Source organism: Somniosus microcephalus, chromosome 8 (assembly GCF_052327205.1).
Source record: "Somniosus microcephalus isolate GS21.2 chromosome 8, FLI_Smic_1.0, whole genome shotgun sequence".
NCBI classification, from domain to species: domain Eukaryota; kingdom Metazoa; phylum Chordata; class Chondrichthyes; order Squaliformes; family Somniosidae; genus Somniosus; species Somniosus microcephalus.
The window spans coordinates 163593575-163881932 of record NC_140994.1 but is presented as its reverse complement, the minus strand read 5'-3'; the positions used below and the strand labels follow the sequence as shown (position 1 = coordinate 163881932).

At 45.5% G+C, this 288358-nt stretch overlaps 2 protein-coding genes across 4 annotated transcripts; one reads left to right on the top strand and one right to left on the bottom strand.

Moving 5' to 3' along the window:
* Positions 1-83536: 83536 nt before the first annotated feature.
* arhgef37 (Rho guanine nucleotide exchange factor (GEF) 37) lies at positions 83537-267489 on the bottom strand. 3 transcript variants are annotated; one of them, XM_085995305.1, is made up of 13 exons: positions 267400-267489; positions 211943-212124; positions 180452-180575; positions 165526-165673; positions 132570-132772; positions 126206-126336; positions 120858-120962; positions 115739-115852; positions 115318-115647; positions 109946-110068; positions 102783-102969; positions 98944-99128; positions 83537-96469 (listed from the first exon to the last, which is right to left on the bottom strand). In XM_085995305.1, the coding sequence occupies exons 2-13, from the start codon at positions 212111-212113 to the stop codon at positions 96263-96265; spliced, it is 2028 nt and encodes a 675-aa protein (XP_085851431.1). In that variant the 5' UTR covers positions 212114-212124; positions 267400-267489; the 3' UTR covers positions 83537-96262. The 3 variants fall into 3 exon arrangements, with proteins under 3 accessions (XP_085851431.1, XP_085851430.1, XP_085851432.1); XM_085995304.1 differs by lacking the exon at positions 267400-267489 and adding an exon at positions 212543-212677; XM_085995306.1 differs by lacking the exon at positions 267400-267489 and adding an exon at positions 212543-212677 and having other exon boundaries at positions 132570-132769.
* Positions 264915-269311, top strand: tlr22 (toll-like receptor 22). Its single transcript, XM_085995303.1, has one exon. The coding sequence runs from the start codon at positions 265912-265914 to the stop codon at positions 268834-268836; it is 2925 nt and encodes a 974-aa protein (XP_085851429.1). The 5' UTR covers positions 264915-265911; the 3' UTR covers positions 268837-269311.
* Positions 269312-288358: the final 19047 nt, after the last annotated feature.

Genomic DNA, 288358 nt, shown 5'->3' with positions numbered 1-288358 from the left:
TGAATTCTGACCCCTCATAGATTAACCTAGTTAGGTATAGGGGGTGGGATAAGGATAAGGGGATTGTTAATGTAGTTGTTTTCCCTCGATGTGTTGTGTGTTCCCCATTCCCTGTATAAGTATAGTATTATTATGACTCTCTTGTAATTTTTGCTTGCAGAACTGTACACTAATAATTTTCCATAAGATTGTATCAAGTTTCATCTTCAATAAAATCTTGGTTTTGTTTGCATCCAACCACCTGTCTACTCGAGTCTTCCCTGTATCGTTGTCTGTATCCACGTCCGGTGTCTAGAACCCAGGGGGCGAGCAATTCGAACCGCTCAAGGAAGGTAGTCAGAGGCAAAGCTGACTGACCCGAACACGCCTGTGTACAAAACCCCTACAGAAATGGCGACCGCGGCAGGACACCGGCATCCAGATTGCGATACGGTAGACAGTGGTTCGGATGAGCGAACCATGATGGAGGAAAGGATTCTGATTATGTGTTTAGCAAGGTGAATATCACTAAGAAGTGGATCACCACTCTGTTAAAGGCTGGGCATCCGGTAGATGCAGCAGCCAAGTGGACAAAGGGAAAGGAACACAAGAAGTCCTTAGAGAAAGCAGTTTGGCTGATGTGCTTTAAAAAGCAGATCCAGCTTTTGGACGGGCTCGTTGCCGCGCAGGCAATCGAGTTAAGGGAGTCAGCCCTGGAGATCCAGGATAAGGCTCTTGCGGGGGAAAAGTTGTTAGTAGCTCTGCAGGATTTGAACCAAGAAAGAGTACATCTAGTAAGGGAACACAAGGCCCAGTTGGAATACCTGCAGTGTCAAATCACCGAGGCCAAGGGAAATGAGTCAAGGTTGCGGGAGAAAAACACCCGCATGGCAAAGCAGGTTAGGGAACAGGAAGAGAAAGTACAGGAGGTAAAAGCCGCTTACAAGTATGCTAATGAATAGGGGTTTGAGGAGGCAGACCACGGCCACTGCCAAGAGAAAATAGACAATCTGAGCCGGGCTCTCCGGAAGGCAAAAGGCATGGTATGCCTCATGAGCCCAAAGGCAGGTCAGGCAGATTTTATGGGGAACGAGGGGAGAGCAGTCCCAGTGTCACCGGTCGTGTCTAGGGATGACCCGGTTGAGAGAGAGGAGACTTCACGACCACCACCCATAGCGTCAAGTTTCAGTGAGGTTTGACAGCAAGCGGGGGTGGAGCCCAGAGAGGAGCCAGAGGTGGAGGCGGAGGTAGAACAACCCCCGCCCGAAAAGCTGGAACTGGAGACGATGTGCCCAGCACGGCATCGGAGGTTCGGCCCACCCACCGATGGCGAAGATGAGGGACCCCTCCAAAACCAATTCGTATTACCCTTTAACACCCAACAGCTTAAGGTTATGGTCAATCATATCACAAAGCTTTCCACCAAGGGAGACCCCTCGATCCACTTCAGGGAAATAGAGCAGGCCGCCAGCGTCAACGACTGCAATGACGCTGAAAAGGCCAAGATGCTGCTATTCTCCCTGGAGAGTAATCTCCTCCAATCCCTCTCTGAAGAGTGTAAGAGGGGACAGAGCGGGTACGAGGAGCTTAGAGACGCGGTTCTGGAGGCCATGGGGATGGATGAGGGAAGTCCTTTCTCCCGTGTGGAGAAGACGGTACAGCTCTCAGGGGAAACCACGCAGGCTTTTGCGGACCGGTTGTGGCCGGTATACCGGAAAGCCTGCCCGGGGACGCGGGACCGGGGATTCCTGAACAGGGATTCTCTGACGCAATGGCTCCGTTATCTAGTGGCGAACAGCTTGCCACAGATCCGGGCCAAGGCAGAAGCCTGGTTCGACCCCAAAGATCCGCAGACCACAGAGATCACGGTAATTAGACAGCTCACTCTGGCTTATAAAAACGGTAGGGGAGCTGATGCACACCCACCCAAGGGTAAGTTGCAAGAGGTAAAACCCGGACCGGGTAGGAAAGAGTGGCACCAGGAAGGGAGTAACCTCCCCAACACAAAGACCAATTGTTATGGATGTGGGAAGGATGGTCACTGGCAGGAGTGTAAGAACCCTTGGAAGGATAACAAGGGAAAGCATCCCACAGCCCCGGCCCAAAAGGCAGGGGGAGGGGTCCCTTCCACAGAGGTTGAGTCGCTTTTGGACACCATGAGGTCCTTACTGACTGGCCAGGGGAGAGTAGCAGCCGCCACCGGTGCTATCACCCCGTCAGCCCCATCCTACCCACAACAGTGACTAGAGCCGGCACAGCTTGTGTATCTGTGCTCGCTCCGATATGAGTGGAGGAGACGCATGATGGAGATGGAGATGGAAAAGGTAGCGGGGACCTATCTGTTGGACACGGGAGCATCACGCACCGTGATCTACTCAGCTAACCCCACCACCTCACCTCTCTCTAGCGGGGTCCCATACAGTCTATCGGGGTTCACGGGCAAGGAACAGGCTGGCTCGGTTTCCATCCCACTTGCCATTCGGATAGGACCGCTCCGCTCCACGTGGACGTGCGTCCTGATGAATTGGGAAGTGGAGGGTGGAAGAGGGGTCCTGGGGGCCGATTTTATCGTAGGTCATGGGATCCTGGTGGATTTAAGGAATCACTGCCTCTGGGGGGCAGGAAAGGTAAAGAACGGTGAGATCGTAGTTATCCTGGGCAAGGAAGGGAAGGGGACCCTCGCACCATGAAGCCCAAAGAAGATTATAACCTCGGGCTCATGGTCAGCAACACCCCACTATAGTTCCAGGCATTTGTGCAGGCCCAGCTGGCCACATTTGCCACTCACAAACACGACTGCGGGAGGGTCACAGGGTTTGAGGTCAGAGAAGACGGGGACCCCATGGCCCGACCACAGAAACAGTATAACTTCCCCAGGGAAGCAGAGCCGGACATGGAAGCAGCCATGTCCTCGTTAGTACGGCAGGGAGTTCTGAGGCCGATAGCCACCCATGTGAACACTCCGTTGTGGCCAGTTAGAAAACCGGACAATTCCTGGAGGGCCACGGTGGACTATCGGGTGCTCAATAGCAACATCCCAGCCTGTGCACCCACAGTGGCAGCAGTTGCCGACCTGATCGGGAGTATTCCAGCATCCGCAACCACTTTCAAGGTGCTGGATATTTCCAATGGGTTTTGGTCCATCCCTGTAAGGAGGGAGGATCATTATAAGTTTGCCTTTATGTTTGAAGGGCAACAGTACACGTGGAACTGCTTGCCTCAGGGCTTCCATAATAGCCCCAGCATCTCCCACCAGTGCATGGCAAACAGTTTAAAGGATTTTAGTCAGCCCGGGCAGTTGGTACAATATGTGGATGACCTGCTCCTGTTCACTGATTCGAAAGAGGAGCATGGCCCACTATTGGCCAAACTACTGGAGCTGTTAGAACAGTAGGGTTTCAAGGTGAATCCCAAGAAGGCGCAGATCGGCCAGCAGGAGGTGAAATTCCTCGGTCTGACCGTACACGCTGGAGAAAGGGCCATAGATACGGCTGGGGAAGGAGAATCCCGAGACCCCTATCGTGCAGGCCCAGAAGCCGCTGTCCAGGACAAGGGAGGTACACGGGGGGTAGTTTTGGCCCCGGACCCTGTTATGTTCATTAATAACGAGTCGTTTTTATTAAGAACAGCTAGCTTTTTCTAGACACTTTATTGAGCACATGTGGAATAGGTACATTATCTGTAGAGGCCTCCATCTTGACTGCTGACTTGTGGGGAGCCTAGTGCATCGTGGGTAGCCTAGTGCATCATGGGTAGCCCACTCTTATATACATACAGCACCACCTAGTGTACCATTACAGAATGACAGGTTACTGATCATTACATCCCCCTTTCTTTGAGGTTAAACAAATTCAGTATCAATCAATATCAATCAATGACAACATAAACATCTTCAACAGTCAATACATTTTCAATGTAGTTTTGTTATTACTCAAAGATTAAGTCTATCAGGCTTTTTTACTTCACGTGTGGATCTTCTCAGCACAGGTAAGTCTGATGTGTTTTCATGAGAGCCTGTATGTGTATTTGTGTTAGATTGTTCTGGTGGTGAGTGACAAGATTCAGTTGCAGCATTGTCATCGATTTGCTCTTCGATAGTCTCTTGTGTTTTTAGGAGGGAACGGCGGTTCCTCCTGAGAATCAGTCCTTCCTCAGTTCTAACAGTGTATGACCTTGGTCCTACTTCCTCAAGAACTGTAGCTTTCCTGTTCCATGCATCTGGATCCTCAATCCTGACAACATCATCCCTTGTCAATGGTTTCAGAGTTTTGGATGACTTGTCATAGTATGATTTCTGTTTCAGCTTTAACAGTTGAAGTCTTTGTCTCATTTCCTTACTCTGCTGTTCTTTTGCACAGCAGGGTAGCGTGGTACGCAACTTGCGACCCATTAGGAGTTCAGCAGGTGAAGAACCAGAGTCTAAAGGTGAGGCTCGGTAGCTCAGCAGGGCAAGATAAGGATCAGACTTGCTTTCTGTCGCTTTCTTCAGTAGCTGCTTGAGAACTTGAACACCTTTCTCTGCCTTACCATTCGACTGAGCATACAAAGGACTGGATGTGATGTGTTGAAAGTCATAATGTGCTGCAAACTGTTGCCACTCCTTACAGTTGAAGCACGGACCATTGTCGCTAACGGCAATCCTGGGAATTCCATGTCTGGCGAAGATGGATTTCACATGCATTATGACACTGCTTGCTGTGGTGCTTGAGAGCAGTGCCATCTCAGGATAGTTAGAATAGTAGTCAATCACTATTAGATAGTCTTTACCATTTAAATGAAAAAGGTCCATACCAACCTTTTGCCATGGTGCTGTTGGTATGTCAGCTACTATCATGGGTTCCTTTGCTTGTTTGTTTTGGTGTTTCTGACATGTCTCACATTTGCCTATCATGTTCTCAATGTCCTTATTTATGCCAGGCCAATAAACAGTGTCTCTTGCTCTCCTTTTGCATTTTACAATTCCGAGGTGTCCCTCATGAATCCTTTTGAGCATGTCTTGACGTAGAGCCTGTGGAATGACTATTCTGTTCTGTCTTAGTAATAGTCCACTTGCGACACTCAATTCTGACCTTATGTGCAATTATTTTGGACAGGAACCTTTTGGCCAACCATGATGAATGTTCTCTATTACTGTTTGTAATACTGTATCTTTTACTGTTTCTACTGCTATTTGCTTTGATTTTGTGTCTGACACGGGCAGCGCAGCAGTGACCATACACACATGAACATCCACGTCTTCGTCAGTAGAGCTCACATGACTCAGTGTAGGTGCTCGGGATAGTGCATCTGCTAACACTATGTATTTGCCTGGTGTGTAGATCAGTTCAAAGTCATATCTTTGCAGTTTCATCATGAATCGTTGAATCCTTGGAGACATCTCATTCAGGTTCTTTTTTATGATGGCAACCAGTGGGCTGTGGTCTGTCTCAACTGTGAAGGTGGGAAGTCCATATATGTAGCCATGAAACTTTTCTAGTCCAACTACCAAGCCTAGACATTCCTTTTCAATCTGGGTGTATTGACACTCAGTATCAGTCATAGACCTGGAGGCATAGGCAACAGGCTTCCAACCTTCACCCTCTGCTTGTAGCAAGACTGCACCTAGGCCATCTTTTGATGCATCTGTTGAAACTTTGATTCTTTTTGTTGGGTCAAAGAAGGTGAGTACAGGTGTGGCTGTCAGCACTGTTTTGAGGTTTATCCACTCTTGTTCATGTCTTTCTGTCCATGCGAACTCATTTGTTTTACGTAGCAGGTCTCGCAGACAGGCTGTCTTGGCTGACAAGTTAGGAATGAACTTTCCAATGAAGTTTATCATCCCCATGATGCGTAGCAATCCTTTTTTGTCAGTGGGTCGGGGCATTTTGAGTATGGTGTTTACTTTTTCCATATCTGGCTCTATTCCTTTACCAGATAGATTATCTCCTAGGAAAGTGACTTCCTGGATGCCAAACTGACACTTGGCTTTGTTGAGCTTCAGTCCAATCCAGCGTATGCTCTGTAGCACTTTAGTCAGTCCCTCATTGTGTTCTTTCAGTGTGGAGCCCCAGATGATGATGTCATCAACATAGACCCGAACTCCTTCCAGACCTTCAATTATGTGTTCCATTGCTCTATGATTTCTGAAAGTTTTCAGATGCAGATATTATCCCGAAAGGCATTCTGAGGAAACAATACCTGCCAAATGGTCTGTTGAAGGTACAGTATTTGGTGCTCTCTTCATCCAGTTTTAGTTGCCAAAATCCTTGTGAGGCTTCGAGCTTTGTAAAGTATCTGGCACCTGACATTTCACTGGTGATTTCTTCTCGCTTGGGAATCTGGTAGTGTTCACGTTATATGTTTACATTTAAGTCCTTTGGATCCATGCATATTCTTAGATCATTGTTCTTTTTCTTTACACATACCATGGAGTTAACCCAGTCTGTTGGCTCTTTGACTTTCCTGATGACTCCTAGTGTGGTCATTCTGTCCAGTTCATTCTTGAGCCGGTCACGCAGGGGTGCTGGAACTCTTCGTGGAGCATGTACCACTGGCTGAGCATCCTCCTTTAGCTGGATCTTGTAAGTGAATGGTAGAACTCCAAATCCTTTGAACACAACCTGGAAATTATTCACTACAGAATCCACCGAGTCATCTGGTCTGCTTATGGCACAGTTTATACGGTAGACTCTCTTGACCAGTTCTAAGTCCTCACAAGCTTTGTCACCCAGTAGTGAATCAAGTCCTTCAGCCACAACAGAAAACATGAGATGATGCACTTTGTCTTTGACTGTCACTTTAAGTCTGCATACACCCTAAGCTATCTATTTTCTGTCCATTATAGTTCTTCAGTAGTACTGACTTTTTCTGTATTTTGGGCTTTTCTTTCATATTGTTAATGTCACTCATACTGATTAAGTTTGCTTTTGCCCCAGTGTCGAGTTTCAATGTAACTAATGCTCCATTTACCTGCAGTGGGATCATCCATTTGTCCTCTTTTACTGCATTAACTTTATGTTCAGCATTGTTAATTCCTGAGGGCTGCACATTTTCTGTATCCTTTTTGATATTGTCACATGACACCATTCCTACAAAACATGTCTCACTTAAATCAGTGTCCTCAATTACATTAACTCGTTGCCCTTTCTTAGTTTTTACTTTTGAAAAGCATTGTTTGGCAAAGTGATTCTTTCCATGTCATTTTGTGCACATTTTTTCAAACGCTGGACATTGTTTTAAGTGGTGTTTGTATCCACAGCATTTACAATTAAAAATTCCTTCCTCCGATTGCTTTTCATTTCTGTTCTGCCCATGTTTCTTCCCCTTGTAGGACACAGCACCGACAGCAGCACTTACTGCAATCGCATCATCATTCCTTTCACTGAAAGTTTTGGCGTGCTTTTGAGGTAGCTCGCTAGCTTGGCATATTTTCACAGCAATTTCCAATGTTAGTTCGGTTTCTCTCAACAGACGTTCCCTGACTTTTTTATCATGAACACCAAACACAATCTGGTCACGAATCATGGATGCATTCAGCTCAGAGAAATTACATGTCTGTGCTTTCCGTTTCAGATCAGTCAAAAAGCTATCAAAAGTCTCATTTTGCTGCTGTGTCTGAGAACGGAAGATGTACCTCTCATAGGTTTCATTCTTTTTGGGAGAACAATGTGTATCAAACTTCTTTAGCACATCGTCTAATTTTTCTCTGTTCTCCTTTGGATTAAATACAAATGTATTAAATACCTCTATCGCCTGTGGGCCTGCAACCGTGAGCAGCAACGCTATTTTCCTTGCGTCTGGCTTCATACCGTACCCGGTGGCAGCAATGTAGAGTTCGAATTGTTGTTTAAAAGTCTGCCAATTGTAGTCGACATTTCCTGTGAGTTTCAAACGCTCTGGTGGCTTCAAATTCTCCATGTTGCGTTGCACAATATTCAGCAGATCTTACCAATCCTGGTACCATGTTATGTTCATTAATAACTAGTCGTTTTTATTAAGAACAGCTAGCTTTTGCTAGACACTTTATTGAGCACATGTGGATTAGGTAGAGTATCTGTAGAGGCCTCCATCTTGACTGCTGCCTTGTGGGTAGCCTAGTGCATCATGGATAGCCTAGTGCATCGTGGGTAGCCCACTCTTATATACATACAGCACCACCTAGTGTACCATTCCAGAATGACAGGTTACTGATCATTACAGACCCGAAGCGGGTCCAGATCTGAGATCCTGTCTGCAAGACCGTCCCGGTGAGAAAAGAGAAAAGACAGCCCCTAGAAGGTCCGCTCGGGGCAGCGAGCGAGCCCTCAACACAGGTTCTAAAACAGGCCGCTGGTTACATCAATCAGTGCAAACTGTTTCAGCCTGAAAGGGGAAAACAGCCAGTCGGGGTAAGGTCTGAGGATAAAGATCCTCAGCCTGCAGCATGAGCGAGTTCACAGATCACACAGGCAAACGCTGTGGCTTGCTTGAAGGGAGGGACCATCCAGCCCATCGATTGGGACACGCCCCCACTCTTCTGGGATCCAGATGAGAGGGAGGGACTTGAGGGCGAAAACCCCACCCCTAACCCAGGTGTAGAGAGGGAGGGACCTGAGGTCCAAAACCCCGCCCCGGACCCAGCCATGGGACCTGGGGGCGGAGACTCTCAGCTCGCAGCAGCAGGCTGCGAAAAGTTACCTACCCCCAACCCAGGTTCAGGAGGGGTCAAGCCTGGGGGAGCAGCGGTTCGGGTAAAAGGCCCAGTGGCCAAGAAAGCCCCAGCCGCCACAGCCCCCAGAAAGTCCCCGCGGGCGCCCCAGCTGAGAAAGCCATGGTCACCAGCCCTCCAGTTCCCAAGGGCCGCCCCTCGAGCCAGGGAGAGGTCCAAGGACAGAGGTCCTCAGCCAGCAGCCTCGGGCTGCGAGGGACCAGCCACGAAGGACGGTGCGGTCACGCCGGGGGTAGCGGCAGGCCGCAGTCCGACCAGGGATTAGCCCGGCCGCCCGGAGACGGGCGGCAGATGTATATAGTAGAGTTTAAGTTTGAGTTTAAGTAGGTGTAATTATTAAACTTAATTTTGGGTGTTTAGCTTAGATTAAATAAGGTGATGGGTAGTTTGAATAAGAAATCTGCTGAGAATGTATATATTTGGGTCGAGGTCATGGGACCCGACCATGCCTCACCAAGCCAGAGAATCTCTTTGGGACCTGGCTGCATGTTTTTACATCTTTTTGCAGAAAGATGTTCGGGATGGACTGGATCGTGGTCCTATTTGCCTTAATCGGGATGAGCGAGGAGAGGAGGGGAGACATCCAAGACTCCCACATCTATGGGTGTTCGGGAGACAAGACGCCTCTGGCGATCGATGGGAGTGGCGAACAGGATGCGGAGGAGACCGCTGTCTACTTCCACGAGGGAAGGTGGCCGGGATGGTTGGGGTCCAATTCATCTCAGTACTCCAACCAAACCGAATTCATGTACGGGGAAGCCTTCCTCCTGTGCCCCCGAGTGCGAGTCGTTTCCACAAGGGTCAGCATCACCGTTGGAAAGCGAATATGTTTAACATGCAAAGGACACATTCCACTGGACCGATGGTGGTGGCTGCATAAGTTGAGGAACCCCGAAGTCGAATGGGAGCACCTGGGGAATAACACCCATCGGACAATTACCGGGACTCATGGAGGACTGAGTGTGTGTTGGGACAAGTGGTGGGAACCGGACCAAGGGTTTTACATCTGTATGTGGGGGTCAGAGAAGGTCTGCCCCGCAGGTATATGCATTGTTTTCCACCGGCAGTGGCAAGACGCCGGGGAGGGGATAAGGTGGGACACCAGCCTGAAGATGTGTGCGGTCCCATACACCCAGATCCCAGTCAATGCCACTGAACTTGTGCCCCGCCCACGGCGCAGGCGACGAGGTTATCCAGGGAAGATTGCCCCACCACCACCAAGGGACCAGGGAATGGATTGGTACTAGTCCCCACCGTTCAGATGCTGTACTAGGGGGTACACTACGTGGTAGCCTCCGTGATTTTAAATCTCACCGAGGTACACTTGCCGGAGTGGTGCCCCAAGGAAACAGAGCAGTTATACCAGGCCCTATTAAAAGACATGTTCCGAAAATTTTACGAGTTCGATTTTGCCCACGTGGACAATACCAAACTCTACACCACACACTGGGAATTTTTGGGTAACCCAGGGAGACAAAGAAGGGGTGTATGGAATGATGTTTTTACGATGTTTAACACTGGGTCCTCTGTCATCAACAGCTTGGATGACATAGAGCTGCAGACCCAGATAAACGGTTTAAAAACACAGTTAAAAGGGATATTACTGGATGAGAACAAAGTAGTGGGCTCGGAGTTGCATGAGGACCAGGCCATGATGGTCCATTTAAAAGAGATTATAGCCGAGTTGGAAAAGCAGGCAAAGACGGTAAATGCTCCCATAAGGGAGGACAGAAATGCTTCTGACCAAGCTGCGCAGAATGAGGTGTGCATGTTATACGGAGCGTGGTTACTGGGCGAGGGCCGCAGTAACCTGGAGGATTTAAAACAAGGTTTGGTCCCCTCCTGGATTAGTAACAAGCACCTCGCAGCCCTCCACCCTTTTGAGAACGCATTGAGCCCGTGCCAACTCCGGCTAGCCTCTGAAGCCTATTAAGTCCCCGTGGATTGTGGGCGGTCCAACCACACAATCATGGGAGTAGTAGTTAGGATTCTGGTCATGGGTAGGACAGCCCGACCTGCCCCGGTATAGAGGGTAGAGAACATTGGAGTCATTCAGGGGGGTGCACACATTTGGTTCACAGCAGTCCCGCCTTACATCTTTAAGTGGGAGCACGCTATGACAGGTACTGACCTCTCAGGGTGCCAGAGCCGGGGAGCACACATAATCCTGTGCCCCCAGCACTTGAATGCCTTCTCAAGACCACAGTGTGGGTTCAGAGCTGCTGACGCGAAGCCTATAAATTGCACCATGGAGGCAATGGCACAAGGCCATGTTCCCCTGCAGGTAGCATATATAGGGGGTGGGACATATTGTTTCACCACCGGCGCGTCCCACTACCAGCACGGACAGCACAGCTGGTGCCCGGTTAGTGACAGCAGTTTCTGTTTTAAACCCAAGGCAGAAGTTCGAGTGGCCCAGGAGCGAATTGTCCCCATCCCTGAACCCTCCACTGTTCACCTCACTGTGAAGGAGAATTTTACGAACTTGCAGAAGTACGTAACGCACTTTGGCTATGAAATTCCCCCTCTCCCTGAACATTTGACCAAAATTCTAAAAGCCGTTATAGTTTCACAGAAACATTTCTACACTCTCGAGCAGAAAACAGTAGAGATATGGACTAAGATATTGGATATTGTGACTCCACCCTGGTGGAACCTTTTCAATAATATAGAGGTCCCTTCGTGGGTCAGACTGGCTTCTCACATTCTCGTGGTTTGCCAGTTAGGTATAGTGCTGTATTTAGTTTGCATCCAGTGTAAGGGAAAAGGTCAGTGGTCAGAATTCCGAAACCAGAGCTTTTGGAAAGAACATTATGTAAAGGTGGAGGAAGATACGCCGGTTTAAGTTTTCCCATGTTTCAATTGAAGAATTGTTGTTTCTTTGTGTTTGTTTTTTTCTAATTAAAGGTTTTTCTTTTGTTGTTTTCTTTTGCGACACGGTTTAATAAAGATATGTGTACCAAGTGGTGCAGGGGTGTAGGACCATGCTTGGACGTGTGTGTAAAGTATGTAATTTTACTCTTTGTATGCTGATGTACACTACATTTTCGCGGAATGGGAAGTGCATGTGTTGTGGGTGTATTAGATAGATAATTACAGGGGAAGGCTGACTATGGAGGGTGAGAAAAATTTTGCGCACTTTGGAAAACTTTGATACTTCAAGCAAGTTTTAGTATCACAGGGAGGAATGTAAGATTCGCAAAATTTGTGCATTTCCCCGAAGGTTATTATCGATAAAAGGGACCCTGCGTGGACATTTCTTTGAAATTAAAAAGGGTGCCAAAGATGGCGTCCGTGCCTCGTGGCAGAAAGCCTGCGGGTCTCCAAAATGGATTCTGCAGCCCAGGCTGTTTGAGGTAAATCGAAACTAAGGCTGCAGGTTTCCTGTGAAGAGAGCTTTGTGATTTGGGACCAAGACAAACTGTGAATTATGTATTAGGCCAAATCAGAGGCAGATCTGAATTCAATGAGGCCTACAGTTAAAGCCATCAAACAGTCTGCATACAGAATCAGAAACAGATTAAACACATCCATCGAGGCTGGACAAGCCCATCAAGGACTTTCAGGACAATACGAGTCCATTATCGGGCCGGTAGATATAATTACTGGCCATCTAAAAACCCGTCAGTATAGATTGCTACCATTATTTTAACTAGCCCGCCAAAAGTAAAACAAAGAACTAACCTGATTTGGCGGGCAGATAAGGTTTTTCGACGAAGGTATAATTGAAGGCGCCCAGGTAGCAATCGGGGTGGTGGGGGGAGTCGTTGGAAGAAGAAGAAGAAGACTGCTGCTTGGCTGCTGTCGGTATTGCCACTCCCCGGTCCTTCGGCCCCTCGCCCTCATGGCTGCCGCTCTTTCCCCCGTCCCGCGCTTACCCCCTGGCCTTTGCCCATCCCCTCTCCAACTCCATCTGGACTCACCCCGATACCGGGTCGGGCGAACACGGGCAATTCAGGCCAGGCGAAGCGGGACGCGATGAGGGGAGGAGGAAGACCACCTGGGGAAGGCCAACTGCGGGTAGGCTTCGAATTACCGGGCCTTCAGACTCAGCCGACCTGCGAGTATCTTCATGCAAACTGAAGCTGTCGGCGAAGAATCATCCCTGCAAGGTAAAGTACCCAAGCAGAGACTGTAACTTTGGGGTACTCGAACCTGGACAATGCTCTTGCAGCACCCGGAGCCCACGTGACGACGGCAGGCTCCAGAGAGCACCAAGAGCGAACCCCGAACCCAACCGCTGTTTTGAGTCTAACAAACCCTTTTTATTGGTGAGCATGAATTCTGACCCCTTATAGATTAACCTAGTTAGGTATAGGGGGTGGGATAAGGATAAGGGGATTATTAAAGTAGTTGTTTTCCCTCGATGTGCCGTGTGTTCCCCATTCCCTGTATAAGTATATAGTATTATTATGGCTCTCCTGTAATTTTTGCCTGTAGAAGTGTACACTAATAATTTTCCATAAGATTGTATCAAGTTTCCTCTTCAATAAAATCTTGGTTTTGTTTGCATCCAACCACCTGTCTACTCGAGTCTTCTCTGTATCGCTGCCTGTATCTAAGTCCGGTGTCTAGAACACGGGGCGAGCGATTCGAACAGCTCAAGGAAGGTAGTCAGAGGCAAAGCTGACTGACCCGAACACGCCTGTGCACAAACCCCTACAGCGGCTGCATGGAACAGGTAACTGCTTTTCGAGCACTGCTTGAGGGCCAGAAGGAGCAAGAGTGCTTCCTTTCAGCCCACCAAGCAAACCTGTAAACCGCATCAGTGATCGGCAACCCCCCACCCACTGCGATCACTGCCTGCCTCACCGTGATCACCGACACACCCTTGATCACTTCACTTCCCCCGACCGCCCCATCTCTCCCTCCGATCTCTCTCCGATCCTCCATCACTGCCTCCGATCACCCCAACCCTCCAAACCACACTGTACCCATCAACCACCCTCGCAATCTGTACCGTAGCAGCAGAAAACCTACCTGCTCCTGGGCTGCAACCTCTTCTGCAGCGTTCCCCATCAAGCCTGTCGATCAGGCTGGCTTATGGGCGGGGACCTGTTTTTAAAAAAATACATGCTGTGGAGTCAAAACTCCAACGGCATGACCAGAACTCCTCCCTCTCATTTGGAAATCCCGCCCCAGTAAGTATTGGTGCCATTTCTTCTGGATGCTCATCAACAAGTACTAAATTGTGACTATCCTCTATAAGCAATCGAGTGGAGAATCTACATTTTTAATGTTTCTATTGTAAGTTCCCTGACGACACCCAGCTCTGCCTCCCCACCACCTCTTTCAACCCCTCCACTGCCTCTGATTTCTCATGTTCAACATCCAGCAGAAATTTCCTCCAATTAAATATTAGGAAGACCAAAGCAAATGTCCCCACCATGCACACTGTTCCCTAGCCACCGACTCTATCCCCTCCCTGGCCACTGTCTGAGGCTGAACCAGACTGTTTGCAACCTCGACATCCTAATTGACTCTAAGCTGAACTACTTTGGACCCCATATTCTCTTCATCACTAACCGCCTAATTCCACATCCATAATATCACCCGTCTTCGACCCTGCCTGAGACTATCAGCTGCTGAAACCCTCGTCCGTGCTTTATTTTACCTCCAGACTCTAACAATTCCAAAGCCTTTGTGTCCGGCCTCCAACCATCCACCCTCAGTAAATGTCACCTCATCCAAAACTCTGCTGCCCGTATCCTAACTCTCACCAGGTCGCATTCACCCATCACCCCTGTGCTTGCTGACCTACATTGGCTCGCGGTTCGGCAATGCCTCGACTACTCATTCTTGTGTTCATCCTTCCATGACCTCACCACTCTCTATCACTGTAACCTCCTCCAGCCCTACAACCCTCCAAGATCTCTGAGCTCCTCCAATTCTGGCCTCTTGCACATCCACGATTTTCATCGCCTCTCCATTGGTGGCAGTATAGTCAGCTGCCTATGCCCTAAGTTCTGGAATTCCCTCCCTAAATCTCTCTGCCTCTCTACCTCTCTCCTAATTTAAGATGCTCCTTAAAACCTACCTCTTTGACCAAGCTTTTGCTCACCTGTCCTAATATCTGTTTAGGAGGCTTGGTGTCAAATTTTGTTTGATAACATTCCTTTAAAGTGCCTTGGAATGTTTTACTGCATTAAAGTCACTATATAAATGCTTGTTGATGTTTTTGTAAATTGAGAAAGAGAAACATAGAAACATAGGAATCATAGGAGATAGGAGCAGGAGTAGGCCATTCGGCCCCTCGAGCCTGTTCTGCCATTTAATGAGATCATGGCTGATCATCCAAATTCAGTACCCTGTCCCTGCTTTCTCCCCATATCCCTTGATCCCTTTAGCCTTAAGAAATATATCTAACTCCTTCTTGAATATATTTAATAAGTTGGCCTCAACTGCCTTCTGTGGTAGAGAATTCCACAGGTTTGCCACTCTCTGGGTGAAGAAATTCCTCCTCATCTCAGTCCTAAATGGCTTATCCCTTATCCTTAGACTGTGACCCTTGGTTCTGGACTCCCCCCGCCATTGGGAACATCCTTCCTGCATCTAGTCTGTCTAGTCCTGTTTGAATTTTATAAGTTTCAATGAGATCCCCTCTCATTCTTCTAAACTCTAGCGAATATAAGTCTAATCGACTCAATCTCTCCTCATACATCATTCCTGCCATCCCAGGTATCAGTCTGGAAAACCAAGCACTTCTGGTTTCCATAGTCCTACAATGACACAGATCACAGGTTAATAGCCAAATTTTGGGATGGTTGCGGAATCAATAGACCCCAAATTCCTGGGTTATGGAAGGGCACATTGATGGTGATTTTTGTACAGGAATTTAGGTCAACACGCAGAGTGACAAGTTTCCACCCAGTGTAAAGCACATCCTAAGTTGCCCTGGATGTGATGGAGGGAGACAGAAAATCCAACTATTAAAAAAAAGTGCAAGCATGTGAATGAGGGATTTAGGGCAGGATGATGACAAAGCTAAAGGGAATCCAAAAGCCTTCTATAGGCATATATATAAATAATAAACGGGTAGTAAGAGGAGAGATGGGGCCGATTAGGGACCAAAAAGGACACCTACACATGGAGGCAGAGGGTCTGGCTGAGGTACTAATTGAGTACTTTGCATCTGTCTTTACTAAGGAAGAAGATGCTGCCAAAGTCATAGTGAAAGAGGAGGTAGTGAGATACTAGATGAGGTAAAAATTGATAAAAAAGGAGGTACAGGAAACTTTGCGATATCCGACACCGACGGGACTGAGCTGCTGCCGATCTATCAAAACTTCCGGATAGACCAGCGGTAATGTTGAAGGATACGGAGGTTTTCATCTCCGTATCTGACAACAAACACTGTTGCTTAGCAACAGCTTGTAAACACTCGGCCCGTACCTTGGAAGCATCTCTGAAGCTATTGTTAAGCTACCGAGACGCTTTCCAGAGCCTGACTGTTAAAAAAATGCTAGGAGAAGAAAAAAAACCTAACCAAAACGGCTGCTGATTTCTGCCATTAGATCGAGGTTTCTGGACATACAACCTCCGGATAAACCAAAGTTTCCTGTACTAGAAAGGCTGGCTCTACTTAAAGTAGATAAGTCACCAGGACTGGATGGGATGCATCCTAGGATGCTGAGGGAGGTGAAGGTGGAAATTGCAGAGGTACTGGCCATAATCTTCCTATCCTCCTTAGATGCGGGAGTGGTGCCGGAGGATTGGAGAAATGCAAATGTTACACCCTTGTTCAAAAAAGGGTGTAAGGATAAACCCAGCAACTACAGACCAGTCAGCTTAATAGTGGGGAAGCTTATAGAAATGATAATCCGGGACAAAATTAACAGTCACTTGGACAAGTGTGGATTAATTAATGAAAGCCAGCATGGATTTGTTAAAGGAAAATCATGTTTAACCAACTTGATTGAGTTTTTTGATGAGGTAACAGAGAGGGTTGATGAGGGCAATACGGTTGATGTGGTGTACATGGACTTCCAAAGGTGTTTGATAAAGTGCCACGTAATAGACTTGCCAGCAAAGTTGAAGCCCATGGGATAAAGGGACAGTGGCAGCATGGATACAAAATTGGCTAAGTGACAGGAAACAGAGAGTAGTGGTGAACGGTTGTTTTTCGGACTGGAGGAACGTATACAGTGGTGTTCCCCAGGGGTCAGTGCTAGGACCATTGCTTTTCTTGATATATATTAATGACTTGGGCTTGGGTGTACAAGGCACAATTTCAAAATTTGCAGATGACATAAAAATTGGGAGTATAGTGAACAGTGAGGAGGATAGTGATAGACTTCAAGAGGACATAGACAGGCTGCTGGAATGGGCGGACACGTGGCAGATGAAATTCAACGCAGAAAAGTGCAAAGTGCTACATTTTGGTAGGAAGAACGGGGAGAGGCAATATAAACTAAAGGTTGTTATGTTCATAAATAAATAGACGTTTTCATTATGAACAGCTAGCTTGAGCTAGTCATTTATTCAGCCATGTGGACTAGTGTACAGGCATCCATCTTGACTACTGCCTTGTGGGTAGCCCACTACTAAACATACAGCTCCACCTAGTGTACCATTCTAGAATGACATGTTACTGATCATTACATCATCCTTCCTTAGAGGTTAAACAAAATCAATATCAATCAATCATAACGACATAAGCATCTTCACAACAGTCAACACATTTTCAAAGCTTTACTTTATGAACTCTAAGCTTTTCATTCTTTTATTATAGTTTTCTTTGTACTCAAAGATTAAGTCTATCAGGCTTTTTTACTTCATGTGTGGATCTTCTCAGCACAGTTAAGTCTGATGTGTTTGCATGAGAGCCTGTTTGTGTGTTTCTGTTAGATTGTTCTGGTGGTGAGTGACAAGATTCAGTTGCGGCATTGTCATCAATTTGCTCTTGGATAGTTTCTTGTGTTTTCAGGAGGGAATGGCGGTTCCTCCTGAGAATCTGTCCTTCCTCAGTTCTAACAGTGTATGACCTTGGTCCTACTTCCTCAAGAACTGTAGCTTACCTGTTCCATGAATCTGGATCCTCAATCCTGACAACATCATCCCTTGTCAATGGTTTCAGAGTTTTGGATGACTTGTCATAGTATGATTTCTGTTTCAGCTTTAACAGTTGAAGTCTCTGTCTCAGTTCCTTACTCTGCTGTTCTTTTGCACAGCAGGGTAGCGTGGTAAGCAACTTGCGACCCATTAGGAGTTCAGCAGGTGAAGAACCACAGTCTAAAGGGAAGGCTTGGTAGCTCAGCAGGGCGAGATAAGGAACAGACTTGCTTTCTGTTGCCTTCTTCAGTAACTGTTTGAGAGCTTGAACACCTTTCTCTGCCTTACCATTCGACTGAGCATACAGAGGACTGGATGTGATGTGTTGAAAGTCATAATGTGCTGCAAACTGTTGCCACTCCTTACAGTTGAAGCACGGACCATTGTCGCTAACGGCAATCCTGGGAATTCCATGTCTGGCGAAGATGGATTTAACATGCATTATGACACTGCTTGCTGATGTGCTTGAGAGCAGCGCCATCTCAGGATAGTTAGAATAGTAGTCAATCACTATTAGATAGTCTTTACCATTCAAATGAAAGAGGTCCATACCAACCTTTTGCCATGGTGCTGTTGGTAAGTCAGCTACTATCATTGGTTCCTTTGCTTGTTTGTTTTGGTGTTTCTGACATGTCTCACATATGCCTATCATGTTCTCAATGTTCTTATTTATGCCAGGCCAATAAACAGTGTCTCTTGCTCTCCTTTTGCATTTTTCAATTCCGAGGTGTCCCTCATGAATCCTTTTGAGCATGTCTTGACGTAGAGCCTGTGGAATGACTATTCTGTTCTGTTTTAGTAATAGTCCATTTGCGACACTCAACTCTGACCTGATGTGATAGTACTTTGGACAGGAACCTTTTGGCCAACCATGATGAATGTTCTCTATTACTGTTTGTAACACTGTATCTTTTACTGTTTCTTCTGCTATTTGCTTTGATTTTGTGTCTGACACGGGCAGCGCAGCAGTGACCATACTCACATGAACATCCACGTCTTCCTCAGTAGAGCTCACATGACTCATTGTGGGTGCTCGGGATAGTGCATCTGCTAACACTATGTGTTTGCCTGGTGTGTAGATCAGTTCAAAGTCCATCATGAGTCGTTGAATCCTTGGAGACATCTCATTCAGTTTTTTTTTAATGATGGCAACCAGTGGGCAGTGGTCTGTCTCAACTGTGAAGGTGGGAAGACCATATATGTAGGCATGGAACTTTTCTAGTCCAACTGCCAAGCCTAGACATTCCTTTCCAATCTGGGCGTATCGACACTCAGAATCAGTCATAGACCTGGAGGCATAGGCAACAGGCTTCCAATCTTCACCCTCTGCTTGTAGCAAGACCGCGCCTAGGCCATCTTTTGTTGCATCCGTTGACACTTTGATTCTCTTTGTTGGGTCAAAGAAGGTGAGTACAGGTGTGGTTGTCAGCACTGTTTTGAGGTTCATCCACTCTTGTTCATGTCTTTCTGTCCATGCGAACTCATTTGTTTTATGTAGCAGGTCTCGTAGACAGGTTGTCTTGGCTGACAAGTTAGGAATGAACTTTCCAATGAAGTTTATCATCCCCATGATGCGTAGCACTCCTTTTTTGCCAGTGGGTCGGGGCATTTTGAGTATGGCTCTATTCCTTTACCAGATAGATTATCTCTTAGGAAAGTGACTTCCTGGACGCCAAACTGACACTTGGCTTTGTTGAGCTTCAGTCCATTATGGCGTATGCTCTGTGGCACTTTAGTCAGTCTCTCATTGTGTTCTTTCAGTGTGGAGCCCCAGATGATGATGTCATCAACATGGACCCGAACTCCTTCCAGACCTTCAATTATGTGTTCCATCGCTCTATGAAAGATTTCAGATGCAGATATTATCCCGAAAGGCATTCTGAGGAAACAATACCTGCCAAATGGTGTGTTGAAGGTACAGTGTTTGGTGCTCTCTTCATCCAGTTTTAGTTGTCAAAATCGTTGTGAGGCATCCAGCTTTGTGAAGTATCTGGCACTTGACATTTCACTGGTGATTTCTTCTCGCTTGGGAATCTGGTAGTGTTCACGTTATATGTTTGCATTTAAGTCCTTTGGATCCATGCATACTCTTAGATCATTGTTCTTTTTCTTTACACATACCATGGAGTTAACCCAGTCTGTTGGCTCTTTGACTTTTCTGATGACTCCTAGTGTGGTCATTCTGTCCAGCTCTTTCTTGAGCCGGTCACGCAGGGGTGCTGTAACTCTCCATGGAGCATGTACCACTGGCTGAGCATCCTCCTTTAGCTGGATCTTGTAAGTGAATGGTAGAACTCCAAATCCTTTGAACACAGCCTGGCAATTACTCACTATAGAATCCACTGAGTCATCTGGTCTGCTTATGGCACAGTTTATACGGTAGACTCTCTTGACCAGTTCTAAGTCCTCACAAGCTTTGTCACCTAGTAATGAATCAAGTCCTTCAGCCACAACAGAAAACATGAGATGATGCACTTTGTCTTTGACTGTCACTTTAAGTCTGCATACACCTAAGCTATCTATTTTCTGTCCATTTTAGTCCTTCAGTAGTACTGACTTTTTCTGTATTTTGGGCTTTTCTTTCAGATTTTTAATGTCACTCATACTGATTAAGTTCACTTTTGCCCCAGTGACTAGTTTCAATGTAACTAATGCTCCATTTACCTGCAGTGGCATCATCCATTTGTCCTCTTTTACTGCATTAACTTTATGTTCAGCATTGTCCATTCCTGAGGGCTGCACATTTTCTGTATCCTTTTCTATATTGTCACATGACACCATTCCTACTAAAAATGTCTCACTTAAATCAGTGTCCTCAATCACATTGACTTGTTGCCCTTTCTTTGTTTTTTCTTTTGAAAAGCATTGTTTGGCAAAGTGATTCTTCCCATTACATTTTGTGCACATTTTCCCAAATGCTGGGCATTGTCTTGACTGGTGCTGGTAACCACAGCGTTTACAATTAAAAATTCCATCCTCCGATTGCTTTGCATTTCTGTTCTGCCCACGTTTCTTCCCCTTGTAGGACACAGCACCGACAGCAGCACAGTCATTCACTACATTCGCATTATTATTAATTTCACTGAAAGTCTTTGCGTGCTTTTGAGCTAGCTCACTGGCATGGCATATTTTCACAGCATCCTCCAATGTTAGTTCGGTTTCTCTCAACAAACGTTCCCTGACTTTTTTATCATGAATACAAAACACAATCTGGTCACGAATCATGGATGATTTCATTTCAGAGAAATTACATGTCTGTGCTTTCAGTTTCAGATCGGTCACAAAGCTATCAAAAGTCTCATTTTGCTGCTGTGTCTGTGAACGGAACATGTACCTCTCATAGGTCTCATTCTTTTTGGGAGAACAATGTGTATCAAACTTCTTTAGCACATCGTCCATTTTTTCTCTGTCCTCCTCTTGATCAAATACAAACGTATTAAATACCTCTATCACCTGCAGGCCTGCAACGGTGAGCAGTAACGCTATTTTCCTTGCGTCTGGCATCGTACCAAACCCGATGGCAGCAATATAGAGTTTGAATTGTTGTATGAAAGTCCGCCAATTGCAGTCGACATTCCCCGTGAGTTTCAAACCCTCCGGTGGCTTCAAATTCTCCATGTCGCATTTCACAATATTCAGCAGATATTACCAATCCTGGTACCATGTTATGTTCATAAAAAAATAGACGTTTTCATTATGAACAGCTAGCTTGAGCTAGTCATTTATTCAGCCATGTGGACTAGTGTACAGGCATCCATCTTGACTACTGCCTTGTGGGTAGCCCACTACTAAACATACAGCTCCACCTAGTGTACCATTCTAGAATGACATGTTACTGATCATTACAAAGGGTACAATTCTAAAGGGGATGTATGAACAGAGAGACCTGGGGGTATATGTGCACAAATCATTGAAGGTGACAGGGCAGGTTGAGAAAGCAGTTTAAAAAGCATACGGGATCTTGCGCTTCATAAATAGAGCCATTGAGTACAAAAGCAAGGAAGTTGTGATGAATCTTTATAAAACATTGGTTTGGCCTCAACTGGAGTATTGTGTCAAATTCTGGACACCGCACTTTAGGAAGGATGTGAAGGCTTTAGAGAGGGTGCAGAAAAGATTTACAAGAATGGTTCCAGGGATGAGGGACTTCAGTTACGTGGATATACTGGAGAAGCTGGGGTTGTTCTCCTTAGAGCAGAGAAGATTGAGAGGAGAATCATGAGGGGTTTAGACAGAGTAGATAGAGAGAAACTGTTCCCTTTTACGGAAGCATCGTGAACCAGAGGACACAGATTGAAGGTGATTGGCAAAAGAACTAAAGGCAACAGGAGGAAAAACTTTTTTATGCAGAGTGTGGTTAGGATGGGGAATGCACTGTCTGAAGTGGTGGTGGAGGCAGATTCAATTGTGGCTTTCAAAAGGGAATTGGATAAGTACCTGAAGGAAAAAAAATTGCAGGGCTGTGGGGAAAGGGCAGGGGTATTGAGATTAGCTGAAGTGTGCTTGCAGAGCTGGCACAGGCTCAATGGGCTGAATTGCCTCCTACTGTGCTGTGATGATTCTATGATTCTACGGTTCTATAAATATTGGGAAGACCGAAGCTATTGTCTTTGGTCCCCGCCACAAACTCTGTTCCCTAGCTATCGATTCCATCCCTCTCCTTGGCAACTGTCTGAGGCTGAACCAGATTTTTAGCAACCTTGGTGTCATATTTGATCCCAAGATGAACTTCTGACCACCAATGTTCCTTCTAATTTTGTTTGGTGTCACGTGGCCCCTTTAAAGGACTGCGTGGGCCATTCAAAATACCGTGTATATGCGGTTTTTCTACTAAAACCCAGCAAGCCGGCTGTGCGGGTTCCCTGGAGCGCTGCCCATGTCCTAACTCACCACAATGTCCGTTCACCTATCACCCCTCTGCTCGCTGACTTACATTGGTTCCCAGTTGAGCAACGCCTCTATTTTAAAATTCTCATCCTTGTTTTCAAATCCCTCCATGGCCTCACCCCTCCCTATCTCTGTAATCTCCTCCAGCCCTAGAATCCTCCAAGATACCTGCACTCCTCCAATTCTAGCCTTTTGAGTACCCCGATTTTAAGTGCTCCACCATTGACAGCTGTGCCTTCAGCTGCCTAGGCCCTAAGCTCTGGAATTCCCTCCCTAAATTTCTCCACTTCTCTACCTCTCTTTCCTCCTTTAAGACGCTCCTTAAAACCTACCACATCTGTCCTCCTAATATCACCTTATGTGGCCCGGTGTCAAATTTTAGTTTGAAAATGTTCATGTGAAGTGCCTTGGGACGTTTTACTATGTTAAAGGCTCTATATAAATACAAGTTGTTGTTGCAGCCAGAAATACAGACCAGTTCCACAACTAGGATCACACTTAGCATAGCACAGAAGGTGACCACTGCAAAAAAATTTTAATGCCACTGGCTCATTGCAAAATGCCACAGGTGGCAGTTCATTATTAGGCAAGTCACAAAAACTTTGTTTTGCAGGGCTGGCAACTTCATCAAGTTTGATTGGGGTCAGAACGTAGTGTCCAGTTCTACAGAGTGGCAGCAATTCCCAGGGTCAATGGAGCATCAATTGAAATCAATGGAAAGAAAAACCTACAGTCCTGTAAAATGGGCTGTCGATTCATTATCACCCATTTAACACTATCGCACGAAGTCAAAATTACCCCCAATACTTCCAGTTGCGATATGTTGACCGGCCTAGAGGCCTCGTTATTAAGGAGGACGCATACAGATGCTCCTGGAGATGCCACTCTCTCCAGCAAGCACTGCATGGAAGAAAATCTCCCTCAGATTGTGAGGTAGATGATGGCATTGGACTCTGCAGCCTTGGCATCCACCTGCTGCATAGCTGCTGAGAGGCTGTACAGTACCGCCACATGTGTGTGGTGCACTGCGAGCATCTTTCATTTCATGGCCTGACTCATGAGATCATCGTACACTTGCTCTGCAGCCAGGGAATGATCTTTCTGAAGCTTCTGCTCTTTGACATCATGCTCCATTTGCAAACATGCATCCTCTGGCTTTCCTGTACTCAGTGACTCATCCAGTGACAGTTCATCATCATCTTTACTATCATGGCTATCCTCAGTGACTGTATCAGGGCTGGTGAGTGCAAGTGAGAGTGAAAGCGATGAGGGGGGTGAGTTTCTGCAACTCATGCCAGATGTTGATGTGTCTGGCATCTGATCTTCAGCTTCTTCTCGTGCTCCATTTTGTTTGACGGTTCTGATGATACAAAAGTAAATCAATAATTATCACAGTTCTGCTGTCATGGAAGATATACTCATTAGCTCATGTTGCTGTTTTAATCAATTATTTTATTCAAATTCTGGTCTATTTCCATTATTGTAGCTTTTCATGTATGTACTTGGTCATCGTAAACTGATTGTGGGCTCCGTGGCTCCAAGTTCTCCTAGGATTGCGAAGAGTTACTCCCTAGCATTTCCAGTGTTTCCTCCTCCTGTTGGTTTAGGAGCTGGATCTTGGGGGTTCCTCCACCTGTGGCCTGCCCTTCTCTAGCACTGTGTGCTAACTTCTCTTGCAAGAAGAATGCATACCACAGAATTCTTGTAGTTTTATTTCAAGCAATTACTGTCTTTCAAGTTGTGGAGTGAAATGGAGCTGTACTGACACTTGGATATGGTAGGGGAGCTTCAATGGGCTAACATACAGGTGGCTCCGCATCGGGAAGACACTGGTGAATAAAGCAGTATAGGTCACTCGGGGGTGGGTGTGGGGAAGATAAATTGTCCGGCTAGAACGTCCTAATTTAAGTCCAGAGCGGGGAGGGAATCGAGAGGCACTCCTGCTCCTCCTGGCTCCACATCCAGGTAAGTAAAAGTAATTAAACTTACATTTTGGGTGGCATCCTCCAGCAGTCCCTTTTAAAGATGGCTGTTTTGGCTGCTGTGTGCCTGAGAGAACTGACCGCATGGCTCATCCTGCAATCAGTCGGTGACAAATTTTATAAAGGGGCCTGAAATGAACGTTTGGCACCCGATTTGTTTAAGCAATGGGTCTAACGTCAGTTTCATATGGGCGTCCTGTATGACTACCAATATGGTACACTTCTGGTGTGCACTGAGCACACACGCCGCATACCATATTGGTTCTTGCAGCACCCTGAAAAGTGGGCACTGTGTAATCGAATTTCTAGCGCGTGGTCTTTCCTGGACAGCTTGGTCTTACACAGTTGGCAACGTTTGTGTCCTACATGGTCTACATCTGCCAAGTGAGGAATTATCATATCCTCCTTTCGCAAATTGTAAAGAAACCTTGTGCCTGAACTCAGTATTGTACAATGAACAAGATTGCCTGAATTAGGTAGAGTTATTCAATTCAATTCAATGCAATTCAATTTTATTTGCCATATGTAACTAGTACAATGGAATGCTTACTCCCCGTAGGGACACATCAGCTATTCTTACAGCGCCGTGTTCAGAAAGTCAATTCTTTGGCATCCAGTGGCAGTGGAAGCACGATGTCCCTCAGCTACTCCGTCCTCCTCGTCACCGCGGCCTCCTCCTCACTGTTGCTGGCTCGGCTCCATGTGTGGTGGCCTGCTTCTCCCGCTCACCCTCTGCCCACCATTCCCGGCTCCCCTCCTCCCAGTCGGACTGCGAGTCACCGTGGCTGCTGCTGCTGCTCGATGCGCTGCGCTGCCTCCGCCCGACTCGCCGAACACATCCTCCGGTCGCCGCGGCCTCCACCTCACCGTCGCTGGCTCCACAGTCCGACTGCCCGGGGCCTGCTTCTCCCACTTCTAGTCCGGCCTCTGGCCGCCATGCTCGGCTCCCCTCCTCCCAGTCGGACTGCCTTCCCGCTGAGGAGCTGCTGGCCGACGAGCTCTAGCGGGTCGACGTGGCTGCTGCTGCTGCTCGATGCGCTGCGCTGCCTCCGCCCGACTCGCCGAACACCTCGCTCCAGTTGCGGGAGCAAGCGGCGAGAGCGGGCCGCCCGAAGCAGGGAGAGCGCGCTAGCACCGGACCATCTCGGTCACCATCTTGACCTCAAATGTCAGGGTCTGTTATCTAAACATAACAGAGATATGTTTCACTATCACTCCTTATTAAAATCATGACCAGAACAGCACTAGAAGAGTTATGTACACTTGCATCAATCTTTTTTCAGGCAAGACTACAAGGCAACTGCAGCTGTCCAACAAGATTTAGTATCAATAGAAAGGGAGACAATTTTAACTTGTTCTGCCTGGCCTCGAAATGGGGTTGGTTGACCTCCCGCCCCATTACCCCGTAGATGTGGCTAGTGCCATTTTGAAAAGGATCTGCTGCTGGATGCCAAAGCGCTTGTCTGTTTCAAGCGGTAGGCCCTTTTAATATGCAAATCAGTGTCCTAAGATCCCCGATTGTCATTTTAGACTGGAATTGGTGCGCTGTGCATGCTCTAATCAGTTCCATGGATGATATGAGCTGAAGAGGCCCAGCAAAGGTAAATTTGGAATTATTTTAGTGGAGCCCGGAAAAGCAGGCCCTCCACAATCGCCACCTCCTCCCACCCCGCCACCTCCATCACATTACCTGGTTGCGGTGGGTGTGGCCTGATAGTGGCCCGTCTTAGTCCAGCGAGCTGCATTGGGTCACCCGTTTGGTACCCGCATCTTACCAGCTTGATGCAAATGAGGCCGGTGTCTGCAAATCATGGCTGCCTCTTCGCCACAGGTATGACGACCAAAATCGACCTCAAGAAGTCTGTTTGGAATTCTATCAATGGAGAAGCTTTACACATTACTTCTCTTGCTTGTGGAAATTTCTTCCTTACTGTGTTGTCACTTGTAACTATTGCTTGTTTACTAAATGTTGAACACAGTTAACCGCCATCAGTTGGGCAGGATTATTGGGACATGCATTGGGCTATTAGCATGGAGCACAAAATCTCCAAACCTTTTATGCTTTTATTAACACTAAACTCATTTTTGGGTGATGTCTGTCATCATTGTACTTGCCTCTATGTGGCATATTAAACAAAATCTCAATAGAGATTTGCAAGTAAAAGTATTATGGCTGGTACACTGTGAGCATCTGAGCATGTTTAACTTTTGTGATTAACATCACCCTTTATATTCTCCACTCCACCCTACACCCATCCCAGTTTGAATTTGAATACAGGTTTAAAGTTGCAGAAGTCTGAGCAAATTGTTCTTTATTTGTTCTCATGATGTGGGTGATGCCGGCAAGGCCGTATTTGTTAGATCCGTGGTTCAGTGGATAAATAATTACACGGATGCTGTACAAAAACAAATAACAGGTCTTTACTGGAGGAGGGTAATTTCTAGACTGGGGTACAGAGGCATGCGCACAGCTTATAGGCCGGTGTGGTCACTGCCGGTACTACAGTATACAGGAGCTGTAAAACGTAGTTCTGACTTAAAGCACATACACTACAATTCCTCCCTTTTTAGATTAATAATACCCCCTTAATATTCAAGTAACAATTACATTTTTACATGTACATTCAATAACAAAAGTCCATTTATAGATTCAGTCTTTGGGGCGGCTTCCTGACCCTTTCGGGATAGCGCCTTTCCGGAGGTTCTTGTTCTTGGTGCAGAGGCGATTCTGACCCCTTTTCATCAGGTAGTTCATCGGGTTCCACTGCTACTGGGTCTGAAGTAGATGCTACCGGTATGTCGGGTTCATCCCCAGGTACTCGAGACATGGGGTTCACTCGTTCCTGTGACGCTAAGATCTGATCGACGTGGCATCTCACAATGTTCTCCCCGACATCCACTGTGTACATTAATGGCCCCTGCCTTGTACATATCGTTCCGGGTTGCCACTTCTCTGTTCGATAGTCACGGGCTAAGACTGGTTGCCCTACATTGAAGCTCCTTGTCGGCTTCTCGTTGATGTGCTGGAATTGTTTGTCCTCAACATTTCTTCGCACATTTGGTCTGAGCAAGTCCAGACGAGATTTCAACATTCGGTTAAAGAACATCATGGCCGGGGTCTGTTTGGTAACTGCATGTGTCGCGTTTCGGTAGGCTAATAAGAAATTGTCCATCTTATGCTGTAGTGGAATTTCCTCGTCACACATGGCCTTTATCGCCTTCTTAAAGGTTTGTACGAACCTCTCAGCCAATCCATTGGTGGCTGGATGATACGGGGCGGATGTGTAATGCCTTACCCCATTCCTTTTCATGAATTTTTGGAACTCGTCGGACACAAACTGTGGTCCATTATCAGAGCAGATCTGGTCTGGCAAACCGTTTCTGGCAAATATGGTCTGTAGGACTGCAATCGTTTTCTCTGTAGTGCTTGAAGACATCTTTATCACCTCAGGCCACTTTGAATGAGCATCCACTGCTATTAAGAACATTGAGTCCATGAATGGACCAGCGAAATCAATGTGCACCAGTTGCCATGGAGAGGAGGGCCACTCCCATGGGTGTAGAGGGGCATGTGGTGGTGCATTTTGGACCTTCTGGCATCCTAAGCAGCTCTTAGTTAGGTCTTCGATTTGTTGATCGATTCCCGGCCACCACACATAAGCCCTAGCAAGGCTTTTCATTTTCACTCCCCCCAGATGACCTTCATGTAGCTCCTTTAGCACTCTCTCCCTTAACTTGGGTGGAATCCCCACTCTGGATCCACACATCACTGTCCCCTGGCATACTGACAGCTGTTTTCTTCTGGATGAGAATGCTGGCAACAGTGAGTCGCCATGTGTTGGCCATCCCTTCACCGTCAATTCATATACCCGAGACAGCGTCGGATCATTGCGGGTCTCCTTCTCTATATCCGCGTTTGTTACTGGCAATCGTTCAATTGTCGACGAATAAAATATCTCGATAGGGTCCACTGCAGGTGCTTCCTCCACCGTAGGCAGTGGCAGGCGCGATAGCCCATCAGCGTTCCCATGCTGTTTCGTGCCTTTATATTCTATTTCATATTGATTCGCCCCTAGAAACAGGGACCATCTTTGTAACCGCTGTGCAGTCATTACTGGCACGCCCTTCTTAGGATTAAAGATGGAGACAAGTGGTTGGTGGTCAGTCAGCAAGGTGAACTTCTGCCCATGCAGATAATGGTTGAATTTTTTTACTCCCCATACTAGGCTGAGGGCCTCCCTGTCAATCTGGGCGTAGTTGCGCTCGGCTGAGGTTAGTGACCGAGACGCAAAGGCTACTGGCCTGTCCAACCCGTCTGGGAATTTGTGCGACAGCACCGCTCCAATGCCGTAGGGTGATGCATCATATGCCAAACGAATTGGTAGTGCTGGGTTGAAATGGGCCAACACCTCTTTTGATGTGATCAATTCTTTACACTTCTGGAAAGCTCGTCTACGTTCATCATCCCACTTCCATGGTACCCCTGTTTGCAGTAGGGTGTTCAGTGGGTGAAATACCGTAGACAAATTTGGTAAGAACTTGTGGTAATAGTTTACCAGCCCGAGGAACGACCTCAGTTGTGACACATTTTCTGGTGCTGGAGCCTTGACTACTGCCTCAATCTTGTCAGGGGACTTATGTAACCCCTCTTCATCGATGACGTGGCCGCAATACGAGATCTGTTTCTGGAAAAACTCGCACTTGTGGCGATTAGCTCAAAGCCCATATTCCTTTAATCTGGCGAGCACCTTCTCCAAGTTAGCAAGGTGATCACCGTCATTTTCGCCCGTGACCAAGATGTCGTCCAAATAACACTGGGTCCCTGGAATCCCTTGCAGCACCTGATCCATCGCCCTTTGCCAGATAGCCGGAGCCGAGGCTACTCCAAACACCAGCCGGTTGTATTGATAGAGACCTTTATGGGTGTTGATCGTAAGGTAATGTTTCAAAGCTTCTTTTACCTCCATTTGCAAGTACGCCTGGGCTAGATCAATTTTGGTGAAGCGTTTACCACCAGATAGCGAGGCAAAAATATCCTCAATTCGTGGAAGCGGATATTGCACCGTGTGAAGGACTGGGTTCACTGTCACCTTAAAATCCCCACAGATGCGGACCTTCTTTGTTTCCCCAGGCGTATTACTCAACGACCTCTTCATTACAGGAATGATGGGTGTAGCCCACTCGCTCCAGTCCACTTTGGACAGTACTTCTGAACATTCCAACCCTTCCAGCTCTGCTTCAACCGCTGGTCTGATCGCATAAGGCACTGGTCTGGCCTTCAGAAACTTTGGGCTTGCATTATCCTCTATTTTAATTGTTGCTGTTATTCCTTTTAGTGTTCCTAGTCCCTCCTGGAACACTTATTTTGCGTCAGTTAGCATTTTTGACAGTCGTCCAGGTGTGACGTCGTCAACCTTTTTGGCCTCCACCTTCAGTGCCTGTATGAAATGCCAATCTAAATGTATCTTCCAGATCCATTCACGTCCTAGCAGTGGTGGTCCTCCATTTGGCAATACATATATATCCATTTTAGGTATTTCCTAACCTTTATATGTCACTTTCACCCTTATTTTTCCTTTGGGGTAGACTTTTTGCCCCGTATACATCTTCAAGACAATCTCTGTAGCTTTCAAGGGTATGTGTGAAAATAGCCGCTTGTAGTCTCTTTGATTTATGACTGTTAGAGCTGACCCTGTGTCCAATTCCATTTCCACTTGGACTCCGTCTATCTTGAATGTAACCCAGATAGTCTGGTGATCCTCCATTTTGGTTACATTATGTAGTTTCAGACAACCCAGCTCCTTGCTTCCGGAGTCTGTGTCACTCTTCTGTTCGTCTGAACCACAGTCCATCACCTGGTGTACCTTTTTGTACTTCTCCTGTGAAGATTTCTTACTGTTGGTTTTCTTCCCAGACCTGCAGACTCTTGCTATGTGTCCTGCTTTCCCACACTGTCTGCACACTTGGTCTTTGAACCAACAATCTTTCTGGTCATGTGTTGTTCTGCCGCAGCGATAGCACTTCCCTGTTCCATAGGTCATTTCGTTGGTGCCATATTCTTGCGATCTCCGTTGTATCTCTGCAGCGCCCCTTGCGGCTGCTTCGTGTGATACTGCCATATTGAAAGCTTTGTCCAGCGTAAGGTCCTTTTCTGATAGAAGCCGTTTCTGGGTTCCTTCACTTTGTAGCCCACACACAAACTTGTCCCTTAACGTGTCTGCTAGTCCCGCTCCAAACTGGCAGTATTTCGATAGCTTGCGCAGTTCCGTCAGGTACTCAGCATTGCTTTCGTCTTTGTGTTGGTTCCTTTTATGGAACTTAAATCGTTCTGCTATCAGCAGCGGTGTGGGGTTTATGTGGTCCTGTAGGATTTCTACTATGCTTTCAAAATTCTTGTTCACCGGCTTCTCTGGGGTTATTAGATTTCGCAGTAACCCATAAGTTTTTGCACCCATGGAATTTAACAGAACCAGTGCTTTATTAGCATCTGGCACTTCATTTGCCCTGCAGTACACCTCAATACGTTTCACATATGTCGCCCAATCTTCGACTTCATTGTCGAATGTAGAGATACTGCCACTCTTTGGCATCCTTGGTTGTGCGTTAACTATCCCCAATGGCGCCTCCCGCGCTTCCCCTTCTTCTCCGCTGGCACAAAATGGCGTCTCCCGTGCTTTCCTTCCTTCCCGCACTCGCCCGTCTTCTCCGCTGCGGCTTCACAAAATGGCATCTCCCACGCTCTTCCTTCTTCTCCGCGGCTCAATGGCGCCTCCCACGCTCTCCCTGCTTCTCCGTGGCTCAATGGCGCCTCCCGCGCTCTCCCTGCTTCTCCGTGGCTCAATGGCGTCTCCCCTTGCTTCGCCCCGCGGACCCTGATCAGCCCGTGATCCCTGGCTGTGCTCTGCACGTTCTTCTCTTGATATTTGCCGACGCCGCTCCGTCTAGAACCCAGCTGTTTCTTACCCTCTCTCGCTCCGGTTTGCAGTATTTTTCCTCGACGCCGCTCGGTGATCAACCCCCGGCTGCACCCTGCTCTCTTCACCCTCTTTCTTACCCCGTCGATGCTGCCTGACTCTCTCTCTCTGCCGTCGGTCGGCTCCAGCCACCGCTGCGCGGGAAGGTTCTGCTCTGGACCTGTCGTCGGTCTCTTACTGCTCGTTGTGGCTGGGGAACCAAGCCCGGCTCTCCGCAGCCTCCCCAGCAAAGTTGGATCTCTGCCTGACTGCTGGGCGGTTGCTCGCGGTCGACGCCCGTGTTCCTGGACTCGACTATTTTTTTTTATGTTGCAGGTAGATTCGCATCAACACTCGTCGCCACTGTTAGATCCGTGGTTCAGTGGATAAATAATTACACGGATGCTGTACATAAACAAATAACAGGTCTTTACTGGAGGAGGGTAATTTCTAGACTGGGGTACAGAGGCATGCGCACAGCTTATATACCGTTGTGGTCACTGCCGGCACTACAGTATACAGGAGCTGTAAAAAGTAGCTCTGACTTAAAGCACATACACTACAGTATTTATTGCCCATCTCTCATATTCAAGCATGTGATCAAGTAGGTAATTCCCTTTTCTTGCATGATATACCAAAAAACAACAACAACAATGTACATTTATATAGCGTCTTTAATGCAGTAACGCGTCCCAAGGCGCTTCACAGGAGCGTTATAAAACAGAATTTGACACCGAGCTACATAAGGAGATACTGGGCAGATGACCAAAAGCTTGGTCAAAGAGTTAGGCTTTAAGGAGCATCTTAAAGGAGGAAGGAGAGGTAGAGAAGCGGAGAGGTTTAGGGAGGGAATTCCAGAGCTTAGGGCCTTGCTAGCTGAAGGTACGGCCACCAATGGTGGAACAATTGAAATTGAAGATGCTCAAGAGGCCAGAATTAGAGGGTCACAGATAGCTTGGAGGACTGTGAGGCTGAAGGACGTTATAGAGATAGGAAGGGGCGAGGCCATGGAGGGATTTGAAAACAAGGATGAGAATTTTAAAATCGAGGCGTTGCTTAACCAGAAGCCAATGTAGGTCAGTGAACAAAGGGGAGATGGGTGAACGGGACTTGGTGTGATTTAAGACATGGGCAGCAGAGTTTTGGATGACCTCAAGTTTACGGAGTGTAGAATGTGGGAGGCCGGCCAGGAGTGCGTTGGAATAATCAAGTCTAGAGGTAACAAAGGTATTGATGAGGGTTTCAGCAGCAGCTGATTGTAAGGAATTAGCACACGCTAGCGGGGTTGGGGTTATTTGTCTCTGGCCAGTCAGAAGCCTCTGAGCTGCTCCAGGGACCCCCTTGTGGTTTCGAAGCGCTCCCCTATTCCTGAGTTCTGACTGCCGGACTTATTCGGTAGCGATGTAGACAGAAAACAACGTGACTTATGGTTTGGGTGCAAAACAGACCAATATTTATTGAAAACAAAAGAAAGAAACAACTTAGAAAAATCGATATAGCTCTTATGCCTGGTACAACACTTTGCTTAATGCAATACCCTCAGTGTCCACTAGAGCGCTCCCTGCTCAGTGCAACACTACTTTATTTTAAATACACGCAGTGCACTCAGTGTCCACTAGAGCGCTCCCTGCTCAGTGCAACACTACTTTATTTTAAATCCAGCACCTTTTGCTTAAAAACCCTTTTGCTCACTACAGCACCTTAGCTTAGTGGCTTTTACTTAAAAACAGCACTTTAAATACAGTTACTTAAAAAACTGCTAACAGCATTCACCACGGCACTTCTTTGCTTGGTGCAACACTCCTTTTAATACAGTTTTAAATACAGTACTTTGAAACAGCTACTCCTTTTTAATACAATTTTAAATACCGAATTCAGTGTTCACTATAGCACTTCTCTGCTAGGTGCAACACTGTCTTACTTAAATAGGGGAGGAGAAATGGACACAACGAGGGAAGATCAACTAAAATCACAGTTCTTAACAAAATTCCCACCCCTATACCTATCCTAAGTTGCCTTGTGGAAGGCCAGAAAAATATATGCTCACCACTGGAAATGCCTGCTCCGTGCCCTGCGAACTTAGATCTTCACTGCCCCGAAGTAAGAAACACCCCAGTGTTTTAAAAGTAGACTGCTGGTGTTCTACCTCCTCAGGCAGGCTCCCACGCTGTAGAGGCACACGGAGGCAAGGCCAGAGAGAGAGAGAGATTCTGGGAAGCTATCTTTTATACCCCCTTTTGGGGCACGCCCAGATCCGGATGTTTCTGGGCTAAAACAAAAGTGATCCAACTGCCCCATTGTCCAGTAATGGGTTTGGATGAATCACCCATTCATTTTAAACTGTTCCTTTCCTCAGTTTAAATGTCTCTTCAAATTGTCTGTGATTGGCTTTGAATGTGTTTCCATTCATGGGTTTTGAATGGAGCTGTCCCGGTTTGAAAAAAACATGTCTTTCTGTATTTACTGTGTAAACAGCCTGGAGGCTAGTGTAAACAAAGCCATTGTCCTGTGGTCAACTGAAACTGCAGTCTCAAGTGGTTACTCCTTTGTGTAGCAGTTTCTGTAAACACATCGATTGTCTCTGCAGGGAGGTGGGAACTCCCCTTTGATTGGCAGATTGGAACCTTTTTCCACAGACCCAGGCTGCTCTTTCAAGTTCTATGTCTTCTGCCATGTGGTCTAATGGCCATTTTGATCCCTGGATTTTTTCTTAAAGGTAAATCACCCAGGGATTCTTTAATCAAAATTAATCTTCAGAACTGTAGGAAATTTTGAAATTATTGTGAAATCCTACGTGATCTGGGGCAGAGGCGAGGTCGGGCGATATTATGGAGGTGGAAGTAGGCGGTCTTAGTGATGGTGCAGATATGTGATCGGAAGCTCATTTCAGGGTCAAATATGACACCAATGTTGCGAACAGTCTGGTTCAGCCTCAGACAGAAGCTAGGGAGAGGGATGGAGTTGATGGCTAGGGAATGGAGTTTGTGGCATGGACTGAAGACAATGGGGGAAAAATTCAGTTGGTAGCGCCACCAGTTAGCGCCTTAAGAGGGCGCTAAGTGGGGCGCAAACCAAATAGCGCCCGGGCGCGGCGATATCTGCGCCTCTCGTGAAATTGACCGGACATTTTGCGGTGGTGCTGAACAATACCGCCCAATCTGCGCACACAGATCTTGATGTAATTCGAGAGTGCAATGCCCTTGGGGCACCCCGGACCGGAAATTTAGTGGTGCCCCCCTCCTTTCCGCCTGGCGCTACCAACGACAAGTTGACTGGAACGCTTCCCAGTCGCTGTGGGGCTGGGGGGGCGCTATTTAAAGGGGGCCTCTTCCTGGCTTTTGTGTGGTAGCCATTTTTGCACCACTCGTTCTGAGAGAGTGAGAGAGATTTGCAGAGAGAGAAAGAGAGAAAGAGAGACTTCTGCATTGAGTCAATGCTGTCTGAGGTAGTTTTGGCTTCTGACCATAATTTTGCAGGTACTTTGCTTTTTGACCTTCATAACTTTGATTGGCCAGATACTATGGGGGCTGCAATGAATGGGAACGTCGTCCTTCTCCATCACATTCGGAGGGCACAGAGACGCAGAGAACATCGTTGAGCACACAATCGGCATGCTCAAGCAATGGTTCCGCTGTCTGGACCATTCTGGAGGAGCCCTGCAGTACTCACCTGAGCGAGTCTCCCACTTCGTTGTTGTGTGCTGCATGCTGCATAACCTTGCAATCCTCAGGACCCAGCCAATGCCACCAGACATTGGAGCACCAGCAGAGGAGGAGGAGGAGGAGGAGGAAGATGAGGAGGATGATCATCAGCATCACCAAGGCGGGAGGGAGGCACAAAGTGGAAGGGCTGTCCGTCAAAGGCTCATAGCAAGTCGCTTCTAGGCCCCCTCTGAGGGAATGGCTTCTGCCATTCAAACAACCTGAATGAAACCATCCCGCAACCCCTAAGCCGGTCAAGGCAACAATGAGTGCAAAGACCAAACATGTACATTTTGAATACAGACACTTCTTTATTTCACAAACTGTGTCTCATTTCCGCATGACAAAGTAATAGAAAGAAACACAAAAAAAAGCAGTCATTCACATAACTGGTTCTCACAACCTGGAGACAATGTCCAAAACAGTAACAAAAATTTGACCACAAACCTCGGCCTTCAATAACACAATGAAATACATTTTGCCACACCTCCTACTTTTTGCCCTTCGAGGGTGATCTGCTTCCCTTGCGAAATTGCCCCCTTCCCACCCTGCAGCTCCTCCGTAATGGGACCCCAGTGGCTGGAGCAAGGCTGGGGGAAGGCTGCTGAGTGTCAGAAACTGAAACTGCAGATGCCCTTGAGGGACGGCCTGGACCAGCTCTGGGCCTGGAGGGCCCGGCTGCTGACTGCTCCAACTCTGCATGGGCAGCAGCAGTCTGTCCTACAGGTGGTGGCAACTGCGGTGGAGAAGTGCCAGTGGTGGCAGCAGAAATGCTGTCATCTTGAGAGAGGACAGCAACTCCCTGCTCGACTGACACACTGGCACTCCCACGGGGCAGCACTTCAGCATCCGGAGCAATCTGATGGAGAGAGGCCCGGGGAAATCTGCGCGATCCAGCGAGGGTAGCAGCAGTCAGTGCTCGCGTGGCCTCAATCTGCGTCTGCATGAGACCAGCCACTGACTGCATTGCAGCACTTAGCATTTGTGTGGCAGCCGCCTGTGCTACAGCGAAGTGCTCCACACTCCTTGCCAGTGATTCAATGGATTCGGGCATCCTTGCCACTGCAGCCATGAGCTCAGTGTGCCTTGCTCCGCATGGGCGCTCATTTCAGCGAGGACCCAATCCTCATCTGCGTTCAGTGCAGCAGGACTCAAGGCCATACACTCCCTCCGGGGAGAAGGCCCCCGAGCTTCCCTACCCCCCTTGTGTTGCTGCAGCCCGCTGGGTCCTGGAGCTTCACCCTCATCAGACCATTCCCCCTGCTCCCCTGTAGGGAAGGCGTGTCCCCAGTATGGGCATGGGCTGCCTCGGTAGAGGGTGGCGCTGATGGTCCGGCTTCCTCTTCCTTCTCGCCTTCAGCTTCACTCTCACTGGCAGCTTGAGGGCCCATCTCCTCACCTGGTGAATCACCATCTGAAAGCAGGGAGGTACAAGAGTGGCTTTAGCGTGAGGACAGGGTGGCAGCAAGGGAGGCATGAGTGCAGCGATTTAGTGATTTGGATTGAAAGTGTCAAAGGCTGCTGTTGTGAGGAACAAGTGGAAGGAGAGAGAACAAAAAGGTGATGGCCTTACCATTGCTGTCCAGAACGGGGTCGGCGTCTCCAGTGGCGACAGGACCAATCACCCGGCTTGCCACAATCCTGTGGACACGCTGCTCAAGATCGCTGAGGGCTTGAAGGTGAGGCCGCCCTCCACCGGTCCGTTGCTGTTGTCTCCTGTTATGAGACAGCTTGGCCTTCAAGAAAAAGGACGGCGTCTGAGTAAATATGTAGCCATGATCTTGCCTGAAATGCCTCCCATGGTTGAATAGTCCTTACTGTATGCAGCCATGATCTTGCCTGAAATGCCTCCCATGGTTGAATAGCCCTTACTGTCTGCAGCCATGATCTTGCCTGAAATGCCTCCCATGGTTGAATAGCCCTTACTGTATGCAAAGTGTGGAATGTGTGTTTGTGTTTCATGAAAGGGCCATAGGTGTTGGATGAGTGTTGGGCATTGGGGCTTTCAAGACCCTCTGGCCATAAAGTGAGGTGGAGATGGAGGGATGAAGAGGTTTTGAAAAAAGGCACTCACCCTGACGACCCTAGTGAGGTCGTTGAACTTTTTCCTACATTGCACATGGGTCCTAGGCACCATGCTGCTTGAGGACACTCTCTGAGTCACCTCCCTCCACACTTTTCTGTACTCGCTTGGCAAAGGCCTCCTGCCACTCTCTGGATACAGAATGGATCTTCTGCGCTCCACCCCACGAACCAGAGCCTCCAAGGCCCGCTCACAGAAACGCTGTGCTCGCTCCCTGGCCCTCTCCATAGTGTTTGGCTGCTAGATTTAGCCACAGGTCTGCCCAGGCCGAGATTCAAGGCTCCAGTGAGCAGTGTGTGGCTGCAGAGCAAGATCGACCCTCCCCTTTAAGAACTGACCGGCGCCAGTTTGTCTGTGTTCAATCGCTAACTGACAGCACCTGCGCTGCGCCCGCCCTCTGAGGTAGCGCCTCGCTCCTCGGCCTTAGCGCCTTGAGAGTTGTGTAGCGCCTGATTTAGCACGCCAATCACGTCCAGGGGTGATAAAAGCCAAGTTTGCTGTCGGAGGCGATAATTAGCACCAGGCGCTAATCTTTGCGCCCGGCCAATAATTGCGCCCCAAATTGGGCAATACCGAATTTCTCCCCCAATGGCTTTGGTCTTCCCTAAATTTAGTTGGAGGAGATTTCTGCTCATCCAGTGCTGGATGTCAGACAAGCAGTGTAACAATCTAGAGACAGTGGAGGGGTCGAGAGAAGTGGTGGTGAGGTAGAGCTGGGCATTGTCAGAGTACATGTGGAAACTGATGCCAGATTTTCAGATGATGTCGCCGAGGGGCAGCATGTAGATGAGAAATAGGAGGGGCCAAGGATAGATCCTTGGGGGACACCAGAGGTAATGATGCGGGAGCAGGAAGAGAAGCCATTGCAGGTGATCCTCTGGCTACGATTAAAGAGATAAGAATGGAACCAGGCGAGTGCAGTGCCACCCAGCTGGACGACGGTGGAGAGGCATTAGTAAAGGATGGTGTGGTCAACTGTGTCAAAGGCTGCAGACAGATCGAGAAGGACGAGGAGGAATAGCTTACCTTTGTCACAGTCACATACCTACTGTTGTTCTGGTGATAGCATATATTCATCATAAAATACTTCATGTAGTCCAACAGCACATTGTCGCACATTCTCAGTTGAAGCTTTGGTATTGGCTTCACTGAGTGCTCCGAGTGCTAAACTGAGGGGCAGGATAAGAACCTATCTCTCATATATTAGTCTCATTATGCTTTGCTTCGGAGTCAGCTTGGGCCCTGACTCCAGATTTATACCGCAATTTTCACATTGATGCAAACCAAACATTACTTTGCACCAACACTAAACTAGCAGTGTAACCATAACAACTGGTATGTAGATATCACTTTTAATATGGAAAAAAAACATTTGAAGGAACTTCACAGAGGCATAATCAAAGAAAACACACTTTAAAATATTTTCTCATTTCTCTGCATGAATACTGAAAGAGAATGACATTTTATGGTGACTGCACACTAAACTTTGACACTTTTAAGCTTGTTTAAATATTTACACAACTATTTCCTCCTGCCCCCCACCGCCCCCCACCCCTGCCACCACTCCCACCAGCACCAGAAAAAAAATCAAGAAAGAGAATCTTGGAATACAAAGTTAGCGCTATTGTTATTATACATCTCTGGCTTTCCTATGTTTCCCCCGAATTATACTCATGTCTGAAAATATTTATCTTTCTACCTTTAGAATATTAAAGTTATTGGCCCAGTAATTCCGGGCACAACGCGTGAGTACGGACGGGGTACTCACGCGTGAGCCCGGAGGAATTGCCGGTTTTCAGTATGCACAGCGCATGCGCTGAAAACCGGCATTTCCTGTCCTCTGACCCAGCGTGCGCAGTGAAATTCCTTTTTTTTTTCAGAGTTGCGCCTGTGTAAAGGCCTCCGGTCTTTACGCATTGAAAAACCACACGTAAGTACTTAGTTTTTCAGGTAAGTGGGCTTTTAGTACAATTGAGAATTTTTTTTTCCACAGGTTTGTTATTTTTAAAGAATTTACAGTAAGGTAAGTTTAGTTTTAGCCCTGATTTTTTATATAAATTTTTTTTTTTAATTTTAAAATTATTGTTTACAATAGTTTTTCAGAGTTTTTTATTGTTCATTTAAGTAGTGCAATGTTTTTTTTAATTTTCTTTCAGGTTTAAGTAGTGTTTTGGGGCCAGGAGTTTTCATGAGTTTGACAGCTCTTACTGTCAAACTCATGAATGGGTTTCCCCTCCCCTGATTGGCTGCACAGTGCTCACCTGATCCCAGCCGGCACATCGCACTAACTGCGCTGCTGGATCAGGTAAGCACATCGCGCCGACATCTGAACCGGGCCAGTGCCAGGAAATGCAAGCAGGCCCGGGCTTCAGATGTCGGCGCGCAGGGTGAGTGCACATCGGGGGCTTGCACGCGCGGCAAGCTCCCGATCCTAATTTCAGGGCCATTATGTGCATCATTTTTTTTATATAACTTTCAAATTTGATAGACTATGGTGTTGGACAAATACTACAGATCTGTTAGCACTTATAGAAATCATTAGAGTAGGTAAGTTCTTTAACAGTTGTCATACCTGACCTTGATGTAGGGCCCACTTGTGGATATCTTTCTTCACTGTAACTATATTCAATGATTATAGCAATTCATGAGTTGTTTTTGTTTATAAGTAAACTAGCTGAAGTGCCCGGCGGTGCCGAGGCTTTTTCGAGGGCATGTTGTTGTTGGAAGAGAGAGAGAGAGAGCGACTGGGGGGGAAGAGAGAGAGCGACTGGGGGGTAGAGAGAGAGAGACTGGGGGAAGAGAGGGCAGGGGGGAAGAGAGGGCGGGGGGAAGAGAGGGCAGGGGGAAAGAGAGGGCGGGGGGAAGGGAGGACGGGGGGGAGGGGGGAAGGGAGGGCGAGGGGGGGAAGGGAGGGGGGAAGGGGGAGGGGAGAGGGGAAGGAGGGGGAAGGGGAGGGGAAGGAGGGAGGGGGAGGGGGAGGGGAAGGGGGGAGGGGAGGGGAAGGGGGGAGGGGGAGGGTGGGGGGAAGGGAGGGGGGAAGGGGGGAGGGGAGAGGGGAAGGAGGGGGAGGGGAAGGGGGGGAGGGGAAGGGGAGGGCGGGCGGGGGGGAGGGAGGAAGGGAGGGCTTGAGGCTAAGAGACGGCCACGGCCACGACCGCTTGCGGGGTAACCCTGCCGCGCCGCCGCGCCCCGCACTCCCGAGAGCCCCGCTCTCCGAGCCCGCCCCGCACTCCCGAGAGCCCTGCTCTCCGAGCCCCGCCCCCCCGGCTGAGAGCCCTGCTCTCCAAGCCCCAGCCGCCCCGCCCCGCACTCCCGAGAGCCCCGCTCACCAAGGCCGAGGTCTGCACTCTCGAGAGCCCCGCCCGAGCCGAGTGCGGAACAGAGAGAGACGCCGCGTCTCACCTGCTCCTGCTGCGCGCGCACCCTGACCCTCGTGGCTGATGCCGTTGCCCCGGGTAACGTGACACGGGGGGGGGTGAGGAGCTTAGCAGAAGCCCAATTACCTAGCTCGGGCCTGGCTGGGCAAGAAAGGCCCAGGCTTTCAGGCCTAAGAAAAAAACGGGGAAAGGTAGGAAAAAGAATCTTCAGGTTAGAGAAAATATTTACAAATGAGTGATTTTTTTTAAAACAATTTATTAAATTAAATTTTATTTTGCTGGAAATGTATATTTGAAAAGAAAGACGCAGAAAGCAGGAAAAAGAATGGAAGCAAGATGGCGGCTACTCACCTTGGTTCAGAACGATAAGGCCCGCCCACACATGCACCGATTGGTCGACCGTCAGGTGACCAAAGCGTAGGATTGGTCAATCGTCCCGTCACTCGACCGTAGGAGGGCCTGGCCGCACGCGGCAGCAACCCGGCATACGATTGGTTGACCTCGAGGTCACTCTGTCGCTAATGAACGGATAATGAGATGCTAATGAGCGGAATGTTGAAGGTTTTTCGGATACCGTGGGCGCAATTTTTGTCCGGCCGAAACGTAAATACGCTTAAGACCGTTTTGGGAAGGTAAGCTTTCTTTCGACGTAACGCACGCATAGGTACGCCCTGTAACTTTTGAGCACATAGCCGCCCAGACGCACACGTGACACAGACAGACAGAAGGACAGAAGGACAGAAGGACAGAAAGACAGAAAGACAGAACGATCCTTTTATATATATAGACTAGCTGAAGTGCCCGGCGGTGCCGAGGCTTTTTCGAGGGCATGTTGTTGTTGGAAGAGAGAGAGAGAGAGCGACTGGGGAGGGGAGAGAGAGAGAGAGAGAGAGAGAGAGACTGAGAGACTGGGGGGGGTGAGAGAGAGAGACTGGGGAGGGAGAGAGAGAGAGACTGGGGGCGAAGAGAGAGAGCGACTGGGGGGAAGAGAGAGAGCGGCGGGGGGAAGAGAGAGAGCGACTGGGGGGAAGAGAGAGAGCGACTGGGGGGAAGGGAGAGAGCGACTGGGGGGAAGAGAGAGAGTGACTGGGGGGAAGAGAGAGAGCGACTGGGGGGAAGAGAGGGAGGGGAGGGGAAGGGAGGGGAGGGGAAGGGAGGGGGAGGGGAGGGGAGGGAGGCGAGGGGGGAGGGAAGGGGAGGGGGAGGGGAGGGGAGGGCGGGGGGGAGGGGAGGGGAGGGGGATGCGGAGGGGTGGGGAGGGCGGGGGGAGGGGAGGGCGGGGCGGGGAGGGAGGGGAGGGTGGGGAGGGGAGGGAGGGGGGGAGGGGAGGGAGGGGCGGGGGGAGGGAGGGGAGGAGGGGGGGAGGAGGGAGGAGGAGAGGGGGAGGGAGGGGCGGTGGGAGGGAGGGGAGGAGCGGGGGGGAGGAGGGAGGAGGAGAGGTCCCCGAGCCCCCTGATCCCCGTCCCCCCAAACTCCCGAGCCCCCTGATCCCCACCCCCCGAACTCCCGAGGTTGGCCCCCCCGAGACTCCCCCCCCCACCACCCCCCCCACCACCCCCCCCACCCCCGAGGCTCGCCCCCCCCACCAACCAAGCACCGAACTCCGGAGGCGCGATCTTCCGAGCACCGGCCTCCCGAGCTGGCTTCAAGATTGCGACTGTGCGAGACGGCCGGCGGGCCTGGTTGCCAGGGTAACACTTGACGCTCACCAAGCCCCGCCCCCCGGCCGAGCCAGAGAGAGAGACGCCGCGTCTCAGCTGCTCCTGCTGCACGCGCGCGCACCCTTTAGTAAGGTAGCGGCGCTGGGCTGAGGCCCGCCCCTCCAGCCTTCGAGTGGGGCCGGGAGGTGCCTAGCTCGGGCGTGGATGCGGAGGAGAGGCCGAGGCTTCGAGGCCTACCTGGAAAAACGGGGAAAGGTAGGAAAATTAATGAGATTAGATAAGTTAATGACTTTCTAAATCATTTTTTTGAAAAACAATATGTGTTTTAAAAGCAACGTTTTTTTTAAAGACGCAGAAAGCGGGAAAAAGAAAGGAAAAGTTTGGAATCAAGATGGCGGCGACTCACCTCGGTTCAGAACGATAAGGCCCGCCCACACACGCACCGATTGGCCCGGCGGCACACGCCAGCAACCCGGCGTACGATTGGTCGAGCTCGAGGTCACTCTGTCACTAATGAGCGGATAATGAGATGCTAATGAGCGGAATGTTAAGGTTTTTCGGATACCGCAGGCGCGATTATAGCCCAGCCGAAACGTAAATACGCTTAAAACCGTTTTGGAAAGGTAAGCTTTCTTTCGACGTAACGCACGCGTAGGTACGCCCTGTAACTTTCGAGCACATAGCCGCCCAGACGCACACGTGCAGACAGACAGAAGGACAGACAGACAGAAGGACAGACAGACAGAAGGATGGACAGACAGATCGACCGATTTATATATATAGATGGTGATTTGAATCAATGACTATCTCATAACCAATGCTAGTAGGGTGCACGTGTGGATGTCAGGTGAGGGCAAGATCTGCTTTAGATGTTATACTCCCCACAATTGAACAGCTGACACTAACGGCTGGATTCTCCTTCGCAAAACTGCCCAGAATAGGACAGATTGCTGCAGAGAATGATGCAAAATTCGGTGATAAGGCCTTCTACCATCTCAGTGCCCTGACCTCAACTTCCATACCCCTGCCCCACCATGTTCGTCCCTTCCCTGCCTGTCACATGCAAAGGGACAAGGCCTAGTTCCCCAGCCCATTTTCCTCTTCACTCCCCCAGTTACCACCACTTCTTGGGACTGCCTTGTGAAAGTGTCATTAGGCCCAGGGTAGCAACGCTAATGGCCCTAAGGTCAGGTAATGGAGGGAGAAGGCCTAATAGAGGCGTCCTACCCCTTTGTTTATGATTCCACCCAATTACCCATGTAGGCTTGGTCTCTGCCAAAGCCTACAAGGCTGAGGCTCCATTGATCTTCAGGGCTCTTTTGCCCCTTTAAATGCCTGGCTACCTATTCTGGTGCTGCAGCAGCACTCCCAAGATTTTGCAGCTGCTCAAGCTCCTTCTTGAGAGTGGAATCCTGCTGGGAGCCAACTGTACATATCCATTGGAAATGAGCCGCAGTTGGAGGATGATTAAGAGGAGCAGGTGGAAGTCCCACTCCATTAATATTCTGCCCCAGAGAGGAGCATCCTGGCATAACTGTCCAGGCTCCTACATGAATAATGGCCACATGAGCGAAGTACAGGATGACCATGTCACCTGTAGAATAGTAGCCCAACAAGGAGGCAGTTGCTTCAGAAGAGAAGAGGGAAGAAGATTATCTATGAAAAAGACACAAAAAACATCTTTATTGTTCTTGGAATGTGGGTGACACTGTCAAGGCTACATTTATTGCCAACCCCTAGTTATGCTGAGAATATGGTGGAGGGCTGCCTTCTTGAAGAGCAATTATTTTACAACTGAGTGGCTTTCTAGGCCACTTCAGAGGGCAATAAAAGTCAATCATGTAGTGTGAAACTGGAGTTATATGTAGGCTCCCAGATAGGCTCCTTACCCTCATGAACATTAGTGAAGAGGCTAGGATTTTTACAAAATTCCAGGGTCAATTTTTTCCTGATGCCAGCCCGCAAATTAACAATAATATTCAATTCAACTTCGCAACTTGCTGTGGTGGGATTTGAACTCACAGACCACTGGAGAGTTCATCAGTATCTTAACCATTACACCACCATACCCAGACCGTAATTGCTACAAAATTACATACAACTGATGTAAATAGTCCAAATAATGATATTTGAACACAAGATTGTTCTTTTAGTTAAAACAATTGAAATATGCTAATGCAAGAAATAAGACATTTTTACTCGATGAGACTAGTGAAGTTGGACATGAATCCACACTGTCTTGTATAGAAATATTGGTCATTTATCAAAAGAAATTATTGACCGTTCTCAGACAGATTGCCACTGAGAACATTATTCACGTATGTGTGTGGAGCCAGGTATCAAAATGATGTTCATGGTGAGCCTCCTCTTCAATAGATATTGGAAGTTATTCAGAAGGCTAGTTCAGAAAGCTTCATTGATGTAACTGCGAGGGAACTTTGAAGATTTCATAAGCTGCAGGTTAATGAGGTCCAACTGCAATTGAACTTTATCTTTTTTATTCATTCATGGGATGTGGGTGCCACTGGCAAGGCCCACATTTATTGGTCATCCCTAATTGCCCTTGAGAAGGTAGTGTTGAGCCGCCTTCTTGAACCACTGCAGTGCTTGTGGTAAACGTACTTCCACAGTGCTGTTAGGTAGGGCGTTACAAGATTTTGACCAACCGATGATGAAGGAACAGCGATATATTTCCAAGTCAGGATGGTGTGTGACTTGAAGGGGAACTTGGAGCTGGTGGTGTTCCCATGCACCTGCTGCCCTTGTCCTTCTAGGTAGTAGAGGTTGCGGGTTTGGGAGGTGCTGTCGAAGAAGCCTTGGTGAGTTTCTGCAGTGTATCTTGTAGATGGTACACACTGCAGCCATGGTACCCTGATGGTGGAGGGAGTGAATGTTTAAGGTGGTGGATAGGGTGCCAATCAAGCGGATTACTTTGCCTTGGATGGTGTCGAGCTTCTTGAGTGTTATTGAAGCTGCACTCATCCAGGCAAGTGAAAATTATTCCATCACACTCCTTACTTGTGTCTTGTAGATGGTGGAAAGGCTTTGGGGAGTCCGGAGGTGAGTCACTCGCCACAGAATACCCAGCCTCTGACCTGCTCTTGTTGCCACAATATTTATGTGGCTGATCTAGTGAAGTTTCTGGTCAATGGTGGCCCCCAAGATGTTGATGGTGGGGGATTCGACAATGGTAATGCCATTGAATATCAAGAGGGGGTGTTTAGACTCAATCTTGTTGGAGATAGTCATTGCCTGGCAATTGTGTGGCACGCATGTTACTTGTCATTTATCAGCCCAAGCTTGAATCTTGTCCAGGTCTTGCTGCATGTGGGCACGGACTGCTTCATTATCTGAGGAGTTGTGAATGGACCTGAACACCGCATGATCATCAGCGAACATCCCGACTTCTGACCTTATGATGGAGGGAAGGTCATTGATGAAGATGGTTGGGCCTAGGATATTCCTCTGTAGAACTCCTGTAGCGATGTCCTGGGGCTGAAATGATTGGCCTCCAACAACTACAACCATCTTCCTTTGTGCTAGGTATGATTCTAGCCAGTGGAGAGTGTTCCCCCCGATTCCCATTGACTTCAATTTTACTAGGGCTCCTTGATGCGATACTTGGTCAAATGCTGCCTTGATGTCAAGGGCAGTCCTCTCACCTCACCTCTGAAATCCAGCTCTTTTGTCCATGTTTGGACCAAGGCTGTAATGAGGTCTGGAGCTGAGTGGTCCTGATGGAACCCAAACTGAGCATCGGTGAGCAGGTTATTGAAAGTACTGTCGATGACACCTTCCATCACTTTGCTGATGATTGGGAGACAGGTGATGAGGCGAGACTTGGCTGGATTGCATTTTCCCTGCTTTTTGTGGACAGGACATACCTTGTCAATTTTCCACTTTGTCGGGTAGATGCTAGTGTTGTATCTGGGCCTGTAAATATATTTTTTGCTCCTTGTCATCAGGTATCATTCTTCAATACAAGGACCTATGTTTGATAATTAAAAGAATTGTCTTTAAAAGGGAATGTGACATTGGGGAGGGAAGAATTTCCAACATGAAGTGTAGAATTAGCTGATTCGGAATGTATTATGTGTGAATGGAACAGTTGTCTGAGTTAACTTGCTGCACTTGATACTAACTGAATCTGAATATAAAAAACCCAGGGTGCACCAGGATAAAGGGAGGGCGTATTTAAATGTTCTCATTTAAGAATACACAGCCTTGGTCCAGAACTGGATTACTGTGAGAATTTATGCAACACCAGGTTAGCATTATTTAAAGCACTTCTCCAGAAGAATTGTTGGAACATTTCAAAGCTATCTGCTCCTTGAGTAGAAATACTTACATTTTGTTTGTCAGAAAGCAGCTGTAGTGTATGTAACTTTAAGAGAGAACTACTTTTACAGCTCCTGTATACTGTAGTACCGGCAGTGACCACACCTGTATATAAGCCTTGAGCATGCCTCTGTACCCCCAGTCTTGAGACTACCCTACTCCAGTAAATACCTGTTGATTGTTAAGTCACAGCATCCGTGTGGTTATTGAAAAACATCATACTCTCAGAATCACGGATCTAACAGTGGCGATGAGTGTCGATTCGAATCTACCTGCAACTCTGCATTTCCCTTCGAGGATTCGCTCCGGGAGGGCGGTGGAAGAAAGCCGAGGCCAGAAACACGGGCGTCGACCACGAGCAACCGCCCAGTCGTCCGGCAGAGAGTGAACATCGCAGGGGAGGCTGTGGAGAGCCGGGCTTGGTTCCCCAGCCACGACGATCAGCAACAGACTGATGACAGGTACCAGGTACAGCGCAAACCCTTCCCGGACAGCGGCGGCTGGAGCCGACCGACGGCAGAGAAAAAGCCGAGCAGCGTCGACAGGGTAAGACAGAGGGTGAAGCGCACAGGGCGCAGCTGGGGGTTGAAAACCGAGCAGCATCGAGGAAAAACGAAACGGAGAGAGAGAGGGCAAAGCAGCAGCCGGGTTCAGGACCGAGCGGCGGAAACGGGAAAGGCGCACAGAAAAAAAAACGCGCAGAGCACAGCCAGAGCTCAAGGGCTGAACAGTGTCTGCGGGGAGAAGAAGGGAGAGCGCAGGAGACGCCATTGAGCTGCGGAGAAGAAGGAAGAGCGCGGGAGATGCCAGTTTTAGAAGCCGCAGCGGAGAAGAAGGGCGAGCGCGGGAAGAAAGGAAAGCGCGGGAGACGCCATTTTGTGCCAGCGGAGAAGAAGGGAAAGCGTGGGAGATGCCATTTTTGTCAGTTAAATCACACCCAGGGATGCCGAAGAGTGGCAGTATCTCTACGTTCAACAAAGAAGTCGAAGATTGGGCGACATATGTGGAACGTATTGAGGTGTACTGCAGGGCAAATGCAGTGCCAGACGCTAGGAAAGCACTGGTTTTGTTAAATTCCATGGGTGCAAAACCTTACCGGTTACTGCGAAACCTAATAACCCCAGAGAAGCCTGTGAATAAGAATTTCGAAAGCATAGTAGAAATCCTACAGGACCACATAAACCCCACACCGCTGCTGATAGCAGAACGATTTAAGTTCCATAAAAGGAACCAACACAAAGATGAAAGCAATGCTGAGTACTTAACGGAACTGCACAAGCTATCGAAACACTGCCAGTTTGGAATGGGACTAGCAGATACGTTAAGGGACAAGTTTGTGTGTGGGCTTCAAAGTGAAGGAACCCAGAAATGGCTTCTATCAGAAAAGGATCTTACGCTGGACAAGGCTTTCAGTATGGCAGTGTCACACGAAGCAGCCGCAAGGGGCGCTGCAGAGATACAACGGAGACCGCAAGAATATGGCACCAATTAAATGTCCTATGGAACAGGGAAGTGTTATCGCTGCGGCAGAACAACACACGACCAGAAGGATTGTTGGTTCAAAGACCAAGTGTGTAGACAGTGTGGAAAAGCAGGACACATAGCAAGAGTCTGCAGGTCTGGGAAGAAAACCAACAGCAAGAAATCTCCACAGGAGAAGTATAAAAAGGTACACAAGGTGATGGGCAGTAGTTCAGATGAACAGAAAAGTCACACAGACTCCAGAAGCAAGGAGCTGGGTTGTCTGAAACTAAATAAGATAACCAAAGTGGAGGATCACCAGACTATCTGGGTTACACTCAAGATAGACGGAGTCCAAGTGAAAATGGAATTGGACACAGGATCAGCCCTAACAGTCATAAACCAAAGGGACTACAAGCGGCTCTTTTCACATATACCCTTGAAAGCTACAGAGATTGTCTTGAAGACGTACACGGGGCAAAAAGTCTACCCCAAAGGAAAAATAAGGGTGAAAGTGATATACAAAGGCCAGGAAATACCTAAAATGGACTTATATGTATTGCCAGATGGAGGACCGGCACTGCTAGGACGTGAATGGATCCGGAAGATACAATTAGATTGGCATTCCATACAGGCACTGAAGGTTGAGGCCAAAAAGGATGACGACGTCACACCTGGACGACTGTCAAAAATGCTAACCGACACAAAAGAAGTGTTCCAGGAGGGACTCGGAATACTAAAAGGCATAACAGCAACGATTAAAATAGAGGAAAATGCAAGCCCAAAGTTTCTTAAGGCCAGACCAGTGCCTTATGCGATCAGACCAGCCGTCGAAGCAGAGCTGGAAGGGTTGGAACGTTCAGGAGCACTGTCCAAAGTAGACTGGAGCGAGTGGGCTACACCCATCGCTCCTGTAATGAAGAGGTTGTTGAGTAATACGCCTGGGGAACCAAAGAAGGTCCGCATCTGTGGGGATTTTAAGGTGACAGTGAACCCAGTCCTTCACACGGTACAATATCCGCTTCCACGAATTGAGGATATTTTCGCCTCGCTATCTGGAGGTAAACGCTTCACCAAAATTGATCTAGCCCAGGCGTACTTGCAAATGGAGGTAGAAGAAGCCTCGAAACAATACCTCACGATCAACACTCATAAAGGTCTCTATCAATACAACCGGCTGGTGTTCGGGGTAGCATCGGCTCCGGCTATTTGGCAAAGGCCAATGGATCAAGTCCTGCAAGGGATTCCAGGGACCCAGTGTTATTTGGACGACATCCTGGTCACGGGCGAAAATGACAGTGATCACCTCGCCAACTTGGAGAAGGTGCTCACCAGATTAAAGGAATATGGGCTATGAGCTAATCGCCACAAGTGCGAGTTTTTCCAGAAGCAGATCTCGTATTGTGGCCACGTCATCGATGAAGAGGTGTTACATAAGTCCCCTGTAAAGATTGAGGCAGTAGTCAAGGCTCCAGCACCGGAAAATGTGTCACAACTGAGGTCGTTCCTTGGGCTGGTAAACTACTACCATAAGTTCTTACCAAATTTGTCCATGGTATTACACCCACTGAACACCCTACTGCAAACAGGGGTACCATGGAAGTGGAATGACGAACGTAGACGAGCTTTCCAGAGGTGTAAAGAATTGATCACATCAAAAGAGGTGTTGGCCCATTTCAACCCAGCACTAACAATTCGTTTGGCATGTGATGCATCACCCTATGGTATTGGAGCGGTGCTGTCGCACAAATTCCCAGGTGGGTTGGAGAGGCCAGTAGCCTTTGCGTATCGGTCTCTAACCTCAGCCGAGCGCAACTACGCCCAGATTGACAAGGAGGCCCTCAGCCTAGTATGGGGAGTAAAAAAATTCAACCACTATCTGCATGGGCAGAAGTTCACCTTGCTGACTGACCACCAACCACTTGTCTCCATCTTTAATCCTAAGAAGGGCGTTCCAGTGATGACTGCACAACGGTTACAAAGATGGTCCCTGTTTCTAGGGGCGAATCAATATGAAATAGAATATAAAGGCACGAAACAGCATGGAAACGCTGATGGGCTATCACGCCTGCCACTGCCTACTGTGCAGGAAGCACCAGCAGTGGACCCTATCGAGATATTTTATTCGTCAATAATTGAACGATTGCCAGTAACGAACGCGGATATAGAGAAGGAGACCCGCAATGATCCGACACTGTCTCGGGTATATGATTTGACGGTGAGGGGATGGCCAACACATGGCGACTCACTGTTGCCAGCATGCTCATCCAGAAGAGAACAGCTGTCAGTATGCCAGGGGACAGTGATGTGTGGATCCCGAGTGGTGATTCCACCCAAGTTAAGGGAGAGAGTGCGGTCATCTGGGAGGGGTGAAAATGAAAAGCCTTGCTAGGGCTTATGTGTGGTAGCCGGGGATCGAGCAACAAATCGAGGACCTAACCAAGAGCTGCTCAGGATGCCAGGAGGTCCAAAATGCACCACCACATGCCCCTCTACACCCATGGAAGTGGCCCTCCTCTCCATGGCAATGGGTGCACATTGATTTTGCTGGTCCATTCATGGACTCAATGTTCTTAATAGCAGTGGATGCTCACTCGAAATGGCCTGAGGTGATAAAAATGTCCTCAACCACTACAGAGAAAACGATTGCAGTCCCACGGACCATATTTGCCAGGAACGGCTTGCCAGAGCAGATTTGCTCTGATAATGGACCACAGTTTGTGTCCGAAGAGTTTTGGAAATTTATGAGAAGGAATGGGGTCAGGCATTGCACATCCGCCCCGTATCATCCAGCCACAAATGGATTGGCCGAGAGGTTCGTACAAACCTTTAAAAAGGCGATGAAGGCCATGTGCAATGATGAAATTCCACTACAGCATAAGGTGGACAATTTCCTATTAACCTACAGAAATGCGACACATGCAGTCACCAACCAGACCCCGGCCATGATGTTCTTTAACCGAAGGTTGAGATCTCGTCTGGATTTGCTCAGACCAAATGTGCGAAGAAATGTTGAGGATAAACAATTCCAGCACATCAATGAGAAGCCGACAAGGAGCTTCAATGTAGGACAACCAGTCTTGGCCCGTGACTACCGAACAGAGAAATGGCAACCCGGAATGATATGCACAAGGCAGGGGCCATTAATGTACACAGTGGATGTCGGGGAGAACATTGTGAGACGCCACATCGATCAGATCTTAGCGTCACAGGAACGAGTCAACCCCATGTCTCGAGTACCTGGGGATGAACCCGACATACCGGTAGCATCTACCTCAGAACCAGTAGCAGTGGAAACCGATGAACTAACCGACGAAAAGGGGCCAGAATCGCCTCCGCACCAAGAGCAAGAACCTCAGGAAAGGTGCTATCCCGAAAGGATCAGGAAGCCGCCCCAAAGACTGAATCTATAAATGGACTATTGTTGTTTAATGTACATGTTAAAGTGTTAATTGTTATTTGAATATTATGGGCACTGCTAATCTAAAAGGGGAGGAATTGTAGTGTATGTACCTTTAAGAGAGAACTGCTTTTACAGCTCCTGTATACTGTGGTACCGGCAGTGACCACACCTGTATATAAGCCTTGAGCATGCCTCTGTACCCCCAGTCTTGAGACTACCCTGCTCCAGTAAATACCTGTTGATTGTTAATTACAGCATCCGTGTGGTTATTGAAAAACATCATACTCTCAGAATCATGGATCTAACAGCAGCCTGGTGTAGACCTACCATTTTAGGTCTCTACTTTTATAGACCCACTGTGATGGTATACTTAGCAGGTCCATGTTCAGCCAGTTGCCATTAAAAAGGGGATTAACATTCTTCTGAGCTGGTACTGAATGTAATGACATTGTTGTGCTATGAATGACATTCACAACTGGGATTGATAGTTGCTCTTACATAGTGTAATGACAGCTAGTTTAAAATGGAGCTGCCATATAATCATTGTACCTCAACCAAGTGGGAGTCCTGAAATATCAGTTATTCAGAATGCTTTTTGACAGACACGGGAACTTCTCCTCTTGGTGTAGAGACATCTTAGACTATTCTGGTTATGCAGACTCTGGTGCAGATGGGGGCGGGGGAGTACAATAAGTTGAAGCTGCATTCCTCAGAAAAGCATCCTCTGAAGTTCTTGGAAGCACTTCCTGAAAATGTCACAGAATTTGACCATTATCCATATGTTCTCCATCCATTATACATGTCTTGAACATGAGGAAAATAAAGCTTTTCACATCAGTCTTCAGGCAATGCTGTTTTTGATGAAAAGTAGCAGCTGCACTGCGCACATCAGTGATACTCTTATTTTGGAGTTGAGGTAATTTAAAAATACAGTAAAACTAATAAAGAATGCAATTATAAACTTCATGGGTATTGAGTGGCTATTCATGCTATTGTTATGCTCTTTGGCTTGGCAAATTATGCCAGTACTCTTCCACTTTGACTTGTAGGTCCAATAGCTTTCTCAGCAAACCTATGTTGCTGCACACCAGCAGGTCATTATAGTCAGCAAGCACTTCAGCTGTATATTAAATCTGACCTATCTCTCAATCTTCATTACAACAGTCATGCTTTCAGTCTACTTGCCACTATATTGTATACACAAGATAACTTAATGGCTGGTGCAATGATATGAAAGCAATGCAGTGATTAAATGGGGCCTTTTAGGTACCCATTATAATAACAGCTCCACTGATTGAGACACGTAACATTTGAGTCCTATTGATTCCCTCGCATGATAAGTAACTCTTGGTTGACTTGTTACACATTCTTATACAGCATTAGATCCTCAATAAAGGGACAACTGTGAAAATAATGTGAAGATGATTGCCCTCGAGAGAAATACCACGCTGAATTTCAGTGACAATACAGTTACATTAAAGTGTAGTAGTAAAATGCCTGTCAACAATTGCCTAACTGGTTAAAATCATTTAAAGATGCACAGGTGTGGTTAGCATATGGTGAGGTAAAATAAATAGTTTGAAAGAAAAGTGGTTGCTGGGTGCACAAAATAGTGATCATAGTCAGGACCTCTTCAGTGTCCACATCAATGTTGAGAGAGCAAAGGTCTCTGTTTTGTAAGTGAGCTGGTATTTCAAGGATCTGGAGAAATTATTCAATATATTATGTAATTTATTTTTCAAAGTTTCTTGTTTCTTTCAGGTTGTTTTTCTTTGTTGGAAGTGTTCAGTTATAATTTTTTAGAGTCATTTATAAATTGTTGGTGTAGAATATAATGTGTGGTTAAAAGCACATAGAGATAGGGAGTCAACCTTGCATAGTAGTTTCCGATAAGCCCAGAGGACTGAACTTGGTTTGATCTACTGGGTAGGCTGTTGCTGTGATGTCAGAGAAAGAATGAAAGAACTTGTACTTATATAGTACCTCTCAACCACTGGACGCACCAAAGCGCTTTACAGCCAATGAAGTACTTTTGAACTGTAATCACTGTTGTAATGTAGGTATCATGGCAGCCAATTTGTGCACAGCAAAGCCCACAAACAGGAATGAGACAATGATCGGATAATCTGTTTAGTGATGTTAAGGGATAATTATTGGCTAGGACTGCGGGAGAACTCCTCTGCTTTTCAAATAGTGCCACGTGGTCTTTTACATCCACCTAAGTGGGCAGATGGGCCTGCATCTCATTCAAAAGACGCACCTCTGACAGTGCAGCACTCCTTCAGTACTGTACTGAAGTGTCAGCCTAGACTATGTGCTCAAGTCTCTGGAGTGGGCCTTGAACCCACAACCTTCTGACTGGAGGCAGAATTGGTGTCACTGAACCAAGGCACACACCCATTGTTGGTAATCATTGCATCTTTTGGCTATAGCGCTATAGCTTTCTGAACTTCCACAGGCAGGTGGGCTGGCATAAATATCTCGCGCAGTGCCAAGGTTTAAAGTCTCTATGTTGGACAATTAAAGTTCCATTCAGTCCTTAATGGGCAGAGACACATAAAAACACCCTTCAATAACAAATGCCAGTACACTCGCATGTTTGATGCTATGTCATAGGCCAAGGCATAAATCTGTTTCATGCAAACCTGAACCATATATTACTTTATGTATCATATATTACATTTGTCAGCCTTGAGATATATTCGAAACACATTTTAGCTGAATTCCAACATAATTAAAACTTTGGTTGTTCTCTTAAATATATCACAGACCGAATTTAAACAGTTGTTTGCATTAGACAACACAAAAGTCATTTGGAACAGTTACCCCTGGTGCACCACTATTGGCTTGATCAGGTGAAAAATTATATGCCATTGATGTTACTTCCTATGATATTTGAATGCCAATTTGTTGCTAAAAATCAAACTTTTGTTTGTTTCACAATTACTGGTTTTTTTCCACATTTACTATATTTTTTTATTCTTTATTCAAGTACAGCAGTACTTATACAACTCATCAATTACAAAGTAAATCCATTACATCCATTGACCACAATAAGAAAAGAATAAAGCCTTAAAGAACAGCTTTATGGTTAATATAAATGCAATGATAAATTTTTACAAATAAATCAATAATATTTACAGTACAAACTACCACTATTTCAATAAACCAAGAAAAAAAACCCCGTATCACGCCAGTCCTACTGGCATCATTCACCCATTCAATTGTTCAATCATCCGTTCGTTCGAGCGCAAGTTCCATTGTGCATGCATGCGTGCATGTCATTTGTGTCTACGTGCAAGCATGCATGCGTTCGTTCGTCCATCCGTTCATTCGTTCGGTCGAACATAATTTCCTTTGTGCGTGCATGCGTATCATTTGTGTCTGTGGCGTGCGTTTACTCGAGCGTTCGTTCGATCCAGAACCCAGCCGTTGAAGTACTCACAGATTTCTTACCAATATAATTAATTTTATCTATTTTTTCCCCCCTTCCTTTTAACTTTCCCCTGTTAACTTATTTTTCTCCCTTTTGTAAAACATATCATTTACGAGGCAATAATCTCAAAGTAAATTCCACATAAACACTAATTAACATCACAATGTACAAAGTCCCATAGCCTTATCAGAAATCAATTAAAGCTTCAAGTAGATTGCTTTCAATCAGAAAACCAGAAACTTCAACAAAACAAGTGAATACCAGTTGTTTTTATATAATCAAACATATTTATTTAAATATGATCATACTTGTTACAACTCATCAATTACATAATAAATCCATTACATTCATTAGCCGCAATAAAACAAAGCCTTAAAAACAGCTTTAGGATTAACAGTACAAATGCAGTGGTAAATTTTACAGAGAAATCAACAATATTAACAGTACAGGTACCCATAGTGAAAAACAATTTTACGCCAGTCCTATTGGCAATCTAGTACCTCTTCATTTTTGTTTGGTTTAACCTGTTGTCCTTTTTTTAAAAAAAAATGTTAACATTCAAGTGCAACAGTACTTATACAACTCATCAGTTACATACTAAATCCATTACATTCATTGACCACAATAAAAAGGATAAAGCCTCAAACAACTTTATGGTCAACAATATAAATACAATAATAAATTTTTACAGGTAAATCAATAATGTTTACAGTACAAACTGCCACTATTTAATAAACCAAGAAAAGAAAGAACTCGTATACGCCAGTCCTACTGGCATCACTCAATCATTCAGTCATTCATTCCTCCGTTCGTTCATTCACTCAATCGTGAATTCCATTGTGCATGGCTGTGTGCGTGCGTGTCATGTGTCTACCTGCGTGCATGCGTGCGTTCGTTCATCCGTCCTGGCAGGCCTCACGCTCACCCAATAGGATTGCCGACCTTCATCCTGTGGAGCGATGGCCCTTCATTCGGTCGAACGTAAGTTCCATTGTGTATGCGTGTGTGCATGCGTATTATTTGTGTCCGCAGGCGTGCGTTCACTTGAGCGTTCGTTTGTTCGTCCGTACATTGAGGAAGGCTTTAACACTAAATAACACCACAATATACAAAGTCCCATAACCATATCAGAAATCAATTAAAACTTCAAGTAAACTACTTTTAACCAGAAACCCGAAACTTCAACAAAACAAGTAAATACCAGTTCTACATCAGTCCTATTGGCACTCTAATAACTCCTCGTTTTCACTTGATGTTACCTAACCATATAACGTCATGATCCTTGTCCACAGTCTTCAACTTTTCCACAGAAAAGAAGCCGACCATTTTCTCAAATCCCGTAAAAGAAGAAAACGACTACTCAAATTTCCTTCTTCTTGCTGTTATCACTCACAGGACCCAGCCATCAAGACATTCATTATATCTTGCCGATATTACTTTGTTTTGTCTTTTATCTTCCTTTTTTTTCCCCACTTTTATTCCGTTCTCTTTTCCCATCTTATGGCTGCTCATGCGCTATGCTACCGATGGAAACAGTCTGTCTTTCCTCCACCAAAATGGCGGTGCACAAACCCGATCCCATCACCGAAACAAAGCCTCACAGCTGCCACCAGATGGAGCACAGGCAGGGCCGCTGGAACTCATTCGGGCCTGAGACTGTTCGTCAACCTTAGAAACCGTACAGCATGCTCACCCACGGCATCACCCGACTCTGCTTCTGCCGACCAGCCGCATCACCCTGGGCCCCCCACCTAGGGTCCTCCGGGCTGGGCCTCCCGTCTAGGACACTCTCCTCTGGGTCTTCCACTGGGCCCTCCGCACTGGCATTCCCCGTGAGCAGCCGGGGTGTGGAGCAGCCCGTTCACACAGCACCGAGCAGAGCTGAGCTGAGCTGAGCTGCTGAGAATCTCGCAGCCTGTGTGTCTCTCTCCACATTTACTGTGACTGTTTAAAATCTAAATTTCCCAGCTTTAAGCAGAGTTATAAAGGGATATACAAGGCCTACAATTCAGAGCAGCTGAAGGCAGTTAATTAGGGAAACTAAATTAAACTAGTTCTCATTCTTATTTAAATCTGGTAGTACTTGTTACAACTCATGAATTACATAATAAATCCATTAACCACAATAAGACAAAGCTTTAAAGAAACAGCTTTAGGATTAACAGTACAAATGCAGTAATAAATTTTACAGACAAATAAACAATATAGGTACCCATAGTGAAAAACAATTCCACACCAGTCCGACTGGCAATCTAGTAACTCTTCGTTTTTACTTGGCATAACCTGTTCTTTTTTTAAAATTCAAGTACAACAGTACTTATACAACTCATCAGTTACATAGTAAATCTATTACATTCATTGACCAATTATGGTCAACAATATAAATACAACAATAAATTTTACAGGTAAATCAATAATGTTTACAGTACAAACTGCCACTATTTAATAAACCCAGAAGAGAAAGGACCCGTATACACCAGTCCTACTGACATCGCTCAATCATTCAATCATTCATTCCTCCATCCGTTCGTTCGCTCAAGCGTAAATTCCATTGTGCATGTCTGCGTGCATGTGTGTCATTTGTCTACCTGCGTGCATGCGTGCGTTCGTTCATTCGTCCTGACAGGCCTCATGCTCACCCAATAGGATGTGACCTTCATCCTAGGGAGCGAGGGCCCTTCATTTCACTTGATGTTATCTAACCATATAATGTCATGATCCTTGTCCACAGTTTTCAACCTTTCCACAGAAAAGAAGCCGACCACTTTCTCAAATCCTGTAAAAGAGGAAAACGACTACTCAAATTTCCTTCATCTTGCTGTTATCACTCACAGGACCCAGCCATCAAGACATTCATTATTCCTTGCTGATATTACTTTGTTTTGCCTTTTATCTTCCTTTTATTTTAATTTTTTCCTTTTTCCACTTCTATTCCGTTCTCTTTTCCCATCTTATGGCCGCTCATGTGCTATGCTACAGATGGAAACAGTCTGTCTTTCCTCCACCAAAATGGCGGCGCACAAACCCGATCCCATTGTATTGATTTCTTTGTGGGTTCAATGACGAGACATTTATGAAAGAGAATGTCTTTTAATCTAAAGTCTGTTCAACTCTTTATACAGCACTTACAGGAGACATCATGCTAGTGATGCATCCAGAACGAAACTGAAACTAAACTGAACTGCCTTGCTTGTCTCTGTCACATGCCATCTGCTGGTCAGGCACAAGCAATCAATACATGCAAACATGCTGTTAAGGCATCATAATCGAACAGGCAAATACCATCTCTATTTGCTGATATCATTACATGTCCTTTTCTTAAAACAAAAGTATTTTACTTTTAATGAACATGTTTTCTTTGTATTAACCTGCATTTTAACTGTAACACTTAATGAACTTACATTATCATTATCATGATCAAGGTTTTTTAACCTTGCTTTGTGTGTTCACATGAAATATGTCAATACACTAGAACTTGAAGAAAGAATAAGATAACATTACTTCCTTCTATAACAATAGTCCTTAAATTTGCTCAATGAGTCTCTCAGGAGGCTTCACGTGTCTTGAGGATTTTCTGATTGATTGTCCTTGAATCTGAGTTGTTACCTCAGAGGATGGTTTCTCAGCTGTGTGATCAGGTTGTTCAACAGTATCAGTCTCTTGACCTGCTGTGGCTGGTCCCATGAGAAGATCTCAACGATTTCTTCTCAGAACAGCAGCCTCATCTGTCTGAATGGTGTATGATCTTGGTTGAACTTCACTCAGGACAGTTCCCTTCTGAGTCCATGTGTTTGTTTTGTCTTTGAACCTTACTTGGTCACCAGTGTGGAGTTCAGGTAGGTTTTGTGTTCCTCTGTCATAGTAGTACTTTTGCTTTTCTTTCTGTTGTTCTTTGAACTTCCTCACTTTCTCCCCCTCTTTTGTTTTCAGGAGGTTCTCCGGGATGGGTAGGTTTGACCTTAGCCGACGTCCCATCAGGAGTTGGGCTGGTGACATACCACACTCGAGCGGCGTTGTGCGGTATACAAGCATGCTCTGGTAGAAGTCAGTTCCACTGTCTTTTGCCTTGTACATCAGTCTTTTCACTGTCTGGACCGTTTTTTCCACTAGACCATTGGACTGTGGAAAGTGAGGACTTGACGTTGTGTGGACAAAGTCCCACTCTTTGGCAAAGTGTCGGAAACTTGCATTGTAAAACTGGGGTCCGTTGTCTGTGAAGACCTCGCTTGCCATGCCATGTCTGGAGAATATGGCTTTCATACATGTTATCACAGCATCTGCAGTGGTGGTGTACAGTCTACAAACCTCTGGATACAGGGAGTAATAGTCTGTGACTACAAGATAGTCCTTCCCTTGACATACGAATAGGTCAGCGCCTACCTTCTGGTAAGGTCTGTCTGGCACTGGGTGTGGCTTTAGTGGTTCTACCGGATTGCTTGCTCGATATTTCAGGCATATTGTGCAGTTTGACACCTCATTTGTCACATCTTGGTTGATTCGTGGCCAGTACATCACCTCTCGTGCTCTTTTCTTACACTTTTCGATCCCCAGATGTCCTCCATGGATCTTTTTTAACATCTCTTTTCTCAGACTCTTTGGGATAACTATTTTACTTCCTTTGTAGATGATGTCTTCCACCACTGATAGTTCCGCCCTGCAGTTCCAGTACTCTGCCATGTCAGGTGAGCAGTCTTGCTTCATGTTGGGCCATCCATCCAAGATGCTTTTTCTCAGTCGTCTCATTGTTTCATCTTTGTTTGTCTCAGTCTTTATGAGCTACATTTTTGCATCTGCTATGGGCAGTGCACTTGTGATCATGTCCACGTAGGCATTCACTTTTTCATCCATTGTGGTGTTTGCGGGCTCACTTGGGTCAACAGCTCTGGACAACGTGTCTGCTGTATACATCAGTTTACCCGGTGTGTACGCAACATTCACTGTTTAGCGTTGCAACCTGATCATCATTCTTTGTATTCTAAGCGGACAGCTATTTAGTGGCTTTTGGAACAATGCAATCAAGGGCTTATGGTCAGTCTCTACACTGATTGCTTGTCCTGCCACAAACTGGTGAAATCTTTCACAGGCGTATGTGATGCTGAGCAGCTCCTTTTCTATTTGAGCATATCGCGTCTCCGCGTCTGTCATTGAGCGCGATGCATATGCAATAGGTTGCCAGTAGTCATATTGTTGCAGAAGAACGGCACCGAGCCCACTCTGTGATGCATCTGATGATATCTTGATGGGTCTCGCTGGGTCATAAAACCTCAGAACTGGTTCCTCTGTGAGCAGTTTCTTTAGATCGCTCCATGACTTCTCATGCTCATGATTCCATTCCCATTCTATGTTCTTTTCAGTTAGTCTTCTCAGTGGCGCCATCTTTTCTGAGAGGTTGGATATGAATTTCCCCATGTAGTTGATCATTCCATTAAACCTCTGCACGTCCTTTTTGCATTGTGGCTTTGGCATATTCTCAATGGCGGACACCTTTCTGGGATCTGGTCTGATGCCCTCACTGCTAAGGATATCTCCCACGAATGTCAGTTCTGTCACCCCGAGCTGGCATTTCTCTCTATTCAGCTTCAGGTTTGTTTTCCTTGTTGCTTCCAGCACTTTTTTCAGTCTCTCGTCATGCTCAGTTCTCGTGGTTCCCCATACTATGATGTCATCCATTGATGTATCAACTCCCTCCAGGTGCTCATAGATCATATGGATAGTTTTGTGATACACTTCAGGAGCTGAGGCAATGCCAAATGGTAACCTTAGGAATCTGTATCTGCCAAATGGACTGTTGAACGTGCACAGTCTTGAACTTGCTTCATCCAATTTCATCTACCAAAATCCTGATGATGCATCTAACTTGCTGAAATACTTTGCATTTGCAAACTGTGCCAGGATTTCCTCACGTGTAGGAAGCTTGAAGTGCCCTCTCTTTATTGCTCTGTTTAGATCTCTTGGATCCAGGCAAATTCTGAGCTTTCCATTCTTTTTGTCCACAACGACGAGGGAACTCACTCACTCAGTTGGCTCATCTATCTTCTGAATCACGTTCAGGCTTTCCATCCTGTCCAACTCTGCCTTCAGTTGCTTTTGAAGAGCAAACGGGATGTATGACCGGTGTCATACTTTTATCTACTCTGATCGTGTGTTCTCCTGGAATGCAGCCTAGACCCTTAAATAGGTCGTTGTACTCTTTCATGAGTTCATCATAGACTGTCTCTCCTTCGCTTTCCACAACGAGGACTCTCTTTACCAGGTTCAGTCTCTCACAGGCTTTTAAACCTAGTATGGCTTGCACATCCTTTGGCACCACGATTAATGCTAATGTGTGCTCTCTGTCCTTGTGTGTCACTTTGACAATGCATCTTCCTTTCACTGGTATATCAGTACCTGAGTATCCTGTCACTTTCACTTTTATTCCATGTATCTTTGGTCTGGGTCTAATTTTCTTAAAATCAGTCTCTGATATCACATTAACTTGTGCTCCAGTATCCAATTTAAATGGAATGTGTATGTCATTCACTTTTAGTGTCAACATCCAGTCTCTTTCTTCTTTTTTGTTTTCAGACACAACATCTACAGAGAACTCCTCTATGTCGCTTTCATCTACTGCATGGACCTTGCTTTGTTGCATTTGGTTCTTACAGCAACGGGCATAATGGTTGTTCTTGTTGCAACTATTGCATGTTTTACCATATGCTGGACACTTTCTTGGTGGATGCTGTGTACCGCATCGACTACATGTCTTTCGATTGTCCCTTTCATTTTCGTTCGCTGGCCACGCCTCTTTTTTCACATTGGCGCTCTTTTTGTTAAACGGTTTGTGTCCGTTCTTACTCACTGCATCCACGTTGCAGCTACTGTCACTGAACAGCTCCTTTGCCTGCAACTTCACAGTCTCTGTAGCCCTAGACAGTGCTATGGCTTTTCCCAGGTCTAGATCTTGCTCTCTTAGCAGTCTTTCCCTTAGACCATTATTCAGAATACCACACACCAGTCTGTCTTTTATCAGCGAGTCTGTCAATCCCTCAAATTCACATGATTTGCTTCTGTTTCTCAGTTCAGTCACATACTGATCAATAGTCTCACCCATTTTCTGTACACATGTGAAAAATCTGTGCCTCTCAAACGTCACGTTACGTTTAGGTATGCAGTAGGCCTCAAACTGTTCCATTATTTTATCTAGTTTCATTTTGTCTCTATCAGCAGCGAATGTGAAGTTATTATACACCTCCAGCGCTTCATCACCCACGACATGTAAGAAGTGACGATTTCTTTTTATTACTTTTCTCGTCAGCTCCGATTGCCGCTAAATACAACTCTAAATGTTGTTTGAATCTCCTCCAATTTTCAGCCACATTACCTGTCAACTGAAGCATCGCCGGTGGGTGTAAACCTTCCATTTTTTCACTTCGTTAGCTATTCTCCAATGGTAAGCAACGATGTTCTCTTTTGGCTTGCTAATTTGTGGAGAGCTGATTTAACTTCAGATTTTTTCTCTTCATCTCTTTCAATCACTTCTGACACCATGTATTGATTTCTTTGTGGGTTCAATGACGAGACATTTATGAAAGAGAATGTCTTTTAATCTAAAGTCTGTTCAACTCTTTATACAGCATTTACAGGAGACATCATGCTAGTGATGCATCTAGAACAAAACTGAAACTAAACTGAACTGCCTTGCTTGTCTCTGTCACATGCCCTCTGCTGGTCAGGCACAAGTAATCAATACATACAAACATGCTGTTAAGGCATCATAATCGAACAGGCAAATACCATCTCTATTTGCTGATATCATTACACCCATCACCGAAACAAAGCCTCACAGCTGCCACCAGATGGAGCAAAGACAGGGCCGCTGGAACTCATTCGGGCCCGAGACCGTTCTTCAACCTTAGAAACCATACAGCATGCTCACCCACAGCATCTCCCGACTCCGCTTCTGACAACCAGCCGCACCACCCTGGGCCCCCCGCCTGTGGTCCTCCGGGCTGGGCCTCCCGCCTAAGACACTCTCCTCTAGGTCTTCCACCCTGGGCCTTCTGCACTGGGCCCTCCGCACTGGCATTCCCCGCAAGCAGCCTGGGTGTCGAGCAGCCCGTTCACACAGCACCGAGCAGAGCTGTGCTGCTGAGAATCTCACAGCCTATGTGTCTCTCTCCACATTTACTGTGACTATCTACTGTTTAAAATCTAAATTTCCCAGCTTTAAGCAGAGTTATAAAGGGTATACAAGGCCTACAATTCAGAGCAGCTGACCTTTTATTTGGTAGTACTTGTTACAATACATCAACTTCATAATAAATCCATTACATTCATCAACCACAATAAGGCTAACCTTAACAAAAAACAGCTTTAAGATTAACAGTACAAATAGAATAATACATTTTTTCAGACAAATACAATGTCAACAATACAAGTACCCATAGTAAAAAACAATACATACCAGTCCTACTGGCAATCTAGTAACTCCTCATTTTTGCTTAGTATAACCTGTTGTCTTTTTTAAAAATGTTAACATTCAAGTACAACAGCACTTATACAACTCAACAGTTACATAGTAAATCCATTACATTCATTCACCAATTATGGTCAACAATATAAATACAACAATAAATTTTACAGGTAAATCAATAATATTTACAGTACAAACTGCAACTATTCAATAAACCAAGAATCCGTACACGCCAGTCCAACTGGCATTATTCAATCATTCAGTCATTCATTCCTCCATTCGTCCGTTCCTTCGCTCAAGCGTAAGTTCCATGTGCATGACTGCATACATGTGTGCTGTTTCTATCTGCGTGCATGCCTATGTGTTCGTTCAACTGTCCGGCAGACTTCACGCTCACCAGGCGGCATTTTCTCACCTGGGGAGCGAGGGTCCTTCATTCAGTCAAACTCAAGTTCCATTGTGTATACGTGCGGATCATTTGTCTACCTGTGTGCATGCGTGCGTTCGTTCATCCATCCGGCAGGCCTCACGCTCACCAAGTTTCCCCCATCCTGGGGAGCGGGCCCTTCATTCGGTCGAACGTAACTTCCATTGTGTATGTGTGCGTGCGTGCATATATTTGTATCCGCATGCGTGCATTCACTAGAGCGTTCGTTCGTTCGATTAAGGAAGGCTTTAACATTAAATAACACCACAATATATACAGTCCCACAACCATATCAAAAAAATCACTTCAAGTAAACTACTTTTAACCAGAACCCGAAAACTTCTTCAACAAACAAGTAATACCAGTTCAACGTCAGTCCTATTGGCACTCTAATAACTCCTCGTCTTCACTTGATGTTATCTAACCATATAATGTCATGATCCTTGTCCACAGTTTTCAACCTTTCCACAGAAAAGAAGCCGACCACTTTCTCAAATCCTGTAAAAGAGGAAAACGACTACTCAAATTTCCTTCTTCTTGCTGTTATCACTCACAGGACCCAGCCATCAAGACATTCATTATTCCTTGCTGATATTACTTTGTTTTGCCTTTTATCTTCCTTTTATTTTAATTTTTTCCTTTTTCCACTTTTATTCCGTTCTCTTTTCCCATCTTATGGCCACTCAAGCGCCATGCTACAGATGGAAACAGTCTGTCTTTCCTCCACCAAAATGGCGGTGCACAAACCCGATCCCATCACTGAAACAAAGCCTCACAGCTGCCACCAGACGGAGCAAAGACGGGCTCGCTGGAACTCATTCGGGCCCGAGACCGTTCTTCAACCTTAGAAACCGTACAGCATGCTCATACACAGCATCACCCGACTCCGCTTCTGCCGACCAGCCGCACCACCCTGGGCCCCCCGCCTGGGGTCCTCCGGGCTGGGCCTCCTGCCTAAGACTCTCTCCTCTGGGTCTTCCACCCTGGGCCTTCTGCACTGGGCCCTCCGCACTGGCATTACCCGCGAGCAGCCGGGGTGTCGAGCAGCCCGTTCACACAGCACCGAGCAGAGCTGAGCTGCTGAGAATCTCGCAGCCTATGTGTGTCTCTCCACATTTACTGTGACTACTGTTTAAAATCTAAATTTCCCAGCTTTAAGCAGAGTTATAAAGGGATATACAAGGCCTACAATTCAGAGCAGCTGAAGGCAGTTAATTAGGGAAACTAGATTAAACTAGTTCACCTGCAGCTGGGCTCAGCAAGTCTCAACAAGTCTCCCTTGTTTCAGGGCCTATAAAACAGGCTTTGAAGTGCGATTTTGCACTGATGCGGTTTCAACAGAGTGCTGCGAATTAGGTGAGTCAGGGAGATAGGTGAGGAGTGGAAGGAGGAGCTCCCTTGCTTTGCCTTTGTGTGGTAAACCACTGTTGTTAGTATTGTTGTTCACTGTTAGTACTGTTGTTCACTCTTGCATATTGTTGTACTTGTCTGTGCATGCCTCAGCTGACTCCGCCCCTGGCTCCACCCTCATGGCTGGGTATAAAGGTCGCTGCTCAGAAGCCTCCAGCCCTTTTGGATACCAGGCAACCACAAGAGGCATGCTCTGTTCTTTGGTAATAAAAGCCTGTTTATTACTTTCTCAATCTCCAGTCTTTTGTAGCAATTGATAGTGCATCAATTTTATTACCAAAGTTAAATGTTGGCTGCGGATGCTGATCAACCGATGGCGCAAAACGCTGAGCAGCAGGCGCTGCTGCGAGCCCTCAGACCAACATGCCTGGACCTAGACCCCCAAGAAGCGGGTTCGTCGACTAAATTCGCACAATGGCTGCGTTGCTTTGAGGCGTATCTGGAAGCCTCGACCGTGACTCTTGATGAAAATAAACTGAAAATCCTGGCCTCGAAGGTGAGCCACCAAGTCTATACTTTAATCCAAGATGCGACGACCTACGCGGCGGCTATCGACCTACTGAAAGGGCAGTATGCACGCCCGGTTAACACGGTCTATGCCAGGCACCTTTTAAGATCTCGCAGACAGCAGCCCGGGGAATCGGTGGAAGCCTTCCTACGGGCACTGCGGGTACTCGGACGCGGCTGCGACTGCAAGGAAGTATCGGCCGCGGCACATGCGGAGGGATTGATACGAGACGCTTTCGTTGCGGGTCTAAGGTCCGACTACTCCCGGCAGAGGCTGCTGGAGAAGGGTGAAATAGACCTGACAAAGGCAGTGTCCCTCGCGCTCTCGCTCGACGCGGCCCACAGAAATATGGACGCTTTCTCCCCTCATCGCCCCGCGCCGTGGACGCCGCAATCTTGGGCCATGGGACCGCCACCTCCGACTGCTGCAGCGATGTCCAAGGCACAAAAATGCTATTTTTGTGGCCAAGCTAAACACCCTAGAGCACGCTGCCCCGCGAAGAATGCTACCTGCTCCGGCTGCGGGAAGAAAGGTCACTACGTTAGCGCCTGCAAAGGGAAGACCGCTAACGCCAGCAGCGCTGCGTGCGAACCGTGGGCGCAGCCATCTTGTCCGCCATCTTGGGCTCCCCCAGCCGCGTGGGGATCGGGACCGTGGGCGCCGCCATTTTGTCCGCCATCTTGGACGCCTCCGACTTCAACCACGGGGGAGCCGGACTCAACCACCGCCTCATCTGACGACCACATCGACTCGCTCGACCATACGCTGGCCTCCGTGACGCTGGACCAATCTCTCCCTCATCAACTGTCCAGGTCCATGATGGATATTACGGTAAACGGCCACGCCACTACCTGCCTTTTTGACAGCGGGAGCACGGAGAGCTTTATCCACCCCGACACGGTGCGCAGTTACTCTCTCCCGGTCCTGCCGACGCGCCATCGGATCTCTTTGGCTTCCAAAGCCCAGTCAGCGGACGTCGGTGGCTACTGTGTAGTGACCCTTTCAGTAAGGGGCACAGAATACAAACATTTTAAACTTCTGGTCCTGCCCCATCTCTGCGCTGCCGTTCTACTGAGGTTGGATTTTCAGTGCCACCTTAAGAGTGTCACATTAGCGTATGACGGACCCCTCCCCCCACTCACAGTCTGCAGCCAGCAGCTTTTAAATCGCCCGCCGTGCACCATTTGCAGCCTCTCCACCCTTAAAGTCCCCCCCCCCTCCTTGTTCGCTAACCTCACCCGCGACTGTAAGCCCATCGCTACCAAAAGCAGGCGTTACAGTGTTGGGGATAGGAGCTTCATTAAATCCGAGGTAGCGAGACTCCTGAAGGAAGGGATTATTGAAAGTAGCACCAGCCCATGGCGAGCACAAGTGGTGGTAGTGAAGACTGGCGAAAAACAGCGCCTAGTTATTGACTACAGCCAGACGATCAATCGCTACACCCAACTAGATGCATACCCACTCCCCCGCATATCTGACATGGTCAATCAGATAGCACAATACCGGGTGTTCTCGACGATTGATCTGAAGTCGGCATACCACCAGCTCCCCATCAGGGCTGAGGACCGCCAGTACACAGCTTTTGAAGCTGACGGTCGGCTCTATCACTTTCTCAGAGTTCCCTTCGGCGTCACCAACGGAGTTTCTGTCTTCCAACGGGAGATGGACCGGATGGTTGACCAGAACGCGCTCCAGGCCACTTTCCCATATCTAGACAACGTCACCATCTGCGGCCACGACCAGCAGGACCACGACGTTAATCTAGAGAAATTCCTCCGGACGGCCCAGCGGCTGAATCTCACATACAACAAAGACAAATGTATGTTTCGTACTACGCGCCTCGCTATTCTTGGCTGCGTAGTGGAGAACGGAGTCATCGGCCCAGACCCCGATAGAATGCGCCCCCTTATGGAGCTCCCCCTCCCCCACTGCCAGAAAGCACTGAAGAGATGCCTGGGGTTTTTCTCTTACTATGCTCAGTGGGTGCCCAACTATGCGGATAAAGCCCGACCCCTCATCAAGTCCGCCTCCTTCCCCCTGACAGCAGAGGCCTGTGCAGCCTTCACTCTCATAAAAGGAGACATTGCGAAGGCCACAATGCACGCTGTGGATGAGTCCCTTCCTTTTCAAGTGGAGAGCGACGCATCCGACTTTGCCCTAGCTGCAACCCTTAACCAGGCGGGGAGACCCGTGGCCTTTTTCTCAAGGACCCTCCAGGGCCCCGAGATTCGACACTCCTCTGTCGAAAAGGAGGCCCAGGCCATTGTGGAAGCCGTGCGACATTGGCGGCATTACCTGGCCGGAAAACGATTTACCCTGCTCACTGACCAGCGTTCAGTGGCTTTTATGTTTCATAATAAGCAGCGGGGCAAAATCAAGAATGACAAGATCTTAAGGTGGAGAATCGAACTCTCCACCTACAATTACGATATCTTGTACCGGCCCGGGAAACTCAATGAGCCCCCAGATGCCCTATCACGTGGTACGTGCGCCAACGCGCAGGTTGATAGGCTACAGACCCTCCACAATGACCTCTGCCACCCGGGGGTCACCAGGTTCTTCCATTTTATCAAATCCCGTAACCTGCCCTACTCCATCGAGGAGGTCAGGACCATGACCAGGAACTGCCAGATCTGTGCCGAGTGCAAGCCGCATTTTTATAGGCCAGACAGAGCGAGCCTGATCAAAGCCACGCGCCCCTTCGAGCGGCTGAGCATCGATTTTAAAGGGCCCCTCCCCTCCTCTGACCGCAATGTGTACTTCCTCAATATAATTGATGAGTACTCCCGTTTCCCGTTTGCCATCCCTTGCTCGGACATGACCAGTACCACGGTCATTAAATGTCTGAATGACCTCTTCGCCTTGTTCGGTTTCCCTAGCTATATCCATAGCGACAGGGGCTCATCTTTTATGAGCGACGAACTTCGGCAGTACCTGCTCGCGAGAGGCATTGCTACAAGCAGGACCACCAGCTACAACCCCCGGGGTAACGGCCAGGTGGAAAGGGAGAATGCGACAGTCTGGAAGGCAGTCCTTTTAAACTTAAAATCTAAGGGCCTTCCGACCTCCCGCTGGCAGGAGGTCCTCCCTGCGGCGCTCCATTCCATTCGGTCGCTGCTCTGTACACCCACCAATGCCACTCCTCACGAGAGAATGTTCTCCTTCCCCAGGAAGTCCACGTCGGGGATTTCGCTACCAACATGGCTGACTTCTCCAGGTCCCGTCCTACTGCGGAAGCACGTGAGGACCCATAAGGCGGACCCCCTGGTCGAGAGGGTGAGCCTCCTCCACGCCAACCCGCAGTATGCTTACGTGGTGTACCCGGACGGGCGGGAGGACACAGTCTCCATTCGAGACCTCGCACCTGCAGGTGCTCCTGAAACACCCTCTTCGCCACCCACCGCTACTCCTGCCTACCCCCAGGACACAGTCCCCGCACGAGACCTCGCACCTTCGGGTGCCTCTGAGAGACCACCATCGCTACCTCCCATTACCCATGCTCTGACCCCTGTAGATGGCATGCAGCAGCCCCAGGGTCCGCCACCTGCTACACCTCCTCTGAACGAGACACCGGGTTCACCATTGGATACTGCACCATCACCGCCGCTGCTGCGACGCTCAGGACGGCTTACAAGGCCTCCTGATAGACTTCAGTACACGAATTTTTAGTGCACTTCACCCCGCCGGACTCAATTCTAAACAAGGGGTGAATGTGGTAAACCACTGTTGTTAGTATTGTTGTTCACTGTTAGTACTGTTGTTCACTCTTGCATATTGTTGTACTTGTCTGTGCATGCCTCAGCTGACTCCGCCCCTGGCTCCACCCTCATGGCTGGGTATAAAGGTCGCTGCTCAGAAGCCTCCAGCCCTTTTGGATACCAGGCAACCACAAGAGGCATGCTCTGTTCTTTGGTAATAAAAGCCTGTTTATTACTTTCTCAATCTCCAGTCTTTTGTAGCAATTGATAGTGCATCACTTTGTTTTTCCTAACTTTTCACCCTGTAGGAAGAGGCCGGTGTCGGAAGCAGCAGGTGAGTATTTAAACTCACTTTCGTGGGCTTTATCTCAAAGGCTGGTCAATCTCACAGACTGGTGGTGGCGTTCTGGAGCTGTGCCATGATTCAAAAAGTGATGTGGGCAAGAGGAAGCAGCTGATTGGGTGAGTATGGCCAGATGAGTATTTATACTACTCTATAGTTTAACAGTTATGGTTAATAGCTTATAAAGATTAGAAGGTCTTAATTTTTGTGGTTATAGTTTCTAAGGTCTCTGTTGTGTATTGGGGAGTGTTAGTAACCAAGGGCCCTTGAGTATATCATTTAATTGTAGTGTAATTGGTGGTTTTGATTTGATTTAATTTAATTTAAATTAATTGAAAGGTAAGTCATGACAGCACAGCTCGGCCCCATGGCATGCTCCTCCTGCACTATGTGGGAAATCAGGGACACTTCCTGTGTCCCTGAAGACCATGTGTGTGTGGGGAGTGTATCCAGCTGCAGCTACTGGCAGACCGCATTGCGGCGCTGGAGCGGTGAATGGATACATACATGGTGCATTCACGATGCTGAGGACGTCGTGGATATCACATTTAATCAGTTGGTCACACCGCAGGTAAAGGCTGCACAGGCAGGAAGGGAATGGGTGACTGCCAGGCAGAGTAGTAGGCACAGGCAGGTAGTGCAGGGGCCCCATGTGGCCATCCCCCTCAAACAGATATACCAATTTGGATATTGTTGAGGGAGATGCTTATTGGAGGAAGGCACCAGCAGCCAACTTCCTGGCAACATGGGTGGTTCTGCTGCACAGGACGGGAGGAAAAAGAGTGGGAGAGCTATAGTGATAGGGGATTCTATTGCAAGGGGAATAGATAAGTGTTTCTGCGGCCGCAAACAAGACTCCAGGATGGTATGTTGCCTCCCTGGTGCAAGGGTCAAGGATGTCTCGGAGTGGCTGCAGGGCATTCTGGAGGGGGAGGGTGAACAGCCAGTTGTTGTGGTGCATATAGGTACCAACGATATAGGTAAAAACTGGGATGAGGTCCTAAAAGATGAATATAGGGAGTTAGGCGGTAAATTTAAAAATAGGACCTCAAAGGTAGTAATTTTAGGATTGCTACCAGTGCCACATGCTAGTCAGTAGAAATAGAAGGATTTTTCAGATGAACACATGGCTAGAGGAATGGTGCAAGAGGGAGGGATTCAAATTCCTGGGACATTTGAACCGGTTCTGGGGGAGGTGGGACCAGTACAAACTGGATGGTTTGCACCTGGGCAGGACCGGGACCAATGTCCTAGGGGGAGTCTTTGCTAGTGCTGTTGGGGAGAGTTTAAACTAAAATGGCAGGGGGTTCGGAACCTGTGCAGGGAGACAGAGGAAAGGGAAGCAAGGATAGAAGCAAAAGACAGGAAAGTGAAAAGCAAAAGTGGCAGTCAGAGAAATCAGGGGTGTAAATGAAACATAGCCACAGTAAATAATAATTCTAAAAGGTCTAAGTGTTAAAAAAACAGGCCTGAAGGCTTTGTGTCTTAATGCGAGGAGCATTCGTAATACGGAGGATGAATTAGCTGCATAAATAATGTAAACGGATATGATATAATTGAGATTATGAAGACATGGCTCCAGGGTGACCAAGTCTGGAAATTCAACATCCAGGGGTAGTCAATATTCAGGAAAGACAGGCAAAAAGGAAAAGGTGGTGGGGTAGCATTGCTGGTTAAAGAGGAGATGAACACAATAGTAAGGAAGGATATTCGCTCTGATGATGTGGAATCTGTATGGGCAGAGCTGAGAAATACCAAGGGGCAGACAACGTTAGTGGGAGTTGTATACAGACCCCCAAACAGTGATGCTGAGGTTGGAGATGGTATTAAATGGAAAATTAGACGCGTGCAAAAAGGGCACAGCAGCTATCATGGGTGACTTTAATCTACATATAGATTGGGCTAACCAAATTAGTAACAAAACTGTGGAGGAGGAATTCCTGGAGTGTATACGGGATGGTTTCCTAGACCAATATGTCGAGGAACCAACTAGAGAGCAGGCCATCTAAGACTGGGTCTTATGTAATGAGAGAGGATTAATTAGCAATCTTGTTGTGCGAGGCCCCTTGGGGCGGAGCGATCATAATATGCTAAAATTCTTCATTAAATGGAGAGTGAAGTATTTTACTCAGAGACTAGGGTCCTGAATTTAAATAAAGGAAACTACAATGGTATGAGGCACGAGTTCGCTAGGATGGATTGGGGAATGTTACTTAAAGTGTTGACGGTGGATAGGCAATGGCAAACATTTAAAGATCACATGGAAAGAAACACAGAAACATAGAAGATAGGAGCAGGAGTAGGCCATTCGGCCCTTCGAGCCTGCTCCGCCATTCAATGAGATCATGGCTGATCATTCAAATTCAGTACCCTGTCCCTGCCTTCTCCCCATATCCCTTGATCCCTTTAGCCTCAAGAAATATATCCAACTCTTTCTTGAATATATTTAATGAACTGGCCTCCACCACCCTGTGGCAGAGAATTCCACAGGTTCACCACTCTCTGGGTGAAGAAATTCCTCCTCATTTCAGTCCTAAATGGCTTACCCCTTATCCTTAGACTGACCCCTGGTTCTGAACTCCCCAGGCATCAGAAACATCCTTTCTGCATCTAGTCTGTCCAGACCTGACAGAATTTTATAGGTTTCGATGAGATCCCCTCTCAATCTTCTAAACTCCAGTGAGTATAAGCCCAATTGACACAATCTCTCCTCGTACGTCATTCCTGCCATCCCAGGTATCAGCCTGGTGAATCTTCGCTGCACTCCTTCCATGGCAAGAACGTCCTTCCTCAGGTAAGGTGACCAAAACTGCACACAGTACTCAAGGTGCGGTCTCACCAAGGCCCTGTACAACTGCAGCAAGACATCCTTGTTCTTGTACTCGAACCCTCTTGCTACAAAGGCCAACATACCATTTGCCTTCTTAACCGCCTGCTGCACCTGCATGCTTACCTTCAGCAACTGGTGCACAAGAACACCCAGGTCTCTTTGCACTTCCCCTTCTCCCAATCTATTGCCATTCAAATAATAATCTGCCTTCCTGTTTTTGCCACCAAAGTGGATAACCTCACATTTATCCACATTATAGTGCATTTGCCATGTTTCTGCCCAATCACCCAACCTGTCCAAATCGTACTGGAGTTTCACGACATCCTCCTCACAGCATACCCTCCCACCCAGCTTTGTGTCATCTGCAAATTTGGAGATATTCCATCCAATTCCCTCGTCCAGATCATTAATATATATTGTGAACAGCTGGGGTCCTAGGACCGATCCTTGCGGTACCCCACTAGTCACTGCCTGCCACTCGGAAAATGACCCGTTTATTCCAACTCTTTGCTTTTTGTCCGCCAACCAGTTCTCTATCCAAGTCAATACCTTGCCCCCAATCCCATGTGCCTTAACTTTGCACGCTAACCTCTTATGCGGGACCTTATCGAAAGCCTTCTGAAAGTCCAAATACACCACATCCACTGGTTCTCCCTTATCTATTTTACCAGTTACATCCTCAAAAAATTCCAGTAGATTAGTCAAGCATGATTTACCTTTTGTAAATCCATGTTGACTTTGTCTGATCCTGTCACTGCCTTCCAAGTGCTCTGCTATTACATCTTTTATAATGGACTCTAGCATTTTCCCCACTACCGATGTCAGGCGTACCGGTCTATAATTCCCTGCTTTTTCTCTGCCACCTTTTTTGAATAGTGGGGTAACATTAGCTACCCTCCAATCCTTGGGTACTGTTCCAGAGTCTATTGAGTTCTGGAAGATGACCAGCAATGCATCTACTATTTCTAGGGCCACTTCCTTAATACCCTGGGATGTAGATTATCAGGCCCTGTGGATTTATCGGCCTTCAGTCCCATCAATTTTCCTAACACCATTTCCCTACAAATACTGATTTCTTTCAGTTCCACCCTTTCATCAGACCCTATGTTCCGCGGTATTTCTGGGAGGTTATTTGTGTCCTCCTTTGTGAAGACAGAACCAAAATATGTATTTAGTTGGTAAGCCATTTCTTTGCTCCCCATTATAAATTTCCCTGGTTCTGACTGCAAGGGACCTACGCTTGACTTCACCAATCTTGTTCTCTTTCCATATCTGTAAAAGCTTTTACAGTCAGTTTTTATGTTCCCTGGAAGCTTACTCTCATATTCTATTTTCCCTTTCTTAATTAACCCTTTGTCCTCCTTTGCTGAATCCTAAACTGCTCCCAATCCTCAGGATTACTGTTTTTTCTGGCCAATTTGTATGTCCTCTCCTTGGATCTTATGCTATCCCTAATTTCCCTTGTTAGCCACGGTTGTGTCACCTTCTTTGTTTTATTTTTATGCCAAACTGGGATGAACAACTTCTGTAGTTCATCCATTCGGTCTTTGAATGTTTGCCATTGCCTATCCACCGACAACCCTTTGAGTGCCATTCCCCAATCAATCCTACCCAACTCGCTCCTCAGACCATCGTAGTTTCCTTTATTTAAATTGAGGACCCTAGTTTCTGAGTCAACTACTTCATTCTCCATCTTAATGAAGAATTCGATCATATTATGATCGCTCCGACCCAAGGGGCCTCGTACTTCAAGATTGCTAATGAATCCTTTCTCGTTACATAATACCCAGTCTAAGATGGCCTGATCTCTGGTTGGTTCCTCGACGTATTGGTCCAGGAAACCATCCCGTAAACACTCCAGGAATTCCTCCTCCACAGTATTGTTACTAATTTGGTTAGCCCAATCTATATGTAGATTAAAGTCACCCATGATGACCGCTGTGCCCTTATTGCACGCTTCTTTAATTTCCCTTTTAATGCCATCCCCAACCTCCACCTTACTGTTTGGAGGTCTATATACCACTCCCACTAATGTTTTTTTCCCCTTAGTATTTCTCAATTCTACCCATACAGATTCCACATCATCAGAGCTAATACCCTTCATTACAATTGTGTTAATCCCTTCTTTAACCAGTAATGCTACCACTCCTCCCTTTCCTTTTTGCCTATCTTTCCTGAATATCGAATAGCCCTGGATGTTGAGTTCCCAGTCTTGGCCATCCTTGAGCCACGTTTCCGTAATCCCAACCAAATCATATTTGTTTACCTCTATTTGCGCAGCCAATTCATCCACCTTATTACAAATGCTCCTCGCATTAAGACACAAAGCCTTCAGGCTTGTTTTTTAAACGCTCTTAGACCTATTAGAATTATTATTTACTGTGGCCACGTTTGATTTAAACCGTTGATTTCTCTGACTGCCACTTTTGTTTTTCTCCTTCCTATCTTTTGCTTTTATCCTTGTTTCCCTTTCCTCTGTCTCCCTGCTCAGGTTCCCAACCCCCTGCCATTTTAGTTTAAACCCTCCCCCAGAGCACTAGCAAACACTCCCCCATGGACATTGGTTCAAGCCCTGCTCAGGTGCAGATCGTCCGGTTTGAACTGGTCCCACCTCCCCCAGAACTGGTTCCAATGTCCCAGGAACTTAAATCCCTCCCCCGGCACCATTCCTCTAGCCACGTATTCATCTGAAGTATCCTTCTATTTCTACTCTGACTAGCACATGGCACTGGTAGCAATCCTGAGATTACTACCTTTGAGGTCCTGTTTTTTAATTTACCTCCTAACTCCCTGTATTCCACTTTTTACCTATATCGTTGGTGCCTATATGCACCACGACAACTGACTGTTCACCCTCCCCTTTTTTCAATTTTCAATTTCAATTTTCAATTTTATTGGTCACATAACTAAATACAAAAAGTGTAATCTAGTCAGTGAAATGCTTTTTTCTTGATGAGCCGAGAGCACCAAGCAGCAAGAACACGTGGCTGCCTGGTACGCACAGAGCTCGCAAGGATGGCAGCCATCTTCATCGGCGCCATCACAAAAAAAACACATACCGACATATACACGCATACATACTTTAAATATAAATAAAGCAGACATAAAATAAATAAAAGACATAAAGACAGCACATAAAATGAACAAGCAATAATGTAAAAAAAGTAATTTCTACTGTAATTACATTGATATTTCTACCCAGGCTTCTAGAATAATCTTTGGTTACAGGGTGGCCGCACTGGGAGAGCATCGTGAGGAACTCACAACTTATAATTAAATAAATTTAATTAATTAATGAATAATTAATTAATTAATTAAATTAAATAAATAAAGTGCCCCCTCAGTCTTTCTCGATGTTTCTATCTTGGTCTCTCTCGATGTTTCCCCTCTCTCTCTCTCGATGTTTCCTCTGTCTTTCTCAATGTTTCCCCTCAGTTTTTCTTGATGTTTCCCCTTGGTTTCCTCCACACACCTGGCCTGCACATTACTCCTGGCTGTCCAACTTGGCGTCCTGGTAACCGGGTTCCGCTCCAGCTCTTGACCTTCAAACTGTCTCTCCAGCTTCGTCTTTCAAACTGTCTCTCCAGCTCTCGTCCTTCAAACTGTCTCTCCATCTCTCGACCTTCAAACTGTCTCTCCAGCTCTCATCCTTCAAACTGTCTCTCCAGCTCTCGACTTTCAAACTGTCTCTCCAGCTCTCGACTTTCAAACTGTCTCTCCAGCTCTCGACCTTCAAACTGTCTCTCCAGCTCTCGACCTTCAAACTGTCTCTCCAGCTCTCATCCTTCAAACTGTCTCTCCATCTCTCGACTTTCAAACTGTCTCTCCAGCTCTCGACTTTCAAACTGTCTCTCCAGCTCTCGACCTTCAAACTGTCTCTCCAGCTCTCGACCTTCAAACTGTCACTCCAGCTCTCGACCTTCAAAACCCTTCCAAGATGTTCTGCAGCCGCTCGGAGACATCCTTGACCCTTGCACCAGGGAGGCAACACACCATCCTGGAGTCTCGTTTGTGGCTGCAGAAACGCCTATCTATTCCCCTTACAATTGAATCCCCTATTACTATAGCTCTACCACTCTTTTTCCTCCCATTCTGTGCAGCAGAGCCACCCCTGGTGCCAGGAAGTTGGCTGCTGCTGCCTTCCTCTGATAAGCCATCCCCCCCAACAGTACTCAAAGTGGTATATCTGTTGGAGAGGGGGATGGCCACAGGGGACCCCTGCACTACCTGCCTGCACCTAGTACTCTGCCTGTTGGTCACCCATTCCCTTTCTTCCTGTCCAACCTCTACCTGTGGTGTGTCCAACTCCCTAAACGTGCTATTCACGATGTCCCGAGCATCGTGAACGCTGCAGTATGCATCCAATCGCAGCTCCAGTGCCGCAATGCGGTCTGTCAGTAGCTGCAGCTGGGTGCACTTCCTACACACGTAGTTGTCAGGGACACAGGAAGTGTCCCTGAGTTCCCACATTTCGCAGGAGGAGCAGATCACAGGGCCGGGCTGTCCTGCCATGACTTACCCTTTAATTAATTGAGTTTAAATTAAATCAATCAATCCACTAATTACACTACAGTTAAATAGTTTACCAACAGTCCCCGCTACACCAGAGAAACCTTAGAAACTATAAAACAAAGTTAAAGTTTAAAAAAGAACTACAGAAATTGTTCATCCCTGTTTGGCATAAAATAAAACAAAGGGTGACTCAACCGTGGCTAACAAGGGAAATTAGCGATAGCATAAGATCCAAGGAGAGGACATATAAATTGGCCAGAAAAAGCAACAAACCTGAGGATTGGGAGCAGTTTAGGATTCAGCAAAGGAGGACAAAGGGATTAATTAAGAGGGGGAAAATAGAGTATGTGAGTAAGCTTGCAGGGAACATAAAGACTGACTGTAAAAGCTTCTATAGATATGTGAAGAGAAAAAGATTGGTGAAGTCAAGCATAGGTCCCTTGCAGTCAGATTCAGGGGAATTTATAATGGGGAACAAAGAAATGGCAGACCAATTAAATACATGTTTTAGTTCTGTCTTCACAAAGGAGGGAACAAATAACCTCCCAGAGATGTCGCGGAACATAGGGTCTAATGAGAGGGAGGAACTGAATGAAATCAGTATTTGTAGGGAAATGGTGTTAGGGAAATTGATGGGATTGAAGGCTGATAAATCCCCAGGGCCTGATAATCTACATCCTAGGGTACTTAAGGAAATGGCCTTAGGAATAGTAGATGCAATGCTGGTCATCTTCCAAAGTTCTATAGATTCTGGAACTGTTCCCATGGATTGGAGGGTAGCTAATGTAACCCCACTATTCCAAAAAGTGATAGAGAGAAAACAGGGAACTATAGACCGGTAAGCCTGACATCGGTAGTGGGGAAAATGCTAGAGTCCATTATAAAAGATGTAATAGCAGAGCATGTGGACAACAGTGACAAGATCGGACAAAGTCAACATGGATTTACAAAAGGTAAATCATGCTTGACTAATCTACTGGAATTGTTTGACGATGTAACTGGTAGAATAGATAAGGGAGAACCAGTGTGTTGTGTATGTACCTTTAAGGGAATAACTGGTCTTAGACTGCAGTACCGGCAGTGACCACCCCTGTATAAAAGGCCCTAGCAGGCTTCTGTAGTTTCAATTTCAAGCTGCCTCTTGTTCAGTAAAGTACCTGTTAAACTGTTCTCCCGAAGTCCGTGTATTATTGAGGTGCGGACTTTACACAGTGGATGTGGTGTATTTGGACTTACAGAAGGCTTTTGATAAGGTCCCGCATAAGAGATTAGCGTGTAAAGTTAAAGCACATGGGATTGGGGGTAAGGTACTGACTTGGATAGAAAACTGATTGGCAGACAGGAAGCAAAGAGTTGAAATAAACAGGTCTTTCTCCGAGTGGCAGGCAGTGACTAGTGGGGTACCACAGGGATCGGTGCTAGGACCCCAGCTATTTAAAACTGGCCCAGAAATTCGGGTCTCCACGGGTGAGTACGCATGGGGTACTCACGCGTAAGCCCAGTGGAAGTGCCGGTTTCCTGCATGCACTGTGCATGCGTGGGAAACCGGCACTTCCATTCCCCTGAACAAAGGGGTTCAGAGTTCGAACGCATGGGCGGGAGAGGCTGCTCGTGCGCATTGAACTTGGTTTTTTTTTTTACAGGTTTTCCCAGGAGGGTAAGTCTGTAGAATTTACACATATAAAAAGCAGGCGTAAGGCCTGCTTTTTACAAGGTAAGTGGTGAATTAATTAAAATTATACATTTTTTCCACAGGTTTATTATTTTTAAATACTTTAAAGCAAGGTAAGTTTATTTTTAGCCCCATTAGAAAATAAAATTATTTTTTTCAAGAATTTAAATTATTGTTTAAAATAGTTATTTCATGTAATTTATAGTTTATTTTAAAAATGTGAATTTTTAAAATTTATTTGAAGATAGTGATGTTTTGGGGCTGTAGTATTTAAGTTTTGACAGCTCTTCCTATCAATCTTATGAATGGAGCATTCCCTGCTCCGATTGGCTCCCCATGGCCCACGTGATCCCAGGGGACGCATCGAACTAACTGCGCCCCTGGGATATGCAAGCACTGCATGCCCGCAGCTGGAGCAGGCCCAGGATCAGAATTCCACGTGGGCCCACAGCTCAATGGCCGGCACGCAAGGTAAGTGCAGGTTGGGGGCTTGCATCCGCGGGAAGCCCCTGACCTGAATTTCTGGGCCAATATATATTAATGATCTAGATGAGGGAACAAGATGTAATATCTCCAAGTTTGCAGACGACACAAAGCTGGGTGGGCGTGTGTGTTGAGGTGAGGAAAATGCTGAGAAACTCCAGTGTGATTGGGCAGATGCATGGCAGTTGCAGTATAATGTGGATAAATGCGAGGTTATCCACTTTGGTGGCAAAAACAGGAAGGCAGATTATTATCTGAACAGCAATAGATTGGGAAAAGGGGAAGTGCAACAAGACCTGGGCGTCCTTTTGCACTAGTCGCTGAAGGTAAGCATGCAGGTGCAGCAGGCAGTTAAGAAGGTAAATGGTATGTTGGCCTTCATAGCAAGAGGATTCGATTACAGGAGAAAGGATGTCTTGCTGCAGTTGTACAGGGCCTTGGTGAGACCACACCTTGAGTATTGTGTACAGTTTTGGTCACCTTATCTGAAGAAGATGTTCTTGCCATGGAGTGCAGCGAAGATTCACCAGACTGGTACCTGGGATGGCAGGAATGATGTATGAGGAGAGATTGGGTCGATTGGGCTTATATTCGCTGGAGTTTAGAAGAATGAGAGGGAATCTCATTGAAACTTTTAAAATTCTAACAGGACTAAACAGACTAGATGCAGGAAGAATGTTCCCGATGGTGGGGGAGTCCAGATCCACGGGCCACAGTCTAAAGATAAGGGGTAAGCCATTTAGGACAGAGATGAGGAGGAATTTCTTCACCCTGAGAGTGGTGAACCTGTGGAATTCTCTACCACAGAAGGCAGTTGAGACCAATTCATTAAATATATTTAAGAAGGAGTTAGATACATTTCTTAAGGCTAAAGGGATCAAGGGATATGGGGAGAAAGCAGGGACAGGGTACTGAATTTGGATGATCAACCATGATCTCATTAAATGGCAGAGCAGGCTCGAGGGGTCGAATGGCCTACTCCTGCTCCTAGCTTCTATGCTTCTATGTTCTTGCCTGCAATCCTTGTCTCATATCCTTGCATATTTGTGCATTACAGATGTCCTGTATTGATACTAATAGAACAAGAGGTTTAAAAGTTTTTTTGCACACTGCTAATGATATAGGTGCAATGAGCCATAGGCTAATGCTATTTAATTGTGATGCAAATAGTAAACCTTTGCCACAAAATTACATAATTATGGAAAAGTTTTTTAATGAACAATTGTTTCCATGCTAGGAACAACTAAGAATAGCCCACTCCCAGCTTTCTGCTGAACTATGTCGCAGTGGTTCAGCACAAAAAAAAGTTGTCGTCTTCTTCGGCAGTCCCTCGGAACCGAGGATGACTTGCTTCCACATTAAAAATGAGTTCTCAGTTAACTGAGTCCAATGTGGGACCTACAGTCTCTGTTGCAGGGGGGGCAGATGGTGGTTGAAGGGGCGGGTGAGTGGGGCGCTTGGGTTGACGTACGCTCCTTCCGCTGTTTGCACTTGGCTTCGCTTGCTCCTGGCGAAGAGACTCGAGATGCTTCTCCTCCACTTTGTGCGCTCTTGGGCCAGGAATTCCCAGGTGTCCATGGGATTGCTGCACTTTTTCAAGGAGGCTTTGAGGGTGTCCTTGAAGCGCTTCCTCTGCCCACCTCTTGCCATGTCGGAGCTCCAAGTAGAGTGCTTGTTTTGGGAATCTCATCGGGTATGCTGACGATGTGACCCCGTCCATCGGAGCTGATCGAGCATGGTCAAAGCTTCGATGCTGGGGATGTTGGCCTGAGCGAGAACACTGATGTTGGTGCAGGATCTTGCGGAGGCGGCATTGGTGGTACCACTCCAGTGCTTTGAGGTGCCTGCTGTACATGGTCCATGTCTCTGAAGCAGATAGGAGGGCGGGTATCACTACTGCTCTGTAGACCATGAGCTTGATGCCGGTTTGAGGTCCTGGTCTTCAAACACTCTCTTCCTCAGGCGACCGAAGTCTGCACTGGCACACTGAAGGCGGTGTTGGACTTCGCCATCGTTGTCTGCCCTTGTTGACAGTAGGTTCCCGAGGTATGGAAAGTGGTCCATGTTGTCCAAGGCCTCGTCATGGATTTTGATAATCACGGAGCAGTACTGTGTGGTCGGGGGTAGGGTGGTAGTGGACCTTTGTCTTATGGATGTTTGGTGTAAGGCCCATGCTCCCAGACGCTTCGGTGAAGGTATTGACAATGGTTTGGAATTCAGCCTCAGAGTGCGCAGATGCAAGCATCGTCTGCGTACTGTAATTCGATGACAGAGGATGGGCCGACCTTGGATCTGGACTGGAGGCGACGGAGGTTGAACAGTTTGCCGTTTGTTCTGTAGATTGGCTCCACTCCAGTGGGGAGCTTACTGAGGGTGAGATGGAGCACTACAGCCAGGAAGATCGAGAAGAACGTTGGTGTGATGACACAGCCTTGCTTGACCCCGGTCCGTACATGAATTGGGTCTGTGGTGGATCCGTTGGTCAGGATCATGGCTTGCATGTCGTCGTGAAGCAGGTGGAGGATGGTGACAAACTTTTGAAGGCAGCTGAATTTGAGGAGGACACTCCATAATCCCTCATGGTTGACGGTGTCGAAGGCCTTTGTAAGGTCAAAGAAGGCCATGTACAGTGGTTGGTGCTGTTCCCTGCATTTCTCTTGTAGATGACGCGCGGAGAAGATCATGTCCATTGTGCCCCTTAGTGGGCGGAATCTGCATTGCGACTCTGGGAGGAGCTCTTCAACCACTGGGAGAAGGCGATTGAGGAGGATTCTTGCGATGACTTTCCCTGTGGCAGACAGCAGGGAGACTCCTCTGTAATTATCGCAATCAGGCTTGTCCCCTTTCTTGAAGATGGTCACAATTACGGCATCTCTGAGATCCCCTGGCATGCTCTCCTCCTTCCAACTAAGAGAAATTAGTTCATGTATTCACACTATTTAGTTGTGATGCAAAAAGGAAGTCTTTGCTACAAAATTACATCATTATGGAAAAGTATTTTAATGAACAATTGTTTTCATGCTAGGGACAACTAAGAATAGCCCACTCCCAACTTTCTGCTGGACTATGTTGCAGTGCTTCAGCACAAAAAAAAGTACATGGAGAACAGCATCAGCAAGATCACCACTTAGAGGACTCTAGGGTGGCTGTTGCAAGGGGTATCAGACAAGGGTGGCCTTCTGGGTGGGCAACCGCCTGGGACACTGTGGTCAAGAGGGTCTGACATTAACGGCGTGAACCTCTGCAAAGAACTTGGCTATCTCAAGTTCGCTCCCAGCGGACTGTAGGGCTCCTCAAGAAGACCAAACTTCAAGAGCAAGTTCCCAAACACATGGATAGCACTCAGGATCCTGTTAACCATGCCCATAATAGTGGCGAGCAGTGAATGAAGCTCATAAAAATATATTTACAATCGGCCATGGGAGACGACGGGCTATCTTCGCAGGCCATCCTGTCTAACGAGAATGATGTGGCTCAAAATATCTTGGTGAACAAAGTTTTTTTAATTGTTTATTAATTTAGTGTTTAATTTAATGTTTAGTTTATTTGTCATTCAGCTATAATTTTTTTTATGACTTGTATCATTTATTATTTAAATTATAAGTAACCTTTGAGATTACAGATTACAGCTTTATTTCTGAAACTTTTGCTAATACTACTACATACTCAAACTCAAAGAAAGGGCGCCGTAATATAAGTTCACTCAGGGCACCATTATCCCTAAGGCTGGCTCTGGCATCAGAACACAACTTATTACTGACATCTCCTTTCAGCTGTCAGTGGCAGATATTCTTGCAAAGTGGGACAAGATACACATGAGCCATCCGGTGCACATAGCTGACATGAATTAAGTGATCCAAACACTTTGCTACATATCTGCCGTGCCACAGCCTGCAATCTTCAGCTGGTATTGGCTTTTTAAAGGCTGAATTCTAATATATCCTTTTTTTGCACTGTTATAAATTTGTGTCTGCCATAGATATCTTCTCAGCTTCAGCATCAATTGCTCTCACAAATAGTCTGAACCTTTTACTTTTATGTAAGTTGACTCACATACCCTATATCTACTTGTACATTAGCATAACTCAAGAATTTAACAATAATACCCTGTTGTGTCATGAACTGGATAGTCATGTCTTACTCGTGTACTTTTTCAATCTCTAAAAATGGATGAAGCAAACATTTGTGAGACGAGGCCAAATATTAATCGATCAGTTGCTTTATTTCACGGTAAGACGAACATGCCATACAGCAATTATGATTATACTTAATTCAATGTACAACTTATATTTATACAAAATTAGCAACACGTCATGCTTTCCCACATCAGTGGGTCATCTTATTTGACTTAAACAAGATGCCTTCTAACTGTTTCTCTGGCATTTCTGATCTGAGTCTTTGCAAGACCCCTCACCGTTTTCTCTTTTAAAACAGTCGGCACAGAATCCTGTTTCAAAAAGCCCATCTGCCAATCTGTGTCCCAACTTCTAGCTTTCATTTCTCTGTTCATATACAAAAAAGCATCACAGACTTTCCAATGCAATAGTTGAGTTTTTTTCAATGCTAGGAGACACTAACAAAATGCTTATTATTTGCAGTGTATAAGAAAACAACATCATAACTACTTCATTAGTAGCTTAACTATTCTTGGGCTTTTTAAAAAAAACTTGTCAATGCATTGTGGGGTGAATTTCAGGGGGGGGGGTGGTTCTCCTATTTGTCTGCTATAGCTTTGGCAAAAAAGCTGCAGAAACCCCAGAAAGTGGTATAACTGGACGAACAAGAGAACCCCCACAGACATTCAAGGCCCTGTGCTTTCAAGACCCAATATTAAAAGGAACTCTTTTTTTTTCTAAATCATTTCTGTGAAAAAGTGGTCAAAAATCATGAAATGTGACACTTTCCCAAAGGTAAATATATATATATGCATCTTCTATCAAATGCCTATGTAGCACTTAACTTTGAATGATGAACTACAACAGCACGTGACTGGAATAAAAGATTAGCAGTCTCAAAAGATACATTAAACTTTCAATCTGATCTTTGCTTTAAAATCTCTTCCAATTTGCTCTTGGGAATATTGGATGACTGCTCTTCTAAAATGCATAATGGTTACAATGTAATGCAATTGAGTTCAAGACACAGTTTGCTCACTTATTCTCTAGGCAACATACAATCATTCATTTGGCTGAAGTAATAGGTCGCTGCTTGATATCCCGAGCTCCTACTCCAGCAGCAGTTTCAATGGTCAATTTACACAAGACTCTACTGGAGTTGACATTACCACACCTACTAATATGTGGGATGAATTTCTTGAGCTTTTATTTAGGTCCATGACTGGAAATCTCATTTTTGGGATCAAATTTTTCTTTCTCTCTCTCTTCCTGGCTGAGAGAACACCATCTATCAAGTTATAGCTTGACATTGTTCTTTTTAGCTGTAGAGGAGCTTAAGGATTACAAAATAATTGCTTGCACTGTTAATTTTACCCTTGATTTCCACAACTATTTATACAGGTATCATGACTACACTCTAAAGTCCATTTAGGGTGTATGTGTCTATGTTGTAATAATAAAATTAATTTTTATATTTGCAATAATAGAACTGACTATCTTAGAATATAATGCTTTACTGGTAAAATTCTAGTTGACATGACTATTAGCAGATTAACATTTACTAAGTGAGAATGAGGTTATAGATTACAAATCTGTGGATTTGAAATTATTCTCACTGCCATATGATTAAGAGAAGACTGTCATTGAAATGAATGCAAACTTTGCATTTAAATAAAGATCAGGATCATGGAAATAAATATCAGGCACACGAATAGAGGCTAGGAGAAGACTCAACAAGATTGCAGAAATAAAGAGACAGGCAATAAGAACACTAATGGGAGAGACAAAGAAACAAGTTAAAGACATAGAGATAGAGGCTTGGATAATTGAAGGAGATATCAGAAGCAGAGAAAATATGTTAATTACAAAGCAAGAGGCATCAGTAGACTATAGATAGAAACTGGGAACACAAAAAGATAATGACAGCTTTGACTGGGATTTGTTTTTATAGCTACAGTAATAAATACCTAGGTAATAATAGCTTTGAGGTAGTAAATAATGTTATCCCACAACAGTAAAGATGTGACAACTGACAGCCAAAAACTACATTCGGCATCATTGATAAGAGTGAATAAGACTCTTGGTATATTGTGCTATTTTGAAGTGCTTTTCACTTAATACATTATAAAAGGGGTAACATTAACCCTAGAGCTGCATAATGCATATGTGTGGCAGTCTTTTTTTAATTAGGCAAATTGAGCTTGCAGAACAAGTTGTGAAAGCTGAATTCTTTACCATGACCCCTCCATGATATTGTGCAAAATTTTCCATGAATCACATTTAATTCTATTCATAGCAGGCACTCATTGGGCTGCAAATAGACTAAAATACTTATTGACACCAGTGGTGTATTGCATGCTAGTCAACAGAATAATCACTACGGTAGTTAAAAAAGAAATATCTATCTATAACTTGATCAAAATAAAAGGCTTTCAGACAGTTTATATCAGTGTTTAAAGAGGGCCTAATAGAAATATAGCAGCTCATTGTTTAAAAATAATGTAATGCATTTTTCTTATTTTATGAAATTGTCTCTTTTTTCAGTACCTGGCATTGCTGTAGCTCATTAAAATATTAATTCTACTTTAGTAATATGATATGGTGTCAGTGCAGGGTAAACTGATATATGACATGATAACGAGAGGACAAACTGTACAAATACATTCTATATTGTTGCGTATGTTATACCAAAACCCCTTGTCAAACTTTCACAAAATAAATTATCAATTCGGTATAAGATATTTGACGTATTTAATATGTATGTGAAATTCAGTCAGCTATACTCTGATTCACAGGAACTGTTATGGAATGGAATTCTCTCTGGTCTGCCTCCAGACTGGATTTGGTTTTATACAGGACTGGATGCAATCTTGATTGACACAAATGTCAACATGTTTTCTCAAATTCAGACCACACTGTTCTGTTAATACTTTGTTCTTAATGCAGCTTGCCAAACCTTGACTGAAGGCATTCAGATAGCAATAGGCAGAGATGACCTATGTACTTATTATGAAGCAATTCCACAGCCGTCGGCTACACCTAGCAGCAGACAAGAAATGCAGCCAACGTTCTCTCTTCCAGTACTCTCTCAGTGAGCACAAGACTAAAATGAAGACTCGTGCAGCAAGACCCAAAAGAATTCCATCTACCCACCCCAGAAGAGCCAAAAATGAAAAATGTTGATGATGAAAGTGCAGGCAAACATCTTTGAGCCTTGTACCTATCAATAGTGCGAGGTTTTATAAGTGTAATGTGGATTGCAAATCCAAATATTATTCAAATCTGTAGTGGAATCAAAAAAGTATCATAATCCAGATTATATCATTATTAGTCAGAGCTAGTATAAAAATAGTTTGCATGAAATGTTTCTTCTGACTCTGGCAGTGACTCCCTTATACACATTCAAATTGTCCTCCTGAAGACTTCCTCAGAATACAGTTGAATGTGCACTTTGCCTTTATTAAGCAGCTTGGACATATTAAGACCAGATTAAACTTTTTTATGAAAATCAAGGATTAGGACTCGGAAGTTAAGGAGAAAATCAAAATACTTCATTCAATGCTATTGGCAACAACATGCTCCTAATTAATGTATTTCTTGGCTTTACCAACACCAGTTGATGTTGTTTCTCTTTTGTATGGCAAATGCATGTACTTATTAAGGAAAGAGCTGTCAGTGCTGGACAATGCTACATTTTTCCACTGTGCTAATCCAGTGTCAGTTTACAGGTATACCATCGGCCAGCTGCAGGGTGAAGCTCTGTGCCTTAACTTCAACCTCCGAAGAGCACTGCATGCTGAACCAATGGATTTTTTTCCATTTCCAATGACAAGACTCTTAAGGGCTTCCTGAGTGAAATTGCACAAACTGTGGTGCAAAAATAATTTGTGGGAATATAAAGGGAAAAAGTTAGTTTGAAAAATTGCAATCAGGTGGCTATCCATCTCGGCCGTAACCTGAATTCGTTGGACTGGAACATTCAATCTGTCTTTTGCTGGATGGGACTAAGGACTAAAATGCTGCAAAATATCTTTGAAGGTCAGCTGTGAAATTAAGATGATTCTACTTAAGAGGGAACAGTTTGTGCTCATACAGCATAACAAAAGGGGAAAACTTTTAATATGACAGCTCAGTATTTGAAATGCTAAAAGAGGAACAAGGCATTCACAGTTTGCTACGCAAGTGAGCACAGCTCTCATTGTTATTCTAACCAGAGACATAAACCCTCAGCAGTGCTCATATACACTGTACTGAAGAAAAGCCCTCTGACCATTATATTCATGTTTATTACAATGTGAAAGGTATGATGATGCTTTCTAAAAACAACAAGTATTTAAATAGTACTATTCAATAAGTACTACAAGCAATACCCTTTACTGATACCTGCATGTGTATATATCTTTACTATATTTTTACTCTTAGTTTAGGTTTCCACAAAGAAATGACTAAAGAACTACTCACACTTTCTAAGATTAATGTTAGCTATAATTATTGTTATTTGTTATGAAAGTGAAATGGTGGTTATTAATTTATATCATGTCAATCATTAACTGTGTGGCAACAAACATATACTTCAAATTCCTTACTTCATCATTCAGTTGAATAAATTTTCATGGATGGCTTCTGGTGATTCTTCTAATTTTTGTACAATGTATTCAGGAAATCAATGCATGGATGAAGTGCTTCTCTTCCATATGACAAGCATGTTAATGAATCTGCAGCCTGTAACAACAGCTGTTTCAGCTGATGGGGCATTTACGTTATACTTACAATGCCTGTTATAGAAAAGTTTTGACAGCCAAAGTTCTCATATTATCCTTTCATTTTTTCTAGGCACAACTTGTTAGAAAATTAATCTAAAGTTTACATTTATTGTGTTAGCTAATCTTCTTCCCTTCCATGCCTAGTGGCACATGAGGCAACCCATTTCTTCCACAGATTTTACACCAGCAGATTGTGCTCGGGGTTGTATTGTAACAAAGCCTCTTTTCACATGGACAGGTCGTTAGCCTGACTCTCAGCTCGCTGCCAGGAGAAATAGATAGATGTGGTGAGAAGTCAACATTCCACTCCCATCAGACACAAGTACCCTGGTGGATGTCAACCCAATATTCAGAACCCTGAATTCTTGTCTCTACTTTCGGGGGTTATCTTTAGTGGGGTGCGAACCTATAACTTGCCAGTGTAAGGGCAACCGCTGAGCCAAGGCTTGCTACTGTGTTAGTGAATATGACAGTGCAAACACATTTCTGGCAATGTGTTTAGTTCTTCAGATTTTTAGGTTTCCAATCAAATGTGTTATATTATTTCACTATAATCATCACTAAAGAAAGCGTGATATCTAATGGTACTGTTACACTACAGGTACCAGATTAAAACTGGTACCCTACTCTCAGCAATTTACAGCCAGCAGACCTGAGTTATATCACCAGCTCGATATATCTGTCCAGGCAAAGCAGAGCTCTGTTTATGTTTGCTTGCCAGCAATTGATCTGGCCAATTTTACTCCCACACTACACTCGACACTTGTCATCAATATAAAGCAAAAAACCACATCAATACAAACTGTTGAATCCAGCTAACCTGCAGCATACAAGAGGGTCAAAATATATTCTTCAGGCCTTGGTTTTTGACACATTTCAGCTTAGTTTTTTGTGGCAATAAAATGAAAATGAAATTGGTCTGGAAAGAGCTTTCACTGTGGAGGAATTTTGCCAGCCCTATGGAGGCGGGACTGCTGGGAAAATGACAGAATCTGGGAGCGGGTACCAAACCCTCTCCCAACCCGCCTCCATGCCATCTTCCCAGGAGGTGGGTCCCCGACTCACGCAGGGACCCATCTCCTCGAGGCGGGAAGAGGATTACAGCCAATTAACTGCCTGTTAACAGATAGTTAACAGGCAGTTAAGAGGATTATCCCCATTTTACCCACACAAGTGCTGGCTTCCCAACGGCTGCGAACCACGCCAGGGTCAGCGAGGCAAGCAGTGGGTCTACGGGGGTGAGAGGGGTCGAAAAGTGTGCTGTGGAGGTGGGTGATGGGTGCAAGTGTGGACAGGTAAGTGTGAGAGGTGAGTATAAAGTGTTAGAAAAAGTTTGCTTACCTTTGCTTCTTCCTGCAGGCTTCAACTCTTGGGGGATCCGGAGGCTCCTCATCTCAATGGCAGAGATGACAGAATGGCTGCTGCATTCTCTGATGCAGCAGCCATCTGATTTCTGCTCAGGAAAGAGGTTTGGTGAGTCTTGAGTACAAGGACTCACCAAAGAACAGAGATTGTCAGTGTTTGACTGCTTCTCAATGCTGTCAAACGATGACAATTCATCTGTCAAAAACTTTTTGACAGATGAAACGTCATACGCTGACGTCCTTTGTCACCGGCTTTCCCTTAATTGGCCTGCTAAGCCCGCAGGATGGGCTTAACATGGTCAATCAAGGGAAAATAGCGTGGGTTGGCCGGATGTCGTTGGGGGTGGAACTGAAACCCGACAACCAGCAGTTCCATCCCCAATGCGTCCCCATTGATAAAATTCAGCCCTATCTGATTCCCTTAAATTTGAAAGTGCAATGGTTATTACAAATAAAGTATGTACAAAGGTTAGGGTTTTGTACAATAAAAGATCCTTACATAGATTGCAATACAGGAGACACTGCATGCAGTTTCAGAGAAAAAAATGATATATATTAATAAAGTGAAGGAGCACATTTTATAAGATAGTGAATAACACTATCATTCAGCAAAAAACTAACTTTATCTATTAAGATTGAGACCATCCGTTCAGCTGTCTCTGCTGCTTCCCTACCTTCCCCTAGCCCACTGGGCCAGACTTCCCCTAAGGCTTCCCACTGCCATAGCCCTCATCTCACATCTTTCTCTAGATTCTTTCCCATCTCCCATCATGCTCTCTCTGAGATCACTTTGTCAATGAGACCCATCTCCTGCTCCCTCACCCCTATTCTCACCAAATTGCTGACCACCCAACTTCGCTTTCTGGCCCCCATGTTAGCCGATATTGTTAATGTTTCCCACTCCTCAGGTACTGTCCCCGTCCCGTTCAAATCTGCCATCATCAACCCTCTCCTCATAAAAACAATCCCTGCCATCCTTGCAAGCTACCACCCCATCTCCAACCTCCCTTTCCTCTCCAAAGTCCTTGAACGTGTTGCCACCTCACAAATCCACGCCCATCTTTCCCACAGTTCCATGTTTGATTCCCTCCAATCGGGTTTCTGCCTTGCCACAGTAGTGAAACATAAGAACATAATAAAAACATAATAAATAGGAGCAGGAGTAGGCCATTTGGCCCTTTGAGCCTGCTCCACCATTCAATAAGATCATGGCTGATCTTCTACCTCATTTCCACTTTCCTGCACTATCCCCATATCCCTTGATTCCCTTAATATCCAAAAATCTATCGATCTCTCTCTTGAATATACTCAACGATTGAGCCTCCACAGCCATTTGGGATAGCGAATTCCAAAGATTCACCACCCTCTGAGTGAAGAAATTTCTCCTCATCTCAGTCCTAAATGGCTAACCCCTTTTTCTGAGACTGTGACCCCTGGTTCTAGACTCCCCAGCCAGGGGAAACATCCTCCCTGCATCTACCCTGTCATTCTTCTAAACTCTAGAGAATATAGGCCTAATTTACTCAATCTCTCCTCATAGGACAATCCACCCATCCTAGGAACCAGTCTGGGGAACCTACATTGCACTCCCTCTATGGCAAGTATATCCTTCCTTAGGTAAGACCAAAACTGTACACAATACTCCGGGTGTGGTCTCACCAGAGCCCTATATAATTGCAAATGGCCCTTATCAAAGTCACAAATGACATTCTATATGACTGTGACCATGGTAAATGATCCTTCCTCATCCTTCTCTACCTGTCTGCAGCCTTCAATACGGTTGACTACACAATCCTCCTCCAAAGCCTCTCCTCCATCGTCCAAATGGGTGGGACTGCGTTCACCTGGTTTCAATCATAGCCAGAGAATCGCTTGCAATGGCTTCTCTTCCCGCTCCCACACCGTTACCTCTGGAGTTCTCCAAGGATCTATCTTTGACTCCCTTCTATTTCTCATCTACAAGCTGTCCCTTAGCGACATCATCTGAAAACACAATGTCAAGTTCCACATGTATGCTGATGACTCAGCTCTATCGCACCATCACCTCTTTTGACCCCACTACTGTCTCTGATTTGTTATATTGCTTGTCTGACATCCAGTACTGGATTAGCAGAGGTTTCCTCCAACTGAATATTGAGAAGACCAAAGTCATTGTCTTCGCTCCTCACCACAAGCTCTGATCCCTGGCCAGCAATTCCATCTCTCTCCCTGTCAACTGTCTGAAGCTGAACCAGACCGTTCACAACCTTGGTGTTGTGTTTGACCCCGAGATCAGCTTCCGATCACAAATCTGCTCTATCACCAAGACTGACTACTCCCACCTCCGTAACATCGCCTCACTCCACCCCTGCCTCTGCTCATTTGCTGCTGAAACCCTCATCTATGCCTCTGTTACCTCTAGACTATTCCAATGCGCTCCTAGCTGGCCTCCCATCTTCCACCCTACATAAAATTCTGCTCATCCAAAGCTCTGCAGCCCATATCTTAACTTGCACCATTCCCGTTCGCCCATCACTCCTATGCTTGCTGGCCTACATTGGCACCCGGTCCAGCAATGCATCAATTTTAAAATTCTCATCCTTTTTTTCAAATCTCTTCATGGCCTCACTCCACCCTATCTCTGTAACCTCCTCCAGGCCTACAAGCCTTTGAGATCTCTGCATTTCTCCAAATCTGGCATCTTGTGCATCCCTGATTTTAATCATTCCACCATTGGTGTCATGCTTTCAGCTTCCTAGACCCTAAACTCTGGAATTCCCTCCCTAAACCTTTCCGCCTCTCTACTTCTCTCTCCTCCTTTATGAAACTCCTTTAAAAGCTACCTCTTTGACCAAACTTTTGGTCATCTGTCCTGATATTTCCTCCTTTAGCTTGGTGCCAAATTTTAATTGACAATGCTTTTGTGAAGCACCTTGGGACTTTTTGCTATGATAAAGGCAATATATAAATGCAAGTTGTTGTTGTTACAGGAATGACTCTTAGGCCAGAATTTTGACGGCGCTCAGGGGACGGGTTTGGAGGCGGGACCGCTGTCAAAATTGCAAAGATTGACAGCAGGTAGGAAACCCGCAGTCAACCCGCCTCCAATCAACCTTCCCACGTGTCAGGTCCCCGATTTGCGCATAGACCCGACACCTAGCGGCGGGAAGAGGATTATAGACACTTAATTGCCTGTTAACAGGTACTTGATAGTTATTAACAGGCTCTTTTTCAATTTTGCCGCTTCTGCCTCGGACTCCCCGACATCCGGACACCACGCCAGGTAAGTGTGGTGTGTTGTGAGTCTGGTGTAATCTTTCTGCATTGATGACAGCTGCAGAAGTGGGGTGAAGGATCCAATGGTGCACTGGTGAGTTTCAGAGGTAAGAAAATGTTGGGAAAATAATTTTTAATGCATTTACACTTTTCTGTAGGTAACAAGTTTTGAATTGTATGTCTAGTCCCACCTCATTGGGAGAACCTCTCTCACCAGTGACAGATTGCTTCTGTAACCTCACCTGCAGCTGCCATCTGTTCTAGCCTAAGGAGGGAGTCACTGGAGAGCCTGGGTGCAAGAGCTCAACTTTGTACAGTGATTGTCAGTGTTTGCAGCACCTCAATGCTGTCAAACACTGAGAAATCAGTTGTCAAATAAAAATTATGCGTGGTCCCTTTAAGAAAACCAGCAGCTGACACGTCATCAAATGTAGTCATCCTCTTAATTGGCCGGCAAGCCCGCAGTGCGGGCTTAACAAAGCCAATTGATGTAAAATCATGTCCGTGGGCCAGATGAAGTTGGGGGCGGGACTGGAACCTGAAAACCAGCTGACCCGCTCCCAAGCCGCATCCAATGGCAAAATCGCAGCCTTAGACCCAATGTCCAGACAATAATTCATTACATTTAAAACAAAAAGGGTGATGTACTTGAGTGGATTATGTCATAGTGGTCAATAACACTTGCAGTATTCCAGAATATTTTTAATGCTAACATGATTAGTGGTCCATGCAGAATTTTTCTATCTTAAGAATGTGAGATGTGGTTATTTTACACTTTAAAAATAGCCCTCATGAACTGCCATTCCTGTAACATCGCATATTCCTTACTTTCTCCTGAAATATTTTTGGAACTGCAAATAATATAAACACAATTTGAGATTTTAATACTATGTTCACAATGCAAGAAATATTTTTACATACAATAGCAGCAAAAATAATCCGACTAAAACTTTGTCACGAACGTTAAATATATTTTCAATTTTCCAAGTGTTCACTTAGTGCGATATAGTAGAATGATTTCATGCTTTTGATTTAAATCCTGATTTGCATTATGACAACACATGAAAATGTACCTGTCAGCCTAAAACATTCAAAATCCTGTGTGGATAATTTTACAGTTTGACTGCTCGATAAGCATTTCAGACTTCAGTTATGAGGGATATCAAATTGAAGGAGTGCAGCTTGTGATGCCCGATGTTGTCTATTGTGTCATATTCAAATAATGATGTGGAATGATTTGCAGAACATTGTTATCGATGCAGCTGATGCTGTCAAATACTTTGTTCATCTGCAGTATTCTTTTAAATTCTTATTGCACAGAAACAAACTGTTGCTAATATGTTCTGATCATGTATGAATCTGACATGAGCTCTTTCAATAGGACAATTATATTCTTGAAATACTGTAAGAAAATTAAAGAGCTTCTTCAACCAGCAATTTCACAAAATGTAATTATACTTTAGCGATTAGTTACATCAATTCACAGCAAGACTCCAAAACTTGATTACTGGTTCATTAATGATCATCATAAAATATTACTGTTGTACACGTCAAACAATAAGGATAGTGTGTATATGAATATCATTTGTAAACATTTTTGTTTTGGACAAGTTACTACAACATTTAATAAAATAAAATATATTTGTAACTAGAAAATAAAAATAATGCTGTTTATTTCAAAATAACGCACGGTGGAGATCCCTAGTAATTATTATAATAGTGTAGTGCTGAGGGAGTGCTGCACTGTCGGAGGTGCCGTCTTTCAGATGAGACATTAAACCGAAGCCCCATCTGCTCTCTCAGGTGGACATAAAAGATCTCAATGCACTATTTTGAAGAAGAGCAGGGGAGTTATTCCCGGTATCCTGACCAATATTTATCCCTCAATCAACATAACAAAAACAGATTATCTGGTCATTATCGCATTGCTGTTTGTGGGAGCTTGCTGTGTGCAAATTGGCTGCCATGTATCCCACATTACAACAGTGACTACACTCCAAAAGTACTTCATTAGCTGTAAAGCACTTTGAGATGTCTGGTGGTCGTGAGAGGCGCTATAGAAATGCAAGTCTTTCTTTTTATTTTCTTTTTAAACTTGACAGCCACATTTATGATAAATGTATTTATAGAAACAAGAGAAACCAAATTAAAATGGACAAGAGGAAATGCTTAATTTAAGATGTAGGAGAGCTTTGAGGGAAAACTCATAGTTGAGAAAGAAGATTGTAGGAATGTTGCACAACAGGTGTAAAGATAGGATTAGCTCAAAGGTCAGGTTAATGATTTTAACATAACATGCTATTCACACTGAGCCTATGTAAAATGAATTAGATTGTTTGCATTTTGATTTGACATAGCTAGTTGAGAGTCTTTCCCCAAGAAAAGTATAAATCATTAAATGGGTTCATTTATCACACAAAACAGTTAATCATATGGAAATTGCTAAAATGATTTGTTCCATTCTAATAATATAAGGCATGGGTTTCTCCATTTAAAAATGTCAATACTTTGTAAAAGTTCATTCTTCACAGTATTCTTCCTTCAATCTATTACAGAACATATTTAAATGCTAGCATAAAGGTATACACAGAAAAACTTGTAATTCACCGTAAATAAAATATTATAATTGGCCATTGTTAGTAAATTGCTGTGGAGTATAACATTTGTGTGCCTGTTACAACCCAAACTAGGTTTAACATTTCCTTTAAAAAATAATCAATTTTTTGTGCATTAAAGTCAGAGATGCCAGTGCATAGAAATGGAGCCCAGATTTGTAAATTTACCCTTCAGTTTCAAAAGACTCCAAAATTTAGTTAATGTTTATGTATCAAACCAAGTGTGCAATAATGAAAATCCAAGTTAGTACAGCTTTTCCAAAGATTAAAATATTTTGGTTTTATTAGCATATCCTACTAGAAATTAACTAGTGGAGAATGGCTCATTTGGGACTAAACACTAATTGCCTGTATGGACATGACCAAAACTGCCCACACCCTTATTCTTTACTAATTCTGAATTCTATCTCTACAATAATGTTTCTTTACAAGCTAAAAAAGAAAGTGCACTAGTAAAGCTGAGTGTTTTACACTGGAGGGAGCAACATTTGGCACATCCATAAACCTTTAGGAATTATATTAAAGTCTGAATACTGACAGAAAATTCATATAAGCATACTACCATTCTGATAATGTTGGTTTCCATTATATTTCTCAAAACTAAAAATACTTTTTTTTTAACAAAACTGATACTATATGTAATACCACATGCATATGGTTCTGGATAAGTAACATTAAATTTAGTGATTCACAATTCATCATGTCTTTATGTCTCCTTGCTACTGCAAATTATATATGCAAGACAATTTAGTGCAACTGTTTGAAGGCCTTCTCAATTACTAGGCCTTCTCAAATATTAGGATGTTAATAGTAAGTATTATAGCCCAAAGGATTTCCTTCCTGTAATGGAAGGCACTTTCACCAAATAATTGGAAGGTACATAACCCCTTTGCCCATTCACTTCAACAAGGTACCATTCAGTGCTTCCTCTCTTATCATGAGCTTCCAGTATAGTTACAATTTGTCCATGTTGTAAACTGGCTTCGTGAGGTCCTCTTGCTGTAAACTGGTACGCTGCAATGACCTGAACACATACCAAAAATGACACATAAGCAACATGGTTCTTTAGATACTTGCTTCACATTCCAGTAATCAGAGAATTGAGCCATAGAGCTGTTTAACATTCATTGCCAGTTAAACATAATGAGGAGCTTTATTCATTCTCACTTCATTCAGCTTGAAGTCCTTGTAGTATACAAAAGAAATTACATTAGGGAAAAGTTTCCTCTCTGTGCATGTTAACAAAATCATAAGCCCATTTATAAAGAATGCAGAGAGGAAACCTTCCTTTGTAGTATTCCCACTGAAGGTCCTATCTCAGCACTTTAGTCTGTTGCAGATTAGCTTTACATCTTCCACACAGAAGCAATAGCTCTGTTTTATTTTATTTGGAGCTCCCATTTTTTTCCCTCCACTTTCATAGCCCAGCCTATCATTTTCGACTGGGAAAGGAGATTGTTATGGTATAGTTTCTGACACTGCTATTCCATAGCTGAGGCGGGGGTAAGAAAGAGATGGTTACTTTAGAGTGAGATTGATGGATTGTCAGTTCCTCCATGAGACTGAATGCCCCATCCCCTCCTGATGTCTAAGAAATTGCAAAACACAATGGACCATCACAGTAGTCAGTCAAGTTTGCAATGAAAGAGTAAGAAATGAACACCTGAACTATTGAACATAATACCGTAATTCTCATTGTAATTTAATTAATTCGATATCGATATTTAAAACTGGCAGAAATCCATAATCAATTATAACAAGAATTTCAAAGTATGTTTGTAAACAACTATAGGATCTTGATTTGTTTAGGATTGCATTATATTTTGGATACTAAGATACAGTACTATTGTATGGGTTTTACAGTGTGTTTCATAGAGACACACAACATTTTGTGAGCTCTTTGACCAAATTATCCAGAATCACATTTCTGGGAGAAAAACAGGTCAAATGAATCTTCATTATTGCTCTATTCTGGTACATTAAGTAAGAATTCAAAGTTAGTTTTAGAACAGTGCGATTATGTTCAACTTATGAACCTTTTAATTGTTCATGTTACCCCACTATACAAAAATGGTGGTAGAGAGAAAACAGGGAATTATAGACCGGTAAGCCTGACATCGGTAGTGGGGAAAATGCTAGAGTCCATTATAAAAGACGTAATAGCAGAGCACTTGGAAAACAGTGACAGGATCGGACAAAGTCAACATGGATTTACAAAAGGTAAATCGTGCTTGACTAATCTACTGGAATTTTTTGAGGATGTAACTGGTAGAATAGAAAAGGGAGAACCAGTGGATGTGGTGTATTTGGACTTTCAGAAGGCTTTCGATAAGGTCCCGCATAAGCGATTAGCGTGTAAAGTTAAGGCACATGGGATTGGGGGCAAGGACTTGGATAGAGAACTGGTTGGCAGACAGGAAGCAGAGTTGGAATAAACGGGTCTATTTCCGAGTGTCAGGCAGTGACTAGTGGGGTACCGCAGGGATCGGTCCTAGGACTCCAGCTATTCACAATATATATAAATGATCTAGACGAGGGAACTAGATGTAATATCTCCAAGTTTGCAGATGAAACAAAGCTGGGTGGGCGTGTGTGCTGTGAGGAGGATGCCGGGAAACTCCAGTATAATTTGGATGGGTTGGGTGATTGGGCAGAAGCATGGCAGATGCAGTATAATGTGGATAAACACGAGGTTATCCACTTGATGGCAAAAACAGGAAGGAAGATTATTATCTGAACGGCAATAGATTGGGAGAAGGGGAAGTGCAACGAGACCTGGGTGTCCTTGTGCACCAGTCGCTGAAGGTAAGCATGCAGGTGCAGCAGGCGGTTAAGAAGGCAAATGGTATGTTGGCGTTCGTAGCGAGAGGGTTCGAATACAGGAACAAGGATGTCTTGCTGCAGTTGTACAGGGCCTTGGTGAGACCACACCTTGAGTATTGTGTGCAGTTTTGGTCGCCTTATCTGAGGAAGGATGTTCTTGCCATGGAGGGAGTGCAGCGAAGATTCACCAGACTGATACCTGGGATGGCAGGAATGACGTATGAGGAGAGATTGGGTGGATTGTGCTTATACTCGCTGGAGTTTAGAAGAATGAGAGGGGATCTCATTGAAACTTATAAAATTCTAACAGGACTAGACAGACTAGATGCAGGAAGGATGTTCCCAATGGCCGGGGAGTCCAGAACCAGGGGTCACAGTCTAAGGATAAGGGATAAGCCATTTAGGACAGAGATGAGGAGGAATTTCTTCACCCAGAGAGTGGTGAACCTGTGGAATTCTCTACCACACAAGGCAGTGGAGGCCAATTCATTAAATATATTCAAGAAGGAGTTAGATATATTTCTTAAGGCTAGTGGGATCAAGGGATATGGGGAGAAGGCAGGGGCAGGGTACTGAATTTGGATGATCAGCCATGATCTCATTGAATGGCGGAGCAGGCTCGAGGTGCCGAATGGCCTACTCCTATCTTCTATGTTTCTATGAAATGCCCCTTACTTGATACTGCATTGGTACTGGCTGCAGGCAAAGAGGTCTTTCAGGTAAAGGACAAGATTTTCTTCTGGTATTTGTTCCATCCACAACATCACCAAGAGATGAACTCTGTGGCAGCAGAAAGTTATTTAGTTGTTTTGCAGGCTGATGTGGACTCAGTTTTCCAGCAGGGACAAATCCTCTGTGACCTTATTAGAGAAAATAAAGTTTTATAATTTGAAGAGCAGCATTTTTTTAAATCAGTGGTAAGCACAGATTTGTTTGCTAAAACTGAAACAATACACAGTAGCTTATGCAGGCAAATCAGCTAAAGTATTTACAGTTTTATTAGCATAAAATTACTAAAGGTGATGAAAATAACCATCAAGATATCCCTCAAGTTTTTGGAGTTTATTGTAAACTGTGTTCATGTAGTGATTTTCTAATGGCGAACAGGAACTGCTTTAAGTCTGCTCTAAAACTATGTGGGAACTGCTGACATTGTTCAGAAAATTAAGCTGAACTGTATCAATCTTGGCGTGCATGTAATGCCAAATTGAGTTTACATTCTCCCTTCAAAAATCGATATGTGGTAAAAGTGAATTTGTTTACTTTGTTTCTTTGCTCTCTTTCACTCTCTTCCCTCAGCCACAGGGTATCTCACTTAAAGTGAACGGTGGCTTCCCTTCACTGCTTGATTGCTTTAATTCTTTCTTCTTTTCACACACATTTATTTGCAAAGCAGACCTCCCGTGGCATTGATCATGGGTATTCTAGGGGCTGGCACACGGTTGTGACATTTAGCAGCAAACCAAGCCTGTTCTAGGTGGGCATGTCATACCGTTGATTACAAGTGATTGTTGTTGGAAGTTTTTCTGATTGGCAGCTGCTTGGCTCCTGCCCATAGGAAAAGTAAAGGCAGCAGGATACGTCTGGCTTTTCAAAATATTTTTTAAAGATCTCTACCACATAAAATTATTGCCGAGCTGTAGTAAAAAGAAATTATATTTTCTCTCTGGTCAGCTTTAAACCTTTCCGCAGGAATTTCCAGTCCAAAAATTGCTGTCAAGACAGCACTTTGTTCTGGTTATTGCGAAGTTGACTTTAATTGTCACTTTGGTCTGTTAATTTATGTTTTTTACATTTGCTATCATTTTTATTCATTTCCATTCATTCACAAAAAGCCACTCATTTATGACATTTGATGATGAAAGGTGAAGGGATAGCATTCTAACCCATTGTATCATCCTGGTCCTGCAGTGGAATGTTTACAGCTCCCACACATGCTCACTTAATTACAGATAATTAGGAGAGAGAACTGTGTTTATTTTCTAAAAACAGTTGGAATTCAAAAAACGTTTGTCATGCTCTTATTTAGTAACTTAGGACTATAAGCATAAATATAAAGCAAGGAACATGACTTTATGCTCTCTACTGCTAAAATTAGCAAATATACAAAAATATACTCTATACTCTCAAAACAAGTATTTAGCTAAATATATATTTATCCAGATCACTAGGCAACACATCCCCCTCCAAACAATTCAAGTTGTTTTTAAAGCAATGACTGTAGCCTCTGAGTAGTGATTGTCCAAACATTTGTATATAACCAGCTATTTTAATCTGATGTGCAATATCTGTTTTTATTTTAGGGCTATGTTCTAATAAGCTTGTATGAAAATACTAAGATATCCCTGGAGATAGCATTTTCTCTTAGTTGCAGCACAAGTTAGCTTTCCTATTAATTTAATTATTATTTTAACTCATGGTAAAAATTATTGAAAATATTGAGCTTTTGGCAGGGGAAATTATATTGTTCCCTTAAAGACCATACCAAGGGTTTTTCATGGTTAAGGTAAAATTATATAAACGTGAAATCAATGTAAAAGACAATGTCAAAAATAAAATGAGCTCTGTTAGCGATGGCATCACATTGCAAATCATGTGAAGCATTTTAGGAAACTTCTTTAAAGGAACAGCAATGCTTTTTAAAGTGAGCCCTCTGTTCTACAGTTTATTGATTGAATCGGACATTCACCCCTTTGGTCAGTGTTAAAATCCAGTCCAGACCCAATCTTCTTCCATTTGCTGGCTGTAAGGACCCTATGTGAAGTGCATGTCAGCAGTTTCAAGCCAGTTCCTATTAGGCATGGTCACACTCGTGCAGGAGTGGAAGATCTTCTTAGTTTGGGGCTGAGGCAGATTGTTGGGGTAGAACAAAGTGACTTTCACTCTGTATCTGGCCATGGTATTACTCACCTGGGAGTTTTTGAAGTTCAAAATAGGTGCCCTAAATGGAAAATATTTAATTTCCCCAACAATATCATCCCTCACCTTGATGAGCACAACAGGCTGAACAAGATTGGATACGTAGTACATCTCTGTTTGTTTTTGTAGCTCTGAAAGTTACAGGGAGGACTGTGAGATCATTCATTGTTAGAAATGATTAAGAGTGGATCAATATGTAGATAGAAAAGTAAAGAAAAACTAACTATTTTATCAGACAAAGCTGAGCAACATCAAAACAAAGTTTCTTTGATAGTCTATTCTGATTTTTTTTTAATTTACCATCTGAGACTTGCTTCACTCCCAATAAGTAGTTTTCTCTTTTTACTTTAAAGAAAATCAAATGGACTGTGTTCTATACATATAAAAAACCCTCAGACTCTGATGGAATGCATCACAAAGTATAGCCAGCAATGGATATTGATTCTTAACAATGTACTCTAGCAAATTATTTCTGGTGCTAAAATAAACTATTAAAGAGCAGCCGATCCATCAGACCAGATTGTTGCATCTTCCATCATGGTACTATCAATGGCTTTATGCCCTTTGTAAGTATATAGAATCTATTTTGTAATGTTCCAGGTTATTTTCTACAAACGATTTTAACACATTAAAAAAAATATGGTATGACAATAATTCCACTAATGGTATGGCCTAATATCTCAGAGCTCTTTTAAGTGACAGTATCATTATTTATTACCTCCATGTACTGGTTAAAATGTATTTTGAAAAATAATTCGAGTAATTGCTGTTGATGTGCTATTTGTGGTAAACTATTGGCCCCAATTTTAACTCGGTGGGTTATGGGCGGCTGGGTGGATGGCTGAGTTAGAAGCTCACTCGCTGCAGCATAAACAGATTTGGGCGATTTTAACTCCTGGGCCTCGAATCAGTAAAAACGTGGACGTCTGTACATTCAGCCTTCCCTTCTTACTGTGTTGCACTACTGGAAAAGTGGGCCGTGTGCCCGTCCAGCAGCGGCAGCGTGGCTGATTTTTAATGGCCAGGATTAATTAATATGCCAGTTGCTGACCCCGACCAAAAGGGCCAGGAAGTCGATGAGAAGCACGAGACCGCTGCCCGGGACTGACAAGAATGGTCCCTGGCACAAGGTAAGTGTTCCATGAGGGGAATCCTGGTGGGGGGAGTGGGGGAAGGGCAGGGGGGGGGGAAAGCCTGGGGCACTCCTACTCCTTCCAGCCCATAAGGTGGGGGGGGGGGGGAAATTAAAAAAATAGACCAACAAGGTCTTGGGTTCAATCCCCAATCTGCAGTTTGCTGATCTGGGGTGGCAGTAGATATATTACAATTGGTCTCGGTGCTCCTGGCTAAGGAGGGGGACAATCGGTCAAAATTCAATTTCTGATTTCTATGGTGGAATTGAGACACAATTGGCTGTGGTGCCCCAACCATGGGCAGCTATCTTGTCACTAATTGTTTTAGCTCAGGCATGAAGAGAGGCCACTCAGGAAGTGGAGGAGAAAATTGGGTGGGAGAGGGAAGAAAAGTACAGTGGACACGAGAATATGCCTATACACACTGCATTTCCATCTTAAACGTGACAGTGTAATTGTTACCTCCTGAATCCACAAGCCATCTGTTTGTATTTCCTTTTGTATCTGCAACGCGAAGAACTGCCACAAAATCACCTCTTTGAAGTGTCAGGTCAAGCTCTTTGTTTCCAGAAATATTACAGGAAACTTGATATATTTTGTTGGGGCTGTATTTTTTCAGAAGAATTTCCAGTTTGTCTTCATTATAAGGCTGAAAAGAAAGATATTGAAAGTCAACTGAACAACAAGTAACTGCATCGATAACAAGCAAAATGATTTCAGTACAGACACAGATCCTAAGCTAATGCTTTGATTTATTTAGAAGCCACCAAATTGCCGCAAATCTGGAGAAATGGTTTATCCACCGGATAATGACATGACTGTTCATTGGAAATGCGTAAAATCTAAGACATTGTCGTGTGGATTTTAACATAGAAACATAGAAGATAGGAGCAGGAGTAGGCCATTCGGCCCCTCGAGCCTGCTCCGCCATTCAATTCGATCATGGCTGATCATCCAAATTCAGTACCCTGTCCCTGCCTTCTCCCCATATCCCTTGATCCCTTTAGCCTTAAGAAATATATCCAACTCCTTCTTGAATATATTTAATGAACTGGCCTCCACCGCCCTCTGCGGCAGAGAATTCCACAGGTTCACCACTCTCTGGGTGAAGAAATTCCTCCTCATTTCAGTCCTAAATGGCTTACCCCTTATCCTTAGACTATGACCCCTGGTTCTGGACTCCCCGGCCATCGGAAACATCCTTCCTGCATCTAGTCTGTCCAGGCCTGACAGAATTTTATAGGTTTCGATGAGATCCGCTCTAAATCTTCTAAACTCCAGTGAGTATAAGCCCAATCGACACAATCTCTCCTCATACGTCATTCCTGCCATCCCAGGTATCAGCCTGGTAAATCTTCGCTGCACTCCTTCCATGGCAAGAACGTCCTTCCTCAGATAAGGCGACCAAAACTGCACACAATACTCAAGGTGTGGTCTCACCAAGGCCCTGTATAACTGCAGCAAGACATCCTTGTTCCTGTACTCGAACCCTCTTGCTACGAAGGCCAACATACCATTTGCCTTCTTAACCGCCTGCTGCACCTGCATGCTTACCTTCAGCGACTGGTGCACAAGAACACCCAGGTCTCTTTGCACTTCCCCTTCTCCCAATCTATTGCCATTCAAATAATAATCTTCCTTCCTGTTTTTGCCACCAAAGTGGATAACCTCACATTTATCCACATTATAGTGCATTTGCTATGTTTCTGGCCAATCACCCAACCTGTCCAAATCATACTGGAGTTTCACGACCTCCTCCTCACAGCATACCCTCCCACCCAGCTTTGTGTCGTCTGCAAATTTGGAGATATTACATCCAATTCCCTCGTCCAGATCATTAATATGTATATTGTGTACAGCTGGGGTCCTAGGACCGATCCTTGCGGTACCCCACTAGTCACTGCCTGCCACTCAGAAAACGACCCATTTATTCCAACTCTTTGCTTTCTATCCACGAACCAGTTCTCTATCCAAGTCAATACCTTGCCCCCAATCCCATGTGCCTTAATTTTACACGCTAATCTCTTATGCGGGACATTATCGAAAGTCTTCTGAAAGTCCAAATACACCACATCTACTGGTTCTCCCTTATCTATTTTACCAGTTACATCCTCAAAAAATTCCAGTAGATTAGTCAAGCACGATTTACCTTTTGTAAATCCATGTTGACTTTGTCCGATCCTGTCACTGCTTTACAGGTGCTCTGCTATTACATCTTTTATAATGGACTCTAGCATTTTCCCCACTACCGATGTCAGGCTTGCCGGTCTATAATTCCCCGCTTTTTCTCTACCACCTTTTTTGAATAGTGGGGTAACATTAGCTACCCTCCAATCCATGGGTACTGTTCCAGAGTCTATCGAGTTCTGGAAGATGACCAGCAATGCATCTACTATTTCTAGGGCCACTTCCTTAAGTGCCCTATGATGTAGATTATCAGTCCCTGGGGATTTATCGGCCTTCAGTCCCATCAATTTTCCTAACACCATTTCCCTACAAATACTTATTTCTTTCAGTTCCACCCTTTCATCAGACCCTATGTTCCCCGGCATCTCTGGGAGGTTATTTGTGTCCTCTTTTGTGAAGACAGAACCAAAATATGTATTTAGTTGGTCTGCCATATCTTTGTTCCCCATTATAAATTCCCCTGATACTGACTGCAAGTGACCTACGCTTGACTTCACCAATCTTTTTCTCTTCACATATCTATAAAAGCTTTTACAGTCAGTTTTTATGTTCCAGGCAAGCTTACTCTCATATTCTATTTTCCCCTTCTTAATTAATCCCTTTGTCCTCCTTTGTTGAATCTTAAACAGGTCCCAATCCTCAGGATTATTGCTTTTTCTGGCCAATTTATATGTCCTCTCCTTGGATCTTATGCTATCCCTAATTTCCCTTGTTAGCCACGGTTGAGTCACCTTTTTTGTTTTATTTTTATGCCAAACTGGGATGAACAATTTCTGTAGTTCTTTTTTAAACTTTAACTCTGTTTTATAGTTTCTAAGGTCTCTCTGGTGTAGCGGGGACTGTTGGTAAACTATTTAACTGTAGTGTAATTAGTGGATTGATTGATTTAATTTAAACTCAATTAATTAAAGGGTAAGTCATGGCAGGACAGCCCGGCCCTGTGATCTGCTCCTCCTGCGAAATGTGGGAACTCAGGGACCATTCGGTCTTTGAATGTTTGCCATTGCCTATCCACCGTCAACCCTTTGAGTGACATTCCCCAATCAATCCTACCCAACTCGCACCTCAGACCATCGTAGTTTCCTTTATTTAAATTTAGGACCCTAGTCTCTGAGTCAACTACTTCATTCTCCATCTTAATGAAGAATTTAATCATATTATGATTGCTCCGACCCAATGGGCCTTGTACAACAAGATTTAATCCTTTCTCATTACATAATATCCAGTCTAAGATGACCTGATCTCTGGTTGGTTCTTCGACAAATTGGTCCAGGAAACCATCCCGTAAACACTCCAGGAATTCCTCCTCCACAGTATTGTTACTAATTTGGTTAGCCCAATTTATATGTAGATTAAAGTCACCCATGATGACCGCTGTGCCCTTATTGCATGCTTCTTTAATTTCCCTTTTAATGCCATCCCCAACCTCCACCTTACTGTTTGGAGGTCTATATACCACTCCCACTAACATTTTCTGCCCCTTAGTATTTCTCAATTCTACCCATACAGATTCCACATCATCAGAGCTAATATCCTTCCTTACAATTGTGTTAATCCCTTCTTTAACCAGTAATGCTACCCCACCTCCCTTTCTTTTTTGCCTATCTTTCCTGAATATCGAATACCCCTGGATGTTGAGTTCCCAATCTTGGCCATCCTTGAGCCACATTTCTGTAATCCCAACCAAATCATATTCATTTACCTCTATTTGCGCAGCCAATTCATCCACCTTATTATGAATGCTCCTCGCATTAAGACACAAAGGCCTAGAAATTGAGTGGGGTTAGCGCCCAATTAGCGGCGCTGGAGGGCATTGCGGTAGAATTATAGCCGTTTCTGAAATTGACTTGGGCCTTACCATCGGCGTTAGCCGGTAGCGCTGCGCCGGCACCGATGACGTCATCGGTGTGCGCAGCATCCCGGTTGCCGTGGTAACCCGGCCCCAAGCCCAAATTCAGTTGCGCCCGCCTCGCCCGTGGCAGGTGCAACCAACGATTGTGGAAAGGGTTCTTACACGCCTTTGCGCTGGCGCATAAAGGTGGAGCGGCTGCCGGCCGCGTTCCCGGTGGCCGCCTGCCCGCACCTCCCTTCCCGGACTCCTGCATCACCCCCCCCCGCGGCCCTGATGTGTGTGTGTGCTGCGAGCCCGGCACTTCCCCGAGGTGCCGGGCTCAGATGTCGGGGGAATCCGCCGGTCAGTTGTCGGCTGCAGGCAGCTCCTCCTTAACAGAAGGAGGAGGCCTGCAGTTCCCCAGCCTGCCGCACCGCATCGGGTGCTGCAGCGGGGGATTAGCGCCGGAAAACCCAATTGAACACCCGTTTTGAGGCGCTAAAACCCTCCTTTAGCACCCGCCGCCGTCTGGGCCTGGCGCAACCGAATTTTCGTCGGGCGCTGCCGCATTAACGCTGGCGCAAAATTTCTGGCGCTACAGCCCTGGCGAACCCACAACCCAATTTCTAGGCCAAAGCCTTCAGGCTTGTTTTTTTTTAACACTCTTAGACCTATTAGAATTATTATTTACTGTGGCCACATTTGATTTAAACCGTTGATTTCTCTGACTGCCACTTTTGTTTTTCTCCTTCCTATCTTTTGCTTTTATCCTTGTTTCCCTTTCCTCTGTCTCCCTGCTCAGGTTCCCAACCCCCTGCCATTTTAGTTTAAACCCTCCCCCAGAGCACTAGCAAACACTCCCCCTAGGACATCGGTTCCAGCCCTGCCCAGGTGCAAACCGTCCAGTTTAAACTGGTCCTACCTCCCCCAGAACCGGTTCCAATGTCCCAGGAACTTGAATCCCTCCCCGTTGCACCATTCCTCTAGCCACGTATTCATCTGAAATATCCTTCTATTTCTACTCTGACTAGCACGTGGCACTGGTAGCAATCCTGAGATTACTACCTTTGAGGTCCTATTTTTAAATTTAACTCCTAACTCCCTATATTCCGCTTTTAGGACCTCATCCCGCTTTTTACCTATATCGTTGGTGCCTGGGTAGCTGGTTGATGAACAGGATAATAATAGATAGAGAAAACATACTAAAAAGATTGGCAATACTGAAAGTTGGTAAGTCATCTGGTCCAGATGGAATGCATCCAAGGTTGCTGAAAGAAGCAAAGGCAGAAATAGCAGAGGCATTGGTCACAATCTTTCAATCCTTTTTGGGTACAGGAGTAGTGCCGGAGGACTGGAGGTTTGCTAATGTTATACCACTATTCAAGAAAGGGAAGAGGGACAAACCAGGAAACCACAGGCCAGTCAGCCTAACATCGGTGGTGGGGAAGTTATTGGAAACCAGTATCAGGGACAACATAAACTTTCCTTTGGAAAGGCATATATTAATCAAGGACAGGCAGCATGGATTTGTTAAAGGTAAATCCTGTCTGACTAACTTGATTGAATTCTTTGATGAGGTAACAGAAGGTTGATCAAGGTAGTGCAGTAGATGTTCTATATATGGACTTTCGGAAGGTATTCAACAAAGTGCACACACAGGAGGCTTATTAAGAAGATGGAAGCCCATGGAATTAAGGGGAAAAAATGGTGATATGGATACAAAATTGGCTCAGTGACAGGAAGCAAAGGGTGGTGGTGGATGGATGCTTTTCAGACTGGGTGGTGGTTTGCAGTGGTGTTCCCCAAGGGTCAGTTTTGGGACCATTACACTTTGCAGTTTTTATAAACAGCCTAGACTCGTGTGTGGGGGAGCAGCATTATAACATTTGCAGATGATACAAAACTTGGCAAAGTAGTAGATCGATGAGGATAGTTATAGGCTTCAGGATGACATAGACAGGATAGTGAAATGGGCAGAAGCATCCTTAAAGGTGGCAGGGCAAGTTGATAAGGTGGTTAAAAAACATTTGGATTACTTGGGTTTATAAATAGAGGAATAGAATATAAAAGCAAAGAGACCATGCTAGAACTTTATAAATCACTGGTTAGGCCTCAGCTGGAGTATTGTGGCCAATTCCGGGCATCACACTTCAGGAAAGATGTAAAGGCATTAGAAAGAGTACAGAGGAGGTTTACCAGGATGTTACCAGGGATGAGGAGAGATTGGAAAAGTTATGACTGTTCTCATTGGAACAGAGAAGGTTAAGAGGTGACCTAATAAAGGGTTTCATGATGATGAGAGGTTTTGATAGAATAAATTGGGAAAATCTATTCCCTCTGGCATGTGGATCAATAACGAGAGGTCATAGATTCAAAATAATTGGAAAAAGATCTAGAGGGGAGATGAGAAATATCTTCACCCAGAGTGGTCGAGATCTGGAACACTCTAACTGAAAAGGTGTTGGAAGCTGATTCCATAAATAATTTTAAAAGGGAGTTGGACAGGTACTTGATAATGTGGAACTTACCGGGTTACAGACAAAAAGTGGGGGTGTGGGACTAAGCACAACTGCTCTTTCAAAGAGCCAGCACAGGCACGACGGGTCGAATGGCCTCATTCTGTGCAGTTTCTATGATTCTATGAACATGTGGCCAGCTGCCTGAGAGCTGCAGCAGAAGGCTCAGCCATTTTGTGAACTGAATCTCATTAGCATGCATGAGGCAAGCTACATCTTTCGAAAGGATGTCGTGATGCAGCTCACCTGCTCTGAGCCACTGCCTTCATTATTCTCGTGCAGCCCAAAGGAGCTCTCCTGCTCCTTCTGGCTGCACAAAAATCATTTCAACACTTGCCTTTTCGGGTCCCTTCTGCTGATTCTCCAGGTTTTACTAAACGGACTGTCCATGTGAGGAGGCAAGTCCACTGCTAGGAGTTTAACTCCACTAATGCCCGATCTCCACCAAGTGAAGGGAGGCAAAATTGGCCCTTATATTTTTAAACTGATCTTTTTGTAGCAACAGGTCGGATTGTTATTAGCACACATGAAAATTCTGTGTAATCTACTGTAAAAATACAGTAAATTATTACCTCCTCCCCTCCCAGATTCTAGTCTCCAGTATTTGAATTTCTAGTTGGGCATTTATTAAGCCACTTGCAACAAACACTGTGCCATTATCCTTAGGCGATTAAAGAAATATCAAGCAGAAAAGCCAAAGTATTGGCAATCAGATATCTTAAGCGGGTTGCATCTCTAGTTGGAGGAGCAAATTTCAACCATTAAATACCAAAAGGTTTGAGTATTGTTTCATTTGATCATCTCACCGAAGTACAGTAATGACACAGTGACTCCAACATGAACTGTGTTTTCACAATGCACATGATGCTGTTACATTGTCTGTTTATAAACTGATTGTAAAGCTTTCCTAACAGTTCCATAGGGGTGAAGGTGCCCTTTCAAATTCACTTTTAGTTCATTAATTGTTATCCCTTTTCTATCTGTATTATGGGATTTCTGTACAGTCACTTACTTGGATATGTGCAGGGAGCATGAATTATCTACAAAGAGGATTTTCATTTACTTTTTAAATTGCTCTACACATAACATACCTGTTCTATAGTTTGTTCCATAATTGATTCAAATATTTGGCAGATATTTTCCAGCTTTACATTTGATTCCTGCAACATTTCTTCTGTTTGTTGCCAAAAGTTGACTTTGTGGCTGAGTTGAAACTGAGAGACAAAAATGATTCAAGGACTTGCTCAAAAGTTATGATTGTTAACTTAATTACCTAAAGGTAAAGGATCTGCATTAGTGAAAATTGAAAATGATAATTCACACATTTGATAAGCAGCAAGCACACAATGCCCCTGTTTTGTAGATTAATAGGATTGGTGCTTTTCAGTGCTATTGGTTCCTCATTGAATATGATGATCTCTGGATTGTGAAGTTTTCAATGCTCAAATTTTGATAGATCAGGATTGTCATCTTCAGGGTGAATGCTGGACAAAGATGTTAGTTCAAAAAATTGTACGTATTCCTTTGAATATTTGGTTTGTTTCTTTTTGCAAAAAGAAGCAAGTGACCATTGATTTAAAATATCCATCAGCAACAAAATTGTTCATTGTGCAGCAAAAGTTTACTTCATCAAAACACTTGGCATCGCCCTGGGAGCAATCAATGTTTCAACTGCCTCCATAAGAAGACATACTGTGAGCATCACAGAAAATAGAGAAGATCTGAGGCACAAGTAATACCTTCCTACTGCTAGCCTAAATGGTTCTGTTCCTCCCAGGCACAGAGACACGCACGCTCCGAGTCCCACTGTACAAAGTTTAACTATTTAGAGCAACAAGTCAACTGGCAAAGAAATGGCCCCAATAGAACAATTTTCAGTAGAAACGTTTCAGGAACATTTAATAAGTTTCCAAAAGTTAAGACTAGAATTTTGGCTTTGGGTGCAATCGACAATCCAGGTGCAAATTGCACTCAAAATTGCGCTCGTTCTCAGAATTGATTTTATGGTTCAAATTGCCGCTCAAACTCATTTGCATAATCACAAACTTAAAATCGTCCATGAAGCAGCGCAATCGAGCAGCGTTTTAGAAGATCATTTTATTTTCTTGCATTAAAAAATATTTATTGGTGTATTGAAGAGTCGTAACTTGCAGCTTTATTAATAAAAAAAAACTAGGCATTTTTAATAAGAGTGTCTAGTCCACCACCAGTGAGTATCCCAACTTTAAATAACTGAAAATGGCTTTAAAAAAACTATACAGAACCATTTACTAGTTTCATTGGTGTACAGTAGTCAGTTTCTTAGTAAATTAAATCTTTTTTGAGATTTAAAAGGTGTCTATTACTGCCCTTGTGCCTAAAAGAACCAGCTTAATTTTAAGAGCCTCTTTGAAGGCCCACAAACAGGCGCAATTGGCGGAAACCCGCCATGATGATTAATTTGATCTGGGGGCGTGGCCAGTTTTGTGGGCGGAAACTCAATTTGCGCTGAACGTAACTTGCATTTAACATTCCGCGCTGGTTTGGCCAATTTCGGGCAAATTGCGCTAGAACTACCAGTGCAACCTAACGGAAACTCTATCCCACCAACTGGCTGTGAAATTCCATGCCATCTTCAGCCTTTTCTGTTGGTTTTCTGGCCCAAAATTGATCCCAAACCCCTCAAGTTTTCAAAATGAGACTTGAGCCTTCCTGCAGTCTGCCCACCAACTATCTAGCTACTTCATTATAATGTGAGGTAATGAGCGCCAGTCACACTGCAGCCTTAAATTTCCTGGTTTTATGCTTGCAATGCAATAGGGATAAGTTAAAAAGAGAAGTACAAGGCATATCTGCTGCCAGGATTAGTAGAGACAGGTGGAAGTGAGGATTTTTGAGCCAATTGCCGTAAGGTTACTGCAACTGAGAATAACCTTTTGGAGCGATTTTATATTTCTGCAATTTTGCCTACACTGACTACTTCTCGGTGTGTGGGACCACTGGAAGATATGAATACTTCCAATCCCACCCAGAGTGAGGGCTTCTCAGGATGGGCATATCTTTGTTTGTCGTTATCATGGAAAAGAGCAGGAAATGTTGGCAGAAAGGAGAGTGAGGCAGCACTTAACGAAAATGCATCCTATCAAATACTTCCTTTCTCCCCCCACCCCCATCAAAGAATATACATGATGCACAAGCCCTATGATGACCTTATGTGTATCAGAAGAGTGCGCTTCACCAAAAAGGTAATAGGGGAGATCGGACACCTGTAAATATAAGGGGGTAAAAATTGGCTCGCGCCCCCTTTGGGGTGATAGCTTCACCAGGGTGCTACTTTTAGCGCCCCCAAAAAGTTATCTATCCCGCACCCGAAATGGAGTGGTAGCACCCCAAACAGGGGGCGGGGCACTACTGGAAGCGCTCCCCCTCCCTCCTGGGGCGCTCCAATTCAATATCGCGGCGTAACGTGCAGCAGTGCCATGCGCGTCGGCACATAGTACCATGGTACTACAGGCCCCTGATTAAAGGAGAGGGGCCTAGCGCAGCACGCACCGGGGCCCTGCTGGGCCACCAGGGAGCGGGGAGCCGGCAAAAGAGCCCGGCACTCAAGAGGAGTGCTGGGCTGACTGATCGCAGCCGTCACCCCGCAGCAGGAGGTGAGAGGGGGCAGGTGCTGGCAGGCAGCCCAAAGAAAATGGCCACTTGCACTTTAATTATCGCCGCCCCGGATGTAAAAACGCCCCCCTGACCCTGTCAGATATAGCGTCCGGTGGTAGGTCAGCGGGTGCAAGCCAAGTTTGCAGCCAGGGTGCGAGTGGGGCGCTGCGCACGGCGATGACGTCATCGCCGGAGGCACAGCGCCACAGGGCGCTACCGTCTATCGTCGCCACTAACCTCCCACTGAATTTCGCGGGAGGCGTTAGCAGCACCGTGCCTGGGTGCTAGTGAGAGAGGGGGTGCTAACGGGAGGTGCAAACCAACCAAATTTTCCCCAAGTTCTTTTCTTTTTACTGCACGAGGACCTGCAGCCACAGTCACCTGCTCTGTCTAAGACTATGACAGTGACAACTGCACTCAACTTTTATGACAGGGTCATTTCAGGCAACCATGGAGGAATCTCTGTGGCATCCAGAGTTTTATGGATCAGCTCAGTCATTGGCATAAATCCCATGTAAAATAATGTGCTGGGGTGCTTGAAAATTAGAGTGCAGCCTTTCAAAAGCCAATTCTGGCTGAAGATTGTGGCAGAAGGCTGAGGGAGTAGCAGGTAAGTAGCAAAGTGTTTGGCTTGCTCTGTTTACTGCTAGGTATCTTGACTGGATGCCTCGAATGTTTCTGGGCCACTTTTCAAAAATGTCTACCACAGAAGCAGCTGACAGAGGCAGCCAGGGAAGGAACAAAGGCATCGCATAGAGCCACAAAAGAACAACCCACAACTTCAAAGAGTCTGACCTACAAACCCTCCTTGATGAGATAGAACAGAGGAGAGACAGACTGGTGAGTGTCCATGGGAGGAAGCCTCCAAAAAATTGTTCCTTGTGGAGGGAGGTTGCACTGGCACTGAATGCAGACTCCATGACCCGCAGAACTGCAGACCAGTGCCCTATTAAGTTCAATGACTTGACCAGGATAGGCATGGTATCATGCTGGCCACTCTCCCTTTTCTGCCTTGAGCACTAAACCATTCTTCACGATCTAGAATTAAAAGCTACATAACTCACCCTCCACAATGCACCAGACAACAAATATTTGCATTCCCAACCCTAAAACCCCTTCTTCCACTTTAACGGGGTGATATCACAACATCTCTTTCATCAACTGTCCGATACCACCTGGGAGACAATCCTTCACTTCATCCACTCAAAGACAAACTGGCACACAATGCCTGTGAGGTGCAGAACATCAGAGGGGGCATTCTTGAGTTTGAAGACCTCACAACCTATGAGGAGCAAGCCATTGAACTGATGGAATGGCACTCTGCTCTTGCTGTGGGAGATGGAAAGGTTAGCTCAGTGACTGCATACCTACAAAATCCCTGTGAAACACCACACATACACAAGCTTCCACTCCTACTCTGTCTCTTTAAATGCAAGGGGATAATACTCATCCATTCTTAGCTTGTACCTTCCCTTCCTGCAGATCTACCATAACAACAGTGGAGAGGGACTTTATATGATTAGGAAAAGAAGGAAACTTCTGATAGATGTATTTGGAGCGCCACCTTGTGTTTAGACTGGATTGAAATTGCTCAGCAGCCTCACACATTGAGCTAATATGCAGACTTTGTGTCCCTTTTAAATCTTTTAAATTATTCTGTCACAGTCTTAATATTTACATTTTAATAACTTTATATGATATGCTTTAAGCCTGGTTTTATCTTGTCAAAATAGTTATTTAGTTGAAAATTAAGTTTGCCAACCATTTTGTGGGATGTGGTACTGACAGACTAGATAATCTTGACAGACTAGATAATTTTAACAGATATATAAATCCAATTTTTCTCTTGACAGCCCAGCAAGTTTAATATTGAGTAGCAGAGCCATACAGATCAGAAAGGTCACAGTCTGATGTGCTCTATCTTCAAATGCCTGCCAGTACTCGCATGAATATTTGGCTGAGGCACAGAGGGCCTCCATCATCTGTGGAACTATACTCCAGCAATAAGTCATCACCTTCAAAAGAAATTATAATTTAAAAAAATCTTTACAGACAACAGCAGCCTTCCTTTTCCACCAGTGTTCTGATTTTCGGAACTGGCTGGTTGTTCTTCTAAAGCACGCAGCTCAGATATGGTAGTGGCAAGGTGCAATGAAAACCTTTCCCCCCTCTTTGCATTGATAATGTACTCACCTTGGCCTCAGTATGACTTTGCTCTTTTCCACACTGTGCATCCTTATGGCTTTTCTGAGTTGAACTACTCACTTCACAGCTTTGTATTAACTTTGTTGCATTGATGCCAATTTATGCTGTGTGCTCAAGCCAACTGTGAGATTCATCAATATTGCACAAAACCCTTTTCACTTCAAACTTTTAAGGCACTTTTCTATTGCCTATTTTTACTTTCCCTGTTTACGGGAGTGATCCCTGTGCATCAAAGCTTCCTTTTTAAGTCAGGTGCTGTGGCACTGGGCTCTGCTGTGTAATGCATGAGGTCGGTCTTCCCTGCTTGCTCTCCTGAAACCAACTCGGTTAGTGTGATGGCACATTTGTAGACTTACATGTCATGGGTCTATGGTGCTGTCACTTCCCTAAGCATAGGAGAATTTTTAGAGGGTAATGGGGCTGACTGAGGGAGACCAGTGCATCTTCTGTCATCTGCAACCCTGTCAGATAAAAGTACCTTTAAACAGGCATCAGGGAGCTGAGATCTTCCACAAATCTGGGCTGAATTTGAATCCGGGTCCCAGAGAGGGAAATTATAATGTTGTTACCCATTTCATCATCAATCCCTCTAATATAATTAATAATTCAAGTAAAGTATTACCTCATGCAGATGCTGGCTGGTTAATTCAAGCACATTGTTGGCTAAGTCATGATGAACAGTGATAACTGCTTGAAGAATCTGTGCATGTAGCTGTAGTACAATTCTGTTAAATCTAGGGAGCTCGGTGAGTAATAACGAATGCAGTGCTTTGTAAGTCTCCACAGCAGCCTTCTCAGCATAAGATGCATTACCTTCTTGTTTTATTTTCTCCTGAATTTTTTCATAATCTAAGAATTTATCATCATGTTTTCTAACCAGTTGTTGTGGGCCACTGAACAAACTTGTGAGGGCACATAGCGGTTTGTAAATGATGGATTCCAGTCTTCCTTTCTATTTGAAACAAAGACATTTTAATATAAGAAATGCAACTTAAGCCCACTAATACGTATGAATTGTATGTCCTTACATTGCCTTTACTTACAAATTCAGGGATTATCTGCTGGTGGAGTATTTGGATAAACTCCCGATAGCAGGCAGTAGCATGTTCATCTGCCAAATCAGATACATAATGGTAGGACCTTAGACTTTGAAAATGCTGAGCCAAAATTAAAGAGAAGACAATTAAAAGATGGAACAGTGCCAGATGTAACTGCGTGCCAAGTGTATAATGGACGCATGATACTTGGACACCAGTATACTTAATAAATACATCATAGCAATTTTGCAAAGCTTGATAAATATATCTGAGGGCAGCCATTATTTGTACACTAACTGTTTCTTCACCTTGACACCTTAAATTTAACATTGGGCTTCTGGAAATTGGATACAGGAGCCAAATAGATATTTTGTTTCAAAATCCTAGCTTTAACATTGGGTGAAGGTAGGTTTGACAGAGGGATATCAAAGATGAAAGGAAAAAGCAGTGTCCTGAGTAAAAATTAAACAATCCTTCAATACTGAACTCAATAGTCTGCTGTTAAAAGCAATGCCTTTTGAGTCTGTACATTACCTGATTATATACATTTGTCATGTTTAACTTTGGAAGTGTCTATGTTGTCATATTTCTAGGTTCCACTCTAAAATGAATTTATATGATGAATTTAAACTTAATGAATTAATATATTATATATTACGCTAATGTGATACTTGTATCAGTCTTTAGATATCACATACAGATACTGCGTCATTTGACTATGAACATGAATGAATTTACGTTAGAATGTGATGATAGTAGAAAGAGTGGTCTCTAGATATTAGAAAGAGGAGACCTTAGGCTCGGTTTTAATAGCCCTGAGGAGGCGGGTCGGCAGTGAAAATCGGAAAAAATGGCTTCAGATACCCAACCCGACTCCACGCGATTTTCGTGAGTGCCGGGTCAGCCGCTCCCGACCGGAACCGGTGGGACAGGTAGTTAAGAGCCTGTTAACTGCCTTGCTAATCCTATTTTGATGGAGGTTTCCCATTTTTGTGACTCAAGCTCCTGTTTCCCATCTTGTCAGAAACACACCAGCTGCAAGGAGACGAGTTTCTCGAACATGATTTGTAGTCATTGGTGCAGCACTTTAAAAGCGCTCCTGTAACATGTCTGACATTCAAATGCAACAACTTTGTTGTTGGAGGTTTGGGATAAGATTTTGCAAATCTACTGCTAAAGCTGACACACTTCTGCTGTTTGAACTGATTGGAATAATTTCAGGCCGCTTTGAGTGTGCGCTTGCAAGCTTCTTGCCTTAACTGAATTCTATAGCAACGGGATGGGAACCATTTACATCCTCTCATTCTGGTCATCAGATTCGGAGGAAGAGCAGCCGCAGCAGCACCAGCACCAGGAGCGCCAACCTCCTCCTCACCCACTTGATGCTGCACTGGACACAGGGTATCAGCCCCTGACAAAAGTGCTGGCCGGGGAGGCCAGTGAATGCTTCATCATGGCCAGATTTTCTTCACTTGATGTTGTAAACCCTGGCTGCCACATGATGCGCCAGGTTGAAACCATCCCACACCAGCACCATGAAGCATCCCTTTAATGTCTAAGTCATTCCATGCACACACATCACTATAGCAGGGGGGGCGGGGGGAGTTAAGACTGAACAAATCACTGGAACTCAGTAAGACACTTCTCAAGGTTGCATTTGACTGAGTGTGGCATCAAGGAGCCCTAGTAAAACTGAAGTCAATGGGAATCAGGAGGAAAACTCTCCACTGGCTGGAGTCATACCTAGCACAAAGGAAAATGGTTGTGGTGATTGAAGGTCAATCATCACAGCCCTAGGACATTGCTGCAGGAGTTCCTCAGGGCAGTGTCCCAGGCCCAACCATCTTCAGCTGATTCATCAATGACCTACCCTCCAACATAAGGTCAGAAATGGGGATGTTCGCTGATGACTGCACAGTGTTCAGTGCCATTCACAACTCCTCAGATAATGAAGCAGTCCATGCCCGCATGCAACAAGACCAGGACAACATTCAGGCTTGGGCTGATAAGTGGCAGGTAACATTTGTGCCATAGAAGTGCCAGGCAATGACTATCTCTAACAAGCGAGAGTCTAAACACTGCCCCTTGACATTCAATGGCATTACCATCACCGAATCCCCCACCATCAACATCCTGGGGGTCACCATTGACCAGAAACTTAACTGGACCAGCCACATAACTACTGTGGCAACAAGAGCAGGTCAGAGGCTAGGTATTCTGCGGCGAGTGTCTCACCTCCTGACTCCCCAAAGCCTTTCTACCATCTACAAGGCACAAGTAAGGAGTGTGTTGGATTACTCTCCACTTGCCTGGATGAGTGTAGCCTCAACAACACTCAAGAAGCTCGACACCATCCAGGACAAAGCCGCCTGTTTGATTGGCACCCCCTCTACCACCTTAAACATCCACCATCTCCACCACCAGCGTACTATGGCTGCAGTGTGTACCATCTATAAGATGCACTGTAGCAACTCGCCAAGGCTTCTTCCGCAGCACCTCCCACACCTGCGATCTCTCCCATCTAGAAGGACAAGGGCAGCAGACGCATGGGAACACCACCACATCCAAGTTCCCCTCCAAGTCACACATCATTCTGACTTAGAATTATATTGCCGATCCTTCATCGTCGCTGGGTCAAAATCCTGGAACTCCCTACCTAACAGCACTGTGGGAGTACCTTCACCACGCTGACTGCAGCAGTTCAAGGAAGCAGCTCACCACCACCTTCTCAAGGGCAATTAGGGATGGACAATAAATGCTGGCCTTAAACAAATTTTTTTTTTTTTAAACGTGCGCTCAGATCTGTCCAATAAGGTGAAAAAAAGGAAAACACGACAAGCAGAATTATTTTTTTCTAATTTTGAAACAAATTCCAGAATGTTGACTGCCAATGCTGAACATTTGAAAAAGATATTACACTGTATGACAACTCATTACCAGAAACTTCACATGAACATTGGCTAAACCTTTCAAGTGCCTACCCTTGTGTGTTGTTAGTTGGTATGCTTACAGTAGGATGAGGGTGAGTGTGAGGGGTGGCTAGTGAGATGGAGAAGTGATAAAGTAGATAGAGAGGGTTGGGTGGAGGTTCAAGGTAAGTTGGTGTCCTGGGGAGGTCTCTTCCACCCTTGGAAGGGAAGGGAACCTCCCTGCATAAGCATATGGAGGGAGTCATTGGACAGCCTGGGGGCAAGCGTTCACCTTTGTGCAGTAATTGTCAGTGTTTGCAGCACCTCAATGCTGTCAAACACTGACAGATCAACTGTCAAAATAAAATTGTGCATGGTCCCTTTAAGGAAACTGGCAGATGACACATCATCAAATGGCCTCATCAGACCCGCTTCCTGTTAATTGGCCCGGGTGGGCGTAACAAGACCAATCAAGGGAAAATCACGTCTGCAGAGCGGAGGCAGCTGGGGGCGGGAATGTAACCTGAAAACCTGCTGACCCGCCCCATCCCGCCTCCAGAATTAAATTTGCGGCCCTTGTGTCAGCTGTGCCTTTTTAAAGATTTTTTTCTCAGTTGTAAGACTGTGAGGCATTAGCCCAGCAGTTGTGGTATGTGGAGTGGGGAGATACTTTCAACATGTAGGTGCATACTTCTGTGTACCATTATAACATTATTTTTTTTAAATCATCCCTAAATAGTGTTTTGTAAATTGCACCCCCCCCAAAAAAAAGAAAGGAAAACACTACAAGCAGAATTATTTTTTTCTAATTTTGAAACAAATTCCAGAATGTTGACATCCAATGCTGAACATTAATTTCGTAAGAGTTGCCATGGAAATAAAACATTTTAGTTGAGAGTGTCTATATTGGATATGCCTTCATGTGTCAAGAGTGACTTCTAAATTTGTATTGAAGATAATGTAGTTAGAATGTTATCTCAGAGGTACGTATGATTCAGTAATCACATTTTCTATTTAATAAATTCTTTGATAAAACTATTTGTTACTTCCAGACAAATGCTGCATTTTATATTGTTCACAAAAATCTTTGATTAAGCAAAGAGTAAATCATAAACAAAAAGGGGAAAAATACTTTTAAGGCTCTGAAATTACTTTGTGGGATATTCATGTACAAACAATTAGTGTGTTTGAGGAATTAGCCTATTTATTTTAAATGGGCTAAGGCATAATTTCAGGTCCCAAATATCTACCCAGTAGCTAAGCTCATTGGTCTAACAAAGTTACCATAATGAAATGGAGCCAACATAGAGATGTACACAGCTTAGCTGGGTATAAATATTGGAAAAGAGTAGTAGACAGAACAGACACATTTCAATTGATTTACTCACAAAATATTTGATTCTAAAATAATAGGAGCAATCATTTCAACTGTGAAACTCGTTGGCATTTTGATTGGAAATAATATTAGAGACCACATGCAGTATTTAATAATAAATTCCCAATGACTGAGAATTGCTGTTATTTTTCACCTTTCTCTTTAGTTAAATTTCAGATTAACCATGCTGGTGTGTGTTAAAGTATATTATTTGCTATATAACATGCTGTACAGAATAACATTGCATCTTACTTGAAAGCATTCACCTTTCTACTAGTATTGTGATCAGTGATATATTAAAACATATTCTTAGGTGTAACAACATGTTTGCTCTTATGTGTTTGCTCTTATTCACCACCATTTAAAGAAAATCAAACAAGAAAATTAAACCACTACATACCAAATGGGGGAAAAAATGAAGTAAAATTAGCAGGGCCCAATTATATACAGTTTTCCAGCAATGTTCTTTGGACTAAGGCAGTGCCTGAATTCCTCAGTTGTGTAATGGGTTACTCTAACTCGCTTATACTCACCTCTAAATATGCAAGGATCAGACGAAATAAATGAAACAAAGAAAAAGCAACAATGATAAAGCAAAAGGGATAGAAAACTGGAATAAAAAAACCCAACTAAAATGAGAAAACAGAAGTATAATGGGAACAAAGCCACAACAAAGAAATGAAAGGAAAGAATAAATAAATATGAAAGAGTAAATTAAGAGCAAAATGCAAGTTAAATAGTAAAGGGGAATGGAAGCAAGCAAAAAACAAAAAATAAGAAACAAAAATGGGACAAGAAAGAAAAGAATATTAAAATGACAAAAAAAAGTGTAATAAGTTACCTCCATATTTGTTATGTAATTTGCAATGTTTTTCTTCAGTGTCGCAACATCTTTTTCTAGTATATAGAAAAGCTTTACTAAATCGTCATAATCTTTGTCTTTCACCTAGTAATAGATGAAAAAAGGATTGCTTCTGTTAAAACGTAAAAAGCATTGGTTGATTCACATTAAGTGTTGTGCACTGAGTGTTGTCAAACAACTCACAACATCAGATTAATTGATTGATTGATCTCAACAGTCACTTACCGCCATTACTGCCAACATTCCATTAAGAAATTTGAAGCTAGAATGTTTTTATGATACACTGGGTCTGATTTTTCACCCTCTCTGTTGGGTGAGAATGGGGCAATAGTGCAATCAAAATAGAAGCACAGAACTTCCCACCCCATTCCTCCAACATCCGTGTGGCTGCCATTTTGGTGAGGGACAAGCGCCTGCTGGAAACAGGAGGGAGCCTCATTAGCTCATGTCAATCGGGGTGCTGTAACCTCAATAGGATCCCCATACAATTTTGAAGTATGAAATGGGCAGATGATGCAGCATGCAAGCTCTGCCCATTGGTATTTGGCATGACGTGGCCTAAGCAGAGGCCCACTAAAATAAGCCAGGGTGGGGGGCGAAGTTTGTTCTGATTTTTGTGGGCTAGCTGGCCCAATATTAATCCAACCACCCTGCCAATGCCCAACCTCAGATCTGTCTACCCCCACCCCCCCGCCTCCACACAGGAGCCACCAGGTATCTTGCCCACCCTGTTTGACATGCTGCTCCAAAAGCATGAGAACCTCCAATGGAATTTAAATGAGACCCGAGCATGGAAGTGGTCTGAGGCCTCAGACCGTGAAAGTGGTCCAGGGCCTCAGATCACTTCCATCAGGCAGGCTCCAGGCTCAATCCGTCCACCACCCGCCCAATGGAATTGGTCACATGAAAATCTACCTCGCTATAACAACACCCACAAAAGAATTCTGAAGTGAGCTCTGATTCTGTAGTGACTGGATCAGAATACTCTTTAGGGATCTTTAATGACTCAGTGAGTAAACATAAAAGCATACTACAGGAAGCTCTCATTTAAACGGCACCTAAATATCCGGAATTCTCTATTAACCGGCAAAATTCTCGCTCCGAAAACAACACCTCAATAACCGGCAATGTTGCCGAGTCCGAGTCCGAGTCTCCCGCGGTGGCCAAGTTAGTCAGTGGGGGTAGTTCTCCAAACTGCCACTACTCGGCTTCTTGGCGCTGTCGGAAGTTGGAACACCTCAAAACCCCTGTAACAGGAGTCTGACTCTCCCGCACTGCCGGTAGTCTCTTCTAATCCGCCATTTTACAGGGATACTCTGTGTCTCCCACGCTGCTGGTAGTCATTGCATTGCATTACCCTCAACTGGCAGTACTGTACTTAATCAAACATCTTCCACCATCCATTTAACACAACATTCTGTAGGTGAGTACCCAATTACTGTATACTGCACATTTCTTGATTTTTTAAATTTTTCTTTGTTAAAAATAGCCTTGGTCGATAACCCTCTCCATCATCCGGAAATTTTGATAAACCAGCAACACGGCGGTCCCGTCGGTGCCGGATAAAAAAGAGTTTCCTGTATTTTGTCCTTGAACAAGACCTTGGTCAGGCCTCAGTTTGAATAGTGTGTCCAGTTTTGGTCATCTCACATGCTGGGTGATATTGAGGCTTTGGAAAGGGTGCAGAGGAGGGCCACTAGACTAATTCCCAGTTTAAAGCATCTTAGTTACCAACATAGGCTAAAAGAGCTGGGACTCTATACTTTTAGAGAAGCTTAGATTTAGGGGTGATCTGATCGAGGTTTATAAGATGATGAAGGGAATAGATTGTGTTAGAGTTGACAGTTTGTTCCAATTAAATAGGTTAGGGGGGACCAGGGGGGTCACAATCTTAATTTGTATAAGGCCAGATCAAGGTTAGATGTCAGGAGATGGTTCTTTTCCCATAGAATAGGGACCTCTGGAATAGGCTGCCGTCTTGTGCCTGATTCCAACCTGTTTCTGGTTGGGGCAGAGATCGCCTATTACAAAAAGTGGTAATGCATAGGATTATCAGGCCCAGAGTGATCTCCTGGTCTAGTTTTGATCGCCTAAGGGATTGGTGAGGAATTTCCCAGAATTTTGTTTCCCAACTGTGTCAGCTGTGGCTCAGTTGATAGCACTGTCACCTCTGAGTCAGAAGGTTGTGGGTTCACGTCCCACTCCAGAGAATTAAGTACAAAAATCTAGGCTGACACTCCAGTGCAGTACTGAGGGAGTGCTGCACTGTCAGAGGTGCTGGCCTTCGGATGAGATGTTAAACCGAGGCCCCTCTGCTTTCTCAGGTGGACGTAAAAGACCCCACGGCAGTATTTCGAAGAAGAGCAGGGGAGTTATCCCTGGTGTCCTGTCCAATATTTATCCCTCAATCAACATCACTAAAGCAGATTATCTGGTCATTATCATATTGCTGTTTGTGGGAGCTTGCTGTGCAGAAATTGGCTGCTGCATTTCCTACGTTACAACTGTGACTACACTTCAAAAGTACTTCATTGGCTGTAAAGCGCTTTGGGATGTCCGGTGGTTGTGAAAGACACTATATAAATGCAAGTCTTTCTTCCTTTAAATTGGCTAGGGTTTTTATCTGGTTTTTCGCCTTTCCCAGGAGATCACATTGTTTTTGGGTGGGTTGGAGATTGTATATATTGTGATACACAAAGATATCACAATTAGGTGGGACAGGCTGAATGTACCAGAGGGTCTTTTCCTGTCCGTCATTGTTAGTATATTCGTAGATCATAACAACTCGCTGCGTAATGCATAGTGTGAAACTATATGAGCAATTTAAAGTGGGACGGTCTCGGATTCTGTTCCCAACCTGTGCTGATCTGGCTGATCTCGGGTAGATCAGCAATAGGGATGCTAAAATTGCCATACCGACCTTGGACAAAGAAGGGAAATTTCAGGCAGGATTCGTACTCCTATCCAGTGTTAGGTACAGGAAACTCTCAATTTACCAGCACCTAAATAACCGGAAATCTCTGTTAACCGGCAAAATTCAGGAGTAGGTTCAGGTAAGTTTTACTTCATATTAGTGGCCGTTCCTGGATCTGTGGCTGTGTAATCGGGGTTCCTGCACTTGTTGCTAAGCAACAGGGACGCTTGGTCTGTGGCCGGGGTTCTTGCACCTGTTGCTCGTACCTTTTAACTATACCTCTCTGTAATCCGGACTTTTTGATAAACCGGCACCACGCCGGTCCCGTTGGTGCTGGATAAGAAAGAGTTTCCTGTAAGTAAACTTGTATGAACATCAGATGAGGACAAAGTTGTGCTTAGCTGCAGCCATAGAGGTCTTTAAGATTATGAAACGGTTTGATAGGGTAGATGAAGAGAACATTTTTCCACTTGTGGGGAGTCCAGAACTAGGAGCCATAAATATAAGATAGTCACCAATAAATCCAAAAGGAAATTTAGAAGGAACTTCTTTACCCAGAGATGATTAGAATGTAGGACTCGGTACCACAAGGAGTAGTTGAGGCGAATAGCATAGATGCAATTAAGTGAAAGTTAGATAAACACACGAGGGAGAGAGGAATAGAAGGTTATGCTGATAAAGTTAGATGAAGAGGGGTGGGAGAAGGCTCATGTGGAACATAAACACCGGCGCGGACCAGTTGGGCCGTTGTAAATTCTATGTAATTCTCTCTCCCACATTCCTTTAAATTTTAGCTACAGCCCTTTAAGGGCTTTTGATGTGCAATTTCCACACCCCCATCCCCCCAGCCAACTTCCAGAGCCAGGCCAGACATGAGTCAGTAGCTCGCCTTCATAATGAAATTGGGCCAACCCAGAAAAACCTCAGGAGATTGGCCAAATGAGAAACCAGTGAACATTAATCTCGGTGCTCTGGTCCCAACGCTTTAGCACCAGGACTGTAAAAGTTACACCATTGTCATCACAAGGGGAAATCTGTGCAAGTGTGGTAATAGCCTAGAACAGTCCCAGCTACTCTCCCTGAGAGCATCTGGACAGTAAACGGTGCTGAGATTCACAGGACAGGAAATATGATGCCAACTTCATTGAAATTGGTCAAGGTTAGCATTGAGTGCTAAGCATGACAACTTTATCATAATGATCTTGAAAGTGACCTTCCTCCTTCAGTCAAAGACGTTGACTTGTGCATTTCATTGTTTCCTTTCCACTTCAAAGAAAAGTGATGTAATGCAGAACAGTGTCAGTCCACACTCAGCTGGATAACATGAATGCTTTCAAGATTCATCATGATGATAAAGTTTTATAATTGCTACTTAACTATTTCATGGCCATAAATAAAATACATGTAACATGAATTAATCACCACATGCAGCAGGGTTCACTTGACTGAGCAACCTGCTGCTAAGAATCAAATGTCATTCTATTCATGTCTATCATCTTAATGTATTTGTATTACTCCAGCAAAATATTTTAAAACACATTTAGATATGTTGTACATGTGAAAATCATGATTGTTGTGCAATCAAAAGCTGGTCTCAAATCTTAATGGTAAATTGATAGTGGAGGGTCTGAGACAATCAATCACGGAGAATGCCAGTGGCGGTGTATTTGTGTGTTATCAGCACTTTTGCTTTCAATGCCACTATTTTTGCACTTCAGATTAAGGCATTAGCCATTGTATCATTCTGTACTGAGAATTTATTCAGGAATGCTGCTTGTTCCTGTTCTCATTCTAACAGTCAATTTAAAAAGGTAGATAGTAAAGGTGAGCATTCAGGCTTCAGAGTCAAGGGGATAGAATTTTATATATTTTGTTGCGAAACAGGAATTAGCCTCCACTAAATTATCAGACACATACTCATAATCATACATATTTTCATACACAGGATCAGGTATGTATTCCCATCCTCACCACCATTACTGGATCAGCATAGAAAAAGGATCCATACCACTAAACCAATACTGGGGAAAATAGCTTGAAGAAAACTTTGCTCCTTTTATGGTCACTGCCGAGTCATACAGCACTTATCGTGGAAGTGTTTGGATTGATGTAATCATATTACACATCTGCTGGGGCTGATATTCATTCCACTGCACATTTGTCACTGCTTTTTTTTTAGAAGGACTATGAAATCTGAAATCCATAGATGGCAAAATGGGACAAATTAATGTGATTATGAATCATCTGAATAAATCCAATTCATATCAGTTGAGATTGACTTTTTGGATTTGCTGCTTATTCACGGTATATTGCAGTATTGCTGATGGGCCACACTATGTTTTTACTTGTAGGATGCAATGTAAACTTGCTAATGTTTTTATGTAGGCAATAAACTTCTGGCCAAACAACTTACTTTTGGAAGGATTCCAGTTTCATGTTTAATAACTTGGCTGAGTCTGGATGCCTTCTTTGCAATGGAATGCTTGTTTATTCTGTATATTGTGTCCCTTATTGAAAGATTTTCTGCTCTGCTATATTTCATTGCTGTTGGAATTGGAAGAAACATAAAACATTAGCAACAAAGCAATGTCCGGTATTTACCTCTGACTGGTCTAATAACTGGTAGATGACTTCTGTTTGCCAATACAACATCTGCCGTCAGAGTATTGTGGGAAATCGTCAGAGCCAGGCCTTTGCCAATGTCATTCTATTGCTCTCTGTGCCAGTTTCTATTGCACCGAACCTACCTCACTTGTACGGCAGGTGAATTTGATAGCAACAGGAAACTGCACATGTGCCAGATTTTCCAAAGTTACCAATGTGACTTTCCTATGCATCTGTAAACTTCATGTGCTGTTAGTGCCTTCTGCAGCTTCTCCCCTACTTGTTCCCTCAATGCCCTCTCAATTCTGAACCTGATCACCTAATTATTTCTCCTCAATCCTATGTTTGGAAACATTATCAACTGCTCACTTTCCTCAACCATTGTTCCCCCCCACCTACAAAACTGCTTTCATTACCCTGCCCTTAAAGGGCCCATCTTTGTCACTTCACTTCTCTCCTCTCTAGCATCTGTCCAATTTCTAACCTTCCCTGCCTCTTTAAGGTCCTTGAATGCATCACCACTGCACATTTCTTCTTCCACCTCTCCACCATTCCCTGTTGAAATTCCTTCAATCTGGCTTCTATGCCACCCATGGCATCAATCAAAATCAATCAGTCAAAAATCGCTCACAATGTTTTCTTTGACTGCAGCCATGGCACATTGCCATTCTTCATTCTGCACCCTATGCCTTCACCTCAGTAATTTCAAATTTTTCACCCTTGTTTACAAATCTCTCTATGGCCTTGCTCCACCCTTTGAGAAGGCATTCAATAAGGTTCCACATAAGAGACTGCTAACTAAATTTAAAGCCTATGGAATTGAAGGCAAATTATTGACCTAGTTAGGAGATTGGTTAGGCGGCAGAAGACAGAGAGCAGAGATCATAGGTACATACTCAAATTGGAAGGAAGTGACTAGTTGTGTCCCTCAAGGATTTGTGCTGGGGCTTCAACTATTTACTATATTTATTAATGACTTGGATAACACAATAGAGAGCCATAGATCCAAGTTTGCTGATGACTCAAAGATTGGTGGCATAGTAAGTAGTGTAGACAGGAGCATAAAATTACAAAGAGACATTGATAGATTGAATGAGTGGGCAAAACCATATAAGATTGATTTCAACACAGGTAAGTGTAAGGTCATCGATTTTGGATCAAAAAAGGATAAATCCGAGTATTTTTTAAATGGTGAAAAGTTAGGAACAGTGGAGGTCTGAGATTTAGGGGTCTATGTACACAGATCACTAAAATGTAGTGGTCAAGTACAAAAAAATAATCAGAAAGGCTAATGCTATTTAAAAAATGGTGAGAGAGAGAGAAACCAGGGACTTATAAACCAGTTATCCTAATGTCTGTTGTCAGGAAACTGCTAGAATCTATAATAAAGGATAGGATGATTGAACATCTCGAATATTTTCAGTTGATCAGAGAGAGCCAGAATGGATTTCTGAAAGGTAGGTCATGCCTGACAAACTTGATAGAATTTTTTGAGGAAGTGACTAAAGTAGTGGACAGGGGAATGTCTATGGATGTTATTTATATGGACTTCCAGAAGGCATTTGATAAAGTCCCACAGAAGAGACTGTTAACTAAGGTAGAAGCCCACGGAATTGAGGGCAAATTATTGACCTGGTTAGGAAATTGGCTGAGTGGCAGGAGACAGGCAGTAGGGATAATGGGTAGGTACTCAAATTGGCAGGATATGACTAGTGTTGTCCCACAGGGATCTGTGTTGGGGCCTCAACTATTCACAGTATTTATTAATGACTTAGATGGTGGCATAGAAAGTCATATATCCAAATTTGCCAATGACACAAAGATAGGCAGCATTGTAGGCAGTGTAGATGAAAACATAAAATTACAAAGGGATATCGACAGATTAAGTGAATGGGCAAAACTATGGCAAATGGATTTAATGTAGGCAAATATGAGGTCATCCACAATGGACCGAAGAAGGATAGAACAGGGTACTTTCTAAATGGTGAAAAGTTAAAAACAGTGGCGATCCAAAGAGACCTCGGGGTCCAGGTACATAGATCATTAAAATGTCATGAACAAGTACAGAAAATAATCAAAAAGGCTAATGGAATGTTGGCCGTTATATCTAGAGGACTAGAATACAAGGGGATAGAAGTTATGCTGCAACTATACAAAACCCTGGTTAGACCACACCTGGAGTACTGTGAGCAGTTCTGGGCACCACACCTTAGGAAGGATATATTGGCCTTGGAGGGAGTACAGTGTATGTTTACCAGAATGATACCGGGACTTCAAGGGTTAAGTTACGAGGAGAGATTACACAAATTAGGGTTGTATTCCCTAGAATTTAGAAGGTTACGGGGTGATCTGATCAAAGTTTTCAAGATATTAAAGAGAACAGATAGGGTAGATAGAGAGAAACTATTTCCACTGGTTGGGGTTTCTAGGACTAGGGGGCATAGTCTAAAAATTAGAGCCAGACCTTTCAGGAGTGAAATTAGGAAATACTTCTATTCACAAAGGGTGATAGAAGTATGGAATTCTCTTCCGCAAACAGCAATTGATGCTAGACCAATTGTTAATTTTAAATCTGAGATTGATAGCTTTCTGTTAACCAAAGGTATTAAGGGATATGGGCCAAAGGCGGGTATATGGATTTAGGTCGCAGATCAGCCATGATCTCATTGAATGGCGGAGCAGGCTCGAGGGCCTAATGACCTACTCCAGTTCCTATATTCCTATGAATGTTAGCCTATATCTAGAATATAAAAGGGGGGAAGTTTTGCTATAGCTATAAAAAGCTCTGGTTAGATCACATCAGAAATACTGTTCAATTCTGGGCACTGCACCTTAGAAAGGATGTATTGGCCTTGGAAGGAGCGTAGCGCAGATTCACCAGAATGTTAGCAAGGCCTCAAGGGTTAGATTATGAGGAGAGATTCCATAAACTAGGCTTGTATTCCCTGGAATATAGAAGGTTAAGGGGTGATTTGATTGAGGTTTTAAGGATTTTGAAAGGAATTGATAAGGTAGATAGAAACCTTTTCTGCTGGTGGGGAGTCTAGGATAAGGAGACATTACCTCAAAATCAGAGCCAGGCCATTCAGGAGAGAAGTTATGAAGCACTTCTTCACACAAAGGTTGTAAAAGTGTGACACTCCCACAAAAAGCAGCAGATACTAGCTCAATTAATAATTTAAAATCTGAGATTGATAGATTTTTGCGAGCCAAGGGTATTAAGGGATATGGAGCCAAGGTGGGTAAATAAAGTTAGGATACAGATCCGCCATGATCTCACTGAATGGCGGAACAGGCTCGAGGGGCAGGATAGCCTACCCCTATTCCTATCTACCTCTGCAACCTCCATCAGTTGTAGGCCCCAGCTTGCACACACTATTCTTCTGATTCTGGACTGCTGTGTGTGCACCTCCCTCTGTTCCAGTATCTGTGACAAAGCCTTTAAACATTATGGAAGAAAAATTCGGTCGCGCCCCCTTTGGGGCACTAACTTCGCCTGGGCACTACTTTTAGCACCCCGAAAAAGTTAGCGCCCCCATGCCGGAAATTGAGTGGAGTGCCCCAAGCAGGAGGTGGGGCGCTACTGGAAGCGCTCCCCCTCTCTCTTGGGGTGCTCCCATTCAATATCGCGGTGCTACGTGCAACAGCGCCACGCGCGTCGGCACATAGTCATAGAGTCAGAGTCATAGGGCTAGAAATTAGGTATAGCCCCGCCAGCTCGCTTGCGCCCAGAATTTACCGCTGGGCGCGGAGCCACTCGCGCCCATCGGATATTCAGTTTCAGCGCCCCAAGTCGAGGACGGCCGCTGTTCAAGGGTGTGGCCGCTCCCGCTTGGGGCGCTGAAACTGAATATCGGCGCGCTAGTTGCCGCAGCGCCACCCGCAGCGGAGCGGCAGGCTGCGGTACTGCAGGCCTTCCTCCCTCTCTTAAGGGGGAGGTGCCTGCAACAGCCGGAGCCCCGATCGCGAGTGCCGGCAAAAGAGCGGGGGGGGGGGGGTGGAGGAGGCCGGGGAAGGAGGTGCGGGCAGGCAGCCGCCGAAAAAGCGGCCAGCCGCACCTCCACCTTAAAGCGCCCCACTAAGGCTGCAGTACGGACCCGGTCTCTGAATGTTATTAGCGGCCGCCACGGAAGAGGCGGCCGCTACTGAAGATGGGGGTCGGGCCGGTGTCGGGGCGGAACCGGGGCACTGCGCACACCGATGACGTCATCGGTGGCAGCGCAGCGCTACCGGCTACCGCCGCAATTAGCGCGTCACTGAATTTGGCCCGAAGTTTCCAGACTGGCGCAGAAGCCCTCTTTGGGCGGTAACTGGGCGCAAAGCCCACTGAATTTCTAGGCCATAGAGTTATACAGCACAGAAAGAGGCCCTTCGGCCCATCGTGTCTGCGCCGTCCATCAAGCCCTGTCCAATCTAATCCCATTTTCCAGCATTTGGTCCATAGCCTTGTATGCAATGGCATTTCAAGTGCTCATCCAAATGCTTCTTGAATGTTGTGAGGGTTCCTGCCTCTACCACCCTTTCAGGCAGTGAGTTCCAGACTCCAACCACCCTCTGGGTGAAAAAGTTCCTCCTCAAATCCCCTCTAAACCTCCTGCCCCTTACCTTGAATCTATGCACCCTTGTTATTGACCCCCCTACTAAGGGGAAAAGTTCCTCTTTATCTACCCTATCTATGCCCCTCATCATTTTGTACACCTCAATCAGGTCCCCCCTCAGCCTTCTTTGCTCCAAGGAAAACAACCCCAGCCTGTTTAGTCTTTCTTCATAGCTGAGGCGCTCCATCCCAGGTAACATCCTGGTGAATCTTCTCTGCACCCTCTCCAAAGCAATCACATCCTTCCTATAGTGAGGCGACCAGAACTGCACACAGTACTCCAGCTGTGGCCTTACCAGCGTTTTGTACAGTGCTGCAGTATTGAATAGGAGCGCCCCTGATTAAAGTGGGGGGCCTAGCACAGCGCGCACCGAGGCCCTGCTGGGTCACCAGGGAGCGGGGTGCTGGCAAAAGAGCCTGGCTCTCAAGAGGAGTGCCGGGCTGACCGATCGCGGCCGGCACCCCGCAGGAGGGGGCAAGAGGGGGCAGGTGCTGGCAGGCGGCCCCCAAAAAAATGGCTGCCCAGCACCTGCCCTTTAATTTGCGCTGCCCCGGCCGCAAACATGGCACCCCGACCCTGTCGGACATAGCGTCCGGCGGTAGGTCAGGGGGCGGGAGCCAAGTTTGCGGCCGGGGCTGCGAATTTTGCGGGAGGCGTTAGCGGCGCTGTGCCCAGGCGCTTTAGCGCCCAGGGTGTTAATGGGAGGCGCAAAGCAACCAAATTTTTCCTCCTCTGGGTGCTGCATTCTGGAATTCTCTTCCTAAACCCTCTGCCTTGCTACACCTGTCCCCACCGTCAAAGGTAAATCTTTTTATCTTTTTTTCAGAGGTACCTTCTGATACCTCTCCTAACCTTTCTCCCAATTCCTGTTTAGTATATAATCCATTCCTTGTGAAGCACTATGGGGTAGTTCACCATGTGATAGGGACTATGTAAATATAAGTAAATATTATGTAAAATTGCCTGTCCCTAGACCACCAGGTAGCAGACAAAACTTACATCCTGTTGGTGTTCATTGTATATGATTGGTGACAGCAGCAGTTTTTAATTGAAGGCAGCAAATAAAAACACTGTTTCAGAAGGATTTCACTGCTTCTGATGTAAGTGTGTTGCGTGGTTTATATAGGGCTTTTTGCTTTGGGGGCAACCCTGTAGTGCAAACAGGTTATGTAAGAGGTGCATGAATGTTTCTGGGATGACTCACCATTTGACTTCTTTCCCTGTACTAAGGCACCTCCCTCAGTTAATCCCTCCCCTTGACTCTGTGCCTCAGTTCTGCTTGCATTTCTCTCCTGGTGACCAATATCCTTCTATATTTGTCAAAACATTAGACTAACACGCAGTAGATATTAAGCCTACCTCTAAGATTATTGCTAAAGTTACTATTTTCCATTCAGTTGTTAACATCACTGACCATTAACACTCCCCTCCCCCCACCTTCCAAGAGCACTGACAACGGTAGCAATGAAGTGATCCGTGTATACTTCTGTTCTACCCACAATAAGAGTGAATGGAGATGTGGCAGCTTTCAGTGGGGGAAATAAACATGGTGGAAAAACAAAGGATAGTTCTTACCTACTTCCTTTAGTCTCTTGTATTCATTGATATTATGATTTACTTCTTGCATTGCCATGGCAGCTTTCTCTAGTGCTGTGTATCCTTCATCAGATTGCAGTGTGTTTTCCAGTATAGTCTTTAAAAGCAGTGGATATTTACCAATCCTCTGGACTGGCATCACTAAGTAGAAGGTCAATGTAATGGCACCTGTGTGAGCTCTGCTGGAAAATGTCAGAAAAGCATTTTTATATCAGGTCTTTCTTTAGTAATTCTTCCGCGAAATATCCATTTATAAAGTGCAATCTCTTACTACGATCCTTCTAATTTCATTTTTAAGAGATTATGAAAGATAAACTGTTAAATGACGATCTATGCAAGAGTGTGTTGAAATATCTATTCCATATTTTGAGGGTGGTCACAGCAGGAAGCTCAGTTATAATAATTACTTAGAGCAGCTTAGGCTGTTACCATCCAATAGGACTCAGTGTAGGGATTTTGCAATAATTTCGAGATTTCCTACAGTTCTGAAGATTGAATTTTGATTAAAGAATACCTGGGTAATATACCTTTAAAAATCCAGGGATCAAAATGGCCGCCAGACCGCGTGGCAGAAGACAAAAAGGAATTGAAAAGGCAGCCTGCTGCGTCTGTGAAAAAGGTTCAATGGAGCAGTCAAACTGCCAATCAACGGCAGTTCAGGGAGTTCCCCTCCCTGCAGCAGACAATCAATGTGTTTACAGAAACTGCTACAATGCTTACACAAAGGATTACTGCGGTTTCAGTCTGACCACAGGCAATCAAGGAAATAGACATGCTTTTTTTCAAACAATGGCAGCTTTATTCAAAGCCCATCACAGACAATGAGGACACATTTACAATGCAGCTTTATTCAAAGCCCATCACAGACAATGAGGACACATTTAAACTGAAAAAAAAAACAGTTTAAACAAATGGGTAATTCATCCAAACCCATTACAGACAATGGGGACAGTTTGGATCCCTTTTGTTTAGCCCAGATACATCCGGATTTGGGCGGGCAGGTTTCGGCCCCAAATGGGGTATAAAAGATAGCTTCTCAGAAGCCTCTCTCTCTCTCTGTGGCCTCGCCTCCATGCCCTCTACAACATGGGAGCCTGCCTAAAGGAGTGGAACACCAGCAGTTTACTTTTAAAATACTGGGGTGTTTTTACTTCGGGGCAGTGAAGATCAAAGATCGCAGGGCATGGAGCAGGTGGTTTTCATTGGTGAGCATATATTTTTCTGGCCCATCACAAGGCAACTTAGAATAGGTATAGGGGTGGGAATTAAGTGGGAATTTTGTTAGAACTGTGATTTTAGTTGATTTTCCCTCGTTGTGTCCATTCTCTCCTCCCCTATTTAAGTAACAGTGTTGCACTAGCAGAGAAGTGCTATAGTGAACACTGAGTTCTGTATTGAAAGTGCTATTAAAAGGGTGTTGCACTGAGCAGAGAAGTGCTGTAGTGAACGCTAAGTAGCTGTTTTTAAAGGTACTGTATTTGAGTAACAGTGTTGCACTAGCAGAGAAATGCTGTAGTGAACACTAAAAGTTCTATTTTGAAAGTGCTATTAACAGGGTGTTGCACAGAGCAGAGCAGTGCTGTAGTGAACACATAAGAACATAAGAAATAGGAGCAGGAGTAGGCCAATCGGCCCCTCAAGCCTGCTCCGCCATTCAATAAGATCATGGCTGATCTGATCCTAACTGCCAATCCACTATCACAGAACCATCTCCTGAATCGAACAGAATTAGACACACGAAATAGGAGCAGAATCAGGCTACACGGCCCCTGGGCCCGCTCCGCTACCCACAGGGCCATGACCGATCTGAACCTAGACTCATGTCCAAATTCCTGCCCACTCCCCGTAACCCTTCATTCCCTTTGCTCCTAGGAAACTGTCTATTTCTGTTTTAAATTTATGTAAAGTAGCTGTATTTAAAAGTGCTGTATATTTAAATAAAAGTGTTGCGCTAAACAGAGAAGTACTTCAGTGGACACTAAGGGTTCTGTATTAAAGTGCTGTTTTTAAGTAAAAGCCACTAAGCAAAGGTGCTGTAGTGAGTAAGGTGTTTCTATATTAAAAGTGCTATTAAAAAGGGTGTTGCACTAAGCAGAGAAGTGCTTCAGTGGACACTAAGGGTTCTGTATTTGTTGTGTATGTACCTTTAAGGGAATAACTGGTCTTAGACTGCAGTACCGGCAGTGACCACCCCGTATAAAAGGCCCTAGCAGGCTTCTGTAGTTTCAGTTTCAAGCTGCCTCTTGTTCAGTAAAGTACCTGTTAAACTGTTCTCCCGAAGTCCGTGTATTATTGAGGCGCGGACTTTACAGTGGCGACGAGTAAGTTCGAACTCACCTGCAGTGTGGCATCATCTCACGGTGATCTCGCCTGAAAGGAAGGTCCTGGAAGGTCGTAGTCTGAGCAACGGGCGTCGACCGAGGGCAACCGCCCAAAGAATCCATCGGTGTTTGGAGAATTGCGGGAGAGACTGTGGTTCCAGCGAATCATGCTGGTAGCAGGTAGCGCGCTGACCCTTCCGGACTGCGGCGGGCTCAAGCTCGATCGAGCGGCTCTACAAACCGGGCCGCGCAGCGTCGCCGGGAAAAGAAAACAAGAGAGAGAGGGTGGAGCGCACAAGCTCAAGAACAGGACAGCGGAGAGAAACTAAATGGGGGGGGGGAAGGAAAGCGAGATGCGCCGAAGCTGCGGGTCGCCGCCATTACCCCGTAGAACGCTAGGAGCAGCGTGGCAGTAAGGGGAAGAAACAAAAGCGTGGGAGGTGCCATTTTATTCCATTGGGGAAGAAGCAAAAGTGCGGGAGGCGCCATTTTAAATCGCCCAAGATGCCGAAAAGTGGCAGTATCACTGCTTTTGACAATGAGGTAGAAGACTGGACCACGTATGTAGAAAGAATCGAAGTGTACTGCAAGGCAAATGAGGTGGCCGATGGAAAGAGGGCATCGGTATTATTAAATCTGATGGGTGCGAATACGTACGGCCTATTGCGGAATTTAATTACCCCAGCTAAACCAATGGAGAAAAGTTTTGAGGAGATTGTTCATATCTTACAGGAACACCTAAGCCCTACACCACTGCTGATAGCAGAAAGATTCAAGTTCCATAAAAGAAACCAGCACAAAGATGAGAGATGAGAGCAATGCTGACTACCTTACGGAACTACGCAAGTTATCGAAGCACTGCCAGTTCGGAGCAGGACTGGCAGACACCTTACGGGATAAGTTTGTCTGCGGGCTCCAGAGTGAAGGAACCCAGAAACGACTACTGTCAAAAAAGGACGTGACGCTAGAACAGGCTTTCAGCGTGGCAGTATCCTACGAAGCAACAGCACAGGGAGCTGCAGAAATACAACAGAAACCACAAGAATACAGCGCTAACTAAATGGCGTATGGAGCCGAAAAGTGCTATCGCTGCGGCAGAACAACCCATGAGCAGAAGGACTGCTGGTTTAAAGACAAAAAATGCAGGCAATGCGGGAAGATGGGACATATAGCAAGAGTCTGCAGGTCAGCAAAGAAGACCAACACGACAAGAACTACTAAGGAACAGTACAGGAAAGTAAAGAAACTGACAGATAGTAGTTCAGACGATCAGGAGAGTGATAAGGACTCCGGGAGCAGGCGACTAAGTTGTTTAAAGTTACACAACGTGATCACAAAAGAAGATCACCGAACCACTTGGGTCACCCTCATGATAGCAGGGTCCCCAGTGAAGATGGAATTGGACACAGGATCAGCCCTAACTGTCATGAATCGACGAGACTATGAGCGGCTGTTCTCACACATACCCTTAAAGGACATGTCCATTGTATTGAAGGCATACATAGGGCAAAAGGTCTACCCCAGAGGAAAAGTAAGGGTGCCAGTTGAATATAACGGAAAGGAAACACAGAAACTATACATGTATACACTACGAGATGGAGGACCACCATTATTGGGACGTGAATGGATCCGAAGACTACAATTGGATTGGCATTCCATTCTGGCACTAACTGTGACTGACAAAAAAGATGACGACGTCACACCTGGACGTCTGTCACAAATTCTATCTGACACGGAAGAGGTGTTCCAACAAGGACTTGGGACTCTAAAAGGAGTAAAGGCAACCATAAAGATTGAGGATAACGCAACCCCAAAATTTTTCAAGGCCAGACCGGTGCCATACGTGATACGCCCAGCTGTGGAAGCTGAACTGGAGAGTCTGGAGCATTCGGGGGTGCTGTCTAAGGTGGACTGGAGCGAGTGGGCCACACCCATCGTTCCTGTAATGAAGAAAGCATTGAGCAGCACGCCTGGGGAGCCAAGGAAGGTTTGCATCTGTGGGGACTTCAAGGTGACTGTGAACCCAGTCCTGCACACAGTACAGTATCCGCTTCCGCGGATAGAAGATATTTTCGCCTCACTATCTGGAGGGAAACATTTTACAAAGATTGACCTGGCTCAAGCGTATCCACAAATGGAGGTGGAAGAAGCATCTAGGAAATACCTCACGATAAACACTCACAAAGCCCTTTGCCAGTACAATCGACTGGTATTTGGGGTAGCATCGGCCCCGGCTATGTGGCAGAGGGCAATGGAACAAGTCCTGCAAGGGATCCCGGGGACCCAGTGTTATTTGGACGACATCTTGGTTACGGGCGAAAATGACAATGAACACCTTGCCAACCTGGAACAGGTGCTCACGAGATTGCAGGAATATGGGCTACGAGCCAACCGTCCCAAATGCGAGTTCTTCAGGAGACAAATCTCGTATTGTGGCCACATGATTGATGAGGAAGGGTTGCATAAGTCGCCAGACATGATTGAGGCTGTAGTCAAGGCTCCAGCACCAGAAAATGTATCGCAACTGAGGTCGTTCCTCGGGTTGGTGAACTACTACCATAAGTTCTTGCCGAATTTATCTACAATTCTGCACCCACTGAGTGCCCTCCTTCAAACTGGTGTAACATGGAAATGGAGTGATGAGTGTAAGCGTGCCTTTCAGGAATGTAAATGCCAAATCACTTCAAAAGAAGTATTGGCCCACTACAACCCAACACTACCGATTCGGTTGGCATGTGATGCGTCACTTTACGACATTGGAGCGGTGCTGTCACACAAATTCCGTGACGGTTCAGAGAGGCCAATAGCCTTTGCATCACGCTCGCTAACCTCAGCCGAGCGTAACTATGCCCAGATTGACAGGGAGGGCCTCAGCCTGGTGTGGGGGGTGAAGAAGTTCAATCACTATCTGCACGGGCAGAAATTCACCCTACTGGTCTCAATTTTTATCCCAAAGAAGGGCGTTCCGGTGATGACGGCGCAACGGCTGCAAAGATGGTCACTTTTTCTAGGGGCACATCAGTATGATATAGAGTACAAAGGTACGAAACAACATGGAAACGCTGATGGGCTGTCGCGCCTACCGTTGCCTACGGCGGAAGAAGCACATGCAGTGGACCCTGTGGAGATATTCCATGCGACCATAGTCGAATGTTTGCCTGTTACAAACGCAAGTATTGAGAAGGAAACCCGAAATGACCCAACGCTCTCTCGGGTCTATGATTTGATGGTGAAGGGATGGCCAGCATAGGCGACTCACTGTTGCCAGCATTCTCGCCAAGGAGAGAACAGCTGTCAGTGTGCCAGGGAACCTTGATGTGTGGATCCCGAGTGGTAATTCCACACAAGTTGAGAGATAGAGTACTCAATGAGCTTCACGAGGGTCATCTGGGAGGGGTAAAAATGAAGAGCCTCGCCAGGGCATTTGTGTGGTGGCTGGGAATCGATAAAGAAATCGAGGATATGACCAAGAGATGCACAGGATGCCAGAAGGTCCAAAACGCTCCACCCCAGGCCCCGCTACATCCATGGGAGTGGCCCTCATGTCCATGGCAATGGGTACACATTGATTTCGCTGGTCCATTTATGGACTCAATGTTTCTAATCGCTGTGGATGCCCATTCGAAATGGCCAGAGGTCATTAAAATGTCCTCCACCACCACGGAGAAAACTATTGCAGTCCTAAGGACCATTTTCACCAGGAATGTGTTGCCAGAACAGATTTGCTCCGACAATGGCCCACAGTTTGTGTCTGAGGATTTCCGGAGGTTCCTGAAGAATAATGGGGTGAAACATTACACATCTGTCCCATATCATCCAGCCACAAATGGATTGGCTGAGAGGTTTGTTCAGACCTTTAAAAAGGCCATAAAGGCAATGTATAATGACGACATACCACTACAACACAAGGTGGACAATTTCTTGTTTGCTTACCAGAATGCGACACATGCAGTAACCAACCAAACTCCAGCCGTACTGTTTTTCAACCGGAGACTAAGATGTCACTTGAATTTGCTCAAACCAAACATAAGACGAGATGTTGAGGATAAGCAGTTCCAGCACATAAATGAGAAGCCAACCAGGAGCTTCAAGATAGGGCAACCAGTCTTGGCCCGTGACTACCGAACAGAAAAATGGCAGCCAGGAACGATATGCACACAGCAGGGACCACTAATGTACACAGTGGACGTTGGAGAGAGCATCATGAGACACCATGCTGACCAGATTCTAGAGTCACAGGAACAAGCCAAACCTATACCACAAGCATGTGCACCTGGTAATGAGCCCGAAGTACAGATTGCGTCTACCTCAGAAGCAGGGGTATTGGAAGCTGATGAACCAACCAATGACAATGAGCCAGAATCGACTCCACCGCAAGAACAGGATACTCGAGAAAGGCGCTATCCAGTCAGGATCAGGAAGCCTCCTCAAAGACTGAACTTATAAATGACTATTTCAGTTGATGTATATATTACTGAGAAAATTGTAATTGTAATTAGTTATTATTTAGTTGTTAAATGAATGTTATGGACTGTTTATCTAAAAGGGGAGGAATTGTTGTGTATGTACCTTTAAGGGAATAACTGGTCTTAGACTGCAGTACCGGCAGTGACCACCCGTGTATAAAAGGCCCTAGCAGGCTTCTGTAGTTTCAGTTTCAAGCTGCCTCTTGTTCAGTAAAGTACCTGTTAAACTGTTCTCCCGAAGTCTGTGTATTATTGAGGCGCGGACTTTACAGTATTAAAGTGCTGTTTTTAAGTAAAAGCCACTAAGCAAAGGTGCTGTAGTGAGCAAGGTGTTTCTATATTGAAAGTGCCATTAAAAGAGTGTTGCACTAAGCAGAGAGGTGCTTCAGTGGATACTAAGTAGCAGTATTTAAAGTACTGTATTTAAATAAAGGAGTGTTGCACTGAGCAAAGAGCGCTCTAGTGGACACTAAGTGTACTGCGTTAAGCAAAAGTGCTGTACTAGGCACAGGTGTGCTGTATCGATTATTTTAAGTTGTTTCTTTCTTTTTGTTTCAATAAATGCTGGTCTGTTTTGCACCCAAACCACGAGTCACATTTTCTGTCTACACGCTACCGAATAAGTCTGGCGGTCAGAACCAGGAATACGGGAGCGCTTCGAAACCGCACGGGGGTCCCTGAAGCAGCTCAGAGGCTTCTGACTGGCCAGAGACAATAACCCCAACCCCGCTAGCATGTGTGCTAATTCCTACACTCAGTGCAATGAGTCGAACTGCTAACAAATCTGAAAACCTATATTTGATCAATTTTGCCTTTTTGGGTTGTACTGCTGATGGAGCTACGGCTAAAGATAAACCAACTTATCTCCACCACTACCAAACACTCTGCTCCCTTGGTCCCTGCAGATATTCTTATTATGGCCTGGAGCAAGACCCCTACAGTTGTTTAATCTTAAATATATATATGATATAAAATAAATGTAAGTACTTAAAATATCAAATTTATCATAGGCTGAGTTAACACACAGTGCTTCTTCGTGGTACTGAAGCATTTGAAGTTTGCTTGGCAGATATTAAATCAAAGGAAAGGACTTGGATTTCTATTGCGCCATTCACTACCTCAGGACGTCCCAAACCACTTTACAGTCAATTAATTCCTTTTGAAGTGCAGTCACTGTTGTAATAGAATATATCAACAATAATAGTAAAGTATTGAGGGGGAAAGTGATTGTTATTTCTTTGTTGCGATTGTGGGGCAGCAATATGTCTTATAATACATCTTAAAGAACATTGCGGTAGAAATTTATATTTTTGGGTGTAAAATGGGTGCCAAGCATACCAATGCAGCATTGGATCGGCCTGCGCCCAATCGGCACAACCCAGATGGCCACTTAAAACAGGCTTTAGGCTCTTTGAATATGTTAATTAGGGGCCTAACACTTGTTGAAGGACCTCTGTGTAAAACTAGTTACCAATGTGCAGGGCAGGCGTCGGGCCTACCCCATGCAGGATTTTTCAGTGGCCCCTGACCCCGTCAACTAGAGGTAAGTTTTATTTTTATAAAATAAAAAAACCTTTGTGCAGCAGGAGGAGCAGGAGTGTTCTCCCCGATACCACAGGTGCCAGCAGCTCACCATGAATATATTGGTCGGATAGGCGCACCAACGTCAGTGTTCTTGCTCAGGCCAACATCCCCAGCATTGAAGCTTTGACCACACTCAATCAGCTCCGATGGACGGGTCACATTGTCCACATGCCCGATACGAGATTCCCAAAACAAGCGCTGTACTCGGAGCTCCGGCACAGCAAGTGCGCCCCAGATGGGCAGAGGAAACGCTTCAAGGACATCCTCAAAGCCTCCTTGAAAAAGTGTAACATCCCCACCGATACCTGGGAATCCCTGGCCCAAGACCGCACAAAGTGGAGGAGAAGCATCCGGGAAGGCGCTGAACACTTTGAGTCTCTTCACCGGGAGCAAGCGGAAGCCAAGCGCAGGCAGCGGAAGGAGCGCACATCAACCCAAACACCCCACCCACCCGCCCCTTCAGCCACCGTCTGCCCCACCTGTGACAGAGATTGTAGGTCCCGCATTGGACTCATCAGTCACCTGCGAACTCATTTTTAATGTGGAAGCAAGTCATCCTCAGTTCCGAGGGACTGCCTAAGAAGAAATTAGACTCGAGGACCAATTCATGGTGGGTGATCCTTGGGCTTCTTGGTTCAGGTGCACGCTGCCTCTGCAGCGCCAAGTCTGGGCCCAAAAACAGGCACATTAAGAAAGATAATACAGAAAGGCTACAAGTGTAGAGGTTGGATCTTTTACTCCATACTATTCTGTATTTTTTGTACAAATGTTCTTTCTGGTTATGTATTTAAGCAAAGCATATTGATTAACCTATGAAAGCAAATAAAATAATCCCTGAACATTCTTAAAGCAACAATAATAAGATATTGGACATGACAGCCTGTGCACTGACATCGCTGAACATTCCTTGGTCAACATGCCAGAAGGCACTTTAGTGAGACGAGACTGAATTTTGAGGCACTTTCGTCATTGGATGTTGCATTCCATCCTTGAGTTATTATTTTCTACTTTTATAATGTTCTCTTTGTGACGTCGTGGGAATAAAAATAGCGACATTGACTGGAATTGTGGCTGGCAGATTCCAGTGACACATGAAGAAGCAAAACCTCCTTCAACCCTCTCCCATCCCACCACTACCTAATTCGAGTGAGTCTGGACACCATACCAGACTGCACTGATGGAAGCGTTCTGAAGATGCAATGCAAATAATGTCAGGACAATTATTCAGATCATGAGTCATTTTCAAATGAAGGATTATTATACTTTTAAAGAAGATTTAAAGATCATAATTTAAATGTTCATTTAATTTTAGTGTGGTTTAAAAAAAAAACTGTGATCTGGATGGCAAAAGAATACTGTTTCATTTAGTCATTTGAATTTTTTTTATGTAGCATCACTAATGATACCCCCTTAAATGTGATGTAGGTCTGAAATAAAATTGGTGTGTCCTGACCTAATGGGCCACGCAGCAGCAGCCAGGCAGGATGGAATGCAGCCCTTAGTAGAAAAAAAGTATTTACTGTGCTCCACCTCACCGCTCCTGTGCACTCCTCAATTGGAGACTCGACTTCATTGGCAATAAATTGTGCCGTTATGATAGTTAAGGCATATACTTACAATGCTGTGAATAGTATTGTTACTTTAGTAAAGATGATTGTTCTCTCTTGCACCATCAATGTGTGCAACAATCATCAGTCACCTACGTTTGGAACTCAGCCAAATGGTTCAGCAGGTTTAAAAATCATAACTTTTCACGACAGCAGCTATAGTCAAACAGGGTCATCCAGATCTATCTGCTACAATATTACCTCACTTATGTTTGCAAATGAGAATGGTGCACGATTCAGGTGTATTGTTATAAACATGGAAAATCAGAGCTCCCCTAATAACTTAGTGAATAAAAGGCACTCTCTGGTGCTATGCAGACCAGAAAGTTTGATTATTAATCAAGTGCTGAGACAAATTATAGCATTCTAACTGCTACATTAGCTGAAATCAGTTAACTCACTGGGGGTGAAATTTGACTTTGACGGTAGTTCAAAGTGAGTGATAGCGAGTTGCAGCCCGTTTTATGCCCTGCCCGAAAGAAAATCAGGCATGGTGCAACACAGGCTGCCAGTTCACTATCGGCTGTTTTGTACGACCGCTAAAGTCAATTTTCGTCTCCGTTAATAGAATCATAGAAATGTACGGTGGTAAATTTAATAGAAATTTAATGTCATACTTAGGATGCTATAATTTGTCTCAGCAACCCTGGGTTAAGGAGAGGAAAATCAGCCAGGGCTCCTGCTCCTGGTGGCTGTCCTTGCTAGAAAGAGAACATGTGTGGGCATTGGGCGAGGATAGGACTAGGATAAGTTTTGCTGCTTTCCATTGTTAAATAGCCTGCCAATGCTCAATGTCTAAACTCATGTATGAAGAATGGCCAAATGAGCAAATACTGAAGAGCTGACATGACCCATGGAGCTAGGCTTCAGCATGAGTCAGCACCTTCAGGAGAAGAGAGCAACAAACTGGAAATTTTAAAAAACGTTTTTTTTTTTAATTACAAATCAAAAAGCAGGTTAATTGACTTATTTTGTGGGTATCAAAAAGTCAACAGTAAAAGAAGCAGCATTGGCTTCACTTCCCTGCCACTCTAAACTGTGGTGCAATGAAAGCAAAATCAAGACAACCATGTGAAGTATCTTCCACCGTCTGTAACATCAGTGATGTGTCTGCACTCAATGTTTAAATAAAACTATCTAAAAGAGAAATGGACAGAACAAACTAAAAGGATGTTAATCCTCCCTCATTGTAACTAATTTTAAATAGTCCTGTTGATAACATTCTTTTAAACTATTTATTTTTACATCACAACTGTGGGTTTACCTCAGTATTTTACACTGATGTTTCACAGGTCCTGTGTGCCACAAAGTGAAAGCATTCTGTAATTCTACTGTATATGACAACTTCCTCTTTGTAAGCCCATTTCTTGCTTCCTGGCTGTTCTGTCTTTCCACTGGCTTGTTCCTTTCCTCCTTACATCATTTTATCTCCTGATTCCTGTCACTCCTGCTGTTCTTTCTACTGCTCTTCCTCCAAAGTAACATTTCTCTGAGGTGTGGTAATCGCAGACTGAGCTCCCAATGACATTGATCTTCAATGGACTGCAACACTAACATCATCAATTCACCAACCATTCCTCAGCTGTATAACATCACTAAAGTAAAAAATAACAGGTAGGGGGGGGGGGGGTACTTATCTCTTAGTGCTAGAAATTGGTTGTAGCCCAAATTTTGGGCACATAACCAGTGGTCTTCCATCAGCCTGCCCCCAATCCAAGAGGCCCGAAGCTGGCCAAAATTGGGCCTTGGGTCTCATTTACATTATTTGGCTGAACTGCCAGCACCAGGAAATTTTGATTCGATTTTACACATTTTAGTACATTTTTCTGTATTTTGGAGTCTACTGTAATATGCCTTTTGAAACTAAAAATAATTTACCTTGCAAGGGTTACAAATCCCTTCCAATAGCTGGTGCACAGAGTAAGGGTCTCTGTTACAATATCCAGATCACACTACAGTTTAACTAGATATTAGACTGTAGGGGACATAAGGTCTGCTTATGGGAGTGACCAATGGCACTGAACCCAAGGAAATATCTAGTGTAAAAGCCTAAAAATGAGACGAGGCAAAAGACAACAGTTAAAAGATGAATGATCAAACACAACTTCAGTCCGTAGGGGTGACCCCGAGCTTCCGGTCGCCTGTCATTTTAATTTGCCGCCCCATTCCCACTCGGACCTCACCGTACTCGGGCTCTTGTATTGTTCCACGGAAACCCAGCGTAAGCTCGAGGAACAGCACCTCATTTTCCGATTAGGCACTTTGCAGCCTTCCGGACTCAATATCGAGTTCAACAATTTCAGATCTTAACCTCGGCCCCTATTACATTTTTACATATATTTTTTATCCACACCTTTGTTTTGGCCCTTCCCCCTTTTTTCTCTCCCACATGGCAGCTGTCTCTCCTTCTGCCAGCGCATTTCACACCTAATCTAGAGCTGTCTTTTGTCTCTCCACTAGTCCTATCACCATCTCGTCTCGTTTTGAAAACCTCTTAATGTCTCTTCACTTCTCTTTTGTTCTCTCATCCCCATTTCCCAGCCCCCAAACTGGCCTTTTAATCTGTTTCATTTCCTGTGCTTTTTCAGTCCTGACGAAGGGTTTCAACCTGAAACGTTGACTTTATTTCTCTCTCCACGGATGCTGCCTGGCCTGCTGAGCTTTTCCAGCATTTTCTGTTGTTATTTCAGAATTCCATAACTGCCTCGCTAACTTATAACTAAACTTTAAGTTAACAAAAAATTACATTGCTTTCGACTCTAAAAGACTTGTAGGCTCTGCTTTATGTGTCTCCATTCAATGAACACTCTCCTCCCTTTTAACTGATAGCCACAGCCTTTAAGAGCTTCACCTGCACCAGATAATTCATCCCCGCCCAAATTGGTAGGGAGCTTGCTATGCAGATGTAATTAGGACCGAGCCAAGAAGGTGTGGAGGGCTTGACCATACACAGTTGCCCAGGTCCAGAAAAAAGAAAATCTGCCCTGTAATGTAAAGGCTGTGGCCACTACAGCAGTGTGATGATGCTGGTATGATGCTTCTTTCCACAAGATTGCATCTGAGAGTCCCAAGCTGCACACATGACCAGGTTTCATAATTATTGTCATTCTCACCTCATTAAATTTCAGTAAAAAAAAGGGACAGTCAATTGAACTACAACACAAGCATATCAAAAAATAAACATCCAAATAAAGTTAGACATGTTGACAGCTTCCTTAAAAATAGCAAAAGCTGCAATCTCTGAAAAATGTTAATGCCACAAGGACCTCAGCCCAACTGTCAGTACACAAACCAATCATCTCACACAAGCCCCATAGTCCTCCGTAATGCAGGATGTAAATGTAACAGACATCCACCATTTATTACATATTTTTTTGTTCACTTACAACAAAATGTCATTAAATTTTAGCAATAATTGTTATAGTAGCTGACAGATATATAAATAGAACACAGCACAATCTCAGTGTGGTGATACCACCTTTAAATATTGAACACTTGTGACTTCATCACTCAGGCACTACTGAGTCATAGGTGGTGGGTATGGAGGCGGTACTGCCGGTAAAGTTGCAGAATTTGGGGCCGGGTGGCAAGCCCGCCCCCAACCCACCTCCATGCCCTCTTGCCATGAGGCGGAAAGCCGTCCTGCCCCGAGTCCCACCTCCTCGAGACGGAAAAGGGATTAAATCCTATTAACTGCCTGTTAACAGGTAGTTAACAGGCAGAAAATAGGATTAGTCCCATTTTTCCATCCGAAGTGCAGGCTTCCCAACCTCAGGGAACCCTGCCAGGGTGTAGGAGACGAGTAGGAGGTCTGCGGGATCTGAAACTGCAATGTAGAGGTGAGTGATGGGTGCAAGTGTGGAGTGGCAAGTATGTAAGGTGAGTGTAAAGTGTTAGAAAATGTTCACTTACCTTTGTTTTTGCCTTACAGCCTTCAGCCACTGTGGAGCCGGAGTCCCAACATCTCCATTGTAGATTTCACAGACTGGCTGTTGGATCCTCCGAACCAACAGCCAGGTGATTTCTGCAAAGTAGAAAGGTTTTGTAAAGTCTGTGAGTTGTTTAGTTAATTAATACACAGACAACCAGAGTAACTTAAAACAGGACTTTACTATTCGAAGGTCAGGGCGAATCTGCCCAATAATCCTGACACAGCACTTATATACTGGTGTGGTCACCGTCGGTATTACAGTATACAGAAGCCAACAAAGTAGTGCAACACCTAAAGTAGTTCTCTTAAAGGTGGACGGTTACATACAATAGTTCTCTTAAAGGTAGACGGGTACATACACTACAATCCTCCCTTTTTAGCTTACAACATACTGATTCCCCATTAAACATACATTATAACATATATACAACTTTATGCAAGACAGTTCACAAATTCAGTCTCTCTGGAGGTTTCCGGACTCGGTGGTGTCGTAACTCCCGGCGGGGTAGTAGGTGCTTCTGGCAAGGTCGATTCGGCTTGAAGGACAGTGTCAGGTTCATCTGATTCCAGTATTACCAGATCGGAGGTAGGTGTTCTGGGTATCTCTGTCTCAACATTAACCGTGTAAGGTGGTGGAGTAGGTTGGCCATTTGTGGCTGACCCTATGATCTGGTCAACATGGCGCCTTATTATACTGTCCCCAATGTCCACCGTATACATCAACGGCCCTAGCCTTTTTCCAATAGTTCCAGGCTGCCATTTCTTGGTACGGTAGTCCCGGGCCAAAACTTGTTGACCTATCTGAAAAGATCTAGTTGACCTTCCATTCATGCCCTGGAATTGCCGGTTCTCTACGTCCCTTCTGACGTTTGGCTTAAGCAAATCCAGCCGGCATCTTAGTCGTCTATTAAAAAACATCATGGCGGGAGTTTGATTTGTGACCGCATGTGTTGCATTCCTGTACGCCAACAAGAAGCTATCCACCTTATGTTGTAAGTTAATGGCTTCATTACCCATGGCCTTTATGGCCTTCTTGAAGGTCTGGACAAACCTTTCAGCCAATCCATTGGAGGCGGGATGGTATGGAGCTGACGTGTAGTGCTTAACCCCATTGCTCTTTAAGAATTTCTTGAATTCTTCGGACACAAATTGCGGTCCATTATCAGAACAGATCTGTTCCGGCAGCCCATTCCTAGCAAACATGGTCCTTAACACTGTGATGGTTTTTTCCGTGGTGGTGGTGGACATCTTTATTACCTCCGGCCACTTGGAGTGTGCATCCACCGCTATTAGAAACATTGAGTCCATAACTGGACCAGCAAAGTCGATGTGTACCCTTTGCCAAGGAGATGAGGGCCACTCCCATGGATGCAGAGGAGCCTGTGGTGGCGCGTTTTGGACCTTCTGGCATCCTAGACAGCTCTTAGTGATTTCTTCGATGTCCCTATCAATGCCTGGCCACCACACAAACGCTCTTGCTAGGTTCTTCATTTTCACTCCACCCAGATGTCCCTCGTGCAGCTCCTTTAACACCTTCTGTTGAAGTTTGGGTGGAATCACCACTCTAGATCCACACATCAGGGTTCCTCGACACACTGACAGCTGTTCTTTTCTCTGCAAAAATGCTGGCAGCGTTGGTTCGCCCTGTGCTGGCCATCCCTCCACCGTTAAATCATAGACTCGTGAGAGAGTCGGGTCATTTCTTGTTTCGTTTTCAATCATCGAATTTGTTACTGGTAGACATTCCACTATGGATGAGTGGAACATCTCTACCGGGTCCACTGTAGTCGCTTCTTCTACTATCGGCAATGGCAAGCGCGATAACCCATCAGCATTTCCATGCTGTTTGGACCTTTTGTATTCGATGTCATATTGGTGTGCCCCAAGTAACACGGACCACCTCTGTAACCTTTGCGCTGTCATGGTGGAAATGGCCTTGTTAGGGTTGAATATGGACACCAACGGCTGGTGGTCTGTCAGTAATGTGAACTTCTTGCCCTGCAGGTAATGATTGAATTTCTTTACGCCCCACACAAGGCTGAGGGCCTCCCTATCTATTTGAGCATAATTTCGCTCCGCGGAGGTCAATGATCGGGACGCGAATGCCACTGGCCTTTCCGAGCCATTTGGTAACTTGTGTGAAAGTACTGCTCCAATTCCATAGGGGGAAGCATCACAAGCTAGACGAAGAGGTAACGTTGGGTTGAAATGAGCCAACACTTCTTCAGAGGTAATCAACGCCTTGCTTCTGCGAAAGGCCTTTTTACATTCCTCACTCCACTTCCATGGTACTTCTTTCCGCAACAGAGCATTCAGCGGATGCAGCACCGTGGATAGATTCGGCAGAAACTTGTGATAATAATTAATCAACCCCAAGAATGATCTTAACTGTGATACGTTTTCCGGAGCGGGGGCCTTCACGACAGCTTCTATCTTGTCAGGTGACTTGTGCAGCCCGTCTCGGTCAATGACATGACCGCAGTACGAGATCTGTTTTTGGAAGAACTCACATTTCTTGCGATTAACTCGAAGGCCATATTCCTTCAACCTAGTGAGCACCAGTTTCAAATTTGTGAGGTGTTCTTCCTCATCTTCTCCCATAATCAGGATATCGTCTAAGTAACACTGCGTGCTTGGAATTCCTTGTAATACCTGCTCCATGGCCCTCTGCCAAATTGCTGGAGCCGAAGCTACCCCAAAAACCAGTCTATTATAACGATACAAGCCTCTGTGTGTGTTGATGGTGAGGTACTGACGCAACTCTTCCTCGACTTCCATTTGTAAGTATGCCTGTGCCAGGTCTATCTTGGTGAAGTGTTTCCCTCCAGCCAACGAAGCAAAGATATCTTCAATCCGCGGAAGCGGGTATTGTACCGTGTGAAGCACCGGATTCACTGTGATCTTGAAGTCTCCGCAGATGCGGACCTTTCCCGGTCCCCCTGGCTTGTTACTTGGTGAAGACTTCATGACGGGAACAATGGGCGTGGCCCACTCACTCCAGTCCACTTTTGACAGTACCCCTGATTGTTCAAGTTCTTCCAGTTCTGCCTCCACAGCAGGTCGTATCGCGTAAGGTACCGATCTGGCTTTGAAAAATTTTGGGCTTGCATGTTCTGCAATCTTAACCTTTGCTTTAATTCCTCGCAGTGTTCCCAGTCCTTGCTGGAATACCTCTTTAGCTTCGTCTAATATTCTGGACAACCGTTCAGGTTTGACATCTTCCTTTCCGGAATCTACCGTCATGGTGTTTAGTGAATGCCAGTCTATCTTTATTTTCCTGATCCACTCCCGTCCCAGAAGTGGTGGACCTCCCTCAGGCAACACATACAGGTCCATCCTTTGGTGCTCTTTGTCCTTGTATCTCACCTTGACTTCTATCTTTCCGATGGGGTATACTTTGTGCCCCGTGTATGTCTTCAATACTAGTTCCGTATCCCGTAGGGGAATATGCTTGAATAACTTTTTATAATCATGCTTATTCATGACCGTCAATGCCGATCCGGTGTCCACTTCCATTTTCACTTGGACTTTTGCAATCTGTAGTGTGATCCAGATAGCTTGTCGGTCAGCTTCATTACTCACATTGTGAATTCTCAGACTATCCAGTTCCTTGCAGTTGGAGTGTGAGTCCGAATTCTGTTCTTCCGGACTCTTCCTAGTCACCTCATGTACCTTTCTGTACCTCTTTTGTGGTGACTCATTATTGTTGGTCTTCTTTCCTGACCGGCATACCTTAGCTATGTGACCGAGCTTGCCACATTTCCTACATTCCTGGTTTTTAAACCAGCATTGGTTCTGGTCGTGTGTTGTCTTCCCACAACGATAGCATTTCGTTGTACCCGAAGTAATTTGCTGCACCCTGAGTGCCGCTGCCTTTAGCTGCATTTCCGCCGTTCCTTTCGCTGCGGCTTCGTTCGATGCAGCAATAAGGACAGCCTTCTCAAGTGTAAGATCGTTCTCTTCGAGCAGTCGTTTTTGTGTTTCTTCCTTCGACATTCCGCACACGAATTTGTCTCGCAATGCCTCTGTCAGATTCCCTCCAAACTGGCAGTGTTTCGCTAGTCTACGCAGTTCGACCAAGTATTCTGCGTTGCTTTCATCTTTCCTTTGCGTTCTCGCATAGAGTTTGAATCGTTCCGCCAACATCAACGGTGCGGGGTTCAAGTGATCCTTCAGAACAGCCACAATATCATCGAAAGTCTGATCCGCCGGTTTAGCTGGTGATAGTAGATGCTTCAAGAGCCCGTATGTCTTCGCGCCCATCGTGTTTAGCAAGGTTATAGCTTTGTCATCTTCTTCTATTTTATTGGCCTCACAATAGATCTCAATGCGTTCCACATACGTGGCCCAGTCTTCTACCTCGGAATTAAAATCATTGATGTTACCACGCTTAGGCATCTTCCTGATAACACCATGAATTATTTCTTTAAATTTTCTTTTTTTTTTCAAGATGGCGGTTCCCGCGAAAATGGCGGTTTCCCGCGCTTATCTTCTCTCCCTGCCCACTTCAATGGCGGTTTCCCGCTTCTGTCGTCTTCTCCGCCTAATGGCGGCTTCCCGCGTTTCTTCCCCTGGCGGGAGGGGTACACTTTCCCCACGGGCGACGGCCGCTGGCTTTCAGGTTCACAGCCTGCGCGTCGGCTTCAGTGCTTTCCCTTTTCTCGGCAGGGCAACCGGCGCTGGGTACACCCCGTTGACGACGAACAGTTTCAGCCACTGGGCTGGCTCTCGCTCAGTTCCCCTTGCTCGGGCTCTGTCTCTCTCCCGCTCGCTCGGCTCTACCGGCGCTGGGTACACCCCGTTGACGGCGAACAGTTTCAGCCGCTGGACTGGCTCTCGCTCAGTCTCCCTTGGTTGGCTCTGCCTCTCCCGCTCGCTCGGCTCCCAATCGCACCTCCCAGCCCTCTCGCAGTCCGGTGCTTCCCTCCCCGGCTGCGGCTGAGTTTTTATATCTTCCCACGCCTACGCTCCCGGTCGCAGCGCTTCGTGGCTTCGGTCGCTGCCCGGCCTTTTTCGCCGGTCGCGGTCTAGCTGTCTCACGACGCCGTTGCGTCCCCAGCCTGTCTGTACCACGGCTTCCTTGCTCCACGCTGCCCCAGTCTCAGCGCCTCTGGGCCCGACTTCTGTCCGTCTCCTTTCCCCCTCGACCGTGGTCGAGTGCACCGCCCTTATCCTCCGGTTATTCTTTTTACTTTTCCCTTACTCACAGTCACCATGGCCGGCTTGCTTCTCGTGCTGATCGGCTCACTCCTCACCGTGGCAGAAGGGACAGTCAGTGACTGTTGCTGATGGAAGTCTTTGTCTCTGAATTCTTCCTCCTTTCCAGCTCTGCAGACTCGAGTTTTCTCCCAGCAGAATGACGAGGGCGGTTGCCTCTTCTCGACGCTCGTTAACTGCTTCGGAAGTATTGTTGCCGCAGGGTACGATCGGACTCGTCGCCACTGTAAAGTCTGTGAGTTGTTTAGTTAATTAATACACAGACTACCAGAGTAACTTAAAACAGGACTTTACTATTCAAAGGTCAGGGCGAATCTGCCCAATAATCCTGACACAGCACTTATATACCGGTGTGGTCACCGTCGGTATTACAGTATACAGAAGCCAACAAAGTAGTGCAACACCTAAAGTAGTTCTCTTAAAGGTGGACGGTTACATACAATAGTTCTCTTAAAGGTAGACGGGTACATACACTACAGGTTTGATGAGTCCTGAACACAAGGCCTCACCAAACTACACAGAATGTCAGTGTTTGACAGCTTCACAGGTCTGTCAAACACTGACATTTCTTCTTTCAAAAAATCTTGACAGATGGCACGTTATACGTTGACGTGCTCTGTCACTGACTTCCACCTAATTGGCCTGCTGAGCCCCCTGGGCGGGCTTAACAAAGTCAATCAGGGGAAAATCCTGCTGGTTGGCCAGAAGCTGATAGAGGCAGGGTTGAAAGCCGGCAAGCAGCAGTCCCGCCTTGAAAAGCTTGCCATTGACAAAATCCAGCCCATAGAGTCATAACGGCACAGAAGGAGGCCATTCTGGCCATCGAGTCCATGCCAGCTCCCTGTAGAGTGATGCAGTCAGTCCCATTCCCCCGCTCTATCCCCGTAGCCCTGCAAGTTTATTTCCCTCAAGTGCCTATCCAGTCTTCCCTTGAAAACATTGAGTATCTCTACTTCCACCACTTCCGTCGGCAGCAAATTCCAGGTCATCACTATTCGCTGCGTAAAAAAGTTTTTCCTTACGTTCCCCCGTATCTCTTGCCCAAAACCTTAAATCTGTGTCCCCTAGTCCTTGTACCATCAACTAGTGGAAACAGCCTGTCCCCGTCTAGCCTATCCAAACCCATCATAATCTTGTACACCTCTATCAAATCACCCCTCAAACTCCTTTGCTCTAATGAAAACAAATCCAGCTTCTCCAACCTGTCCTTGTAGCTAAGATCTCCCATCACCGGAACCATTCTGGTAAATCTTCTCTGCACCCTCTCAAGGGCCTACACATCCCTCCTAAAGTGTGGTGACCAGAACTGGATGCAATACTCCAGTTGTGGCCTAACCAGCGCTTTATAAAGGTTCAGTATAAATTCTCTACATTTGTACTCAATACCTCTATTTATGAAGCTCAGGATCCCATTTACTTTGTAAACCACTCTCTCAATATGTCCTGCACATTAGCTCCCAGGACCCTCTATCCCTGCACACTCTTTAAAACTGTGCCATTAAGTGTATATTGCTTCTCCCTGTTCCTTCTTCCAAAATGCATCACCTCACACTTCTCTATGTTAAATTTCATCTGCCACTTGTCTGCCCATTCTGCTAGTCTTTCTATGTCCTGTTGCAGTCGATTGATCTGATCATCACGGTTTGCCACTCCCCCAAGTTTGGCGTCATCGGCAAATTTAGAGGCCCAGAAATTCGGGTCTCCACGGGTGAGTACGCATGGGGTACTTGATGTAAGAAAAAGGAGACTTACCATCAAGTAACTTTAAAGTAAGCTTTAAGTAACTTATAAACACACTATATACAAGAGAGGTCTTTACCATGCCTCTGGTAGAAGCCTCTTACAATACTGAACAGACCAGTATTTATACCAGTCCAACAGGAAGTGACATGACAGGAAGTGAGGTATGTACACAGTTCATAGTTCATAGTTCACAGTTCACAGGAAGTGATGACATAACTTCCCGGAAGTTATTATTTTTATCACATTCTTCCCTCCTGCAGGTTTAGGAGGCTGTGGTCTACCTTTTGGTCCGCAGCCGCCGAACAAGGAAGAGTCGCACCCGTTTGGATTCCCGTCGTTGAGGGTCGCTGGTCCGCTTACATGCGGTTGGCCATTGGCCAGAGTCCGTGTGGCCTGGATTGCCCTGTGAAGGGTCGGGGAGATCATGGCTTCGAGTACGAGCCCCAATAGGTTCAAAGTCAGACTGCCTCTGTTCAGAGGGAGGTGCAGAGCTGGTCTGTGGCGGATCAGTACTTTCATGCGCGGTACTGGGAGGGTCGCAACCTTGAGCACGGGGTTCTACCGGCACCAAGCTAGTTGGTGTCCGATCAGGATCCTGGAGAGGGGTACCCGATAGGTCCCAAGAGTTTCCTGGTGAAATGCCATCACCCGATGTCCCACTAGGTCCTGGTGGGCAGGGAGCCAGATCCCGTAATGATACGGTAGATTCTCGGCCGTCGGAATATCGTATGTTTGCATAGGTGGGGTTGGCATCGGTTAGTTCGACCTCATCTACAAGAGGGTCATTTTTAGACGTCCGAACGTATCTTCGGAGTAATACAGGTCCAGGAGTAGTTAGCCATGACGGGAGTGATGTCCCATGAGATGAGCGACGCTGGAATCCAAAGAACCGCTCATGAGGTGTAGTATTTGTGGCTGTAGAAAGCAGGGACCGTATAGAGTGCAATGCATCCGGAAGCACTGTTTCCCATTGCTGGTCTGGTAGGCCCCGAGATCTTAAAGCGAGACGTACGGAATTCCAGATGATACCGTTATACCTCTCTACCTGCCCATTTCCGATGGGATGGTATGGTGTTGTTTTGCTTGTAGCAATTCCCCGTTCTGAGAGGTAGTCCTTGAGTTCCCTTGACATAAAGGATGGACCCCGATCTGAGTGAATATAAGCCGGCATGCCACAGAGAGAAAATACCTGCTCAAGGCAGCAGATTACTGTGGACGCCAGCATATTGGAGCAGGGGAAGGCAAACGGAAAGCGTGAATATTCGTCGATCATGGTGAGCAAATATGTGTTCCGAGTTGAAGAGGGCACTGGGCCCTTAAAATCGATGCTAAGTCGTTGCATCGGTTGGGTTGCATGTATGAGTATACCATCTGAGGGGCGGAAGAACTGAGGTTTTAATTCCGCACAAAGCCGGCATTCTGAGCATATTTTCTTTACATCTCCAGTGGAAAAAGGGAGATTCCGTGATCGTACGAAATGTAGCATGCGCGTAACGCCAGGATGACACAAACCATTGTGGACATCCATGAGAGTGGAGGATGACATAGTGGAGCAGAATGCCCGTGTGAGGGTGTCCGGGGCCACATTCTCCTTGCCAGGCCGATAGAGAATGGTATAACCAAAAGAGGCCAGTTCCATCCTCCAAAGTTGTATTTTATTATTCTTAATTTTGGTTCGTTTTCGATTATCGAGCATGAAGGCGACTGATCGTTGGTCCGTGATCAATGTAAAGTGCTGGCGAGCTAGAAAATGGTTCCACTTCCGTACTGCCTCTATGATGGCTGTGGCTTCTTTCTCAACCGGAGGATAATGTAGCTCGGCACCTTGTAAGGTCCTGGACATAAATGCTACAGGACGACCTTCCTGATTCAGAGTAGCCGAGATTGCCACCTCCGAGGCATCACATTCAACCACGAAAGGGAGATTCTCATCAATGGAGTGAAGAGCCGCTTTCTCCAACTGTTTTTTGAGAAGGTTAAAGGCTGCAACAGCCGCTGTTCCCAGTGGAAATGATCTAGCATGCAGCAAGGGTTGGATTTTGTCCGAAAAATGAGGAATCCATTTAGCGTAGTATGCAAACAGACCGAGAGCCCGACGTAAAGAAGCCGGATTCTTAGGTGACGGGAGCTCTTGGAGCGGGCGAAGTCTTTCTGGGTCTGGCTTAATGATACCATTGCCTACGCAGTAGCCAAGGATGTTGATGGTCGGTTGCGACTCAACAGATTTGGATTCATTCAGGGTCAAATTACGGTGATGGAGGGCATCCCGAAATTTTTGGAGGTTGGAGTTGTGTTCCTGTTGATCGTGACCTGCAATGGTAATGTTATCAAGATAGGGAAAAGTGTCCCTTAGGTTTTCCTGCTTAACCAGGCCATCCATTGCCCGTTGAAAGACAGCCACTCCATTAGTAACCCCAAATGGGAGGCGACGAAATTGGTACAGCCGTCCATTAGCCTCAAAGGCTGTGTACTGCTTATCTGAGACCTTCAAGGGTAACTGATGATAGGCATTTTTTAAATCGTAAGTTGAGAACACTTTGTATTCGGCCAGTTTATTAACCATATCATCAATGCGTGGCAATGGGTAGGCGTCCAAGTCGGTATATTGATTGATGGTTTGCGAATAATCGATGCATAGTCGCCGTTTGTGAGGTTTTAGAGGGTTCTTGACAATGACGACTTGAGCCCGCCAGGGCGACGAACATGGTTCAATGATATCCTCTGCTAGAAGTCGAGAGATTTCAGCCGCAATAAAAGATTGGTCTTCCTGATTAAAGCGCCGCGATTTCGTTATTATCGGTTGGCATTGAGGCGGAATACTGGCAAATAATGAGGGTTCATCAAGTGAAGCTGCTGACAATGCACAAAATGGTAATTTAGACGGTATATTAGAAATAGTAAGTCCGGGTTTGGATCCACCAAACTCAATGGTGAGTTTCTTATGCTGTTTTTGGAAGTCCAGCCCTAAGAGGAGATCACTACATAAGTCCTTGAGCACTGAAAGTCGGGTGGAGGGATACATACGACCATGAAGTGTCATATCAACAACACAAAAGCCGGAGATTCTGGTATTAAGTGATGACTGGGCCATCGCAATTGCCTGGTCCGATGGGAAGACATGTAGTTTCAATTTCGCAACAATCTGTTCCTTAATGAAACTATCAGTACTTCCTGAGTCAATTAAGGCATCTCAGGTATGCCCTTTAATTGAAATTTTTGTGGCTGCTTGAGACAGGTTCTGTGGGCAAGCAGCTGTAATTGGTGTCGTTGCACAGAGAGTGGCTAAAACTCTCGGTGTGCTTCTTCGGGAGAGAGCTCGAGAGGAAGCTTGATAGGTCCTAGCTGGAGCATCTTGATAGGCCCTAATTGGGGCAGTTCGGTAGGCCTTAGCTGGATTGGCCCTCGTAGAGGCCCTTGATAGGCAAACTTTAGCAAAGTGTCCTTTTTTCCCGCAATAACTGCAGATTGCATTGAGAGCAGGGCAGGTTTTCCTAGGGTGAAAAGCATCTCCACAAAAGAAGCATTCCTTCCTAGATTGCCAAGAGGCTGCTAAAGTGGGGTCGTCCTCCTCTTCTTCATCAGAATTATCAGAATTAGATTCCCCCATGATAGGGTTCACCTGAGACCGCTTGAATTGTCTGGTTGCAGCTACAGCAGCAGATCGAGATCTGGGCAGCTGATAGAGGTCTGCATTTCTCTTTGCCAAATCCAGTGAACAAGCTAGGTCAAAAGCTTTTTGTAGCTCAAGTGTTTTACTTTCTAGTAGACGCTGGCGTATAAATGGAGAGGCAATCCCGCAGATGAAAGCATCACGAATCATTTCTTGGCGGTACAGCTCAGCTGAGGCTGCCTGAAAGTTACAATCTACACTGAGCCTGCGAAGTTCTTGCAGGAATTCGTCAATTGATTCCCCTGGCCCTTGTCGGGCTGTGGCCAGTAGATGTCTAGCATAGACCTCATTTGGGGTCTTCGCATACAGTTTCTTAAGTGCCCGAATCACCTCTTCGTAATTATCCCATTCATCAACATATTCGAACACTTTTGGGGTCACATAATTGACAAGTATCTTCAATTTAGCAGGAGCATCCACTTTACATTCATCCAGAAAATTCTCAAAAGTACGATACCAATGCTTCCATACCCTGCCAGCTGCTGGTGTATTCGGGTCCAAGTCCAGACGAATAGGTCTAAGGATTTTCTCCATGATGGGTGGTTCCCTGGATCCTTAACTTCCGAGTTTGTCTGAAGGTCTAGTATTTGTCAGTGTAAATACTAAGTTACTTAAATTGATGTAAGAAAAAGGAGACTTACCATCAAGTAACTTTAAAGTAAGCTTTAAGTAACTTATAAACACACTATATACAAGAGAGGTCTTTACCATGCCTCTGGTAGAAGCCTCTTACAATACTGAACAGACCAGTATTTATACCAGTCCAACAGGAAGTGACATGACAGGAAGTGAGGTATGTACACAGTTCATAGTTCATAGTTCACAGTTCACAGGAAGTGATGACATAACTTCCCGGAAGTTATTATTTTTATCACAGTACTCACCTGTGGGCCCGATGGAAGTGCCGGTTTCCTGCATGCACTGCGCATGCGCGGGAAACCGGCACTTCCATTCCTCTGAACGAAGAAGTTCAGAGGTCGAACGCGTGCGCAGGGGAGGCTGCGCGTGCGCATCGAACTTCGTTTTTTTTTTTTTTTTTTTTAACAGGTTTTCACGCGAGGGTAAGCCTGCAGGATTTAGAAATGTAAAAAGCAGGCATGAGGCCTGCTTTTTACAAGGTAAGTGGTGAATTAATTAAAATTAAAACATTTTTTCCACAGGTTTATTATTTTTAAATACTTTAAAGCAAGGTAAGTTTATTTTTAGCCCCGTTAGAATATAAAATTATTTGTTTCAAAAATGTAAATTGTTTAAAATAGTTATTTAATGTAATTTATAGTTTATTTAAAAAATGTGATGTTTTTAAAAAATGTATTTGAAGGTTTAGTGCTGTTTTGGGGCCGTAGTATTTCTAAGTCTTGACAGCACTTCCTGTCAAGACTTATGAATGGAGCATTCCCTGCTCCGATTGGCTGCCCATTGCCCACATGATCCCAGGGGACGCATCGAACTAACTGCGCCCCTGGGATACGCAAGCACTGCGCGCCGGCAGCTGGACCAGGCCCCAGATCGGAATTCCACGGGGCCCTACAGCTCAACGGCTGGCATGCAAGGAAAGTGCAGTTCGGGGGCTTGCACCCGCGGGAAGTCCCCGACCCGAATTTCTGGGCCAGAAATTTTATTCTGTATTCCAATATCCAAGTCATTTATATATATATGTGTATTAAAAAAGCAGTGGCCCCAGCACTGACCCTTGGGGAACACCACTGTCTACCATCCTCCAGTCTGAAAAACAGCCATTTACCACAACTTGCTGTTTTCTGTCCTTAAGCCAATTCCTTATCCAAGCTGCCACTGACCCACCTATTCCATGAACCTCAATTTTGTTAACCAGCCTTTTATGTGGTACTTTGTCAAACGCCTTACAAAAACCCATGTAGACAACATCCATTGCATTCCCTTCATCAATCCTCTCTGTTACTTCATCAAAAAATTCAATTAGATTAGTCAAACACGATCTGCCTTTTACAAATCCCTGTTGGCTCTCCTTAATTAGCTTAAACCTCTCTAAATGCCCATTAGTTTTTTTCCTTGATTATTGTTTCTAAAACTTTACTCACCACTGATGTTAAACTGACCGGCCTGTAGTTACTAGGATTGTCCTTACACCCTTTCTTGAACAATGGTGTCACATTTGCCACTTTCCAATCTTCAGGCACCTCCCCCGCATCTAGGGAAGATTGGAAAGTTATGGCAAGTCCTTCCACGATCTCCTCCCCCAATTCCCTTAGCAACCTAGGATGTAAGCCATCTGTACCAGGTGACTTGTCCACTCTAAGCATACCCAGCCTTTCTATTACAACCTGTCTATCAATTTTCACCCCTTCCATTGTTTCTATCTTTTCCACTTCTACTGATATTTTGTCAGCATCCATCTCCTTATTGGTTGGATCTATTCATTTACATGTGGTATCATTGCAGTAGCTGCATGTTATCCTTCACTTGCCATTTCAATTGGCATTGTCGGATTTTAACTTTTTTAGTAACATATTAAAATACTAATTCATTATTTATAGTAAAGCTTTCTTTTTAAGTTTTAATGTTAAATATTAGGGCTGTCAATTAATCACAGTTAACTTCTGTGATTAACACAGCACTTTTTTGCTGATTAATGTATCTAATGTTGGTTAATTGGGAAAGGTATGTGTGGAGCACTACTTACTAATATCAGCTGGAGTACTGCAGTTCTATTATCTTTTGAACATGCTGTAATAAAACATTTTAGTTACAAAATCCATTTTCAAGAAGGGAGAAATTAATTGTTCTATAAATGGAGGCTCTGTTTAGCCTTTTCAACACAGTTCACTGTTTGTATCCAAAGACTCCTGGAGGTGGAGGTCTCTAATTCCTGGTAAAAGCTCAAAGATTTTGATTAGAGTTATGTAGTGATGAGGGTAGACAGTCTTTTTGGCGTCCCGTCCTCTGTCGTCGAATTACAGTATGCAGACAACGCTTGCATCTGCATTCACTCGGAGATCGAATTCCAAACCATCATCAACGAAGTGTACGAGAGCATGGGCCTTAGACTAAACATCCGTAAGACAAAGGTCCTCCACCAACTTGCCCCCACCACACAGTACTGCCCGATTATCAAAATCCACGACAAGGCCTTGGACAACGTGGACCACTTTTCATACCTCGGGAGCCTACTGTCAACAAGGGCAGATGTCGATGACGAAGTTGAACACCACCTCCAGTGTGCCAGTGCAGCCTTCGGTCGCCTGAGGAAGAGGGTGTTTGAAGACCAGGACCTCAAACTCAGCAGTAAGCTCATGGTCTACAGAGCAGCAGTGATACCTGCCCTGCTGTATGCCTCAGAGACATGGACCATGTACAGCAGGCACCTCAAAGCACTGGCGAGGTACCACCGATGCTGCCTCCGCAAGATCCTGCAATTCCATTGGCAGGATAGGCGCACCAATGTCTGTGTTCTCGCTCAGGCCAACATCCCCAGCATCGAAGCTTTGATCACGCTCGATCAGTCCCGATGGACGCGTCACATCGTCCGCATGCCCGATACGAGACTCCCAAAACAAACGCTCTACTCGGAGCTCCGACACGGCAAGAGAGCCCCAGGTGGGCAGAGGAAATGCTTCAAGGACACCCTCAAAGCCTCTGTGAAAAAGTGCAACATCCCCACTGACACCTGGGAATCCTTGGCCCAAGACCACAAAAAGTGGAGGAGAAGCATCCGGGAAGGCGCCGAACACCTCGAGTCTCTTCACCAGGAGCAAGCAGAAGCCAAGCGCAGGCAGCGCAAGGAGCGCATGTCAACCCAAGCACCCCACCCACTCGCCCTTTCAACCACCATCTGCCCCACCTGTGACAGAGACTGTAGGTCCCACATTGGACTCATCAGTCACCTGAGAACTCATTTTTAATGTGGAAGCAAGTCATCCTCAGTTCTGAGGGACTGCCCAAGAAGAAGAAGAATATCAGCTGGAGTACTGAAGTTCTATTATCTTTTGAACATGCTGAAATTAAAAAAATTAGTTACTAAATCCATTTTCAAGAAGGGAGAAATTAATTGTTCTATAAATGGGGGCTCTGTTTAGCTTTTTCAGCACAGTTCACTGTTTGTATCCAAAGACTCCTGGAGATGGAGGTCTCTAATTCCTGGTAAAAGCTCAAAAGATTTTGATTAGAGTTATGTAGTGATGCGGGTAGACAGTCTTTTTGGTTTGCTAAATGGCAAACTACTTGAAGACAGTGATTAAGATTTGAAGTTATTGATCATAATAAATGGATAGCAAACAAGTGTATACAAGGTACAAAAATAAATAAGGAAGGAGCAGGACTTGGAAAAGCCTATTAATTCTCTGACCTCATTGCAGGATAAGACAGAAACACGTGAAATTTACCATCCCATTCAAACAAATTACTTTGCAGCTAAAAGTATTTTATAAATGATGTCAACATCCTATCGAATAACGATGTTTTCTAAATAATTTTCAGACTGCCTGTTATATTTTTTGGCCAGCAGTACAGAGATTAAGTTTAATTAACAGGATAAGGTTTAATGGGCTAAAAATTGAGTAGCGCCCCCTTTGGGCTTTTAGCGCCCTTTAATTTTGGCGCCTCAGAGAAATTAGCGCCCCCGCGACGGAAATTGAGTGGTAGCGCCCCAAGAGGGAAGCGGGTCGCTACTGGAAGCGCCCCGCCTCCCACTTGGGGCGCTGCGAGGGAATATCGCGGTGCTATGTGCCACGGTATTGCAGGCTTTCCTCCCCTTCTTAAAGGGGAGGGACCTTGCACAGTGCGACCCGGGGCCCAGCTGGGCCCCCGGGGATTGGGAGTGCCGGCAAAAGAGCCCAGCACTCAAGAGAAGAGCCGGGCTCATGGAGCAGGGGGGCGGGGGGGCGAGTTAGGAGGCCGGGGACGGGAGCTGAGGCAGGTGCTGGTAGGCGGCCAGCAAACAAAATGGCCACCCCACACCTCGCCTTGAAATAGCGCCTCCCTGGCCGCAGATAGGGCCCCCTGACCCCGAAGAACACAGCGTCTGGCGGTAAGTCAGGGGGCGCTCCCGAAGATTGCGGCCGGGGCGCGAGTGGGTCGCTGCGCACTGCGATGACGTCATTGCCGGCGGGGCAGCGCCATGGGGCGCTACTGGTTACCACCACCGCTAACCTCCCGCTGAATTTCGCGAGAGGCATTGGCGGCGCCATCCCCGGGTGCTAGTTGTTTTCCGCCCTGTTAGCGCCCTCTTAGGCGCTAACAGGAGGCGCAAAGCAAACAAATTTTTCCCCTAATGTGTCCATCTGTATCAAAGTAATTATATGCAGAAAAGGGAAGAGTGGCTGGAAGCCCAGAGGAGAAAAAGGAAATGGGTGCTCGGGGGCATTAGTAAGCGGGAAAAAATATTGGAAATGAAAAAGGAATCAGCAGAGTGTAATAAGTAAAAGCACAAAAGTCAGGTAAAAGAAGACGACGGTGGAGCTGGGTAACAGAGCTGAAAAAGTTGCTCCTAAGAGCCACCCAGTGGCCACAGTGTGCAATTGTACTAAATTACAGAGAATTAAATCTGCAGAGAGGATCTGCAGCACAGAAACAGGTCATTGAGCAAAGCATAGGAACAGGAGTAGGCCATTCAGCCCCTCGAGCCTGTTCCGCCACTCAGTTCGATCATGGCTGATCTGTACCTCAACCCCATTTACCTGCCTTTGTTCCATATCCCTTGATACCCTTACCTAACAAAAATATCCTGTGATCTCAGCCTTTAAAATGGTAATTGATCTAGCCTCAACAGCCTTTTGGGGCAGTGAGTTTTAGATTTCCACCATCCTTTGTGTTGAAGAAGTGCTTCCTGATTTCATTCCTAAATGGTTTAGCTCTAATTTTAACATTAAGCCCTATTGCTCTGGATTCCCTCAGCAGAAAATATAGTTTCTCTGTATCGAATCCCTTTATCATTTTAAACACTGGTCTATGCCGGTGTTTATACTACACACAAGCCTCCTCTCATTCTAGTTACTTCTTCCCACCTTGTGCCCATATCACTCTATTCCCTCTCCCTCATGTATGCATCAAACTTCCTCTTAATTGCACCAATGCTCTTTGCTTCAACCACTCCACGTGGCAGCAAGTTCCACATTCTCCGTTCAGTCCACAAGCATGACCCTGAGCTTCCAGCTGCCTGTCACTTTAATTATCTGCCCCACTCCCACTCTGACCTTGGCCTCCTACAATGCTCCAATGAAGCTCAGCGTAAGCGCGAGGAACAGCACCTCATCTTTCGATTAGGCACTTTACAGCCTTCTGGACTCAACACTGAGTTTAACAATTTCAGACTGATATGCCATCAATAACTCAAAGACAAGGATTCAACTGAAGGCTTTTAATCACTAAGAACATTGCAGCATTGCAGATCTTCCCACATCGGGTTCGTCTGGTAGGAATGACTCATACAGCTCTTGAGACCTTTATATGGCAAAAGACAGGGGCGTAGCCAATACACACAATAGGAACAATAGGGGGCGGTTCACACAATACAAGCAGGTAAAACACATGGGCTGATGAAGGCATATATTTCATCACACAGACCATAACCTCTGCCCCCATTTTTTCGGACGGCAGCTGTTGATGATTCTGTTATTCCCATTTAAACCTCTTCTAGACCCATCTTTTGATCCTTTACTTGTCCCATTACCATCTCCTTTTGCTTTGCACCATCATCCCTTTTGTCATTTAATCTCTCCTGCCTTCCACCCTATCACAGACCTTCCCTTTGTTCTTTCCTCCCCTCCCCCCTTTCCCTGCCTCTGTACTTGCTTAAAAACTGTTTTGTCTCTAACTTTTTAAAATTCTGACGAAAGGTCACCGACCTGAAACGTTAACTCTGTTCTCTCTCCACAGATGCTGCATGACCTGCTGAGTAACTCCAGCATTTTCTGTTTTTATTCCACATTCCTGTACTCTGTTTAAAGAAATTCCTCTTAAATCCTTTATTTGATCCGTTAGTGGCTAGCTTTTCTTTATGCCCCCTTGTTCTGGTCTCTCACATAAGTGTAAACAGTTTCTCCACATCAACCCTATCAAAGCCTTTCATAATTTTAAAGACCCCAATCAGATCTCCTCTTAGTCTTCTCTTTTCCAAAGAAAAGAGCCCCAGCCTGCTGAATCTTTCCTGATAGTTGCATCCCACAATTCTAGTAATATCCTTGTAAATTTTATCTGCAATTTCTCTAGTGCTTCAATATCCTTTTTGTAGTATAGAGACCAGATCTGCCCACACTAGTCCAAGTGTGAACTAATCAAGGTTCTATATAACTGTAACATTACCTCCCTGCTTTTATATTCTGTTCCTCTAGAAATGAACCACAGTACTTTGCACTCTTTATGGCTTTATCAACTTGTGTCGCTAATTTTAACCATTTATGTACCTGTATTCCCAGATCGCTTTGCTCCTCTACCCCACTTAGTTTCTTACAATCCAAGGAATAAGAGGCCTCCTACCAAAATGAACCACCTCACACTTCACTATATTGAGATATAAATTTGCCATTTAGCCACCTACTCTACGAGGATATTTATGTCTTCCTGTATTTTTGGTACACTCTTCCACAATAATAGATATGCCACCCCACGCTCCCCCCTGCCCAACTAATTTGGTATCATCCACAAATTTTGTCACCATGGCCTAGAAATTTGATTGCACAGCATCCATTTTTCAGTGTGTTTTTCAGGCACTGGCGGGCCGGTTATGGAGCGAAGCGTGTGCGCGCTCATTCCGTGCCAGAAGTGTGTCATAATGGTTAGGGCGGCCTGTAGTTGTCCAATGCGCCTGCCTGAAACTGGCACTGGGCCCATTGCTCGTGCAAATCGGGGACTTCACACCCGTTTCAGGCCCCTTTGTGAAATTTGTTTGCATGCTGCGGTCAGTTTCTTCAGCCAAACCAGCAGTCCTTAAAGGAACCACTGGAGGCCAAAAGTGAGTTTAAAGTTTTTTACTCACCTTATTGTGGAGCCAGGAAGACCAGGATTACGCCTCCCGTCTCCACGCTAAAACCGCGGGTCGCTGTCAGCCACTGCTTCCCCAGGATGTCGGGGTGCTGGCTCGACATCCGTGAAATGATCGGGGTAGCAGCCACTGCAGTGCCCTTGCAGCCACGATGGACCCATTCTGGTCATGCAATTGACCCCATCCTCTGAATACGGGGAGAGTCTGTAGCTTCATTGTCAGCTGGATGAGGGCTGGGAGTTTCGTTCCGCCACACTTAGGCTAGTGGAGTGATCCCCGTGCAATATCAGAGCTTTGCTCCTATTGCCCCAATGTATATGATTTGACACAATAAAAAAAATGACTTGTTTTAATATTTAAAATGTTACCACATGTCTGCACATTTAAAGAATTAAAGCCTCACAAATATAAGATAAATATGCTTGTGCAAGATTCTTACCCTACTGCATTTAGAGTTTCTGCAATTTCTTTCCAAGTATTTTCATTCTTCTTATAAATGGATTCAAGTAGCAGGGTGTTCTCATAGTTGTAACAGTACTCTTTGTAAGCATCTTCGAGCTCTTGTTTGAAGGTGAGGAACACATTACCTTTCAGAACAAAAAACATCTATGAATCACCAGAGACCACAACATCTTTTAAGGGGGAATGTAGATAAAGGTTTGAAGAAAAAGCAGGCAGTGGGATTCACAAAGTGTTGACACATGTACAGCGGGCCTAATGACCTTTTTATGTCCTGTAAACTTATTCTTACTTTGAGGAATTATACATTTTTACACAGTTCAAGTTATATTCTTATCTTCCCAAATACCTTAAAATATTGCCAGCAATTCTGAACAATCAGATTTGAACTTTAGTGCTATAGGCCTGACTTTATTTTATATAACATTTTAGTAACTAAAACAATATAGGGCCATATATTCTGATCACCAGTGAAAGTCTTAGCATCAGAAAATTAAATCTCTCCTCTGGATTGACCATATATTTTAATGTTTGAAACTACCACCAGTAGGTGTCTGCGCTTTCGATCTGAAATCATTGCTGATGGTCCAGATCAGACCAGAGTGGAAAAGTTAGGCTCAATGGGCTGGATTTTCTGAATGGAGATGTGCTGGAGGCAGGACTTCTGGTTTCCGGGTTTCAGTCCCGCCCCCAGCGACGTCTGACAAACCCATGCTATTTTCCCTTGATTGGCCTTGTTAAGCCCACCCTGCGGGCTTACCGGCTAATTAAGGGAAAGTCGGTGGCAGATGACATCAGCGTATGATGCTTCATCTGTCGAAAACATTTTGACAGATGAATTGTCAGCGTTTGACAACTTTGAGAAGCTGTCAAACACTGACAATCTCTGTTCTAAGGTGAGCCCTTGCACACAGGCTCACCTATACCTCTCTCCTCAGCAGAAAGCAGATGGCTGCTGCATCTGAGAATGCAGCAGCCATTCTGTCATCTCTGCCGTTGAGATGATGCATCTCCGGATCCTCAAAGGTTGAAACCTGCAGAAAGAAGCAAAGGTAAGAAAACTTTTTCCAACTCTTTACACTCACCTCTCATACTTATCTGTCTACACTTGCACCCATCACTCACCTCTACAGCTGACATTTCAACCCCTTTCACCCCCGCAGACCCACTACTCGCCTCGCTGACCTTGGCGGGGTTTCCCGACATTGGGAAGCCCGCATCAGCAGGCGTAAAATGGTGAAAAGCCTCTTAACTGCCTGTTAACTACCTGTTAACAGGCAGTTAATTGGCTCTAATCCCCTTCCCGCCTCAAGGAGATGGGTCCCTATGCGAGTCGGGGACCCGCCTCCCAGGAAGATGGTTCGGAGTTGGGTTGGGAGCGAGGTTGGGAGCCGCTCACAATTTTTCCCATTTTCCCAGCAGTCCCGCCTCCAAACCTGCCTCCTCAGGGCTGGTAAAATCCAACCCATTAATTTAAATGAATAGCACATAAAATTGGCCTACTTTGCATTCAAAAGAAAATGATTCTAAGTACTTGGAGTGGTAAAATCTACTTCAACTTGGATTTAACACCACTCCATGGCTTAATGTGGAAAACTGAGGAGTAATTACCATGGAGTGCTTTTTACCATATATATTAATGATAAAGGAATTGAGAATTGTACATCCAAATTTGCAAATGACACTAAGTTTGGAGGCACAGTAAGTTATGTGGATAAGAGCAGAAAATTGCAAAAGGACATAACAGACTAAGTGAGTGGGGAAAACTATGGTAGGTGGAGTTCAAAGTGGGGAAGTGTGAAGTCATCTGCTATGGATCTAAGAAAGAATATGGCCCATGTTTTCCGATGCCTACAGGTGTGTATGAGCTGTGTACACACCCGTAGGGACATCGGAAATGCCGGTTTCAGGCTTGCGAAGCGCATGCGCTGAAAACCGGCATTCCCGATCTGGCAAGAATGCTCTTGACAGATCAGACGCTTGCCCTGGAAAAGGGCCTCTGCGGGCGGAGAGTTCCGCTTTCTGCAGAACCTCTGCCTGCTGAAACCACTTAAAAATCTTACTCCTGGTAAAAGCAGGCGTAAGGCCTGCTTTTACCAGCATAAGAGTTTTTTTTTTAAATTTTTAGATGCTTCACTCATTTATAATTTAAAAGTACTTTAAAAAAAGGTAAATTTATTTTTAGCCCTGTAAAAAACTTTGGCCTAGAAATTCACTTGGGCGCGGGCAGCTCGCTCGCACCCAAAAGTTAGCGCTGGCCGGGAGGCCGTTGACGTCATCGGTGTGCGCGGTGGCCCGTAAGCGCCCCGAAACCGCGCCGATCCCCATATTTATTGCGGCCGCCTCCTCCGAAGCGGGTGCGCAAACGAGCGACCAGAAGAACGGGCCGTCCTGCTGCCATAGTGGGGGCGCTTTAAAGCGGAAGGTGCGGCCGGGCCGCTTTCGGCCGCCGCACTCGGCCCGGCACAGCCCCGATCGTGAGTGCCGGCAAAAGAGCCCGGCACAACGGAGAAGTGCCGGGCTCCACGGAAACCAGCCGGCAATGCCGCGGGGGTGGTGGAGGAGGCCGGGGAAGGAGGTGCGGGCAGGCGGCCGCCGAAAAAGCGGCCGGCCGCACCTTCCGCTTTAAAGCGCCCCACTATGGCAGCAGGACGGCCCCGTTTTCTGGTCGCTGTTTGCGCCCGCTTCGGAGGAGGCGGCCGCAATAAATATGGGGATCGGCGCGGTTTCGGGGCGTTACGGGCCACCGCGCACACCGATGACGTCATCGGTCCCGGCACAGCGCTAACGGCTACCGCCGCCAATACCGCTGCACTCAATTTCCACGCTACCACCCCGCCGGCGCAAAAGACCTCTTTAGGCGCTAAGTGGGTGCAAGGCCCACTGAATTTCTAGGCCCTTAACTTTTTTTCAAACAATTACATTTTTAAAAAATATTTAAATTAATGTAATTTTAACTCATTTTAAAAATGTGATGGATTTTTTTTTAATTTATTTAATGTTTTGATGTGTTTTTGGGGTGATTTCCATTCATACTTTTGATAGGTCTATCTGTCAAAAGTATGAAGGGGGATTCCCTTCTTCTATTGGCTCGCCTGGCTCACGTGATCCCAGGGACACTTGCGAACCCCCTGCGCCCCTGGGATACGTGGGCCCTGCGCATTTCGACTGTGGAGAGGCCCAGGATCGGAAGTGTCCGGACCTCGGGAGCCCTCAGGTAAGGGCATAGATTTTTTTCCGTTAGGAGGCATCCGCACGCAGGAAGCCTCCTATCGGAAATCACGGGCCATTTTCTTAATGGTGAGAGATGAGGAGCTGAGGAGGGACAATGGGGTCTATGTATTCGTGTGCACAAATCACTATAAGCTAATGCACAGGTACAAAAATAAATTTAAAAGGCTAATAGAATGTTGGCCTCTATCGCAGTGAGGTTGCAATTCACAAGTAAGGAAGTGATGCTTCATTTGTATAAAGACTTGGTCAGACCCCATCTGGAGTATTGTGATTAGTTTTGGGCACTGAACCTCAGGAAAAAGATATTGGCCTTGGGAGTCCTACAGTGTAGATCCCCTAAAATTATAGCAGGGCTAAAGGGTTAAAATATGAGGTCAGGTTGCATAAACCTGACTTTTATACTCCCTGTTTAGAAGATTGAGGGATGATCTAATTGATGTGTTTAAAATAATAAAGGGATTTGATAGGGTAGATACAGAGAAACTATTGCCTTTTGGTGAGGGAATCCAGAACAAGAAGGCATAATCTCAAAATTAGAGCTCGGCCATTTAGGGGTGAAATCAAGAAGCACTTTTTTACACAAAGGGTAGTGGAAATCTGGAACTCGCTCCACCAAAAGGCTGTGGACGGTGGTTCAATTAAAATTTCCAAGACTGAGATCGCTAGATCTTTTTGTTAGGTAAGGGTATCAAGGGATATGGAACAAAGGGGAGCAAATGGAGTTGAAGTACAGATCAACCATGATCTAATCGAATGGCGGAACAGGCTCAAGGTTGATAGGCCTTCTCCTGTTCCTATGCACCATAAATTCACTCCCAGTTTAAGCAAGATGTAACAGGCAAAATGGAAACTGGCGTGTAGGCAGTAGATGTTTTCTGTCTGGCATACAGAGTGGTAAAACTATCTCTCTATAATTTAAACCTGCCACATTATTTAAGCTGAAGAGCTCCCTATTGGCTACAAAATGATTATCTTTGAACAGAGAGGTAGTCAGCCAAGGAAGCTCCACCTGCTTAAATGATGTATTCTGAGCACCATCTAATTTCAAGGTACTATACTTAGCAGAGGGCGGCTTCAGGTGAGTTAGTTTGCAATGTTCATACCAATGATTTTTGTATTTCAGCCTTAGGCGCGCACTAATCACAGAATCAGAACAGAAGGTCAAAATGGAGAAGTCAGTGCCAGCAGTACACAAACTAGACATTCCTGAATCTCTCCTCCACTGTAAATATGTTTACAATTGATAGTTCAAGGAAAGAAAAACATTCTTTAGCTCATGATTGTAAGATTGGAAAAATGTTTTGCAAGTACCTGCAGACTATACTGCTGTAATTATGTAAGACCAGTGTAAAACTAAGGCCACTGTAGTTGTCGTAAGTCATGCATAACTTGTGAATATTTTGTAAATAATTATGAAACCTAACAGAATTGCTATTTTAATAACAAAAATGCATTAAAGCTAGAAAACCTCCAATGAACTGCTTAACAAGTCCAGATGTAGCTACAGATAACTTACCAATGTGCCATTTCCAAATTCCGATCCTTGATATGGGTGTGAAGGGTTAATGAATGCTTTAAAATAGCAGTGAGGTGATCCAGTGTTGCAATGTCTTGGTGTACTAATATGCTTGTACCATGGTGGTTCGATGTATGTTTTGTAATCACATTGCCCAAAAGTGAGTAACCAATTTCAGCCAGGCTAGTCAGGTGAGTGGCTTATTCAAAGGAATGATGGGAATTAGAGAACAAGTCGACCTTGCAATTCTGATGTGCCTTTTAGCAGCTGAGTACAAAGCAACATTTTCAAAGCCCTGAAATCAGGTCACCTTGTGTGAATCAAGGCTCTGCCAAAGTTCCAACTGAGGGCCTACCTGCAGAACAGCTGCTTAACCTGTGGGATAAGCTGATGAGTCAGGGGACTGTTCAGGAAATCGATAATGTTGTTTCCACGGTGAAAATAAACATCAGATTTTATGACAGAAGCATTGAATTTTACCTTAAGTACGTGTTAATGTTTCTCATTGTGAATAGGGGCAGGGACACACATTTTAATTGCATTAATTTGAAATATTAAATGGCCTTGAAATTTCTGGGGAAGCGTTCTGCTGGTGCAAGTCCAGCAAAGCATCACCCCCATGCCAAGACTACATCCCAAATCCTGGGGATGGGGTCACTGGGGTCTGACGCAGCAGCACCCATCCCGACCTGTCCTCTAAAGCCAACAGGGCCGAAGAATAAAGTGGGGGGGGGTTTCACTCTCCAAAAGGAAACATTTTGTTTCTGGACAAGGTAATAGAACCCTTCTGGGATCCATTTCCTTAGTTTAATAACGTTTTGGGACTTCAAAGGGACTCATACCGACTCTCAACATGACATGGGGGAAGGAGGAAGATACGCCCATTGCCATTCTTACTGGAATTCCAAAGGCCATGGCAAACGTGGCAGAACCCGAGTGTCACCGAGCTCTGCCACAAATTTCAGGCTCCACTGGGTGGAAACCAGACTTTCCGCACTCTACACCCCCAAGAATTTTGGAGCCAATATTTCCTTCCAACATATCTTATTGAGATTCATTTTAGCTTATTTTAGTGGATTAATTAGATTAGCAAATCACATGAATATTGAGTTCAATTTATTTTGAGTCCCTATGTAACTGTTCAGTCAATTTAAATTATGTTTAATTTACACTCTGAAATTATTAAGTAAGCCATATAAGTAGTATTATTCTAACTAATAACATATTTGTGAATATAGGGAGTAGAGGAATTTAAGCTCGGTGCCAAGACATTAAGGGAAATTTCTTTGAAACACTGAAATAAAACTTGTTAAAATATTACACCTACATTGCATAACAACATAATTACGATGTATATGGTATATATTCTAAAATGTCTTTCAGCCCAATGAAGTTAGATTTCTATTCAGCATTACAAAAAAATTCAAAACAACTAGAATAAAGGTCAAGTATTTCAATCCATGGGAAACCTGTTTTCTTTTGCAGATGAGCAATGTAGCTAGCTTTGCGTGAAGGTGCGGAACTGGGACCAGTGGTTGAGATATCACCCATGGATCCAGGAATTAAATCTAGCAGCAGCAGCAATAGTAACTTCCATCTATAGAGCACTTTTACAAGAGAAGGTGAACCTTAAACAGAAAGTGTAGGAATTTGGAAGGGGGAGTGACTGAGGCATAGTTATAGAAACAAGTTTTAGCAGGCATTTGAGGGCAGAGAGAGAGGCAACAAGATAGAATTGTTTAAAGACAATTCCAGAGGCAGGGATTGGTGTCAACAGTAGAGTGAAGGGAGTGGGGAACAAACAGTAATCCAGAGCCAGAAGAATGGAGGGCCCATGGTTGAGCATATGACTGGTGAAGATTTACCAGACAGGGTGGAGAAAAGCTGTGCAGGGATATTAAAAAACAAATTAAAAAACCAATAAAAAAACAAATTAATTGAAATGTGAAAGTTCTACTTACCACCTGTGTTTGTTGATGGTAATTAGAATAGCTACATTTGTGAGAGTGAAAGAGACGTAGAGAAAGAAAGATAGAGATGGGGAGAGAGACAGAGACAGAAACACAGAGATACACGTCTAAGCTCCATGAATATCCCCATCCTCAATGATGGTGGAGCCCAGCACGTGAGTGCAAAAGATAAGGCTGAAGCGTTTGCAACCATCTTCAGCCAGAAGTGCCGAGTGGATGGTCCATATCGGCCTACTCCTGAGGTCCCCACCATCACAGGAGCCAGTCTTCAGCCAATTCGATTCACTCCACATGATATCAAGAAACGGCTGAGCACACTGGATACAGCAAAGGCTATGGGCCCCGACAACATCCCAGTTATTGTGCTGAAGACTTGTGCTCCAGAACTAGCCGCGCCTCTAGCCAAGTTGTTCCAGTACAGCTACAACACTGGCATCTATCAGACAATGTGGAAAACTGCCCTGGTATGACCTGTCCACCAAAAGCAGGACAAATTCAATCTGGCCAATTACTGCCCAATCAGTTTACTCTCAATCATCAGCAAAGTGATGGAAAGTGTCATCGACAGTGCTATCAAGCGACACTTACTCACCAATAACCTGCTCACTGATGCCCAGTTTGGGTTCCGCCAAGACCACTCGGCTCCCGACCTCATTACAGCCTTGGTCCAAACATGGACAAAGGAGCTGAATTCCAGAGGTGAGGTGAGAGTGACTGCCCTTGACATCAAGGCAGCATTTGACCAAGTGTGGCATTAAGCAGCTCTTGTAATAATTCTCCACTGGCTGGAGGCATACCTAGCACAAAGGAAGATGGTTGTGATTGTTGGAGTCAATCATCTCAGACCCAGGATATTGCTGCAAGAGTTCCTCAGGGCAGTGTCCTAGGCCAAACATCTTCAGCTGCTTCATCAATGACCTTCCTTCCATCATAAGGTCAGAAGTGGGGATGGTAGCTGATGATTGCAGAGTGTTGAGTTCCATTCGCAACTCTTCAGATAATGAAGCAGCCTATCCCCGCATGCAGCAAGACCTGGACGACATTCAGGCTTGGGCTGTTAAGTGGCAAGTAATATTTGCGCCACACAAGTGCCAGGCAATGACTATCTCCAAAAAGTGAGAGTCTAACCACCGCCCTTTGACATTCAACGGCATTACCATCACAGAATTCTCCACCATCAACGTCCTGGGGGGTCACCATTGACCAGAAACTTAACTGGACCAGCCACATAAATACTGTGGCAACAAGAGCAGGTCAGAGACTGGGTATTCTGCAGCAAGTTTCTCACCTCCTGACTCCCAGATGGTGCCTTTCCACCATCTACAAGGCACAAGTCAGGAGTGTGATGGAATACTCTCCACTTGCCTGGATGAGTGCAGCTCCAACAAAACTCAAAAAGCTCGACACCATCCAGGACAAAGCAGCCCGCTTGATTGGCACCCCATCCACCACCTTAAACATTCAATCGCTCCACCACTTTGCTGTTATGGATGATCTCCGGATTGTTATGCAGAGCCGGCAAAACCACGTGGGTACAGTCGATAGTGCCCTGCACCATGGGCAAGCCCGTTATCCTGGCAATGCCACATGCGGACCCTTCTGCTTCTCTCTGCTCAGACCGAAGAAAACATAGTCCCTTCTCCTGGTGTAGAGAATCTCTGTGACCTCCCGGATGCAGAGATGGACATCGAACTGGGTGATTTTAGCTATGTCTCCTGCTGCAGACTGGAAAGATCTGCTGGTGAAGAAAGTGGCATTGAGGGCCACTGGGAGAGCCATGGTCACCCTGCTCGGAGGCTGCAGGTCTGGTTGCAGGAGGTGACAGATCTGTGACCACCTCCTTGCTGAAGCGGAGCCTCCTAATACACTGCTCCTCGCTTAAGTGGACATAAGAGAAGTGCTCTCTGAAGACATTAGGTGAGTAAGGCCTCCTGTTGAGAGCACTCCTGGCCCTCCTCCCTCTGCGTGCATCTTCCCTTCTTCCTCATTGCCTTCACTCCCTCTCCCGAAGATACTCGAGCATGAGGGGGACTGCCAGTACTGTTAAGTATGTGTATTGTATTGAACAATTAACACAAAGACTTAAACGTATAACTCAAACAGGTCTTTACTGGTTGGAGGTAGGGACTATACATAGGTCTTTACTTCATGCCCACAGGCGGGAACTGAGGGGGATCAGTACCCACAGTACTATTTATACCCCTATGGCCAGGAGTGGTACTGCGTATCACTACGCCCACAAAGTAGTGCAGTCCTGTCCATAGGTTCAAAGTAGCACACATATTACATACACAACATTCCTCCCTTCCTAGCTTTACAGTCATCTCCCCATTTAACATAACGTAATAACATATATACATATATAACTTCAGGTTTACATAACAGAATAACATAGATAACTTCATGTCAAAACAGATCACAGATTCAGTCTCTGCGGAAAACAGTTCACAGATTCAATCTCTGTGGTGGAGTCGGTTCACGTTGCTGGAGTGACTCATTCAATAGTCCTTCCATGGATTTAACAGTTTGAACTTCCGAACTGAATTGGCTCCGTTCGGAGGGACCACGTGTGTGATCTGGTAGAGGTAATAATGGTTCAGATGGGTCATCTTCTGTTTCGACTTTTCCTTTTCTGCTTCTTGGAGACTCTCTGGGCTCCACTGTCAGCTGCCAGCTGCATGCGCAGTTCCTCCTTCTCTCCCTCCTTTTTCCGTAGTAGAGCCACCTTCTCCCGATGTTCTGTAGACTTTCGGTGCTCCTCCATGATTTCTGTATGGTGGGAGTCGAAGTTACAAGTTGGGCAGGACAGGACATAGTAATATTCGGTGTCGTCCTGATCTAGGCCAGCGAGAGGGTCTTCTATTTCCTCCATACCCAGCTGGGCGTTAGCCAGCTTTTGTTCCAAGTCCAGACATCTTTCCTGAAGAGACTTCTTCATGCGTACCTCTTCATCCAGCTTTTTCTGGGCTTTCAGCAAGTCGTTTACTAATGACCTCATTTGAGATTTTACTACTTCAACTTCTTTTGGAGATTGATTGATCAGACTATTCAATCCCTCTACCGGAGCAGCTGTTTCAGCGGTCTGTTGTTCTACGTTGACGTGAGTCAGCGTACTTTTGGCATCCAAGGGCTGCTCTGTTGCAGTCATCTCAGTCTGTGTTGCCACCTCAGCTCTTCCAATAACCATTGATAGCTCCGAACCCCTTTCCTTTGAATATTGAAGTTCGTGTTCAAGTTTTTCCCATTTCAGAGTCCTGTCCTTCAGCATATGCAGGAGTTGGCTGACCGTTAACTCCTCTGACATCAGACGTTTTGTGTGCTCCTGCTCCATTTTCTCCATCAGCTGCTTCTGTTGTCTTTCCAGATTCTCCAACTCTATATCAAAGAACTCTTTCGTTGCATTCAACTCTTGCTCACAACGGCAAAGCATTTGTTCTAATTGCTGTTGTAGTTTGAAATGGAGTTGAGTTCGAGCCCGGTGTCCCTCAGAAATGGGCACATCAGTAGACTTGCCAGACTCAGAATCCACAGTTAAACTATGTTGTTGTTGCTCAGTGGAATTCTGTGCTGAAACTTTGTCTTTTGCACCTGAGTTGGGCTTACCATCATCCGTTCCAGAGTCTGGGCCGACTATCTTCACCGAGTTCTCACTCGTTATTGTTTGTAGGAAATGCCAGTCCATATTCATTTTCCTAATCCACTCCCGTCCTAGTAGTGGAGAACCTCCTTCAGATATCACATATAAGTCCATTATTTGACTGTCTTCGCCCTTGTGGACCACTGCAACCTCTATTTTCCCAATGGGGTACACTCTTTGCCCCGTGTATGTTTTCAATATGATCCCCGTATCCTGTAGGGGAACATGTTGGAATAACTTTCCGTAATCTTTCTTATTTATGACCGTCAATGCCGATCCAGTGTCCAATTCCAGTTTTACTTGGACTCCTTCTATCTGAAGAGTGACCCAAATTGTCTGGAGGTCTGCACCCTTACCAGCGTTGAGTACTCTTAAGCTAGCCAGTTCATTACTGCTAGCGTCTGAATCAGACTCCTGTTCGGTCACCTTGTGTACCTTTGCGTATTTTCCTTGCGGTGACTTCTTGTTGCTGGTTTTCTTCCCTGACCTGCATACTCTAGCTATATGTCCAAGCCTACCACAAGTTCTACATTCTTGGTTTTTAAACCAACACTGGTTCTGATCATGCGTTGTCTTTCCACAACGATAACATTTGCCAGAACTCACACCCAATTTGTGTGCACTGAGCTCCGGTGACCGTAGCTGCATTACTGCCGTGCCTCTCGCTGCGGCTTCGTGTGCTGCTGCCATAGTGACCGCCTTCTCAAGCGTCAGCTCATTCTCCTCGAGCAGTCGCTTTTGTGTATCCTGTTTAAATAAACCACACACAAATTTGTCTCGAAGTGCCTCTGTCAGTCCCGTTCCAAACTGGCAATATTTCGCTAATTTACGCAATTCCAACAAATAATCAGCATTGCTTTCATGCTGTAGCTGCCTTCTGTCGTAAAATTTAAATCGTTCCGCTAGCATCAGCGGCGTGGGGTTTAGATGATCTTTCAGGACAGTAACAATCTCATCGAACGTCTTATCCGCCGGTTCATCTGGTGATAACAGGTGTTTCAATTGCCCGTATGTCTTCGCACCCATTAAATTTAATAATGTTAGAGCTTTATCTTGGTCATGAATTTTATTGGCCTTACAATAATTTTTTACTCTTTCAACATATATGGCCCAATCTTCGAGGTCACTATCAAAGGTGCTAATATTCCCGTGTTTAGGCATTGTAGATTTGCAATTTCTCAGATTTTATTTTGTTTACTTGTTATCCAAGATGGCGGCTTCCCGCTCTTGCCGTCGTCCTCCGCCCACAAAATGGCGGTTTTCCCGCTTCTGCCTTCTTCCCCAGCGGTTTTCCCGCAAAAAATGGCGGCTTTCCCGTGCTTCTCGCTCTCCCCGCCCACTTCAATGGCGGTTTTCCCGCGCTTCTCGTCACTGACTTTCAGCCCGACTGCGGCTCTTATCTCCTGTGCGATCGCTGGTGCGCCGCCCGCCCGAAACGGTTCTCAGCCCTTATCACTGGTGCGATCGCTGGCCCGCTAAGCGCCTCCCGCTTGAAGCGGCTCCCGGCCTCTGGCTCACCCGCTCGGCGGCTCTTGCTCGCTCCCTCCCGGGCTCTGGCTTACCCGCTCGCGCCCTCCCGGGCTCTGGCTTACCCACGAGGTTATGGAGGCTTCAGGGTCCTAATGCCTGTCGCTTCCAGTCGCTGGAAGCTGTCAGGATTTCTGCTGCCCTTCAGTTTTCAGTGGGGTGTTGAGGATTGGAACCTCTCTTCAACGTCCTGTCTTTGGACGAAGCCGCTGTGGAATAACTGCCGCAGGGTTCGAACCGACTCGTCGCCAGTGTTAAGTATGTGTATTGTATTGAACAATTAACACAAAGACTTAAACGTATAACTCAAACAGGTCTTTACTGGTTGGAGGTAGGGACTATACATAGGTCTTTACTTCATGCCCACAGGCGGGAACTGAGGGGGATCAGTACCCACAGTACTATTTATACCCCTATGGCCAGGAGTGGTACTGCGTATCACTACGCCCACAAAGTAGTGCAGTCCTGTCCATAGGTTCAAAGTAGCACACATATTACATACACAACAAGTACAGCCCACATGACTGTGAGCAAGTGTTGTGAACAGAAGTCTTTAAATAAGAATCACGGTGTTCTCCACTTGCCCCAACATTCTCTGTCGCCTTAAGACCTTGAAAGAAGTTTATAAAGCTGCTAGAGTTGCAGAAAGTTCCACAGAGCCAGTCAAACTGAATAAACATGTCATCTGCAAGTTGTTGCTGATGATCCCTTTAAATACCACTGCTGGAGCCTCTTTCCTGCTTGTCAACGCTTGCTCAGCTGGTCGCAATTAAGACAGGCCGATAAGTAGAGCAGCAGACTCCAAAATGGCAGATCGGGCGTCATGTGAGGGTTGTACACTCACTGACATCGCGATCTGCATAATCTCCATAATGATAGCAAACGTGTACATCAGCAGCACAGCCGCCCAGTTGAAAATGGTGGCCGGCAGAGGGCGGAAGTGTGGCGCTTGCCATTTTTTTCACGAATCAGGCCTTAACGACTGGCGCTAAACCCCTGAATTTCTAGGCCATAGTGTCTAGGAATGAGTTTGAATATTTGTAAATGCCTGATTATATAGATGGTCATTGTATACTTGAATATGTGATTGAGAAAAATTATACATTCATATACTGGACATAAAATGTGATTTAGAGAATGAAAAAGTGGAGCTAAGCTTGTGTTTAATTTGGGATCATGTTCATTTTCAAATTACTGTGCTAAAAATAAAAAATAATGACCCTTGTGCATTCTGCAATTTAGAAAATGAATTATCAATAAATATGTTATGATTATAACACTGCAATCACAACACTTTTGAAATTTCACTACTAAATTGGAATTCAAATTACAAAAATAAATGACCTTGGCTGCATGTTTGTAATTTGTTCCTTTACAATATTCATGAAGGTGATGTGATAAACATTTTCAAAACAAATTATGCTCATTAAGTGCTATGATATGGTGAAGCTGATTTTACTATGTCAGAGACTGTAGTGCTTCTCTAATCTGAAGAAATTAAAGGGACACTCTTGTTCTTTCTGGCTTCTTGGAAAACTGATTGCAGCATGTGGTCAGTCGCGAGCAAATTTCAGAGAGGGCCCAAAAAATGGCGTTAGGCTCGTTACCTATGCTAATCAGGGGCCTAACGCCAGCTTCAGGCGAGTGGCCTGGTGACTACAGAGCGCCTAACCAATAGGGCGTGTGCCATACTCCTGGCATGGGCTGAGCGCTATTGGATCCTTCAATTAGTTTGTGCTGTGTAAACAAAGTTCTAGGCCAGAAAGTTCTGAATGGCAACAGTTTATGAGCCTTGGCAAAAACCTTCAAATGTACCTAGAAACGATTTCTAAATTATTTATTTTGCATTATGAAATAAATAGAGAATCGTAAAATGCAATACACTTAGTATATCAGTAATTCCAGATAAGCCTTTTAGCTTTAGATCCAGCACCTTCATGGAAAAGAAATGTAATTGCTTTCAACTGTATTTGTATTGGAAACTGCATCACTGTAATAATCAGTGAGGTGAGTTACTGGTTTTCATTTTGCATTGCCTATAGTAGAGCACGTGGCTTTTAATAGTCTGGATTACTATTGCGCAACACAAAATCTAGCACAAACAGTCCCATGGTTACAATGTTGGGAATGCTACTCTCCCAACAAAAGACTTTCTGGCATTTCACTGGCATGTGTACTCAGCTTTGCCGAGTGGTTTATCTTATTAAGAAGAGAGATGAAAACTGTCCAGCATTCATAGCAAATTTAGCAAAACATATATAACATTGTCTTGCACAGAATGATAGGGTGCAATGTTAAGCCCCTATGGGTTTTGGGCAGGGGTCGGGGAGAGTGCCTAAGTTTGTGGCTTGGGGTATTTTAACTCCCAGGCTTCATTTGCATGGGGAGTAAAACAGCAGCTGGAAGCTGGCAGGAGTGGAAGTTCAGGCAACCAGAGGCCGCCGGCCACCACCAGAGGAAGGCTCACCGGTAATCAAGGGAGAGGGTTTTGAGATGGTCTCGCGCCAGGGAAGGGAGAGAGTCTGGGGCAAGGGGAGGTTGCCACTTTCCTTTTGGAGCCTGGAAGAGCACTCCTGCTCCTCCTGGCCCCATAAAGCAAGGTTTTCCACTTCCCTTCGAGGGCCTCTGTCCTTCTTTAGAACTGTTGACCTGCCTTCACTTGGCGGGTAAGCTGCCGTAGCTTTCCCACTTAGGCCAGGGTTAATGTCCAATTTGGGTACCATTAGCGTAATGGGACCCCAATTTGCATAAACGTATGAGTCTCCCGCCTGCTTCGGGCAGGCACCTCAGCCACCTAACTGCAGCAAGCAGTTAAAATGGTGCCAATCAGGATTCCAGCGGGATTGGGGTAGTATGGGTGAATGTGCCATTTTAAAGCCCCCTCCCTGCTCCGTGCCCGCCAGGCAGGGTGGGTTAAAATTCCCATCATTGTGTCTGATTATTCAACACTAATGTGGATTTAGACTGGACAGAATAACTTGTCTCACCAAAACTAATGCACTGTATTTTGTTAAATACTTACTTATCAAGAGGAGTTGGTCTGATTTTCCAGTAGTTGTTTCTTCCAGATGTTTGAGTAGATTGGAGGATACATGTAGTACATCATCAGCATTTCCAAACAAGCCTTCCAGATCGAGATCTGGCACCTAATAGGGAAAAGAAATGTGACTGCTGTAAAATGTTTTGTATTTCACTACATCATAGTCATGATCAGTGGTTGATGCAGCTTGTTTATTATACTGGAATAAAAAAGAGACCAAGAAAAACTGTGAACGCTGGAAATCAGAAATAAAAACAGAAAACACTAGAAATGCACATCTGCTCTGCGAGGTGAGGCCCGATCAGAGCATCGGACCTGTGAGGGGGCAGTGACCAGCGGCAGAGCTTAAAAGCGGCGGCAGTTTGAAATCGGCGGCAGTTGCGAGGTGAGGCCCGATCAGAGCATCAGACCTGTGAGGGGGCAGTGACTGGCGGCAGAGCTTAAAAGCGGCAGCAGTTTGAAATCGGCGGCAGTTGCGAGGTGAGGCCCGATCAGAGCATCGGACCTGCGAGGGGGCAGTGACCGGTGGCAGAGCTTAAAAGCGGCGGCAGTTGCGAGGTGAGGCCCGGCCAATTCAACAGCAGAGGAGAGAGGTAAAAAGTAATCCAAGTGTGACATCACCAGGAAGCAGGTAAGTGATTGGTTGGTGAGTATTTCTTTTATTACAAGCTTAAATTCTGCGGTTTATATTTTCTTGGGTCTCTGTGGTGTAGTGGGGACAGTTGGTAAATAAGCGCCCTAGAGTATATCTTTAACTGGTGGTACTGAATTAATTTAAATTAATTAAGGGGGTAAGTCATGCCCGGAGAGCCCAGCCCCGTGTTATGCTCCTCTTGCTCTATGTGGGAATTCAGGGACGCTGCCAATGTCCCTGATGACGTGTGCCAGAAATGCATCCAGCTGCAGCTACTAACGGGCCGTATTGAGGCGCTGGAGCTGCGGATGGATGGGTTGTGGAGCATTCACGATGCTGAGAGGGTCGTGGATTACACGTTTGATGAGTTGGTCACGCCACAGGGTAGGGCTGCACAGGCATGAGGGAAATGGGTGACCACCAGGCGGAGCAGTAGAAGCAGGCAGGTAGTGCAGGAGACCCCTGTGGCCATCCCCCTTTCAAACAGGTATACCAATTTGGATACTGTTGAGGGGGATGACTCACCAGAGGAAGGCAGCAGCAGCCAACTTCCTGGCACCGGGGGTGTTGCTGCTGCTCAGGAAGGGAGGAAAAAGAGTGGGAGAGCAATAGTGGTAGGGGATTCTATCGTAAGGGGAACAGATAGACGGTTCTGTGGCCGTAAACATGACTCCAGGGTGGTTTGTTGCCTCCCTGGTGCCAGGGTCAAGGATGTCACTGAACGGCTGCAGGGCATTCTGAAGGGGGAGGGTGAACAGGCAGAGGTCGTGGTTCACATTGGGACCAACGACATAGGTAGGAAGAGGGATGAGGTCCTGCAACAAGAATTTAGGGAGCTAGGTAGCAGATTAAAGAGCAGGACCTCAAAGGATGTAATCTCTGGATTACTCCCAGTGCCACGTGCTAGTGAGTATAGGAATAGGAGGATAGAGCAGATGAATGCGTGGCTAAAGAGTTGGTGCAGGAGGGAGGGCTTTAGTTTCCTGGATCACTGGGCCGGCTTCTGGGAAAGGTGGGACTTGTACAAGTCGGACGGGTTGCACCTGAACCAGAGCGGGACAAATATCCTTGCGGGGAGGTTTGCTAGCACTGTTCGGGGGGGTTTAAACTAAAATGGCAGGGGGTTGGGAACCTGAGCAGGGAGACAGAGGAAAGGAAAACAGGGATAAAAGCAAATGATAGAAAGGAGAAAAACAAAAGTGGCAGTCAGAGAAATCAACGGTTTAAATCAAACATGGCCACAGCAAATAATAATTCTAATAGGTCTAAGGGCGTTAAAAAAACAAGCCTGAAGGCTTTGTGTCTTAATGCGAGGAGCATTTGTAATAAGGTGGATGAATTGGCTGCGCAAACAGAGGTAAACGAATACGATTTGGTTGGGATTACAGAAACGTGGCTCAAGGATGGCCAAGACTGGGAACTCAACATCCAGGGGTATTTGATATTCAGGAAAGATAGGCAAAAAGGAAAGGGAGGTGGGGTAGCATTACTGGTTAAAGAAGGGATTAATACAATTGTAAAGAAGGATATTAGCTCTGATGATGTGGAATCTGTATGGGTAGAATTGAGAAATACTAAGGGGAAAAAAACATTAGTGGGAGTGGTATATAGACCTCCAAACAGTAAGGTGGAGGTTGGGGATGGCATTAAAAGGGAAATTAAAGAAGCGTGCAATAAGGGCACAGCAGTCATCATGGGTGACTTTAACCTACATATAGATTGGGCCAACCAAATTAGTAACAATACTGTGGAGGAGGAATTCCTGGAGTGTTTACGGGATGGTTTCCTGGACCAATATGTCGAGGAACCAACTAGACATCAGGTCATCTTAGACTGGGTATTATGCAACGAGAAAGGATTAATTAGCAATCTTGTTGTACGAGGCCCCTTGGGTCGGAGCGATCATAATATGATCGAATTCTTCATTAAGATGACTCAGAGACAAGGGTCCTCAATTTAAATAAAGGAAACTACGATGGTCTGAAGAGTGAGTTGGGTAGGATTGAGTGGGGAATGGCGCTCAAAGGGTTGACAGTGGATAGGCAATGGATAACATTCAAAGACTGAATGGATGAGCTACAGAATTTGTTCATCCAAGTTTGGCGTAAAAATAAAACAAAAAAGGTGACTCAACCGTGGCTAACAAGGGAAATTAGGGATAGCATAAGATCCAAGGAGAGGACATATAAATTGGCTAGAAAAAGCAATAATCCTGAGGATTGGGAGCAGTTTAGGAGTCAACAAAGGAGGACAAAGGGATTAATTAAGAAAGGGAAAATAGAATATGAGAGTAAGCTAGCAGGGAACATAAAAACTGACTGTAAAAGCTTTTATAGATATGTGAAGAGAAAAAGATTAGTGAAGTCAAGCGTAGGTCCCTTACAGTCAGAATCAGGGGAATTTATAATGGGAAACAAGGAAATGGCAGACCAACTAAATGCATACTTTGGTTCTGTCTTCACAAAGGAGGACACAAATAAGCTCCCAGTGATGCCGGGGAACATAGGGTCTGATGAAAGCAAGGAACTGAAAGAAATCAGTATTTGTAGGAAAATAGTGTTAGGAAAATTGATGGGACTGAAGGCCGATAAATCCCCAGGGCCTGATGGTCTACATCCCAGGGTACTTAAGCAAGTGGCCCTAGAGATAGTAGATGCATTACTGATCATCTTCCAGAACTCGATAGACTCTGGAACGGTACCCATGGATTAGAGGGTAGCTAATGTTACCCCACTATTCAAAAAAGGTGGTAGAGAAAAAGCGGGGAATTATAGACCGGTAAGCCTGACATCGGTAGTGGGGAAAATGCTAGAGTCTATTATAAAAGATGTAATAGCAGAGCACTTGGAAAGCAGTGACAGGATCGGACAAAGTCAACATGGATTTACAAAAGGTAAATCATGCTTGACTAATCTACTGGAATTTTTTGAGGATGTAACTGGTAAAATAGATAAGGGAGAACCAGTGGATGTGGTGTATTTGGACTTTCAGAAGGCTTTCGATAAGGTCCCACACAAGAGATTAGCGTGCAAAATTAAGGCACATGGGATTGGGGGCAAGGTATTGACTTGGATAGAGAACTGGTTGGCGGACAGAAAGCAAAGAGTTGGAATAAACGGGTCGTTTTCCGAGTGGCAGGCAGTGACTAGTGGGGTACCGCAAGGATCGGTCCTAGGAGCCCAGCTGTTCACAATATATATTAATGATCTGGATGAGGGAATTGGATGTAATATCTCCAAATTTGCAGACGACACAAAGCTGGGCGGGAGGGTAAGCTGCGAGGAGGATGTCGGGAAACTCCAGTACGATTTGGACAGTTTGGGTGATTGGGCAGAAACATGGCAAATGCACTATAATGTGGATAAATGTGAGGTTATCCACTTTGGTGGCAAAAACAGGAAGGCAGATTATTATTTGAATGGCAATAGATTGGGAGAAGGGGAAGTGCAAAGAGACCTGGGTGTCCTTGTGCACCAGTCGCTGAAGGTAAGCATGCAGGTGCAGCAGGCGGTTAAGAAGGCAAATGGTATGTTGGCCTTCGTAGCAAGAGGGTTCGAGTACAGGAACAAGGATGTCTTGCTACAGTTGTACAGGGCCTTGGTGAGACCGCACCTTGAGTATTGTGTGCAGTTTTGGTCACCTTACCTGAGGAAGGACGTTCTTGCCATGGAGGGAGTGCAGCGAAGATTCACCAGGCTGATACCAGGGATGGCAGGAATGACGTATGAGGAGAGATTGTGTCGATTGGGCTTATACTCACTGGAGTTTAGAAGATTGAGAGGGGATCGCATCGAAACCTATAAAATTCTGTCAGGTCTGGACAGACTAGATGCAGGAAGGATGTTTCTGATGGCCAGGGAGTCCAGAACCAGGGGTCATAGTCTAAGGATAAGGGGTAAGCCATTTAGGACTGAAATTAGGAGGAATTTCTTCACCCAGAGAGTGGTGAACCTGTGGAATTCACTGCCGCAGAGGGCGGTGGAGGCCAGTTCATTAAATATATTCAAGAAAGAGTTGGATATGTTTCTTGAGGCTGAAGGGATCAAGGGATATGGGGAAAAGGCAGGGACAGGGTACTGAATTTGGATGATCAGCCATGATCACATTGAATGGCGGAGCAGGCTCGAAGGGCCGAATGGCCTACTCCTGCTCCTATCTTCTATGACACCTGGTAAAGAAAAATGAGTTAACGCTTCTAGTGGGAACCTTCTTTGGAATTCTTGAACTTCTTCAGGGTTCTGATGGCTTATCCCACCTGAAATATTAAACTGTTTATTCTCTTTTGAATAGTGTTGGACCCACTGTACATAAGAACATAAGAGATAGGAGCAGGAGTAGGCCATTTGGCTCCTCGAGCCTGCTCCGCCATTCAATGAGATCATGGCTGATCCTCTACCTCATCTCCACTTTCCTGCACTATCTCCGATTCCCTTAATATTCAAAAATCTACCGATTACATTTTGTACATTTTCTGTTTTAATGTATTGAAATATAAAATTCTTGATGCCAAAACTTCCTTTTTCGCAGAAAATGAGAGAGGGGCTGACCTTTTGTCGATAATCATGAATTGCTAACGAAAATGTGGTAACACAGAAAATTTGAACGTATGGTTTCTGTGAGCAAGATTCCATTAGGTACAGGCCAGAGTGAACTGGGATCAGGGAACGATCCAGATCCCTGCACCGGGACAGGTGGCCCGAGGGCCACCAGATCTGGGGCCTCGGGCCTCATTTACATGAGACTGTCGAACTGCCAAAGGAATTTTCATGGTCTATGTCACCTCTCTCAATCCACACTGCTTATATTTAAATGTAAAAGTCATACATAACAGGAGGGCATGGCATGAATCCATGACCAGAAATATTGCATTTTTTTTATTCGTTTATGGGATGTGGGTATCGCTGGCAAGGCCAGCATTTATTGCCCATCCCTAATTGCCCTTGAGAAGGTGATGGTGAGCCGCCTTCTTAAATCACTGCAGTCCATGTGGTGAAGGTACTCCCACAGTGCTGTTAGGGAGGGAGTTCCAGGATTTTGACCCAGCAACGATGATGGAACGACGATATATTTCCAAGTCAGGATGGTGTGTAACTTGGAGGGGAACTTGGAGGTGATGGTGTTCCCATGTGCCTGCTGCCCTTGTCCTTCTAGATGGTAGAGGTCGTGCATTTGGGAGGTGCTGCCAAATAAGCCTTGGCGAGTTGCTGCAGTGCATCTTGTAGATGGTACACACTGCAGCCACGGTACACCAGTGGTGGAGGGAGTGAATGCTTAAGGTGGTGGATGGGGTGCCAATCAAGCGGGCAAGACAATGCTATATATATTTTGCTAAATTTGCTATGAATGCTGGACAGTTTTCATCTCTCTTCTTAATAACCTAGTCTGATAAACCATGTCCCCTAGGCAAAGCTGAGTGCAAATGCCAGTGAAATGCCGGAAAGTCTTTTGTTGGGAGAGTAGCATTCCTAACACTGTAACCATGGGACTGTTTGTGCTAGATTTTGTGTTGCACAATAGGAATCCAGACTATTAAGAGCCACGTGCTGTACTATAGGCAATGCAAAATGAAAACCAGTAACAATTATTACAGTGATGTAGATTGCAATATAAATACACTTGAAAGCAATTGGATTTCTTTTCCCTGTAGGTGCTGGATCTAAATCTGAAAGGCTTATTCTGGAAATACTGATGTACTATGTTTATCGCATTTTAAGGTTCTCTATTTATTTCATAATGCAAAATAAATAATTTAGAAGTAGGAACATTTGAAGGTTTTTGCCAAGGTTTATAAACGGTTGCCTTTCAGAACTTTCTGGCCGAGAACATTGTTTACACAGCGCAAAACAGTTGAAGGATCCATTAGCGCTCAGCCCATGCCAGGAGTGTGGCACACGCCCTATTGGTTAGGCACTCTGTAGTCACCAGGCCGCTCACCTGAAGCTGGCATTAGGCTCGTTACCTATGCTAATCAGGGGCCTAACGCATTTTTTGGGCCCCTCTCTGAAATTTGCTCGCGACTGACCACAGCATGTGCTGTGCATGCTGCAGTCAGTTTTCCAAGAAGCCAGAAACAGCAGGAATGTCCCTTTAATTTTTTTTTAATTCACTTATGGGATGTGGGTGTCGCTGGCAAAGCCAGCCTTTATTACCCATCCCTAATTGCCCTTGAGAAGGTGTTGGTGAGCCGCGTTCTTGAACTGCTGCAGTCCGTGTGGTGAAGGTACTCCCACAGAGCTGTTAGGGAGGGAGTTCCAAGATTTTGACCCAGCGATGATGAAGGATCGGCAATATACTTTTAAGTCAGGATGGTGTGTGACTTGGAGGGGAACTTGGAAGTGGTGATGCTCCCATGCGCCTGCTGCCCTTGTCCTTCTAGGTGGAAGAGGTCGCGGGTTTGGGAGGTACTGCCGAAGAAGCCTTGGTGAGTTGCTGCAGTGCTTCTTGTAGATGGTACACACTGCAGCCACGGTACGCCGGTGGTGGAGGGAGTGAATGTTTGAGGTGATGGATAGGGTGCCTGTGGTGTATGTAACCTGTTCCACCTTAAGAGAACTACCTTAAGAGATGTACTACTTTCTCTTGGCTGCTGTAAACTGTAATACCGGTGGTGACCACACCGGTATATAAACGTTGTGTAGGGATTTGCTGGGCAGTTCAGCCCTGACCTCCGAATAGTAAAGACCTGTTAAAGTTATTCTTGTGGTCTGTGTCCAGTGATTTATAATAAGCATAACTGGGACACAGACTTAACAGTGGCGACGAGTCCAATCTTACCCTGCGGCAGTTTTACATCCAAGGCAGCTTCGTCCTCAGAACGGGCGTCGAGAAGAGGCATCCGCCCTCATCATCCTGCTGAGCACCATCGCACGGGAGGCATCGAGAACCCGGGTTAAAAAGAAAAATTCTGACCACGAAGCCCTCCATCAGCGACAGGCAGTGATCATCCCTTCTACCACGGTGGTGGGTAAGCCGATCAGCGACACGAGCAGAAAGTCGGCCGCGTTGACTGTGGAGTGGGGGAGGGAAAACGGAGGAAAAAGGGCGGAGAACTCGACCACGGCCGGTGAAAAGGGCCGGGCTGCAATCGAGGCCGAGAGGCGCAGCGACTGGGGCAGCTTAAGGCACGAGAGCCGCGGAGAACTCAAACGCAGCCGGTGTAAAGGACCGGGCTGCATGCGGGGCTGAGAGGCGCAACAGCAGGGGAAGCGTGAATGCCCACGGGAACCGCGGGGGAGTAAAAGCAGCGTCGGGGAATTAAGAACCGCTGGGGAGGCGAGAACGGCAGCAGCACGGCAATCACCATTGCAGCCAGCGGGGGAAGAAGGCAAACGCGGGAATCCGCCATTGTAGTCGGCGGGGAAAGAAGACGAGCGTGGGAAAGACCGCCAAGCGCGGGAAGCCGCCATTTTAGTAGGCGGGGGAAGAAGAGAAGTGCGGGAAGCCGCCATTTTGAGAAAAAGAAAAATTTAAAAACTTGCAAGGATGCTTAAACATGGGAACATTAATACCTTTGATAGCGATATCGAAGATTGGACCACGTATGTAAAACGCATGGAAGTTTATTGTAAAGCAAATAAGGTACCAGATGATGAGAAAGCACTAACCTTATTAAGCTCAATGGGTGCGAAGGCATATGGGCTATTGAAGCACCTTCTATCACCAGATAAACCGGCGGATCAGACTTTCGCGAATATTGTTACTGTCCTGAAAAATCATTTAAACCCCACGCCACTGATGATAGCGGAACGATTTAAATTTTACAGAAGAACGCAGCTGAAAGATGAAAGCAACGCTGAATTTTTAATTGAACTGCGTAAGCTATCAAAGTACTGTCAGTTTGGAACAGGACTAGCAGATGCGCTGAGAGATAAATTTGTGTGTGGATTGTTAAAAGAAGGAACACAAAAGCGACTGCTTGAGGAGAATGATCTTACGCTTGATAAAGCTGTCACTATTGCAGCATCGCACGAAGCCGCAGCGAGAGGCACTGCGGAAATGCAGCTACAGTCACCGGAACTCAGCACCAATCAAATGGTCTTGGGTACAGTAAAATGTTATCGTTGTGGAAAGACAACGCATGATCAGAACCAGTGCTGGTTCAAAAATCAGGAATGCAGAAAATGTGGCAGGCTTGGTCACATAGCTAAAGTATGCCGGTCAGGAAAGAAGACCAGCAACAAAAAGTCACTGCAGGAAAAGTACAGAAAGGTACACAAGGTGACAGAGAACAGTTCGAACGAACAGAAGTCAAATTCAGACTCCAGCAGTAATGAACTGGGTAGTCTAAGAGTACACAATGTTGGTAATGAAGCAGACCTCCAAACAATCTGGGTCACACTTCAGATAGCAGGAGTCCAAGTGAAGATGGAATTGGACACTGGATCAGCATTGACAGTCATGAATAAGCAAGATTACAAAAGGTTATTCCCACATATTCCCCTACGGGATACGGAGATTGTATTGAAAACATACACGGGGCAAAGAGTATACCCCATCAGGAAGATAGAGGTAAAGGTGGTCCACAAGGGCAAAGAAAGCCGAGGAATGGACTTATATGTGCTACCTGAGGGAGGTCTACCACTACTGGGACGGGAGTGGATTAGGAAAATAAATATGGACTGGCATTCCTTAAAAGCACTAACGGTAGATTCCGGTAAAAAAGATGTCAAACCTAAACGATTGTCCAGCATATTGGACGATGCTAAAGAGGTGTTCCAACAGGGACTGGGAACACTGAGAGGAATTACAGCAAACATCAAGGTTGAAGAACATGCAAACCCGAAATTTTTCAAAGCCAGACCGGTACCTTGTGCGATACGACCTGCTGTGGAAGCTGAGCTGGAAGGGCTAGAATGTTCAGGAGTGCTGTCTAAGGTAGACTGGAGTGAGTGGGCCACGCCCATTGTCCCCGTCATGAAGCGTTCATCGAGCAACAAGCCGGGGGAACCGGGGAAGGTTCGCATCTGTGGAGATTTCAAGATCACTGTTAATCCGGTGCTTCACACGGTGCAGTATCCGCTTCCGCGGATTGAGGATATCTTCGCTTCGTTGTCTGGTGGGAAACACTTCACCAAGATAGACCTGGCGCAGGCGTACTTACAGATGGAAGTTGAGGAAGAGTCACGCCAGTATCTCACGATCAACACGCATAGAGGCTTGTACCGGTATAATAGACTGGTTTTTGGAGTGGCATCGGCTCCAGCAATTTGGCAGAGGGCCATGGAGCAGGTATTACAGGGAATTTTATGCACACAATGTTACCTGGACGATATTCTGATTACAGGAGATGATGACGAGGAACACCTTGCAAATTTGGGACTGGTGCTCACCAGATTGAAAGAATATGGACTTCGAGTTAATCGCCAGAAATGTGAGTTCTTTCAGAAGCGGATCTCGTACTGTGGTCATGTCATTGACCAGGAGGGGCTTCATAAGTCTCCTGACAAGATCGAAACTGTTGTGAAGGCTCCCGCTCCGGATAATGTATCCCAGTTGAGGTCGTTCCTAGGGTTGATTAACTATTACCATAAGTTTCTGCCAAATTTATCCACGGTGCTGCACCCGCTGAATGCTCTTTTGCAGAAGGGAGTACCATGGAAGTGGAGCGAGGACTGTAAGAGGGCCTTTTGCAAAAGCAAGGCATTGATCACCTCAGAGGAAGTGTTGGCTCACTTCAACCCAACGCTGCCTATTCATTTGGCTTGTGATGCTTCTCCATATGGTATTGGGGCAGTACTCTCACACAAGTTGCCAAATGGCCTGGAGAGGCCAGTTGCGTTCGCATCCAGATCATTGACCTCCGCTGAGCGCAACTATGCTCAGATAGATAGGGAGGCTCTCAGCCTTGTGTGGGGAGTAAAGAAGTTTAATCATTACCTGCAGGGCCAAAAGTTTACGCTTCTGACAGACCACCAGCCGTTGGTATCCATTTTTAACCCTAAGAAGGGTGTTTCGGTGATGACAGCACAGAGACTCCAGAGATGGTCCCTTTTCATAGGGGCACATCAATATCAGATCGAATTCAAAGGTACAAAGCAGCATGGTAATGCTGATGGGCTGTCGCGCCTGCCACTACCTACAGAGGAGGAGGCACCGACGGTTGACCCTGTTGAGTTATTTCACTCGACCATCATCGAATGTTTACCAGTCACCAATGCAAGTATTGAAAGAGAAACCAGGAACGACCCGACACTGTCCCGGGTCTACGAAGTGACAGTGAAGGGATGGCCAACACATGGTGATCCACTGTTACCGGCATTCTCAGCAAGACGAGAACAGCTGTCCGTCTGTCAAGGAACATTGATGTATGGAACAAGGGTGATTATTCCTCCTAAGTTAAGAGAGAGAGTTCTAAAGGAACTGCATGAAGGTCATCTGGGGGGAGTCAAGATGAAAAGCCTTGCTAGGGCTTATGTGTGGTGGCCGGGTATCGACCAACAGATAGAGGATCTGACGAAAAGCTGCTCAGGGTGCCAAAAAGTGCAAAATGCACCTCCGATTGCACCGCTGCATCCATGGGAATGGCCTTCAACCCCATGGCAACGTGTACATATTGACTTTGCTGGTCCATTCATGGACTCCATGTTTTTAATTGCGGTGGACGCACATTCTAAATGGCCAGAAGTGATTAAGATGACTACCACTACCTCGGAAAAGACGATCGCGGTGCTAAGAACGATATTTGCAAGAAATGGATTGCCAGAACAAATATGTTCAGACAACGGACCGCAGTTCGTGTCAGAAGAATTCCAGAAATTCATGAAGAAGAATGGGGTGAAACATTATACCTCTGCCCCATATCATCCGGCTACAAATGGGTTGGCCGAGAGATTTGTACAAACATTCAAAAAAGCAATAAAGGCCATGAGCGAAGATCAGATTCCACTACAACACAAGGTGGACAAATTCCTACTGGCATATCGAAACGCCACTCATGCAGTGACAAACCAAAGTCCTGCCATGATGTTCTATAACAGGAGGTTGCGGTCCAGGTTGGACTTGTTAAAACCAAATGTGCGGAGGGAAGTTGAAAACAAACAGTTCCAGCATATAAATAACAAGACCACTCGGAGTTTCGAAATAGGACAACCAGTGTTAGCCCGGGACTATAAAAACGAGAAATGGCAATCTGGAACAATTCGGGCCAGACAAGGACCCCTGATGTACACGGTAGATATTGGTGAAAATGTAATACGGCGTCATGCTGACCAACTGGTAGAATCGAGAACAAGGGTCGAACCCAGGGTTACGGCAGAGACAACCGTGGAAGAAGTTAGTGAACCTGAAGCATCTACCTCAGAAGTGAATGTACCTGAGGATGATGTCCAATCCATAAGAGATCAACTAGATGAGTCACCCCAGCAACGAGAATCAGAGACCCCTGAAAGGCGTTATCCAACTCGAATCAGGAGGCCTCCTCAGAGACTGAATCTTTGAACTGTTTTGCATGAAGTTGTATATATATATATCTATATGTTATTATGTTATGTTAAATGGGGATATAACTGTTAAGCTAAAAAGGGAGGATTGTGGTGTATGTAACCTGTTCCACCTTAAGAGAACTACCTTAAGAGATGTACTACTTTCTCTTGGCTGCTGTATACTGTAATACCGGTGGTGACCACATCGGTATATAAACGTTGTGTAGGGATTTGCTGGGCAGTTCAGCCCTGACCTCCGAATAGTAAAGACCTGTTAAAGTTATTCTTGTGGTCTGTGTCCAGTGATTTATAATAAGCATAACTGGGACACAAAGACTTAACAGTGCCAATCAAGTGGGCTGCTTTGTCCTGGATGGTGTCGAACTTCTTGAGTGTTGGAGCTACACTCATCCAGGGAAGTGGAGAGTATTCCATTACACTCCTTACTTGTACCTTGTAGATGGTGGAAAGGCTTTGGGAAGTCAGGAGGTGAGACACTCGCTGCAGAATACCTAGCCTCTGACCTGCTCTTGTTGCCATAGTATTTATGTGGCTAGTCCAGTTAAGTTTCTGGTCCATGGTAACCCCCAGGATGTTGATGGTGGGGGATTCGACGAAGGTAATACCGTTGAATGTCAAGGGGAGGTGGTTAGACTCTCGCTTGTTGGAGATATTCATTGCCTTTCACTTATGTGGCACGTATGTTACCTGCCATTATCAGCCCAAGCCTGAGCTTCACCCAAGTCTTGTTGCATGTGGGCATGGACTGCTTCATTATCTGAGGAGTTGGGAATGGCGCTGAACACTGTGCAGTCATCAGCGAACATCCCCACTTCTGACCTTATGTTGGAGGAAAAGTCACTGATGAAGCAGCTGAAGATGGTTGGGCTTAGGATACTGCCCTGAGGAACTCCTGCAGCGATGTCCTAGGGCTGTGATGATTGACCTTCAACCACCACCATCTTCCTTTGTGCTAGGTATGACTCCAGCCAGTGGAGCATTTTCCCCCCCGATTCCCACTGACTTCAGTTTTACTAGGGCACCTTGATTCCACACTCAGTCAAATGCTGCCTTGATGTCAAGGGCAGTCACTCTCACTTCACTTCTGGAATTCAGCTCCTTTGTCCATGTTTGGACCAAGGCTGTAATGAGGTCGGGAGCCGAGTGGCCTTAGTGGAACCCAAACTGGGCATCTGTGAGCAGGTTATTGGTGAGTAAGTGCTGCTTGATAGCACTGTCGTTGACACCTTCCATCACTTTGTTGATGACTGAGAGTAGACTGATGGGGCGGTAATTGGTCGGGTTGGATTTGTCCTGCTTTTTGTGGACAGGACATACCTGGGCAGTTTTCCACAATGTTGGATAAATGCCAGTGTTGTAGCTGAGCTAGAACTGCGGCTAGTTCTGGAGCACAAGTCTTCAGCACGATAGCCGGGATGTTGTCGGGGCCCATAGCCTTTGCTGTATCCTGTGCGCTCAGCCATTTCTTGATATCACGTGGAGTGAATCGAATTGGCTGAAGACTGGCTTCTGTGATGGTGGGGACCTCAGGAATAGTCCGGGACTTTTGGTTGAAGATGGTTGCAAACGCTTCAGCCTTGTCTTTTGCACTCACGTGCTGGGCTCCACCATCATTGAGGGTGGGGATATTCATGGCGCCTCCTCCTCCCGTTAGTTGTTTAGTGGTCCACCACCATTTATGACTGGATGTGGCAGGACTGCAGAGCTTTGATCTTATCCATTGATTGTGGGATCGCTTAGCCCTGTCTACAGCATGCTGCTTCCGCTTATTAACATGCATGTAGTCCTGTGTTGCAGCTTCCCCGGTTGGCACAATCATTTTTAGGTATGCCTGGTGCTGCTCCTGGCATGCTCTTCTACACTCCTTATTGAACCAGGGTTGATCCCCTGGCTTGATGGTAATGATAGAGTGAGGGATATGCCAGGCCATGAGGTTACAGATTGTGGTGGAATACAATTCTGCTGCTGCTGATGGCCCACAGCGCCTCATGGATGCCCAGTTTTGAGCTGCTAGATCTGTTCGGAATCTATCCCATTTAGCAGGGTGGTAGTGGCACACAACACGATGGAGAGTATCCTCAGTGTGAAGACGGGACTTAGTCTCCATAATGACTGTGCGGTGGTCACTAATGTAGTGTATGTACCTTTAAGAGAGAACTACTTTTGCAGCTCCTGTATACTGTAGTACCGGCAGTGACCACACCTGTATATAAGCCCTGAGCAGGCATCTGTACTGTTAGTTATTAGACTACCCTCATCCAGTAAACACCTGTTGATTGTTGATCTGCAGTCTCCGTCTATTTATTGAAGAACACCATACCTTAAGATTCACGGATTTAATAGTGGCGACGAGGTCGATTCGAACCTACCTGCAACTCTGCATTTCCTCCCAAGGAATCGCTCCTGGAGGAGAGTGGAAGAAAGTCGAGGCCAGAAGCATGGGCGTCGACCACGAGCAACCGCCCAGTCATCCGGCAGAAAGTGAGCATCGCAGAGGAGGCTGTTGAGAGCAGGGCTTGGTTCTCCAGCCACGACGATCCAGCAACAGGCTGGCAACAGGTACAGCGCAGACACTTCCCGGACAGCGGCGGCTGGAGCCGACCGACGGCACAGAAAAGGCTGAGCAGCGTCGACGGGGTAAGAGAGAGGGTAAAGCGCACAGGGCGCAGCCGGGGGTTGAAGACCGAGCGGCGTCGATGGAAAACAAAAAGAGAGAGAGGGTAAAGCACAGCCGGGGTTCAGGACCGAGTGGCGGCAACAAGAGAGGCGCACAGGAAAACGCGCAGAGCGCAGCCAGGGCTAAAGGGCTGAGCAGCGTCCGCGGGGGAAGAAAGGAAGCGCGGGAGATGCCATTTGAGCCGCGGAGAAGAAGGAAGAGTGCGGGAGACGCCAGTTTTAGAAGCCGCAGCGGAGAAGAAGGGCGAGCGCGGGAAGAAAGGAAAGCGCGGGAGACGCCATTTTGTGCCAGTGGAGAAGAAGGGAAAGCACGGGAGATGCCATTTTTGACAGTTAAATCACACCCAGGGATGCCGAAGAGTGGCAGTATCTCTACGTTCGACAATGAAGTCGAAGAGTGGGCGACATATGTGGAACGTATTGAGGTATACGGCAGGGCGAATGAAGTGCCAGATGCTAGGAAAGCACTGGTTTTGTTAAATTCCATGTGTGCAAAAACTTATGGCTTACTGCGAAACCTAATAACCCTAGAGAAGCCCGTGAATAAGAATTTCGAAAGCATAGTAGAAATCCTACAGGACCACTTAAACCCCACACCGCTGCTGATAGCAGAACGATTTAAGTTCCATAAAAGGAACCAACACAAAGACGAAAGCAATGCTGAGTACTTAACGGAACTGCGCAAGCTATCGAAACACTGCCAGTTTGGAGTGGGACTAACAGATACGTTAAGGGACAAGTTTGTGTGTGAGCTTCAAAGTGAAGGAACCCAGAAACGGCTTCTATCAGAAAAGGATCTTACGCTGGACAAGGCTTTCAGTATGGCAGTATCACCCGAAGCAGCCGCAAGGGGCGCTGCAGAGATACAACGGAGACCGCAAGAATATGGCACCAATGAAATGTCCTATGGAACAGGGAAGTGTTATCGCTGCAGCAGAACAACACACGACCAGAAGGATTGTTGGTTCAAGGACCAAGTGTGCAGACAGTGTGGAAAAGCAGGACACATAGCAAGAGTCTGCAGGTCTGGGAAGAAAACCAACAGCAAGAAATCTCCACAGGAGAAGTACAAAAAGGTACACAAGGTGATGGACAGTAGTTCAGATGAATAGAAAAGTGACACAGACTCCGGAAGCAAGGAGCTGGGTTGTCTGAAACTACATAAGGCAACCAAAATGGAGGATCACCAGACTATCTGGGTTACACTCAAGATAGACGGAGTCCAAGTGAAAATGGAATTGGACACAGGATCAGCTCTAACAGTCATAAACCAAAGGGACTACAAGCGGCTATTTTCACATATACCCTTGAAAGCTACAGAGATTGTCTTGAAGACGTACATGGGGCAAAAATTCTACCCCAAAGGAAAAATAAGGGTGAAAGTGATATACAAAGGCCAGGAAATACCTAAAATGGATATATATGTATTGCCAGATGGAGGACCACCACTGCTAGGACGTGAATGGATCCGGAAGACACAATTAGATTGGCATTCCATACAGGCACTGACGGTAGAGGCCAAAAAGGATGACGACATCACACCTGGATGACTGTCTAAAATGCTAACTGACGTACAAGAAGTGTTCCAGGAGGGACTCGGAACACTAAAAGTCATAACAGCGACGATTAAAATAGAGGAAAATTCAAGCCCAAAGTTTTTTAAGGTCAGACCGGTGACTTATGCGATCCACCCAGCCGTCGAAGCAGAGCTGGAAGGTTTGGAACGTTCAGGAGTACTGTCCAAAGTGGACTGGAGCGAGTGGGCTACACCCATCGTTCCTGTAATGAAGAGGTCGTTGAGTAATACGCCTGGGGAACCAAAGAAGGTTCGCATCTGTGGGGATTTTAAGGTGACAGTGAACCCAGTCCTTCACACGGTACAATATCCGCTTCCGCGGATTGAAGATGTTTTCGCCTCGCTATCTGGAGGAAAACGCTTCACTAAGGTTGATCTGGCCCAAGCGTACCTGCAAATGGAGGTAGAAGAAGCTTCGGAACAATACCTCACGATCAACACTCACAAAGGTCTCTACCAATACAACCGGCTGGTGTTCGGGGTAGCATCGGCGCCGGCTATTTGGCAAGGGCAATGGATCAGTTCCTGCAAGGGATTCCAGGGACCCAGTGTTATTTGGACGACATCCTGGTCACGGGCGAAAATGACAGTGATCACCTCGCCAACCTGGAGCAGGTGCTCACTAGATTGAAGGGATATGGGCTATGAGCTAATCACCACAAATGCGAGTTTTTCCAGCAGCAGATCTTGTATTGTGGCCACGTTATTGATGAAGAGGGGTTACATAAGTCCCCTGAAAAGATTGAGGCAGTAGTCAAGGCTCCAGTACCGGAAAATATGTCACAACTGAGGTCGTTCCTCGGGCTGGTGAACTACTACCATAAGTTCTTACCAAATTTGTCTCCAGTATTACACCCACTGAACACCCTACTGCAGACGGGGGTACCATGGAATTGGAATGACGAATGTAAACGAGCTTTCCAGAAGTGTAAGGAATTGATCACATCAAAAGAGGTGTTGGCCCATTTCAACCCAGCACTACCAATTCGGTTGGCGTGTGATTCATCACCCTATGGTATTGGAGCGGTGCTGTCGCACAAATTCCCAGACGGGTTGGAGAGGCCAGTAGCCTTTGCATCTCGGTCACTAACCACAGCCGAGCGCAACTACGCCCAGATTGACAGGGTGGCCCTCAGCCTAGTATGGGGAGTAAAAAAGTTCAATGACTATCTGCACAGGCAGAAGTTCACCTTGCTGACTGACCACCAACCACTTGTCTCCATCTTTAATCCAAAGAAGGGCGTTCCGGTGATGACTGCGCAACGGCTACAAAGATGGTCCCTTTTTCTAGGGGCGAACCAATATGAAATAGAGTATAAGGGCACGAAACAGCATGGAAACGCTGATGGACTATCACGCCTGCCACTGCCTACTGCGGAGGAAGCACCAGCAGTGGACCCTGTCGAAATATTTTATTCGTCGATAATTGAACACTTGCCAGTAACTAACGCGGATATACAGAAGGAGACACGAAATGATCCGACACTGTCTCGGGTATATGATTTGGCGGTGAAGGGATGGCCAACACATGGCGACTCACTGTTGCCAGCATTCTCATCCAGAAGAGAACAGCTGTCAGTATGCCAGGAGACAGTGATGTGTGGATCCCGAGTGGTAATTCCACCCAAGTTAAGGGAGAGTGCTCAATGAGCTTCACGAAGGCCATCTGGGAGGGGTGAAAATGAAAAGCCTTGCTAGGGCTTGTGTGTGGTGGCCGGGAATCGATCAACAAATCGAAGACCTAACTAAGAGCTGCTTAGGATGCCAGAAGGTCCAAAATGCACCACCACATGCCCCTCTACACCCATGGGAGTGGCCCTCCTCTCCATGGCAACGGGTGCATATTGATTTTGCTGGTCCATTCATGGACTCAATGTTCTTAATAGCAGTGGATGCGCACTCGAAATGGCCTGAGGTGATCAAAATGTCCTCCACCACTACGGAGAAAACGATTGCAGTCCTACGGACCATATTTGCCAGGAACGGCTTGCCAGAGCAGATTTGCTCTGATAACGGACCACAGTTTGTATCCGAAGAGTTTCGGAAATTTATGAGAAGGAATGGGGTAAGGCATTACACATCCGCCCCGTATCATCCAGCCACTGATGGATTGGCTGAGAGGTTCGTACAAACCTTTAAAAAGGCAGTAAGGGCCATGTGCGATGACGACATTCCACTGCAGCATAAGGTGGACAATTTCCTGTTAGCCTACAGAAATGCGAGACATGCAGTTACCAACCAGACCCCGGCCATGATGTTCTTTAACCGAAGGTTGAGATCTCGTCTGGATTTGCTCAGACCAAATGTGCGAAGAAATGTTGAGAATAGGCAATTCCAGCACATCAATGAGAAGCCGACAAGGAGCTTCAATGTAGGACAACCAGTCTTGGCCCGCGACTACCGAACAGAGAAATGGCAACCCGGAACGATATGCACACGGCAGGGGCCACTAATGTACACAGTGGATGTCGGGGAGAACATTGTGAGACGCCATGTCGACCAGATCCTAGCGTCACAGGAACGAGTCAGCCCCATGTCTCGCGTACCTGGTGATGAACCCGACATACCGGTAGCATCTACCCCAGAAACAGTAGCATCGGAAACCGATGAACTAACCGAAGACAGGGGGCCAGAATCGCCTCCGCACCAAGAACAAGACACTCAGGAAAGGTGCTATCCCGAAATGATCAGGAAGCCGCCCCAAAGACTGAATCTATAAATGGACTATTTCAGTTAATGTGCATGTTAAAAGTGTTAACTGTTATTTGAATGTTATGGTACTGTTAATCTAAAAGGGGAGGAATTGTAGTGTATGTACCTTTAAGAGAGAACTACTTTTACAGCTCCTGTATACTGTAGTACCGGCAGTGACCACACCTGTATATAAGCCCTGAGCGGGCATCTGTACTGTTAGTTATTAGACTACCCTCATCCAGTAAACACCTGTTGATTGTTGATCTGCAGTCTCCGTCTATTTATTGAAGAACACCATACCTTAAGATTCACGGATTTAATAACTACCAATCATGGGCAGATGCATCTGCGACAGGTAGATTGGCAAGGACCAGGTCAAGCATGTTTTTTCCTCATGTTGGTTCTCTCACCACCTGTCACAGGCCCAGACTGGCAGTTATGTCCTTCGGGACTCAGCCAGTTGTGGTGCTACTGAGCCACTCTTGGTGATGGACATTGGAGTCCCCCACCCAGAGTAGAGAGTATTCTCAGTGTTTCTTCCCAAGTGGTGTTCAACATGGAGGAGTACTGATTCATCAGCTGAGGGAGGGCAGTTGGTGGTAATCAGCAGGAGGTTTCCTTGCCCATGCTTGACCTGAGACTTCATGGGGTCTGGAGTCAATATTGAGGACTCCCAGGGCCACTCTTTCCCGACTGTATACCACTGTGCCACCACCCCGGTGGGTCTGTTGATGGGATAGAACATACCCTGGGATAGTGATGGAGGAGTCTGGGATATTGGCTGAAAAGTATGATTCTGTGATATGACTATGTCAGGCTGTTGCTTAACTAGTCTGTGGGACAACTCTCCCAATTTTGGCACAAGATGTTGGTGAGGAGGACTTTGCAGGGTTGACTGGGCTGGGTGTGCCGTTGCTGGTACCGCGGTCAATCCGTCCTGTTTCATTCTTTTTATTGTTTTTCATAGCGGTTTGTTACAACTGAGTGACTTGCTAGGCCATTTCAGAGGGCAGTCAAAAGTTAACCACATTGCTGTGGGTCTGGAGTCACATATAGGCCAGACCAGGTAGCAGATTTCCTTCCCTAATAGACATTAGTGAACCAGGTGGGTTTTTACAACAATCCAATAGTTTCATGGTTTCTAATAATTATTCCAGATTTATTTAATTAACTGAATTTAAATTCCCCAGCTGCCATGGTGGGATTTGAACTTACGTTTCTGAATCAATAGTCCAGGCCTCGGGATTATTAGCCCAATGACATTACCACTACACTACCGTTCCCCATAACATAGGATGAAACAATAGTTAAATTACATGGGGGAGGAGGCAGAGTCTGTTCATTAAACTGCAGAGGTTGAAGGAGGTAATCAGAACTGTTGATATACATGACATTAATCATATATTCTATGATTTATGTAATATATTATAGGCTCAGGAAGCCACTACATCAATCCCCATAGCCATCTACTCACGCCATCTACTTTGCATGAAGCACATTACAGTAGTTGGGTAGAAATCATGTGACATTCATGAGTCTTAAGGTATGGCTGGTGCAAATGGGAAGAGGCTTGATATGGCAATGGTATTGAGCATATATCAAGATGACTTGTTCATTTGATGTTTCCATGACGTTAACATTTTATCTATTAGTGCCAGCTGGATGACTCATGCTACATGAGCTGTTAGCTTTGCAGATAACTCTTTTGTCACATAGTTAGGTCATCTTCTGCCTTTGGTTGCTGTTACCTTTCCTCTCCTGCCTGCTCCTTGACCATGCTACGTCGTAGGGCAAAATTGTGAAGGAAACAAGCTACAATAATCTTTGATGCTCGGCTCTACTGTATTGCAGCACTCTCTCTGCTCAACTAAGACCCTAGTGGAAGCGTGTGTCATATTGTTCCTCTCCTCAGATCATATCCTTAGGTTTCACAGTGACAAGTGGCCATGGTTACATTGCATATTCCTGCCCCAAATCCCACTCCTCCCCCCCCCCACCCCCGCCCTTTCCAGCAGCCATTCTTGCAGTCTGTGGCACTGTAGCATGTCATGGGATAAAAGAAAGTTGGCAGCTGCCAAGGTATTGAAGAGATAAGTCAATTCCCATGATTGCAGACTAGCTGCATATTATGTTCATGAATGGAGTGACTTTGGGGCTAGGGTTAAGTTTGGCTTCACGGATACAATCAATAATGCCTTGTACTCTGGGGAGTTCTGCTATGCAGCAAAAATGTTGCTCGCTGCATTTTGTCAAAAGGAAACTAATGAAGTTACTGACCCTAGCAAACACTGCATTAGTGACCTGCAAGATGCAAATGTGCACTGAAGATGGGAAATGTGACTGAGCTTTCCCATGGTAGCTTGGAATAAACCTGCTACATAAAAGTTGAATGCAGCTGATTTCTTCACAGCCACTGATAGAGCTGTTCCTACCCTGGAAGAGATTCCCAATTCTGGTTGCAGGAGGGTACATAATTCTGTAAAATTAGTCTTTTAGGAATCATAGTGCTGAATTTTCCGTGGGTGGTAGTGGGCGTGATCGATAGCAAGTCAGGTGGGAAAGTTGGGTTTTTTGACAGCACGTTGGGAACCCACTGTCAACTCGCTCCCACGTGCCTTTCCCACAGGTGCGTCTGTCATCGTGGAGCCAACCCAACATGCAGCGGCGGGGGACCCAATTGAAATTATTATGAAGTACTTTACAGGCACTTATGAGCCTTTTTTCACTTACTTTTTTAATTTCCCTGCATGGCCACGGGATTCACGCAGCTCGGGAACCACGTCTGTCAACCTGAGGCGTGAGTTCCGTGGCCATTGCTCCAGCTGATTACCTGACGGCATGAAAAACAAACCACAATAAAAACATGTTGATTACATCAGCTAAAAGATTGATGGAGATTCTGTTCTACTTGAAAAGCTACTGGTAAATGTTAATTTTTCACCGACCATTCTCGGCTGTTGCCTTCCAACTCAACAGTAATTGCAGTAAATTGATCTGCACTATAAACACTGACATATACCATTTAAATACATTTTAGTGTTGTTTCTGGTCAGGTTTTTCTCACAGTATACTGTGATTGTCCAGTTACATATTAAATCAAGTCATCAACCGTAACAATTTCATTCTTATCATTCATTCCACTGGTTCAATTTGCTTTTAATTTTTCAGTCTAAGACTTTAGGGTGAATTTCAGCAGAGGTTCTCTCACTTGTCTATTGTTAACTTCAATGGAAGAGCTGCAGAAATCCCAGAAACACATTGGCCCAGAAATTCGGGTCGGGGGCTTCCCACGGGTGTAAGCCCCGGACCTGCACTTACCTTGCGCGCCGGCCGTTGAGCTGTGGGCCCCCATGGAATTCCGATCCTGGGACTGCTCCAGCTGCCAGCGCACAGTGCTTGCGTATCCCAGGGGCGCAGTTAGTTCGATGCGTCCCCTGGGATCACGTGGGCCATGGGGAGCCAATCGGAGCAGGGAATGCTCCATTCATAAGATTGACAGGAACAGCTGTCAAACTTAGAAATACTACGGTCCCAAAACAGCACTAAATCTTAAAATAATTTTTTTTTTAAATCACATTCTTTAAATAAACTATAAATTACATGAAATAACTATTTTAAACAATAATTTACATTTTTGAAAAAAATAATTTTATTTTCTAACGGGGCTAAAAAATAAACTTACCTTGCTTTAAAGTATTTAAAAATAATAAACCTGTGGATAAAATGTTTTAATTTTAATTAATTCACCACTTACCTTGTAAAAAGCAGGCCTTACGCCTGCTTTTTACATGTCTAACTTCTGCAGACTTACCCTCCCGGGAAAACCTGCAAAAAAAAACTAAGTTCAATGCGCACGCACAGCCTCTCTTGCGCACGCGTTCCACCTCTTAACCCTTCCTTTCAGGAGATCGGAAGTGCCGGTTTCCCGCGCATGCGCAGTGCATGCAGGAAACCGGCACTTCCATTGGGCTTACGGGTGAGTACCCCATGCATACTCACCCGTGGAGACCCGAATTTCTGGGCCATTGTAAGCACCAATTACACTGTTTGTCAGGGATTCCCCAACTCTTCTGCTGAACTTGCATATGATTTTAAATCCACCCCTTTACAATTACATTTAAAATCTGCTTAATTTTATATATTACATATATACACACATCCTTTATTTGTACCTGATACAAAAGTCTATAGATCTATGACTAAAGCACCAATAACTTCCCAATTAATATACTTTTTTAATTATGTTCTTGATTGTATTTTTAGGTGGAGTCATAATTTTATTTAAATATTTATTTGTCACTCATATATAACTTTTACTACATTTGTGGTTTTCCAATCCACTGGGACCTCTCCAGAGTCCAGGGAATTTTGGTATATTGCAACCAATGCATCCACTATCTCTGCAGCCACTTCTTTTAAGACCCTGGGATGCAGGCCATCTAGTCCAGGGGACTTGTCATCTTTTAGTCCCATTATTTTACTAAGTACTATTTCCTTAGTGACAGTGATTGTCTTTAATTCCCCCCTCCCTGTGGCCCCTTGATTATCCATTATTGGGATGTTGTTAGTGTCTTCTACCGTGAAGACAGATACAAAATATTTGTTCAGAGTCTCTGCCATTTCCCCGTTCCCCATTATTAATTCCCCAGTCTCATCCTCTAAGGGATCAATGTTTACTTTAGCTACCCTCTTCCTTTTTATATACCTGTAGAAGCTCTTACTATCGGTTCTAATATTTCTTGCCAGTTTACTCTCATAATTCATCTTCTCTCTCTATTATTTTTTTAGTCTATGTTAGATTAAACTTAAAATTTAATGTGGCCATGGTCCCTTTAAGGATCCCAGTTTAAAACGCATCATGAATAACGTCACCAGACCTGCTCCATCTCATTGGGCCGGGTAACACGCTGGGCGGGCTTAATAGGCCCTGACATAATAAAACTTACTACGCACTTGGTTTGAGTATAAAGCAAGGCTTTAATCAACTTGTTTCATAACATGGAGGTCTAGTTGTACTTCATCAGTTCCTGTCTTACAAAATGTTCCTGGGAAAGCTGGGCCCATGCCAGAGTATTTATACTCCTTGGACGGCACCACCAGCTGGCTGTCCAGCATTATTTCTTGAGTAGTTTCTTTATGATGATGAGATTTATAACATTCTTCCTACCTAAAAGATTTGGAAGTCCGACGACTTCCTCTTAACGGATTAGGTGGACCACGAATAGCCGCAGTCTTTTAGATCTTTGTTTATGGCTAGAAAGCATGTCTCCCCAGGCCGTGTCTTGGTCCCTGGGCCGCTTGATCTGTACCAGTGGATCGACAGGGCCCGTGTTGCCCTGATCGACCCGAGGGAGGCTGGGGAGATCGTGACTCCGGGTGCGGGTCCCCACAGGCGTAGAGCTGGCTTCATCCTGTTTGATAGCCGGGATTGACCGGCGTCCTGGCCTTGGGTGGCTATCCCACGGGGAGCGCTCGGCTCCCCGAGTGGATCCGGTGGGACAGCCGGCAGATCTCTCGATGTCCCAGGTAGGGCATCATCTTCGAGGGAGCGCAGAGTGTCGGCATCATCACCGTGGGCCCCTCTATCAGTTGGGTCCGTGGAACCGGCTGGACAGGGAGCCAGGTCCCGGAGCGAAACGGTGGACTCTTGGCCATCAGGGTACTGCACGTGCGCGTACGTGGGATTGACGTCCGTGAGTTCTGCCTCGTCGACGAGGGGATAATTTTTTAGAAGATCACACGAATCTTCGGAGCAGCACGGGGCCAGGAGCTGCCAACCATGACGGTAGGGACGTCCCATGAGTGGAGTGACGCTGGAAGCTGAAAGATCGCTCGTGAGGTGTGACATTGGTGGACGTAGAAAGAAGAGGCCTGATGGAATGCAACACATCAGGGAGCATAGTTTCCCACTGCTGGTCTGGTAGGTTGCGTGACCTCAATACAAGATGAACAGCGTTCCAAATGATAGCGTTGTATCTCTCAACCTGTCCATTACTGATGGGATGGTACGGTGTTGTTTTACTTGTGGCGATTCCCCGTTGGGAAAGATAACTTTTGAGTTCGCTTGACATGAAAGGGGGACCCCGATCAGAGTGGATGAAATTGGCCGTACCGCAAAGGGAAAAGGCTTGATCAAGGCATTTGATCACTGTGGAAGTAAGCATATTGGGAAAGGGGAAAGCAAAGGGAAAGCGTGAATATTCATCCACCATAGTAAGCAAGTATGTGTTTCGCGTTGAGGAAGGCAATGGCCCTTTAAAGTCAATGCTGAGTCGCTGCATAGGCTGCATAGCATGAATGAGCGAGCCATCCGATGGACGGAAGAATTGCGGTTTTAATTCCGCACAAATTCTACAGGAGGAGCAGGTTCTTTTCACATCTTCCGTAGAAAATGGGAGATTTTTAGATCGCACAAAGTGCAACATACGGGTAACGCCAGGATGGCATAAGTCAATATGAAGATCCGCAAGTGTCGAAGTTGACATAGAAGAACAGAATGCCCGCGTGAGGGTATCCGGGGCCACATTCTCTTTGCCGGGTCGATAATGTATGGTGTAGCCAAAGGCGGCCAATTCCATCCTCCAGAGCTGTATTTTGTTATTCTTGATCTTAGTGCGTTTCCGGTTATCCAGCATAAAGGCCACGGAGCGCTGATCGGTTATAAGTGTGAAATGGCGACGAGCGAGAAAATGACTCCATTTACGTACAGCTTCGATGATGGCCGTAGCCTCCTTCTCGACAGGAGGATAATGGAGCTCGCTACCCTGCAAAGTTCTGGATGGAAATGCAACGGGTCGACCACCTTGATTCAAGGTAGCAGAGATCGCCACATCCGATGCATCGCACTCGACCACGAAAGGAAGATTTTCATCAATGGAACGAAGCGTGGCTTTTTCCAGTTGTCGCTTGAGGAGGTTGAAAGCTGAAATAGCCATTGCCTCCAATGGAAATAACTTTGTGTGAAGCAGGGGCTGGATCTTGTCGGAGAAGTGGGGTATCCATTTTGCATAATAGGCGAACATGCCGAGTGCCCGACAAAGAGAACCGAGATTTGTAGGGGGAGGGAGCTCCTGAAGCGGACAAAGTCGCTCCAGATCCGGTTTGTTGACACCGTTGCCCACCCAGTAGCCAAGGGTGTTGACTGATGGTACTGATTTCACAGATGTGAACTCATTTAAGGTTAAGTTGCGACGATGGACAACGTCAAAAATTTTTTGGAGATTGGCATCATGCTCCTTCTGGGCATGACCAGCAATGGTGATATTATCCAGATATGGAAAAGTGTCCGTTAAGTTCTCCTGTTTGACTAGGCTATCCATTGCCCGTTGAAAGATGGCCACCCCATTGGTGACCCCAAATGGAAGGCGACAAAACTGGCAAAGCCGACCATTGGCCTCAAAGGCTGTATACTTTTGTCAGAGTCCTTTAATGGTACTTGATGGTACGCGCTCTTTAAATCAAAAGTTGAAAATACCTTGTAGTTGGCAAGGTTATTGACCATGTCATCAATGAGTGGTAGTGGGTAGGCATCCAGGTCGGTATACTGGTTAATAGTTTGCGAGTAATCGATGCAAAGACATTTCTTGTGTTGCTTCAGAGGATTTTTAACAATGACGACTTGAACCCGCCAGGAAGATGAACATGGCTCAATGATACCGTCAGCTAGAAGGCGAGAGATTTCTGCCTCGATAAAGGATCGATCATCTTGGCTGAAACGTCGTGATTTAGTGACTGTGGGCTTACATCGGGGGGAAAGGTTGGCAAACAAGGAGGGCTCGTCGAGTGAAGCTGCCGAAAGCGCACAAAACGTTACTTTGGAAATAGTAAGCTCCGGCTTTGACCCTCCAAACTCGAAAGTGAGTCTTTTGTGTTGTTTCTGGAAATCCTGTCCCAGGAGCACATCACTGCATAGGTTTCTGAGCACCCCGAGCCGGGTGGAGAAATAAGTGTGGCCCTTGAGAATAAAGTCGACAAGACAAAAGCCAGAAGAATTGGTGGTCAGTGTCATCAGAGCCATTGCAATTTCCCTGTCTGAGGGGTAAATACGCAGTTTTAACTTACTGACAGCCCGCTCACTAATGAAGCTGTCAGAGCTGCATGAGTCGATTAGTGCGCTCAAAATGTGTCCAATTACCGAAACCTTCGTGGCTGCATGGGACAGACTTTGGGGAAAAACAGCTGTGATGGGAGGAGGGGCAGTTTTACCCTTGACAGCTGTAACCTTAGTAATGGTTCTTGGGGGTGGAGCAGTTTCATAGATAGCAGCTGTAACCTTAGTAGTGGCTCTTGGGGGAAGAGCAGTTTTATAGATAGTAGCTGCAAAACTAACAGGAGCTCTCGACCGGTATACCTTAGAAAAGTGGCCTTTCTTACTAACAGCGGCTCTTGACTGGCATACCTTAGAAAAGTGACCTTTCTTATTGCAATGATTGCAGGTTGTGTTACGAGCAGGAAAAAATTTCCGATAATGGAACGCACCTCCACAGAAGAAACACTTCCTTCCAGATTGCCAAGATGCCGCTAGGGCGGGGTCATCATCAGAAGGCTTCTAAGGTAGGGTTGTCATCCGCTAGGTTAGCGTCATCATCAGTGAGGGCTTCCGCCTGAGACCTATCGAAGGAGTCATTAAAAGTGATAGCAGCAGCCCGTGCATGAGGTAAAAGATAGGTATCTGCATTCCTCTTTGCTAAGTCCAGGGAACATGCCTGGTCATATTCAGCCTGTAACTCGAGGGTTTTATTCTCCAACAGACGCTGGCGTATGAAGGGAGACACGATCCCATTAATAAAGAAATTACAAATTAACTCCTCCTGGTACTGCTCAGCTGTGACAGCTTTAAGATTACAATCCTTGCTGAGCCTGCGAAGTTTCTGGAGGAATTCGTCAAGTGATTCCCCGGGTTGTTGTCAAGTTGTGGCCAGTAGATGCTGAGCAAAAATTTTGTTTGGGGCCTTAACATATAGTCGCTGTAATATTAGGATAGCAGAGTCACAGTCTACACAGTCTTCGATATAGTCAAACACATGAGGAGATACATAATTGGCAAGTATCTCTAATTTATCAGGAACATTCTCACCACACACCCTGAGGAAGTTGCTGAAAGTACGATACCAGTGTTTCCATACCTTAGCAGTTGTAGGTGAATTCGGGTCCAGTTCAAGGCGGGCGGGTCTGAGTAGTTTGTCCATGATGGATTGATTACTATGCCGGACTTCCCTTCTGCAGTTGAAGTCGTAGCTGGCTGTTCCCGAAATCACTCAGAGCGTGGAGTCGATATCAAGTTGATTATATTGACATAATAAAACTCACTACGCACTTGGTTTGAGTATAAAGCAAGGCTTTAATCAACTTGTTTCAGAACATGGAGGTCTAGTTGTACTTCACTAGTTCCTGTCTTACAAAATGTCCCTGGGCAAGCTGGGCCCACGCCCGAGTATTTATGCTCCTTGGACAGCGCCACCAGCTGGCCGTCCAGTGTTATTTCATGAGTAGTTTCTTTATGATGATGAGATTTATAACAGGCCCCATTAAGATAAGTTCATTTTCTACAGCGGGATGGAGCCAACAGCAGGGTCACGACCCGCCACGTTCACCGGCCGCACTGGACCCGCCAAGGTAAGGAAAATTCCAGCCATAGTCTTTGCATGTTTAGGGACATGTCCTAGTTTAATAGCCTGGCCTTGTACAAATGGGTGGCAACGTGAGGTTGGGCCCTAATGGAGCATTAAGGTGGAAATGCATCAGTTTGGCATCCCTCCTGTGATCCTCCTCCAGTAGCAGCAGATAGAGAGGAACAACTGTAGGAATACCTGTAGCTTTTCTCAAAGGAGAATACAAGGATGGTTTGTTTGAGAAACAGCACGTATGGCAGCTGCAGTACAGCTTTAAGAAGTAGTCAATAGAAGGACCATTTTTCCAAATGAGTGCTGTTGGTACAAAGCTTCAGCTGGACATCAATACATTTTAATGGATGAAAAATCATGGTGCACTTACTGCAACTTGCTAATATGCACTCCTAGCAGATGAGGCTCCACACCAAGAACATGCATTCAGAAAATCATCCCTTAAGGCTTCAGGAAGTTTCATTACCTTCCTTTCTCCCACAATAACAATTAACGCAGAAGCGGTGAATTGCAAAGAATGGCACAGATCACAGCAGTCTATTTTTAAGAGCAGGGAGCCATCTGAAAGAAAGGGGCCTCTCATAAAGTTACTGACCCTAGTGAGTGAACAATGTATCAGTGACCTGCAAGATCAAATGTGCACTGAAGATGGGTGATGTGACATAGATATCCCATGGTTACTTGGAATAAACCTGGTACATAAAAGTTCAATGCAGCACTGGTTTTGTATGGGTGCTGAGTGTATGCAGCATTCTTCAAGCACTTCAAATGCATCACTAGGAGGTCATTACATAGAATGACATAAAAATTCCAACATGGAAACAGGCCATTTGGCTCAACAAGTCTGTGTTGGTGCTCATCCTACACATGAGCAGAACATTGGATGGGTTCTATAAAATGTGGGTGATCCGCTCCGCCAACTTTCAGGTTCATTTTCAGATTGGCAGGCTGTTACGAGTGTGGTATCGCAAGGATCAGTGCTGGGGGCTCAGCTATTTACAGTCTATATTAATGACTTAGATGAAGGAATGGAGTGTAACATATCCAATTTTGCTGACAATACAAAACTAGGTGAGAAAGTAAGCTGTGAGGAGGATATAGTCTGCACAGGTTAAGTGAGTGGACAAGAAGGTGGCAGGTGGAGTATAATGTGGGGAAATGTGAGGCTATTAACTTTGGTAGGAGAATAGAAAAACAGAGGCCCGGATTTTGTGGGGCCGATGACGGCGTACGCACACGCTGTCGTAAGCCTTGTAAAAGGCCCCGCAAGTTCCGAGTTTCCGCATGCGCTGCGCTTTTGCTAGCGCAGAGTTGGGCTATTTGCCCAATTACTGCCCAACGAATGCCCACAAAAATCTTACACCTGGTAAAAGCAGGTGTAAGGCCTTCTTTTATCAGCATAAGGGTTAAAATAAATGTTAAAATAAAAACTTTTAAATGATTAAAACACACGCATACATTTAAAATTAGTTTAGGTAAATTTTGGCCCATTTTAAAATGTTTACATTTATTTTACAGCAAGTTTATTTCTTATTTTAAATACTTAATTAAAGGGTCTTTTAATTAATTTTGAACATGGGAACATTTTTTTTTTTTTTTTTAAGTGGTGTGAATTCTTATTTATTTGGGAGTTTCTAATATGCTTATGGGGATTCCGTACGTAAATGGAATCCCCATAAGCATCATAAGAATCCCCCTCTAATAACAACAGAAAATGCTGGAAACATTCAGCAGGTCAGGCAGCATCGAGGAGAGAGAAACAGAGTCAACGTTTCAGGTCGAGGATGAAGGGTCCAAACCTGAAGTGTGGTTTTATGCACAGTGTGACATCTCTTAAGAACTTAAGGAAGTGTGGAATGATGAAAGGCACTTTGACCCTTCAAGATCATACCTTGTGCAGACCATGCACATTTTGCCCTACCATGACCTCCCAAACTACTTGATTCTGAGGGAGGCGACCATGTGAAACCTGAACAAGCTAAATCTATCTATGTTCTATTCCACTGGTGTACAGCACTCATTGCTGATTGTTGAAATGAAATGAATGCCTTTGTTACCTCTAGACTTGACTATTCCAATGCACTCCTGGCCGTCCTCCAACATTCTACCCTCTGTAAACTGGAGGCCATCCAAAACTCTGCTGCCCGTGTCCTAACTTGCATAATGTCCCATATGCCCATCACCCCTGTGCCCGCTGACCTACATTGGCTCCTGGTTAAGCAACACCTCAATTTTATAATTCTCATCTTTGTTTTCAAATCACTCCATGGTCTCACCCCTCCCTATCTCTGTAATCTCCTCCAGCCTTAAAACCTCCTCCAATTCTGGCCTCTTGAACATCCCCAATTTTAAACACTCCACTATTGGTGGCCATGCCTTCAGCTGCCAAGGCCCTAAGCTCTGGAATTCTCTCCTAAAACCTCTCTGCCTCTCTTTCCTCCTTCAAGGTGCTCCTTAAAACCTACCTCTTTGACCAACCCGAGACGTCAACTCAAATTTCTCTCCACGGATGTTGCCTGACCTGCTGAGTTTTTCCAGCATTCTCTGTTGTTATTCTAATATCTCCTTATGTGGCTTGGTGTCAAATTTTGTTTGATTATGCTCCTGTAAAGCGCCTTTGGACATTTTACTATGTTAAAGGCGCTATATAAATACAAGTTGTTGTTGTTGCATTACATTCATTCTTCGGATGATATACAACCTTTACTGGCTGCAGTATTAAGACAAAAAATGTGACTCTATTTTTGAATTTAGGTCCAAGGTTTGGAAGTGTTTTATAGCCTGTCACATTTTTTTCTCTCATCATACATACTTTCAAAAAGGTATTACCTGTTTGGATTGTAAATGGTTCCGAATATCTGTTGCGCACAACTGTAGTAAAGTGAGATAACGCTTTTCTGTTGCAACCAGTTCTTCAATTGCTTTCATTTGTTTCTGCTCCATTCTACTGACAGATGCAAATTTGCTGTCAAGTTCCTCATAATAACATGAATCATCCATGGTAACTGGGCCTGCAGGAGACACAATTTGAATTACTACAGTTAGGCTGATTAGATGCCGGTCAGTGGCCCTTTGGCCAGTGTGTCAGTAAAGGTTAAATTTAAATACAGCTCTTGTGTAACCTGATCTTGTTTTGTAAATCACAATTCCCTGTAAACCTGAAATCTAATTCTAGAAATCTAATCCAGGTCCTTACTTTTCTCCTTACGATATGAATCCTAAAGTGATCTATATCAGACAGAATGTGATACCCTAGTTACATTTGCCTAGCTAATACAGAACCACAACATAAACAGTCTGTTTGTTTGCTGCAGGCCACCGTAGAACATTCCAGTCTAATATTGCTTCATGAGGCATCCTATTTATCAGTGTCTCTATCGAGCCTGTATTTTAAGCCAAACACTAATCATTTCTCAGCTACATACATACCTTTTCAACATATTTCGGGTTCCTCACTTTAAATTGCTCTTTTAACTCACGGTAAATGCTTCACACTGTGTGGCTCTCACTGCTTCTGGAGCACTGACAGAAACCACAGGCTCGCAGAGAGATGTTGCTGCCAAAGCAATATATGCTGCTGTGCTCTCATTGGCTAATTTTCATACCACTGTTCAGAACCAGAAGATTCCAAAAACAAACTTCAGAATTGCTTTAAAGCAGAAATAAAATATCACATTTAATTTTTATGATCCTATAATTCAGTACAGTCACTGGCCATGATTGTGAAGAATTTTATTTGTGTGTGTGTGTGTGTGTGTGTGTGTTAGTGATTGTTCTGACACACCATATACTTTTGTGTCAGGGCTCTCAAAGTGTTATTTTATTTGATCGCCAAATAAATATGCAAAATATAATTTGTAAGCAGGATGTGAATCTCAGCACAGTAAAAGCAATAAGGGAACTTCTTCAATAACAAAATACTGCAGATGCTGGAAATCTGAAATAACAACAGAAAATGCTGGAGAGAGAAACAGAGTTAACGTTTCAGGTCTTTGACCCGAATCGTTGACTCTGTTTCTCTCTCCACGATGCTACCTGACCTGCTGAGTGTTTCCAGGATTTTCTGTTGTTATTTAAGGGAACTTCCTTCTTGAGTTGATATAATTCAAAATGTCAGTATACACTAATGCTATTTCTACCACTCCCGATTATTTCTGCACATATCATGTATCATAACTAATAAAGGTTGGAGTGGAATTGAGAATAGGATAGATGCATTGTTTGTTTATTGCACAATTCCATAAAATGTGTCAGGAATGTGTCAGGCATCACAAAATACAGCAGATTCTTCACATAGAAGCTATTGTATTCTACTGTGCAATTATGTATGAACTGTATGTGTCAGGAAAAAAACCAATGTGGAATGTGGCCCCAGTCCACAAATCAGTATCACAATGTCATATTGTCTTTATGCTTTCTCAGTCATCTGCAGATGGCCACAAAATTGTCCCCAACTTGCTCTAACTATCAAGTAAATTTAATAGATCACTTTGTTAAAAAAAAGAGAATTGTGCTGCTTTCGTTGAACATAATGGCCCTGAAATTAGGATCGGGAGCTTGCCGCGCGTGCAAGCCCCCGATGTGCACTTACATTTGAATCGTGGCCCGCATTGCATTTCCTCTCACTGGCCCGCTTGAGGTCCTGCCGCGCTGTGCGTGCGTGACCCGGCGGTGTACTTAGTGCGATGAGCCGGCTGGGATCACGTGAGCACAGGGCAACCAATGGGAGGTTGCAAAAGTTCATTCATGAGTTTGACAGTAAGAGCTGTCAAACTCATGAAAACTCCTGACCCCAAAACACTACTTAAACTTGAAAGAAAATTTTAAAAAACATTGCACCACTTAAATGAACCATAAATAACTGTAAAAAACTATTTTAAACAATAATTTTAAAATTTGAAAAAAATTATATAAAATATCGGGGCTAAAACTAAACTTACTGTAGTGTATGTGCCTTTAAGAGGAACTATGTTTTTGAAGCCCCTGTATACTGTAGTACCAGTAGTGACCACTCGGGTATATAAGCCTGTGTAGCGTCTTGTGTTGTTAGTTCACCTCCAGACTTTGTTCAGTAAACACTTGTTAAATCAACTCCTGCATTCCGTGTCTCCATCAACACACGGATCTAACAGTGGCGACAAGTTACAAACGAACTTACCTGCAATTCGGCAGCACCTCAAGGGGATCGATTCCTCAGACGAAGGTCGAAGCCAGAAGCAAGAAAAATAAATAAATAAATAACTCGAAGAAACTCGAAAACGAGGGCCAGGCTTGGTCTCCAGTCTGTGGTTTCCCCAGCTGAACGGGCTGGTGGCAGGTAGTGCACTGATCCTTCCTGGGCTGCGGCGGGCTACAGCTCAATCGGGTGGCTCTGCAACAGGGCCGGGCAGCGAGTCGGGAAGCAGAAGCAAAGAGAGAGAGAGGGTGGAGCACTCAGGGCGCGGCCGGCGTTCGGACCGAGCAGAGGGAGGGGAAAGTCCCAGAGGGTCCGCTCCATGACGGGAACGGTTCTTCAATTACGGAGAGAATATTGAAGCGATATATAAAAAAAAAAATAGAAATACCGCGAAAAGCTGCAGGTCGCAACGGGAACCACGGAGAACAGTGTTGGCAGCAGCGGCAGCAGTGGGAAAGCGCGGGAGGCGCCATCTTAACTCGTCGGGGAAGAAAGAAAAGCGCGGAAGCGCCATTTTAGATTTTCAAGATGCCGAAGACTGGCAATATTACTGCTTTCAATAGTGATATAGAAGATTGGACCACATATGTGGAAAGAGTGGAGGTATATTGCAAGGCGAATGAGGTAGCGGATGATAAAAAGGCATCGGTACTTCTAAATCTGATGGGCGCAAGGACATATGGGCTGTTACGAAACTTGATCACTCCAGCCAAACCGATGGACAAGAATTTTAATGAGATTGTTGATACCTTACAGGAGCACTTAAACCCAACACCGCTGCTGATAGCAGAATGATTCAAATTCTTCAGGAGGAATCAGCACAAGAATGAAAGTAACGCTGATTACCTCACCGAATTACCAAAGCTGTCAAAGCACTGCCAATTCGGGGCAGGACTGGCAGATTCTCTACGAGACAAATTCGTCTGCGGTCTCCTAAGCGAAGGAACACAGAAAAGATTACTTTCTGAGAAAGATTTGACACTGAACAAGGCTTTCAGTGTGGCTGTATCATACGAAGCAGCCGCAAGGGGAGCTGCAGAGATACAGCAAAAGCCACAGGACTTCGGCACCCATGAAATGACACGGGGTTTCGAGAGATGTTATCGCTGAGGCAGATCCACCCATGACCAGAGGGACTGCTGGTTCAAGGACAAAGCATGCAGGCAATGCGGAAAGATGGGACACATTGCACGTGTATGCAGATCGGGAAATAAATCCGCTGACAGTAAAAAGGTCAATAAGGAAAAGTACAGAAAGGTACAAATGATGACGGACAGTAGCTCCGAAGACCAGAAGAGCGATAGCGACTCCGGAAACAAGAGACTAAGCTGTCTCAAATTACATAATGTAATTGCCAAAGAAGATTACCAGACCATTTGGGTTACCCTCACGATAGCGGGGTCCCCAGTCAAAATGGAGCTAGATACAGGATCAGCTCTGACCGTCATGAGTCGACGAGATTACGAGCGGCTATTTCCGCATATACCTTTGAAAGACACATCCATTGTCTTGAAGACATATACAGGGCAGAAAGTATACCCCAAAGGGAAAATAAGGGTGCCTGTTGTATACAACGGCAAGGAAATACAGAAGTTGTATTTATACGTTCTGCAAGATGGTGGTCCACCGTTGTTGGGACGTGAATGGATCAGAAAGATAAGTTTAGACTGGCACTCCATTCAGGCACTGACGGTGACCAGTAAGAAAAAAAGCGATGATGACGTCATACCTGGACGACTAAAAGAAATCTTGGCTAATGCCACAGAAGTGTTTCAACAGGAACTAGGAACCCTGAAAGGCGCCACCGCCTCAATAAAAGTGGAAGATGCGGCAATTCCCAAGTTTTTTAAGGCAAGGCCGGTGCCATACGCAATTCGTCCAGCCGTCGAGGCAGAGCTGGAGAATTTGGAAAAAGCAGGCGTGTTATCCAAGGTAGATTGGAGCGAGTGGGCAACACCCATCATCCTGGTCATGAAGAAAACGTTGAATAATGATAAATCTGAAGAACAGAGAAAAATTCGCATCTGTGGGGGCTTCAAGGTGACTGTAAACCCGATTCTTCACACGGTACAGTATCCTCTTCCGAGGATAGAAGATATTTTCGCCTCACTATCCGGAGGGAAACGTTTCACCAAAATTGACTTAGCACAGGCATATCTACAGATGGAGGTTGAGGAGGCCTCTAAAAAGTATCTCACGATAAACACACACAAAGGCCTGTACCAGTACAATCGACTGGTTTTCGGAGTGGCATCAGCTCCGGCTATCTGGCAAAGAGCTATGGAGCAAGTCCTGCAAGGGATTCCGGGGACTCAATGCTACCTAGACAACATCCTTGTAACAGGAGAAAACGACAACGAGCACCTTGCCAACTTGGAGCAGGTGCTCACGAGGCTGAGCAAATCGCCCCAAGTGCGAATTTTTCCAGAAACAAATACCATATTGTGGCCATGTCATTAACGAAGAAGGGTTGCATAAGTCACCTGAAAAAATTGAAGCGGTCGTAAAGGCCCCAGCGCCTGAAAATGTCTCACAATTAAGGTCGTTCCTGGGATTAGTAAGTTATTATCATAAATTTTTACCAAACTTGTCGACGGTTCTGCACCCGCTTAACGCACTGCTACAAACAGGAGTAGTTTGGAAATGGAGCGAAGACTGTAAACGTGCCTTCCATAAATGCAAAGGCTTGATCACGTCCAGGGAAGTGTTGGCTCGTTACAACCCATCACTGCCAATCAGACTGGCGTGCGATGCATCCCCTTACGGCGTGGGAGCGGTATTATTGCATAGATTCCCTGATGGCTCGGAGCGGCCGATAGCTTTTGCGTCACGCTCATTAAACTCAGCTGAGCGTAACTATGCCCAGATCGACAGGGAGGCACTCAGCCTGGTGTGAGGGGTGAAGAAATTCAACCATTATCTACACGGACAAAAATTTACCTTGTTGACTGACCATCAACCCCTCGTCTCCATATTCAACCCTAAAAAGGGCGTTCCCATTATGACAGCGCAAAGGCTACAGAGGTGGTCCCTTTTCCTAGGAGCACACGAATATGACATAGAGTACAAAGAAACAAAACAGCATGGGAATGCTGACGGGTTATCGCGCCTACCATTGCCAATGGTGGAAGAGGCGCCTACAGTGGACCCAGTGGAGATAGTCCACTCGACCATAGTGGAATGTCTACCGGTGACAAATTCTACCATTGAAAAGGAAACGCGAAATGACCCGACTCTCTCACGAGTCTACGATTTAACGGTGAAGGGATGGCCAGCACATGGCGAACCACTGTTGCCAGCATTCTCGCAAAGAAGAGAACAGCTGTCAGTGTGCCGAAGAACCTTGATGTGTAGATCCAGAGTGGTGATTCCACCCAAACTCAAGGATAGAGTGCTAAAGGAAGCTTCACGAGGGGCATCTGGGTGGAGTGAAAATGAACAACTTAGCCAGAGCGTTTGTGTGGTGACCAGGTATCGATGGAGACATTGAAGAAATGACCAAGAACTGTCTAGGATGCCAGGAGGTCCAAAACGCCCCACCACAAGCCCCTCTACATCCATGGGAGTGGCCCTCATCTCCATGGCAAAGGGTACATATCGACTTTGCTGGTCCATTTATGGACTCAATGTTCTTAATCGCGGTGGATGCACACTCCAAGTGGCCAGAGGTAATAAAGATGTCCTCCACCACCACGGAAAAAACCATCACAGTATTCAGGACCATATTCGCCAGGAATGGGCTGCCTGAACAGATCTGTTCTGATAATGGACCGCAATTTGTATCCGAAGAATTCAGGAAGTTCTTAAAAAACAATGGGGCTAAGCACTACACGTCCGCCCCATACCATCCCGCCACCAATGAATTGGCTGAAAGGTTTGTCCAGACCTTCAAGAAGGCCATAAAGGCCATGGGTAATGAAGACATAAATCTACAACATAAGGTAGATAACTTCTTGTTTGCGTACAGGAATGCAACACATGTGGTTACAAACCAAACCCCCGCCATGATGTTTTTCAATAGAAGACTAAGATGCCGGCTGGATTTGGTCAAGCCAAACGTCAGAAGGGACGTAGAGAACCGGCATTCAAAGCATGAATGAAAGGCCAACTAGAACCTTCCAGATAGGTCAACCAGTTTTGGCCCGGGACTACCGTACCGAGAAATGGCAGCCTGGAACTATTTGCACACGACTAGGGCCGCTGATGTGTACCGTGGACATTGGAGAAAGCATAATAAGGCGCCATGCTGACCAGATCACAGAGTCATCCAAAAAAGGACAACCTACACCACAACTTTATGGCCTAGAAATTCAGTTGCATGCGCCGGCTGTTAGCGCCTTAGGAGGAGTAGATCTCGAGCGCTAGGCACTTAGCGGCCGGGCGCAGCGCGATCTGTGCCTACGCCCAACTTCAGTAGACATTTAGCGCCGGCGCAAAGTGTTTGCGCGCGCTCAGCTGCGCGCGCAGATTACGACATCGTTTCCTCGTGCAACGCCCTTTGTGCGCCCCAATCCGGAACTTCAGTCGCGCCCGCCCAATGTGGGCATGGCGCTCCTAAGAACTGTGAACTGGAACGCAGCAGAGGCCATGCGGGCTGCGGGGAGCGCAAATTAAAGGGCACTTACCCTGAACTATAAAGGCCAGCCATTTTGCAGCAATCACTCTTGTGCAACGGATTTATGGACAGAGACCAAGGAAGAGAGCTTACTGCTTTGGCCCAACATAGGAGAGGTATTTTTGGCTTCAGGCCAGAGCTTGGCAATTCGCCTTCATTGTGAGGTCATTGTTTGCCAGTATATTATGGGGGCTGCATGGGGTGCCAACCCTCAGTTTCAGCATTATGTGCGAAGGGCTCGCAGACGCTGTGTGAGAGGGGCAGCCCTGGCTAGACGCAGAGGGGGCAACAGGCGTCGGCAACCTAGGCCTTACCCACTCAGGAAATACCGCCAGCAGGTGTCCTATCTCACCATGCCTGCCGCGCAGTGTGTTAGGAGGCTGCGCTTCAGAAGGGAGGTGGTTGCAGAGATCTGCCAGCTGCTTCACAGAGATCTGCGTCCACAGCTGAGGTGCAGGACGTCTCTGTCGGTGGAAGTGAAGGTCACGGTGGCTCTGAACTTCTATGCAAGCGGCTCCTTCCAAGCCGCTGTTGGGGACATTGCTAACACATCCCAGTTCGCCGTGCATTGCTGCATCCGCCAGGTGACCAATGCCCTTTTCAGAAGGAGACACCAATTCATCTCCTTCCCCATGACCCTGGAGAAGCAGCAGCAGCGTGCAGTGGGATTTGCGAGAACAGCGGGCTTCCCCATGGTGCAGGGCGCCATTGACTGCACGCATATGGCTTTGCGGGCACCTATCGACAATGCCGAGGATTACCGCAACCGGAAGGGCTACCATTCCCTCAATGTACAGCTGGTGTGTGACCACAGGCAGCGCATCCTAGCTGTCAATGCCCGCTTTCCAGGCAGCAGCCACGATGCATTTATCCTGCGACAGACTACTGTGGCTGACATGTTCCAGGCACAGCCTCCCCCAAGAGGATGGCTTATCGGGGACAAAGGCTATCCTTTGTGTACCTGGCTCATGACCCCGCTCCGCGCGCCCAGGACCCCTGCTGAGGAGGCATACAACGAAAGCCATCAAGCCATTAGGAACATCATAGAACAAACGATTGGCGTCCTCAAGCAACGGTTCCGCTGCCTGGATCGTTCCGGAGGATCTCTGCAGTATTCGCCGGAGAGAGTCTCCCAGGTCGTGGTCGTCTGCTGCATGCTGCACAACCTGGCTATCCGCAGGACTCAGGCACTGCCACCTCACGCTGGAGCACCACCTCAGGAGGAGGAGCAGGAGGAGCATGAGGAGGAGGAGGAGGAGGAGGAGGAGGAGTACCAGCCCAGGAGGGAGGCACAAGGTCCAAGGGCCGCCCGTCAGCGGCTTATTGAACATCACTTCTAGGCCCCCTGTCAGGGAATGGCTTGTGGCAATGAAGGGACCTGAATGCAGCCGCTCCGCAAGCCCTCAGCCGGTTAAGGCAACAACCACTTCAAACATCAAACATGGACAAGCTGAATAAATAAAATGCTTTATTGAACAAACTCAGGGCCCTTCCCACATGAAACCCAAAAACAGACAACACCCCCAAAAAACTGCCACACACATGACTCACTCCCACAACCTGGGGAGGAATAACAAAACATTTCCACAAAAATGGCCTTCATCCTCGGCCTTACAAAAACAACCATCCCCATAAACAAAACAACCATCCCCATATAAAAACACATTTGCCCACACCCTCTACTTTGTGGCCCGCGAGGGCGATTCCTTGACCAGCCTTTTGCAGCCCCTGGCTGCCCTGCTGCTCCTCCTCAAAGTGTGCCCAGTGGCTGCTGCAAGGCTGGGGGAAGGCTCCTGAGGGGCACATGGCGTGACGGCAGATGCCCTTGGGGGTCGGCCTAGACGAGCTCTGGCCCTCGAGGGGCCGGCTGGTGACTGCTGCAGCTGTGGCTGGGCAGCAGCAGTCTCTCCAGCAGCTCGTCGCAGCTCCACTGGGGGAGTGGCAGTGGCGGCTGCAGGAATGGGGGCAAGCTGGCTGATGGCAGGCGCTCGCTGCTCGCCTGAGACACTGGCACTCGCCCGGGCCAGCACTGCAGCATGCGCAGCAATCTGCTGAAGGACAGACCGCTGTGCTGCTGCAGCGCGGCAGGTGCCCTGGTGATGCCTGGCTGACACAGCGAGTGTGGGAGCAGTGAGTGCCCGTATTGCCCTGGTCTGTGCCCGCATCAGACCAGCCAGTGACTGCACGGCACCACTGATCACCTGGCGACTCGCGGACTGTTCTGCCCCGAAATCGGACCGACTCGTGGACTGTTGTGCCCCGAATTCGGCCCGACTCACGGCCTGTGCTGCCCCGAATTCGGCCCGACTCGCGGCCTGTGCTGCTTTGAATTGCTCGAAACTCCTGGCCTGTGAGGCGCCGAAATCGGCCACACTATGAGCCAGGAACTCGATGGCCTCAGGCAACCGTGCCACAACCCCCATGAACTCGGTGTGCCGGCGATCCGAGTCCACGGACATTTGATCGAGGAGGCGCACGTCCTTGGCGAGGACCGTCTCCGGACTGGAGGCCGGACTCTCCCTCTGGGGAGAAGGCCGCTGAGCTGGCCGACCCTTCCCGCGTTGCTGGATGCCACTGGGCCCAGCAACTACACTCCCCTGCGACCCTTCCCCCCTCTGGGAAGAAGGCCGCCGAGCTGGCCGACCCTTCCCGCGTTGCTGCACGCCACTGGGCACAGGGGCTACACTCCCCTGCGACACTTCCCCCTGGCTGTCCTCCAGGGAAAATGTGTCCCCTCCATTGGCATCCCCTGGCGCGGCTGAGGGTTCCCCTGATGGGCCGCCTTCCTCTTCCTCTTCCTCCTCCTCCTCCTCTTCCGAGGGGCTGTCACTGGCAGCTTCAGGGACCTCCTCCTCACCATCTGAAAGCAGGAAGGCACAAGAGTAGCTTTAGAGTGAGGAGAGGGCGTCAGCGAGGGAGGCATGAGTGGTGGCATTCAGCACATTGGTCGGACAGTGGCAAAGGATGTAGATCTGAAGCGCAAGTGGGACGAGAGAGGTCCAAAAGGTGATGTCCTTACCATTGGTGCCCAGAACAGGGTCGGCATCTCCAGATGCAACGGGGCCAATCACCCGGGCACCCATGAGGCTACCCATGCGCTCTTCAAGGTCACGGAGCTGCTGGATCTGGGGACCGCCTCCCCCGGTCACAGTCCGGCTCTTCTGATTGTGTGCCAGCTTGGCCTGCAAGAGAAAGGATGGCCTCTAAGTACAGTGTGGTGCCCAGATCTTGTGTGCACTGCCTCCCATGGTCGAATAGCTTGGCCAGTGTGGTGCCCAGATCTTGTGTGCACTGCCTCCCATGGTCGAATAGCTTGGCCAGTGTGGTGCCCTGATCTTGTGTGCACTGCCTCCCATGGTCGAATAGCTTGGCCAGTGTGGTGCCCTGATCTTGTGTGCACTGCCTCCCATGGTCGAATAGCTTGGCCAGTGTGTAAAGTGCAGAATGTGCAATTGATGTTCATGCCAGTCCCAAAGCTGCTGGATGAGGGCTGGCCATTAGGGCTTTTAGGTCCCTTTGCCCATAATGTGAGGTGCACATGCAAGGATGAGGAGGACACTGGAAAGGGGACTCACCCTGACAATCCTTGTGAGGTCATTGAACTTTTTCCGGCATTGGACACCAGTCCTGGGGACCTCGCTGTTGGATGTGACCCAGTGGGCGACCTCCCTCCAGGCTTTCCTGTAGACACTGGTGGTAGGCTTCTTGCCACTGTCCGGGAACAAGAGTTTGCGTCTCCTCTCCAAAGCCCTAACCAGCACCCTCAAATCATGGCCAGTGAAGCGCTGCGCTCGTTCACGGGCCTTCTGCATCTTTCCCGGCGCTATTTCTGTTCAGCAGCAGTGTTTAGGCCTGCAGTGTCCAGGGCGTGGCAGCAGACGAACTCGACCCTTCCCCCTTTAAGAGCTGGCCGGCGCCAGGGTGTCTGCTGTCAATCAAGAAATGACCGCACCTGCGCTGCGCCCGGCCTCGGCGGTTTAGCTCAGCACCGCCAGCTTTGTGCCTAAAGATAGTTGTGTAACGCCAGTTTTAGCGCTTGAGCAAACTCTTAGGGCGAAGCTACTGAATATCGGCGAAGTGGCCTCGACTTTGCGCCGGGCGCAAACTTTACCGGCCGCCCGACTTTTCCGCCCCAAAAGTGGCTATACTGAATTTCTAGGCCAATATGCCTAGCGATGAAGCAGAGATACCCATAGTATCTACCTCCGATCCGGTGATACTGGAACCAGATGAACCCGACACTGGCATTGAAGCCGAATCGACCTTGCCAAAATAACCTACTACACCACCGAGGCGTTATCCGGACCGAGTCAGGAAGCCTCCAGAGACACTGAATTTGTAATTGATTAACTTCAGCAAATGTGTATATTATTGTTCTTGTAAAAATGTTATGTACTACTTATCTAAAAGGGGAGGAATTGTAATGTATGTACCTTTAAGAGGAACTATGTTTTTGAAGCCCCTGTATACTGTAGTACCAGTAGTGACCACTCGGGTATATAAGCCTGTGTTGCATCTTGTGTTGTTAGTTCACCTCCAGACTTTGTTCAGTAAACACTTGTTAAATCAACTCCTGCATTCCGTGTCTCCATCAACACACGGATCTAACACTTACCTTACTGTAAATTCTTTAAAAATAATAAACCTGTGGAAAAAAAATTTATAAATTGAATTAATAGACCACTTACCTGTAAAACTAAGTACTTACGTGTGGTTTTTCAATGCGTAAAAACCGGAGGCCTTTACACATGCGCAACTCTCTAAAAATAAAGGAAATCCAAGTCGCACGCGCAGACTCCTGTGCGCACGCGTTCAGCCTCTTAACCCCTTGGGTCAGAGGAGAGGAAATGCCGGTTTTCCCCGCATGCGCTGTGCATGCTGAAAACCGGCAATTCCTCTGGGCACACACGAGTACCCCATCCGTACTCACGCGTTGGGAGAGGAATTACTGGGCCATTTATTTAGAAATTGTACATAAACTTATTTGAACAATTTGGAATATGTAAGAAAACCCACTGTGTTTGCGAGTAAATGTTATTGTATTTACCCCACGTATTCTGACAAAACATGTAGTGGGCTGGGTATTCTCCTATATTGACATACATGTTTTCACACACAGCCAAACTGATCTCTATATCCCTTTGTGGATATAAACAGAATACTTGTATTGGCAGCAACATAAGAAAGCAGGAAATGAGAAAAGGCCAATCACCCATCAAGCACATTTAGTCCACTGATCATTAGCCTTATCTTAGGCTCCACAACTTGCAGAATTTTCCAAAAGTTTAAAAAATTATACTTCATCCAGAGATACTGTTAGAAGGGGCAACTAGATACAGGTAGAGGTCAGGCCTTGTGGTCTGTCCATCTTTGTGTCCTGGAAATGTGGTCTGTCCATCTTTGTGTCCTGGAAATGGTGCTTGGTACTGTGGAAACCAAGTAAATAGAAGGGGAATATTGCTTTCTGTAATTGTTTGCATCATACACTGTTGTACGCTGGTCCTTATAAAGAGAGTGGGCCATTGACATGTTTTCTCACTTTGCCTATGGCAATAATGAACACACAAAGACATGTAATCATTTTATAGTGTTCTTCCTGAAATATGGCATGCAGCTACTTAGAGAAACTTAATAAAATAAGATATTTGTGCAAGACATTAGTCAGACTGTAGTTGGAGTGCTGTGTACTGTACTGGGCACCCAATTATGGGAAGATGATTGGAGCAATAGGAAAGAGAGATTATGGCTCAGGTTTTGTGGTCAGCGGTGAACAAATGGCACTCACCGTTCATTACACTTACACTTCTGCGCAGATTTTCTGCGGGCTTTTGCACAGGAACTTGCGGTAATTAGAAATCCAAAACAGGGGATCTGGGACCTATGTGAACAGGGCAAGCAACTTTGTGTCTCCTTAACCAATCAGAGTGAAAATTCATCACTGAGACACGTGGGCCACAATTTCACCTACCTCGATGGGTCTGGGGCAGCTGGGGTCGGTGGCGGGGTGCAACCCCGCTGCTGCCTCCAGCCCACGCTGTGAAATGATTTTACCCTGATTGGGCTGGTTAAGCCCGCCCAGCGCATTTCCCAGCCAATTGAAGGAAGCGGGTTTGATGACGTCACTTGATGACACATCATCAGCCAGTTTCCTTAAAGGGACTATGCGCAAATTGATTTTGACAATTGTGCTGTCAGTGTTCTACAGCATTGAGGTGCTGCAAACACTGATGAGCACTGCACAAAGGCACAGGGCTGCACCCAGGTTTTCCCATGACTCCCTTCATATGCTTATGGAGGGAGTCACAGCATGCAGAGAGGTTGTCTTCCCTTCCCATGGGCGGAAGAGACCTCCCCAAGAGATCAATGCAGCTTGGTTGCACATTGCACAGGAGGACACAAGCAGGGATGTTGTCAGGAGGACCAGGCTGCAGTGGCGCAAACCTTTCAATGATCTCAGTAGATCACGAAACGTTACTGCAAAGCCACACTTAATCTCATCCTGTTGTGCCACTCATCACATCCCCATCAATCTGCCTTCCCTACCCTACTCCTGCACATTCTTACACCAACTTACCTTGCACCTCCACCCATCCCCCTCTATCTACATTATCACTTCCCCATCTCACTAACCACCCCTCACACTCACCCTCATCCTAGTCCAATCTTACCAACTAACAACACACAAGGGTAGCCACTTGGGTGCTTTAGCCAATGTTCATGTGAAGTTTCTGTTAATGTGCTTTCAAACATTGAAATCTTTTTTCAACACTTTTTGTTCTTGGATAGATTTGTGTCCACCTTTGGAAGTGGCTTAGTAAATTGCAGTGAATGGTGAGATGCAATGGTAATGAGTGTGAAAGGAATGGCTTGGGCATTGTAGGGATGCTTTATGGTGTTGGTGTGGGGTGGTGCCAACCTGGTGCATCATGTGGCAGCCAGGGTGTACAGTGTCAAGTGAAGTAAATCTGGCCTCGGTGAGGCCATCCCTGGCCTCTCGGGCAGCAATGTGGTCGGGTGCTTATGCCCTGTGACCTGTGCAGCATCTGTTGATTGCGGAGAAGTTTGGTGTTGTTGTTGGTGCCGCTGGTGTGCCTGGTGCTGCTGGCGTTGGGGCTGATTGTGTTGGGATTCTGAGAACCAAGGTGAGATAGTTTCAAGGGCACCGATGCTGATGGAATAAATGGCAGGTGAAGTGGAGATGACAGAAGTTATGTCAATGGTGGGACAGGTTGTTTCAATGAGGTGACATTGGATACAGAGTTCGCTCCAAACACTTGCAAGCTGCATAAAGCTCAATCTGTCTTCCAAATGCAGTAAGCAACAGCTTCTGGCCTTGGAAAGTGAACAGCTATAAAATGGGAGCTGTTATAGACCATTTGCAGCTGTCAAGTTAAGAATTCATCCCATGCTGACACAACTCCCGACCTCCTTACCTGACGTGATCCCCGAGCAGCAGGGAAGCCATAGGCGAACTCTTAAAATCTAAAGGTGAGCTTAAAATAGTGTTGAAGTGCCGGTTAACAAGCTCTTAATCATCTAAATTGCCTCCCCTGCCACTTAGTGTTGGGTCTGTTCAGTGATGACAGACCCGACATCTGGGAGACTAGAGGTTCCCTACCCGCTGTCAAAAAAAATGTTTCCCACCGACCTGCCACCAAATGTGCCCACTGACCCCCTGATAAATTCCCCCCAAAGTGTTGGACAGAATATCAATCAGGAAATTAAAGGAACATGTAACAAGGGTAATGCTATAATCGTGGGCGACTTTAACCTTCATGTAGACTTGGCAAAAGTAGCTTGGAGGAGGAATTCATGGATTGTATTCAAGACAGTTTTCTAGAACAATGGGCCGGATATTCCGATCTCTACAGGTGTGTATGGGCTGTGTACACACCCGTAGGGACACCGGAAATGCCGGTTTCAGGCATGAAAAGCGCATGCGCTGAAAACCAGCTTTTCCGATCTGTCAAGAATGCTCTCGACAGATCGGATGCCTGCCCTGGAGAAGTGCCTCTGTGGGTGGATAGGTCTGCTTTCTGGAGAACCTCCGCCCGCAGAAAACCCTTAGAAATCTTACGCCTGGTAAAAGCAGGTGCAAGGCCTGCTTTTACCAGCATAAGATTTGAAAAAAGTTTTTTAAAAATCTTCACTCATTTATCATTTAAAAATACTTAAAAAAAAGGTAAGTTTATTTTTAGCCCCGTAAAAAACTTTAATTACTTTTTTCAAAAAATTAATTTTTTGTTTAAAATATTAAGGGGGAAAAATTCAGTTGGTAGCGTCACCCGTTAGCGCCTTAAGAGGGCGCTAAGTGGGGCGCAAACCAACTAGTGCCCGGGCGCGGCACTGCCCACACCTCCCGCAAAATTCAGCAGGAGGTTAGTGATGGCGCTAACCGGTAGCGCACTGCGCCGCTGGCAATGACATCATTGGTGTGCACAGCGCCCTGCTCACGCCTCGGCCACGATCTTTGGGAGCGCCCCCTGATTTACCGCCAGTCGCTATGTCCGACAGGGTCAGGGGGGCGTACCTGCGGCCAGGGAGGCACAATTTAAAGGCGAGGTGCGGGGTGGCCATTTTTGTTGCTGGCCGCCTGCCAGCACCTGCCTGCGCTCCTGTCCCCTCCCAGCCTCCTGAACCACCCCCCCCAACCCCCCACGGAGTGCCGGCTGTGCTCCAAGAGCCCAGCACTTCTCTTGGGTACCGGGCTCGTTTGTGTGCACTCCCAATCCCCGGGAGCCCAGCTGGGCCCCAGGTCGCGCTGCACAAGGCCCCTCCCCTTTAAGAAGGGGAGGAAGGTCTGCAATACCGTGGCACTGCGGCACGTAGCATGTGGCGCTGCGGCACGTAGCACCACGATATTCACTTGCAGCGCCCCAAGAGGGAGGCGGGGCGCTTCCAGTAGCGCCCCGCTTCCCTCTTGGGGCGCAACCACTCAATTTCCGGCGTGGGGGCGCTAATTTTTCCGGGGCGCTACTTTTAGCGCCCTGGCAAAGATAGCGCCTCAATTGGGGCGCTACTCAATTTTTAGCCTTAAATGTATTGTAATTTCAACTAATTTTTAAAATGTGATTTTTTTTATTTATGTAATGTTTTACAGTGTTTTTGGGGTGATCTCCATTCATATAGTTGACAGATTTATCTATCAAGTGTATGAAGGGAGATTCCCTTCTTTGATTGGCTCCCCATGGCCCACGTGATCCCAGGGACACTTGCGAACCGCATGCGCCTCTGGGATACATGGGCCCTGAGCATTTGGAGTTGGAGAGGCCCAGGAGCGGATGTGTCCGGACCTCGAGAGCCCATAGGTAAGTCCGTAGACTGTTTCCAGGCCTCCGCACGCAGGAAGTCTCTGATCAGAAAATACGGCCCAATATGTCGAGGAACCAACTAGGAAACAGGCTATTATATGATATGGTGTAATCAGACAGTATTAATAACCTTATAATAAAGGATCCTCTCGGGAAGAGTGATAGAATATGTTAGAATTTCATATTAAGTTTGAGAGTGATGTGTTTAAGCCAAAACTAGGGTCCTAAATTTAAACAAAGCCAGTTACGGAGGTATGAGGGGCAAGTTGGCTTAGGTTGATTTGGAAATTAGATTTTAAAATATGATGGTAGATAAGCAATGGAAAACATTTAAAGAAATAATTCATAATTCTCAAGAAATATACATTCCCTTGAGGAATAAAAATTCCACTAGAAAAGTGTTTCAGCCATGGCTAATGAGAGAGATTAAGGTTGGTATTAGAAGAAGCAGCTTACAATGTTGCCAAAAAGAGTAGTAAGTCTATGGATTGGGAGGGTTTTAAAAATCAGCAAAGGATAAAAAGGGAGAAAATAGAATGAGAGTAAACTAGCAAGAAATATAAAAATAGATTATAAGAGTTTTTACAAGTATGTAAAAAGGAAGAGATTAGTGAAATAAATGTGGGTCCCTTAGAGGTGGAGACAGGAGAAATTATAATGGGGAATAAGGAAATGGCTGAGACGTTAAACAAATATTTTATGTCTGTATTCACAGTGGAAGACACAAAGAAAATACTGGAAATTATGGGGAACCTAGGGTCTAAGGAGAGTGAGGAACTTAAAGTAATTAATATTATTAATATTAATATCTCTCGACCCCCCCCCCCCCCCCCCACCCACTGTCTCTAAATTGTCACACTGCTTGTCCGACATCCAGTACTGGATGAGCAGAAATTTCTTCCAACTAAATATTGCCTTTGGTCCCTAACCCAAACTCCGTTCGCTAGCCACCAACTCTATCCCTCTCCCTGGCAACTGTCTGAGGCTGAACCAGACAGTTTGCAACCTTGGTGTAATATTTGACCCTGAAATGAGCTAGCAACCACATATCGGTGCCATCTCTAAGACCGCCTATTTTCATCTCCGGAGTATTGCCCGATTCCCCCCCTGATTCAGCTCATCTGCTGCTGAAACCCTCATCCATGCCTTTGTTACCTCTAGACTTGACTATTCCAATGCACTCCTGGCCGCCCTCCCACGTTCTACCCTCCATGAACTTGAGGTCATCCAAAACTCTGATGCCCATGTCCTAACTTGCACCAAGTCCCGTTCACCCATCACCCCTGTGTTCACTGACCTACACTGGCTCCCGGTTAAGTAATGCCTCGTTTTTAAAATTCTCATCCTTGTTTGCAAATCACTCCATGGCCTCAGCCCTCCCTATCTCTGTAATCTCCTCCAGCCCTACAACCCTCTGAGATATCTGTGCTCCTCCAATTCTGACCTCCTGAGCATCCCTGATTTAATCAGTCCACCATTGGCAGACATGCCTTTAGCTGCCAAGGCCCTAAGCTCTGGAATTCCCTCCCTACACAACTCCACCTCTCTACCTCTCTTTCCTCCTTTTAGATGCTCCTTAAAACCTATCTCTTTTCTGCCCTAATATCTCCTTATGTGGCTTGGTGTCAAACTTTGTTTGATAATGATCCTCTGAAGCGCCTTGAGACATTTAACGACATTAAAGATGCTATATAAATACAAGTTGTTGTTGTTGAAGCAAAAGTACTGGAGAAATTAATGGGACTAAAAGCCAACAAATCCCCTGGACATGATGGCCTACACCCTAGGGTTTTAAAAGAGGTGGCTGCAGAGATAGAGGATGCGTTGGTTTTGATCTTCCAGAATTCCCTAGATTATAGAACAGTCCCCGTGGATTGGAAAGGTAGCAAATGTAACCCCACTGTTCAAGAAAGTAGGGGGAGAGAAAACAGGGAAATATAAGCCAGTTAGCCAGTGGTATGGAAAATGTTAGAAAGGACGTGGTAACAGGGCACTGGAAAATCACTATGATTCGGCAGAATCAACACTGTTTTATGAAAGGGAAATCGTGTATGACAAATCTATTAGAGCTTTTAGAGGGTGTAACGAGCAGGATAGATAAAGTAGAACCAATGGATGTAGTTTATTTGGATTTTCAGAAGGCATTCAATAAGGTGCCACATAATAGGTTGTTACATAAGATTAGGGCTCATGGGATTGGGTGTAATATATTAGCATGGATTAAGGATTGGTTAACAGACAGAAAACAGTAGGAATAAATGGGTCATTTTCGGAATGGCAGGCTGTAACTAGTGGGCCTCAGCTATTTATAATCTATATCCATGACTTAGATCAGGGGACCAAGTGTAATATATCCAAGTTTGCTGATGCTACAAAGCTAGGTGGGAAAGTAAGCTGTGAGGAGGATGCAAAGGGATGTAGACCAGTTAATTGATTAGGGTAGAAAGTGGCAGATGGAGTATAATCTAGGGAATTGTGAAATTATCCACTTTGGTTGGAAGAATGGAAAAGCAGAATATTTTTTTTTAAAGTGAGAGACTAGTCAATGTTGGTATTCAGAGGGATTTGGGAGGCCTTATACACAATCACAGAAAGTTAACATGCAAGTACTGCAAGCAATTAGGAAGGCAAATGGTATATTAGCCTTTATTGCAAGGGGGGTTGGAGTATAAGAGTAAAGAAGTCTTGCTGCAATTATATATGGCTTTGGTGAGACCACAACTGAAGTACTGTGTATAGTTTTGGTCTCCTTATCGAAGGAAGGATATACTTGCCATAGAGGGGCACAGCAAAGGTTCACCAGATTGATTTATGAGATGGGAGGGCTGTCCTATGAGGAGTGATTGAGTAGAATGGGCCTATATTCTCTGGAGTTTAGAAGATGAGAGGTGATGTCATTGAAAACATATAAAATTCTTGAAGGGCTTGATAAGGTGGATATTGAGAGGTTGTTTTCCCTGGCTGGATAGTCTGGAACTAGGGGGCATAGTCGCAGGATAAGGGTTCAGCCATTTAGGGCTGAGATGAGGAGAAGTTTTTCACTCTGAGGGTTGTGACTCTTTGGAATTTTCTACCCCAGAGGGCTGTGGGTGCTTAGTCAATATTCAAGGCTGAAACTAATAGATTTTTGGGCACTAAGGGAATCAAGGGATATGGGGATAGAGCAGGAAAGTGGATTTGATGTAAAAGTTCAGACATGATCTTATTGAATGGCAGAGCCGGCAAGATGGGCTGTATCACCTGCTCCTGCTCCTATTTCTTATGTTCTTATGAGACACCATGGATGAATGAAGACATCAGGGAAAAATTGAGGGTAAGGAAAGAGGCATACACTAAGAACATGGACAGCAGGGTAGAGTACGACAAGGGAGAATATGAAGAGACTAGGAGATAAGTGCAAAAAACAATTAGGAAGGCAAAGAGGAACTGTGAAATAAAATTATCAAAAAGCATAAAACAATAGTAAAATGTTCTACAGGCACATAAATAAAAAAAAAGGAAAAATGTGATGGGAATAGGGACACTAAGAGATAGTCAGGAAAAATCACAGAAAGTATTAGCGAAATGGCAAAAATATTAAATAATTATTTTGCTTCAGTATTTACCAGAGATACAGATCATGTGGACATGACATTAGAAATGATATGACTGCAATTAAAATAAAGAGGAGAAATATTAGGCCGTAATTTGCGGCCCCTAAGCATACGTACGAAGTGCGCACGCGCCCGTAAGTGCCGCACAAGTTCCGGGTTTAGGCATGCGCTGCACATGCGCTAAAACCCGGAACTTGCGATCTGTCAAGAATTTTCTTGACAGATCATCCATATCCCCAGGAAAAGGGCATCTGCGGGCGGAGAGTTGGGCTAACTTCTGCCGAGCGAATGCTTGTGAAATTCTTACGCCTGCGGCCTGCTTTTACCAGCGTAAAGAATTTTAATAAACAGAAAAATAAAATGTCATCAATAATTTATACATTTAAAAACTTGTTAAATAAGGTGAGTTTATTTTTAGCCCCTTTAAAACATGTAAATTTATTTTTCAAAAAATTAAATTTGTTTTAAATATTTAATTAAACACAATTTTAATTCATTTTAAATGTGAATTTTTTAAAATTTATTTGATGTCTAGGTGTATTTTTTGCGGTATTCCCATTCATACTTAAGGGGTTTCCGTACATATAGAATCCCCATAAGTATGAATGGGGATTCCTTTCTGTCATTCGTTGGTCCCAGGGGTGCTTGCGAACCACCTGCACGCCGGGATACATGGCCCTCTGCCCGCAGGTACCCGGGGAGGCCCAGGACCGCGAATCTCCGTGGATCCTGAAGCCCCAGGTACGTGAGCATTTTATTTGCAGATCAGATGCATTTTCCCGTGGGAAGCCTCCGACTGCAAATTCAGGGCCATTAAATAAACTAAGCAGACTCAAAGAGGAAAACCCTTGGATTGCATCCGCTCATTTTAGAAGAATCTAGGTAAGAGATAGCAGAGGCACTATTACATATATTTAATAATTCGTTAGAAAAAGGAGTAGTGCCAGAGGACTGGTGGATAGCTAATGTTACACCTGCATTTAAGAAGCGAGATAGAACATGTCCAGGGAACTATAGACCAGTCAGCTTAACATCGGAAGTAGGAAAATAATACAATCCCTAGTAAAGGATAAAATAGAAAAACATCTAGAAACCAAAAATATAATAATGAATAGTCAACATAGCTTTCAAAATGGAAAGACTTGCTTGATAAACCTCATTGAATTCTTTGAACAGGTAACAGAGAGTGTAGACTGGGCTAATGTAGTAGATGTAATATATCTAGATTTGCAAAAGGCCTTTGATAAGATACCATATAATAGACTAATGAATACGGTCAGAGCATGCAGAGTCAGGGGACAGGTATCAGAATGGATTGCTAGCTGGTTGCAAGACAGAAAGCAGAGTGTAGGGGTAAAAGGTATCTATTCAGAGTGGCAGAAGGTGGGAAGTGGGGTCTCACAAGGATCAGTGCTGGGACTACTGTTGTTCATAATTTATATTAAAGATTTAGGGGAAAAATTGAGTCATGCCCCCTTTGGGGCGCTAACTTCACTGGGGTGCTACTTTTAGCGCCCTGAAAAATTTAGCGCTCCCACAGCTGAAATTCATCGGTAGTGCTCCAAGAGGGAAGTGGGGCATTACTGGAAGCATCCAGTCTCCCTCTTGGGGCGCTGTGAGGGAATATCGCGCCGCAGTACTGCAGGCCTTCCTACCCTTCTTAAAGGGGAGGGGCCTAGCGCAGCGCGACCCGGGGCCCAGCTGGGCCAGCAAAAGTGCCCAGCACTCGAGAAGTGCCAGGCTCACGGATCACAGCAGGCACTCTGCGAGGGGGGGGGGTTCAGGAGGCTGGGGACGGCAACGGGGGCAGGTGCTGGCAGGCGGCCAGCAATAAAAATGGCCACCCGGCACCTCGCCTTTAATTAGCGCCACCCCAGCTGCAGGTAGGCTCCCCTAACCCCATCAGACATAGCGTCCGGCGGTAAGTCAGGAGGCGATGCCGAAGATCGCGGCCAGGGCGTGAGGGGGGGCGCTGTGGACGGCGATGATGTCATCGCCGGTGGCGCAGCGCCGCAGGGCGCTAACGGTTACCACCGCCACTAACCTCCCGCTGAATTTCACAGGAGGCATTGGCGGCGCCACGCCCGGGCACTAGTTGCACTAACGGGAGGCGCAAAGCAACTGAATTTTTCCCCCTTAGACCTTGGAATCAAAAGCACAATTTTTTAATTTGTGGATGACACCAAATTGGGAGCGATAGCCAATACTGAGGAGAACTGAAACAACTTGTAAGAAGACATTAATAAACTTGCAGAATGGGCATATAATTGGCAAATGAATTTCAACATAGATAAGTGTGAGGTATTACATTTTGGTAAGAACAATATGGAGGTCAAATATTACTTGGAAAATAAGAATCTAAATGTGTGGGAGTGCAAATACACATCACTAAAAGTAGCAATGCAGATTAATAAGGCCATAAAAAAGCAAACCAAGTAATGGAGTTTATTTCTAGAGGGATAGAATTGAAAAGTAGAGAAGTTATGATAAACTTGTATCGAACCTTGGTTAAATTACACTTGGAGTACTGTGTACAGTTCTGGTTGCCATTTTATAAAAAGGATGTAGAGGCACTGGAGAGGGTAAAGTCCTTGTGGCGATTATGCTCCCACAATTGAAGGAAGTGTGAGATATGTCCAAGTCAGAATGGTCTGTGGCTTGCAGGGGAACTTGGAGGTAATGGTGCTCCCATGATATTGCTGCTCTTGTTCTTCTTGGTGGTAGAGGTCGCGGGGTTAGGAGGTACTGTTGAAGTAAGTTTGGTGAGTTGCTGCAGTGCATCCTGTAGATAGAACATAATGCAGCCACAGTGCATTGGTAATGGAGAGAGTGGACATTAGAGTCCAGTGGCAGGGATGCTAATCAAGTGGACTGCCTGTTCTGGATGGTGTTCAGCTTCTTGAATGTTGTTACAGCTGCACCCATCCAGGTGAAATGAATATTGCATCACACTCCTGATTTGTGCCTTATAGATGGTGGAGAGGGCTTGAGGAGTCAGGAGGTGAGCCACCTTTTGCAGAGTACTCAGCCTCTGCCCTGCTCTTGTAAAAAGAAAAATACTTGCATTTAATAGCGCCTTTCACAACCTCAGTACATCACAAAGCACTTTACAGCCAATTCATTACTTTTGAAGTATAGTCACTGTTTTAAAGTAGGAAACATGGCAGCAATTTGCACATAGCAAGCTCCCACAAACAGCAGTGTGATAATGACCAGATAATCTGTTTGTGTTTTAGTTGGTTGGCCAGGACACTAGGTGTAGTGTATGTATCCGTCTACCTTTAAGAAAACCATTGTATGTAACCGTTCACCTTTAAGAGAACTATTTTAGGTGTGGCACTACTTTGTTGGCTTCTGTATACTGTAATACCGACGGTGACCACACCGGTATACAAGTGCTGTGTCAGGATTTAATTGGCAGATTCGCCCTGACCTTCGAATAGTAAAGTCCTGTTTTAAGTTACTCTGGTAGTCTGTGTATTAATTAACTAAACAACTCACAGACTTTACAGTGGCGACGAGTCCGATCGTACCCTGCGGCAACAATACTTCCGAAGCAGTTAACGAGCGTCGAGAAGAGGCAACCGCCCTCGTCGTTCTGCTGGGAGAAAACTCGAGGCTGCAGAACTAGAAAGGAAGAAGAAGTTAGAGACAAAGACTTCCATCAGCAACAGGCACTGACTGTCCCTTCTGCCATGGTGAGGAGTGAGCCGATCAGCACGAGAAGCAAGGTGGCCACGGTGACTGTGAGTAAGGGAAAGTAAAAAGAATAACCGTAGGATAAGGGCGGTGCACTCGACCACGGTCGAGGGGGAAAGGAGCCGGACAGAAGTCGGGTCCAGAGGCGCTGAGACTGGGGCAGCGTGGAGCAAGGAAGCCGCGGTACAGACAGGCTGGGGGACGCAATGGCGTCATGAGACAGCTAGACCGCGACCGGCGAAAAAGGCCGGGCAGCGACCGAAGCCACGAAGCGCTGCGACCGGGAGCGTAGGCGCGGGAAGAGATAAACTCAGCCGCAGCCGGGGAGGGAAGCACCGGACTGCGAGAGGGCTGGGAGGCGCGATTGGGAGCTGAGTGAGCGGGAGAGGCAGAGCCGACCAAGGGGGAACTGAGCGAGAGCCAGTCCAGCGGCTGAAACTGTTCACCGTCAACGGGGTGTACCCAGCGCCGGTAGAGCCGAGCAAGCGGGAGAGAGACAGAGCCCGAGCAAGGGGAACCGAGCGAGAGCCAGCTCAGCGGCTGAAACTGTTCGCCGTCAACGGGGTGTACCCAGCGCCGGTTGCCCTGCCGAGAAAAGGGAAAGCCCTGAAGCTGACGCGCAGGCTGGGGACCTGAAAGCCAGCGGCCGTCGCCCGTGGGGAAAGTGTACCCCTCCCGCTAGGGAAGAAACGCGGGAAACCGCCATTAGGCGGGGAAGAAGACAGAAGCGGGAAACCGCCATTGAAGTGGGCGGGGAGAGAAGATAAGCGCGGGAAACCGCCATTTTCGCGGGAACCGCCATCTTGGAAAAAAAAATAAAAGAAAATTTAAAGAAATAATTCGTGGTGTTATCAGGAAGAGAGGAAGATGCCTAAGCGTGGTAACATCAACGATTTTAATTCTGAGGTAGAAGACTGGGCCACGTATGTGGAACGCATTGAGATCTATTGTGAGGCCAATAAAATAGAAGAAGATGACAAAGCTATAACCTTGCTAAACTCGATGGGCGCGAAGACATACGGGCTCTTGAAGCATCTACTAGCACCAGCTAAACCAGCAGATCAGACTTTCGATGATATTGTGACTGTTCTGAAGGATCACTTGAACCCCACACCATTGATGTTGGCGGAACGATTCAAATTCTATGCGAGAACGCAAAGGAAAGACGAAAGCAACGCAGAATACTTGGTCGAACTGCGTAGACTAGCGAAACACTGCCAGTTTGGAGGGAATCTGACAGAGGCATTGCGAGACAAGTTCGTGTGCGCGTTGTCAAAGGAAGGAACGCAAAAGCGACTACTCGAAGAGAACGACCTTACACTTGACAGGGCTGTCCTTATTGCAGCATCGCACGAAGCCGCAGCGAAGGGAACTGCGGAAATGCAGCTAAAGGCAGCGGCACTCAGTGTGGATCAAATTACCTCGAGTACAACAAAATGCTATCATTGTGGGAAGACAACACACGACCAGAACAAATGCTGGTTTAAGAACCAGGAATGTAGGAAATGTGGCAAACTGGGTCACATAGCTAAGGTATGCCGGTCAGGGAAGAAGACCAACAACCAAAGGAAGCCATCACAGGAAAAGTACAAGGTACACAAGGTGGCTGAGAAGAGTTCAGACGAACAGAATTCGGACTCAGACCCAAACGGCCAGGAGCTGGGCAGTCTGAGAATTCACAATGTGAGTAAGGAAGCTGACCTACAAACTATCTGGGTCATGCTAAAAATAGCTGGAGTCCAAGTGAAAATGGAGTTGGACACTGGATCAGCTCTATCAGTCATAAATCGAAGGGATTACCACCGGCTATTCTCACATATACCCTTAAGAGATACCAAGTTTGTATTGCAGACATACACGGGGCATAAAGTATACCCCGTGGGGAAGATAAGAGTCAAGGTGAGAGATGGGGGTAAAGAACACCCAAGAATGAACTTATACGTACTACCTGAGGGAGGACCACCACTTCTGGGATGGGAGTGGATCAAGAAAATAGACATGGAATGGCACTATCTAAAAGCCATAACGAGTGAGGACTCGGTGCAGACAATCAGCTCAGATTCTGAAACGGATGACGATAAGACCAACCCAAATATGAAAGACAAGGCTAAAATGGACTTGCCGACTAAGGTTGGAAGAACGAAGGCATGCATAAAGGCTTATGCTCCAGAGAAGAACAAAGTTTCAGAACAGAACTCCACCGAACAACGACAACATAGTTTGACAGAGAATTCTGAGTCTGCCCAGTTTACGGCATATCCATGACTGACGAACACCGAGCTCGGACTCAACTTTATTTCAAATTACGACAGCAAGTAGAACAAGTGAGTTACCGTCTCGAACAAGAGATGAAAACAATGAAAAAGTTCTATGACACCTAATGGGAGAATCTGGAAAGACAACAGAAGCAGCTAGCTCAAGCAGAGAGCGGCCATAGAGCCATTGTGACCAATTACCGATCACATCTCCCTTATGCTGTTCAGGAGTTAGAATATTTGCAGGAAGGAGCAAATGAAGAGGAATCTTCAGGAAGCCAGGATTTTATTCCCGTTCTTCTCTACGACTCCTTACAAGCAGAGTTTGAGAAGTTGAAGGAACAGAATGAACAGGCCCAGGCTACAATCCTGGAGGGGATTAACTCGGCAACCTCCGAAAAGCTAGTTTCAGTAGAAGCATATGAGCAACTAAAGGTTGAACATGAGCAAGAAGTCCAAAGGCTGCAGGAAATTCTTGATGAGCTCAAGGCCAAGACAGACTCATCGGTAGAAGTTCCATCCATAGATGAGAAATTAGAGGTGAAAGGCATGGCAGAACATGAAAGACAAGATGTCCAAGAACTCATAAAAATATTGAAGGAAACCCAAGACAAATATGAGGCGGCAATGACCGAGGTTCAACAAATTGAAGAACAGATTCAACTGGGAATCCTTTCAGTGGAAGAAAAGGAAACTGTAAGAAACACAGAGACTGTAAGAATGGCCCCTGAACATGAGCTAGAGAGCATCAAGGCGCAACTTCTCCGAGCGCTGAAAGCCAAAGTACAAGAGGAAAAGAAGGTGAAAGCATTGGAGGAAAAGGTGGATGAAATGGAGAAGACTCTGATCCACAGTGTTCCCGTGGAAGAGTTAATGGTCAGCCAACTCCTTCATATGCTGAGGGACAAGACTCTGCAATGGGAACAATCTGAACACGAGCTTCAATCTTCAAAGGGAAGGAGTTCGGAGCTCTCAAAAGTTATGGAAATAGCTGAGGTTGCAACACAGATTTTACTGGGATGCCAAAAGTACGCTGAAGCACGTCTATGTGAACAACAGAATGTTGAAACAGCTGCTCCAGTAGAAGGATTGAATAGCCCGATCAATCAATCCCCGATGGAAGGGGAAGTGTTGAAATCACAAATGAGGTCATTAGTGAAGGATTTGCAGGAAACCCAGGAAGAGCGGGATGAATATGAACGCATGAAGAAGTCTCTTCAGGAAAGATGTCTAGGGAGGGAACAACAGTCGGCTAACGTCCAGTTGGGTAAGGAAGAAGTAGCAGGCCCTCTCGCTAGACTAGTTCAGGACGACACCGAATATTACCATGACCTGTTGAGTGACACGGAATATTACGAGGACTTGGTCTGCCCAGCTTGTGATGAAAACTCCCAAAGTGCAGAAATCAGGATGAAGCACTTAAAGTCTAAGGAACATAGGGAGATGGTGGCGCTACAGCTGGCAGCTGATAAGGGAGCCCCGAGAGTCTCCAAGAAGCAGAAAAGGAAAAGACAAAGCAGAAGGTGATAACCATCTAAATCATTATCACTTCTACCAGATCATGTACGTGGGCCCTACGAAGGGAGCCAAATCAGTTGGCAAGTAGGAAAAATTACCAAGGCAGTCCAGCTGTTTGTAAAAGTCAGCACTGCTGGTTCAGCAGGACGGAAGTTCAAGCTGTTAAGTCAAGGGAAAGACTATTGGATGAGTCACGCTAGCAATGTGAACCGGCTACACCACAGAGATGTTGTTCGGACCGAGTCAAGACCAGAGACTGAATCTGTGAACTGTTCCCGCAGAGACTGAATCTGTAAACTGTTTCCCGCATAGATTATACCTGTGAATTGTTATACATAAAGTTGAATATATGTTATGTTTAATGGGGGACTAAGTATGTTGTAAGCTAAAAAGGGAGGATTGTAGTGTATGTATCCATCTACCTTTAAGAAAACCATTGTATGTAACCGTTCACCTTTAAGAGAACTATTTTAGGTGTGGCACTACTTTGTTGGCTTCTGTATACTGTAATACCGACGGTGACCACACCGGTATATAAGTGCTGTGTCAGGATTTATTTGGCAGATTCGCCCTGACCTTCGAATAGTAAAGTCCTGTTTTAAGTTACTCTGGTAGTCTGTGTATTAATTAACTAAACAACTCACAGACTTTACACTAGGGAGAACTCCCCTGCTCTTCAAAATAGTGCCTGCAATGTTTTACATCCACTTGAGAGGACAGATGGGAGCTCAGTTTAATGTTTCATCTGATATATGGCACCTCTGACAGTGCAGCACTCCCTCAGTTCTGCACTGAAGTGTCAGCCTAGGTTTTGTGCTCAGGACTCGAGTGTGGGGCTTGAACCCAAAACTTTCTGACTTGGAAGGGAGAGTGCTACCAACTGTGCCACCAAGAGGGTGCAAAAAAGAGTTACAAGGATGATACCAGAACTGAGGTTCTACCTAACAGGAAAGGATGAACAGGCTGGGTCTCTTTTCCCTTGAAAAAAGAAAGCTGAGGGGTGACCTAATAGAGGTCCATAAAATTTTGAAAGATTTTGATATAGTCACACAGAGAGTGTTTCCACTTGTGGGGAAGTGCAAAACTAGAGGCCATCAATATAAAATAGTCATCAAGAAATCAAATAGGGAATTCAGAAGAAACTTCTTTACCCAGAGAGTGGCGAGAATGTGGAACTTGTTACCACAGGAAGTAGTTAAGGTGCATAGTGTAGATGCACTTAAGGGGAAGCTAGATAAGCATATGAGGGAGAAAGGAATAGAGGGTTATGTTGATAGAATTAGATGAAGAAGGATGGGAGGAGGCTAATGTGGAACATAAATGCCGGTATTGGGCCGAATAGCCTGTTTCTGTGCTGTATATTCTATGTAACAAGAACAAAGTTCTGTCAAAGTAAAAAAAAACTAGAGCCATATTTAAACAGTGGACCCCAGTTATCCTAGCAACAAGTACATCCTTCCATCCAGTGATTTGACTATTAGACTTTCACCTCCTCACTGCATTCCCTCCTGTCCCATCTCATATGATGTATCTGTCATGGATGCATTGAGGGGCACACCCATCACCTGTGATGACTCAGAGTCCCTGTCTTTGTGTGGTTCAGTATTCCCAGTCACTGCTTGAAACCTCGGTATTCCCATATCCTCTGTTGCGCATGTGTCTTGGGACTGAATCTGTGGCCTATTCACAGCAAATGCTCAAATAATTCCAACCAAGTATCAATTCTTCTTCTCTTTGGTGACTTGGTCACTATTTATCCCTCATCCAAATCCACTAACAACAGATTATTGGTCATTATCACCATGGTTATTTGTGCTGTGCACAAATTGGGCGCCGCATTTCCTACATGACTTCACTTCAAAAAGTACTTAATTGGCTGTAAAGCCTTTTGGGACATCCTAAGGTCATGAAAGGTGTCAGATAACTGCAAAAAAAAAATTCAGGTTGTTGTCTTGGAAAGGTCAGATGACGATGCCATGTTCATGGGGAGAGGGAGGCCAAAGGCAATCTATTGCTCATTGAAAAATGATACATTTTCTCAAAGGGTTGAAATGTTCATTTTCTGATCTGCTTTATTTGTACCCTGATTGCAGCTACCTTGTTTCCTCATTTTGTACTCACTACAGCACACACTAAGGTTGTTCTACATTCAGTACTATCTGCAACAATCTGTACCGTTCTCTGTGCTGAATGACACAATTCCTGGTCACACTAGTCAGTCTGGTATTTCTGGGATTTGTAGCTCAGCTCTATATGCTGGTAGAGGTACCAGCTAGCTTGACACATGGAACTGGTATGTGGAAAGGAATGATAGCTGCCGGTCTGAACATTTACCTAAATTCACTTGCTTGCAAATGTTTTTGATGACTTATTTTGCAAATGTTGGTAAGCTGGTATGAGATTTCAATACTTGCTCACAAGATTGTGACAAAACAACCTGAACTGTGAAACCAAGGTCTTGTGCGTGAGGCTTGATAGAACTCGCATCCATCGGTCATTCACATGGCTATGAGTTCCATTAAGTGGAGTGCTAATTTATTTATTTGTTTGTTTTAGAAGAAAATGAGCAGGATACAAAAAATGAAAAAGGTAATATTCAAAGATATTACCTGAAAATTACGTGGATCACTAAAAACCCTGCAGTAATCTAGTGCCTCATTAATAGTTTGCAGTGATTGTGAAGCTTGGATCTTAAGAGTGTGTGAATCAGAACAGACAGATCTGCATAGGAAAATAAGGAAAGATAATCAAACCAGCACTTCTCCATGCAAGAGTATTACAGCCTTAGTCCAAACATAGGCAAAAGAGCTAAATCCCAGAGGTGAGGTGAGAGTGACTGCCCTTGACATTAAGTCAGCATTTGACCGAGTGTGGCATCAAGGAGACCAAGTAAAATTGAAGTCAAATGGGAATCAGAGGGAAAACTCGCCACTGCCTGGAGTCATAACTAGCACAAAGGAAGATCGTTGTGGTGATTGAAGGTCAATCATCACAGCCCCAGAACATCGCTGCAGGAGTTCCTCAGGGCAGCATCCAAGGCCCAACCATCTTCAGCTGCTTCATCAATGACCATCCCTCCATCATAAAGTCAGAAGTGCAGATGTTCACTGATGTTGGCACAGAATTCAATTCCATTCGCAACTCCTCAGATAATGAAGCAGTCTGTGCCCAGCTGCAGCAAGACAGCAGGCTTGGGCTGATAAATGGCAAGTAACATTTGTGCCACACAAGTGCCAGGGAATGGCCATCTCCAACCAGAGAAAGTCTAGCCACTTCCCTTTGACATTCAATGGGATTACCAACACCAAATTCCCCACCATCAACATCCTGGGGGTCACCATTGACCAGAAACTTAACTGGACCAGCCACATAAATACTGTGGTTACAAGAGCAGGTCAGAGGCTGGGTATTCTGTGGCGAGTGTCTCACCTCCTGACTCCGCAAAGTCTTTCCACCATCTACAAGGCACAAGTAAGGAGTGTGATGGAATACTCTCCACTTGCCTGTCTCCAACAATACTCAAGAAGCTCAACAACATCCAGGACAAAGCAGCCTGCTTGATTGGCACCCCATCCACCATCTTAAACATTCACTCCCCCCACTATCAGCGCACCATAGGTGTAGTGTGTACCATCTACAAGATGCACTGCAGCAACTCGCCAAGGCTTCTTCGACAGCACCTCCCAAACCTACAACCTCTTCCCCCTAGAAGGACAAGGGTAGCAGGTGCATGGGAACACCACCACCTCCAAGTTCCCCTCCAAGTCACTCACCATCCTGACTTAGAAATATATCATGGTGTGGAGATGCCGGAGTTGGACTGGGGTGGACAAATGTAAGAAGTCACACAACACCAGGTTATAGTCCAACAGCTTTATTTGAAATCACAAGCTTTCGGAGCGCTGCTCCTTCGTCAGGCTCCTTCACCTGACGAAGGAGCAGTGCTCCGAAAGCTTGTGATTTCAAATAAAGCTGTTGGACTATAATCTGGTGTTGTGTGACTGTAAGTATATCGCCATTCCTTCATCATCACTGGGTCAAAATCCTGGAACTCCCTCCCTAACAGGACGGTGGGATTACCTTCCCTCATGGACTGCAATGGATCAAGAAGGTGGCTCACCACCTCCTTATCAAGGGCAATTAGGGATGGGCAATAAATGCTGGCCTTGCCAGAGATGCCCACATCCCATGAATTCAAAAACAAGTCACATTGTGGAAGTGGCATTTGTGGGTTAATGTGTTGAGCTCAACAAAGGGGAACTATTGCATTTTAGTACTGTTTTGAGAAAGTAAGATTTTTTTGTGCTTTTTCTTACCTAAGTATTGACATCAAGGACTCCATGGTTAAGCACAGCATCAGCTACATACAGCATTAAGCTCCCTTTACTTAGAACTGATTAGAATAGTGAACTAGCATAATGTCCCTTAACCCCTAGACTCCAGTCTGAAACCAGCCCAGAGTCTCCCGCTATCAACATCTTCGGAATCAGCATTGACCAGAAGCTTAACAACATCAACCATATCAACACCATTTGACAACAAGAACCTACAAGAACAAGACAGAGGCTGGGTACTCTGTGATGAATTTCTCAACTCCAGACTCCTCACAGCCTCTCCACCATCTACAAGACTGAAGTCAAGAGTGTGATGGAAAATCCACCATTCACCTGGATGGGTACAGCTGCAACAATGTTCATGAAGTTCGATATCATCTTGGATAAAGCAGTTTGTTTGATCGGTGCGTATCCATCCACTCCATCTCTGGAGTGCTGTATGTATACTACATATGATCTACAGGAACAACTCACCAAGACTACATCAACAGCATCGCCCTGCCACCTATGTCAGTTGCAATTACCTCAACTTCACATTGGCCCATAATTTGCTGTCAACATAACAGCGAGGCGAATAGTGCTTGCTGTTATTTATGTGCAAGTGCTACAGCAACTTCAGGTGAGGGCAGATGCGCGGTTAAATGCAGAAATCCAAAAGTTGCTGTCCGAGATGCGGCGCTCCACCATTGGCTTCACAAAAACAGCATCTTGCTGTCTGCCTCACCATTGAAATGCATTGAACGGCATGAAGTTCCTGTATTTGCACAATAGATACTAACTAAACTTGCCAGAGAGTTAAGTCTTGTCCATTTCAGTCAAAGTACCCTTTTAACATCATGGTAAGTGTTAATTACTACCAGTTGGCCTCTCTGCCACTGAAAATTAACTATTACAAATGTGGAGTGTCTTTCTTCAGGTTTTGATTGTTGTTGGAGATTACATTTTTTAAACTTTTCCTTTCTGTCTCTTTTTTTACTCTCTCTTAATCCAATCTTTCTTTCGCTCTCTTTATTTCTCTTTCTGTACCTGATTTGACATTGAGTTCACCCACTCTAACTTAGACTTTCTTCTCAGTCCTTGCGCTGTTAATTTCATGATCCTTCAGTCTGATTGGCTAAGGAGATACCCTGCACTTCACAGGACTTCACACCACTCACTATCACTCATTCAATCCCCCCAAAGTGCCACCCAGATATATCCACCTTGGAGTATTTAGAAGATGAAATAGAGAGGAGTGCATCCGATGAGAGCACAAGTGAAAAGAAACAGCTAGTAGTGGAACTGAAGGAGCACAAATGTGCTTTTCGGGATGGTTAGATCAAGTCACTTCCTCGCTGATGAACCAGAGGATCTACACGTCACAGGACCTGATTTCAAAAGAAGGGTAATTTCTGTGCATTGTGCATTGATACAATCATTAGAGAACATTCATTTAATGGAGAAATCAACTAACTATATATACGCAGCCTTGATTTTTTTAATTTGTTTTCAGAATGTGAGGAATGAGAAGGTGGTGGTGAGTCACCTTCTTGAATCGGTAAAGTCCTTTGGGTGATTATGCTCCCACAATTGAAGGAAGTGCGAGATATGTCCAAGTCAGAATGGTCTGTGGCTTGCAGGGGAACTTGGAGGTAATGGTGCTCCCATGATATTGCTGCTCTTGTTCTTCTTGGTGGTGGAGGTCGCAGGGTTAGGAGGTACTGTTGAAGTAAGTTTGGTGAGTTGCTATAGTGCATCCTGTAGATAGAACATAATGCAGCCACAGTGCATTGGTAATGGAGAGAGTGGATATTAGAGTCCAGTGGCAGGGACGTTAATCAAGTGGACTGCCTGTCCTGGATGGTGTTCGGCTTCTTGAATGCTGTTACAGCTGCACCCATCCAGGCAAATGGCCAATATTGCATCACTCTCCTGATTTGTGCCTTATTGATGGTGGAGAGACTTTGAGGAGTCAGGAGGCCAGCAAGCTCCCTCAAACAGCAGTGTGATAATGACCAGATAATCCCTTTTAGTGATGTTGGTTGAGTGATAAATATTGGCCAAGACATCTCCCTTGCTCTTCAAAGTAGTGCCATGGAATGTTTTCCATCCACTTGAGAGGGCAGACGGAAGCTCAGTTTAATGTTGCATCTGATCAACGGCATCTCTGACAGTGCAGCATTCCCTCAGTACTGCACTGAAGTGTCAGCCTAGATTTAGTGCTCAAGACTCTGGAGTGGGGCTTGAACCCAAAACTTTCTGACTCAGAGGTGAGAGTGCTACCAACTGTGCCACAGCTGACACCTGTAGCTATGGGAGATGAGGGATTCTAACCCCACTCACCTGGCAAAACCATGTGGGTGATCAAAATACCCCACCTTGCATGTAACCAATTGAAAAATCTAGGCTATTATTCTCCTAAGATATCAAAGTAACCAGTGGACAACCATGACGTGGAGAAAGCTCATTAATTATGAAGGTGTGAATTTATCTTGAAGCAATTAAAAAAACAAGCTAATTTGAAATATGCTCTGAAGGTTATGCAGCAGTATAGTTTCTTGATGAACTAATTCAGTGTTGTATGAGTCAGAACTCAGATTCAGGCGAATAATTTCTTGCACAGTGAGTTCCTGATCTTGGCTAATCATTCAAGAGGAAGTGTAAGTCAACCTATACCACTCGTGTACATCTACAAGTAGTTAGTTAGAGAAGAACATTGGTAGAGCCCCAAGAGTGGGCTACCTCCCCAGATAGTGTGATGTTTGGCATGAGTATTCTAAAAACAATGGTGAAAAAAAATGAATAAATGGATGTTTTAAAAATAAATAAATAAATACGGTCTTCAAATAGAACAGCATGATTTGTTAATTTTGCAGGTATGATATTGCACATAAAAGAAGCGAACTGTGTATCCGAATTAGAGTGACCTTTGCCTGGTAGTTTTCTCTGGATAATAAGTAACCACGTTCATTAAACAGAGGGCCAGCTGAAAGTGTAAACAATCTGCTGCCTATTTAATTCTTTTAAAAAGAATGTAACACACATCTAAAATATGTATTTGTTAAACGCATTCTGGTAGCAGTAATATTATGAAAAGATTTAGACCACAGAAAATGTACTGCATAGAAAATTCAGGTCAATCCAAAAGCATGAAAACCAAAAAAAGCTTACCGTCTTTAATAATGTTGATATACCAGGATAGTATAGTGCCTTGGGCTGGGTCAGTGCATTCAGGTAAAAATGAACCTTGGACTTGAGTGATTCAAGTATAAGAGCAAAGTAAAACAGCATGTAGTTTGACTACAGCTTTCAGTACCACATTCTTCTAACAAGTGATCTTGTCCAACAGGTTTTTTTCAGTAGTTACCTGAAACTTAATTTGAATGCAGCTATTGTCTGCTTGAAACAATGCAGGACAGATATTTTACATTGCAGACTCATGCCTGAAAGTAAAGGACTCGGTTTATGCCTGATCATAGCAAGTAGAATTGTTTCATTGAAATAATAATTTTCATAGCAACACTATTACAATACGATAACAGTTAAAGATTGTACAATATTTATTAAAGTGCTTTATTGTGTAATTCAAGCACATTTGAGACAATATAGAAAGAAAGTAAAAGAGACATTTTTCTGCCTACATCAAAATATGATGTGCATTTTGATGATGATGATGTACACCTATTTTCCAAAATCCCTTGGGTTGCGATACCAGCGATTATGCTGGGATTGTACCCAACAATTCATTCCAACTCCTCCAAGTTGGAGTTTGCAGGGTCAGAGGGTGGGCACTTGATTTCCATGGGTCAGGTGGGTGCAATGGCACTATGGCACTGACCTGCTTATTCATGTTGGAAACTCCAGCACCCGCCCACTCAGGCTCCCCCTCCCAAACCTAGGCATGGTCTGATATGCCAAAATTATTAAAAGATTTAAAAGAAACAGGTAACTAAATGCTACAAAAGCAACTGGAAAAAACCCCACAGAAAATCCGTTGTACACAGAACAAGTCAACACACCTTTAACAAAACTTGCTGTGAAGGTCCAGGATGGTTCAAAATGTGCTTGCTTTAAACTTGCCTAGAGCACTGATGTTGTTTCTCTGGGGCAAACCATTCAAACTGAGGGATAAAGAAGCCATACTCACAACTGCATCATCAAGAAGGTGATAAACTGGCCTGCTCAAACAAAAGTGCATTTACGATTTGCTTGATCCGTCTATGCACAGCTGAGTGAGTAATGTTACTGATTTCCTCTGTGGCAGCCTGCAATTACTTCATAGTATAAAATTTCAGGGTGATGGTGACCTTCACAGCGCTGTGCCTGCAATGCATGAAGAGTTATACATTCCTTTCTGGCGCAAAAACACAAAAGGAAAAGTGGCCCAACCATGGCTAACAAAATAAATTAAGGCTAGTATTAGATCCAAAGAGGAGTCATATAAAGTTGCCAGAAAAAGTAGTACGCCTGAGGATTGGGAGCAGTTTAGAGTTCAGCAAAAGGACCAAGAGGTTGATCAAGAGGGGAAAAATAGAGTATGAGAGTAAACTTGCAAGGAACATAAAAGTGGATTGTAAAAGCTTCTACAAGTATGTAAAAAGAAAAAGATTAGTGAAGACAAATGTAGGTCCCTTACAGTCAGAAATGGGAGAATTTAGAATGGGGAACAAGGAAATGGCTGAGCAATTAAACAAATACTTTGGTTCTGTCTTCACAGAAGAGGGCACGAATAACTTCCCAGAAATGCTAGGGAACCAAGGGTCTAGTGAGAAGGAGGAATCAAAGGAAATTAGTATCAGTAAAAAAATAGTGCTGGAGAAATTAATGGGACTGAAAGCTGATAAATCCTGAGGGCCTGATAATCTGCATCCCAGTGTACTAAAAGAGGTAGCCATGGAAATAGTTGATGCATTGGTTGTCATCTTCCAAAATTCTATAGATTATGGAACAGTTCCTGCAGATTGGAGGGTGGCAAATATAACCCCACTATTTAAAAAAGGAGGGAGAGAGAAAACAGGGCACTACAGACCGGTTAGCCTAACATCAGTAGTAGGGAAAATGTTAGAGTCTATTATAAAGGATGTGATAACAAGACACTTAGAAAATATCAATGGGATTAGACAAAGTCAACATGGATTTATGAAATGGAAATCGTGTTTGACAAAACTACTGGAGTTTTTTGAGGATGTAACTGGTAGAATAGGTAAGGGAGAACCAGTGGATGTGGTGTATTGGGATTTTCAGAAGGCCTTTGATAAAGTCCCACATAAGAGGTTAATGTGCAAAATTAAAGCACTTGGGATTGGGGATAATATACTGGCATGGATTGAAAATTGTTTAACAGACAGGAAACAGAGAGTAGGAATAAATGGGTCTTTTTTGGGGTGGCAGACGGTGACTAGTGGGGTACCACAGGGATCAGTGCTTGGGCCCCAGCTATTTACAATATATATCAATGATTTGGATGAGAGAACCAAATGTAATATTTTCAAGTTTGCTGATGACATGAAAATATGTGGGATTGTGCATTGTGAGGAGGATGCAAAGAGGCTTCAAGGTGATTTAGGCAAGTTGAGTGAGTGGGCAAATACATGGCAGATACAGTATAATGTGGATAAATGTGAAGTTATCCACTTCGGTAGGAAAAACAGAAAGGTAGAGTATTATTTAAATGGTGATAGATTGGGAAATGTTGATGTACAAAGGGACCTGGGTGTCCTTGTACACCAGTCACTGAAAGCAAACATGCAGGTGCACCAAGCAGTTAGGAAGGCAAATGGTATGTTGGCCTTCATTGCAAGAGGATTTGAGTACAGGAGCAAGGATGTCTTACTACAGTTGTACAGGGCCTTGGTGAGACCACACCTGGAGTACTGTGTGCAGTTTTGGTCTCCTTACCTAAGAAAGGATATACTTGCCATAGAGCGAGTGCAGCGAAGGTTCACCAGACTGATTCCTGGGATGGCAGGACTGTTGTATGAGGAGAGATTGGGTCGACTAGGCCTGTATTCACTAGAGTTTAGAAGAATGAATGGGGATCACATTGAAACGTATAAAATTCTGACAGGATCGAGGGTCGGCGGGAATCGCGGGCTGAGCGGTGAGCGGTGAGTATAAAAGACTCCAAGAGACCAGGTAGGTGTACTAATCTCCAATCTCGGAACTCAGAGGGAAAGAGAGAAGTAAAAAGAAATCGAAGTGTGACGTCACCAGAAAGCAAAAGGTAAGTGATTGGGTGGCAAGTATTTCCCTCTTTTTAAAATTAAACTCCGTGGTTTATAGTTTGTTTGTAAACCAGAGCCCTTAAATTATATCATTTAGCTGTAAGATAACTTCAATTCTGCGGTTTATATTTTCTAGGGTCTCTCTGGTGTAGCGGGGACTTCTGCCATACAAGCGCCCTAGAGTATATCTTTAATTGGTGGTATTGAATTAATTGAAATTAATTAAAGGGTAAGTCATGTCAGGACAGCCCAGCCCCGTGTTATGCTCCACCTGCGCTATGTGGGAATTCAGGGACGCTGCCGGTGTCCCTGACGACCATGTGTGCCAGAAATGTATCCAGCTGCAGCTACTAGCAGACCGCATTGAGGCGCTGGAGCTGCGGATGGATGAGTTTTGGAGCATTTGCGATGCTGAGAAGGTCGTGGATAACATGTTTAGTGAGTTGGTCACACCGCAGGTAAGGGCTGCACAGGCAGAAGGGAAATGGGTGACCATCAGGCGGAGCAGTAGAAGCAGGCAGGTAGTGCAGGGGACCCCTGTGGCCATCCTCCTCTCAAACAGGTATACCAATTTGGATACTGTTGAGGGGGATGACTTACCAGGGGAAGGCGGCAGCAGCCAACTTCCTGGCACCAGGGGTGCTTCTGCTGCTCAGGAAGGGAGGAAAAAGAGTGGGAGAGCAATAGTGGTAGGGGATTCTATCGTAAGGGGAACAGATAGGCGTTTCTGTGGCCGTAGAAGTGACTCCAGGATGGTTTGTTGCCTCCTTGGTGCCAGGGTCAAGGATGTCACTGAACGGCTGCAGGGCATTCTGAAGGGGGAGGGTGAACAGTCAGAAGTCGTGGTTCACATTGGGACCAACAACATGGGTAGGAAGAGGGATGAGGTCCTGCAGCAAGAATTTAGGGAGCTAGGTAGCAGATTAAAGAGCAGGACCTCAAAGGTTGTAATCTCTGGATTATTCCCGGTGCCACGTGCTAGTGAGTATAGGAATAGGAGGATAGAGCAGATGAATGCATGGCTAAAGAGTTGGTGCAGGAGGGATGGCTTTAGTTTCCTGGATCACTGGGTCTGCTTCTGGGGGAGGTGAGACTTGTACAAGTCAGACGGGTTGCACCTGAACCAGAACGGGACAAATATCCTTGCGGGGAGGTTTGCTAGCACTGTTGGGGGGGGTTTAAACTAACTTGGCAGGGGGAAGGGATACAGAGTGGAGCTATAATAGGGGGTGATGTACAGCCAAATATAGAGGAAAAAACAAGTCAGCTTGGAAGGCAGAGCAAATATTTAACGGCACAAGGGAGTAGGGCAAGGCTGGATGGCATTTATTTTAATGCAAGGAGTCTTGCGAATAAGGTGGATGAACTGAAGGTGTTGATGAACACATGGGAGTATGATATTGTTGCTATCACGGAGACATGGTTGAGGGAGGGGCAAGACTGGCAGCTCAATATTCCGGGGTATAGAATCTTCAGGCGAGACAGAGGGGGGGGGGGGGGTAAAAAGAGGAGGGGGTGTCGCAATATTAATTAAGGAGTCAATTACTGCTTTAAGGAGGGATGATATATTAACAGGTTCCTCTAATCAGGCCATATGGGTAGAACTTAAAAACAAAAAGGGGGCAAGCACTTTGCTGGGAGTGTACTATAGGCCCCCAAACAGTCAGGGGGAGATAGAGGAACAGATATGTAGGCAAATCTCAGAGAAGTGTACAAATAATAGGGTAATAATAGTGGGAGATTTCAACTTCCCCAATATTAACTGGGATAGTCAGAGTGTGAAAGGCTTAGAGGGTGCAGAATTCTTAAAGTGCATCCAGGAGAGCTTTTTGAGCCAGCATGTAGAAACTCCTGCAAGAGACGGGGTGTTACTGGACCTAATTCTAGGGAATGTGGCCGGGCAAGTGGTAGAAGTGTTAATAGGTGAGCACTTTGGTGACAGTGACCATAATTCGGTGAGATTTAAGGTAGTCATGGAAAAGGACAGAGATGGACCGGAAATAAAGGTTCTAAATTGGGGGAAGGCCGATTTTAATATGATAAGGCAGGATCTGGCCAAAGTGGACTGGGATCAGCTACTTGTAGGAAAATCCACATCGGAGCAATGGGAGTCTTTCAGAAAGGAAATTGAGAGAGTACAATGGCAACGTGTTCCCGTAAAGATCAAGGGTGGGACCAACAAGCCCAGGGAACCTTGGATGTCAAGGGATATACGAGAATGGATTAGGAAAAAAAGGGGGGCTTTTGGCAGATACAAAGGACTAAAGACAGAGGAGGCCCTAGAGGAGTATAAAAAGTGCAGGGGGATACTTAAAAAAGAAATTAGGAGAGCGAGGAGGGGCCATGAAATAACACTGGCGAGCAAAATAAAGGAAAATCCTAAGGTGTTTTATAAGTATATTAAGGGCAAGAGGATAACTAGGGAAAGTGTAGGGCCCATTAGGGACCAAAGTGGTAATCTGTGTGTGGAGCCAGAAGATGTAGGTGGGGTTTTAAATGAATTTTTTGCATCTGTGTTCACTATGGAGAAGGACGATGTAGACATAGAAATCGGGCAGGGGGACTGTGATGTACTTGAACATATTAGCATCGAGAGGGAGGAGGTACTGGCGGTTTTAGCAGGCTTAAAAGTGGATAAATCCCCAGGCCCGGACGAGATGTATCCCAGGCTGCTGTGTGAGGCAAAGGAGGAGATTGCAGGGGCTCTGACACAAATTTTCAGAACCTCTCTGGCCACAGGGGATGTGCCAGAGGACTGGAGAACAGCTAACATAGTACCATTATTCAAGAAGGGTAGTAGGGATAAACCAGGGAATTACAGGCCAGTGAGCCTAACATCAGTGGTAGGGAAATTATTGGAAAAAATTCTGAGGGACAGAATTAGTCTCCACTTGGAGAGGCAAGAATTAATCAGGGATAGTCAAGGGAAGATCATGTCTGACCAATTTGATTGAATTTTTCGAGGGGGTGACTAGGTGTGTGGATGAGGGTAGTGCACTGGATGTGGTATACATGGATTTCAGTAAGGCTTTCGATAAAGTCCCGCATAGGAGACTGGTCAAGAAGGTAAGAGCCCATGGGATCCAGGGTGTCTTGGCACATTGGATCCAAAACTGGCTTAGTGGCAGAAGGCAGAGGATGATGGTCAAAGGTTGTTTTTGTGACTGGAAGCTTGTGTTCAGTGGTGTGCTGCAGGGATTGGTGCTGGGTCCCTTGCTGTTTGTGGTCTACATTAATGAGTTGGATGTGAATGTAAAAGGTATGATCAGTAAGTTCGCAGATGACACGAAAATTGGTTGGGTGGTAAATACTGTAGCGAGGAGGGTAGCCTCAGTCTGCAGAACGATATAGATGGGTTGGTCAGATGGGCGCAACAGTGGCAAATGGAATTTAACCCTGAAAAGTGTGAGGTGATGCATTTTGGAGGGACTAACAAGGCAAGGGAATACACAATGAATGGTAGGACCCTAGGAAAGACAGAGGATCAGAGGGACCTTGGTGTGCATGTACATAGATCCCTGTCAGGGTGGCTGTCACGGGGCCGTGTAGACACGGGGCCGTGCTGTCTGGGCGAGGCTGGTTCTGGACCCAAGTGCAGACAGACGAGGCGAGAAGCAGATATGCAGTTTTAAATAACAGTACTTTACTAGAATCACACAGGTAAACAGTTACAAAACATAGGATCTCAAGACAAGCTACCACATAGGCAAATGGCTAGTCAAGATAGGAACTCAAGACAAGCTACTGTGAGGCAACCGGCTTGTCAAAACTGAGCTCAAGACAAGCTACCACAGGGCAACCGGCTTGTCAAAGTAGGAACTCAAGACAAGCTACCATGAGGCAACTGGCTTGTCAAGACTGAGCTCAAGACAAGCTACCACAGGGCAACCGGCTTGTCCAAACTGAGCACCTTGTCAAGACTGAGCAACTTGTCAGCACCTTGTCAAGACCGAGAACAAAGGGAAGAACCACAGAACTTAAATACAAGCAAAAACATAACACAGATAAACAGTTATAGACATAGGAGCTCAAGACAAGCAACCACGAAGGCAAACGGCTTATCAAGACTTAGCCCAAGACAAGCTACCCCTAGGCAACCAGCTTGTCAAGGCAAGCTACCACAGGGCAACCGGCTTGTCCAGACTGAGCTCAAGTCAAGCTACCACTGGCCACCGGCTTGTCAAGACAGAGCACCTTGTCAAGACTGACTCCCTTATCAGGGCTGAGCCCAGAGGGAAGAAACCACAGAACTTAAATACAAGCAAAAACAGGTGAAACCAATAAACCTAATAAAAGGCAATTAAATAATAAACACAGGAAAAACTAGTCACAATTAACAAAGGGAAACCAACCAGTGAAGGTGCCATCTAGGGGTTACTGAAGGAACTGACCGGCACCCTCACAGATCCCTGAAGGCAGCAGAACAGGTGGATAAGGTGGTTAAAAAGACATATGGGATACTTGCCTTCATTAGCCGAGGCATAGAATATAAGAGCAGGGAGGTTATGATGGAGCTGTACAAAACGCTGGTTAGGCCACAGCTGGAATACTGTGTGCAGTTCTGGTCGCCACACTATAGGAAGGATGTGATTGCTTTGGAGAGGATGCAGAGGTGATTCACCAGGATATTACCTGGGCTGGAGCACTTCAGCTATGAAGAAAGACTGGACAGGCTGGGGTTGTTTTCCTTGGAGCAGAGAAGGCTGAGGGGGGACCTGATTGAGGTGTACAAAATTATGAGGGGCATAGATAGGGTAGATAGAAAGGAACTTTTTCCCTTAGTAGAGGGGTCAATAACAAGGGGGCATAGATTCACGGTAAGGGGCAGGAGGTTTAGAGGGGATTTGAGGAAGAACTTTTTCACCCAGAGGGTGGTTGGAATCTGGAACTCACTGCCTGAAAGGGTGGTAGAGGCAGGAACCCTCACAACATTCAAGAAGCATTTGGATGAGCACTTGAAATGCCATAGCATACAAGGCTATGGACCAAATGCTGGAAAATGGGATTAGATTAGACAGGGCCTGATGGCCGGCGCGGACACGATGGGCCGAAGGGCCTCTTTCTGTGCTGTATAACTCTATGACTCTATGACTAGGATGCAGGGAGGATGTTTCCCCTGGCTGGTGGGTCTAGAACGAGGGGTCACAGTCTCAGGATACGGAGTAGGACATTTAGGATTGAGATGAGGAGAAATTTCTTTACTCAGAGGGTGGTGAACCTGTGGAATTCTCTACCACAGAAGGCTGTGGAGGCCAAGTCACTGAATATATTTAAGAAGGAGATAGATTTCTAGACACAAGGGGTATGGGGAGAGTGCAGGAATATGGTATTGAGATAGAGGATCAGCCATGATCATATTGAATGGTGGAGCAGGCTCAAAAGGCCGAATAGCCTACTCCGGCTCCTATTTTTTAATGTTTCTTCTATGTTTCTATAAATTGAGGTCTGCCGTAGACATCTATTTGGGTTCAGTGACATCAGTCGCTCCCATTAGCAGTACCTTTGCACATGTTAAGTGATGTGTACGAAATTAATATGTTGCATTTATGTGCATATGCAGATTGTACATGCAAAGGTTTGCATACACCAATCAGGGCTGAAATAGAAATTGTACAATATTTATATTAATGATATATAAATGAATGGGCATATTTTGCATAATTGTACACTAATCCTTACCCCGGTAAGCAAAGTGTGACATAATAGGCAAAGACAAAAAGAAGGTAAAGAAAAGTTTTGGCAGGGCTGTTCCAATACCAAAACACTTCAGGCCAAAGCGTCTGGGTTTAGACATTGGCTTGTGCCCGACTTGGGGGGGAAACCCAGTGGCAAACGCGAACCACTGCGCTTAGATGGCGCATATGGGATGCTGGACTTTATAAATAGAGGCATAAGAGTACAAAAGCCAGGAAGTTATGCCAAACCCTAGTTTGTCCCCACCTGGAGTATTGTGGCCAATTCTGGGCACTGCACCTCAGGAAGGACGTGAAGGCTTTGGCGAGAGTACAGAAGAGATTTACTAGAATGGTTCCAGGGATGAGGGATTACAGTTAAGTGGATAGACTAGAGAAGCTGGAGTTGTTCTCCTTAGAGCAGAGAAGGCTAAGAGGAGATTTGATAGAGGTGTTTAAAATCATGAAGGTTTTAGATAGAGTAAATAAAGAGAACCTGTTTCCAATGGCTGAAGGATTGATAACCAGTGGACACAGATTTAAGGTGATTGGCAAAAGAACCAGAGGTGACATGAGGAAAAACTGTTTTACGCAATAAGTGGTTAGGATTTGAAATGCACTGCCTGATACGGTGGCGGAAACAGATTCAATAGAGCCTTGAAGGAGAAAAGCTTGCCGAGATATGGGAAAATAGCGGAGGAGTGAGACTAACTGGGTTGCTCTTCGAAAGAGCTGGTGCAGACATAATGGGCCAAATGGCCTCCTTCTGTGCTGTACTATTGTGTGATTCTATAAACTGATGAACAAGAGGACCATGTAAAATTGGTCCTCTTGCGTCATCGCCGTGCTGGGGACACCCAAGAGGCAGTGCACTGGTCGCAAAAAAGATGAGAGCGGTACGGGGACAATAGCCCACAATTTTAATTTGGAGCCAGAAGACCTGGCTCCATATTAAGGTAAGTTTTTTAAAAAGATGCAAACTTTTTGGTGGCAGCCTCCAGTGGTCCCTTTAACGACCGTTGATTTGGCTACTACGTGCCTGAGAAAACTGACCGCAGCATGCACGGCGCTTGCTGCAGTCAGACGCCAACTAATTTTGGGAAGGGGCCTAAAATAGACAGTTTGCCCCTGATTTGAAAAGGCAGTGGGTCCAATTCCTCTCTCTGGCAGGTGTGGAATGAGCGCACACATGCCGCACACCATATTGGACCCTTCAGCATCCGTTTTGCGCTTGAAAAATGGATGCTGCAGGATTCAATTTCTGGGCTCTTGTGTTGAAAAAACATTACTGCTTTCACAAAATCACAAAGTAAGTAAAAATGAGAGGGGTCATTTGTTCCATCTTAGTTCATCCATCATAAATAAAACCTTACAATTCCCCGTCATGTCATTTAACTGTATTTTGAATGAATCTAGTGTTTTTGCTTCCACTGTCTTACCAGAAGAACATTCCAAGTGTTAATCACTCTTTGTATGAAGAAGTTCTTCCTGATATTGGTCCTAAATTGTCCTTGCATTAGTTTTAGACTATGCCCCTTTGGTCTAGTGTCTTGGTTTACCTTGAATATTGCTCCAGTTTACCTTGTCAGTATCACTTAATATCTTGTATACTTATATAAGGTCATCTTTCAAAGCTTTAGAGCCCCAGTTTATTGTCATTCCTAGTAATTTATTCCCTTTTCACCACAGGTCACCTGTGTGGCTCTTTTCTACAGAACCTCCATGGCTTGAGTGTTTCCCTTATATCTTGCTGACCAAAGTTGACGTCAATACTCAAGGTGCTGTGTGACCAGAACACTGTACAGTTTTAGCAAAACATTTTCTGACTTATGCTTTACTGATCTGGCAACATAATTAAATTTTCTATTTGTTCTCTTTATTGCTGCTCAACAGTAATTTACCTTGTTATCTTGCATTTTCTAATTGGTGTTAAAATAATGTCCACTGGAAAATCTAGTTGGAAAGTACTAAATCTATCATCCCCAGATCCCTTTGGAATTTCCCTTTAGCTATTTCTGCACCATCCACAATACACATCGGACACCTAGGGCTGGATTTTCTCAATGGAGACATGTTTGAGGCGGGACTGCTGTTTGTCTAGTTTCAGTCCCACCTCCATCAGCTTCTGGCCAACCAGAGGGATTTTGCCCTGATTGACCCAGCGGGCTCAGCAGGCCAATTAGGGGGAAGTCACTGAGAGCACGTCAACGTCTGACGTGGCATCTGTCAAGAATTTTTGTAAGAAGAAATGTCATCATTTGACAGCTCTGTGAAGCTGTCAAACACTGACATTCTGTGTAGTTTGATGAGCCCTTGTGTTCAGGACTCATCAAACCTTTCAACTTTGCAGAAAACAGCTGGCTGTTGGATCGGAGGATGCAACAGCCAGTCTGTGATATCTACAATGGAGATGTTGGGGACTACGGCTCCACAGCGGCTGAAGGTTGTAGGGAGAAACAAAAGTAAGTTAACATTTTCTAACACTTTACACTCACCTCACATACTTACCACTCCACACTTGCACCCATCACTCATCTCTACATTGCACTTTCAGACCCCTCCAACCCCCGCAGACCTCCTACTCGTCTCCTACACCCCTGTGAGGTTCCCCCAATTTGGGAAGCCCGTACTTCATCACAAAAAATGGGGATAATCCTATTTTCCGCCTGTTAACTACTTGTTAACAGGCAGTTAATAAGCTTTAATCCCTTCCCACCTCCAAGGAGACGGGACCCAGGGCAGGACGGCTTCCCGCCTCCTGGCAAGAGGGCACAGAGGCAGAATGGGGCGGGTTTGCTACCCACCCCCAAATTCTGCAACTTTCCCAGCAGTCCCGCCTCCATACCCGCCTCCTCGGGGCTGGGAAAATCCAGCCCCTAGTTTATATTCCAGTTTGTAGTACATAGAAATCTTCTGTACTGAATTATACCTTCCATTGTTCTGCCCATTTACAGATTTTATGTAATTCCTTTTGTAGATCCCAGTCTGATTCCTCTGACTCAACTGCAACAGCCACCACCCATCCCGCTTCCCCGCCTCTTAGTATTGTCTGCAAATTTGACCAGTTTGCATTGGGTTTCTGAACCAAGTTGTTTGTGTACAATTTGACCCCAGCACTGATCCCTGGGACACTTTTCCCACCCTGGCATCACTTCTCTAAAAGGGACCTGCTGCTTCCTTTCCTTAAGCCAATTTCTAAATTGGCACCATCTTTGGTTTCACTTTGAGTAATACCCTTTATTAAGGAAGTTTATTTCAAGATTTTTTGGAAACCTTTTTTACAGGGTTTTTCTGGTGGCCGACCTGAATGAGCTTAGCAAGTTTATTTTGGTGTTGCTACTGGCTGTGCGAGCCCACACATTGGGAACCATAAACATAATGATAAATGCAGCATGACTCAGGAGCAATTGAGTAACCATCAAAGAATTGCCCATGGGTATATTAAAGGATATAAGGTTAGAAATTTGTCTTGGGTGGTATTGTATAGGCTGCCAGTTATATACCCAACCCAATTCTATTGACTTCAATGGAACTGAATATAAGGTGCAGTGTATAACATGCAGCTAAAAACGAGGGGCCATTCAAAAAAGCTTTACAAAACAAACTTTAAGGGGGACTCAGGAAGCAACAAAGCATCTAATTATAGAGTCCCCATGACAAGGAAAGTTTAACTTTGCATGAATATCATGATCTAATTGAAGTTGCAGGTATGATTTGCACAATCAAGTGCATGTGACTTCTGCCAAATAAATTTCAGCTTAAATGGATCTCGGCTACTCATCTTTAATATATGGCCAATTTCAGAACACCGTTAGTGAGCACACAAAATTTTCCCCAATTTCTAAACTTGCTACCTTAAGTGACAGCACCACAGGTACAATGTATAACTAAAAAAGTAGGAGGTTCCAAAATTGAAGAACTTGCATCTTAGCAAAAGTAAATATATTAATACAAACAGAAACAATTGGTTGATTGATTACATTAACACTATTGTTGCCCTTCATATTTCTGAAAACCCGTGTAGCACAATCGTGTTGGGGAAGATAGAATTTTAGTTTGTTCATCTCATTTAAAATGAAAACTAATTTTTCCTAGCCCTATTTCATGCACACAAGGAGATGAGATAAAGCAGAAACACCTTAAATCTCCCAAGATTTTGGGGGCACCATATGTTGACATTAACCCTTCAAAGGCATATTTTTTGTTAATGCCTTGTACTTTATCTAGGTTTTCTTGAATATCAACTATATTTACATTCTCCAATACTTAACATAACAACTCCAGTTATCTTAATTATACTCAACAGTCATTCCTTATTTACTTTGATATAGCTAAAAATGTTGACTCTGCTATGGGTGTTGACTCAGAAGTGCCAATTTTTACGTGATTAAACCCATGTCGTGCATCCAGGGATTGTTCACGTAATTTGCTTAACTAATTATCGGCAATGACTTCCTTTATTTAGTTCATGTGACCATGTCTATTTGCAACATTAAATTTCTGATTGGTCCACTTGGAGGTCAAGACCAGATTTCTGATTGGTCCCCTTGGAGGACAAGACACACCCAACAGTTGGTCTGGAATGTGTAATTTGATAATGCCAGCTGGAATAATCAAAATCTTTGCAATGTGTAATTTGATCCATTCATTGTGACAGCCAGGCTCCAGAGCTCACACTACTGCTTTCAGAGAACAGGCAGGGGTCACCCTCCCAGGTTAGGAGTATTCACAGCACTCACACTGCTGAGTTCAGTTAGGAACATATTAGGCCATGGAGGGATTTTAACATGAGAATGAGAATTTTAAAATCATGGTTTTGGTGGACAATGTTCCCCCTAATTTTTTTTTGGGTGCTCGGCCCATTCAAAATTTCACTCATGCACAAAATGTCCCATTGATCGCCGGTAAGCAGCCTGCATGGGACCTCCAGACAGCTGCGCGGTGACGCAGCTTAGCGGGAACATTGTTGGTGGACCATGAGCAATGTCGGTCAACGAGCACAGGGGTGATGGGTGAATGGGACTTGGTGCAAGTTAGGATACATGCAGCAGAATTTTGGATGAGGTCAAGTTCATTGAGGGTGGAAGATGGGAGGCTGGCCAGGAGAATGTTCGAATAGTCGAGTCTGGCAAATAACACATAAATGTAATGTTATGCATGTTGTAGGACCAACACACAATACGCTCTCATTTTTTAAAAGTTTATTTATTGCCCATCCCTAGTTGCCCTTGAGAGGGTGGTAGCGAGCTGCTTTCTTGACCCGCTGCAGTCTGGGGGGGAGCGGGCGGAGGAGAAGGAGAACGTGGGGCAGGTGTAAAGGGGGGAGGTGGAAGAATGTGATCCAGGTCTAACAGAGGATGGGAAAACATGATCTATCTTCCCATCTGGTCATGATCTTACTCTCATCCCCCCCACCCCAACTTTAGGCCAGGATCACGTCCTTCCCCCCTCCCCACTGTTCTCAACATGCTCCCTCCCCCAACAAGTTCCTGACTTTCTCTCCCCGAGTTCCTGACCTTCCCCCACTCCCCCTGAGAACCTGACCTTCTCCCCCCCGCCGGAGTTTCTGACCTTCTCCACCCGAGTTTCTGATCTTCTTCCCCCAAATTCCTGACCTTCTACCCCCCTCTTCGAGCTCTTCCCTCCCTTGTGAGCTCCTCTCTCCCCTTCGATCCCCTCTTCCCCTTCGATCCCCTCTTCCCCCCTTCGATCCCCTCCTCCCCCATCGATCCCATCTCGCCCCCTTTGATTCCCTCTCCTCTCCCTCCTTCGAACCCCTCTCCTCTCTGATATTGCGGATCTGACTGAGATTACAAACTCCAGTTGGGTTTCAGTTATGGCTGCATAAGATAGTGAGACTGGAAATACAGCACTGCCAAAGGGCCACTTGGAATCATTATTCTCTTGTCCTTTCAAGCCCTGGTTACAGAGTTGCAATATTTGGGGTAAATGCATGGATACCCACCATTCAACCAAGGATGGCAGTCAAAGTTTTCGCCTTTGTGTCGCTGTGCACATTTTTTGTTTCCCCCTTACCAATATCATTTTCCTCTGCTGCTGTTGGAAATACTGCCTCATTCTCAGTCTCCTCTGTGCATCGTTCCTCCTTTCCATACTCACATTCTCAAACTCGCCGCGGCATTTCATTAACAGTAATAGGAATTAAAACATCATCAGCAGCACGGTCTCATCCACCGTGTTGATTCAGTGCGAGTGGTAATCCAGGAAGTGTTCGGGCCCATGAGCTCCCCAAGGCTACCCCTTCGATCCCCTCTCCTCTCCCCGTTTCGATACCCTCCCCTCTCCCTGCGCCCATCCAATCCCGACCTTCTCCACATGGACTTGAGGAAAGCATGACGATGCAGGCCACAGTTGCGGCTCCATTTGATCCTGCACCTGCGCAACCAGATTGAGTGCGCATGTGCAGTACCAAATGGGTGCACATGCACAGAGAGAGTCAAAAACGCTGTGCAATTAATCACTCCTTTTTTATTCATTCACAGGATGAGGGCATAGCTGGCAAGGCCAGCATTTATCATAGGAATTTACAGCACAGAAGGAGGCCATTCGGCCCATCTTGTCCATGCCGGCCAACAAAGAACTATCCACCCTAATCCCACTTTCCAGCACTTGGTCCGTAGCCTTGTATATCCAAGTGCTTATCCAAGTACTTTTTAAATGTGATGAGGGTCTCTGAATCTATCACCCTTTCAGGCCGTGAGTTCCAGACCCCCACCACCCTCTGGGTGAAAAACATCTCCTAAAAACCCCTCTAAACCCCTGACCAATTACTTTAAATCTATGCTCACTGGTTATTGACCCTTCTGCTAAGGGAAATAGGTCCTTCCTATCCACTCTATCTAGGTCCCTCATAGTTTTATACACCTCAATTAGGTCTCCCCTCAGCCTCCTCTGTTCCAAAGAAAATAACCCCAGCCTATCCAATCTTTCCTCATAGCTAAAATTCTCCAGCCCAGGCAACATCCTTGTAAATCTCCTCTGCACCCCCTCTAGCGTAATCACATCCTTTCTATAATGTGGTGACCAGAATTGCACACAGTATTCTAGCTGCGGCCTAACTAGTGTTTTATACAGTTCAAGCATAACCTCCCTACTCTTCTATTCTATGCCTCGGCTAATAAAGGCAAGTATCCCATATGCCTTCTTAACCACCTTATCTACCTGTCCTGCTATCTTCAAGGATCTGTGGACATGCACTCCAAGGTCCCTCTGATCTTCTGCACTTCTCAGTGTTCTACTATTTATAGTGTATTCCCTTGCCTTGTTAGCCCTCCCCAAATGCATTACCTCACACTTCTCTAGATTGCATTTCATTTGCTACTGTTCTGCCCACCTGATATCTTCCTGCAGTCGAAAGCTTTCTTCTTCATTTTCAACCACACGGCCAATTTTTGTATCATCTGCAAACTTCTTCATCATACTTCCTACATTCAACACCAAATCATTGATATATACCACAAAAAGCAAAGGACCCAGTATCGAGCCCTGCGGAACCCCATTGGAAACAATCTTCCAGTCACAAAAATATCCTTCAACCATTACCCTTTGTTTCCTGCCTCTGAGCCAATTTTGGATCCAACGTGCCACTTAGTTTTGGATCCCATGTGCTTTTACTTTCATGACCAGTCTGCCATGCGGGACCTTATCAAAAGCCTTGCTAAAATCCATATAGACTACATCAAACGCACAACCATCATCGACCCTCCTTGTTACCTGCTCAGAAAATTCAATCAAGTTAGTCAGACATGACCTTCCCTTAACAAATCCATGCTGACTGTCCCTGATTAATCCATGTCTTTCTAAATGGAGATTTATCCTGTCCCTCAGGATTTTTTCCAATAATTTCCCACCACCGAGGTTAGGCTGACTGGCCTGTAATTATTCAGTCTATCCCTTTCTCCCTTTTTAAACAATGGTACCGTGTTAGCAGTCCTCCAATTCTCTGGCAGCACACCTGTAGCCGGAGAGGATTGGAAAATGATGGTCAGAGCCTCTGCTATTTCCTCTCTTACTTCTCTTAATAGTCTGGGATACATTTCATCTGGGCCCAGGGATTTATCCACTTTCAAAGATGCTAAACCCTTAATAATTCCTCTTTCGCTATGTTTATTTCATCTAATATTTCACACTCCTTCTCCCTGATTACAATGTCTGCATTGTCCCTCTCTTTTCTGAAAACAGACGCAAAGTATTCATTAAGAACCATACCCATGTCTTCTGCTTCCACACACAGGTTACGTTTATGGTCCCTAATAGGCCGTACTCTTACTTTAGTTATCCTCTTGCTCTTAATGTATTCATAAAACATCTTTGGATTTTCCTTGATTTTACTTGCCAATATTTTCTCATGCCTTCTCTTTGCTTTCCTAATTTCCTTTTTAATTTCACCCCTGCACTTTCTATACTCCTCTAGGCTTTCTGCAGTATTGAGTCCTCGTGTATCTGTCATAAGCTTCCCTTTTTTTCTTTATCCTACCCTGTATGACCCTTGACATCCAGGGAGCTCCAGATTTGTTAGTCCCAACCTTTTTCTTTAAGGGAACATACTTGCTCTGAACCCTCACTATCTCCTCCTTGAATGCCTCCCACTGCTCTGCCACTGATTTACCTTTGAGTTTCTGTCTCCAGTCCACCTCTCAGCTTAGTAAAATTAACTTTTCCCCTATTGAGAACTTTAATTCCTGGTCTGTCCTTGTCCTTTTCCATAACTACGCTAAATCTAACTGAATTATGATCACTATCACCAATGTGCTCTCCCACTGATTCCGTTTCCACCTGCCCAGCTTCATTTCCTAAAACGAGGTCCAGAACCACCCCCTCTCTAGTTGGGCTTGCTATGTATTGGCTAAAAAAGTTCTCCTGAATGCATTTTAAGAATTCTGCTCCCTCTATACCTTTCACATTCATTTTATCCCAGTTAATATTAGTTAAGTTGAAATCCCTTACTATTACTGCCATATTTTTGCACGTCTCAGTAATTTGCCTACATATTTGCTCTTCTATCTCCCTCTGACTGTTTGGGGGTCTATAATACACTCCCAGCAGTGTGATTGCCCCTTTTTTGTTTTTCAGTTCAACCCATATGGCCTCATTTGATGATCCTTCTAAGATATCCTCCCTCCTGTAATTGATTGTTTAATCAATATTGCGACCCCCCCTCCTTTTTTATCCCCCTCCCTATCTCATCTGAAAACCCTGTAGCCAGGAATGTTGAGCTGCCATTCCTTTTTTTATTGGTTTATGGGATGTGGGCATCGCTGCCAAGGCCAGCATTTATTGCCCATCCCTAATTGCCCTCGAGAAGGTAGTGGTGAGCCGCCTTCCTGAACGGCTACAGTCCGTGTATTCGGGAGGGAGTTCCAGGATTTCGACCCAGCGACGATGAAGGATCGGCGATATACTTCTAAGTCAGGATGGTGTGTGACTTGGAGGGGAACTTGGAGGTGGTGGTGTTCCCATACACCTGCTGCTCTTGTCCTTCTAGATGGAAGAGGTCACGGGTTTGGGAGGTGCAGCTGAAGAAGCCTTGGCAAGTTGCTCCAGTACATCTTGTAGATGGTACACCCTGCAGCCACAGTACGCCAGTGGTGGAGGGGTGCCAATCAAGCGGGCTGCTTTGTCCTGGATGGTGTTGAGCTTCTTGAGTGTAGTTGGAGCTGCACTCATCCAAGCAAGTGGAGAATATTCCATCACACTCCTTACATGTGCCTTGTAGATGGTGGAAAGGTGGGAGTCAGGAGGTGAGACACTCGCCACAGAATTCCCAGCCTCTGACCTGCTCTTGTAACCACAGTATTTATGTGGCTGGTCCAGTTCAGTTTCTGGTCAATGATAACCTCCAGGATGTTGATGGTGGGGGCTCATTAATATCCTTAACAGAGCGATGTAACACCCCTATCCAGTCTGGACTATATATGACTCCAGTCCCACTCTATCTGGTTGATACTTAATGCTCTCGGTGCATTTAGGGGTTGCCCACTTTCCAAGAACAAATCTTTCCATTGTCAAGTTGTGTTGGGTGCTATCAGTGCAAAAATCGCAGTATATAGTTCAGGATACTACTGACGCCTCTAAATCCGTTAGGTCTGCCCCCAACCCCCCAAGTTGTATAACTCCAGTCTAAATGTTAATCGCTAATGGTAATTGAGTTATTTCTCTACATAAACCAGTTGACGAGCAAGATACTGTATGAGGATTGAGTTTTCTCAAAAGTATGGGCCATTGTGGCGAGAGCCCTGTTATGTGGGGCTTTAGAACTATATAAGTGCTTGAGCGTTAAATGCGCTATTTAATCTGTAAAATCCGTCTCACTTCTTAAATGCGGAAGATATGGCAGCCAGGATCATGAAAAATTAGTGTAAGGATTTGGGTGTGCTTCCGTTTCAGTTGCGGAAGTTCCTTATGCACTCTAATCAATTCAATGCAGGTTATTCACAGATCGCCGTGGTAACCATGCATTTTACTAAACTTTTACTAGTTTTAGCTTCCTTTATGAACGATTTAGGACTGCAAGTGATGAGTTTCTCGCTGCATGATTGCCAAGTACATGGTTCCTTACTTGTTGGCACGAATTTGAAAGTGTTATGTTACAGGATGAACTTGGTCAAGGTCCCGCGATACATTCCGACGAATACGAAAAACCTGGACATATCTGAAAACAGTATAGCGAGTCTGCAGAAATCCAGCTTTGATCACTTGCCGCAACTGCAAGTATTGAACATTTCAAAGAACAACGTTAGTGATATCGCGGAGGACACTTTCGGAAGTGTAAAGAATCTATTTTACTTGGATCTTGGTTACAATAAACTGACTGCATTAACCAGAAGCATGCTGGGTGACTTGGGAAATCTCACGATATTGTTACTGAACAACAATATTATTAAACGGATTGATCCTGATGCCTTTGCCTGCTTGGTGAATATAAAAACGATCAATTTAACCTCGAACATGTTAAATCGACTGGAAGAAGTGAGTTGTGTATTTCACGCCGTTGCTGTGGAAAGCTTGCAGCTGGGAGACAATGGTTTAGTCAGTTTCACGACCCAGAACATCGCTCGTGTGCCGAAAACCCTAAAGGAACTGGATATATCAAAGAATCCTTTCGTTGTGTTCAATGTAACAACTAACGTTCTGGGCGGTCTCCTCTCTCTGGATCTCTCATTTGCAGGAGCCAATGAATCGGTCTTATTGCACGTTGAAGATGAATCGTTTTTAAAAGGGATGAAAAAACTGGCTTTAGGAGGAATTCGCATGCAACCATCTGAGATACTGGCGCTCCTTGCAAGCATAAGAAATGTGTCACTGGAAAATATTCAACTAAATAATTTACAATTGAAGGCAACAGATCCCCTCCTGTTGAAAATCTGCATTTTGCACCAAAATTTAACAGTTTTAAATCTGAACGGAAATAGTCTCAACGCCTTAAATGACAGTGCCTTTATTTCATGTGTGCATTTAGAGCAGTTAGATTTATCAATGAATAAATTAAGCAATATCTCACGTTCTTCATTCAAAAGTTTAGTTTCTTTAAGAGTGTTGACCCTAGCGAGCAACAAACTCACTGTCATTCCTAAAGCAATTTTGGGGGCCTACAGTTTGGAAAACCTGGATCTCAGTTTCAATCAAATTAACTGTATTGGTTCTCACGATTTCACTACACTTGGTAAACTGAAACAGCTGCTTCTCGTCGGAAATCAAATCACTAGAATTACATCATCTTCATTTTCTGGGCTTTTTCAATTAACGGAATTACAATTGGGTAACAATTATCTGCTAGAAATGGCCAACTTCTCCTCAAATCTAAAAAGACTGAAAATTCTTAACCTTAGAAGCAACAAATTGAATTTTATTCAGAAGCACACATTCATCCATTTGCAGAATTTACGTTACCTTAATTTGATTGACAATCAGATATCCGGTCTGTATGAAGGAAGTTTTAGCGGGCTTTCAAATTTAAAACAATTGCTATTGGGATCCAACAAACTAACGAGTGATATTTTGAGACGCCACGTATTTTCAGCAGTTAAATCCTTGAGGGAACTTCAACTGTTTGACAACCATCTCACCTACGCGTCCTCTCAGAGGCTAGACAGAGCTCCGTTTACGTCGTTGAAGTCCTTGCACTATCTCGCGATAAATAGCCAAGCTCATACTGGTTTCCAACATTTTCCTTCAAACTTCCTAGAAGGGTTACATTCTTTGAAAGAGCTCCACGCAGGAAATATTGTCATTAGTTACATTGATCCTCAAACTTTCTGCTATGCGCCAAATATTACTTTCCTGGACTTGAGCAACAATGTCTTAAAATCCATTAATTCTAGTCTGCTTCTGCAGTTACCTGCCTTGATTGAACTTCATCTCAATAAAGTCGGGTTGCATAATCTAGACTTTCTGAAGTATGCCAGGCTGATCAACTTGAAACTCCTAAGGGCTGTGGGTAATCAAATTGGTGTTGTAAACCAAACACATATTGAAGCAGTACCTTCACTCACTTTTTTTGACCTTAGAGATAACCCTTTTATGTGTGCATGTGATAACTCTTGGTTTCAACATTGGTCCCTTTTTGACAATAAAACTCAAGTGATCTACTTCGATCGGTTTACATGTGCTTACCCATTTAGTCTTGAGGGGACAAAACTGGTTACTTTTAATACAACTTCTTGTACTGTCCATTTTCAGTTTATGCTTTACATTTCTTCATCTACAGTCATAATAATGACAATAATAGCAAGTTGTACCTATCATTTTTGGAGATGGCATATTGTATATGCGTATTACCTCTTCGCAGCATTCATTTATGATAAAAATCGTAAGAGACGACGAGATGAAAGATATAAGTATGATGCCTTTATTTCTTATAACGCGCATGATGAACAATGGGTATTAAACCAACTGTTGCCAAATCTGGAACGGAATAACGAATGGACCTTGTGTCTCCACCATCGAGATTTCGAACCTGGGAAAGCGATCATTGATAATATTGTGGACAGCATTTATGTGAGTCGAAAAACGATCTGTGTAATTAGTCGCCACTTTTTGGAAAGTGAATGGTGTTCCAGAGAAATTCAGGTAGCAAGTTTTCGGCTTTTTGATGAACGGAAAGATGTACTGATTTTGGTTTTTTTAGAGGACATACCGTCAGATCAACTTTCCCCATATCACAGAATGAGGAAACTGGTGAAGAAGACAACGTATTTGCAGTGGCCTCAACATCAAGAGGAGACTGCTTTGTTTTGGCATAAACTTCGTACAGCGTTGAAAACAGGTGATAGGAAGGAGGAAGAAAGCCCGATTCTTTCTGGGAATAACTCAGATCTCCAATGTTAATTACTACTAAACATTTATACTCTCTGCAGATGTTTAATACAGGAACAAAAAGTAACTTGGATATAGAATAAAATACAAGTTCTTATATTAAACTTATTAGCAAAAGTTGAAGTATTTGTTAAAGATGACCAATCCTCCCTCGGTCAAAATCCTGGAACTCCCTATTTAACAGCATTGTGGGAGTCCCCTCACCACACGGACAGCAGCGGTTCAAGAAGACGACTCACTTGCAACGAGGGATCGGGCAATAAATGCTGGCCTTGCCAGCACCACGCATATCCTGCAAATGATTTTTTAAAGCAAATTATGAACAACTTACAGAAGATACAGAAAGTTAATGTTGTTATTGAGATGCTTGAAGAATTGTGTACTACTAGGGAATTTTTGTTAATCTTAATGTTGAATGTATTTACAGGCAGTTTTATGTGTGCAGAAACGAAAAAGAATATATAAATAAATCTTTACAAAGCCCCAATTCCTCTTTCAAGTAATAATTTCCAGTATGGCTGTCTCCAATTCCGGTTACAGGCAAGTCTGGTTCTAAGGTTTTTAATTTACACCAATGACTTGGATTCTGAAACGCAATGGAAATTGATCAAAGGAGGCTGCTCAGAAATTACAAAATGGTTTAGACAAAATATGTAAATGGAAGGCAAATGGCAGATTACATTTAATTAAGACCAGTGTAAACAGTTGTACATGTGAAGAAAAAATGGGTGGCAGATGTATTCATTAATAGCATTGAAATAGCTAAGGATGAAGTTGTAAGAGACCTAGCACACTTAGTAGACTTAAATTATTCAACTGTATAGTGATCTAGTCAGACCACAGTAATGTGTCCAGTTCTGTTCAGCAAGAGACAGGACAGCCATTTAAGAACTGGAAGTGGTCCAGAGAAGAGCCACAAGGCTGATGACTAGTATCAGAGATTGAGTTCTGAGGAAAGACTGGAGAAATTTGGATTCTGCAAGAAGGCAACTGGGAGGCAATCTGATTGTGGTATATAAGACAGTATATGGGATAAAAATGGTAATGGACTTCAAATTACTTCAAACTAAATTATGAGAGTAAGCCAAGGGGATGCAGGTTCAAACTAGTAAAAGGCAAATTTAGGACTGATATCAGTAAATTCTTCAAACAAAGAGCAATCAATAGATGGATTAGACCTTCAGGTAGAGTAATGGAGGCGAAAAACCTGGAAATCACTGGATGCTGTAATGGGAGGACTTGGAGTCTTTCAGGATGGATGAACTAAGGTAGACAGAATCACCCTCATTGTAGCTATCTTGTGATATTTTTGGGCTATATTGTATAATGTCAAGATTCGGTTAAAGGCAATCTAAGTGTAATAAGCACAGCTTTCTCACAAAATTGATCTTTGTGATTTCTCAGAGTAGAGATACACTGGATAAATTGTATTGAAGAGCCAATGGCAAAGAAAGAAGTAACTTTTGATGCTATCTTCTCTATGCTTCTTTCCTCTCTTCTCTTTTCTTTCTGTTTCCCAGCTCTCTGCTATTTGTCTCTCTTCCTTTAGCTCACCTCCCATTTTTTCTGTACAGTTGCTTTTGATTTTGCATGTTTTGTAGTAACCACCACCGTCTTTTATTTATTTATGCTCATTCAGCTGCCTAGTAGCTGTTTCAGGCATTTAAAAAAAACAGATGTTTCCTGCATGTTACAACAGTGAGTTATATGGAGCACACTTTGCTGGATCACTCCACTGCCATTTTTTAACTTTAGTGGCAACAGTTGCTGTTATGGAATGTCTGTGCCATTATTTTGAAGATGATGGTAAGATTGGGGTTTCACTTCAATATCTCGATTTGACATGACAATCATAAAACATAAGAATCCCATACAGATGGGAATAATATGGATAGAGAAAGCTGTGTGTAAAAGTTTTCCACTTGTGTAGTGTGCAATTTTTGAATTACATAATATATGATGGGATAAAGAGTGCACTTGGAATTTTTCACTTTTATTTCTATTTTTTATTTGAGATTATGTACTCATGTCTATGCAGTAGGACTTGAGCACACAAACTTTTGAATCAGTGGCAAGAGTGCTACCACTGAGTCAAAGCTGACACCCGAATAATACATTGAAAATTAAACTTCTGCTATTATGATTTCTACTTTTTCATAAAATGTCACAACTACATCATAATCTGAGGACACGATGTTGATATAGAAGCAACAGGAAATAATGATCACCCCAATCTCTGGTACTTCCACCAGCAGCTGTCTACAAGAATGTCAATTAAAAATCTTACACAATGCATATTACACAACTAATGCAATTCCACCAGTAGAGTCACTGCTTACCCATCTTTTCAACATTGACAATTCATATGGAGATAAACATCCTTTGTGGAATACACTGAATAGTTGACAAATAAAAATATAAAGAGGGTCCATAGCTTACATCTCTGTGTTCTTGCCTCTCAAATCATGGCTGACTTCACTTGCTAATGTTGCTCAAGTTCAAATGGAGCATTAATATGGTGGGAGAAAACCAATTTATTACAGCAAAGCGACAGATAACACAATACAACACCAAAGACATTAGTGCTCACTCAGCACATCAACTAAAACTTTCAGTCCAAGCATGCATCATTCCCAGTGAGATATTCTTACAGTGTTCTTGCCAAGTGATCTGCACCGAGTGATCTTAAACAGAGTTCTTCTAAACAGAGTGTTAAATGTGGAATTTGGAGAGAGTGGGAATTCAGACCAGAGGGGGAAGGAGCTGTTGCTTTGTGTTACAGGTAATTATCTAATTTCATCTACCTAGAACTTAATCTAGAGCTAATAATTAGTTAAAAACTAAACTATAAGCTAAGTTAATTAAATACATACATTTTAATCAATTAAATAAATAAAGCAAGGTTATAAAGGGATGGCAGTGCAGGTGGTGTGCTGCAACAGCAGCATGTGGGAGTTTGTGGAGAGCATCGCGATCCTGGATGACCATGTCTGCAGAAAGTGTCTGCATCTCGAGGAACTTCAGCTCATTGTGGGGCAGCACGGAGGGGAAGAGTTATCTGGATGCTTTGATTCAGGAGGCAGTCTTAGGTTAGGTAGTAGTATAGGTCTGATTAGTGGTCAGGGACAGGAGGGTGTGACTGCAACTCAGGCAGGTAAGGGGACCCCAGGTGCAGTGCTGGAGGAGACTGGGCCTTTGCCCGTATCCAACAAATAATGAGGTTTTTGCTGCCTGTGTGGAAGAGGGAAAAGTCTACAGGTTGGATGAGCAAACTGACCATGGCACCATGGTATAGGAGGCCATTCAAGTGGGGGAGTGAAAAGGAATGTGGTAGTGGTAGGGTATAGTCAGTATAGTCGGGGATAGATGCTGTTCTCTGCAACTGCAACCGGGAATTCTGAAGGCTGTATTGCGTGCCTGGTGCCAGGGTTAAGGATATCTCCTCGCAGCTGGTGAAGAATTTGGAGTGAGAGGGGGAGGATCCAGTTGTCGTGGTCCATGTGAGAACCAACGACATGGGTAGAACTATGAATGAGGTTCTGCCGAGAGAGTTTGAGGAGCTAGGGTCCAAATTAAAAAGCAGAACCTCAAAGGCAATATCCTCTGGATTGGCATAGGGACATACAGGTCAGAGAGATAAATGTGTGGCTCAAAGAGTGGTGTGGGAGGAAGGGGTTTTGATTCATGGGGCACTGGCACCAGTGCTGAGGAAAGAGGGAGCTGTTCTGTTGGGAATTTTCAAATTGGCTTTGCACTAACTGTACTTATACTACAGTTAGTGAGAAGCTCAGGGGCTAGAAATTGGATAAGGCCCGAAAATGGGCACGGGTATTGTGATGTGTGATTAGCCCATGCCCGTTGTGTCCAATGCAGGCAGCTTGGTGCTGCCTGCTAATTAAAATGATTGTAGTGGTAAGGAAGCGCTAAACGCACTGTTCAGTGGCTTAGCGCCTCAGCAGGAGACCAAGTTCATACGAGGCTAGCACCAATTAAAGCACCTTCATGAAGGCAGCCTGCACCTCTTAAAGGGGAGGTGCATTCTGGCTTCAGCAGGTGGTGGAAATGGCTAGGAAATGGACTGAGGAGCAAGAAAACTGAGTGGTGACACAACATGACAGAGACAGAGCTTCCAGATTTTCAGATGCAGCTCTTGAGGACTTGGTGCAGGAGGTGCACAGGAGAAGAGAGGTCCTCTATCCATAGGGGGCAAGGAGGCCCAGCAGACTGAAAGGATTGTTACTAGTCCTAGCCCCTGTAGTGCTACCCCAGATCAGGCGTATTCCCCAAACATTCACTTTCAACTAAAGTTAGAGGTAGCCGAATCCTAAAGACGCTTAATTGGGTCTAAAGATCCAGACTATCTCTCCCTAAAGGAAAGGAACAGCCTGAAGATGATGACTCATATCCCTAACATTCATAGCTTCCTCTCACCCTCACACTTATCACTGCTGCAAGCCTCACACCCACATCTCACAGCTTGCACACATCCAAACTGATTGCACAACACTCACTGACACATTTCCCTCTTTCTTACCACATAATAGGCTTGCCAGCAAAGTTGAAGCCCATGGAATAAAAAGGACAGTGGCAGCATGGATACAAAATTGGCTGAGTGACAGGAAACAGAGAGTAGTGGTGAACGGTTGTTTTTCGGACTGGAGGTAGGTATACAGTGGTGCTCCCCAGGGATCGGTACTGGGACCACTGCTTTTCTTGACATATATTATTGACTTGGACTTGGGTGTATAGGACACAAATTCAAAATTTGCAGATGGCACAAAACTTGGAAGTATAGTGAACAGTGAAGAGGATAGTGATAGACTTCAAGAAGACATAGGCTGGTGAAATGGGCAAACACGTGGCAGATGAAATTTAATGCAGAAAAGTACGAAGTGATACATTTTGGTAGGAAGAACGTGGAGAGGCAATATAAACTAAAGGGTATAATCCTAAAAGGGGTGCATGAACAGAGAAACCTGGGGGTATATGTGCACAAATCATTGAAGGTGGCAGGAGAGGCTGAGAAAGCAGTTAAAAAAGCATACGGGATCCTAGGCTTCATTAATAGAGGCAGAGGCCGGGATTTTCCTTACCTTGGTGGGTCCGGGGTGGAAGATGTCGGTGGCGGGTCGCGGCCCCGCTGCTAGCTACATCCCACTGCCTAAAAGGAAGTTACATTGCTGGGGCTTGTTAAGCCCACCCAGTGCATTTCCTGGTTCAATTAGAGAAAGCAGGTCTGGTGACATCATTCACGATGCGTTATCAGTCAGTTTTTTAAAGGGATCATGGCCAACTTTGTTTTGACATTTGTGCTGTCAGTGTTCTACTGCATTGAATTGCTGCAAACACTGACAATCACTGCACAGAAGTGCAGGGCTGCACTCAGGTTCTCCCATGTCTCCCTTGTAACAGTTTTTTGCGGTGGCCAATTTCCTATGTCCCCTGCCGCAATCGTCAATTATTGTAAGCGGTTTTGCCCCACCCGTACCGAGCATGCAAACCCCCTTACTACAAGTTCTGGATGATAGGGATTACTGAGGACAGATTGGAACACGGACAGCATTTTGAGGCTCACCCATACAGTGTTTATTAAGGTTAACAAAAACCACTCCACTTGCATACAGTACAAGCGGTGTGAACACAACAGAACAGTTTAAAACAGTACAACCCTGACTTGTCCAACAAGCCCCTGCCGTGCTGACTTACCACGGCCAAAAAAAAACACCCTCCCGTGAACTAAACTATCACAGGACCCTTCCAACGCTAAACACCCTCTGGTTTGGTAGGAACATACAGGCACCCCCTCACACAGCTAAATGATCTTGTGGGTGTGTAGGCTTGGCAATGCTCACCTAGATTGCCCCTTTTATCTTGTTTGCAGCTTCCTCCCGTATGTCTCGGCTACCTGGTTCCGTACCAGCCTTGCGGCATGCGAGTCCCAGCCTTAGTCGACGTTCGTCTCGGTTGGAAGAGCAAGGCTCAGTTCTTCTTGAAGTTATGTTGTATGGAGGGCAGGAGAGAGAGAGAGTGAGCTATCGAAACTGCTCTTTTTATACCCTCCAATACACAAACCATTGTCTGTGGTTTTAATGGACACATGGCCTGGGGGACTGGGTTTTCGATCTCTTTTCGATCTTCATGGGTGACTTTAATCTACATATAGATTGGGCCAACCAAATGAGTAACAATACTGTGGAGGAGGAATTCCTGGAGTGTTTACGGGATGGTTTCCTGGACCAATATGTCGAGGAACCAACCAGAGATCAGGCCATCTTAGACTGGGTATTATGTAACGAGAAAGGATTAATTAGCAATCTTGTTGTAAGAGGCCCCTTGGGTCGGAGTGATCATAATATGTTCGAATTCTTCATTAAGATGGAGAATGAAGTAGTTGACTCGGAGACTAGGGTCCTCAATTTAAATAAAGGAAACTATGATGGTCTGAGGAGCGAGTTGGGTAGGATTGATTGGGGAATGGCACTCAAAGGGTTGACGGTGGATAGGCAATGGCAAACATTCAAAGACTGAATGGATGAACTACAGAATTTGTTCATCCCAGTTTGGCATAAAAATAAAACAAAAAAGGTGACCCAACTGTGGCTAACAAGGGAAATTAGGGATAGCATAAGGTCCAAGGAGAGGGCATATAAATTGGCCATAAAAAGCAATAATCCTGAGGATTGGGAGCAGTTTAGGATTCAACAAAGGAGGACAAAGGGATTAATTAAGAAAGGGAAAATAGAATATGAGAGTAAGCTTGCAGAGAACATAAAAACTGACTGTAAAAGCTTTTATAGATATGTGAAGAGAAAAAGATTGGTGAAGTCAAGCGTAGGTCCCTTGCAGTCAGAATCGGGGAATTTATAATGGGGAACAAAGAAATGGCAGACCAACTAAATACATATTTTGGTTCTGTCTTCACAAAGTAGGACACAAATAACCTCCCAGAGATGCCGGGGAACATAGGGTCTGATGAAAGGGTGGAACTGAAAGAAATCAGTATTTGTAGGGAAATGGTGTTAGGAAAATTGATGGGACTGAAGGCCGATAAATCCCCAGGGCCTGATAATCTACATCCCAGGGTAGTTAAGGAAGTGGCCCTAGAAATAGTAGATGCATTGCTGGTCATCTTCCAGAACTCGATAGACTCTGGAACGGTACCCATGGATTGGCGGGTAGCTAATGTTACCCCACTATTCAAAAAAGGTGGTAGAGAAAAGGCGGGGAATTATAGACCGGTAAGCTTGACATCGGTAGTGAGGAAAATGCTAGAGTTCATTATAAAAGATGTAATAGCAGAGCACTTGGAAAGCAGTGGCTGGATTGGACAAAGTCAACATGGATTTACAAAAGGTAAATCATGCTTGGCTAATCTACTGGAATTTTTTGAGGATGTAACTGGTAAAATAGATAAGGGAGAACCAGTGGATGTGGGGTATTTGGACTTTCAGAAGGCTTTCGATAAGGTCCCGCACAAGAGATTAGCGTGCAAAATTAAGGCACATGGGATTGGGGGCAAGGTATTGACTTGGATAGAGAACTGGTTGGCAGACAGAAAGCAAAGAGTTGGAATAAACGGGTCATTTTCCGAGTGGCAGGCAGTGACTAGTGGGGTACCGCATGGATCGGTCCTAGGACCCCAGCTGTTCACAATATATATTAATGATCTGGATGAGGGAATTGGATGTAATATCTCCAAATTTGCAGACGACACAAAGCTGGGTGGGAGGGTATGCTGTGAGGAGGATGTCGTGAAACTCCAGCACGATTTGGACAGGTTGGGTGATTGGGCAGAAACATGGCAAATGCACTATAATGTGGATAAATGTGAGGTTATCCACTTTGGTGGCAAAAACAGGAAGGCAGATTATTATTTGAATGGTAATAGATTGGGAGAAGGGGAAGTGCAAAGAGACCTGGGTGTTCTTATACACCAGTCGCTGAAGGTAAGCATGCAGGTGCAGCAGGCGGTTAAGAAGGCAAATGGTATGTTGGCCTTCGTAGCAAGAGGGTTCGAGTACAAGAACAAGGATGTCTTGCTGCAGTTGTACAGGGCCTTCGTGAGACCACACCTTGAGTATTGTGTGCAGTTTTGGTCGCCTTACCTGAGGAAGGACGTTCTTGCCATGGAAGGACTGCAGCGAAGATTCACCAGGCTGATACCTGGGATGGCAGGAATGACGTATGAGGAGAGATTGTGTCGATTGGGCTTATACTTACTGGAGTTTAGAAGATTGAGAGGGGATCTCATCGAAACCTATAAAATTCTGTCAGGCCTGGACAGACTAGATGCAGGAAGGATGTTTCTGATGGCCGGGGAGTCCAGAACCAGGGGTCATAGTCTAAGGATAAGGGGTAAGCCATTTAGGGCTGAAATGAGGAGGAATTTCTTCACCCAGAGAATGGTGAACCTGTGGAATTCTCTGCCACAGAGGGCGGTGGAGGCCAGTTCATTAAGTATATTCAAGAAAGAGTTGGATATATTTCTTAAGGCTAAAGGGATCAAGGGATATGGGGAGAAGGCAGGGACAGGGAACTGAATTTGGATGATCAGCCATGATCTCATTGAATGGCGGAGCAGGCTCGAAGGCCCGAATGGCCTACTCCTGCTCCTATCTTCTATGTTTCTTCTATATTTCTATGTTTCCTGCCGATAAACTTAACGAGTTCATCTTGACTGGAACAATGAGTTGTCAGCCTTGCTAATCAAGACTTGGGAGTGGGCGTGTCGGGCCATTGTTCCCAGGACAGTTTGTTTCCATACGAATGAGTCATCTCCAGCTTGAGTGGGTTTTACACTGCTTCAACAACCTGTCCAGTTTTTAATAGGGGTTAAAAATCCAAAAATCCATGAAGTCTGTGTAAGATTCGCAAAATTCCCACATTCCCCCAAGGTTATTAATAAAAGGGACCCTACATGGTCATTTTAAAAAGGGTACCCAAATGATGGCATCCGCACCTCGTGACCAAAGCCTGCAAGATTTTTTTTTTTTTTTTAAATGCCTGGACTCTGTGGCAACACAAGCAGCTTTGGGGAAATCGAAACTTAAAATGCAGTTTCTGTGAAAAGGACTTTGTGTTTTGGAAGCCAGACAGCAAACATGGAATATGCATTACATCAGATCGTAGACAGATCAAAACCAGTTAGGCCTATACTTGAGGCCATTAGGTTGTCCGCATAAATAATCAGAAACAACTTATGGGAGCCATCAAGGCTGGACAGGCCGATTAGAATGCATTAGAATGCAATAAAGCCATTAGGTGCGATAAACGACCATCTGAATCCAGTTAACTTAGATTGCTATAATAATTTAAAACAGCCCGCCAAAATTAAAACAATGAACTAACCAGATTTGGCGTGCAGATAAGGGGCCATCGAAAAGAGTATAACTGTACGCCCTTCGTACCCATCGCCTCTCTTCTCTCTTGTCGCTCTGCTCTCTTGTCTCTTGACTCTTGTCAGGCTTGGGGCTGCCGCTGCTCGCACTCGTGCCCTGGCCTCGTGGCGGGTCTCTCCTCGCTCCCCGCAGTAAGATTCCAGCAGTCAAGGAAGACCATACCAACCGCAGGGGCGGGGAACAAGACCCGAGTCCATAGTCATCCAGGACACCCACGCCTCAAAAAGGGGCGAGATGAAACTGAGCAGGTAGCCCAGGACTTGTATAGTAGCCATACGTGACGAGACGAACCAAGATGAAGAGTAAGGTAGACCCGACAAAGAGCAGAGAAGGGCAGCAGAAGACGTATTAATTTATTTTAAAACCAGAGCGCCGAGTTATAAGCTGACGCTCGGGGAAGAAAGTATCTGAGGACAGTGAGAATAAGTTGGTTGGGGAACCCTGCAATTAAGCTGGCAAGCCCCTAGTTGAACACTGTAATGCAGGTGTCCACGCCACAACGAATATACTGGTGTTTGATGCTTGGGTAGTAAGGTAATAAAGACTCACTACGCACTTGGTTGTACATAAAGCAAGGCTTTAATCGACTTGTAACAAAACATGGAAGTCTAGTTAGTAGTCACTAGCTTCCTGTTTCCAGATTGTCTCTGGTCAAGGTGGGCCCTCGCCCGAGTATTTATACTCCTCAGGCGGCGCCCTCAGCTGGCCGTTCAGTATTACTGCCTGAGTTACTTCTTGTAGAAGTTGCGATTTATGACATTCTTCCTCCCTAAAAGGTTTGGAAGTCCAATCTTCCTTTAACGGACTAGGTGGACCAAAAATAAACGTAGTCGTTTAGCTTTCTGCTTGTGACTGGAAGGCACGTCTCCCCGGATCATGTCCTGGTCCCTGGGTCGCTTGACCCATACCGGTAAGTCGGTAGAGTCCGCGTCGTCTTGATCGTCCTGTGGAGGCCTGGGAATATCATGATTCCGGGTGCAGGTCCCCACTGGCGCAGAGCTGGCCTCATCCTGGGTCGTAGCCGGAGATTGTCCGGCATCCTGATTTCGGGTGGCCATCCTACGGGGAACGTTCGGCTCCCTGAGTTGATCCGGTAGCACTGCTGGCAGATCCCTCGATGTCCCAGGTAGGGCGTCATCTTCATAAGGGTGCGGAGTGTTGACATCATCATCGTGGGATCCTTCATCATTCAGACCCGTGTGACCGGTTGGGCAGGGAGCCAGATCTCTGAGCGAGACAGTGGACTCCCGGCCATCGGGGTACCGCACGTGCGCATACGTGGGGTTTACCTCCGTTAACTCCACCTCGTCAATGAGAGGGTCGTTCTTTGCAGACCGGATGAACCTCCGGAGTAGCACAGGGCCTGGAGCCACCAACCATGACGGTAGAGATGTCCCATGTGTAGAGCGACGCCGGAACTTGAAGAATCGTTCATGAGGTGTGACATTAGTGGACCTGGAGGGAAGAGACCTGATAGAGTGTAACACGTCACGGAGCACAGTTTCCCACTGCTGGTCTGGTAGGTTGCGTGACCTCAGTGCCAGATGGACAGCGTTCCAGATGATGGCATTGTATCGTTCAACCTGTCCATTGCCGATTGGGTGATATGGTGTCGTTTTACTCGAGGCGATTCCCCGTTGGGAGAGATAACTTTTAAGTTCACTCGACATAAAGGAGGGACCCCGATCTGTGTGGATGAAATTGGCCGTCCTGCAAAGGGAAAAGACCTGATCGAGGCATTTAATTACCGTAGAGGTAAGCATATTAGGACAGGGGAAGGCAAAGGGAAAGCGTGAATACTCGTCTACCATCGTAAGTAGGTAGGTGTTCTGCGTTGACGAAGGCAATGGCCCTTTAAAGTCCATGCTGAGCCTCTGCATAGGCTGCATTGCATGTATGAGTAAGTCATCTGATGGGCGGAAGAATTGTGGTTTCAATTCTGCACAAATCCTACAGGAGGAGCATGTTTTCTTTACGTCCTTCATTGAGAATGGTAGATTTTTGGAGCGCACAAAGTGCAACATACGGATAACGCCAGAATGGCATAAGTCCATATGCAGATCCGCCAGAGTTGACATTGACATTGAAGAGCAAAATGCCCGTGTGAAGGTATCTGGGGCCACATTCTGTTTGCCGGGTCGGTAACGGATAGTATATACAAAGGCGGCCAGCTCCATCCTCCAGAGTTGAATTTTATTATTTTTGATTTTCGTGCGCTTCTGGTTATCCAACATGAAGGCCATGGAGCGCTGGTCAGTTATGAGCATGAAATGACGCCGAGCAAGAAAATGACTCCATTGGCGTACAGCCTCGATGATGACTGTAGCCTCCTTCTCGACGGTGGGGTAATGGAACTCGCTACCCTGTAAGGTTCTGGATAGGAATGCCACGGGTCGACAACCTTGATTCAAGGTAGCCGAGATCGCCACCTCCGATGCATCGCATTCGACCACAAAAGGAAAGTTTTCGTCAATGGAGCGGAGCGTGGCTTTCTCCAGCTGTTGTTTGAGGAGGTTGAAGGCAGAAATAGCCGTTGCTTCCAATGGAAAAGACTTCACATGAAGCAGGGGCTGTATTTTATTGGAGAAGTGAGGTATCCACTTTGCGTAATAAGCAAACATGCCAAGTGCCCGACGAAGAGAGCCGAGATTTGTAGGGGGATGGTGCTCTTGAAGTGGATGAAGTCGCTCTGGGTCCGGTCTAATAACACCGTTGCCCACCCAGTAGCTGAGAATGTTCACCTATGTCACCGATTTCACCGATTTGGATTCGTTTAACGTTAAGTGGCGACGACGGAGAACGTCAAAAAATCTCTGAAGATTGGCGTCATGCTCCTTTTGATCATGGCCGGCAATAGTGATATTGTCCAAATACGGAAAGGTATGTGTCAAGTTCTCTTGCCGGACTAGGCCATCCATTGCCCGTTGGAAGACGGCCACCCCATTGGTGACCCCAAATGGAAGGCGACAAAACTGATAAAGCCGACGATTGGCCTCAAAGGCCGTATACTTTTTTCAGAGTCATTCAGCGGTACCTGATGGTACGCGCTCTTTAAATCGAAGGTTGAAAATACCTTGTATTTGGCAAGTTTGTTGACCATGTCATCTATGCGTGGTAGCGGGTAGGCATCCAGATCAGTATATTGATTAATAGTCTGTGAATAATCAATACACAGATGTTTCTTATGTTGTTTTAAAGGGTTTTTCACAACGACGACTTGAGCCCGCCAGGGAGATGAACACGGCTCGATAATACCGTCAGCTAAAAGGCGAGAGATTTCTGCCTCGATAAATGCTCGGACGTCTTGGCTAAAGCGCCGCGATTTGGTGGCTATGGGTTTACAGCGGAGGGAGAGATTGGCAAACAGGGAGGGCTCACTGAGTAAGGCCGCCGAGTGCGCACAAAACGGCACCTTAGAAATGGTAAGCTCCGGCTTCGACCCTCCAAACTCAAAAGTGAGTCTTTTGTGCTGCTTCTGCAAGTCCTGCCCCAGAAGCACATCGGTACATAAGTTTTCAAGTACACCGAGCCGGGTGGAGGGATACGTGCGACCATTGATGGTGAGGTTGACAAGACAGAAGCCAGAAGAATTGGCGGTCAGAGTCGTCAGAGCCATTGCAATCTCCCTGTCTGAGGGATAAATGCGCAGTTTAAACCTGCTGACAGCCCGCTTACTAATGAAGCTGTCAGAGCTGCAGGAGTCGATTAGCGCGCTTAGATTGTGCCCATTTACTGAAACCTTCGTGGCTGCATGGGACAAACTTTGGGGAAAAACAGCTGTGATGGGAGGAGGGGTAATTTTTCCTTCGGCAGCTGTAGCCTTAGCAGTGGTTCTTAGGGGAGGAGCAGCTCCATAGATAGCAGCTGTGAAGCTAACAGGGGCTCTCGACCGGTATACTTTAGAGGAGCGGCCTTGTTAGCAGAGGCCCGTGACTGGCATACCTTGGAAAAGTGTCCTTTCTTGCTGCAATGATTGCAGGTCGCATTACGAGCCGGGCAAATTTTTTTGTAATGGAACGTACCTCCACAAAAGAAACACTCTCTTCCTGATTGCCAGGATGCTGCTAGGGCGGTGTCATCATCAGCAAAGGCCTCTAGGGTAGGGTCGTCGTCTGTTAGAGTAGAGTCATCATCAGCGGGGGCATCTACCCGAGACCTATCGAAAGACTTATTAAAGGTGATAGCCGCCGCCCGTGCACATGGTGGGAGATAAGTGTCTGCATTCTTCTTGGCCAAGTCCAGGGAACGCGCCTGGTCATAAGCAGCCCGTAAATTGAGGGTTTTATTTTCCAGCAGGCGCTGACGTATAAAAGGGGACGCAATCCTATTGATAAAGGAATCGCGGATTAGTTCCTCTTGATACTGTTCAGCTGTAACCGTTTTCAGATTACAATCTTTGCTGAGCCTGCGAAGTTTCTGGAGGAATTCATCGAGTGATTCCTTAGGCTGCTGCCGAGTTGTGGCCAGTAGGTGTCGAGCAAAGATTTCATTCGGGGACTTGACATACAGCCGCTGTAAAATTTCGATAGCAGTGTCGTAGTCTATACAGTCCTCAATTTAATCATACACATCAGGGAATACGTAGTTAATAAGCATTCATAACTTATTAGAGGCACCCGCCCCACATTCTTCAAGAAAGTTGCTAAAGGTACGAAACCAATGTTTCCATACCTTCGCTGCCGCAGATGCATTCGGGTCCAGGTCGAGATGAGCGGGTCTAAGGAGTTTTTCCATGATGGATCAGTTTCTTGCCCAGGTCTCTTTCTGCGGTTCGAGTTGCAGCTGGTTGTTCCGAATCACCCAAGGCGTGGAGATGATAACAAGTCGATTAAATTGACATAATAAAGACTCACTATGCACTTGGTTGTACATAAAGCAAGGCTTTAATCAACTTGTAACAAAACATGGAGGTCTAGTTAGTAGTCACTAGCTTCCTGTTTCCAAATTGTCTCTGGCCAAGTTGGGCCCACGCCCGAGTATTTATACTCCTTGGATGGCACCCTCAGCTGTCCATTCAGTAGTACTTTCTGAGTTACTTCTTGTAGAAGTTGCGATTTATGACAGGTATTAAAATCTAAACAGTGAAGACTGTTAATCGTCTCATTGACGCAACGTTACCGCCGACGAGCGCCCGAGAGAGAAGAAGAAGAGAACCCATCGTGACGAGACGACGGCAGCAGCTGAGGAGAAGAAAGGTGTGTTGCAGCAGCAGCTCTAGCACCGCGCCCTGAGACCACATGGCGACAGAGTACCCCAAAGGACAGCAGCCCAAAATTGTGATTGCTAAAACAAGAAGTTTTGCTTTGGCTTGGTGAGCATGAATTCCTGGCCCCTCACAGCTTAACCTAGTTACGTATAGGGGTGGGATAAGGATAAGGGGATTGTTAAAGTAGTTGTTTTTCCCTCGATGTGCCATGTGTTCCCCATTCCCTGCATAAGTATATAAGTTGTAGTGTTATATGCCTGTAATTGTGTTCTCTACCAGTAATTTTTCTCATAAGACTGTGTTTTCGTTCCTGTTTTAATAAAAATTTTGGTTTTCTTACACCGAACCACCTGTCTACTCGAGTCTTTCTGTATCGCCGCCTGTACCTAAGTCCGGTGTCTAGAACCCAGGGGCATGGGAGCGATTCGAACCGCTCACCAACAGTCAGGGGCATAACTGACTGGGCGCACGCACCACCCGCCACCACCTACAGAAAATGGCGACCGTGGCAGGACACTGGCAACAGGGTTGCGATACAGTAGACAATGGTTCAGATGAGCAAACCATGATGGAGGAAAGGATTTCTCATTATGTGTTTAGCAAGGTGAATATCACTAAGAAGTGGATCACCACTCTGTTAAGGGCTGGGCGTCTGGTAGATGCAGCAGCTAAGTGGACAGAGGGAAAGGAACACAAGAAGTCCTTAGAGAAGGCAGTTTGGCTGATGTGTTTTAAAAAGCAGGTCCAGCTGTTGGACAGGCTCGTTGCAGCACAGGCAGTCAAGTTAAAGGAGTCAGCCCTGGAGATCCAGGATAAGGCTCTAGCGGGGGAGAAGTTATTAGTAGCTTTGCAGGCCTTGAATCAGGAGAGAGTGCATTTAATGGGAGAACACAAGGCCCAGTTGGAGTACCTACGGTGCCAAGTCACCGAGGCCAAGGGAAATGAGTTAAGGTTTCGGGAGAAAAACGCCCGCTTGGCCAGGCAGGTTAGGGAACAGGAAGAGAAAGTACAGGAGGTAAAGACAGCTTACAAGCTAGCGAGTGAACAGGGGTTTGAGGAGGCAGACCACGGCCCCTGTAAAGAGTGGATAGAAAATCTGAGCCGAGCCCTCCAGAAGGCAAAAGGCATGGTATGCCTCATAAGCCCAAAGGCAGGTCAGGCAGATTTTATGGGGAACGAGGGGAGGACAATTCCAATGTCACCGGTAGTGCCCAGGGACGACCCGTTTGAGGGAAAGGAGATCTCACGACCACCACCCGTAGCGCCAAGTTTCAGCGAGGTTTGGCAGCAAGGGGGGGTGGAGCCAGAGGTGGAGGCAGAGGTGGAGCAACCCCCACCAGAGAGGTCGGAGTTGGGACCGATGTGCCCAGCATGGCATCGGAAGTTCGGGCCACTGATCAATGGCGACGATGAGGGACCCCTCCAAAACCAGTTCATATTACCCTATAGCACCCAACAGCTTAGGGCTATGGTGAACCATATCCCGAAGCTCTCCGAAAAGGGAGACCCCTCGGTCCACTTCAGGGACATAGAGCAGGCAGCCAGCGTCAACGACTGCGATGGCGCTGAGCAAGCCAAGATGCTGCTATTCTCCCTGGAGAGTAGTCTCCTCCAATCCCTCTCTGACGAGTGTAAGAGGCAGCAGAGAGGGTATGAAGAGCTCAAAGATGCGGTTCTGGAGGCCATGGGGATGAATGAGGGAAGTCCTTTCTCCCATGTGGAGAAGACGGTCCAGCTCGCAGGGGAAACCCCGCAGGCTTTCGCGGACCGGCTATGGCCGGTGTACCGGAGGGCCTGCCCGGGGGAGCCGAACCGGGCGTTTCTGAACAGGGACCCCCTGGCCCATTGGCTCTGTTGCCTGGTGGCGAACAGCTTGCCACAGGTCCGGGCCAAGGCGGAAGTCTGGTTCGACCCCAAAAATCCCCAGACCACCGAGCTTATGGTGATCAGGCAGCAAACTCTGGCCTATAAAAACGGTAGGGGAACCGATGCACAACCACCCAAGGGGAAGGTGCATGAGGTAAAACCTGGACCGGGTAGGAAAGAGTGGCACCAGGAAGGGAATAACCCCCCCAACACAAAGACAAATTGTTACAGGTGCGGGAAGGATGGTCATTGGCGGAAGGAGTGCAAAAACCCTTGGAAAGATAACAAGGGAAAGAATTCCACAGCCCCAGCCCAAAAGGCGGGGAAGGAATCCCTCCCGCAGAGGTCGAGTCACTTTTGGACACCGTGAGGTCCTTATTGACTGGCCAGGGGAGAGTAGCAGCCGCTACCGGTGCTCTGACCCCGTCAGCCCCATCCAACCCACAGCCCTGACTAGAACCAGCGCAGCCTGTCGACCTGTGTCCCCTTGAAAACGATGAGGGGAGCAGGCCCTGTGTTAAGATGCAGGTGGAGACGGTGCAGGGGAGATATTCAGTGGACACTGGAGCTTCCAGCACGGTGGTCCATTCGGAAGACCTGACCAATCAACTCAGGTCTAACAAGGTCCCATTTAGCCTAATGGGTTCTACAGGGAATGAGCAGGCTGGGGGAATGGCCAAACCTTTGGCCATAGATTTGAGATCCCTCCCTACCATGTGGGAGAGTAACCAAAGGACCAACGAGGTGGCCTAGCAGAGGGCTAGGGAAGGAGAGTCTTGGGACCTCTATCGGACAGGCCCGGTAGCCGCAGTCCGGGACAAGGGAGGCACACAGTGGGTAGCTTTGGCCTCGGACCTAAAGCAGGTCCAGGCCCAGGATCCCGTCTGTAAGGCCGTCCCGGTAAGGGAAGAGAACGGGGAATCCCTAGAAGGCCCGTTCGGGGCAGCGGATGAGGTTTTAAAACAGGCTGCTGGTTATATTAACCAGTGCAAACTGTTGCATCCTGAGAGGGGAAAACAGCCAGTTGGGGGAAGGTCTGAGGATAGAGATCCTCAGACTGCAGCAGGAGCGAGTTCACAGACTGCACAGGCAGGCGCTGTGGCTTGCTTAAAGGGAGGGGCCATCCCGCCCATCGGTTGGGACACTCCCCCACTCTTCTGGGATCTAGAGGAGGAGGGACCTGAGGGTGAAGACCCCGCCCCTAACCCAGGTGTAGAGGAGGAGGGACCCGAGGATGAAGACCCCGCCCCGGACCCAGTTTTGGGACCTGGGGGCAGAGAATCTCAGCCTGTGGCAACAGGCTGCAAAGAGTTACCTGCCCCTAGCCCAGGTTCGGGAGAGGTCAAGCCTAAGGGGGAAGATCCCCGGCCAACAGCAGTGGTTAGCCCACAGGCCGCACCGGAGGGGACAGCGGTCCGGGTTAAAGGCCCATCGGCCAAGAAACCCCCACCCGCCAAAGTCCCTAGAAGGTCCCCACGGATGCCCCAGCCGAGAAAGCCATGGTCACCAGCTCCCCAGTTTAAAGAGACAGCCTCCCGAGTCAGGGGGAAGTCAAAGGACAGAGGTCCTCAGCTAGTTGCCACGGGCGGCGAGGGACCAACAGTGAAGGACGGTGTGGCCACGCCGGGGGAAGCGGTGTGCCGCAGTCCAACCAGGAATTAGCCTGGCCGCCCGGAGACGGGCAGCGGATGTACATAGTTTAGGTAATGTAAGTTTGTATTGTTAAGTTTAAGGATTTAGCTTATGTTCGGGTGTTTAGCTTAAGTTAAATAAGGTGATGGGTAGTTTAGTTAAGTAAGTAATCTGCTAAGAGTGTATGTATTTTGGGTCAAGGTCGCGAGACCCGACCATGCTTCACCCAAGCCAGAGAATCTCTTGGGGACCTGGCTGTATGTTTTGTATCTGTTACAGAAAGACTGTCGGGAAGAAGGGGATCATAATCCTACTCGCCCTGATGGGACTGAGCCGGGGAAAGCGGGGCGATGTAGAAGACTCCCACATCTATGGGTGCTCGGGAGATAGAGCGCCTGTCGCGACCGACGGAAGCGGTGAACGGGAGATGGAGGAGACCGCCGTCTACGTCCACGAGGGAAGGTGGCCAGGATGGCTGGGGTCCAATTCATCTCAGTACTCCAGCCAGACCGGATTCACGTACGGGGAGGCCTCCCTCCTGTGCCCCAGGGTACGGGTCATTACCACAAGGGTCAGCGTCACCGTAGGAAAGCGTATATGTTTAACGTGTAAGGGACACATTCCTCTGGATAGGTGGTGGTGGCTCAGAAAGTTGAGCAAAGATATGAGAAACCCCGCAGTCGAGTGGGAACGGTTGGGGAACAATACCCACCGGACGATTACAGGGACTCACGGAGGATTAAGTGTGTGTTGGGACAAGTGGTGGGAACCGGACCAAGGGATTTATATCTGTATGTGAGGGTCAGAGAGGGTCTGCCCCGCAGGCATATCCATCATTTTCCACTGGCAGGGACAAGACGCCAGGGAGGGGATGAAGTGGGATACCAGCCTGAAGGCGTGCGCAGTCCCATTCTCCCCGATCCCAGTCAATCCCACTGAGCTTGTAACCCGCCCCCGTAAGCCCCTGCCCACAGCGCAGGCAGCGAGGTTACACAGGGAAGGGTGCCACACCACCACCAAGGGACCAGGGAATGGGCTGGTACTAATACCTACCGATCAGGTGCTGTACCAGGGGGTACATTACGTGGTAGCCTCCGTGATTTTAAATCTCACCGAGGTACATTTACCGGGGTGGTGCCCCAAAGAAACTGAGCAGCTATACCAGGCCCTATTGAAGGACATGTTCAGGAAGTTTTATGAGTTCGATTTCGCGAATGTTGACACAACCGAACTGTACACCACACACCGTGAGTTTTTGGGTAATGCAGGGAGACAAAGTATGGAATGATGTTTTTACTGCATTTAACACTGGGTCCTCTGTCATCAACAGTCTGGATGGCATAGAGCTGCAGACCCAGATAAACGGTTTAAAAACACAGTAAAGGAAGATATTAATGGATGAGAACAAAGTAGTGGGCTCGGAGTTACATGA

Bases quoted from the DNA above. Each gene is read 5' to 3' on its own strand.
- arhgef37 (XM_085995305.1), bottom strand. From the start codon at position 212,113: ATGGATGATTCATGTTATTATGAGGAACTTGACAGCAAATTTGCATCT. The intron at 132,773-165,525 runs GTAAGAATCTTG...GACATTTTCCAG, and splicing joins GAAACTCTAAATGCAGTAGG to CAGAGCTCACACAGGTGCCA. The intron at 102,970-109,945 runs GTATGTTATGTG...CTTTCTTTTCAG, and splicing joins TGGAACAAACTATAGAACAG to CCTTATAATGAAGACAAACT.
- tlr22 (XM_085995303.1), top strand. From the start codon at position 265,912: ATGCACTCTAATCAATTCAATGCAGGTTATTCACAGATCGCCGTGGTA.